The sequence below is a fragment of the Lipophrys pholis genome (assembly GCF_963383615.2).
Source record: "Lipophrys pholis genome assembly, chromosome: 4".
NCBI classification, from domain to species: domain Eukaryota; kingdom Metazoa; phylum Chordata; class Actinopteri; order Blenniiformes; family Blenniidae; genus Lipophrys; species Lipophrys pholis.
Window position 1 is genome coordinate 20570971 of NC_137637.1, and position 238069 is coordinate 20809039.

Consider the following 238069-nt stretch of genomic DNA (forward strand, 5'->3'; position numbering starts at 1 on the left):
GTGTGTGTGAGAGGCTATCCTCACATTCCCACATTTTTGTCAACTAGTAAACACAGACAAAACATCACTCAAAACACATGTTAAAGAAGCATAGCCATGACATATATAAATATAGTGTGCATACCTGACAGGCTGTCTGGTGCTTCAGGTTAAAATCACCTATCAGAACGGCTTAATGCTCTCGCTCATATCTCTCCATCTCGGTCCATATATCAATGAACGTCCCAGAGGCGACATCCGAGATGCAATCACACACTGAGTGCTACTAGCCGGCTAAACTCCCGCTCGTAGAGCGACAGAGAAGGGGGACTCCAGAAAATGACTGAGGATGAACAGATAACAGCGGCTCGGTGAACACACCATCTGTGCGCACACGCAGACACACAAATACACTGACTGACAGGAGTGTTTCAGCAGGTATTTCTAAACCTGATGTTAGTTTGACAAGGCACCGCAGACTTCACGAAAGTGTCTCAGTATAAACTGCTGGAATCAGACCCAGTGGAAACAAGCCGGCTGTGGACGTGACTTCAACATACATCTCGAGGTGTGGCACATGCTGGGGTGGCATTAGTATAAATCCACTGATGGAAAGTTGCTGAAAGTGTTGACAGTAACATTTTACATGGAGTTAAGAGAGGAATAAAGACACACGTTTTTACTGACGCTGAATGTCTTCTCTCTTACTTTGAAGTATTAAAAGCAAACAAGCCGGAGACAAACAAAAGAGATATAACTCAACTTAAACTTAAAACGGTCTTATATTCAATGACTATAGAGTATGATGACACTAAATTAGTGTGTGGGTGATTGTCTGTCTTGTTCTGTGTGGCATTATCCTAAATGTTGGCATGAAGCACTCCAATGGCTTGCAACCCTAAATAGAGTATTGATTGAGTTTAGCAGAGTATGACCACTTTTAACGCATTGAGTTTCATACGTTTTATTTACATTTTTTTTCACTTTGTATGACTTCCCTCGCAGCACAAGAGCAAATTAAATTTATATTACAACGTCCTCAAATTATGCCAGATTGGTTACTTCCAAATGATTGTGTCTGTGATCCTATAATGAGTGAAGGACACCATGCATCTCAGAAGTGAGGAAGAAATGTATTATTAGATAAAAAAAAATATACTTTAAAAAATGAATTATCTATTATAACAGAGCAGAGATTATTATGAGCCTCCCAATCAGCATCAGTTTCAACATTTCATTGTGCTCTGTAGATCCTGAAGGTGAATCCCACCGCTGCTCACTATGAAGAGCAACAGCGCCCCCTGTGATTTAAAAAGGTAACATTACCTCTCTTGAACGCCAAAAAGTCATCCATGTGCCAATCTTCTTTTTCTTTTTAAAGGAAATTTCAGTTTCTATCTCTTGAGATCCACCTCCTGAAGAGCATCAAATTATAGTTTTTTTTCCAGCCTGCCCTCTCTGCCATCTGGATACTGGTTTACCACAAGGGGGAAAAAATAAATCTCTGCTCCTTTTTCTCATGATTTAAAGCCTAATTATAACCTCAAATTGGGCCAGGAAACTTTTCCAAGACTCGACTGTTTTAGCCTAAAGGAGGTGGTCAGGGGACAGACATTCGATACACTATCTTGTCATGGGTGAGGGTGTAAGATTGGGATTTTCTTGCCTGCTGACTCAATCACACTCGTAAGAGTTTTATAACTTAACTGAAGTGATCGGTACGAACAGCCACATTGGATACGTGAAATGTATATGGATGAACTTGACATTTTCTGCTGAGTTCAACCCAGTTATGTAGAGCAAGAGGAGCAATTTGTGACGGATTGCATGAACTCATGATGAAGGTCTTTTTTACAATACTGTGCAATGTGAAGGCTTTTACTCACACAATGCAGCCATCTCTTTGGGAAGATCGGCTCCGAACTGTCCAAAAAGGTGGCTGCTGGCCAGCAGGTCAAAGGGGGAGTGGCTCCGCATGGAGTTAAAGGTGAATGGATACATGGTGCGGGGGAAACCAGTCAGATGACGCACGTGATGCTCCCTGTTGGTCGCCATCATGAAAAGCGCAGCTGATGATTCAGGTGACTTTCCTCAGGCCTTCAAGCTCTTTCCTCCTGTTTCTTCGTCAGAGGCGTACGGTGAGGTTGGAAAAGGCTGGTGCCATCCGGCCCTCTGTCCTTCCGGGTTCTGTGGCGTCGATTCGCAGAAAAGGAACTGGGATGCTGAGGAAGGAGGATGCCCAGAACTGACGTGACCAAGACTCAGTCAGATATGGAATCTGCAGGAAAAAAAAAAGAGGTAAACTAGTTTGGTTGGTGCATTTAGATGAAAAAGACAAACTTATTTTGGTCTTTTTATCACAACAAATAAAATAAAGACATAACATGATGAAGTCCAAAGGCCGAAAAAAGAAACAGTTGACTGAGAAGAAGCGCGGGGGGGGGGGGGGGGGGGGGAAGGGGGGGTCCACAACTTTTCCTCTGCTTTTTGTCCTTTTTCCAAGTAGAGCAATAATTTTAGGCAATGCCATATGATTTCAATCAGCAGAGAAGTATTATAAAGGGTGTCTCTGTTCCCTCTGCCAGCCTGACTCTAGCCAGCTTGCCCGAGAACAGCCAGCCCCGACTCGGGTACAAATTAACCCTTTATAGCCACAGACCGACATGACCACCAGTTCTCACTGTACCTTACACAAAACCAACAACCTTTTCTTCCACTTCGATGAAGGTTTCGATGAACACAAAGTTTCTCACCTTGCCTGTCATTCAGGGGTCACAATGTGGCTCCCATCACAAAGTTAAATGGGGGCAGCTGTCCCTTCATCTTTCTCTAAAACTGCCATGACTCTCAGTGATTTCATGAGTAGGTGGAGCTTGACTCTCCGTGGTGGAGCTGTGGTAAACACAGCTCGGCCAAAGAATGTCTTGTTGTTTTGAGCCTGCTTCAGCATGGGAATCAAACATCCCGGGTGGGTGAAAGAAAAGTGATGGATTTAGGAATTCATAAATGTCAAACATGGAACCACATGGGAGTCTTATGCCAAAAGAACGAATTGGATGAGTTCAGAGATAAATTAAACTATCAAACCATCATTGCGATTATATTCAGTATGTGCATCCATCCATCCATTTATCTTTTATACCACTTTATCCAGTTCAGGGTCATGGGGCACTGTAGCTGATGCTAACCCCATTAGGGAGAAGGCAGGCTACACTTCGGAAACGTTCTCACTCCATATTTAATTTTGCTCAACCTTGTGCAAACTATAAAACAGTGATTGAACACATATCCGTGTATATATACAGTATATACATCATCAATACACAATTGTGTACACAAACTACTTCGTTTGAGCTACGCTTTTGTCGAGCTCGTCTCCAAAACTACAGAATAATCAAGACACATAATAAATGTCCTGTGGATCTATGAAATAGCTTTGTACAGCAGTATCCACCAGAGCAAGAGTAAAATCTGAGTGTTCCCTGAAGCAAGTGGCCTCCATTAGTGATTAAATGAGAACTGCTTAGAACCAGAACTCTTTCTGGAGTTAGCTGAAACTGAAGAACTGTGGTGCTGAAACTCACTTTAAAAAAGTTTCTGAAGTGCACTGCAGACATGGGAATAACTTACTCAGTCACCTCTTTAGGGTGCAGCAGCCAGGGAGAATCCAGTTTTGAGTGACAGGCACATGAAACACTAGACACCATAAGTAAAAAAATACTACTCTGGTTGAACAACTTTTAATGATTTGTACAGAAATTAAAATACTACATGTGTTCAAAACTTGATGACATTTGACTGATCCTGCAATGAAGCATGGTGGCGGAAGCACCATGAATTTGTTGCTTATTATTGTGGCAGAGGAAAGGCAACTGGTCATCTTAAAAGTTAAAGGTAAACCTGCTTCAGATTGACCCAAGACAGTTGACCGGTCAGTATTTCACCTTTTAGCCTTACAGTGGCCTCAAGCAGCCCACCAAAGCAACGATTGAGTCATTGAAGGAATCTGAGTTATGCTGAAAGGGCCCAGACTGCGGCAGACATCAGGCCTTTCCTCAACATTCGATGGCTCCTTGAGATGAGGCAGATTAGAACTCATTGAACAAGCCCGAGTGAGCAAACGACTGATCTGACCAATAGGTGTGTGTACATTCTGGAGGTCTGAAAAGCTCCGTTTCATTTATTTGCTGAGGTTGTTCTCACTGGAGGTTGTGACTCCTGTGTGAACAGTACATCATTGGATATATGACGTAAAAGTGGAGTCACGTCGTCTTGCGTTGAATCAGTTTTATAATTGTTGTGCAATAGTAGACATCAAAATACCAAATGAAAACATTTAGAAAAAGATACAGAAAAATAGCTTTTCAGACTATTATTTAAAACCTTAGATATGGAAAAAAGTAATCAGTGTAAGCGCTACTTAAGGAGTCTTCACAAAGTCCCACATTAAGAAGTTTTGAATACTTTTGTAAACGATGATCTTGATTTTCTTCTAACCACAACGGCAAAGCGTTTATATGTTACTTCAATTATGGGGTGCAGTGATTATTCTTATGCTAACAATGCTAAGCTGAGAGGTCGTAGTTTGTAGTAATAGATACTTTGATTTATTTCAAATAATTAAAAGCAACTAGAAAATTGTGGTTGCTTAGGCCTGCTATGCAAATACTACTGTCTGCTGATGCTATAAAATAAATCAAGCGCAAAACATTCTTCTACTGTGGGCCTGCTTAAGTGTATTGCATTTTAATGAGCAGTAATTCTAACCGTCATTGAAATAAATGGGGTGAACAAAATATTCACTAATCTACGGGCATCTGTGCTACTAGAGTAAAATTCTTCCACATCCTTTCTTCAATCACATGCATGCACATATTACACACAAAAACCACAAAGTCCATGAGCCGAGTGTTGTTTCTGAAGTTATATTTCCTATATTGACATTTTTTCGGTAACTGCCTGGCTCTGCTGTGGTTTCTCTTCACTGCGAGGGACAGCCGGGGAGATTCACTGGAAACCATTTTCACAAAGAACTTTTGTGTTTGACGATTAAAGAATGTCAAACTGAGGTTGGACAAAGTACGCTGTGATTAAAAAAAATAAAATAAATAAAGTGTCTTCATGCATGTAGTGGTACTATCCCGTTTTGTAAAACGTATGCGTGCGCATGCCTCTCCGGAAGCAGAACACACAAACATACAAGAACGGACATGCAGGCTGCAGCGGTGAATGTACACAGATGTTCTGTGACTTTAATCATGTTCCTGGGCAGGTAATCAGTGGAAAACACGCAGTGTTCACACATCCTCAAGCACCACTGAAAGCGGCAATTGACCTTGAAGAATGAAGTAGTAAATACAGGATGGAGGATCCTGCCACAGATGGAGTGACTTGGAGTTGACTCCTCAACCAATCAAAGTCAAAGACCGAAATCACTGGTATGAAAGCCAGATGTATATAAGGACTGGAGGGGGAAAAAGTGTCGAAAGCTTAACAAAAAGAATGGAAAAAGACAGTGAAACAAAGGGGGGGAGAAAGAGAGAGAGGGGAAGAACACGAGAGGGAGTTTGGAGCATCTGGCAGGCCATGTGTAAGAAATGAACAGAGTCCTATTAATTAGAGCCATACTGGAAACGGGATTAATAAGAGAAAGAGCAGACTGTGGTAAAGCAGCATGGGAGGAGGGAGAGACAGCGAAAGAGAGAGGGGGGGGCAGTGTGGAAAAAATAAAAAACATGAAAATAAAGAAACACTTTTATATCCACTAATAAACTATGAAATAATGTGTGCCCGGGCCAAGGAATGGTTTCTTTCCCTCTAATGAGAAACACCCCCACCCCCTCATTCTCCCTCCGGGGGGAATACACCTTGGGTAGGGCAACAAAAGCAGTCCTGTGTCTCTGGGCCTCCAGGCCTCAATGCTGCTTTTATGAGACCTGGCTGGGTCGGGTCAAACTGGGTCACCTGGTCCTGGTCCTGCTGACACTCAGACACATGCACAAAAACACACAAACACACGCCCATACACGTAAAACTGGTCCACACTCTTTCCCAGACGACGAGGATTAAAAACAGATTTAGCTGAAAAATGATGGGGCTTTCCATTTCTGTCTTTTCCAGCAAGTCACTGCATACAGTATTATTGACTTGTTTTCACATGACTCCCATCATACTGCGCTTTTCTGGAACCACTTCAATGTCTTCAAGGGACTGTTGCAACAGCTTTAGCAGTGAAGAGTGAAAATTGAAAAAGAACCTTTTGGGTATCATGTTGTGGGGTTTTATAACGAGCACTTTCTGGACCTGGTTATTCTGGGTGTAAATGTGACTTATCTCTATGGTTGGTCCAACTCAAATCCCCCTCGCGCTGTGGCTATGAAAGATCACACACACACAAAGAAAGACTAAGGGTTTTGTGTGGATGTGGACGTGAGCTGATACTGAGAATCTATCAACACTAAACTAGCTAATTCTGAAAAAGTCAGTTTGGTCTCACTTCCTGTGCCTAGAATAACTGATCGGGTCCAACATCATGCTTACACAACAGATGCATGAACATGTGAGAGGACGATGGGATTTGTCAGTTCACCTGTGATTTATGAGCACTAGTCATTGGTGAAAGAGGGACTTGGCAGCACATTTTTTTGGTAAAGAGAACTTGTAAATTAGATTTTTCTTTTTTCTTTTTTAAAGGGCCCCAGGTTGTTTCATAAAGACCGTCATTCAAATTCCTGAGCAAAAGTACAGCTGCCAATTTTTTTTCTTTTAGTCCCATTTTGGTTGGCAAATAACTCAACTATGTGTCACAGCAGCGAGCATCTGGTCAAGAGACGAGCCGACAGAGCCAGTTGATTCTGCACCTTCACTCTGACCTGGAACAACGGAACTTCTAAATTCAGTCTTACTGATTGTTTTGTACCATCACAGTCTAATTGTGGTTCATAATTAGAACCAGATAATTATGCGCATTCAGCCTCAATTTAATTGTTTCTAAGTCATCTGACAAAATCTGAACGATAAACAGCTTTTAATGACAACACGTACATGTTGAGTTACTTCACCGGCAGACCCAGAAAAAAACATTTAAATAAATACATTTTAAAAGGGGAGTAGAGCAGCGCTGCCAACTCTCAGCTAAAGAGTGTTAAGGTGGCTCAAGCTAAGTAGTCAAGTTCAGTGGATGCAAGACTTTTGGCTGGTTAACCTCTAGTTAAAGGTTTGTCAGGTAGAAATGTTTACGCTCCTGTTACACTTATGGTTTCTCAATAAATCTTATTTTGCAGTATTGATGTGTTTTTCTCACATTTAAAATACATTGATACATTTAATAGATTTATACTCATTTATTTTGCAAATAGTTTAAATTAAGGAAGCACAATATCAGGAAATTTTTGCGTATGGCAATACGATATGCTTTACAATAAGCACTTAAACAGGCGGTGTTCATGTCTTTGAGCTTTGAGATCCCGGCTTTAAAACAGCATCGCTTCCCCCCATAATTTACACCAACCGGGCCCCGTATTGCTGTTGCTAATCTACAGTTTCTGTCACCAGGTAAGAAATAATATCGCTGTCAATCAAATAAAAAGTTTAAGTTGTGCAATAGTCACAATTAAACACAGTTTTATAAGAAAAAGACCACTTAGCATTTGCATGACCGCATAGTGGAGTTTAGTCAGTCTTTTGTGAGCTGTATAGTGCGCATGGTGATATCGCAGTAAACTTGCACTACTGCAGTACTGATGCCAGGTCACTAATTATAATCAGTATTCAAACATTTATCATCTGCACTGACTGTAACTGACAAATGAATAGAGACGAATAAATACAACATTTAAACATAAAAATGTGTAGCTCCATTTTTCTGTTTAATTGAGCATCCTTGTGTAAACACTTGCAAACGCTGAGCCGACTTTCCACCATTTATTCAGACAGATGGATCCACACAATGTTTCTGTGACTTTGATAAGTTGACCGTGCAATTCACTCCTTCACTCTGTGCCGTGCACATTTATAACTCTCTTCTATGTATTTGTCTATTGTATGTGATGAAAAGCCTGCATGACGTTACAGCAGCTGCCACAGTAAAAGACTTTGTTTGGGGCTTAAGACCTGTTGGCGAGAGATGATGAGGTCTAGCATTTTCAGGGAATGAGATGATTCGACAATTACAGTAAATCTTTAGATTTACAACATAATGAGCCCATTTTAAGGGCTGAAAAATGAGTTGGTGATTCTTCAGAGTTAGTCAGGAAGAGGACAAACAACCTCACTTCTTTAAAATGTGAGGAAAATTGAGTTTGACCATGGTGCAAACATTCAAGAGTATCAATGTTGTTTTGAACTGACATGCTTGATGTGGTCTTAAGAATGGTCATAAAGCATGCCACGTTGTTCGATTACAAAACTCAGGGGCTTCACAGCTGTACACGGTTTGGTGCAAAGTTATGAAGCGGCTATCTGTATCACTTGCCATGGCTCTTAATGCATTATTTTATTGCGTTAGTCATATAGAAAAGTATCACATTACAGCTTTGTTTCGATGTATTTCCTTGTAAAGCAGTGAATTACCTTGTGCCTAAATGATGCTATATTAATAAATTTGCCTTGCTTTCAAGAAAAAAAAAAGTTATTAGTGTATTCAATTACCCTAAGCTACTTCAATACGAAGTAAATATCCACACATCAACAGATTGCAGTTTAATGCAAGATTTACCGATACCGTAACAGTGCTGATGTTACGACAGTTACATCAAAATAAAAAACAGATACATGGGAAATCATGCGTTTAGCTTGTTGTTTACCACACTCGGTTGTGTTCATCTGCATGGATATTGCACTCCAAAGGGTTGTCATCATAGCTGCATTAACACACAATGCTTTCCTATAAATTTCACCAGTTCATTTACCGGCTTCAGCCTTTTATTTTTGTCTTGATCAAAAACACCACCAACCTCAAGGTCTGGTGCTTGTTTGGTGCTGGGGTAATTTCTGGTTGAATCCTGGACTGTAATGCTTGTCACCATAAAAAACATTATTGTTTGGAGCCATAGCCAATAAAAAGGCAGAATTTTGTTGGTGTGAGTTCGATCCTATTATTTGAAACATCTAGTAAGTCTGCAACTGTTGTGACTGTTACACCTATAGTTATATAAAGGTATATAAAGGGGTGATATCATACAGCTTTTCAAAACTTTCACATGGGTCTTGTTGGTCCAAAAACATTGTATTCAAAGTTTATTGCCCCAAATGCAACTTTTTCTTGATTTTCCCCCCATTTGAATATTGGCTCAAATGAGCTACATTCAGAATCTGCTGTGTCTGTGTGCGCTGGACTGGCTCCGCCCACACATGCCCATCTTGGGAGGAGGAGGAAGCACCTTTTGTGGTGCCATGTGCCAGAGCAGCGCTGCCTAATTGTGGGTGGGTCAACGGGAGGGCCTACCTTGATTGGATTAGCTAAACCCCCGATGACACCATATAGGGTTTGATTTCTGATTCGCCCGTTGGAGAAACACACTTTTTAAAAATTAAACAAGACAGGGAGAGAGAGGACAGACTTCCTTCACTTGTGGGGCGTCATTTCCAGGTATGGGGATGAATATTACTGTTGGAAAACCACTAGAAAGAGAATTTTGTATGATATGACCCATTTAACACATCTTGAATTGAAAATTATGATGCCTCAGACTTTTCCTGCTGCTTCCTCCCCTGGAAGCTTACTGGCACCACACAGGGAATGCCCACACCAATCGTTGAAAACCACATTCAGTTGTGCCCTGCGTTTAGCCTTGTGAGGATGTTTTGCCAGACTTTTGTTGTTTTGCACTGCATTGTTATGGACTCCCTGTCTGGAGAGCAAACCACCAAAAACTGCAACAGTCCTTCATTTGATCAGAGGAAAGATGGTTCCACTTTCTTCCAAATTACTCTTTGTACATCGACGGAAACCAACATGCTTTTCGCCGTGCAACACTGGCAAAGCTTCATAGATCTGTTGCAAAATAGGGAAAATTAAGATTTGTTTGAGGTTTTTGGGAAGATTGTTGGAGACACTGTTTTAAACAGAAGTATGGCGAATCATGGAAGAAACGAACAGTCGTGGAGGGTTAACGTTCACATTTTCCATCAACAGTGGAGGGGGTGTGAGTTTGGGGTGGGACACAGAGGTGACATTCAGCTCATGATTGGACAAACTCCAGCTATTACAAACTCGAACCAGACATTATGAATGATCTGGTTCACATCTATGATGTGCTCATTTTGTTTGATCATGTGGTCCAGGAATCTTCAGTTTTGCCATATCCGATACGTTACACAGCATTGTTGTTTATTTTGGATTTTGTAAAGAGTGTTCACTCGGCGTGTGAACACTTGATGGTAAACAGCCTTTGATCGTTTGGACCAAGAACAAGGCGCACAAACTGAAGTGTCTGCTTCTTCTCACTGCATTTTAATTTGCCGCAGTTTGTCCTTCTGCTGTTACAAAGAGAATTCGCCTCGGTCATTTTACTGCTTCCAAACTGTCTTGTATAGAGGTTCAAGCCAGGGTGATGTGCTGGAAAATAGGCAGGTCTTCAATGGCGGAGTACTTCAGGGTTCTTCTTTTTTTTTTTGAAATTGTTGATTTGATAATCTCATGTGGACCCTCTGTGGTTGTGAGCTTCGCTTTATCTGTCAGTCTTCCTCTCGCTAAAATCTGTTCGCAATTGTCAGGCTAAGATCAAACAAACAGTATTTTTTTTTCGCACTCAGCTTTATTCGACTTGCATAATAAAGATGCATTTAAAGGCAATGTCTGGGTTAGCGTGTTGGAAACAAACAAAAAAAAGAAGTGTTAATTTAGTGAAATGTGTAGCAGTTCCACTGAGGCTAAGGAGAGGACAGACTGCATCTGGATGGACACGAAGGCTAAAAACTCCCCCCCCCCAGAAACAGCCAAATACAAGGAAAAACATGACTTCAGCAGAGACAATTAAATGCAAACCATAAACCACAATCAAATCTGGCTTTTTATACGAGAATGCAGCCAGAGATGAGCTATGCTGAAAGCGCTCGGCTGAAAACGCACAGCCGGACACACAAACATTATTACAGAGGACAAAGAAAACAAGGTCACCTTCAACCACAAACAGGATAATTCGATCTTCCAACAAATGACCAAACTATATTTCACGTCAATGTGACATGTGAAAATGATTCTCTTTTTGAGGAGGATGAATACCACTCAGACGTACACGTACTACAAAGTTTCTGGCCGAGGCAAACACTTTCAATTTATGCACGCAATTATGTTGTTAGCTTAGTCAAGAATGTACACACAGAGAAATATATGTATAGCAAGCCTCAAAACAATATTTGATATCCATTTCCAAGCATTGTTACTCAGAAATATGTTTCAGACTGACTGCCAGCCATTCATCTTGTTGTAATGATTTCCAGTGAACAGGATCGGCTCCCCCTTTGCTGAGCTTTTCAAGGTTTTACAGAAATTCAAGGAGGACAAAGCTGATAATCCGTCTGGTCACTGTGGTGTCTCAAAGAGAAATGCATTTATTCCTCATTATGCTCAGCAGCTGAACACGAGCCGCCAGTTCTCACTATGAAACTAAAAACGACTTTGATTTTCAGAAAGTGTGACGATATTAACTCCAAATGTATTCATCAAACAACACTTATGCAATCTGAATGATTATTAGTTACAGTTGTCAATTCCACATGCTTGAAAAAGCAACGAGTAAACTCTGTGCTTTAAAGTGCAAATGGGGATTATTGTGATCAGTGTGTTTCACACCACACACAATGCAGCATTATGGCGGCGACCCTGTGGGCAACTGAAGGTCTCCAGTTTGGAGCCGGGGTCAGTCGCTGTTGCTCCAGGCTCAGCGGCCTTCGCCACGGGGTCAGGCCTCTTTGAAGCATTTGGTGGCCAGCTTTTCATGCGGTATTAAAGTCAAAAGTGAAACGCACACAAACACACACACACACACACACATGCACGTTCAGTCTGTCTTTTTCACAGAGAGGATTACAAGTGTGTTTAAAAGACTTGCAGCCTGTGCCAAGGAGAAGCCCCGGGCCACAATTAAAAACACTAAAGCACTCTTTGGACACACTGAGACACACGAGGCCTTGAGTTTTTTTGTAAAAGTGCAGCAAGAGCAACAATGAATGCTACAAGTGATTTCCAAATCTCTGAAGCCAATTGGGCACGTCAGAGCGAACCACAGCCAGAACACGGCTCTCCCCCAAAATCTCTCTAAATAACTCAATATGTAATTCAGTGGAACAAAGAAACAAAAACATTTATGTCCTCCGTTCACAAAAACAAGTAGCACAGTATTCATGTCTTTGTTTTGGAAGTTTCCACTGATATGAAGTAATCAAGAGAACACCCCCACATGAAATTAAACTCAGCTGACGCGGACCAGAAAAGAAGATGTAGATTATCTCCTCTGTTCTCTTCGATAGGAAATGAAAGAGAAAGACGTCAGCGAGACAGAGGGAGAGAAAAGGAGAGAGACAGAGGAGCCAGACATCCTTCTCTGCCTGAGGGGCTGTCATTCTTGAAACGTGTAGTGAACAAAGATGAGATTGCAATGAAGCTAAAGACGTTTCATGCAACACACCCAAACACATGCACATGCAGGCACACACAAACTTTTCCATTCGTTTCTTTCCTGCATGATGAAACCAAAAGAGGAAGGAGAAAAAAAAAAGTGTCTGAGAGAGAAAAGAGAGAGGAAGATTTAACTCGCAGCAGATGCATCCTAAAAAAGTTACGTTTTGAAATGCTGAGGGGATCAAACCTGGGATCACAGTGAGAGTCCACTCAGTCACCACCACTCTGCAGACGGCCATTGACAGGGAAAATGAGTACGTGATGAAAAGCATGATGAGAAAACAGTCTCTTACTGTTCTCCGAAAAGTCATCTCTAATACACTACGGATTGTTTACACCCTACTTTTAGACTTGTCCGTGACTCTGCCAATGAGCTTTCCCTCAGACATCAAGGAAAATTAATTTAAAATAGATTTGTCAAGAGTTTGTGAGAATCACTCAGAGCAGGGCTTTCAATAGCAGTGCCCAGCATGAGTGGCATGGTGTGAGCGCTCGTCAGTGTGGTGTTAGTAGACAGATGCAGAAAGCCGGGAAGAAGCCTTCAGGATGATAATAACGTCTTTATCACAATCATCCATCAAGCGATGCGTTTCTATTTATATCTCACGTCACACAAAGGATGATATTCGATATGATTCACACTCTAATAAGAGCTGGACTTTTTAAAGTAGGGGAGTCACAAAGTTTCTAAGCACACACACACACACACACACACACACACACACACACACACACACACACACACACACACACACACACACACACACACACACACACACACACACACTACAAAGTAGCAGTAACGATGAGATTGTCTTGTGATATCTCGGAGTAAACCATTTCAGTGTTTCCATCCAACTTACATAATCGGGCAGGATGGGAAGCTGTTTATCAAACCTTTTGGGGATGAGTGAATGAGTGTGTACATACTCAGGTGGACGAGACCTACTCAGCCATTTGTGCTGCTGATGCAGTGATCCATCACCTCAGACAGACAGTCCATTGGCTGAGAGCCTGCGGGCTCCAGCTGCCACTTGGTCTGCCGCTGGAAAACGGTCTGGGATGGATATAAACCTCATGTGTACTGCTCAGACTGACCAACAATGATGTATGTAACTGCAGAAAGTTTGTTTATGTCATATGCAGTGAGCTCATATAGTCATTCTTGAAAGTCGGTGAAATTGCAGCAACTACGTGAACTGATTGAATTTTGTTTTTCTCAGTAGTTCACCACGATAAACATTCGCCGTTCATCTACTTTGAGTTCGAGTTTGTGAAGCCGGGAACAAACAGAAAGACATCTGAATGTGGTCAAACATCCTCACAAACATTCTTATCACATTGGGTGACTCAAGAGCACATGCAAGCGCTTTCATTCCCGTTCCACATCTCTTTCTGCTGTTCTTCCTCTTCTCAAACTCTCTGTTCTCAATTAAAGCTGTCCTCAGGAAACTCAATCTCTCCACTCCGGTTGTCCCAGAAAGACACGCACGCACACACACACACACACACACACACACACACACACACACACACACACACACACAGAAAGGGAGAGAGAGAGAGAGAGAGAGAGAGAGAGAGAGAGAGAGAGAGAGAGAGAGAGAGAGAGAGAGAGAGAAAGACAAGAGAAACAACACATCTCACTCATGCTCTGACATGTCCTCTCTGTTCATTTCTCACAAACGGCCAACACAAAGAAGTTATGGAAGACGGGAAAAAAAAAAGAAAAAAAGAAGAAGACTCACACACAAACTTACCAGATTCAGGATTTCAACTCCACACAGGCTGGCAGTTAGTGAGTTAAAGTGAAGCGGGGACGGAGAGTAGTAGTTGTGTTTGTCAGTCAGAAGTCCCTCTCGCAGCAACGACAGAACTCAGCCTGTTGCATTCCGCCTCCCTCTCCTTTTCCCGTCTCTCTCTCTCTCTGTCTCTCTCTCTCTCTAACATACACCCTCTCTCTCTCTCCTCCTGAAATGATTGTGTACTTTGATTCACAAACCCTGCCTTTGTCACGTGATCTAACACTTCAAATATACAGCACATTTTTTACCAGCCACAGAATGCCCAAAGGCAGGGAAAACAGGGTCCAGAAAGCTTAGGTTTCAACTTGCTGCCCACCCCTCCTCTCCTCCACTCACCCGCCCCTCTCTCCTTTGTCTCACAGTCTCTCTCTTTACCTTCACTCTATCTACAGCGTACCGTCAGTCAACACTCCTTTGTTAGATTTCAACCGTGTGACTGTTTGTTTTGAATTTCTAAATTTGTCTCCCTGTTGCTCACCATCCAAAGATAGGCCCACACACACAGACACACATGGGCTCATGCAGGGTCTGGAACACAGATTGTCTATTAGACAGTGTATTAAGAGAACCCAGGGGTTTCGCCATTGAGACGGTTTGTGTGCCATTAGAGCCGGATTTTATGTTGCCTGGTGCCCGGTGATGCTGAGCGAGGGCCCGCACACACGAACGGGTTCACACAGATGCAAACATTCACCAATCAATGAACTCTGCGATAGGGGAGAATTATTCCAGCAGGAGACATATTTGTGGAAAGCACTGATTCTGAGTGTCATTTTTTTGTTCCACAAGAGTTCGGAGATCTGTCTCTCTGGACTGGAGCTTTCTGCGACTGCAAGCTGGTTGAAAAGAGCTCCGTGACCCGGGGAAACCTTCATCTTACCATGATTGATTTCTATTTTGGTCATATTCATCTGCATCCTCACATCTCAGTGTGTCCACGTGTGACTTATTTGTCCCAGCAGAGTTAGACTTGCTTATCTGATGAGCTCAGTAAATAATGTTTTCCCCTGGAAGTTAAGATCTTCACTCTCGGCTCTGCAGAGCATGTGTGAGTTCAGTGGCGCAGTCATTTAGAAAACCATGGCGGGTCCATGCACAGTCGTGTTACATGCTTTCATTCTGTTTACCAGCATGTTTGAATACAACTGTTTTATCTCTGTTTATACTTTAATAACCAATCAAGACCTAAAAAACGAGCTATAAGATTTTCCCACAGGATTACTGATTGTGTCTTATGCAGAAGTAACACAAGCAATGCCACTATTTCGACCAGCACACCTTAAACAACTGACTACAGTTATGAAATTAGTGGAGCTGCTGTGATTACTTAAGTTTCCTTCATTTCTTTTCATGTTCTTTTCTATTACATGAAACGCACTGCTGGCCCTGATCACAACAGTTAGCATGAGTAAAGCCTAAGAGTTACAATTTCACTAAACTCCGTTCTTTTTAATTGTGAAAAGCCATTATTGTATCATGTTCTTCAATTGTTTAATATTTGTTTTTCCTTACAATTTCAAATTTCCCACATATCTTGTCTTGTCTTACTGAAGCATTTTGATAGTTTGTCTCAGGTGTGTTGTTGCCGCTTCTTCTTGCTCGTATATACATCCATTTCTGATAATATCTACATTCTAATCATTTTCCTACAAATTACTGATGACATAGAGTATCCGAGTAGTTTTGAGCTCTGACCGAAAAATGAACACACCCCTGGTTTCATGCATAGAGGCTGATGCGTTTCTGGATGTATGTAGCATTAACCTCACTGAGTCGTTGCATCAGTAGCCAATGATCAATATGCAAAACTTAGATTTTTATATTTAGAAAAGATGAAAAGACCACAGAAATCTATTTCAACAGATCACAAACTGAAGTGATCTGCTTTATCTTCTGGACCATACAGTGCTGAGTCAGCACCTGTGGACTTTCAGGCCTGCACAGTTTAAGATGGAGTCAAGTCATTCACCACAAACGAAATTGCAGAACTTGTATGTATTGTATGTATTAATTACGTAACATGTTTTTAACGAGTTAAACATTTCAAATCAATTAACTAAATGAACGCGTTATTTTTGACAGCACTAATTTCCCCATATTTCCACACCATAACTCAGATATGGAAGAATGAGGCAGTTATATAATAAGTTGAGTTGAGTATTTGATTAATGGTGAATGCGTTAAGTTAATATCCCGCACAGGTATTCAACCTGTTGTTCGTGTAATAATAAGCACCTCATTTACGATGAAGGACACCCATTCAACCTGGATGTGGTATTGTGTAGCTTGATTAACGGATTGAATTATGAATTACATCCACTCTGGCTCTCCAGGGTTTGGGGTTTGGGGGGGGTGGTGGGGGCGTGGGGGTGATCGGAGTGGGGAGCTGCCCCCTTGCCTCGCTCCTTTGCGGGTGGCGGCCGCTGTACCTCTGGGTCTCCGGGCTTGCCGCCATTCCCTGCGGTCCTTCGGGTGTCTGGGTATCCTGTGGCCCGTGGCCTGAGGTGGTGACGGCCTGGGGAGCTCCACCACGCCTGGACCAGACCTCAGGACTCTTTTGGTAGCCCCACCTGCATGGATGAAAATCACTCCAACTCTTGACAAGACCCACGGACGTGCAGAATCCCCTCAGGACTCACTGGGCATAGTTGAAAAACACTGGTTATCTGTAATCTTGGTGGATATCTAGACCACTGGTGCCATTGTAGACCTAACACTTAGTAACCCCCCCCCCCCATCACCACCACCACACACACACACACACACACACACACACACACACACACACACACACACACACACACACACACACACACACACACACACACACACCATGCATACAGCCACACTAATGAAACAGTGATTAACCCCGAGACATACACAAACACACATGACACACATGGTGCACAGGCCTGCACACCTTTGGGGATATCAGTATCGGTCCTTGGCTTTCACTCCATGTGTTTACAATGCTCGGACTATGGGCCCCTTGCCAGCTAATGTGGGAGTCCGGGGGCCTCAGGCCAATCAAGGACCATGCAGTGCATTATTGTGACCAAATATTCCTGACGGGAAAGAAATACCCCCTCACGGCATCAGAGTCCTCGTGTCTTCACACGATGGAAACAGTAACTTCAGTCTCTACTGCCCCACTTCGCATTAAAATGCAATTAAATGTACAATGCACACAGTAAGTCAATCCGTTGAAGCTGATCCCAAGTGTGGAAATTAAACTTCAGTCAAATTGTGTCGATGTTAATTACTTTTGAATGCATTATACACATGAAAAGCTACTGCTATAAGCATTGTTCAAAAGGTTAGATACAGTCACGCAAAGCCTGGTATAAGTATCAGTTCACTTCATTAAACCCCCAAAATGCAAATGACGGTGAGCTCTTTTCCATAGCTGGAGAGGTACAAAGGACCATTCTCCAGGCAGCTTCCGCACCTTTAAATCAGTTCAAGCAGACTCTCTTCCTCCTACAGGACTTACCAAAGCACATCAACACAGTGCTTCTCTGGTAAGGAAGTATTTAATGGAGATACATTTGATCCGTGATGAGATCAAACCTGGCCAGTCGGCCCTTGAGGGGCTGAGCTAACTGCCTCTTCATGTCAGAGATAAATCTGTCTGCTACTGTCTGACCGGGCTCATGGCAAGTCAGTCCACTGCAGGTCAATCCACGACAGCAGCAGTCTGTAGCAGTGCAGGCTGCCTTTTAAGATGACACCCACAACATAACTCCTCAGACAAGAGCAAATTTTTATTTCAGTCTTCATTTGTTAAAAAAAACAAACAAAGAAAAAAAAACTTGTACTGCTCAATTTACTGTTATTTTGTGCTTTCAAACAATTACAATTTTTAATCAGATTAATCACAGGGTGGCTGTGGATTAATTCTGATCAGTCACGATTCATTATCTTTCATTTTTAATCTATATTAATTGCGTTTGATCTAGCATGAGCCAACAGATCCTGGAAAGAAGGGAATAAATATGCACTTAACATGTTTATTAAACGCCTTTCACAGTTGTTGTGAACAAAAAACTTCTCTTTTTCAAAACAAACATTTATCTACATTAAAGCTTCCCGTTACTCCTTTTTGAGCAGGTACTAAGACAAGCTAACTTTTTCACCAATGTACGTGACGAGAGCTGGCCGCTTCCTATTTACAATGTTGCCTCAAACTGAGAACAGTCAGCAGAATCTCTGAACAACTTATGCTTCACATTAATGTGGTATTTTAAACTGGAAATACTTCAGGAAGAAAACTGCTTCCTGCAGAGTGCGCATAGTACTTTTTGTTGGTTGACTGTTCCGTCTTGGATTTTTTTTCTACTCAAATTTACCATCGAGAGAGTCCAGGTGCTTGTTTAGTGTCTTCCATATCCATATATCCATATAGTCTTGGTTCTGGCTGTCACTACTGGATTAACATCATAATGACGGGTTGATTTGCATTAACACGTTCATTCTGACAGCCCTAGTTATTATATATGCTGAGGTTTGAACAAGACAATTTGAAACAAATATTTTTTTTATTAAATTATGACTGAACATACCAAAGTATGAATGAAGTAAAAAAAACAAACAAACAACATATTAGAAATCCCTTAAGTTCAAAACCCTGTGTTCTTATTTACATCATATTGGAACAACACATCTAAGGTACATTGTGAGGAGTTGGGCAGTGATTTTCATCATAATGAGATTGTTAGTTTACCTTGGGCAAAAAAAAGTTGTATTACAATAATAAAACTAACAAAGAATGACTATTGAATTTTAGATATAAACAAATTCAGTATTTAATACCTCGCTATCAATTTCAGCACATTCCACTGTGGGGTCTATTCGTGACATTTTTTTTTCTCCCTCTCAGTCATAATATGCCGCAGACACCATCCAATCCCAGGATTACTGCTACAACCATCTGGGTTACTGCCACACTTTTCAGTAATAGTGTCGGCGAGTGAAAGGTGAAAGGTTACTGCTGTTTGTGTTTCTGTGTCAGTGAAATGCTCAAAGAGGAGGGGAGTGTATAACATCCAGCTGAGTGTGAAAGACACATTTGTATATTTATCGATTTAAATGTATAAGGCCGGAGGAGTCCTTCTCTTGCACCCACACATCTGAATCCATTTTCATTCTTTCACACTTTTGTTGTTATTTTGTGCCAGTGGCATTGAAAAGCAGATTGACTCAGTCGATGGTCTGAGAATATGAGAGGGGTCTTTAAATGTGGCCTCCAGGTAGACATTTGGAAGTTAAACCTCCGATAAAGACAGCTTTAAGACACACAGCGAAAAAGACCAAACAAAGGAATGGAGACAAACTGAAGAAAAAAACACTGAGGGAGCTTATAACTTTTTGCAGAGCTTGAAATGGGGCCCTTTTTGGCAGCAACGAGCGGAGAAACCGCAGAATGGTGCGATTCTGGAGTCGAGGGGTGGAGGAAGCGGGAGGGGGGCGAGGCAAAGGACAAGGAAGCAGAGGAGAGCGGCGAGGGGGAGAGAAGAAAAGAAAGGGGTAAGGAGGAGGGTGCAGACGGCAGGTTTTAATCAGCAACAGGCTGTTGGTAATGAGATCACTATCCCTCTGCTCTCAGATTGATGTCATGTGAGGCTCTGTGGTGCACGGAGAAGCATGCGGAGGATGACAGCCATGCTTGGCAGCCTTGCTGGCTCGGCTCCGGGCGCACAAACATACGAGCGTCTCCGCAGAATGGTAACGACAGAGCCGCGCTCGTACACACCACGGCTGGCAAATGCCCACAAACCAATAAACACTGGCACCGCAGCTCGCACAGAAAACATGCCTCCTCTACACACAAAGAACCTTTAATACGCCACAACACCCCGCTGTTAATTTTCTTCAAGCGAGATAAAAAGCTGACACAAATATAATCACACCCACACATGTACTATAAACACACTTTGGGTCCCACAGCTCCTTTATGTCTTTTCTGTCTCTCAAACTGCTTAAACATGCCTACACACAAAGAACATACTGTACCAGTGGTGAGGGTTGGCTAGACTTGCAGGCAAAAAGCATGGGAGCAAAGGAGGAGAGAAAACAAGGACTGAAGGGGGGGAAAGGAGGGAGAAAAGGGGAAAGAGGTGACACTCTGGGTAGTTGTCAATTTGGGGTTTCATAGATCAACAAGCGTCTGTAACAAATAAAGGCAAGACCGCAAGAGGTACACAATAAAACACGGTCACCATCCCACAACCTAAGAATTATGTCAAAATAAAAGGAAACCTCAAGTAAACAGGCCTATTTATCGTGTTATTTGCAAAATGTTGTGATCGTGGTGACGTTGAAAAAGAAAGAAAAAAGAAGGGGACAAAAGAGGGGGGGGGGGGGGGGGGGGGAACAGGTCTAGGGTGTACATATGCATCCAATGAGCAGCAAATACTTTTTTCCTATATAAATGTTCCCCAAAATTCAACCATGATGTCACCATGAACCGGTCGTGAACCCAACTCAGTGTCAACCACCATTACTGTCTCATTCCCTTGCTGTTCCTACTTTACGGCACCACCTCTCCATCGCTTTCCACTCGGTCCCCATCTTGTTCTTGGACTCCCACTCTTTATCTTTCGCCATACTCTGTTGTCTGGCTATATTTTTCTTTTCAACACAAACTGCAACCCCCGCCCCCCCATTTTTTGAACCCAACTCCCAGACACACACACACACACACACACACACACACACACACACACACACACACACACACACACACACACACACACACACACACACACACACACACACACACACACACACTGCTCACAGCCATTTGGAAAGTCTCGAGTATAACAAGGACAGTTTTAATCAGAACAAGCTGGCATATTTTGGCCAAGTCCTGCACTCATGGTAATTCAATCAGAACGAAAGGGGAAAGAGGGGGAGAGAAAAAGTGAAAAGGGGCACACGGAGGGTAGCAGAGTGTGAGACGGGGAAATAAGAAAAACAGAGGGAGGAAAAAGGAGACAGTGGGCGGATGGGAGGGTGAGGTAGGGGTTGAGTGGTTTGAAAGAGTTTGATCCACATGTGGAAGTGATTGTCTAATTACAGCACATATGTATAAGTGTTACTGCCTGCAGGACAGATGGTGATTGGAGGGTGCAGCACCATGAAAATGAGACGATTGGACGAGGGAGAAATTAGGATGGGTAAGATGAGGTGGAGAACAGTTTATCAAGGAGACGCCTGCATCATCCCGCTCAACCTCGTCAGCAGCCTCAGACTCAAGCTTATGGTGTATCGAGTTCAGCCACAAGAGTCCATCATCCTCGAATCTCTCCTCAAATCATGTGATAATACAGAATAAACATGGAGCCAGAAGGCTCCTACTGGCTAGCGGAAGCTTTATGGACGCCCCGCTGATGGCCTGATCACAATCTACTGGTATAATAATGACACCTTCCTGAATTAATGACCTCATTGAATGAATTCTTGCCTGAGCCAGTAACTGACACCCTTAAGCAAACAGGACATCTTGTTTTACCTCCGCAGCAATGACCTATTTCAACAGTGATACTTAGATGGTTTCATTTCACCTGAATCACAAGACAATGTTATTTTAAAATTGTACATATTCTGTATTTGTTCTTTTTATGGGAAACTTAAAAGAAGGGGCACGTGATCAATGAAAGAGAGTGACGATACGCTTTGACTTGTCCCACCTGGTGGTTCATATAGTTGAGCATTGATCTTGAATGTAAGAAATCCAGGTTCAATTCACAGTTGTAGCAGTAAGCGATTAATAAATAGTGATGTTTTATACAAGCAGAGCGCAGCCAAGTAAACTAATCATAATAAAGTTGAACTTGTCAATGACCAGCTCTGGTTAACTTCACATTTTCTTTACTCTAATGGAAGAAAAGACATTTAGAAAAATAGAAAATGTAGAAATACCAAAGAAATCTAGTTTTATCATTGAATTTCTTGTGATTGTTTGTCTTTGTTTATGTTAGGTTTTCCGACTAATTAAGTTTTTTTTATCTCGTCCACTTACAGCCACGTTGCTACTGGCTCCCCGTCATTGACATCACATTCAGCGGGCGCCTTTCCTCAATAAGGAATGAGTCTTCCTCACAGACTCCTCCGTCTCCACCCCACACTGGTGAACTCATCACAAATCTTTTTTTATTCACTCCACTAAAACAAAAGCAAAAACATTAAACTTCCTGGATACAGCGGGGATGGAGCTGTCCCCCTCGGGATGATCTGGCATCTCTTCACAAGAAGGAAAGGTGCATGACAACAGATCTCGGCAGATCTTGGCTGCCTACTGCAGGCCTGTCTGCCTGTCAGAAAATGTAAATGCCCTTTGGAGGGTAAACAGGGACACGTATCAGACAAGAGCTGTTACTGCAGTTGGAGTACTAAACTTTGTTTTCCCCCGTGCTGGATATCGGACCGATGCTGTTTCTGGATGTTTCTGACTGCGTCCTAATGACCTGCAGGCCTGAAAGAAGCCGGCAGAGCTGTTTCATAAGTTGGGTTTTGTTTTTTTGGGAGATATATTTGTTCCCCTTATTTTATTGTAAGCAGCTGTTCCCAACAATCCCCTCGAAAATTCCCTTCAGGCAGTATTCTGTATATTTTTACTGAACTTGAGCCATTTGCTGCACATATAACTGCAGAGCACCACCTCAGACAGAACAGGCTGAACTTATGGGTGTTTTAAGGCTGACGTGAGACGGCCACCACATGCTGCTTTCTGATTTTCAGAATATTAGAGCGGTTATATTACCAGCTGTGTCTCCACACCGAGACTTCCACTGACGTCCTTAAAGCACCATCATGTATAACATCATAGCAGTTGCTCATTGGACGCATGCTGAATATTTCCATTACATTCAACACATGCAGACAATCAGCCGACAATTTATTAGGGACACCTGTTCTACTACTCCTTCACACGAATGTCTAATCAACCAATCACATGGCAGCATGAGACAAGACGAGCTGCACTGCACTGGAAACAGCTGTCCCATTTTAAACTGTTTACTTTGGGTTATGTGAAGTATTTAGTATTTCATCTGTTCATTTACTTGTAAATATGTGTTGTTGTTTATGGAAAAAAACAAAAAAAAACATTGTTGTTGATATGTAACCAGAAGCTGGGGTTGGGAGGGAGCATAACGTTTTGTTTTTTTTCCAGCCTATTTTATAGTTGTTAGTGTTAAGGAGGTAGGTGTGTGTGTGTGTGTGTGTGTGTGTGTGTGTGTGTGTGTGTGTGTGTGTGTGTGTGTGTGTGTGTGTGTGTGTGTGTGTGTGTGTGTGTGTGTGTGTGTGTGTGTGTGTGTGTGTTGGAAATAAATTTTATACAGTTTGGAGATTTGAGCTTGTTATCCTAATAATGTGCTAAGGTTATTGAATAAACGGGTCTTTTCCATGAGCTGGCTGTTTTCAAGTGGTTGATTTAAATGAATTTGCTTCCTTTTCCAGATTGAAACGTAAACTGGATTGTTGTGTACTTAGGACTTCTGGGTTGTGCCAAACAGTTTATGTTCATGGTGTTAACGATGATTGTGTTTGGTTTCCACCAGGTTCACATTGCTGAGTGGTTGGGTTCATTATCCAGTGAATACACAGTAATTTGAAATATAACAGATGCTATTAATCTCTTCTTCCTCCTGACTGATGTTTCTTGTAAAGGTAACTGTTGGTACAATGACTGCTTTTTCTTTTTCATGCTGTATTTGGTCTGCCAGATGTTTAGTTGATTTGTTATTTTATTGAAAGTTTCCATGTTCCAGTAGTTGGATAAGGAATTTGGGGGTTTTTTGTGTATATGATGACTTGTACATGAGGTTTGCATTGTTTTGCTAGTTTACTTCTTAATACTATTTTATATGTTTCCCGTACATTTCAACTTTCAATCAGTGAATTGATGCCTACGTCTTCTGATAGTAAATATGTTAAAATCACCACCTTCAGTTAATTTCATACAGTGATAGACTACTTTCCCGCAGCGAGGCAGGAATACTCAGTATAGTCGACACTTCACAATGTTTCTTGTATTCATCCCCTCCTCCATATAGAAACAGATGCAATACCTCTTCACGTCCAATATGGTCAAAAGCAGCAAATTTTCTTTATTTCAACTGGGAAGAGAAAGAAACAAAAGCTTTAGCATCACTAAAGAAGCATGTTTGGTAATACTAATGATTTATACTTTACTTGTCATTACTTTCATTATAGATTTGCTTTTGGATTCACAATGTTTTTGTTATTTATTTTCTAATAAATAAATTTAAAAATGAAATCCTTCAAATGAATTCATATGAAAGGGGGCAAATCGGCGGGTTGGTTTTCTTCATTGATTCCCAGGCCGAGCCCGACCGTCAAGAAGTAGTGCAGCTTAATTCATCAGGAAATTTCAATGAAATGAAGATTTCATAACCAAGAGACTGCTGACATCTAATTTCATTATACACCAAATCATAATAATGAACATCATCCGGTTCAAACCACCCACATTCACATGATCACATCAATTACAAGTTTGATTTAGTACAGCTTTTATGTTTACAGCTTTTATATTATCGATTATCTGCAAATTTTGGGTGCAGCTTTTTGCAAGAGAAGGATTCATGGCACCGTACAAACAAGAACCTAAAGCTATCAAGGGAAACTGCAAATAAAAAGTACAACAATAGTGACGTGGGCTCATTTTGGGGGGAAAGTCAACAAACCTGAACATTTTTAATTTTACCAGATTCTTCATTTAGGTTCATTGAAAAAAATTAAATAAAATACAAGTTCTGATTAGCCGTGTGACTGCATAACAGTTTGATTTGACAGTAGTTTGTTTTGCGTTGTTTCAACACTGTTGCATATGTCTGTCGTCTGTATCAGTAACAGACTAGTGTGTGATGAAGGACAAAATAAAGCTTCAGACTGGTTAGTTAAAGGGCCAGTATGTACAATATCAGTGACTGTAAGTATCCAAGCATGAATCTGCACAAAGCATGAAAGACGTGTTTAAAAAGGGCTGAAGGTGCAAAATATTCTGTCTTTAACTGAAAACTACGCCCAACGGTTCTCACGTTGCGTTTCTGACTTGTGATTGAGACCTTTTAATGTGACGGTGGAAAAGTGCAGTCAGTTCATAAAGAACCGAATGCTACATTTTTAATGAAATTTGACACTTATGGCAATCTGTCTGTGTCGAGCGAGAGTCGGAGTTAACTGTGTCACACAGGAATACGTGAGTGATAGATGGCGGCCTCTGGCACAGCTGCACTCATTCTCCCAGGTGTCACCTGCAGCAGTAAAAACAGCCATTCACTTCAGAAATCTTGTAAATGCAGTCAGTCATCGTGTGTTTTGACAACCCTCCGACACAGGGCCTCAGTGCAATGCGTGTGTGCGTTACAAAGAGAGCTGGGAAGGGTTTGAGGGCTCTTTTTCTTTTTTTTTTATGGCCCTCTCTATAACTCCAATTAGAGCACTAATGCTAATGTGCTGTGTGCCAATTTTAGTGCAGCCTGCAGCTCTGCTGTATTTAGTGTGGGGATGGCAGAGCTCTGCAAGGCCCAGCAGCCTTGAATGAATAACTCCTGAGCCCTTAGAAGACTTGGTACAACGATCGAGCTTAAGTAACTCGCAGAGCTGTGGTCATACTGCCACCTGGAGGAAAACACGTGTCAGCAAGAATCTGTTCTATCCGATGAAAAGCAGATATATGCAAAAATAAATAAATAAAATAGATGTAAAAAAAGTGAAGGAATAAACTTGTGTATGTAGTGTTATATAATAGTGCTGTGGGTCATGTAAGGAAACTGGAGGGGGAAAAAAACTAATTAGAAAAGATGTTACTTTTGTCATTTCAGGTAGACATTTTAGTTGTTTTTGACAATTTACCCATTTGAGCAATTTCAAGTTTATTTTTCTATTTTACCCATTTGGCAGTTTCAGACAGGTGTTTAGTTCTTTTCACTTGTTTTAACGAGTTGTAACTCGACAAAACATTACCTGCATACCCATTTAACTCCACATATCAAACACACTGGTAAACCAGCGTCTTTGGAAGTGAAAGGGAACAACTTTGTCCACCTTTAATGAAACAATGACACTTACTTTCAGTTAGTTTCGTCCATAGTTGTCCTACCGAGAGATGCAGTAACCTGAACTTTACCACGAGCAGTTAAAGGCAGCGGGCGCGTGGCCTCTTGGGATGTGACGTATAGAATTCTTAAAAAGAAAAAAAAGAAAAAAGGTATGGGTGTGTATATGTAACGATGGTCATTTCTGGTTTATATTTGCACCCTGCATGAATAACTGTCTAACTAAGTACTTACTAATTTAGTTTTACTTACTTACTTTTACATAGATAAATAACTAAATAAATAACTAAATAAATAACTAAATAAATAACGGACTAACTAAACAAACAAATAAATAAATAAATAAATAAATAAAAAAAACGTGACGTATATTTTAGTTGCATAACTAATGAACCTAAACTTTATGAGTGTCCAGGCGACTTGCTAGTAAGGAAGTTGGTGTGTGTGTGTGTGTGTGTGTGTGTGTGTGTGTGTGTGTGTGTGTGTGTGTGTGTGTGTGTGTGAATGTACAACTCGCTAACCTATTTTCTTACTATTTCTTAAATAATTCCATGTGACACGGAACATAATGTATGAGACCCGTGTGGTGACCTACTTTTATTCCAAAACATTAATGTCAACATATTTAACTCAACACTCCCTGTTTGTCCCCGAATGGCTGTTCAGGTGGAGATGACCTGATTCTGCTGAAGACCGCGTCCAGGGGATGATTTATCTATACAGTATACAGTCTTGTCTGCAGTACACAGTTTGACCTCAGGGAGGCGGTGTTTAACCACTCTTCACTGTCCCCCGGTGCAGGCGCACGCGTCAGACGAGATGATCACCTGCTTCTGTGCAACAACACGGTAATACGAGTTGATTCTAAAAGAAACCAGGCCAGATACGCTGCCACCACTTCCTCCCACGCACTTCCTGGCACACTGTGCGTGTTTTCGTTAATTTCTTGAAAAACTTTGTTTCTGTGTCATTGTTTGGTTGGGTGCAGTGGAACCTGTTTGCTGACCTATAATCAGCAATCGACTTCCAAATCTAAAGCAGAAATGGGTCAAATGTTTTGCAATACTTTTTTTTTTTTTTTACGTGGTTGTTTGATCAGGTTCCCTATTATTACACATTTAAAAACAAATTAGAGGAAGAAAAACATAAACCCTTGACGGTAAGTGTCCCTTGTGCCAGTCTGTAATGAGCACTGGGTGGCTGGGAGTGGTAAAAGACTATCAATGTGTTTTCAGAGCTGTATTTCCAGAGAAATAACATGTTGCCTGTGTGAAGAATGAATTTAATCCAGATATCCGAGAAAATCTGTTGAAAAGGTAATTGCCTTGTCATATATATATATATATATATATATATATATATATATATATATATATATATATATATATATATATATATATATATATATATATATATATATATATATATATACATATACTATTTTAAAAACAATAGATAGATGGATTTTACTCTTTATACATAAGTGACAATCCTTTCTTCCTCTCAGAATCCCAGAGTATTATCTTAGCCCCATTTAGACATTTTAAACAACCCAGTGCCGTCAAAGTTACCCATTCATTATTTTAATGGCAATGAAGGGTTCAGTGACATTGCTGGTGACCATGGGTAACCTGGGCAAACATTGAGAGCGAGTTAAAAACAACAGTATTGACGTGAAGTTCCTTTTTGATCATCAGTGAGTTCTCTGTAAATGAAAGTGATACAAGCAGATGCCTGCGATATCCAGCAGGTGACGGCTTATTTTTACACCCGGCACTGTTGTGACCCCATAGCCTAATTCCCCACAAGTTAAACTCAGCCGCGGTGATTCAGCTCACCTATCTGCAATAAGAAAACGGTTTGAACCAACATCCCACCCGCGCCCCCCGGGGTTGAGCTTCGTGACCTAAATTTAATTCAAAGTGTGCCTGCCGGCAACAGGCGGTCCTTCGAGAGCTTTCTGCAAGGACGCGGCGCTTTTAGGCACATTTGAGCCTTTTTATGATGCTCGTGTTTGCACAAGCAGCTCCTGACCTACATTCGCTGAGTCCCAGCCAATCTCCTTCGATACTCGGGCTTTTGGCAAACACAATCTGCGGAGAGAAAGAAAACGTGACGGGGAGGAGGAGGGGCGGGGGAGAGTCACGGTGAGCACCGCCCCGTCCGCATGTGCCAGCTCCTCCAGCCAGAGATCGTCTGTCTCTGCAGGGAGGACCACTCTGCTGCTTCTGCGGCGTGAGCGACACTCGTGCGCACTGCGCGTTTTAGGCATGCGCAAGACTGCAGTTTTGTATCGAGCGGAGAGGAGAGACGTGCAGACTGGCAAATATATATCCATATATCAATCTTCGAAGTCGTTCTGTCCGGATCAGGATCGTGGAGATGGTCTCTGTTCACTGTTCACTATTCACTATTGGTATTACCTACAAACAGGCACATGTGGCCAAGTCAGGGTCATTGTTTAACCTCTGAAGTATAGATTTTGCACTGTGCGCTGCAGGAAACACTGGAGTACCCAAAGCAAAGCCAAACATAAAGAGAACATGCAAACTTCACACATACAGTTGACTTTACCCATTCATACACCAATGGTGGACGAGCAGAAGGGCAAACGCTCCATTGAACTTCATTTTCAGCGTGGATACAGAGCGAGAAAGCGGGGCTTCACAACCCTTTTGAATTTTGCAGTTTTCAGCAGGTGTCAGAAAGGTTACCACAGGGATAACTGGCTTGTGGACGCCGTTCTTAACAACGTTGCCTTTTGGTCCAATCATTGTGAAGCAGAATTCACCAAGCGTTGGATTGTTCCACCCACTAATAGGGAACGTGAGCTGGGTTTAGAGCGTCGTGAGACAGGTTAGTTTTCCCCTTGCTGATGACGTGTTGTTGCAATAGAAATCCTCACTCCGTCGGGAAATGTTTGGAGTTCGGTGTCTCCCTCATGGATACTTCAACGTGTGACCAGGGGTTGATGGGAATCGGACCTGCAAACTTGTGATTGAGAGACTCGATCAACCAAGCCACAGAAAAGCTCTAAGCCTGCGCTCAAACCAGGTCTATCCTTTCTGAGAGGTGAGAGCGCTCACCACAACACCACCGTGCAGCCACAACAAAGAAATCACTAGAGCATCAATAAAACTTTTAAACAGAATGTTGTTTTTTAGATTAAATTTAAAAGAGTCAAAGATAATGGGCAGCATTAAAAGAGTGATTGTTTTCAAAACAGAAATGAGACTTTATACCCACAACATTCTTTCTGTGAGGCAGGAGTGCCAACCACTAAGCCACCATGTGGGAGGGATTTCACTAAGTGGAAACTTGTCAAACAATATACAGAAAAAGATAAACAGAAGCATACCAAAATAAACACGATAAAGATGCACCTCACTTTCCTGGTGGCAGGATTGGTTCTATCAGACTGGTAGATATTGTAGATAATCTAGATAAAGATATTTAATAATATACAAAAATATTAAAAAGTCTTCAAATGAATAAAATTATATTTTCATTTAACTCGATTCAATCATTTTTTGACCATTATTCATGTAAATGTTGAACGTTCAAAGCAATAGCCACATTTTCACACTTATTACAAGATTTTGTGGTTAAAACAAATTATAAGTGTTCTTCCAACAAAAAGAGCACTGGAAACTGTTAAAAAAAAAGATATAAACAGATAAAACAATTTGCTATTGTAACATGCTGAGGGAAGCCAAATGTGTGGTCGCGAGCCTTAAATCAATGAGTGGCGTCTGCAAATATTTTTACACTTATAGTTGTGCAGATAAGCTTATTTGAATTGTTTATTTATTGGTCCAATATCATTAAACAGAACCCACATGCCAACTAACAAGACAGACCCACCATAACCTGTTTGTTGGAGGTTTGGGGAGAAATTGTCGTTTCCTCTATTTGACAGACGGCTTCGTCTCATCAAGTGAAAAGCCAAATGTTCTCACAATGTCACGTAATATAGCAAACTACTTTAATATCAATACTTTCTGTCAACTTTTATTTCTTACGTTTACACAACATGGCAATCTATTTGTTATTTGCAAAGCATGTTTCACAAAAACTCCTTCAGGGAGGTAATATACTGTAAGTCACTTAAAATAAACCACAACAGTGTATGAGAAGAACATGAGTCTGCAACAAAGCCTTCTGGAGGAGGAAATAAACCTACCCAGTCATTAAGTCTGAAAACTATTATTATACTATTATACAGTTTGAATCTCCATGCAATGGCTGGCATAAATCTGACTTTTACACTTCATATTCAGCCTTCTTGCCTGGTCGAATCACAAACATTTTAGTTCACTAATATCACATTTGGAATCATAAATGAATGTATGTCAAGGAAATTGTGTCTTGAAGTCGGGTGTTGGAAGGAACGGGCGATCTGCTCGGGCACACCGTGACGTACTGACACGGTGTCATCTGAGGTAACTGCTGTAACCCAAACCTGGTGTGGAAGAGAAGAAGGGTGGATGCTTGGATAAATCGACACTCCCTCAGCATTGCAGCAGTGTCCTCACTTGCCCTCCAGTGTGTGTGTTGCTCCGGCACATATTGTACCATCACTTAGAAAATGGCTATGATAAGGTTTGATGATTATCAGCCTTTATAATTAGGCATTTCCTACCCCGATGTTCTCTAAAAACAGGCTTTCATGTTTTCATGATGTACTAATGTGGAAAATATCAGAATCGTTTATCATCGGTTCTTGTTTGAAGAGAGGTTGTGAGACAGAATCCTTGTTTGAGCATCACTACTTTACATATGTATTTAAAAAAATAAATTTTTGCTTCAATTCATTATGATCTTATATGAGTTCAGAATAGATGTTTGTATTCCAGAATAACACAAAACTGTAAAATAGAGCATTGTATGAGAGCTAAACACTTACACTTGTGCTTCTTAGAATAACAATGGATGTAAGATTAATGCAGTATTGTGGGTTAAATGTATCAGTGGTTTGCGTCAGTTCCTTTTCTCTAGAAAATATCCTGATTTTCTGAGACACAAAATGTCCTTACCATTTCATTTCTACTCGTTCGTCTTGATTTAACGACGCCGCGGTGCTTGACACAATAGAATCAGCTTAACGCCACCATCCAAGATGGTTTCTGTTGCAGCGTTTCGCGGCTGGTTGTCTGTCAGTCCGTCCTTCCGGTGCAGGAGTGAGAGCTCTCGCGCTCTACCGCAGCTCTTCGCCTCGTTTCTGCCGCTTATCGCCGAGCGCGAGGAGCTCATTAGCATAAAATGTGTGTCAGTAGGGCAGCTGGAGCTCACATGCCATGCGCACATGCTGCAGAGCTTTAACCAGCATTCCGATGTGGAACTAGCCCAATGTGCCGTCTCCACGCGGGGCTCTCAGCCAATGGGAGCCCGGGGAAGAGTAAAAAGAGTGGGGGCGTGAAGGGGGGGGGGGGGGAGGGGGCGAAATGTTTTCAGAGTGCGTGACACAGAGAGAGAGAGAGAGAGAGAGAGAGAGAGAGAGAGAGAGAGAGAGAGAGAGCCCTGATACACATCAACAAACAGGCGCTTGGAGGGACACACAAAGAGAGAGAGAGAGAGAGCGAGAGAAAAAAAGTGGTCACATTTCTCAGGCACCTGAAAACGTGCCGGTTATTTTAGGGCGCGTGTTGCTTATTGATGAGCGGGGTGTGTTTAAACTACTTCCTCTCTGGTCATGTTTTGATGGTGACTGTACATGGCAAGCAGCTGAACGCGGAAGGAGCTCTTGTATTCTAGAGAAGCCCCGCATTTAACAGTGACATCCGATCACAGTCTGGCATTACAGGCGCAGACCTCAGCTGTCTCACATCGGGAGAATATCTGGATCATTAAGACATCCGACTACCTCTTCTTACCTTTTTAAACAAACTCTTCGTTTTTCAATTTTCTTCGCTAACTGGGGTTTTTTATTTTTTCTAAGACGACCCCCCCCCCCCCTCTCCTCAGTGCCACACTCCTATTGGTCTGAGCTTTGGGATACACTCTATATGCCTTGGCAGTTCATGACTCTTTCACCTGTGTCAACCGAACTCTTCAGTGGCAAGCAGCAGCAGTGAGCTCAGCTTCAGACTTCTACAACTAAAGAACAGAACAACGCCGATCAACTCGGAAACATGGAAAACAGCCCTGGTGGTAAGTACGATTTATCCACTTGTACTGGATTTCTGCTTGAAACACATGTAAAAATGACTTTAGTGATATTGGTAGTTGGCAAAAGTAGGTTGCATTACATTTTAACCAGCATTAAAGCCCAGTGTATGTATTTTATTTTTAAAATGTTTTTTCTTTTTTTTTTTTATCGTGAATGATTGTTTGAGATGATGTTTTGAGTATACGTTAGGTTTAAAATTTCTTTAAATGTTCCTGTTGAACGGCGGTCTTTACTGCACGTGACGAAAGGTCTCATTGGAGGCAGGAGACAGTGTGTCAATTTCCTAGAACAATATGAATTAAAGTAGACTGGGCTCGTTTGTGATTTTCATGCGTTCAGTTCTATTTCACCTGTGCGGTGTGTGGCGTGTTGCCAAGTATGTATGTGTGTGTGTTGCAGACAGTTGAAGGTTTGACTGAGCGTGATTGAGCCGCGCGCACAGAGGGAAGTCCTCTCGGACTTCCGATTCCTCACATGTAAACAAACTCACGTGAAGAGCGACCCAAAACGCCCCCTTAACGGGCACGTTTCGTCGTCCACTGACCTACCCAACTTATCTTTTCACTCGCGAGCTTATCTTTACAGTTAATTTATCGGTCATGGAAGAGAAGCGCGCGCTCATGCTGCCGTTGACACTTTCACTTCGACTTCCTGTTAGAACCGCTCGACGCGTTCACGGGAAGTTGGAAATATGCCACTTCACTTTGTGATTCATTATTTATTTTTTTTAATCTCTGCTCTGGTATGTTTGACTGTGGCGTGGCTCTCCTCCCTCAGACACACGTGAGGAAAGCTGTGTCAAGGCGCAGTCACGCCCACTAGGTCAAAACATGTAGAGCAAACGTTCCCTCCGTGTTGGGTTGGGCTTGATGACGGTTGTCTGGAATGAACACCAAGTTCAGCCAGAACCGGAACCACGGTATGAACGCAGTGGGAACTGATGATTATTATGAATGAGCGGATCCTATTACTCGATGTTGGTTTCACACCGATTCCTGTTTATTCTGAAACTCGATAATAGCTTTGTGTAATACAATAAGGCGATATTAACATGATGTATGGAAACTGTGAGAGCCACCATCAAATTATCGGCACCAGTGGATTAAAAAAAAAAAAATAGGGGGGGGGGGGGGGTGATTAAAATAATCTTAGAGAAAACTGTCCTTCCAGCAGATCGACATTATAAAGTCCTTGAACTGCGGACAGCCATTTTGGCTCTTCTTTCTTCCGCTCCCCGCCCGGTGCACCCTGGGTAGACACTATCGTGATGCGGTGAATCACGCGCCTGATTTTTTTAATACGCAGCCACCCCGCCTCGAGCTGCCAGCACGTGTCCTCAGCCTCAGCATCCACGTGCTGCGCATGAGTTCCAGCCCTCCTCCTCCTTTTCCTCCTCCTCCTCCTCACCTCGCGCTCAGCTCGCACGGGGATTCCTCCATTATTCTGACAGATTGGTCAGTGGGTCAGAGGGCTTCAGTGGCCAATCTTTCTCTCTCTTTGCTAATAGAACTGATTTAATAGTTTCATGGATAAAAGAACCGTTTTTTGCAAACTTTCTAACTAAAATAAAAACCACTAAGTGCCACAAACTATATTTAACCTTTAGACATTAATAGTACTACATTCTATATGTTCACATATGAGACTAATCCAGAATTGCTGTATTTCCTTGGTGAATGAAACACGATTTACTTTTGAGGCGTTTCTTTTTTGGTTTATTTTGGGTGTAGTGTTAGAACAAATAGAAATAAAACAAGATAACAATGTTTATATCCTTCTAATGTCTGCCGAAGCTGTAAAGAGCCACTAACAGAGGGGCTCTAAAGCTGTGGGTTGGTGGTGAGTTCAGTGAATGGTATTTTACACAAGGTGGGATGACGGCGTGGGTGGTGTCTGAAAGGACATATTAACCTACATTTGGTTGTTTTCAGTCTGGTTTTTGGGTGACATAGCCAACCACTTCCATTTGAACAGAATTATAAAAGCTAGAATTAAACCCCCTTCACACAGGCCATTAACCATGGTGGGAGATATGGAATTAAAAAAAAAAGACACTTTTTATTAGTGGGGCAGTGTTTGGTTTTGATAAGACTAAACTGGGCCAAATCCTTTAAAGGCACAAGCTGCTGTGGATTATGTTGTCTGTTTTTAATATGTATTCCAAGATATTATTTAGCTATATACCAAGTAGTATTTGCAAGATTTAATCAACTTTTCATTTAGATTTTGTATTATTTCAAAACATTGGGGTTTGGTAGCCTGACTCTACATTCCTATATTAGCAACACAAATGATAACTTCTGAGTTGATGAGAAGGTAACTGGTAGATCTACAAAGAGCACCCTCCTGAAGTTTCTTTTAATTCATTTTATTGGTTTTCTGTCATTGATACAGTTTTTTACATTTGAATACTGGGTGTCACCAGAAATGTTTGTACTTATAATCAAATCATGCTTTTAATCATGTGAAATACTTAAAGTGTGTGTCACTTTTGTCCCATACTGACTGCATGTTCAGTTTCTCAGCAGGCAGCTATATGATGAATCATCAGGGAATTATCAGTAAATGCAGTCATCACCGTGAACAGACTACAAAGTTGACATCTATTAGGTTTTCTTTTCAACGGCTAAAGATTAACGTGAATAATTGCTTTGAGGAGTGCGTGAATAGCGCCTGAATAGACAAGACCAACAAAATATACTTCAGCATGAGCAAAACGTGACTCGCCAAACTGTAATCCCCTGAGGACACGGCAAATACCGCCAAATATCATCTGTGCTCAGAACTTTTAACATGCTCAAGTAGGTAAATGTGTCACGTGTCAGTAGGGCTCGCCGGAACAATAGGGTTAATGCTCAACTGTGAAGCAGTTGTGAAACTGGATTCTTTGTCATGGTCAGTTTGACATAGCTTGCTAATTGGAAAATAAAAGCCCTGCGAGAGTATTTGATAGTATTTGTCTCCTTGGCTGGAGTGTTGTATCGTGTCTCTTTATACATTAGCCCATCTACGTAAACTTTTGAAAAAGAGAAGCCTTCAAGTTAAAATGAAAACCAGACTGATATCTCCCATAAGATGGCATTAAACGTGCACTGAAGTTAATCTAACACAGAGAATATATATATATATATATCCCCACTGTTGCTGTGGAAAACCTAACCTGCTTTGAAAACACATTAGTCATAAACACATGGCATGAGGCCAGCTGTTTCACGTGGAGTGAGGTTTAGGGTCCATGCACAGTTGTAAATGTTCACATGAGAGCAGTCAAACAAGTTCAAGTTAGGAGGGGGGGCGTCTATCCTCGTCTCATACATGTCACGAGCGTGATGTCTATAGTTTGCATGCCATGCGTGCATGCTGAGGGGGTGGGAACACATGAGCGGGGGAAGTCGGGGGAGGATCGGCAGAAGGAGGGGCCAGGGCGAGTATTGTTTAGTTTGTTGCTGGATGTGTGTGTGCGTGTGTGTCCACAGGTCACATGTAGTAACCTGTGCCTCAGAGCTGCTGGGATGATTTTCCCAGACCTCATTCAGATACCCAGGCGGGTCAAATTCCAGGAAATGGTTATGGGCTGCCTGAATATGGAATGTTTTTACACTAGAGGGGCGGGGATCCATGGCGGTGACTGAAGATAGTGGGAGTGAAAGCTCGCGTGGACACTGGGTGTGACTGCTCACTGCAGGTGTTGCACATGTCTGCAAAGTGTTATCTTTTTCACACAACACGCAGGAAAGACCACACACACACACACAAAGTGTCATTGGTAAAGCGCCCGCCTTACACTGGAGCCACACACAAGCCGTCAAGTACCTCTCATTCAGTGTTGACACGTGTGAGCTGTGGAATTAAGGAGGCACGTAGGGCTAAACAGAAATGCCGCACGTGTTTCCTCAAGGAGAGAAAGCACGGGAGACTAGAGAGATTCAGATGACTCAAGGTCCCTGAGAGGAAATGTGCCCAGAATTACAGTGGAGATAATTCAAGGATAGTACTACTCCAGATATCCCTGACCACATCGTGTTAAACTAGCCTACATTTTTGCATTACTGACCTGTTTAACAGATTAGATAGTGCCAGTTTTTGAGAGTCACCCATACGGCGTAGACATCGTGACGTGAGCTCAGTGAAGCAGATTTCAACTGAAGATAATGGGAGTGTGCATTTCCAGCATATGGGCGATGATCCAGCTGGCAGGCCTGCGGTAATGCAGACACTGGTAGCAAAAAAAAATTATAGTCTAAAACCAAAAACAAGCAGAACCCACAAAATGCAAACAATTCCTAAAATGAATGTTTTGACAGTTTTGTTTCTCTCATGACTTGTACTTCCAACAAAACCATCATTTAAAAATAATCATGGAAGTTGAGAAAATGGTTAATTTTGGGTGTGGTGGCTTTGCTCTTGTGCTTTCCTCATAATGGCACAAAAATACATTCATCGTTCGCAGAGGAAATCATTTCAAAATCGACTGTGGCAGGCTACAACGTGACTGTTACCCTTTGCACAGTGTCTAGTGACGCTGAGGAATGCATCAGCTTATGGTTGCTGTGCCCCGCTCGCTTCCCCCGCTCTGTAGTCACAGCATTAAAGCCTCCTCTATTCCAAACGTGATCTGCCCTAGCGCTTGTTATGGTACTGCTGCTGTTGTCTACACGGGACTGCGCAAAGAGCCTTGTGAGCCGGGCGGGAACTGTGTCAAGAGTCCATGTGAGCTCCTGGTCAGGTGGCTGGCGGATAGATGGGTCTGCAGGCCTGGAGCCAATGTGAGGAGGGAGGGAGGGAGCAGGAGGTAGAAGGGGAGGAGGATAAAGGAGGAGGGAGGGGGAAGAAGAGGCGAGAGTAGAAAGGACTCGACTGAAAGCGAGCAAGCAGGGAGCTGGCTGGCACAGCCTGCACGTGAGGGGCAGTCTTTCATCTTGCGGGGGAAGAACACTGTCTGGAAAACAAGGGGAGGGGTGGGGGGGGGTTGTGTTTAGGGGTAATAGGGCATTTCCGATGTGATGTGACATCCCTATACAAAGACCTGTTCTTGGCCTGTCAATGGTACTCATTGTAATCATATAGTGATACAGCCACAGCATAATAGATATAACCATCGTACGCAAAGAGGTGTGATACATTTTAAGCCTTAAGAAATGCCTTTTTTTTTTCATTTGTTCGTTTTTTTTTATAAATCCAACCTAACAATTATGAGACGATCCCATTTAAGTGAGTAACGTGATGTGACTACATGTAGTCAGTGTGCCTCGGTTCAGCCAAAAGATAAGGCTGTTTGCTGTGTTCCGCTTCGTTTGTCCACATGACACTCGGCGATAGGCTTCCTCGGTGCCAACATACCAGTCGGCAAAAACAACACACAGCAGCTTGTTCCCTTGAGTTAATGCGACACAGCATTTATTTTTCCATTATTCTTGATTATCTGATAAGGGACTGAATAGACTCTCCACACAGACATCCAGGTCAGACTTGTTGTTGCTCTTACGCTGGGTGTGACTGTCTATATATTTTTTTTCTTTTTTTATTTAATCATTCGTCACATCAAATATCTATTGTATTAACACAGTCAAGGTTTCAAATGTGCTCGTGAGTGCCTGCCAAGTGGGCTCACAGCTTCAAAGTGGAGCACGTAGTGCTCACCATGTACTTTCTCGCCTACACGGCGCGTGTGAACACAGACTCGGCTGAAGATCAGGGGACTGACTTTTCACCTCATCCTGTTCTTCCAGGTGGCGTTATCTTGTACGCTGGCTCGTCCGGCAGTTCCAGTCCAAGTCCTGGCAGCCCTTCAAGTGGATACCAGACCCAGTCGCCTTCCTCCCACTCTCAGCCCTCGTCCCCAGAGGGTGTCTCCTTTCAGGAGATCGGAGTCCTAAAGCAGAGGGGGGAACAAAGAGGAGGCTCTGCTTCCCCCAAAATGGTCTTTCAGTTTCCGGAAGTGAACAACGCTCCAGTCGCCCAGTTTACGACGGCAACCTACGGGCATCCCACGGCGGCCAAAAGGCCTTGTGGTTTCACCGGAACGTTCACAAGTGAGTGTCCGCGGATCTTCCTCCTTCCTGGTCGCCTATTTGTCTGCGTGCTAATTTGCTAATGTGTCAGCGTCTTCTAATGGCCCGGTTTTGTCTTTCATAGAGACCGGAGGTATGGTCCTTCTGTGTAAGGTGTGTGGGGACATTGCTTCTGGATTCCATTATGGCGTCCACGCCTGCGAAGGCTGCAAGGTGAGACACAACAGTCCTCTTTTTTTTTTTTTTGAATGCATTCCATGTGACGCTACATCACCGTAAAGAACCCTCTCCACAGCCTTCATTTTTATTTATTGCTCCTTCTCCAGGGCTTCTTCAGACGAAGCATCCAGCAGAATATTCACTACAAGATGTGCGTGAAGAATGAAAACTGCCTCATCATGCGCATGAACCGAAACCGGTGTCAGCACTGCCGTTTCAAGAAGTGTCTTTCTGTGGGCATGTCCAGAGATGGTGAGCACCCGGTTTGATTTTGTTCTTAAATTGAATTTCCTCTTCATATGTCTTTCCATTCTCCCTTTCGTGTCTTTCCTTCCTCCCACCCTCCCCTCCCTCCGTCTTTGCACCGCCATCTGATTTATGGCAAAAGGAGCTCGAGTCCCACTAGTCATCAGTCATGTAGAAAGTGTGAAAAATCCAGTTTATTTTTGGAAACCAGGGCACAGTGTGTTTGATTACCCCTGGTGGTGTTCATGATGTTCCAGCTACGAGACTTTCAAACAATCGTTTCGAGATATAATGTTATTCGGTATCATTAATCATGAAAACCTAAATTGCCTTTACCGGAAGGAAACACTCCAGTTAATTTGCTCCCCCTGCATGATCACATCCACAGGAGTGCAGTCTCTTAGGGTACAGCTAAACCAGGTGATTCTTTTTTTTTTTTTCTAAAAATCTGGAGCAAACATTTTTAGGTGACCCAAAAAAGCCAGAGTGAAAAATCGTCTGCTTAATTTGTAGGATTGCGGTCAGGAAATCGTGTCTTCATTCTCCGAATATGCAGGCAAATACATTTATCCCACGACATACTTAAATGTATTCTTAAGTCAGATTTAAATTTTAAGAAGTTTCCTATCGAGGACAATTGACCGCAGTTTGATCAACTTTGTATTCCTTCACCCACTTCGTCCCTCTACTTTCTACCGCTTTGTGTCCTCGCCTCCCGCACCTGCCCCTCCTGTCGGCCCTGACCTTTCCACCACTCAGTCCCCCTGTCACTTCACTAATGACATCATGTTCAGCGCAGGCGACCCAGTGACCTACTTCCACAGAAGAAGAGCGAGCGAGAGCTCAATTGAAAGGCAGAAAGAGGGAGAAAGAGCAGGGGGATGTGGTGCAGCATACAGCATACTTACTATAAATAGGACTGTCGGCAGAGGTGCAGAATAAAAGCTGGAGAGGAAGATGAGGCAGGCGGATGGCATGAAGGCTTTAGTGTCCGTCGCGTGGAGTACCAGCTGGGACAGAGACGGAGTAGTCGGAGAAGGGAGGTTTAAGGATTAGTAACATGGACAGAAATGACACTTTTAAAGCTGCAGGGTACCCATCAGACTGCTTCAGTTTAATGTATCAGTAACATGTTACCAGTAAAGAACTGCTACTGACGTACTTTGTTTGATGTCAATCAATGTTAACAAAGGACGCTCTTCTCCTCAGCTGTGCGCTTTGGACGTATTCCCAAGCGGGAGAAGCAAAGACTACTGGACGAGATGCAGAGCTACATGAACAGTCTGAATGAATCAGCCTCCATGGAGGTTGAGGTGTCGCCTCCCCTCAATGCCCCGTACAGTCCGCAGAACCAGACCAACGACGGAGCTGGCTCCATGTTACAGTCTTACTGCAGCGACGAGAAACCTCTCAAGATGGCCGCCGGCAACAACAACAACAACCACCACCACAGCACTTCCTTGTCCCAGACCGTTGCGGTCCAGGAACCCGTCATGGCGGTCGCAGCAACCCAGACGCAACACGCCAGTCAGGTGGAGCAGGTGAACCTGACGACAAGCTACCAGGGCCCCACAAACTTCCACATCACAAACGCCAACAATGAAGGCGCCACCATGGACAATGCCAAGTACAATTACTCCTCCAATCACAATCAGTGTCCCGTCACTGGGAACCACTCATCTCAGTCCTACACATCCAATCAGAATAGTTTCCCAGCGAGCGGCTCGTCAAACCAGAACTCCTGCCCGTGGAAGCTGAACGGAGGAGCCAAAGTGCTGGTGAGTCTTTTCCCCTGCCTGCCCGGTCTGTTAAAATCTATTAGATTAATGCCAATAAGAGGTCCTTAATGCTTTTCTTCCGCTCTGTCCTCCTCCTCCTCCTCCTCCTCTTCCTCTTCCTCCTCCCGCAGGCCTGCCCTCTTAATTCATGTCCTGTGGCTCCGGCCAGTCGCTCCAGCCAGGAGATCTGGGAGTCTTTCTCCCAGTGTTTCACCCCTGCTGTTAAAGAAGTGGTGGAGTTTGCAAAAAGCATCCCGGGCTTCCAGACTCTCAGCCAGCACGATCAAGTTATGCTGCTCAAATCTGGAACCTTCCAGGTACGTTCCGTCCAATCTCAGATCTGTAGTAAGATTCTTAAGGTTTTACTCCTGTTTTTCGCCTCGGTATTTTCCGGTGCTAATTTTGTTTTTTGTTCTGACAACAGGTTCTCATGGTGAGGTTCTGCTCACTGTTTGACCCCAAGGAGAGGACGGTGACCTTCCTCAACGGACAGACGTACTCTCTGGCATCGCTGAGAGCTCTGGGAATGGGCTCTTTACTGGACTCCATGTTTGACTTCAGTGAAAAGCTCGGATCTTTGGGTCTGGAGCCCGATGAGATGGCACTCTTCATGGCTGTTGTGCTGGTTTCAGCAGGTAAGACTCGGAGACAGACATGTGCTGAGCTCATACGTTTTTACACGCAAGTGTTATTTGTTCACATATTTAACCCCACTATCTCTCTTCTTTCCCCCCCCCTTAGACCGCTCGGGCATTGTAGAAGTGGGAGCAGTGGAGCAACTGCAGGAGAACCTAATAAAAGCACTACGTTCGCTCATCACCAGCCGCCGCCCTGACGACAGCACACTCTTCCCAAAGCTGCTGCTCCGTCTGCCGGACCTGCGCACCTTGAACAACCAACACTCTGACAAGCTACTAGCGTTCCGCATAGACCCTTGAATTCAGACGGCTTGAATTCCGACGAGTGGGTCATTGACTTTTGGGGACTTTCTTGCTCCCTGCATGCAAGCCTACCTTGCTGCGATCAGTACACTGGCCTCTGCATGACGGACAGGTGGGGAGTTGTGCCAAGTCAGAGAAGACTCGCGGGGGGGGGGGGAAAGTGAAGAACATGGGCACAACAGGAGGCAGGAGCTCCTGAACTCCAGCCCGTCTCTCTTTCATCCGCTTCCAGTCAAACTGCTTAAAAAAGAAACTACTAGACTGTGTTCTTCCTCACATTTTCAAGTCAACATCAACCCACCGTCACCTTCCCCTTGCCAGAGGCAAAGAGCTCTAAAGACCAAAAAGAAGAGAGACCTTATTGTTTCTCTACAGACTTTGTTTTTTTCCCCCAAACCACAAAGCTAACAAGAGAGAAGCGTATCCTCTCACCCACGGAAAAAAAAAAATGGACAAACTATCAGTAGTAACTCTTACTGGATATTCTGGTACAAGTGTAAAGGCACTTTTCATGCATTCAGAAACCTAAAAAAAAAAGAATAAAAAATAAATCAATATATTATATAGCAATAGCAAAGTCTAATACACAGCTCGGAGAACGGTTTGCCCTGTTGAGATGACATAAGCTATTTTCACAACATGCTACCATGTGGAAAAATCTTTTTTGGAAATCACCCATTTGTGATTGAGAAAATGTATAACATTTTTTTTTTTAAGAAATGAGACTACATTGCATTGTATTTGTATATGGTAATCAGGGAGAAATTATTGGTCATTTTAGACCACATCTGATGACTTGTATGTTATGGTGTTCTGTTGTAAATTTTGTACATGACCATTCTTCTTAGTTCCTTGTTAGTTTGCAGAATCTTGGATGTGTAAATGAATTTAGTATTGAAATATTGTATGACGTCATATATTATAGATTGCTCTACTGACTGCAAAGAGAAGGCACCATTTGAACTATGTGCTCTGAGTATAAACTTTATATTTGAAGATATATAATGAAAATAAATGTATTGTCACCTGACAGCATTGGCTTGTGAATATTTTGTAAATGTTTATGGTTACACCATAGAGTACCATGATTAAATAATGTTATATAGCATCTAACCTTGCGTTCATCTTTTCTTTTTAATTTTCTTCCTTGATGCGATGCAGTAGCATACCATGGAGCCGTTGCCTAGCAACAGAAGCAATCAGCCAATAGTGCTTCAGGTCTGAAAGCCATTAGGGGCTTTATTGCCAGGAAGAAAGAAAAAAAAAAAAAATAGAAACCATCACTTGATTTTTGAGTGTGGGATAATGAATAAATGTAATTTCAAAGATTGTTTTTCATTAGATATGAAGTGTTTTTTGCTAAGAACACTCAGTGACTTTGTGGAAGTAAAGGAACGGGTCAGCCGCAGATGGATGCGGTCGAGCAGTCTATGCAAATACAACACTGATAAGACATCCTCACGGCAGGTTGAATGGGGACATCTGCAAAACAACGCTCTGAAAGTGTATAATCAAGGTGCCAGACAGCACAAGGTCGTACACACATCAGTGTTATCTGTACAGTCTACTAGATAGCTTAGAAATGTCCCGATTATTGTAAATATTTAGGAACAGTTTCTGCAGTTTTGCCCTTAATACTTCTTCATAATGAATTTATTGCGGTTTATCTTAATTTTTTTTAAAAAGGCCTCGCACAGACAGTACAATATGTGAAATGAATAAATATAAGGCTGCACTTTAAAGAATAGCACACCTTTATATGTCCAGTACGTCCGTGACAATTAATCATTCATATCTTCTGCTTAAAGCTTCATGTGTGTAGACCGAGTCATTGATCTGTCAGTGCTTCAGCAGCCTAGGAGCACCAATAAAGTCAATCAATGAGTCTCCACATCAGGTGAGTTGTAAAAGTAAAGTGACATCTGAAGCACGTGTCTGTCTGGGCGCGAGGCAATGGAAAAACTAACATCGATCAAAAGCAGCTTTAAAAAAAAAAGAAAAGGCCAAACCTTCATTCTCACTGCTTCTTCCGTAGATAAATATGATAAATATAATAAAAGTCTCCAACTGAGAGTGAAGTCCCAGAAAGTGCTCTGACACCATCCCTTTTCCAGGGCTTATTGCGCCATCTAGTGGAAATTAAAACATCAAACCAGAACCTGGCAATGCTGGTTCATACTCAGGAAAACCACCCTGCTCTGATGGGAAGCTTTTTTTTTTTTTTTTTTTTTTTTGCTGTTGCATGTTTTTCTGGCACATTCTTCAGCTTCATTTTGTCTGTGAATCCAAACTGAGGCCCCATTAAGTTTCAGCTTCATTAAATAAACACCACCAATTCTTACAAATTCACTTCTCCTATTTATTTCCGGTGCTGTCTTTCCTTTCAGTTGTGCAATTGTCAAAGATGGGGTTCTCTGGAAAGAAAAACTGCTCGTAAATTTAAATCTTAATTAATAAAGAACACATGTTTATAACAATGCTAAACCCGCTCAGTTGACGTTCATGCTGTATTATTATTTATATTCCCTCCACAATCGAGCAGATGTTGCACCATTATCTTAAGTCTCTCACTTTGAAGTTAATCATGAAACAAAAAGCTAGTGGAGACATTTATTTGAGGTTATTTGACGCAGCTCTTGACTGCAGCATAAATAAGGTTTTTATGTGTTTTGACGCCATCTAGTGGTTGTTAGAAAGACTAGATTCGAAACATGAACGGGCTGAGAGTTAAGGATTTCTTTTCTGTTCACATATCTTGATAAGAACAGTTCCTTCCATCCTTCCATCCTTCCATCCTTCCATCCATCCATCCATCCATCCATCCATCCATCCATCCATCCATCCATCCATCCATCCATCCATCCATCCTATTGACTATGGTGAAAAGCAGAGCACACTCACTAGACCTCCAGGCATTGCCGACACCAATCAAACATAAACAAGTGTTTTCATGTGAAATATTGACAATTGCTTTAGAGGAAACCAGACTAGAAAACGTCCTCGCCCAGAGAAAACCGGCAATATTGACACTGAAAAGACCCAAAGACCAACTGCTTCCATATCTATCAGACTCTATAGTTAGTTTTGTATACACAGACTTTTCCAATAACTGAAGGAAAAAGAAAAGTTTGAAAGGCCTCGGTTCAAATATCAAGCCACTGTGACCCAAACACATTACTTCTCCAAATCGAAGGACAATTTCAACATTTATCATGAGTCTTGTGTTGAGGTTAGTATAATAATCACTCATCATGACCAAATGAGTGATTTCTGCCATAATCCCAACCAAACAGAATTCTTCTGGAACTGCAAAACACGTTTAACCTTGAACATTAACATAACACATCTTCTAAACATTTAAAGTGATGTTTGATGTTCAGAAGTGGTCATTTATGTTGCTTTGATGAAAAAACTAAAATAACTTGCAATGACAATCATTTACTACCTAACTTTATCAACAGTACTTAGTTTGCAGCCCGTCTCTGATTTATCCCTCCTCACACCTTTTCTACCTCATTATCTGATCCAAGGTTCGCGATGCTGGAGCATATCCTGCACAGATGACTGGTCCATTCCCTTGCATCCCTCCTTGAAAATATTGTCTGATGTGGTCCAAGAATATCTGCTCCAAAGAGAAACACAAGTGTTGATTTGGCCTATATTCCATCCACACTTTCTCGCAGCTTTACAGGATCATAAATACAAGGCTTGGACCAAACCAGGAATCACATCAGTTTGTAACATAACACAAAATGCAGACCTAATAAGGTTTGAGGGTTTGTGTCAGACATAGGACTTTGGTAAAGAAGACATTTATCAATGTTTACAGATGTGTATCTTTATCATAAAAGAAATTAAGTGTTGTGAAGTTAATGAAAATCTGGTATAATTCAAATATTTGAGGATGCCTGTGAATCTAAAGGCATCATTGGGGAATTATACAAAAGTTTTATGTCCAAGAATAAGAATTCAACAGATGATAGAAGACGGCACAGGAAGAGGTATGACAACAACTTTAGAAAAATAAAACCTTCACTACAATCTTTTTTGAATTTTTTCACTATGGTGAGATTTATGCTGAAATATTCAGATTCTATTTGTTCATTTCCACAGCTGACAAATGAAGATGTGGCGGTTCACAGGCGTCTTGCTGGAGGAAACATGGAAAGGTTTCTGCAGACTTCTTTCATATACGTTGGTCTTACCCAAATTCAAACAACAAAACAGAATTAATGTCAGAAACCTTGAGTATAGTGCTGGAACTTCCTTTTGTCTCAATGTAGCGTGGAACATTTTCTGAAGGTCTGTTTAAAAGAGACACAAACCTTTGAGGATAATTCTGGTTTACAAAAACCAAAACCAAAACAAACAAACAAAAAAACATCCCATTAGCCCGTTCACCCTTAAACACATTATTCACTTCATTCACATGATGGAGATTCTGACTTTTATACTGCAACTCAAAAGGACAAAGGAGAGGAATACTGGAGAAGGTGGCAGTCAGGACAACCAGGGGAGCAGAGGAGCAGAGCCACATCGTGGTTTGATTCTCTCTCTAGCGCTTGCTTTAATGATAAGGTAAACCATCTTTTTTAAAAACCCTTTCTTGGTATTAAAAAGAAATCTTGATTTACAGACATGTGAACAGAAAAACTATAAGAAATTCCATCCATCCATCCATTTTCTTCCGCTTATCCGGGGCCGGGTCGCGGGGGCAGCAGTCTAAGCAAATTATAGGCATTGTCTCTTGTATTACGTAGCGCAATAATCCATAAAATATCACTGGATGACCACACAGTTGACCACTAAAAGCTTTAACAACTGATACCAGTACAGTTTTATTAGATAATTGGAATTGTCCTGGCCCTCAAATGATCTGCTATAGTATGGTCAGTGTTAACTTTGCTGCTGTGCAGAAACCAAGTAAGGCGAAGGCTTTACTGTTACTTAGATAAAAAAAAAACCATTAAATGTCTAAATACATAATAGAAATGAGTAGAAATAAAGAATATGTTCTAAACCAGTCATCCTATTGGTTTGATTTGTGGTTCAAAGTTCACGGCATCAAATCTCATCTGAGTAAAGGTGAACATAGATGAGCCCTTGCTGGTAAATCCTCTTCTATGCTCTCCGTAAGGGTCTTAACTCATTAGTTCATTGTGACTGTTACTAAACTGGTGTCTTACATAAACCAAAACATGATGTCATATATTTACTCAACCTGTTTGCTAGAAATAAAGACAATACCGTCTACAGGTCTACAGGTTCAACTAAAAGCTTAAGAGCCCTTTTTTGTTCTCCTGTGGTCCAACCTATAGATAGATAGATAGATAGATAGATAGATAGATAGATAGATAGATAGATAGATAGATAGATAGATAGATAGATAGATAGATAGATAGATAGATAGATAGATAGATAGATAGATAGATAGATAGATAGATGCCGCTCATCAGTCGTCCTCTCTTTGTCTGCCGCTCTTATTGGCCTAAAAGGGAAACGAAAATCGTTATGTAACTTCTATGTAATGCAGATATGTAACTTGAGTGTTTCTGGCGAGTTCTAGGATGATTAACTGTCCTGAAACACCGTTAAGAAGCTCTGTGCCGACAAAGACCGACATAAATGACACCCCTCTTTCATTACAACAGTGGTACGGTCCGAAGCGAGCTCAGTGTTTTTAGGACCTGCCGTCTCGTCCTGGACGGACCCATTCGGCCAATCATAGGGGAGTCCCGGGATCAGGGTTAGAGAGAGATTATCAGGACGGAGGCCTATAAAGCTTTGGTGTAATCCGCACAACGCAGCCAAATTCAGAGCAACAACTATTTCACGATCTCACTGGAGCCGCACAAAACAAGAATTGTTTTTAAAATCTTGCTTCAAAACAGCTTCATGAGATAAAAGAGATTTGAGGACACTTCATCAGAAAACGTAAAGGAGCAAAAGGGGAAGAATCATGAAAAAGGGAAAGGTATGTTTTATCCTACAGCAGTGCAATACAAATATGTCTTTATATCCGCCTGTAATGTGATTACTTGAATTTGTTATTTGAATTGTGACTCCAAAAAGGACTCAATAACAGAGATGGGGAAAAAAAAGTGCTACAAATGTACACAGTTAAAACTACTGTCACACTGTTTACTTTGTATTTAATTACAAGTAAAATGACTGTCGTTAAAAGTAAAAGTTCAATGTATTGTTTTTATTGCATTTAATAGTATTTGAAAAAGCAGGCATGTGGTCACGTGTCTTCTGTATAGAATATCTACATTTAAGGATGTTTAAAGGATAATGGCACGGTTTCAGTTTGTTATGAAGAAAATGCAGATGTAAAGGAGTGTGTGCATCTTTTCAAGTCTTCCCTCGTAAAGCGTATCACAGCGTCTGGCTGAAGCAAAATGAGCAGGTTTGCTGGACTTTACTAACTATAAATGTATCCCAGCAGGTCGACGCTGACCATGAGCCTCCCACTTATCAGGAGGCAACAGCAGGTAAGAAAAGAAAAGAAAAGAAGAAGGAGAAAAGACAAACGCTCTCTGGTTTGTTATCATGTTAAAAAAAAAAAGAAAAAAAAAAAGTGGTTTTCACAGCCTTAAATAGATATCAGCGCATAGTGGAAAAATCTTTTATGTTTCAGTTTGACCCCTCACTTTGTGTTGATATATCTGAACTATATGGTCGAGGTCAGTTGTATTCCAGAGATCCTCCATAGTACAAACTATATTTAAGAATACACACAGAGCATATCTAATATGAATAAATAAATGCTTAATACAAATTTTAGAGAGCAGTAAAACTATTATTTTTACGTATTACAACACTTTCTTCTGAAGTAAACGCCTGTTACCTCACAATAACATGTCCTGGTTTATATAAGTCGTTAACAAATAAACAAACAGTTTCGTTATCAGAATTACTTTACTTCTATTTGATTTCACTGCTGGATTTAATATCCATTGCAACAGATACATATGAAATCTGACTTGGCACAGCCCCATTGTAGAAACATTTGCAGGTTTACAAATATAGAAAAAAAATGTCAATATTTATTAAAAAGTGATTACTAGAAAAACTCAAAGCTATAAATTCAATTTGGGGTTTAGTTGTACTGCTGTCAAATGTCAACACGAGTGACTTTTGACCCCAAAGGGGGGTTAGGTATGGTCATAGTTTACTGTGTCTCTGATTATTGTTTACACATGTTTGCCAAACAGCCTTCTCCCTGCCTCCCTTACTCAGGCTATGGTGAGATGGAGGCCCAGTTTGCGTGGGACGACAAGGTCATCAGGCGGACGTTCATCAGAAAGGTGTTGAAAACCGTAGAAAGCAGGAAACATGGGAGAACCTCCCCCCACTTTACTCCCGTTGCGCTGACACGCTGTTTGTACCCCCCCCCCCTGCAGGTCTATGCCATCCTCTCCGTTCAGCTGCTGGTGACTGTGGGAATCATTTGTCTCTTCACCTTCTGGTAAGTCGTTGTTTTTTTGTCCTCCAGAAGACGTTTCAGTTTTTCTCACATCCATCAGGATGGCTCACTCGCTGAACGGGCGTTATTTTCTGGCTATTGCAGCGCCCCAGTGAGGTTTTATATCCAGACTCACCCTGGCCTCTACATGGCGTCTTAGTAAGCGACGACACGCCTCATCTCATCATCTCCCACGTTCAGGCCCCAGTTTACCTTTGACATGGAGTCGCATGTTTTTCTCTTTCAGCCTCATGTTCTTCGCCACGTACATTGCACTGTCATGCTGTGGAGAACTCAGGTAAACTCAAACAAAAGAAAAGAATGACATATATGTAAAAAGCACGCTCTGCAGACAGATATGTGTCAGTAACAAGTGTTTCCCTTTTCCCACCTGAGCAGACGTCAGTTTCCCTGGAACATCATTCTTCTCGTGCTCTTTGTGAGTCCAAAACATTGAACTTTATACTTTAAACCAGTGTTTCTCTGAAGAGAACATTAGAGACTAGGATGGCTCCTCCTGGATGTTTTTTCTCTTAACGTTTTTTTGTGGTGCCGATCAGGAGGATGGGATGATTACTTGTATAAAAAAAAAACCCCAAAATGTTAGAGCCTATATATTAATGCACACTTTGTCATTCCTCTCATCAGACTCTGAGCATGGCCTTCATGATGGGATTTGTGTCGAGGTGAGTCAACATGTTGATGTGTCCGTGTGCAGTTTGAGGAGATGTCTTTCTAACTTCCTGAGCCCCTCTGAGTTACGTATTTATCACATTGTAATTGAGCAGAGTCGCTGTTTGTTAGCCGGGGGGGGGTGCAGAGAAAGGACTGTGGGAATAAGGGACGGACAACGAGACAAAAAGGAGAAAGGAACGGAAGAACTATCCTCCATTTTATCCTCTTCAGGGTCACGCTGACAGTTTATTCATTCAAAAGGAGGACCAGGGAGTTTAAAATGATCTAAGTCCTACTGGTTTTAACAAGTATAAACTGTGAAATGCTTCTGTTGTCACATAATGAGCAAAGTCAACAAGCACTTTCTGAAAGAGTGAAATCAGTGGTGTCAACGTGTGCCCTTGTGTGTCTGCGCGTCCTGCAGCTTCTACAACACCAGGTCGGTGATGCTGTGTTTGGGAATCGCCGCTGTGGTCTGTCTCTCCGTCACCATCTTCAGCTTCCAAAGCAAAGTGAGCGACTCCGCCGGCGGCTTTCAAACAGGCGAACAGTCAAATCTGAGGACCTGACGTGAACCCGCCTTGTATTTCTCTCTCGCTCTCTCTCTCTTTTTCTCCCTCGGGGTCAAAGGTTGACGTGACGTCCTGTCAGGGTGTCCTGTTCTCTCTGTGTGTAGCCATGCTCCTCTGTGCCATCACCCTGTCCATCGTCGTCCCTTTCGGATACGTAAGTCCGCTTCTTTCTCCAAGACATCGAAATTAGCAAGCGACTCGCGATGAGTGAAAGGAGTGCGTTAGTGCTTTGCGGTGCCCGGTGGGCGTGTTTGGGTGTGCGTTAATGGAAAAGGGATTAACCTCACAGATAATCTTGCAGCGTGGCGTCTCGCTTAAATTAGCGCCGCGCTGTCCTTCCGAACAGTGTTTTGTAACGCTGTTTTATTTTGCGCCGCAGGTCCCCTGGTTACACGCCATCTACGCCGTGCTGGGAGCCATCGTCTTCACACTGGTGAGAAGCAGATACTTCAAACCACAATATTGGTTTTTTTTAAAAAAAAACAAACCTAAACAAAACACTGATTTGAACTTTCCCCTCCTGCCACAGTTCTTGGCGTTTGACACTCAGTTGCTCCTGGGGAACAAGCGCTACACCATCAGTCCAGAGGAGTATGTTTTCGCCACTCTCAGCCTGTACCTGGACATCATCTACCTGTTCAGCTTCCTGCTCCAGATTATGGGAGGAGGTCGAGAGTGAGGCGTGTGCCGCGACCCTCTCCCTTAAGTGCTGAGTGTGCGTTTTCCTCAGCAGCACTACAAGAACACATCCGCCTGAACTTTAATCCGTCCAAAGCAACAAAAAAAAAAAAATGATAACAGGGTCTGAATTGGAAGCAAACTCATTTCTTTTTTTTTTTTGTTTGTTTGAGTTACATAATCCCATCTGTCCAATCCTGCTGCTGACTCTGTTTTCTGCGATCTGATGTACCTGACTAGACTGTCGCGGTTTTGACGTGTTGAGAGACTGATTTGGAGGTCGACTGTCACCGAGTCAACACCGGAGGATTCTGGGAATCTGCACTTTTGAGCTCAGCAAGCTCGAGTTTAATTTAACAACCCGTTTGGCAGGCAAACTGTGGATCCAGTTTTCTACTGATTCCTATGCCTGTCAAAATAGATGAGAAGTTCAGTGTTTTGCATATTTGAACTGTACTAGATTCTTGACGTTGAGGGATTCATACCAAAAATGTTAGACTTGATCACAAAGGGGCATCTAAAGCGAGTAAGAATCGACCATGAAGGGAAAGTGTGCGTAGCGTCAGTCCTTTTAGTCGTCCTGTGGATTTAATGTGGCCTTTCAGGTGTGTTAGTGAAACGGTCGAGATTAAAAAGCTGATGACGTGCTGAAGAAACGTCTTGTGCAGTGGATCGGTTGCTGGTCTCTTTTCTACAATGTGCATTTAATTCTGACTTTACAATTAAACTGACCTATGAAATGTATCATGTCACGTTGAAGTGGCGTTAAATAAATACATTTCTAATAATAATAATTACACACAAACCAAAATACATATTAGCTTGTAAGTCATGAAAATCTAAGATACAGTAGCTTAAAATACTAGAATACTACATAAGACCATATTAAACACAAATGAAGCAAAGAAAATAATTGAAATGTTGTTGTTTTTTGTTTATGGAGTGCAGTAAAAATGATATTCAACATTTCTACGTGTGTAAATAAGGAGATAAATCTCTTACAGCTCCGGTCAATAAAGACAGTTCACACAAAGATTGAAACAAAGTTTTTTTTATTTAAAAAAACTGACATGTTTAAATTCAAAGAGAAAAATAACCAAAGAAGAAGTCAAATCTTATCTCAATCAATAAAAAAAAAAAACAAAAAAAAAAAAAACACAAATTACAGACAATTTAGCAACTCTGGCACAGGAAGACAAAAGTAGCCAAGTGGCATTTGCAAAAACAAAAAAAACAAAACCAAATATCAAAACCTCTTTCCTCTTAACAAAACTGTACAAAAACGAGTTCTTGTATAAATAAGAAAACCATTCGCAAGCAGGCAGTGAGATGTGCTCTGGGAATTTTCAAAATGCTTGTTATTCACACTGACTTGGTTCATACAGTGTTCGGCAAGGAGAACAAGTTTGAGTTCTTTTTTCCCCCCTCCTCAGAGTTAAGATCAATTCAACATTGAACTACTTTGACCCACAAAAACCAAACTAATTCAGCACTATACCAACCAAAATCAAGAGAATTGTTTTGAAAACCCTAAATGGACAACATCTTACCTCCTGTTTGGAAATCCTGTTTTAGCAGCAAAATATTCTGAAACTATGAAACAAGCCGTCAGATCTGACATTAAGGGGGACGAGAAAGAGCTTTTGCGAATTGGTGAGAACCAAAAAAATAAGTGCAAGGATTTTTTTTTATTTATTGATTTTTTTTTTTTTTTTTTTAAATAATGTGTACCGCTGACAAGAGTACACCACCATTCCTATAACTGTGATGTGGTTAAAACAGCGGATCAATCTGTTAATCTCTTTCCGCTGCAATGAAAACAAAATAAAACGAATAAATAAATAGCCTCTGACGAGGGGTCGTTTCATAGTTCCAAAACTGTGTTTTTGTATTAAAATGATGGCTAATACATGGAACATTTTTCCTTCATGGTGCACTGAATCTGAAAACTCGCTCGTTACGGTGTTATCTGGACAGGTTATGAAGCATTAACAAAAAAAAGTATCAAGAAAACACACGATGGAAAAAAAAAAAAAAAAAAAACTGTGAAAGGAACAAATAAAAGGTGGGAGAGAGAGAGAGAGAGAGAAAAAAAGAGAGAGGCTATTTACAAAGAATGAGCTCTCATGTCAGACAACGCTCTCCATCCGGACGTCTGCTGAGGTCAGTGGAGATCAAGTGTTTGTTCACAACCAACCGAACCGAACCGAACCGACAGGAACCTTGTGAGACTTTGCTGAGAAATGAGCACTGAGAAATAAACTGCACTCCTGAGTGTTGGGAAGCCGCTTCTGCCCGCGAGCATCAGAATTAAAAAAAAATATATATATAAGGCCAGCTCAACCAAAGACGTTTATCTCGGTACGTGAAAGCAGCTGTGGAGCTTCGGTGCAGGTCGCCGCGAGCCCGCCTCCACTAGTGTGACGACATATCAGACACGCTAGAAATATAAAGATTTTCTTATAGAGCCGTCAGCATGTTGACTGCTTGCTTATCTTCGTCTTCCTCATTCGTCAGTCCTTTCACTGGGGGACGTGTGTTCTGCACCAGACTTTAATAACAACGGCTGATTTACTCAAATAGACCAAAACTACACGAGTGAATCAGATTCCTACTGACGGAGGTGTTTGGACAAATAAGAGATTAAAAATAGAACGCTGGAGCTCCTTCCTCAAAGGGGACAAATTATTCTTTATTTACATAATTACTACTTTCTAAAGAAGTAACTAGTACTATTTTTGAGTAGTGATTTCTAGTGGTGATTCAGCACCGTTACTGCCGCCTCGTTCTCTCTGTGTTGGTCAGAAGAAGGTGGACGCAGTGTTGTGAAGGGGAGCAGTTGATCTGAGACAGAGAGCTCACCGGGGGGGGGGGGGGGGGGGGGGGGGGGGGGGGGGGGGGGGTCATGGCAACAACATCTTTGGTTGCAGAAACAGAAAAATACAAATGTCAACATCATTAAGACACACGCACCCACACACACACACATACACATACACAAACACACACACACACCCCCTCCACACACACACACGCGCACAGAGAATCGTTAAACAGTGAGCCTGGAGAAAGACGATGTTAGTCACCAGATTGAGGAGTGACCGGTGGAGGAGCAGGAAGAGAGGAGCTCCCCACACGCCTGCAGCCAGTGACTCCGCCGACAAGACCAGTCGCCCGCCGCCGTTCCTTTAGTATGTACAGCTTAAACGTGGATCGGTCCTCTGAGAGGTGAGGTCAGTTCATCCCGAGGAAAAAACATTAAGGCTTCGCTAAAAAGTTGTTTTTGCTCAAATTCCGGATCGACTTACAAATTCATTCAGACCTGCTGTCTCACTAAAGGCTGTAAGAATTGTCATTAATGGCACTTCCATGGTCTCGCGAGCAGTCCTTTGTAAAACCATTATTTCTATTATCTACATATCTACAGTTTCGGATGTCTGCATAAATTAAAAGTCCACATATCTGGATGTAGGTGGTGACACGTGCGGAGTGACAGACTGAGACAGACGCAGGGTTGTCGGTACGAAGCTTCCGTCTGGATGCGGCGTCAGTCTTTTTGGACCAGCGTCTAATAAAGGTATTGTTTGGTGCAGCGCTCTGGTCAGAAAGGCTTTCCACTAACAGGCCAGAACACAATTATCAGGAGAACAGATCACACGAGGATTGGAACGGAAATTCATGTGAAAAACAAGAGAAGAAATAAAAATAATAAAAAATATCAATGTGCACAAAAACAATGTCAAAAACCAACAGCATCAAACTTAAACGCAAGAAAAACAACAACAACCTAACAACTACTCTTGAAAAAGCTAAAATCTACAGCTAAAGTCTACTTCTAAGGTTAATTCATTAAAAATAAGGCAAATTAGTTTAAAAAAAAAAAAAAAAAAGTTTCAAGTGACAGACAAAAAGAAAAGAAAAAGACATGTAAGTTTCTCGAGACTTAAAAAAAAAAAAAAAATCACTGACAGGAAACTCAGGGGACAGCAGCATTGAATAAAGACTTCCAGCTCCCTCTCTGTCAAACAACAACTCCTTCTCAGGGATTCGCTTCAGTCTTCCATTTGATTTCCCTTATTGCTTTTTTTTTTTTTTTGCTAAACTATATCTTAATTTAGTGACTGCGTCCTTGTTTGTACACACAAACTCCCGGTAAAGCGCGTCGGCTTCAACTCTGCGACGGGATGAACTCGAAGACGCCCGGCGGTTCGCCACAACGAAAACTTCGGATGGACGGCGACCTCACATGGAGGGGGGGGGGGGGGGGGGGGGGCAGGAAACAAAAAGCGGGGCAAAATTTCACCAAGCGGGTCGTTGACTTATGTTTCTTTCAATGGAGATGAAAATGGGACTCGAAGTGGATTCTTTTTTAGTCATCCAACCATCAGGGGGGACAAAAAACAACAAAATAATAAAAAAAATTTATGAGCTTAATCTTGAGGCTTCGTAACATGAGGGGGTAAAGATCTTAAAGTCCATTTCATGTAGCCTTTGCAGACTGCAGTATTAAATAACCTCTTTTCTAGAAACTCTAAAAAATAGAACTATAATTCAAATATAAATATAAATAATTGATTGTCTTTTGTTCACGTGTGGAAAAAAAAAGAAAAAAAAAAGAGAGATTTAAAGTAAAAACAGAACTGATTTGACTAAACTAGAAACAGTCAATGTTAATATCATCTGTGCGTGAATAGAAATCTCTGCAGCAGTAACAGGAAGTAGCTTTTAAACGGTTTTGCCTCCCACAGATAGCGCGACTCCACACGTCAGACCAGCAAAGTGTTTGTAAGGTTTGGAATCTGTACAGATTGTTCGTCCTCCGCTGCTGCGAGTAGAATGTCAAACAACAGACATCAGGAAATAAAAATAAAAGGTTTGCATATTTTACCCCAAAAAATAAAAATCAAAAAAAAAAAAAAAAAAAAGACACATTGTGTTTCAACTCTTCCTTGAATCACCCTGAAACGTCCAGAATGCTTTGTTAAAAATAAGAATTTGTTATATTACGTGCACAAAAATAATGCTCTGTCCTTTCACCCTCTCCTTTTTTCCTTTCTTTTTTTTTTTTTATTTTTTTTTTGCCTCTTTTGTTATCTTCTGTTATCAAAATAGATCAAAACTTCTCTGAAGGAGATTCATTCCCACCTTTGGTTGATCAACTCTTGAGGATGTGAGCAGTAAAGTCCAATGACGTCAAATGTCCTTTTTTTCTTTTAAAAAAAATAAAAAAATGAAGAAGACATAAACGCGCACACACGCACGCACGCAAACGCGCACACACGCACGCAAACGCACGCACACACACGCACACACACACGTTCCTTTTTGTTATCCATGTTCAAGTCCGGGCTCCTGGTGATGGATCAGAGCTCAGGTCTTGTTCAGTTGAATCCTCTCTGGTGGGATTCGATTCGTTCCCTCGGCTCCACGCTGCTCAGAAAGCACACAACTCTGAATTAAAACATTAAATCGCTTTAAAATACTGTTGAAACAAACAAACAAACAAAAAAAAGGATCATTTACTCCTGAACTCTGAACAGAGAAAGCTATAAAATGACATCTTTCACATTTTCCTTTTGCCAGCAGGATTAATTCATTAATGAAAAAATGGCTTATTTACTTGTCATCTTATGTTTGAGTTTTTACATCAGGATTATCGAGTATCGCTCAATCCACACACCTGAATATTTTGAAACAATGCTTGGATGTGGAACAAGCGGGTAAGATTTCTGCAAGCAGAAGAACAAATTCCTCTTTTTAACAAAACTAGAAACCATTTATCAAAAGAATTTTAATTTCACTTTTAATAGCAGCTAATCAATACCTATGTACAAAAAGTACATATCTAAAAATGAACAAGATTAAACGGTCTAACTCCACATAAATATGAGCAAAATGATCTATTTGATTAAAAGCGCAAATGTACGAGTGAAAATATAAACCTGGATATTTTTTAAATATATAATTCTTTCTCTGATTTGACCCATTTTACTTAAAGTTAAGAGAATTTGCACATGCTGGAGGCCGAGTCAAATACTAAGCTCCTGGTTCCGTCACTGCTGATTCGGATAAATAACTAAAGTTGACATCAGACATTTTTCCCTCCATCTTCAAAACCCATTTATCAAAACGCTTTTTCAAAGGCGGCCTCTCAGAGCAGGTCGCCCGCCCATCACAGGGAAAAATTAACAGCCTCAGGTTCACCTCACATGCATGCTCTTGGAGTGTTGCAGGAATCCAGAGGGAGAACATGCAAACTCCCCACTCAAATGACTGATTATCATTATTGACAATTACTATCCTGTCGTCGAGACGCTTCAAACCTCGGCTGTCCTACCTTAGTCTCACTTGGTGTGTTGGTACGAGTAGTTTGTGTGTTCTGCAGGAGTCTCCATGGCAACTTGTTGCTGCTGACCGCCGTTCTCCTGAAAACATAAAAAAAAAAACGCATAAAAAAAACAAAACAAAGACGATTGTCGGGCGGCACAACTCAATGACGCATCGCAATGTTGGTTAAACACACTTCAGACGTAGGGAGGAAGTCATGCTGCCCTCCCACTCAAACAAACACATCAGAAGCTTTTGTGACGACCAACAAGTAAAGGTGAGGTTTGATTGGTGGAAACTGTCGATTCAGGTGGATCTGCAGGACATCTATTTCTACTTGTAACTTTTACTTTACCAGGTAATCCCATTAGGAGGGAGAGAGAGCAGACCAAGGTGGGAAAAGCAGCGTCCTTCCTCTGTAAATAGGTCACCAATGATGTGCGGTCAAAAGTGCATTAAAAAGCGATAACGTGGAGGAGCTTAGCTGCCGGCTAACATAATGGAAATGGAGTGAGTGAGAGCAGTTTTACCTAATTAAATCGTACGGTGAAGATTATTATTTGGATAATCCAAACGGACTCTGCTCATCACTTCCCTCTCTCCTCACTCCGACTCACTCTGAATCTTTGGCTCAAAACTGTACGTCTTCACATTCATAAGCATACGTCTCTCTGGCTCCCTGTGTTGCTCACTGAGCGCCACCTCTCAACAAAAGGACTGAGGACCCCCACAGGCACACAAGTACTTCAAGCAGAGTCTCTGGAGTCTGTACCCAAGGTCCCGAAGACAAACAATTGGAACGGCTCCTCCAGCTGAATAATGGAGCTCGAATATAAATACATGTCATGTTTGAGCAACACATGGTGACGGAGCAATTCCACAAAACCAATAGTATTCACATCGATTCCTTCTATTATTTAATCCTGAATTATATGAGGTCAAAAAAAATGAGTGGCTCACAGATCTCAGATGTCAAAAATGTTAAAGGTCGAGAGTTAAAGCTCTGTTTCCTGGTCTGTTAGTTATAAAACATCTAACTCAGCTCTGACTTCATGCAGCAACTTCTCAGGGTATTTTACAATCATTTATCAAGATTCAATAGACAAAACAAACCTTATAAATCAGAACAATAATTGGCAGACAAATTAATAAAGAAAATAACTGTTTTTTTTGCTATGTTTATAAACATCTGCCTGCATCTGTCTTTTATCAAAAAAAACCACTTGACTGGTCTCTCTCAGTAAATCAGTCCATTTACATATTAATTGATTCATTTCAATCTTACTGAAACCTGAGAATGTTTTTATCAACTCAACCTTTATTTATTTGTGAGCTCTTTTTCCGTATGAGGTTCTTATTCCCAGACATTCAGTCTTAGTGGGAGTATAAAACGGAAGCAGCTGACATGGAGGTAAATGCCGTACCTCTACTGGGACACTGGAGGGAGGCACTGGGGTGTACTGGGGGATGTAGGTCCCCTGCATAGACGTGTTGGCCGGAATATACTGTAGGAAGGAAAACACAATTGGTGTGTAGCATCTGATAAGAATAACCAAGCTTGTTCATTTTAAGGACAATTAGCATTAGGGGGCGATTTGCTCTTTGCTGTGGATTTTGTGTGTTTGGTACTGACTGTGCCGGTGCTGCCCATGGACAGGTGGCTTAGTTGCTGGGTGAGATGTCCCATCATGGACGTGGGCTGGATGGACATGGCGTGATCCATTGTTGGGGTAAGAACTGTACCCTGGAAATACACACAAAGGTGAGTCCAACATTGACTAGTACTCAAAGGTATTCACGCCACCAAGCTGAGAAAGGGCCACTGCAACACAAAAGTAAGATGCAAGACACGGATGGGAAAGTCACTGGCAAACTCTCCATAATGTTCCAAATGTTAAAGAGCAGGTTTTACCAGTACAGTACGTTTATGTGTTGTGCTTTAGATATGGGTACGAAAGTAGCAAATTAACCAGCTCACGCCACCCGTTCCAGTAACAAGTACAACTACAAAAGTAACTTCCTGTTACTCTTGCTGGGATTTTTCTGTGGCGTCTTGGCTTGGATGTCGATTTGAACAAACTCTTATTGGTTGAAACAGTGAAGAAGTGAGGGGAACATCAACTGATGAAAGAGGGACACTCACAGCTGGCTGCATGAGGTATGACTGATGGTGCATCCAGGACGGGCTGTGCACCTGCAGATCAGAGAACACAGACACACTCCTTCATATCTGTTCTGCTCTCACTAATCTCCACAGAGCCTCTAATATGTACGTTTATCTGTCCGGTGTGCTTGCGAAGTCACATAATGTGGGAAAATTGAGCCGTTCAACACAGGAAACACATCTACGTAGATTAAGCAAAGCTAAAAACTTTGATTTATTTGGATTTCGATACAGTGAAAAGCCCCACCTGGTAGGAAGAGACAGGAGAATGCATGTAGGGCGAGAGGGGAGTCTGAGCGATCATTCGGTTTGGAGCCAGACTGTAAGGTGAGGAGTAGAAGCTGCCAAACACACAGAGCCAAGTGAGAAGACAACATGAAGACAGACGCACGCCTTCGACAATCTTCAGTGTGTCTAAGGATAAAGATTTGCTCTGTTTGTGTTCCTGCAGCAGCCAGCAGAGGGCAGGCTTGCACCGCAGTGGATGCGGTGTGTTTATTTTCCTGGAGGGTTGGGACTGTTTTCAGTCAGACCTTGCATACCACTCACCCATTTTGTAAGGCTGTGGGGTCATACGCAAGCGTCATTCCTCCCTGGGAAATCAATACACAGGATTCAGAACCAGTGAGGTCATGCAAACACTGGAGCAGTATGAGCATTCAGCACGCAAGCAGCGTCACTTCTAAACTTCAACATGCTCCTGCTTTGATAGAAAAAAAAAATGTTTATCCAAGAATTAAGCACTGCTGCAAAATCCTCAAGTATAAATAGTCAGAATTGGCCAGGTTACCGTGTCGCCGTCTCTCGTCCAGGGCCTCCCATTCTGGAGATACTTTCCCTGGTTCTGCCTCTTCTTCTGACCCCCGTCTGCAAACTTGCATAATAAGGGCTCTGTGGGCACTGAGAAAGCAACAGATCAAACAAGAGAGTGAATTCAAGGATCACAGGGGAGAACAAAAACACTCCGGTCTGGCACAAACAACAACCGTATCAGGTTTCCACAACACAAAACAAACAGTCCACGCACCAGGCACTCCCGGTGGAGTCTTGATGAATTTGCCATTGAAATGTTGAATTATGGCCTCGCACTTCTCTGTGGACTCCATCCTGAAAGACAGTCAGAGTTACACCTAATCCCCTCTGATGAGTGCTGTTTACAACCGATTTGAATGTAACAGCGGCGCAGGAGCTGCTTTTTATTTGCAGCAGAAAAGCGTCACCCAGTGTGGACGCCGTGTGGACGCAGTGTGAGGGCGCCACAATCTGACCTGGCGAATCCGACTCCACGGCTGGTCCCGTTGGCATCTCTGAGGATGCGTGTGGAAATGACCTGCCCAAAGGACTTGAGCATGCTTTCCAGCTCTTGCTCATCCATGGACACTGGCAGGTTGGAGATGTAGAGGTTGGTGGGGTCCTGCTCTTGTTGCTGTAAAGAACATTTCTATACGTTATCTCGTTTTGATCAGCAGCTCATACGCAGCTCCGTAGGTTTCCGCCCTCACAGAGACTCCGTGTCAATGTGGCATTAATTTTCAGACTTTAGCATGCACACATCTTTAATGCATTTATGTGAGAAAACATTCTTGTCACTTTCAATATCTTTTTCACACAGCAGACATTTCTGTGTCGGCAGCAGTGTGACCCGTCTTTCTATCAACTCCTGCCACAGCTCCGAGCACGTTAATAACTCATCGTATCCGTGCGACATGTCAACCATTATTCTGTGAGACCCAATGAAGGATAATATGTTTTAAGCAAGTGGTGCTGGAGCAATAAAAAACACCCGAAACTTTACTTCTCTGTTCTATAACCGGCAATAAGTATGCTCCAGATACATTTGCGCCTTTATATTTCTGTACAAGGACAAAGTCTCTTCTAATTGAGAAAAGAAATCTACTATGGCTCGAGCTTGAAAGTGAAACCTTGTATGACTGCAGAAGCAGACAGGAAGCTCTGCATGAAGTTAAAGAGTTCACAGAGCAACGGGAGCCTGGCAACCAGGAAAAAGAGGCTGGGCTAAAAGCAGGGGAAGGGAAAACAGAGCATGAAGGAAGAGGATCGAGCCGAGAGAGAGAGTCTGAGAAATAAAAAGGCCGACTGAGACAGGCAGCTCACAGAGCAGGCAGGAGCTGAAGTTTGGTGTAATAACAGCAGAAAATAAAAGATGAGATTCACAGGCTCTTCTCTCTCATCATTTCTCTGTGAAGTTACAGAGCAGCCAGACTTTTTTGCATTCCGCCGGTCAGACCACCTTGAGTCACTCTGGCCTCCTGACATTTCGAACACTGAGTCCCACCTGAACTCCCACCTGCTCCAACTCACCGCTCCTGTTCTGCTGCATTCATCATTTTTAAATACTAGTTTTATTTGCCTGTACTTTTTCTTGATCGAGTCCTTGGTGTTCCTGAAAAATGCTTTCAAAATTCTATTCACTTATTTATTTATTGATTTTTTAAAATTTTATTGTGCAAGCAAGGCACCGAGGCAAAGATGTCATATATTCCGTCAGGATCGACATGAAGTCTAATTTTATCTTTAGTGATCCAGCAAAGGCTATAACAAACAAACTCTATTAAATCATTAATTTTAGTACAAAGAAAAAGTTAACTTCTAATTAAATGAAAATGTTACATTAAAAAAAAAAAAGAAAAAAAAGAATTTCAACATCACGAAACATGTACTTGAGTTGTGATTCATGCTTTCAATTTGAATTGTTTTACATTTAGAAATACGTCAAATGACTTTGTGCTTTGTCCTTTATCTTTCTGCTGAAATAGTCTAAATCGTATTTGCCCCAGTGTTTCTCCTCAAGACTAATGGAGGCAAAAAGCCTGTTGCTTGTCCGACACCATGGCTTTGATACCAATGTTACTCTGCTGGCAGTGCTTGCTTTCACTGCTACGTCACTGCTCTCTTGTGTGAACACGGTGCGATCCCTAGGGAATAAATTAAAAACAGTATTTATGTGTGTGTGTTTTTTGTGCAAAATCTGTACGCGTAGCAAAATCATTCTAGAATGGGTTCATTTTGATCCGGCGGCCATTTGTCTGGCAGCCGGAGGTATAAAGGAAAAAAGAAAAGAAAAGAAACAAGTTCCAGCCATTTAAATTGGACAGACCTAAAGAACAAAAAGCCCGTTCTCACATACTGTCACAAGTTAACTTAGTGTTTCAGATGCATTTGACAGGGGGTTGATCAGCCATTGAAGAATTCAAGGGAGGATTTATGACATTTGAGAGTGTCAACAGCGATCGTAAATGGAGATTTACTGCTGACAGCCAGAGCCAGTGTTCTCGGTCATGAACCACCTGGAAAAAAGATAACTCGTATTCTGAGCAACAGGCCCATTATGCAACGTAATACTGAGGCCTTTACTCTTCTCTTTATGCAAGTACACATAGCAAAATATTTCATATTCAAACAAGAAGTCATTCTGTTCCAGCTACGAAAATTTCCCCGGTCCAAGTGCATGAATGGGACTTGCTGAAGTGTCAAGTGTGTGTTTCGGTTCCAGGCCCTAGAGGTGAGCCATGCTTGTTAAGGTGTGTCTGTGTTGGCAAATTTGCGTGCCTGTGTGTCTGACTGTGTGTGTGTGTGTGTCTGTGTGTCACAGTGTATGCGAGCTGACGTCGGCATTTGGACAGGGAGGTGCTGAAGAAGTAAGACAGGATCTATTTTTAACTCGCCATTGTTCCCCTGCCCCTACACATGCAGCTCCTCTGGGCTCGCAGCCTGGAGGCTGGGGTGGCCCATTCAGGGACAGAGCATACTCAAAGGACAGCAAGTGCAAGGTGTGGCTCACTGTGTTTGTGAACAATTCTGCAGATGCCATGGTGAAAATAACAAGAGCTATTGCACCTGTTATTGATACGAAACTGAGTGAAGACAATCTGACCTTAATCAACCCGATGTCTCTCAAGCAGCTGTGTATATATAGTTTATATGGTGGTTATGGACACCTCTCATCGAGCACATGTTGTCTGTGTGGGTCAACTTTTGGTATCTGGTTGCACTTGTTAAGTATTGAGACATGCAGGATTGAGTGGCACTCTTACAGAGGAGGTGCAGTGAACTTAGACTCAGGGTTGAGTTGCACCGGACTGGTTTGGGTCAGCTGGCAGTGTGGATCTGTTACACTTCTCCAAGGCCGGGCTGAGGGAGACCCTGGTGTTACATTGCAGTGACTCTGTTTGGGTGCAGGGCAGTGGGGAGGGAGCAGGGACACTGGGGTGGAGTGTATTAAGTGCTGGTGTCAGCCCCAGGCCTGGGCCCAGACGATGGACAATGCCAATTCATTGTGCCTATCCCATTGACAGTGGGTGTAGTGGCACCCTCCCCTGGGTTCCCTCAATGGGGAGCCCGAGAGCCAGAGGGATCAGCTTAATGGGCCGACAAGAGTTGCTTTGACTGAAGACACTTGGACAATGAGCTCAGAACAAGCTCTACAACAGCAGCGGGTTAGCAACATACACAGCAAAGAGACGAGGGCGTGAGGGGAAAGAAGAGCGAAGGTGGCCAAGAGGATATTGGTGAAAGAGAAAATGAAACATGGGCGAAAGAAACAGCAGATTGGACTGACAGGGCAGACGATCTGAAACGACCCTCTCTGCTATTCTTAATTAATAGTACAGGTTGAAACACCAAACAAGAACATGTTCCGCACCATTCTCAATGCACAGTGTTGCAGTTGACCATGTACATGATAGTGAGTGTGTCTGTGTGCAGAACGGCCTACAGAGCTTAGCTGATGGCTCCGGGGAGCTCAGAAAGGACAGAACCAGACGTGATAAGGTAGGGTAAAACCGCATCAGGGCTGAAAAAAACTGACGAGTGAAAACAGGGGTAGTTGTATAATTGTGCTGATGAAGAGTCAGACAAGTCTTACTTTGGCCATCTGAGCCTGGACCCCACTGGATTTTAGAGCTGTAACAGCTTTCTGTGCTGCGGCAGGACTGTCAAAGTCAACGAAGCCATACCCTGTAAAACAAATTTGGTGTTTTATTACACAATAAAGAGCTTTTCTCTTGTGAGAATGATAGAGAAAGACAAATACTACTCTCATATGTGCATATCAAAACGTGAAACAAGATGTTGAACGTACAGAGGTTTTGTAAATGTCAGATGAGCTAGGCGATGTAACCGCATGTGTAACATCATGAAATGGAATAAAATATCTTCTTTGTGGCTTTATTATGACACGAGTTAGTGTTGCATGGGGTCTTGTCAGCCGTCTGCTGAGCTTGATTGATTTTGATCAATGATGCCGTAGTCAGGGACATCTAAACAACGCAGAACACTCTGTACCCAGAACGAAGCAAGATAACACACGCTTGTGAACTATGAACTTCAGAGAGTGTTGTCGCTGTTGTATTGTTCATCCATCCATCAATGTCGTCATGATACCCACATGATCAACCTCTGCAAATTTGTTTATCATTTGTTTTATTCTATTAGTTGTTTTCTGAGGGCAGCACTGTTTGTGCTTACACAACAGCCCAGCCATATTTACTATGACACGAGGATAATGTGGGTCTTGTGATTGTGATCACTCTGAGCGAAAACTCAGGCAGCAATGAGGCTGTAGATTGCAGCCAAATAATGTCTTCCACGTGTTTTCTGGCTTCAATAGTCTGGCTGCATTGACTGTTTCGTTATCAGATTATATACAGTCCTTAGTGTTGATACATTCACTAGATTAAGGTGTGTTGAAGCACTGAAAACATATATATGCTGCATGGTCGCACATTAGGACCAGGTGATGTTAAAGGAAATATGATGACGACAAAATTTAGAAAACAAACAAAAAAAAAAGGCAGAGCCTCTTTTTAAAAGTAGACTTTGGCGTGTATGTTCAGGGCTCATGCAAAACATGACCACTCTCGGTTTCGCGGGGCTTTCTACTTTTGTAAAGCACATCTTTACGTGTTGTAGTCAATCTTATGTGCAGCCAACGAGCAGTCCCACAAGCACAGGTGTTAAAAAAAGAAAAAGAAAATACGTTTAAAAGAAAAAAAAAAAGAAAAAAGAATTCACCTTTACATTTGTTGGTGGTTTTATCCAAGATGGCCTTGGTGGACACGATTTTGCCATACCTGCAGTGAACGACAAGAACGCAAAGAAGAAAGTGAGTGAAAAAGTGTGGCGCAGCAACAGGGATCTGCTCCTGCCACAAGCATACCAACACTTCCACAATTCCTCGGGCTGCACCACCACAGGTGTAAACACAAACACGCTTTGTTAACAGCAGATATGTCTCCTATAATTTGATCTCTAGTGTCACAGAAAACTTTGTTTGCTTCCCCTCCTCTGTCTTTGACTGCTCGTGGGGGCTGCTGTACAGTAACTTTGTACCCTCATGTTGTTTTCCGACAGACAGGAGACGGGCCCCGAGGGCCAAAGACAAGTTGTTCCCAGTCGGTCTTTCGCAGACACACACAGACTGACACACAACCACACCTCTCCTAAATACAGCCCTGTTCTGAGTTTTTCTTTTTTTTTTATTAGCTTAAATAAAGCTTAAATGTCTTGTGGAGTAATTCACTTTTATGAAAGCCTGATCTGCAAAGCAAAGAAAAATATGAAGTATCACAAATTTGGTATAACTCACAGTGGTTCATTTCACGAGAAACTGAAGCCAAGGCTAATCAGTACAAGAGAACAATCGATAAATGTACTCTCATAAATATTAATAGTATTTAAAAACAGGCTTAAAAGCAGTAAATGAGAAGTGTTATGCAAGATCTACAGACTAATGGAATGCAGTGTTATAAGACCCTGCATCAGCACTACAGTATAATAGACCTGCCCTTGTCTGGGTGAATTAAGCCAGTGAGGGAGGCTGCTGTTCCTCTGTTTGGGCGACATGGCGTCTGGGTGGAATGTACACTGTAACCTGATGCTTCACCCCTCCACCTCGCCTTCCTTCCCACCACGTCCTGCGCTCTCTCTCTCTCTCTCTCTCTCTCTCTCTCCCTCTCTCTCTCTCTGTTTTTCCATCCTCACAGCGCAGTACACCGCTGGGTCCTACACTCCCACCGCTTTTCAGTGGACATTTCACCAGATGACTCAGACCTGACTAGACGGTCGCAGCAGAGACCAGAGTCACATCTGAGTTTGAGGTGGATGCTGCAATATTGTACATTTATTTGTACATTTTACAATCATGCATGCAGAGTTAAAGTTTCTAGAAAAGGGGTAGAGGTCAATGACCCCAGGTCAGCCACTATCACAGTAAGACACACTGTATATGGATATAATAGCATTATCTTACAATGTCACAATCTTTGTGTCAACTACCTCATTTCAACTATGACTAATTGTAATGATTGGAAAGATTCTATTGATTGGTTGCTTTCACAGAAAGGTGCTTATCAAAAATGAAGGTTCCACATTGCATCCATCAATAATGCATCCTGCAGTACCAAATAGCCAGATGAACTTTGCACAGGCAATGTTTACAGTTCCCCACCGGTACCCACCAACTGCATAGCCGCCATTAAACATGACACAAGCTTAATATAACCATACTTGCTTGTCCAGATGAAATTTAATATCATAATATACATCATGGGCTTCCTTCAGCACGACTGTGGTCTTATTTTAAAAAAAAAAAAAATCACATTAAAAGTTAAAAACACAGAGTGGGAAACAAAGCAAAATGATCCAAAGAATTGTGGGCAAACCACAGGAAATCCTCTACAATAATATCCACTATTTAATATAAACATGCCATTAATGGTTTAATTGTATGCTTTGTAAGAAATGTTTGCTTCTTTTTTTCATCACACTGTGCTTTACGACTAAATTTACTTTGATAAGAATAAGTTTGACTTTTACAATAATTACATGAAGATCTCCAAGCTCAAAAAGACGATCAAAGACAGGAAGTCTTTGAGTGTACCATGGTTAAAGACAGTTGTTTTTGTCTTTTTTTGCCTTTATGCCGTGTGTTATATGGAGCCTGAACACACCAAACACGACACTCTTCTTTTCTGTTGATGTGGATAGATGAAGAGATGATCTCAGTGTGGCTGCAACCACTTTCAGAAGCCGATTTCAGACTAACACAGTAACCCCGCAACATTTTAACCCTTTAACATCCACGACAAGAAAGAAATGCTGTAAATAAAAAACCTCTTCCAAAATGTTACTTCATTTTCATAAACAACCTTTTCCCTTCATGCAGCTTTACGTTTGCATGTGTTTCATCTAAAAAGACTTCTTTTCATGTATAGTTTTCCTCGCAAGAAAAAAACTAGTGACACAAGAAACTAGATTTGTTCCGTTTCAAATCAATATTTACCCTAACTTAAAAAAAAAAAAAAATCACTTCTCTGTAATTCTTGTTTTTGTCCCCCAGGAAGACTAAAATATAAAATGCCTGATTCAAACACCTTACTGAAAATTTTAAAACAAACTGCTGTTCTGGAAAACAGAGATTTGAATAAAAAAAAAAAGTTGGTATATCACTCCCCAACTTGTTGGTCGAGATGGTTTTGTGAAATATTTTGCTCCAGCAGTTCACGTACCAAACGGCTGAGCACAAAGAAAAAATCTTTTGTGGGTTTGGGTAAATATGAATATGGTTTATGGCCGTTTATAATATGCATGAACCCAGTCTCAATTAAAGCACAGCCTCTACCAAGAAGTGAGTACATTGTGTAATTTTAATGTGGACCTCTTGTCAGGGAAAGAAAATTCTTCAATATTTGGACATGCCTTTTGTTGTATTGCTTGAAACTAAACTGGATATTTGTTTGGTTTCACGTTACCTTTATGACTCAATACAAAATCGAAGTCGTATAGTCGATCCTTTAAAAATGCTTTGTCTTTTCCCTTTTTTCTCCCCTTGTTTTTATTTCCCTACAAAGATGTCCGGGGAGTTTAAAGGTCAACATGCAGTGACTGTGTGACCCCTCGCTTACCTCTGCAGCAGAACGCCAGCCCATCGAGCTACAGAAGCTTAAAAGACAGCCCAAACCCATATATGGCCAGCTGACATTCTTTCCCAGCAGGTCGTTCTACTTTTTTCCCCACTCATTTGAGTCCTCACCCCCACACCATTGAGCCCTCCCACCCACCTCCACAGCCGCAGTCCTCTGCCACTCCACAATGAGTTCTCTGTAAACCGTTAGCTTTTTACACTTCTTACACATCCTGTTTTTCACACTCCAACTGCACATTTGAAAATTTCTTTGTTCATTCCTGCTTTTCATAACACATTTTTTTTTCCCCCCCACAATGCAAAGTGTTCTGTGGGTTTGAAGTGGAGTGGACTTTTGTGGAACAGTAAATGGAGAGTAAAACAGAACTGTTGGAAACAGTGAGGAAGAGAGGCGGCGCTCAGGTCACGATCAGGCTGCATTTGAAAGGGAATGGCCTCTGCTTTTTTCAAAGCAGTGCATAGTAGCTGTGAGCGAAGCGTCAAAATGACGTACGTTTGAGCAAAGATCACAAATCCTTTCAGCGACGTACAGTGCAGCCCTGACCCGCAGCAGCCAAAACCAGTTTGGGTGCTTTATTGCCGGCTTTTTATCAGCGTGTGCTTTTAAGGCCAACAGCAGAGGCTCGGCTATTTGTCGAGAGACGAGCAAATCCCAGCTCACCGTGTTTCAGTTCATTCGGTCTCGGAAGAAGGTCAACTCGGGACATAAGGAGGCAACATGTTGCACCTTCTCTGGCCCCTTCTCTTCTTCTTTACCTCTGAGTTGTTTTCTTGACTTTCTGAATATGACTTTTCTTGCCTTGATTTCCCTCCAAGTCTCCACCATGTTTCTAAAGATTCTTGTTTGCTTGTGACTGAGGCATAAACTGAAGTTAATTTAGTCGTGGTAATTCTGCACAATTATTTACAAACCCTTCCTTTTGTTCTGACCAAACACTCATGACCTCAATCAATTTTAGTTCACATGTCCGACAGATGAGGAGTCTAGGGCCGGATAATATCTGCACATGAGAATTTCATCTCTGCGTCACTCTTTGTCAAATTTAGCATCAGTGATTACTATCAAAGGAACTCTTGTTCCAGTAAACTTAGGCTGGAATGTAAAATAATCTGTGGTCTGATTCATCAGAAAGAGTTAAACAACAGAGTTCAGCGTTTTTCAAGAACAATATGAAACCTGATCTGAACACATCTTCAACCTAAATCTCACAAGCACTCTTATCATCCATGGCCTCCATTTGGAGCATAGCTGGTTTGTGACGAATCAGCAAGCACATGTTGACCTAAATTAAGTATTGCTGTCAAGGAAGAGATTGATAATGAATGTGGATAAAATAATGGTCGTTGGATGTCATTATAATCATTACTTCACAGTGAAACAAATACCAAAAAACAGAACCCGTGTAAAAGTTAAAGAACGAAAGGAAATCTGGCAAGGTAATCTAAGAACTTTATGTGCATTATTGTTTTATGAAATAGATTTTTACTTACATCAATACCTATGAGTTTTGTAGTTTGTTTATGAACTCATCAACGATCTTGAAGCTGAATAAAGTGCAAACACGTTGCATTCCAGGACTTCAAAACCAACTGTCCAACCAACCACTTGAGTGTCTGCTTGTAAATACACCTGACTGGAAGTGAAGACAGTCAGTTCCCCACATTTCCCTCTACTGTCTGGTGGCTTGATGTGATTTAGGTTATAAATCACCTCTTTTCGGCTGGTGGGAGGCGAGATAAGCCAATCTATTGTTTCCAGAGATGTTTATTTTCCCCCAGACTCATAGTGACTCAAGTACTTTTTGTTTTTTTAAACTTTGTTTTGTATTTTCATGTAGTGTCCTGACTGACAGCTGCTCTGGGTCAAATTGGGTCCAGTGTTTGAAGATGCTCAACTAAGGTTGATCACCAATGTGCAGCACTGGAATCCTGGATATTTAGGCTTAATTTCTACATAGCAGGAGGAGGAGGAGACAAATCTTTCATCTTCAATACCACTTTATCCTGTACAGGGCTGGAGGGCGCCGGAGCCAGTCCCAGTCAACGATGGGGGAAGACAGCCTGGACAGGTCCATCATAGGACAGAGACAGACAACCACACACACTCACATTCACACCTAGGGGCAATTCATGGTCATCGATTAACCTCACATGCATGTTTGTCGACTGTGGGAAGAAACCGAAGGGAACCATGCACACACAGGGGAAAGTATTTGAATGAATGAGAGCACTGAGACATCACTGCGCCACTGTGTGGCCCGATACACTGATAAGAACACAAATTTAAAGGAAGTTACACTTTCTGATGCTGATCCCAGCAGAGAAGTCCCAACACCAAGTTTATTTACAGTCTCTTTACTTGTTTGTGGTACTTGTACAAATGCGATAAACAACACACTATTAAGTAAGGATTAGAGTTGTGGGTTGCAATTCTCTTAAACTGAGCTCATAACTCGTGTTTATTGGCTTTAGCTTTATATTTTACATACAAATGAGAAGACAGCACCAATGTATAATTTAATGCTTGGCAACACTTTGCTAAGCTGTTTCATTGAAGGTTTCATAAAAGCACACACATGAATATTGTTTATTATCACAACAGGGGGAAAAAAATTGGTTTGAAAGTCACTCACGGTTGGCAGAGCTTGACCAGGTCTTGATCTGTGGTTCCTGGATGGAGGCCACGAATATACAGGTTGGTTTTACTCAGTTGTTCCCCTCCCCCTCCGCTGCTGTTGCTACTACTGTTGGTGTTGGGACTGGGGGGCGCCATCAGGTGGCCGGAGGACACATAGGCCTGCTGTGTGCAGAGAAAAACATAAAAATGACTCAAACTGGCATGAACACCAAACAGAAATAGCAAAAATTGCAAAAACACTCAATATTCTTGAAGATGGGCAAACACTGAACAAGTGCAGTTGTGTTTTCATTCAGAGTGTGAAAAACTCAAAGGGGTGTTTAGAACTGTGGAGAGATGGAAAGTAATCCTTGGTGAAGCAGATGATTATGTGGGAGCTGTGAAAAATGATATCATACGGCCCTCATGTCAACACTCACCAATACTGCTTGCTGAGGGGAATGTGGGGCCTCCTGGCTGCCTTCTCTACATTGGAAAAAGGGCCTCTCATGCTTCACAATAGTGGGTGACTTCTTTTACTTCAGACACCACAAAAAAAAATCTGCGGTTCGAAAGATTTAAAGATCACAGACCAACATCTAGTCAGCCCCGTAATGCAAAATTTAATAATGAACTGGATACTAACAATGTGGGCCTTGTTGTTAGACTTTGTTCCTCAGTTTATTACTGCTGAAACTGACTCATTCATACCAACTTAAACATGTAGAAAGATCACCTTTCACACCACAATCTGCCATTTCTCTGTTGGTGTCAAAGGTTAGCAGCTAAAAAACATCTCAAATCCCAGGATGCAAAAAAGCGTTCTTCTTAATCCACATTAGATGCTGAGTCTATTTATAAAAACAAAACCAGGGGAATTTAAAGAAAACAACAGAGCTGTGACTTTAATACTTTACGATAGTGTGGGCTGCTGTTAACCCTATTAATAGTATTAGGATGTCTTGTAATAAACTAAAGTGATGACAAGTCCACCAAAAGTTACCATGTGACGTGAGACTCAGCATGGGGGTGGTGAAAGTTCTGGGAGGTGGGAGTGAGTCAATATGTCAACAGCTTAAACAGCTTTTGAACCTTTTGATGTTGTAATATCGACCTCAACCGTCACTACTCTTCTCCTCGGGTCTCACGTTACGTAGTTGCTTCAGACTGTGAGGATGAAATTCCAGCAAATACTAGTTGTAAACTACAGCGGTCATCTCGATGACTCACCATCAGGAGCATGAAGGCACTTTGTGCAAAGAGTGCATCGTTTACTCTCACCTCAGTCTGGGACCGTGCTTCTTAGATGAGAATATCAAGCAATGGATTGTGTAACCATACAAATACATTTATTAAAAAAAATAAAAAATTTGCTTTGCTTGACAAGGACTGCAAAAAAAGCAAAAAGACAGCTCTTTCCAGGAATAGATCCCATGGCTGCTTTCCAAACAAGACTGAGGCAATAAATAGCAGCATGTCAGGACAGATTGGGCGCATCAGGACGGGCAAATGTTGCATCTGTTAGCTGTGAGAAAATAACTTCAATGGCTTTAAATTAACGTCGTCATTTATTCAATTCAGTCGTATTTTGAAGAGATCGGAACAAACATTCTTTGAGAGTGAGAGCAGTCGAGTGCTGCCGTGAGGCTGGAGGGTCTCATTGAAGAGGCCGACGGGACAGAAGCGACAGGAGGACAATAGGTTCACTTCATCAGAGACGAATGGGTCACTGGTCAGCCTGGTGGTGTTTAGGAAAAGCCCAGCAGGAAGACACACAGTCGTACAAGGACCACCAACTAAATCAACCAATCTTGCTAATTAGAGCGCTTCCATGAGGCATGGAGCCCCCCTACAGCGCCCCTTCTGACCTCCAGTTTGGCTTCAGCTTCAACAAAGACAAGACTCATTCCTTTGAGGATGATCCTCTACTTCACGGCTTCAGACAGCTTGTATGTGTGTGTATTTTATGGTAGATGGATGAGATCAAAAAAAGAAATGAGGTGTGTTTGTTTTTATAAGTTTCAACCCATCGCCATATGAGCGTGTGGTACAACGCAAATAGTGGGATATACACACATTCGCAAAACTACTGAACACTGATATAAACATCAACAGGTGCATTTTGTCATGATGTCAATGTATATTGAAATGCAAAAAAACAAACAAACTTAAGAACAATCTGTTAGAGCTACTGCTATTTTGTTTGTCTTCGTTCCACCGTCCAACTGTTCTAATGTCAATAAATACAAAGAGTATAATGTTGCGTAGAAAAAACAAACTTCCTGCTTGTTTGCCAAATATTAATTGTTTTTTCATCAATGTCACTTGTGCCGGTGTTGAGTAACCTGTGAGATGCTGTATCCCAAAAGTAAGGCTACAAAAGTGTCATAAAACTCGCAAATAATAAAATCACACCCTGAACACAAACGTCCCCGTCCAAAGAGACAAGAATCTAAGACGTATGTCTTTATTTTGTCCAGTCGTCAAGATTTTGCAACACAATTGCATAGCGAGTAATTCATCAGTAAAACTTTTTAGGAGGCAGGTGATTTTTGAGTGACTGAAGAGGACAGCCGAGACGTTTAATCTCATTCATACAATCTGAACAGGAGAGTCAAGCTGGAGTCAGTCTGAGGAGCATATCAGTGCAACAACACCCCTATAGTGAAAATCTTCAAAAACCTTGACAAGCTCTTATGTAAATGTGTTTTGTTCATCGTGAAAGAAACCTTTACCATTTGTCGTTTGATGAAACTTGGAAGCAAATGAGTGGTCTGGATTATTTACAGATTAAAAGGCAGTGGGAGTTGATCAGTCAGTGACTGCAGAAGTCTGACAGACTCACTCATCCAGAAGTACCCTCATCACAGCACCTGTACAAGTTTCAACTTTACATTCAGAGCTATTTATGGCTCACTTCATCAACTGTCAATGACCCTCAAACAAATATGTGAACTGCTTACTAAAATTACAAACCTCAATCTAATAAAATTAGATGTACCAGGAGAAAAAAAAGTATAAAATGTGAACCATCACTCGATGCCCTGCAGGTTGTTGATTATCTTTCATGCTATTTTTACATTTTTAGTTTGATGCGACATTTCTCCTTGTCAGCTGGACTGGAAATATCTCTGGAATATTTTTGGCACCAAACTAAAGATAAAAATCAAGAACAGATGACACTTCTATAAATAAAATAATTTCTATCATCTTCTCATAACGTTACATCACACACAGACTCTCAGGCTGCCAGGAAGTTTCCTGTCGGGACTTAAAGGTGTGTGTTGCCCACATTTCATACGTGTCACCGATAAACTCTGGGAAGTGATGATTCATGCATTATTAGAAACTGGAGTTAATACTGCTGTGGTTAAAGCATGGAACAAGCTGAGCCGAATATCTGATGGATGGCGTCAGAAACACCCTCCACCTACACCTTTACATTGGCGGACAGATTGTTTCACAAACAAATGCGTCTGCTTCCAGTTTCCAACCACGTCTACCTGCACAACTCCAATACCAAACAGGGAGGAATAGAAACAAAACGTGATGATTTGAAATCTCGTAATTCCACGTATGATTCCCAAGAGCATAAACAACATGTCAGATCTAGAAACCAAGCATTTCACCTTTTCAAGGGAAACAGTAGCTGATTTCAGTTTGTTGTTCAACAGAACATCTGAAAAAAAGAGGGATTGAAACGACAGGCTGGAAGAGTAGTTAGCGCAAATAAAGAAAAACGACAGGAGGAGTCTTTCATAACTAATTGACAGGTGTAAGAGAAGCATTTCAGAGAAGCACAGCTTTTCATAAAAATGTGGAATAATACCACAGAACTGTTCCTCAGGGCTACATTATGATAATATTGAAGATCTCACTATTTACAATGTCTATTATTATCAAAATAATCAGAAAACCAGGAGCAGTCTGTATGTGTGTTTTATAAGTAAAAGCTTGCAGCAACCCTGCATTAAAAACAAGCAGGACTTTCTAGAGGACATCTCACTGCATGGCTCATGGACACTTACAGAAACCATGGTGTGAACACAATCCAGTAATGCTGCCATGTTTTCTTAGCTAAAGCTCATTTAAAATGGTTTGGAGCAAAATGGAAACATAACAAAAAAAAGTCAATGAATTCTGAGAGCTGCCATCAAATTCTAAATGAGTTATTATTTTCCATGACATTGTAAAATGACTAAGAGTCAACAACCGATATTGTATGAAAGATTTATTGGGAATGAAATATGGGTATGTTAAATTTACTTGTATCATTTATTAGAGCATCCACACTTCTAGTTATATATTACTCTTTCCTGGTAGGACTTTTCCTACTGGCCCTAGTTTGACCTGCAGAATTCCAGGGATTTCCTGACTACGGGGTAGGGGGGTGGGGGGGGGGGGGGGGGGGGGGGTAGTTCTGTCCGCCTCTGCATCTCTCTCATACCTGCTCCTAAATAAAGCACCTGTCCCTCCCTCAGGAAGGAAAAAGCCTGTCTGCCCAGCTGACCGACTGACATGCTAATGCACAGATTTATAGTCGGGCTGAATGAGGACACAGCGTCCGGCTTGTATAGAATTACACCGCTGAGCTGCTGCTTTGCATCCACTTTGTGACCAACAAGGAAAATGAGTCACGGTAATTCAATTCCTGAAATCTTGAATTATGAGACTTTACTGTGCACACTGAAGAAAATATTGAGTAACCACCTCATGGGATTAGCAAAATAGAATCACATGGGTAAAACTGTAACTACTAAATGGTATGTTATACCAAAACTAAGACGAGCAGTAATAGAGGAAACTAACATGCTAATAATAGTAAAAGCATGTTGGAAGGCATTTGTATATGTGTAAAGGAGTATTTTGGTGTTGGCTGAATGGTAAGTCGGGCCTGTATGAGTGGAGCAGTGAGCAGTATGGCGGCAGGCAGGAAATCCTCTGTGTCTGCTCATGATCTTATCACACAGCCATTTCAATGTGCGGCTCTGCATTCCAACCAGGTGACAGGGACACCAGACTCACGTCCAGACTCGCTCCAGAATCCTCCATCCTGTCTGTCTCCAGCCCTCCTCTTTGTTTTCTTGTTTCTTCGAAGTCACAGATCAATCTGCACGTTGCACAGTATGCCTCTTTTTGTTGCTCATCACACCCTGACACACGCACACGCGCACATGCGCACTGCAAAATGCCCATGCATGCACGGCTTTCAAGTCAGTTCAGGTAGCAAGTCCCGGACAGCTTGAAAACCGATATGTACAAACACTGGCCCGGAGCTCAGCGAGAGACCTAACATCACTGCAGTGCTTGGCATCGGGTTTCTGACAGCTGTGCTTTCTCCAAGGACTCGATTTCCCTCTCTACCTGTTCACCTTGGCCGGTTCATGCAGTTGGCCCTCAAACCGGGGACAAATTCAAAATATCACTACAAAGTACACATGGACAAATAAACACAAACCCCGCCAAAGGACTGGAGGGACAAAGGTGGTTGCACAGAAGGGTTCAATTCACCCGGCTCAGAGACACTGCGACAGAAAAACTGTTTTTTTCTACACAAACGTAAAAGTAGCACAGCAGACGGCGTATGGAATTGATTTTCCATCGTGGCGCTCTTACGCACGGGCGTTTATAGGCATTTTAGATATGGCATTGAAGTGCAATATGAATGTCATCAATTATCTCCGGCATGGAGAATGATAATATATTTAATGCAGGTTTGAGAACAACACAATTGAACAAGTGACGAAAACAATATTGATTTTGGTGTTTAGAGTGCTTTCAAAACAATATTCTGCTGTCTAATTTATTAATTAGGACCACTTTCACCCAGAGACGAAAACTCTGTCCACACTAAACCACCCAATATGCTGTATTATTTATACCTCGCCCTGATTGGCACTGTAACACCACCACTGAATTCCAGAAATACACTAAAAACAGAGAAGAGACCATGAAGCTCAAAATAATCAATTTCCTCTTGTTGCACACGATGATGGAGGAGGAGCAGAAGATTTTACTGTTAAAGCCATAACAAGCTCAGTAGCTTCTGGAGCATGAACACAACCCTGTAATCTGCCATAGTTGTGTTGTTGGTTGGCAGGGTTGGCACATGCGGGTGAAGCGAGAGGCGGGGCTATGACATAAGCATTTTGCCGTTTTTGGTCAGAGATGAAGACAGAGATGCTGAACATGCATTTTCAGATTGATCCACTCGGGGAGTCCGTTTCAAAAATAAGCATTTTCATTCTTTTCCTGTCTGAATTGTAAGCAGACACTAGTAAACCTATCTGCATGTGGCCGGGGCCTTAGACACATGCTGATTTGGACATTTTGCACCAACTTGTCATGTGTTGTTGGACTAACAACTTCTCCAGATGCACAGTTATTTCAGCAGTGATAAGAGAGTGAAACCCAAAACTTATGGGAAACATCTTCCAGGCAAAATCCGTCAAGAGGTGAATATTTCAGGCTGAACGCGTGACTTATCAAAATGAGCCGTGTCATCCAGAACAAGACCAATCGATGATAAACAATTCTAAATAGTCAATGTCCCTTTACAGTTGTGTTTTCACTGTGAGTTACAGTTAGTTTATCAACCTGGTCTCTTGTTGATTTCAGAGTGATGAAATCTGAGTGGTTATTTATATACTTTTGCCAAGTTGCGAAATCAGTATCGAGGGGGAAAAAAATGAAAGTAGACCTGAATTCATGTGACTCTCTTTCCAATGTCAGATCACTTTGTACAGAGTTGAAAATTTCCATTTTTTTTCCATGGAACCGCAGGTAAGGAAGACGACACTAGCACTCAAGGTGGACAGTGACGTGGCTTAGAAATGCAGATTCAGGGGCAGTAATACCTCCAGTGTGGGGGAATAATAGGATTTGTGTCTCCAGTGACATTTTGTGTTTGACTCAGATAATCTGGAAATAGTCAACCTGAAGCCAGTTTGGAAATCACAGAGCAATGAAAATGAAAATGGAAATGAAACACATCATTCTGACTTGAGACACTCAAAGACACACATCTGGATTTGGACACAGAGGGCGCTTGGATCCAAGTAAATAGGTTTCAATTGTTCAATTCTATACAGAGAATGAGTCATCACAATTGTATCTTGCAATTTCATTGCTGATACTTTAAAACTGCATTATCTCTACACACCTCAATCACAACAACTCATGTTTGTTTAACCTATATTTGACAAGTAATTTGGGTTTTTGTCTTGACAGTTCTTCCAAATTAACAATAAGTTATTGGCAAACATACACATTTATAGATATTTAAAGATTTGTAATATTTTGAGTTTCATTCGGTGCCTGATTGAAGGATTACGGCAGACCAGCAACACATGAGCAGCTACATGTCAAATTGTAGAAAATACGCAAAAATACATTTATTGGAATGAATATTGTTGTCGTTATGAGATTTATTGTCAGAAATTGTGGGCTTTAAAAGGTAGTAATAGGTATCGTGACTTCGCTAATTCCTTCTAATATGTACTTTAATCTTTGTCTTTCTGAGCTGTTTGGGGCTGGGCAGGTTGTGTATTGTAGGTTTATGACAGATTGTTTGCTTAAAACAGCTGCCTGCTGGAAATAGGATTAATAAGAGGAGCGAGACTCAACCACCAAGTACACGTGTGGCGGGTACCATCCTGCCAAACTCTTCCTCTCTCCAAGAAATATACTTTAAACACAACAGATTATTATTCAAATATATTTTAACTGATGCTGTGATGTGATCTAAAAATACATGTATTGATGATGATGATGATGATGATCAAAACCTCATTCATTCCATTAACATCCTCCAACCTTTGCATTTACAGAGAAAGTTATGATGATGAAAGTCATGTCTAATATTTAAGATTTTATTTCAACCACTATGTGTTGGTGTACTGCTCCTTTAGTTGTAAGACAACAACATGTCTTAGTTCCAGAGGCATGCTTTCTGGTTTATGGTTCGCAAAAAAAAAAAAGAACTTGTGGTTTTTCCAGTTTTGCGCATTTACAACAAATAGTAATTTACATTACGACTGACAGTTTAACACGGCATAAAAACGTTTTACAATCATAACTTTGATTGTCTGCTTCCTTCTTATCGGCTGGTTTCAGTTCCTGTCAGCAGGAGGGAAAAATGTGCTTGCACAGACTTGAATCATGTTTTGAAGTATACTGTAGGTACTGTAGTAATGAATCACAGTGAACATTCAGTTTCTTGCCAAAATGACGCAGCTGTAGCAGGGCCAAACAAAGTCACATTTAGACATAGAGTTTGCAAAATTGAGGCTAATATTAAAGGTTTTCTACAACAGAGTTTGTTTCCTCTGAATATAAATAATCCATACTGTATGTATCAACAGAGCTGTATTCTTATTGACTTTTCTCTACAGTTCTGAAATTCAAAAAGAACTTGCTCTCAATCTCTGATCCCAGCACCAAAGTCAATTCAATGAAATATGGTTTTAATTGAAAATGCAGTGTGAAGCATTCTATGTGGGAGGCAGAAATTAATTATCTACACCAAATAAACACTCTGGTGTTTAAAGCGTTTTTCTGCAAAACACAAATTCTCAATGTTGTACCTGATTTGGTTTCACTAAGTAGTTGTTTTAATTATGCTATCATTATTTGAAAGGCGAAAGGCGACTGCATACTCCCAAAACCCATAAGAACAAGAAGAAAAGTTCGGTTGTGACGTCAGCCAGCTGCCGAAAACAAAAAGCTTTCATACTCCGAGAAGAAGCTGTGGAACTTGTAGGCCACGCCCCCTCACAGCAGATACAGCTTATTTATCGCTTCCAATGTTTTATAAAATACATTTCGCTGTTTCATTAAAAAAATAGAGAGTTTGTGTCTGAGCCGCCATGTTGGTCCGGCTTTAACTGCAGGACCTGACTTCTTTTAGTGAGGCGTTCAGGTGCATCACGTAAATCTGCCCTCCGACGTGTTAATGAGCTTGGGGAGCTCATACAATAGTGATGCTACATGATAAACAGGATTACAATATGACCGATACGGTCACCAGCGAGCTGGAATGTGCAGGCGCAGCATATGGTAGTACCAAAGTTTCGACAGTGTGGCACCAACATACTTCTGGATGGATGGATGGATGGATGGATGGATGGATGGATGGATGGATGGATGGATGGATGGATGGATGGATGGATGGATGGATGGATGGATGGATGGATTGATGGATTGATGTATTTTAGTTAAACCTACTGTGTGCTTTGGGGTGACGCCAGCACACAGATGACCCTGATCATGCTGGGCTGTAGGTTAACACTCAAACACATGTCAAACTTTTGCTAAATTCAACATTGGTAATTTCAAAAATGTCCAAGGAAACATGGTATGCATTAGGAGACTCCATTTACAATTATTTCAGCTATTAAATGCTGCTGAAGCTTGAGGCACTTTTTTCCATGCAGCACTGTGGAAGATATAAGTGAGATAAGAGTTTAGCTGGTTGAAGAATGGAAAACTGGCCGGAGTGTGGTCAGCAAGCACAAGCAGCAGCTGTTGGTCAAATTTTCTGACAACCCTACATGCTACCTTGTCTTCAAGGTAATAAAATAGAAAAAAAAATCTGAAAAAATTTATTACAATTTTTGTCCTCATAATTATGAGATAATGAGCTCATTAATTCATTTTGAGTTGACTCATTAGGTCAATTATTTATCTATTTATTTTTTTTAATTATAGCTGTAATTCAGAAAAACAGCCGAGTTTATATTTTTTCAGACAACCACTATCTCATTAATTTAGAAAAACAGAGTAGAATTATTTTTGGGGGGGGGTCATTTATTTTTTCTCATAATTATGATATAAATATCTAATTAGATTTGGGAGGGAAAAGAGTTGATTTTTATTGTTTCATGTGAATTCAATATGCTTTCATAAACCTAAGTGTGTAGTGGTGAGCACTATCACGTCACAGCTCTAAGAAACAGTTTTAAATCTATGTAAAGTTTGCATATTCTCCTCTCGCCACAAGGTAAAGCGAGGTTGATTGGTCGGCTCGGTTAAGGTTAACTGTCATCAGACAAAGCACAAGATGAATAAGTGGGTGGAACGTCGTGAACATTTTCTCAATGTTTAACAAATCCAATGTAATCCTGAATGGTTTTATGATCCTTTATTGAATGCAACATTTTTTCGGACCTTTACTTTTCTCCCCACACATGACAATTTTTTAACGAACAAGTGACAAAATAACAGTCAGTTAAGAATAGGACAACCATGGAGGGCTTTACGTTGACTGAAAGCCATACTTCAAATTCTAAAAAAGTACAACTTTTACTGTGTACAGCAGACAAACTCTGACGGGTGTCAAAATACGCTCGAAAGTGAGCATGGGTTCATTTAAGAATTCAGAAATGGTGACATCTGAGAGCTTGAGCCGTTGAAAGCGAAAGGGTGAAATCACAGATTTTAAAAGCACTGGGAGGCTTCATTTTGTATTTCTCCCATGAATGGCCTTTTAAGTGCAACCCTTTACTTCGGCGTGACAAGTTAATGCTCCAGTCAATGTGCGTCTTTATTTCTTTTCATATATAGTTTTGCTTTGACTCTGCAGAGTCTGTGTTGAGGCACCCACAGCTTGAAATCACAGCAGAAAGTTGACATTTCTTCAAAAGGACTCCCGCCAAGGAGAGAACAAAAAACCCAATGACAAGTACAAAACAAGCCATTCGATGAAGCCCCGACTGAGCCCTGCGATACCTTAAGGAGCCACGAGCCGCCTCCTGTTATTTTTCCACCCAGGAAGCTTTACACCGAAGCCGACCAAATTTGATTTGAGAACATTAATTCTGTTTATTTGAGACAGGAAATGAGGTGCTGAGTCTAGGGAGGAGCAGCCAGCTTTAAGCACAACAGAAACCAAATGCCATTTATTCGTCAGTCCGGGTAATCACTTCACACACAAAGAGAGTTTTTTTTTTCCCCCTCGCCCCTTGATGGCTTCATTTTTGCACTCAGACTTTGAGTATATTTGAAGCTCAGGTATGGCAGAATGTGAGCAGGAAAAGACAGAAAGGATCAGAGGGATGTGGAGGTGGGAGGAAGAGATATGAAGAATCACAGCACAGGAACTTGACCTCAGTGTGAACTTAAGCTTCACAAAAGACAAAACTGGCACCGTAAAGGAACTTCTTCTGACGTCTTAAAAGTCTTTTTTTTCCCCCTTCAGCATCTGAATACTTGCATGGTTTTTTTCCATTATCGATCTGAGAACGGGCTTAGCCTCATCAGCCTAATACTGCTGTATTTAAGGCATATATCATCACTTTATATGAGCTAATTAGTAGGTGCAATATCAATTTGAAAAACACCATCATAATAAACAACACTGCTAAAGATGAAGGTGCTGCAGTCCCGCAGGCCAGAACTCCAGACTGATCCTCGAGAAATAAAAGAAACGGAAAGCAGAGTCTGTACAGGCACATCCATAAAGAATTACAATACAATGGTGAATTTCCACCATGATTGATTCAAGCAGTGAAACGTCCACAAATTTCAGAAAAAAAACACAGAAAAGGAAATAATTTTTCAAGCATTTTTGCTCCATTCTAAATCATTCAAACTTATAGAATTGTCTATCCAGCTGTAATGTTACAGTGGTCGCCACAACATGTCAATGCAACTTGTTATTTTTCTGCACAGAATGATTTTCCAGGACCAACCCAGATTCAAACCCAGATCTCAAACAATCAAGCTCAAGACTGATGCCCCAGCAAGGGTTTTATCCTTTCAGCTTACCAGTCAAAAATACTGACTCAAAGTATTAGAATATTTCACGATATTAGACGTTTTTCTGTTTTATTGACCAAAATAATGCAACATTAAACATATTGTTTTTCAAATAGCATGATACTTTACATTTTAATGTTATGGGTGTGAAAATAACTGATAAAACAACAGTATTGTAAATTTCCCCTTATAGGCAAATAATCTTTTAGGCACGGAAAAAGTCCAATAAATACTGATCACTATTCTGCAAACATCTCTCAGCTGCTTCTTTTGATTAAAGTGCCACCAAAGTTTGTTTGTTGTGATATTCAATTGAAAAGACGATAATATCTCCTTATGTCCTCATGATATATGCGCAAAACACTGTAAGAACAAATTAGAAATAGAATATTGTCAGGTTTTATAGATTTCTTTATAAGATTTAGCACAATACTTGATAGAATATTCTTATTCCAGATATTTAGGGACTTTTTTAGTTTTTGATCCTACCCCGCCCTCGGAAAAAAAATTATAAGCCTCTTGGTTTTATTTTTATGTGTCCGTTTATTTATCCACTATGGTATTTTACTGGAATCCATAATAAAATGGAACAAAGATGGGAGGAAATAGATGCTTATTGGGACTACGAACACAGCTTTGTGCCTGTTTAGGTTGCTTCTCGTGTTAAAAGTCTCCTTATAGGTATATTGTTCTAATTATAAATGTGTGTTGTGTGTTTGAGATCTCATGCAGTGTTTGTAATTCATGAGTATTGGATGTACGGCTTTTCTAGAGCCCAGGAAGAATAGTTATTACCATTGTAGAAATCAACACGATTCCTAAAATGACAATAAATAATAAACCAACACATTCTTTACTTTAAACAGTGACTTTGAACCTTGATTGTTTGGGAGGAAACCGTGAGAATGTGGACCAAAACAGTCAAAAATTACATCAAGGTAAATATATCTGTTAAAGATGTGATTTGACTTTGTTGTAAAAAACAAAAAACAAACTGCAAATTGGAGCTAAGTAAGCATAAAGCATCCCGTTCAAAGACAGTGCGGAGCAGGATAATATACCTGGTGCAGGACGAGCAGCCAGCCGGTGCCCAAGTTCACAAAGAGAAACAATATGTCTATACACATTTTCAAAATGCCATTCAGAGTTCAAGAGCTCTCGGTAACACAAGTCAGACAACAGCAGACAGGGAAGGAGGAAACCAGCCACTTCTGTGAATCCATTCAAAGGCCAGTCACAACATTAAAAGTGCCATTAAAAGAGCTTTTAACCAACAGTTGGTCCACACAGGTGGAAAGAGCACGACTGCTGTTACAAGCCTTGAATTGTGATCGATCACAAGTAAAATGGCTGATGTTTGAAAGCATTTATTTATTTGAAAATGCTTTTCAACCATATTTAATGGCATTAACATAGGCATTTGATCGAATAATGAAATTATTGGCTACAAAAAAACGATCAATGCTGTGGATGTATTCAATAGCATATTGTGAGTTAAAGACTTAAAGACTAAAGACTTAATTTGCTATTTTGAAAAAAACAGTCTAATGGAAATTACAAATCTCGAAAAACGTGATTTTAGAAAATGCGCCCAAAGTGTCCATTTCGCCCAAATAGGTGAAGACATCATGGCAAAGGAAACAAACAGGGAATTTGGTTTGAGGAAACCAAACGTCTCAAACGAGCATCTATTACTCAGCTGTTTGGTTTATTTTAACTCCTCTTCATTGAAACAATTGTATCTTTGTCCTGTGGAAAAGCAAAGGCGCTTATTTGTGTCAGAGAAGTGACCGTGTCAGAGAAAGCAGCCAGGAGAGCGCGATTCATAATTCTGGGAATGTAGTCATCATGGTCTGGTGGGATTTTTCGAGGGGTGGGGCATATTCCGCTTTCAGATGGGAAATGAGGAAGAAAAAAAAAAAAAAAGAAAAGAAAAAAACTTTGCGAACTTAGGCGGCAGCAGAGACAATGAAGGGCTGATTTAACCTCGGATACGAGTGTCCGCAGCTCCAAGGAGCGAGAGGAGAGGTTCAGGACCGTGTCCCGCGTCCCCCCCTCCCTTCCCAGTCCTCCCCCCGCTCCCACACATCCAGACGGGAACGCGCTATCCCGGCGCGGCACGGTCACCCACAAAAGTTCTCTCCACCATTGACTTTTTTTTTTTTTTTTCAAATGAGTGAACACAGCCGTATCGACATCCCCACTGTAGTACCCCCACACGTACCAGTACTACTGAATAAAACGTCCAGCGTGACAGGACCGAGAGGTCGCGGCTCCCCCCTCCTCCACCTCCACCTCCACCACCACCCAGCCGGACGGGGCGCGGAGCCCCGGCCGACCCGCTCGCTGCACGTTCACCCCCCGAAGTGTGAAGTTAAATTCAGTCCGTTCAGCTTTTCAAGGACACTGCAGCTCACTGTCACAAGCCCCCCTCTTTTTAATGTCGCGGCAGACGCGGGCGCGTTGCCCTGCAGGGCGAACAAGGCGAGAATAGGGGGGGGACCCCGAAAGCCTTTACCTTTTTGCTGTTTCTGCTGGTATAGCCGTTGTATGGGTTGATTCCTGCCCTTGGCGGTACGGAGAGCAGCATTTTCCTCGGCGCTATGTCCGGAGCGGCGAGCACAGCCCAGGCTGCCAGCTGACGTCAGCAGCTGGGGAAGTGAGAGCCTGGAGTCCCGCCGCTTGACTGCGAGTGGTGCTGCTGCTGCTGTACAGGCTGAAACTGAAGCTGCCGCTGTATAAACTGAGGCTGCTGAAACTGAAGCTGCTGTAGAGACTGAGGCTATTGAAACTGAAGCTGCTGTAGAGACTGAAGCTGCTGCTGAAACTGAAGCTGCTGTAGAGACTGAAGCTGCTGAAACTGAAGCTGCTCTAAAAACTGAAGCTACTGTAGAAACTGAAGCTGCTGTAGAGACTGAAGTTGCTGAAACTGAAGCTGCTACTGTAGCTACAGCTGCTGAAACTGCTGTAGAGACTGAAGCTGTTGAAACTGAAGCTGCTGAAACTGAAACTGCTGTAGAGACTGAAGCTGTTGAAACTGAAGCTGCTGCTGTAGCTGAAGTTGCTGAAACTAAAACTGCTGTAGAGACTGAAGCTGTTGAAACTGAAGCTGCTGCTGCTGTAGAGACTGAAGCTGCTGAAACTGAAGCTGCTGTAGAAACAAGCTGCTGTAGAGACTGAAGTTGCTGAAACTGAAGCTGTTCTAGAAACAAGCTGCTGTAGAGACTGAAGCTGCTGAAACTGAAGCTGCTGTAGAAACTGAAGCTACTGAAACTGAAGCTGCCGTAGAGACTGAAGCTGCTGCTGCGAAAGCTGCTGCTGAAGCTGTTGCTGCAATAACTGCTGTAGAAGCTTAAGTTGCTGCTGCTGAAACTGAAGCTGCTGCTGCTGTAAAAACTGAAACTGTCGTAGAAGCTGCTGAAACTGAAGTTGCTGCTGAAGTTGCCATAGAAGCTGCTGCTGCTGAAACTGAAGCTGCTGCCACTTCTGAAGCTGCATACACCTACAATTTGCTCCCAAGAGAATAAATACAAATACAGAGAAACAGACAATTACAGACACTGCCCAATTAGAAACAGTTGATCCACACACGTGTTTGGACTGAGACGAAGCCGGTCTGTCCTGAGAAAACTCTCAAACCTATGGAGAAAACATGCAAACTCAAAACACAAAGAAGCTCCCAAGCCTGGAATCCAGCGTATAATACTTTGAAACTAACCCAGTTAAAGAAAAATACCAGCTTATTTTAATTAAATGAAAGCTGCACATTTTAAAACAGCGGGAACAGGGTCATGTTCACCATTTCTTCTTGTAACAGGATTGTGTAAACATCTGGGGAGTGAGAAAACCAATTACTGGAGATTTGGTACAGAGAAATGTCCTTTTCTTGTCTGAGGTAGAGTTGTAGCTGCTTACAGTTTTTTTTTTATTTCTTTAATGCAGGGTTTTACACTGTGATTTATCAAATGTTTGTAGCCAGAGAAAGGTCTGGCTCGCAGTTCAGGACCTGGACTCTTCTATTGTGAAACCATGCGAAGGATGAAGGACGTCATCCAGCAGTTCGTTACTGAAATATACCAGGAACAGGACATTGTCTGGTTTGGACATTCCTCCATCTTCTATACCAGCTTTATTACCGTTGAGGTCACAGGACACACACACACACACACACACACACACACACACACACACACACACACACACACACACACACACACACACACACACACACACACACACACACACTCATGGATGGCAGCATATCTTGTCTGTAAACCTGAATTTATAATGATTTTTAATGGATTTGATCTTGTCATTGAATCTACTGGGGATTAGACGAATTTAAGTATCAACTTGTTTGTATGTATACTTTTTTTTTTTTTGCCATAACTTACAGTGTATAGTAGTATATTTCAAACAATTCTCAAAACATAACTACAGAAAATGAGTAGTTATGTTTTGGGTAGTGCATGAAGTAGTGCATGAAGTAGTACATGGATCAAAGAAATACCACTGAGCTTTGAGACGTGTACGTCAGGCTAATACCAGTTTCTTTTTTTAAAGGCGTTGAATTGCATGGCCATAACGCTAAAAGTGTTAGATGTAATAACTGATGGCAGCATTTAAGCTTGTAAAGTCTGTAACTCCCCACTTATTAAGTTAGCCGGCGTGGGTGTACCCTCTTTGTTCTTGCCGCCGTCCACGTCCATGCTTGCGCAACCGCCTCTGTTTGTTTCTATTGATTGCAAAGAACTTTAAACTTTGTTTAATATGTGTGGAATACACGCACGTCGTCCAACTTAGAAGATCTTCCAGCTGAGAGATTGAATTTCCTCAATCAATGTATGATGGAGTATATAGTAGTATATATAGGCCATTTTCTTTCTCCTTTGCAGATTTACACAGCATATTTTCTCCTGTTTTACAGCCGCAGCCCTCGATTGGCATATTCAACTCAACTTTATCAGTTTTATCTGTGCCATTTGTCTCGTGAATGCCTCAAGTTCCCCTTAATTGAATATCATTTTTCCCAGGAGGGACGTCGTTTTTTTTTTCCGGCTAAATTCACAAGCCTGACGTATGTATCACAGATTCTCTGCTGCACAATTCACTGTGTCCTAGTTTGCATACATCTTCTTTAATGGCCGTAAATGTGTGAACGCGAGAAATATCCTTCTTGGTTTGTGCTACCGCTGGCAAAGGCTCACCACAAAAGAAGGTTTTTTTTCTCAATGTTGAGGCGCCTGATGGAAAAAAGGGTAAGAGACATTTTTGTCCATATTTTCAGAACCTTAAAATGCCCTCAGACAGGGTCAGAAACTTGAAAACACAATTCGAGCCGAGTGTCTCGCAAATTAAGGAGCAGCGAAAATGATACGGCCCACATTTTATTCAAGTCCTCTGGCTAAATGAGCCGAGACGGACGTGATATGTTTAGATCCGTCACATCTGTAATAACAGTCTATATTTTCGGTTTTCATGTGTCGAAAAAGGAAAACAAATGAAGCGCTGATCTCCTCGGTGTCATGTCCAACACTGCACGGTATTGACAGTTATTCGCTCACGGTGAATGCTCCTCGAAGTGGAAAATTACCGTGTGCCGAACTTTGTGTCCAAACACTTCTTCCCTGAGAGTTTGCCTTTTCGGACCGTCACAATCACTCACAAGGCTGACTCAGGGCAATTTCACACGGGACACGTAGAATCTGACGAACCGAAACAAACAGGCTGCCGTCAAGATCACAGTCCCACGGCAAAGTATTCCTCTGGAAATGCCCCGAAATAAACATCTGCATGATCCAGAGATGCGGTCTGGTTTGGTGTAATGAATCAAGTGCATCTGGTGCCCACATTACCGTGTCTTGTAGTATCCTCTTAAGGTCACAGACGAAGGCAGTTAAACAGCAGATGCACATATGGGATTCTAAGCTTCAACATTTGTCATCAGAGTGCGAATGGGGAGCTGTCCTGATGTTACCTTTCATTTCTTATCCGTGACTGCCAAGTCACAGACTCTGGCTTCTTATCTACTACTGCTATAATTAAATACCTTTTCACTTTATCCGGTTGCCAGCGATTGGCTGGGAGATGTAGCTCGACACAGATGGCAACTGAAACCTGATTCCTAAAATGCAGTGGCATTCAAAGTGATCAGTGGTACCGCAAAGCGACAGGGATTAAAGATACTGCAAAAACACTCTGTTCAATTTACTCCCATTCAGTAGCTGGCAATTACAAACCTTGTAAGTCATGCGACAGGTCGTTATGCAGCTTATTTGATATTTAGCTCATATTTTTTGGGGGTATAAAGCTGAAGGATTTTATACATAGAAGGGAAAAGCATAAATGACTGTTTTTCACATTAACCAAGGTAACACGAAACATGTCATATAAATAACAAGGAAAACAAAAAAAAAAACCCTCTGTTAGATAAATAAACTCAGTCTCAGAGTGTGCTTTGATATTTCTACTGTGAGTGGGCAGACCTGATTTCCCCTCCAAATTGTGTGTCTGTTATTCAAATGAGTGCGCTGTACTTGTATGACCTTGCAGGTACTCAGAGCTGAAAAGTCCAAGTTCGCTGTGCAGTTTGGTTGAATGCAAATGCAGTTATACGCTTCAGTTTCCATTCAAGTAATCAGGCCTGTAAACACACCTTTTGTGTCTTTTTAAACAATTGCAACCTCTATTTGATAGTTTGAAACGATAAAAAGCTCGGTCCATGTTTATTCACACACACTGTAGCTGGTGTATGTCATAAAGAAGTTGCCAAATTAGCTGAATTGACGCGTCTATATTCATTGTGGACGACAGAAGACCCTTCAGTGTCCACATTCTGCCCATTGAGCAAGCTTTGTATACTGTATATCTTCTGTGTCGGACAATAGATGTGACCGCCTATGAATCAGAATCAGTCGAGTGTCTGAAGACCACACCAGTGACATTGTTGCACTCAGCAGAACCTCAGTCTGGCACAACCCACCACACTGACAACACTGACAACATGAACATTGTTTGGACATCAACAGACTAGTTGCTAAGTAACCCCCCCCCCCTCCATCCCCGAGTGTCCGAGCCTGTGAATTCATACTTATCACATCTCGGGTATATCCTGTGTTTGTGTGTTTATATGCTGTTGTGTATCCGTTTGAAATGTGTGTGTAGGGGAGGGTGTTATTAAATCGCCTATGAGGGAAGACATGAAGTGACATTGCATTAATCAATTTATTTATTTTTTTTAATTTATCGAGTCTTCAATGTGGGAGAGCACCCTCACATTCAAAGGCTTTGAAACACAGGTCAAAGGTCTTTCCATAAAACCACATCTGGTCCCGCTCGGTGTGAAGCGGTGCACTTTTTGTGACTTGTATTTCACTGCTTATATTGAATTCAAGCTTTTGTATTTGCAGCGTCAGCCTAAAGCGCGACAAAATAGCAACAGCTACCACCCCTACACAAGCTCTTCAAGGACAACAGCACATGTTGAGGAAATTCCACCCTTTGCCTGCATTCACGAGCAACACACACACACACACACACACACACACACACACACACACACACACACACACACACACACACACACACACACACACACACACACACACACACACACACACACACACACACACACACACACACTAACGGCATCAATGGAGTGGGGGGTTAACCTCTGTCATCAAAGAGTCGGCTGTTGTTTAGGAGGAAGGGGAGAGAAGAGAGTGGATATGAATGGTGTGGAAAGGTTCAGGGAGTTCATGTGCGAGTGGTGAGGTTCTCGGCCATTGTGACTCCCGGTTAGGTGTTGGGGTTCAAGGTCAAAATGGCTAACAGGGGGAGAAAGACAGCAAATCATGTTGGAGCATCTCGACCCGGGCGAAAAGAGGAAAGGCTGCAGTCAAAAAAACTGTGTGGAAAAAGTTGAACATGGTCATTAAAGGTGGGGAAAAAAAGAGCTCACACACCCTTTAAGCGAAATTGCACTTACTTTTTTTAATCTATACTTTTTTTTTTTTTTTTTTAATGAACCTGCTTGGAACATGACACATGTTTTCCATCAAATAAAGTGAACTGTGCACGGTCTGTAAAAGTAATCTCTCCCAATGCCTAGTTCGAATGAAACAAACTTAAATTTATGTTTATCCACGTTAGTTTTCATTCCCCAACCATCCAGCAAACAATGGTCATTAGTTTGCATTTTCCTTGCTGGCTATTGTCAGAAATAATGAATTCTCAAAAACGATATTTTTGACATAATCAACACATAGTGCTCAATAAAATGTCGTATAGTGAAGTCGTAAAAAAGTAGCCCGGCATTTACTGTTAGCTCCAGGTTTAATTGGACTCTTAGCGTAATGAATTACATATGTCCACTTAAACTCTGGTTTCTTCTCGACAGGGAAAAACACATTTGTGTCGCACTAAACAAGACGCAATAAAGTGAGCTATTCTCCGAGGCACAGACAAGCAAATGAATGTACGCGCTTGCTTCACGTGACAATAGTTACTTAACGCGCCTGCTGTGTAGACCACACACACACACACACACACACACACACACACACACACACACACACACACACACACACACACACACACACACACACACACACACACACACACACACACACACAGACACACACACACACACACACACACACACACACACACACACACACACACACACACGCACACACACACCCTTGCACTCATCAGACAATCAGTCAGGCATTCCCTGTGGTTGGAATGTGTTTTGGAAGGAGAGTGTGAAAGAGGAAGTTTTGTCGAGAGAGGCTCGAGGCGACTGGCTGACAAAAAACAAATAAATGTCAGGAACCGGTGTGCGCATAGAGCGTGTCTCCATTATTTTCACTGGAACATGAAAATACACAAAACACACATGCATGCTTTTGTGAGCGTACACACAGGTGCGTGCATGCAAGACATGGGTGTAATCCTTAGATTAAAATTTTTTTTTTTAAAAACATCCCTAATGTGATTATCACCGTATACTCATTCACAACTATTTTGCACTTTTGCACTGTGTAGCAGGATTCACAGTGCGTAGCATGGTGGCTAAACCCGTGTCAGCAATGCGTCCATTCAACTCTCCTGTTTTCTTTTTACTGGTTTTAACTTTGAACTTATTTTGTGAACAAATATTTCATTATGAAACTGTTTCGCTTTCAGATGAATGAATATGGAAGCCAACATTTTTAAAAAGCATCATATTTAAGTATGCAAAATGTTTTTATTGCTTTGGATTAAGCTTTGTTTCTTCCGAGATGCACATGAACAATATAAATGTTCTATATTATAAACAAATGCTATAATCATTAAAGTACCTGAGCAGTGAATGGGTCCAGAAAACTTTTTATCAAGTCTGATTAGTATGAATAAGGATATACTTTTCAGAATAAACCATGCTCATAGGCAATTAACAAGTTGCATTACATCTTTTGGCACAGCAGAGCAACGGTTACTCTCAAGTTCACCTGAACCTTGTGGGAAAACATTTATTTCTCCCACTGTTTGGAAAATGGGGGGTGGGGGGAGGGGTATACAACCTATGTATTGGCTAAAAGTAGTCTCATCAGTAGATTTTTAAAATAAAGCGGGAGAAAGGAAACCTGGTGATGGAGTGGGAGGAAAGTACAGAAGGGGGTGAGGATGGGGGTGGGTGGGGGTAGTGAGCGCGCCAAGCGGATGGGGGAAGGGCTGTTTGTGCATGCCGCAAATTCCTGAGGTGTTATCAGCATGGCCCGCTCCATAATTGTTCCTTTTGAGGAGGGGAGCAAAATACAGAGACCGTACAGCATTGTAAGGTTTCCTCTCCGCCGTCAGAAAACACAAACGGAATCTAATGCGTGACATTTGTGACTTTACTATTCTTAGAGAAGGTTTGTAAGGTTTGGAGAAAAATAAATATTGAGACTTTATCGGCTCAAGCCACAAGTCTTTTAAATGTCTTGTGACTTTGCTAAGTGACGTGAGAGTATTTTTGTCTTTTGGTTTGGGAATCTATTTGTTTGTAGATCTGAAAGCTGTTTGTATACATTCATGTTTCACTGCCTTTCAAACAAGACCACCCACACCCACACAATTTTTGACATTTAGATTAACGTTTTATATTTAAAAAAAAAAATAAAAAAATGTTTCGCAAAGTGAGATGGCAGATGAATTGAGATGACTGATAGAGTAATTACCTGAAATATCTTTTTTTTTTTTTTACCCCCACAAAATGGTACAAGCAAGTAGACTACCATCTACAACTTTCATGCTGGAGGGATACACTGCTTTGGTCTCTCTCTCTCGCTCTCTCTCTCTCGCTCTCTCTTTCTCTTTCTCTCACGCACACACACATACACACACACAGAGAGAACTTGATTCTAGGAAACTTTGATTGATGAGGTAATTCATCTGGCTCTGAAGCAAGGGAGGGAACTGGGAGAGCACCAGCAAGGGGAGGAAGAAGGGGCGAGTAGAAGATGAGTGATGATGTAGGTCCTAACCGTGATGTCTTTCAGAGATTGATGCGTGTGTGCAGACACCTCCGTTTGTATGAAGGAAAGTTTTCAAGATGTGGTTTTTGTGGAAACACCAGATAACGCCACTGAGTCTTTAATCACTTCGGAGTTGATATATTAAAATAAAGTCATGTATGTCAATGTTACCACAGTGTGAGAACTAGCATTGACCTCTTTCTCCGCTCTGGGCTTCAACCTGGCTTCCATCACAGCTGCAGTAAACTGGGCGGAGGTGCATCGTGGGCCGTAGCTTGTGGATGAAAGAATGACGCATGAAATACTTGCTCCAGTCGTGACACAGTCCAGATGAATGGTGTTTTCACTTACTTCAACAATAAAAATTGCTTTGGAAAGAAACTCACCAGCGGAGTAGAGAGCGATCTTTTAGCAAGAGAGCAGTAACCAGCAGGTCTGTGAGAGTTAAGACCAATGGTTTTCAACCCAATGACGGAAAAAAAAAAAAAATCAATCAATCTCTTCAGGAGAGGAAGAACTCAGTCAGTTCTCCCATCACACAGATTTGGAGTGGAGGTGAAGAAATACTCCACCGTTGCATATGGCTGTTAATCTTTCAGGTTAAAGAGATGAAATGTGTTCAAACTCACCGGTTACTTACTGTTACTTTGTTGAGTGTTGGTATTTGAATACGTCCTTGTTTAATAATTACTAAATGAAATTGAAACATAAATCATATCAGGAAAGGTACAGGTGGTGTAGTGATTAGCACACTGACATTATTATTAATGGTTTGACTCTGGAGTTTGGGGGAACATGTTGACGTATGTGGAGCTTCCATGTTTTCCCCATGCGTACATTGGTTTTCTTTGAGAGGACTGGTTTCCTCCCACAATCAAAAAACATGTGTCTTATCCTATTTAATGTTGCTAAACTTGTCCTGAGTGTGTTTGTGGGTCTCTCTGTGTTTGCCCTGTGTGGACTGGTGACCTGTCCAGGGCGTACACTGCCTTTCTCCCTCCATATAAATTGAGATTCGAGATGTTTGGACGATGAATGGGAGGAAAATCTAATGTGGCTATACTGATAAACAAAAAAGAAATGTGCATCAGTAAATGGAAAATGAAAACAACAAACAGTTGTAAGGACAACAATGACATGATGCATTCATGTTGCGATAAATGCCAGTAAAGAGAAAGTTTTGACTCTCTGTTTTACTCCTACAACTTCTGACCTGAAGAGAATTACAAAGCAAGCATATAAGAGAAGAATGACACATGAAATACTTCAACTGGTCGATGTCAACAATGTTTTGTTTTCTTTAGCTTTCATTCAGAGTGACTCCATCATTCCATTCATACTCCAAAAAAAACTCATTTTTTAAAAAAAAAAAAACTCAGTCATGGAGCGTGACAGCAGGATACTCTGGACAGGTCACCAGTATAACCCCAAAACACAGAGACACAATTCCATTCAATCATTTTTCAAACGTATCAGTGCAAGCACAGGTTGAAAAAGCAGACTCCGCAAAGATAAAATGACCAGGTGAGCACGTTGTTGTGAAAAAGCAGAAGTAAAGCATGAAACGAAAGTGTTGTGACTCCTACGTGCACTGACGAGAGCCTAAAGCATGTCTGCTTTTTGGTGTTGTGCTTCCATCTGCTGGAAGGTCTTGTTAAACTGTCTTATTCCTGGTAACTGGGGAGGGGTGGTGGTGCAGTGGGGCAGTGGTTTGCACTGCGCCATCACAGCAAGAAGAACTCTGATCAGAAACTACTCACGGATAAGACCAAGGTGGGGGATTTTGCACATTCATAGTCATATTCCCGACATTACAGCTGCCTGCGATTAAAACCGAAGAAAGCTGGAAAGTTGTTTATAGTTTCCACAATCAAATAATGTATTTGTTGAAATAAAAACAAAACAAAACAACAACAAACAAAACATTATGCAATTCAGCTCTTTACCCAAACACGCTTCATTTAGAATACTTTCTGGAAATCGAAATGGGCAAAAAAAATGATTTACGTAAACAGGAAAGAAAAATGAAGCCAACAACGTTGGAAGCAGCAAAATTCCACGGGTCAAACGACAACCCTCCGTAATCATCTAGAAATCCTCTGTGGGGGTATGAGCTGCAACAGAAACACACGCAGCCATTACACAACATGAAAAGCTTCAAAAGAAGGCGTGAGTAAGACATTACAGTTTTAAAAACGGAGGATTTCACAGCTCCGGCATGGACATTATATGTTCTCATAATGGTAGAAGTACACAATGAGATCAAAACTACCCATAAACTAAACTTTTGTTGTTCAGTCTTTTTCTCCACTGCCATTGATGTCTCTCCTATTCAATTTAATCCTGGCAAATGTTCAAATATGCAAACATCGTAAAACACAACAGCTTTGAGATCATATCTCCTCAACCACCGATGTAGCTTCAGCATACAAATATGAAGAGAAATGTGAGGTTTATGTGTTCAGAGCTACGTCCTCTCAGAAGTTGGGCAAACAGTGCCATCTTGAGGAGAACTAGTAGGAAAATGATGTAAAATGGCTGTGCAAAAGTGTGCGTATGACACATGTGCATGCCTGTGGTTTTGGTCTGTGTGCTGGATGACGTCTAAGAACTTTATGAAGTCTACATGTTGCTTTAGTACATTTATTATAAAAGGCGTTGTACGCCGGAGTCTTTCCATGCTTTTCACTCTGTGTCTGGTCTTAGTTAAATCTGGATTGCGCAAAAAGCTTTTGGTATGAGGACATTTTTTGGATGGAATCTCAGCAGTTTATAGGTTACGAATGAGTATTGTGAGACTGTTGCTATGTACACCAAGCTGCCAGCTCTAAAATAAGCGCCGAAAACACCTCAGTGCACATAAAAACATCCAAGGATGAAGATCAGGGGGAAATAAATGACATTCCTCATTAGATTAACACCAAACAGGTCTGTTTAATGTGGCGCATTACTTTTCTGCCTCTTAAAGTGTTAAAGCCCCATTTCAGAAAAATGAGTGTGCTCCATCAAAAGAAAACATTCTTGCCCATCACTTTGCAAAGAGCTAAATAAATGGCGGTAGAATAAAGTGATTATAATGACAAGTGGCAATAACACTGTTGTTCTAAAAAAACAAAAAACTAAAATGTTCTTGCTGGTTTCTATTTGAGCTCAGACTCTTTACATGATAAAGGCTGATGAAACTGACATTAATACATGATTCTATGAGGTACTTGCATTTTATTTTTTCATTAAAATAAAATGTGTCTCATTTATATATATATTTTTTTTATTTTACTTTCTTTTCTGACACAAAGGGTCCATTGTTCTCCAGTTTTGGAAAATACAGTCAGTGTAGACCCACTAGGTGTCAGTGCTGTACAGCATGTTACAGACAAGTTCACGTGGCCACCGTGGCCACGCCACCTGGATTCCTATGATCGATAAACAACTGGCAAGACAAGGTGAGGCGACTGTGTTTGAATCGCACATTTCAGCTACAAGGCGAATGGAACGTTTCACATCAACAATTAAGGACAGTAAGACCAATAAAGACAAAGAAAGCACATCCGGTCATCTTCTACGATTTCCAACTTATCCCTGGAGCAGATTCCAGGTGACTATAGAAAATGAAGAGTCTCCAATCACTTTCAAATGGTTTAGGATTGTGGGAGTATCCAGAGAACATCCACGCAAAGGGAGAACATGCAAACTGTACACGGAGAGAGCCCAAGCTGGGACTGACACTCGGGATATTATTGGTGTGAGGCGAGAGAGTAAGCCACTAGAACGCTGCGCAGCCACAACAAATAAATCATAAAAGCATCAATAACATTTTTAAACAGGCTAAAACGACTAAGAAGAACTGGAAATGAAATCAAATACAACGGTAATGATAATGTGAAGCATATACACAAGTGATTGCTTTTACAAAAGGCAGCAGAAATGAGAAAATATTCTAGAAAAAGAGTAGAAAAACTCTTGGGATACTCGTCCTGCTCAAATCAAAGTGATATAGATGCATCTGTCTGTGCAGGCGTTTGTCATTAGAGGATTATAGGGCACATCATTTATTATACTAAACAAAAAAACTTTTCATGGACCATTTTTGTGACTGACTCCAAGTTGGTTCAAACCTGAGACATTATTTTTTGTTTGTGAAACAGTTTTTAGTTGTAAAATTATATAAAAAAAAAAACAACAACAACCCCCAATTAAATCACAAATATATCCAAATAAAGTATTTGCTATACTATTTGTTTATTGGATGAACATGGGTATATGGGATGAACACTTTTTTTTTAGACTCCGGAATAATCCCTGAAATGTGTTAAGCAAAACTCTTTAAAAAAAAAACAAGTTTCACAAAAAGAATAAAAGTCTAAAGCAAAGTAGAACAACGTGCCTCTTAAAAATATGCTTCCTCAATCTGGATGATGATTCATACCCTTCTACTTTCATATGCCAAGCGTATGATTATCATACACTTTTGTTACATAACGTGTCGAAATACCACAGCGAGCACAACGATAAGTGTCTGTTGTTAATGTTAAGGGCTCTTAGACTGAATGCTTTGTCCTTGGTCTTGGCCTTTTCAGTCAAGTCGTTCGCCAAGGTTTTCATTATGAAGTTAGACGGGCCTTTGCTTTGAACGTCTCAGTATACATATTTCCACAACAACCGAGACATCTGTTAGACAGACATCCCACAAACCCTTTATCGTAAACAAACGGTTCATCCAGGCCCGTTTCAGTCTGACAGTCACTCTCTGAAGTTACGTACATGATGAAGTTGCAGTCATTAAGTTAAACTGCATACAAGACTTGTACATCAATGATTCTATACTTTATTATATGAAACACTTCATAGAGCTGTATAATGTCTGATCTCATGAAGTGACTGTATTTTTGAACATTCGGTTCCTAACCCCATGGTCCTACGTTGCCCCTCAGAGAGGTGGCAGATTCCTTCCCTAATCTCTGGTTTACCAGCAAACATTACAGTGAAACCAACACTGGTGGGCACACCCACTCACATCAACATACTAAAAGGAAAGCAAGTGGGAATTTCCCAGGTCAAGGTTTCTAAAATGTGATATTTTATGGTTTTCTTTAATTTATTGAGCATGCCATTCACTCTGGGTCAACTGTGAAGGGGTTCATTATCAACCTTTAACTTTTTTTGTGACCTGCAGGAACAAGCAGTTTGCACAAGATGGATGTAAAGTGACCGTGAAGCTAAAATAGCTTTAGGCTCCTGGAGAGTCGGCAGACAACCGACTATCACCTGCTGCACCAGCAAACTTTGAAAGATAGACTGGACAAACAACTCTATTTGAGACTTACATCAACAAAACATCTGACAAATGATCTGATCACTGCTGTGTCTTCCCCGTGCATCCTGTCAACAAGTGTTTTCTGTTATTGGGGAAAGAAAACCAGAAAAGGCTTTTTATAAATGTTTGTTTGCACTATTACCTTCTGCAGGCTGGTGAAGGTTTTAGCACCACTTAAATTGTCTCCTGTCATATTGACAACCATCAATAAGTGAATGACATTCTCTCCTGGAGGCAATGCCCTCAGTGTCACATTATCCGCGGAAAAAGAAGGAAAAAAATAAGCACTTTTGTATTTTTAAAATAAATGAATTGTATGCAATGTCCAATCTGGCAACTTGTGGTAATTTGTCAAAGTGTTATTATTATGGTTTGTTTTTGTTTGTTTGACCAATAATTGGGATATTTTTATCCTTGTCGGAAACAGTTTCATTTCTAATGAAAGCAAATAAAAAAAATCTAAAATGAAAATGCAATCCTTTTCCCATCAAAGTCACAGAGAGTAAATGAAAGCAATCAGTGCAGCATGGGATGCAATAGGATTACAGTCACCCGTTAAAATAAGATGTCTCATTTCAGGGATCACCTCCTACACAGTGTCCTCATCCTTGAATTATATGCATCATAATGGTTTTACAAGGTGATATAGATGCTTCTCCAAATGTCATTAAAGGCAAGCTCTCCAGTCCAGTGGAGGCCAAATTCACCAGGGGATTGACTTGGGGACCCAATGAATCCAATTTACAGCCACTCATAATGTCCCATTAAGAACTCATTCGTCATTTAGATTCCATCAATCAACCACAATCACCTTGTCACTGTGCAGCGTAAAAAAATAAGTAGGGATCGAGGCGGGTATGAAGGTAGAAAGAAGATGCAATTTTAGCAACACTTTAAATGGTATTTTAATGGTACATGTTTATTTATGTCTTGGAGGAATTTATTTGTTTTGTTGGCTTTGTGAATTTCTAATAAGGGTACAAAGGTCTGGAGTTATCGTTCATCCATCCATCCATCCATCCATCCATCCATCCATCCATCCATCCATCCATCCATCCATCCATTCATCCTCTATAATCCCTAATCCTGCAGTGTCTTGGGGCACTGGAGCCAATCCCATTTTACCATTGGCAAGGGCAGGATACACCCTTGACAGGTACCAGTCCATCACAGGGGAAACACAGTGAGACAGACACACACTCACACCGAGTGGTAATTTAGGGCCATCAATTAGCCTCACATGCATGTTTTTGAACTGTGGAAGGAAACTGGAGTACCCAGAGGAAACACACACACACACACACACACACACACACACACACACACACACACACACACACACACACACACACACACACACACACACACACACACACACACACACACGGAGTTGTCATAATTGACCAATATAGTTGTTGTTTTTTTATCAATTAATATCAATTTAGTTTTTCTTTTTTTTAGATATCAGTAATGAAGTTTTGAATATTTAAGTAACTTGCTTTATTGTCGTTATAAAAATGTTTTAAACTGTTCTGGCTGATTTCGTTCTTGTTTGATGGAGCAATTTCTTCATTTGGAGAATAGTTTCATTTCCCCTCACTTATTATGGTTTATATGGACCGAAAATAAGGAGAGAGCTTCCAGAACCACCAGGGCAGAACACGGCTACTTTAGGCCATGTGCTGATTTGAAAAACAAGTCAAGTTGATGCACTTATTTTGTCTTAAACTCTGCTCTGTAAAGAAACATAAGCCCCATTAGAGCAACTCAGTAAATGAGGAAGAAAAGTACTTGAAAGTGATGACAAACTAAAAGAGTAAATGGTGGATGAACTCAAAGAAAGTGACGTGGGTGTGTAAGTTTGAAGGAGACGCGTGGGGAGAGACGGATAGATGAGAAGGGGGAGACAGGGGAAGGGAATGGGGGGGGGGGGGTGAGGATGTATGTGGGGTGGGGGCAGACAGAGGAGACATAATTGCAAATGGCAAAAGACTGAGGAGACAAGGTGGAGACGGGTGTGTGTGGGGGGGGGGGGGGGGTAGATTGGGAGATGGGGGGCAAAGGGAGATATGAGAGAAACAGAGGGGAGAGGGGGAGGCAGTTGAAAGCAGGAGATAGAGGGGAGAGGCAGGGGGGATACAAGGGAGACAGGGGAGATGGGGGAGCAGGGGAACAGGGGGAGACAGTGACAAGGGGAGAAAGGAAGATGGAGAAAAAGAGGGGAGAGGTTAGGAAACAGTGGGAGATAGAGGGAGACGGGGGGAGAAAGGGGAAACTGGGAAGATGGGGAGACAGCAGGAGATAGAAGGGCGACAGGGGGAGACAGAGGGGGGAGACAGGGGGAGATCGAGGGTAGATCGAGGGTAGCCCGGGGAAGGGGGAGAGAGACAGGGGAAGATAGATGGGAGATAGAGGGGAGACGGGGGGAGAGTCGGGGGAGACAGGGGAAGACAGAGGTGAGACAGGGAAAGGGAGGGACAGACAGGGGAAGATAGAGGGGAGAGACGGGGAGATAGAGGGGAGAGACAGGGGGAGATAGAAGGGAGAGACAGGGGGAGATTGAGGGGAGCCCGGGGAATGGGGGGAGTGACAGGGGAAGATAGAGGGGAGAGACGGGGAGATAGAGGGCCTACAGTGGGAAATAGAGGGGAGAGACAGGGGGAGATAGAGGGGAGAGACAGGGGGAGATAGAAGGGAGAGACAGGGGGAGATTGAGGGGAGCCCGGGGAATGGGGGGAGTGACAGGGGAAGATAGAGGGGAGAGACGGGGAGATAGAGGGCCTATAGGGGGAAATAGAAGGAATATACAGGGGGAGATAGAGGGGAGACGGGGGGGGGGGGGGGGGGGGGGGGGGGGGGGCTGGGGGCAGATAGAAGGGAGCTGAGGGAGACAGGGGGAGAGTCGGGGGAGACAGGGGAAGACAGAGGGGAGACAGGGGGAGAGTCGGTGGAGACAGGGGAAGACTGAGGGGAGACAGGGGGAGAGTCGGGGGGAGACTGGGGGAAATAAAAGGGAAACGGAGGGAGAGAGAGAGAGGGGGGGGGGGGGTACAGGGGGAGGGCCAGCTGAGCCGCTGATGTTGCGACGTCACTCAGCCCGCTGACTGACTGACTGGGCTCCGGCTTCAGGCTCAATCTGTGTCCGGCAGCAGCAGCAGAGGAGGCGGGGAGGAGAGCAGCGTTTGATCCACGTCTTCATTTCCCCCCGTGGCTTCTTCACCGGGGCAGCGAGAACAAAAGACGGGGCGACTGCATGGTTCCAGACGGCAGCTCTCCCCTCATCTCGCCTGGGAGCAGGGCTAGCTTGATGCTCAGTCCAGCCTGCTAGCAGCCTTTGTGGAGGGCTGTCCCTGCATCCGAGGAGCCGCTGAGCAACCCCGGGCTGCGAGGAGCTCGGCTCTTCTTTCTGTCTTTCTTTTTGCCTTTGACAGTCTGCGAATTTGACTTTGCGAGTGGGCAGACAGCGGCAGCCGTGTCAGCTTCACTGCGCACCAAGAAAGCGGATTTCCAGCGAGGAGAGCAGCATCATCATCATCATCATCATCTCCACCACCACCATCATCATCCTCATCGCCGGGCACGGTTACACGTCGTCGCCTGTCTGCAACCTCCAGCCTGACAGGACCAAGAAGCGATTGATGACTAATATCCTGAAGAGATAGACCATGTTGCACATCGCGGCCAACACGTTGGCAGTAGGATTGCTTTTCTTAGGATTCTTGCACAGTTTGGAAGTAATCGCTCCGGCCAGGGCTATTGATGGTAAGCTGAATCAAAGATAATCTGAGTCTTGTTGAGAATGACAACGACTGCAACCTTTTGAGTGCGTGCATGCTGGTTAACACGGGATTTCTGCTGTTCTGTGCCCGCATGCATTGAGAGTAGACAGTGAGTCCCCCCCCCCCCCCCCCCCCCACCACCACCTCCCCCTCACTTCCCCCCAGAGGAACGACTGCTCGATTGAGTGAAGCAACGTGGAGGGGATGAAACCGTGGCGAGACAATTAAATGGCTCTTTTGTTTCTGTCTCTCCCCTGTAACATGTGAATAATGCAGTGTCACAGCAGTGAATTTTTCTCTGCCACCCTCTATGGATCCCAGCCTTTACACTGACATACAGTGATGAAGCTGCAGCATAGGCCCCTATTACCTGCTCACTGCACATGTTTACAGGTCATTCATATGTGTGGCACACAGTGGCTGATCCATGATCTGGTGATGTCTGAAATATGACACTGTGGAGCTTTATGCTGAGCTTGGCTTTAGTCACTTCAACGTTGTTTTTCTTGAGAAATGATGGAAAGGTGCCGAGCTCTCTTCAGCCATGTCATACTTTTATTCCAATACATATGTATTGGATGTGTGTGTTTTCTGTGGTACAATTTTAACACGCACTTATTCGGTCTGAACGATGCTTTACCGATGCGTGTGTTGACTTCTACATTTAGTTTCTCCCGGAATCTAAACAGCAGAGAGTTTTGCTGCATTCAACAGGCAACTGTAATACTGCGGAGTTGTTGTGCAGCACTGTGATTATTGCGCTGAGCTGTACCAAGTTAGAACAGTCGTACTGCGATCTGTGGGCTGATAGAGAGCACTTCAAAACAGCTCCCCCTGCGACCTTGTGAGCACACACCTTCACAGACTGGAACAACTTCTGGAAACTATTAAGCTTCACAGTACCACTCTTGTGTTTCTGATTCTGAGAGCAGAAATGGTGTTACGAAAGAGGCGATCATGCAAACAACATCTGCTGCATTCTTCGTAAATGTGAGGATCACATTTTAAAGATCTTTGCGAATGGAGCGCATTGATAATGTTTTACAGGAGCATTAAGTAGGAGCATTAATTGGCGTAAAGTTAATCAAGGTTTTAAATGTGACATTTCATTAAATTTACTAGGACTTCACCAGCGTGTCTGATGAAAACCAAAGGCTGCATTAAGTTAGATCCAGCACCAAGCCATAAATGCCTCTTAATGCCTTTGAAGTCATCTTGTTTCTCTTGGCAATCCAAGACTGTGAGGTTCTTAAGAAGCACGATCCTCATAAATTACCACCTTGAATATAGAGTTGGATGGCCTGCAATCACCTGCGCTCCTGATTCCATGGCCACAGCTGAGGAAGCCTGCCATTTAACAGTTTCCACTTTGACCTGCAGTCAGTGTTTTAGTGAAATCCGCCACCCTCTGAGTAGCTTTACCTGGCTCTGATGAGTCAGCATTGTGTGAGATTACCCAAACTTAGCTTTACTTAACAATCCGCTGGGATGCAGAGGCTTCTGTGTATGACTGTTTCTCCAAGAAAGGCACTGAGATTTGTTTACATGACTTATATTAATCCCTTAGAGGGAACAAGAGTTTGAACAAATGACTGTTAATTGTAACTCACACATTCAGGACATTTTGAAGCATATTTCCAACTGGATTTTAGTTATATGTAAAGAAAGATCAATGTATGCAAGTTCCGTAATCATCAGTGAATTAATCATTCATGTCAGTTCACCACGGCCAACGTTTTGCTTGTTTAGTGGGGAATGACGCTGCATTATTCCCTTTCAAGATAGCTAAATTGCTTTCTAACCACTTTGCTTGCTTCTTTTTTTATTTTTAGGACCCTTTGAACCACATATGCTACTAGTAAACTTTCTTTCAGACTTGCCTGCAATCTTTTTCCATTTTTCCGACCTCCAAAGGTTTGTCTCCTATTTCTGTGGCCATTGTGAAGGCCCCGGGTTACTGACAAACCCCAAGTTTAATTGGGTCTTTACTGCTCTTTGTTTCCCAGAAGAGACCTGCGTGAACAGTCTTAACTTGTTCAGAGAGCTCTGCTAATTGGGAACCCAGTAGAAAAGGCCCTAATGAAAGAATTCACATCGTTTCACTCGATGAAAGTAATGTCCTTGTAAAAAGAGATCACTGGCCCCTTACAAATGGACACTGTTGTCCGCCAAGAGCTTCAGGCGTAAATATCTTCCATGGAAAATAGAAACGCAGAAGTGTGTTTGTGATCCGGTCGGTTGTTCCTCCTCAAATTGTTTCCTTTTATGTCATCCCCCTGCTTTAAATGTGAAACCTCTTCATTTTAACCACATCCTTAATGATAAAAGTGGCACAGGCTCCTTCCGTCTTAATTAACTACCCATACAGTGACTCTACTTCTGGCGTCCCCCCCCCCCCCCCGTGGATGTCCCCGCTGTAACATTTGGTGAATGCGTTTAAAAGAGGCCTAGCATTTGGCTATTAGTGGGGGAGTGCTGCCATCACAATGACATCCGCAGGACCAAAAGGTTACTGCTTTACTATTTACTGACAACTGAGGACAATATAAGCATTTGGTAGGGCCTTGTTGACTTAGACCTTTTGTTATCTATGAAATATTTACAATTTTCAACAGTTGTAAACAACTGCGCAACTTGCAAATAAGTACAAAGTAGACACAATTGTCATAGAAACATGGAGCTGAGATTAGTTGATAGGGTAAAAACCTAAATACCTTGTATGACACACCGTAAACTCGCAGTGACTGCATAACTGAACCGATTATCCTGGGGGAAAAACAACTCCGAGGTTCAATAAAACTCAGTCACATTACTGTGCCAATTTTTTTTTATGTGGCTGAACAGTAGTAATTAAATTCTGTACTTTTGTGGGATTAAATTCCCAACGGACACAAGTCTTGAGATTAAATCCTTTTTTTTTTTTTTTTCCCACAATGCAAGGGTTTATATGCATAATCTAAAATCTAAGTGCCTTAAGGTATGATTTGTAATGGCCATGGTAAGGTACGTCTCCGAAAATATTAACTCCTTGAGATGTAAATTAAAAAAAAGTGGTGCTTTGGAAATCATGTTTCTTCTCATTCTTGCTGAGAGCCAGATCCAAGGTTCCACACCACTCTCGTCTGTGTAATTCCAATATGGTTATGCTTTGCATAAAGATTAGACACAGCAGACCCAGCAGGTGTCAAAATTGGCCCATCAGTATTTCTGAGGCAACCTGCAGAGAAACCGTGAGGTCATGGCTTCTGATTTAACACAGATCCTCTACGTATATCACAGTATTTCTGCGTGGGTTAGCTTTTATACTTTGGTTTTTGTTCAGTCAATAAGGATTTTCATCCAAATTAATCAACCAAAGAGATGCTGGAAGACTGGTTTCATTAGCCTTGAACAAAGCTGCTCTCGCTGTCTCCTCAGCTTGCAGCGTGTGTGCTACGCTAAAGCTAACTGCCCCCTGGGGCTCATTCATATTGAATGGGCGAATATGAGGGTGTATTTCAGCATGTGAGACAGAAGCATGTTTCTTTGTCTGTGAAGTGTGTTCATCTCGTATCCGCGAGATAAAAATGAATTTTGTATCGCTAAATTCAAACGGGTTTTCCAAAAGCTCAGCTCTGCTCCGGATGCGCTGATCTGGGTACAAGTTGGGCAAACTTGTCAGGACAGCTCAGTGACCCACTTTAGACCCAGTGATTGAGATACAATATCTTGATGGAGCTATTTAGGGATAGAAGAGAGTGCACGGCCCTTTTGGAGTCTCTTTGGAAAAAAATATATGAAGAGGAAACCAGTTCTGAGAATAAAATGAGACCAGAACTTATGTTTATTCAGAATACATCAGCCAGCAACCTTTCACCCCACTGCCATCAATATATGAAACTAATACTCACTGACCAATGCAGGCTTGGTAAAAACAAACAAACACCAAAACAGGCCACCTCATTCATCTGTAGTACAGGTAAAATGTGTTCTCTTGGAGTCCCTTGTCTTGTTCGCCACTTATAGTTTCTTGAGCACATGTTGACAAAAGTCCGGCCTACATGAGAACTAAACAGTTGGCGTTGTTCATTTATCACCACAAACTTCAGTTAAATCCGAAAGTTTCTATTTGTGCGTCATAGAAACGATGGGAATTGTAACCTCCAGCTGAACCCTTCTTCGAGTCTCTGCTTTCCTTGTCTTTAATCACATTAAGACTACCCCTCACACCATGTTTTTCTTATTTATGGGTCAATCTGATGTCTGAGCAAAAAAGCTAATTCCGGTTTAAATTCTCTTATAATCACTGTGTTCATTTGTTTTGCAACCCATGTGATTTTCCGTCACATAGCCTAAGCTCACTTCCTCTATTTATATGAATGGGAGGACTTCAGGTTTTTTCCAGCACAGCCTTTGTTGGTGGGGCTACAGTCATAGTCTACAAGTGTATGACTATGACTGTAGCCCCACCAACAAAGGCTGTGCTGGTGGGGCTACAGTCATAGTCTACAAGTGTATGACCTAAAGGTAGAATACAAATTAACTGCAATATGTACTACTTGAAACCTGCAATCACCTGTGGTTGTGTTTTATGGGGAGATGTACGGTGGCCTGGAAGTGCAAAACACTACAAAGTTCAGAAAACACTATCAAATTCTAAAAACACTACCAAATGGAGATAACACTACGTAATCCAAAAAAACCCAATACAAAATTAAGAAAACACCATAAAATGGAGAAAACACTTCAAAATTCAGAAAACACAACAGAAACTTTAGGTACCTGCTGAGGGAAGGGTCGTCACTGATTGTAGGTTCTCATCAGAGACTTTAACGTGAAACTACGTGTGAAGCAGGACAGCAAACAGCCCTTCAGCCCACATTTGACCTTTCATAACAACCCATTTCTCAACATCAAAAACCTGGCGCCCCCCCCCCCCCCCTCTTTCGCACAAGGCTGCAAAAACTCAAACCTTATGTAACCATGTTAGTTCAAAGAGACGTGCTACTAATATTATGTTGTTTTCTGTTGCCATTCAGTGAGTGGTGGTATTTTTTTAGATGCCATTGATTGTGTTTTGTTGTTGATTGCGAAAATCCTCTGTAAACCCCTAAGATACTGGGAGTAAGCACCTAGTCATATAAGCCCGAGACAGTTTTGGGGTCGGTTCGGATGATTTGTGTTGATCCTTTTGCGCCAACAGAAAAAAATAAATGTCACTCAGTTATCTGTGTCATTCTGAAAGGACTATTTGTGTTGATGACTCTTGTATCAAGCTGAGGCCCCGATATGCTCGCCTGCTTTTCAGGTTATGAAATGCTTTATGAAGGCCAGGAGCTGTATTTTTACCAAAGGATCTATTATCGCAATCGTATATATTTATGTTACTGTCCTCGGTTACCTATTTTTTTTTGTGGTTCCGTTCCAGCTCAACTAGAAATGTTTTTTTTTTTTAACATATCCAGTTTTGGTTTTTCCACGGATCGGAAGTAAAGTAAACTTCAGTCTATTTTCTGCATCATGCTACAAACAAATACATCCAGTCACATTCACTGAAGCAGTTCCTGGATGAGTTTTCTTTTCTGACATCCAATTTTGTTCTGTGGACAAATGCGTGACCGAGCAGCTTCACAATGTTTGTGATTCCAGTCCTTTCACTAGACAAACAGACCTGTTTCTTCGCTTCAGCCTCCACCAGTTATCATCAATAATAAAAGTACCTGCAGCTCCATTTCAGTGAACTTTTCCTAACCGTTATTTACACAAGTAATACATCCACAGAGACACATGCTCAGACGCCATCAGCACCGGGGTCACTATTCATGGAAACCTGATTTAGATTTATTTCCAAACATTTAATCCAAAACACAAAGTCCCCAGCAAAACCTTAACATAAGTGTAATTGTAGCTCTAATCCCTAAAGCAGGCACTCACTGTTCACCCTGGCAAAAAAAAAATCTCTCCACATGACCTTTTATTGGACCCATGAATAGCGTTTCTACCTTCAGCCTGAACAAACATGAACGCCAAATATTTATAGGTCAATACTTTTTGGAGATTTAAAAGTGATATCAGCATTAGTACTTTTGTTTAATGAATATTCTGAATGTGGCACACAATTTTCTGTCATTCATCCATCCATCCATCCATCCATCCATCCATCCATCCATCCATCCATCCATCTTGAACAGGGTCCACTCAGACGCCATGTCCCCAATCTGGCAGCAACAGTTCTCTATGGAACAGGAATACCATAAACAGACTGCCCTTCCTGGATGGAGTGTCAAAAGCCAGGCACATGGGTGATGTTTACTGGTTGGCACTTGTTTGCTGGGTGATCCATGTGAAATGATGAGGACACCCTGAGCAAGCTTTGTTGGCCCACCACCAACAAAGTCCAATATGGAGGAGTGGTGCAATGTTCGTGGGAAAAATATAAAAAGCTTGATTCAACCCTCACATAGTAAACTAGTTAACATTGGCTTGTCCTGACAAGTCCACCAACATGCTGCATAAGACCCCAGGGAGGGTGGTGAGTTGTTATTTTTTTTTTCTTTACTTATGCTTTGCTTAGCTCAAGTACATTAGCAATCTGCTTTTATATAACTGTGACATCAAAATAGTCAATCTGTGACTAATTATGTAATGTATTTTATCGATTACCAATGACTTCTTGAAGAAGTAGCTCAATACCACTCTCACAGTCTGTTGGCCATTCTTGGTTTATCCTAAGAAAATCCATTAACTGGCTTCCTGCATAGGTCTTTATAGAGTCAGGTGAGTCTTTCTCTTTTTCCAATCTTCACGCTCTACTGGCAGAGCACATGGTGGGGATTTGTCTTTCCGTTTTTTTTTTTTATGAATATAAGTACAATACTTATAATAATCATTCAATCTAAGTAGTTACCTAATGGTTCTATTTGCTGACTTGTCAATGATGATTTCTCCAAGACGAGTGAAATATCATTCCCCATTTTATAACTTTTGTAGAATCTTGTAGAACTCATTGTATAACCTCATGTGTATTACCACCTATTTTATTGGTTCAATTGTCAGTGACAACCAACTAAATTTATGTGAAGGAAAAGTAAAAGAAAATAATAAATCGGAAAAGTTTTTAAGAAGCTGATACGATACCCCTTCAACACAGCTAATTTCTTTTTTTTTGTCTGTTTACCAAAGTCTACATACTCTGTAATTTTTCTATGCTGAGGCAACAACTGCTGGTGGTTTGCTTGCATATTTCAAATAAATATATTATAGTGGGAATAATCTTCTCGCCTATCTACTGGCAATAAAATTATTACTTCCCAAAAGGTTTAATGCTACAAATTTAGCATTCAAAATACTTACAATTGCAAACACTGTTGAAATGTAAGCCTGCATAACATTATATGTAAAAATCAGAGAACAGGGTTTGGCTTATAGCATATCAAATGTCTTGCTCAAGATTTCATCACCTTGAAATCACAGTGACTTGCCGGCCCGATCAGCAGTTAAAGGTGTCCTGGTTGCTTCAGCACATAACAAATGTGCCTGAATATTCTAGAGAATCAAGTCCTGTTACATTGAGCTAATGCGTCATACTGAGACTTGAAATTTGTACTGGTCTTATGAAAATGCACTAAAGAATTCATATAATCTTCTTTAATATGTTTCCCTCGGCAGCATACTAAGCAGGCTTAATTGTCATTTTCTCCCCCTCTGCTGCTGACATACAGCGCGCGCTCTGGTGGCGGTACAGCAAAGGGATTTGTCCAAACTGACTAAGTTGATAATGCTGGATCACACCTTGTGGTTTTCTCTTTCGTTCTCACTCCACCACCGAATTCGATTTAATCCTTAAGTGGAAGTGAAAGAGGTCACAGCCTTCTCCCTGTGCGCTTCAACACCGAGGCTACAACAAATAGCAGTCATGGTTGATTACCACTCCGAGGTTGAGACATGGCGAAATCTCAGCCAGAAATCCAAATAGCTCTTAATTAAGTTCACATTTGATTACTCTCCTTCACCTAGGAGGTTCTGCCTCGCAGTACCTCAAAGGCTTTTTGCGTTTTTCGCTCTGATTTGACCTGTAAAAAAAATCCCCAAACGTTAGTTGGCCGGACTGTGTTGTCCTGCATGACGAAGCACCATTTAACTTGGCAACCATCATCAGACATGAGCACATTCCTGATGTTACTTCTCCTCAACCCTAAGTGCCTGCATAACACACAATTACATAGACCGACACACAAAAGCAGACTGTAATGAGGGCGCACAAAGCAGTTTGTAATCCAGTAGCTGGACAGCTGAGTGAACGTGTTTTCAGATATTGACTTCTTTTAGCACGGAAACAATTTGTTTTAAGGTCTGTGATGGCTCTTTAAAGGTTGTTTGTGTTTATTTTTTATTCAGTTTACACTTTTAATTCTTCTCTGTCACTTTTCGGTCTCCAGCAAGGAGCTCCTCTGTGCTCGGCCGGAAAGTTTTATTTAAGAGGCACAGCTGGGGCTCTCTTTCTCTGTGTTTTGTAACATGACAAGTTGGAAAACTTTTTTCCCCCTCCCTCCCTCCCTCCCTCCCTCCCTCCCTCCCTCTTCCCTTCTCTTGCTCTCTTCCATCGCAAAATCTTGAAGTGTTCCTAGCTCGACTGTGGAGGTGGATAAAGAGGTTGCAAGCCTCAGTCAGACCAATACTCTTACATCATGTTTGGTGCGTGGCAGAACCTCCTCAGGCCAAACCAATAGGGAACAAAACAAACCCTTATTCTTCTTTCTTTCTTTCTTTCTTTCTTTCTTTCTTTCTTTCTTTCTTTCTTTCTTTCTTTTTTGCTTCACATCAGTCAACCTCATTACTTTTCGTTTGTATTTCTGGCTTTTTCCTGTTTCATTAGTCACAAAACGTGGCTTTGTGGCGTCTACACACAAGAGTAAAACAAATGAAATTTCAGGTTCCATTTTGAGATTTTCTGTCAAGGTAGAGATGTGCCGCGTTGTTTAGAATTAAACCCCCCTGCAGCATTTGTGGTGTTTTATTTTGTCGCCGTCTGCCAAGATATTTAGTTATGATCCGGCTCTCATACAAACCTCCTTCTCCTAAATATTTTAAAAGTAGATGATGCTTCATCAAGTTGAGAAGCAAAAAAAAAAAAAAAAGTATATATACATATATATATTTATACAGTATATATATTTATTCAGGCCTTCAGCACCATTGTCCCCCCCCCCTCTTTGAAAAACTGTCAGAGTGTTTTATGTGTGCGAGTACACACTATCTTCAGTAGACTAAACTAGAGCCTTTTTTTTTTTTTTTTTTTTTTTTCCTGTGGCGCTTTTCAACACTCCCTGTAAGTGTTTTAAATAACTTCACTATGCATTTGCTTCAGCCAAGACACCCACCTGGTGCTTCTCGTGCTGCCTGCCAGCTTTATTATTCAGAAGTTTGGGATGAATCAGTACCAGAAGCGAAGACTCCGCAACGAGAAAGGATCACCCCCTCAGATCAGAGGAGCTGCAGCCTGAGGGAGTTTAGACGTTTTGTGTAATCGTAAAGGAAAGCGGCTGCTGTCACGTAAACGCAACAACTCAATGCAAGCAGAGTACACTCTTGGTGAAGTATTCCCCCGTCGTATATGTTATTGTGACGTAAGAAAAGGTACACACAAAAAAGTCCAGCCCGTCACCTCATTGAGCCACACGGGTCGGAAGGTTTCCACATGACCCAAAAAAATTGCACATGGTATCACAATAATAGTTAGTGTTTGTTTTTAAGCTGCGCTAATGTGGCAGCTCCAGGTGTGGCAGCGCTATTTGATTAGTCGTTTTGGTACTTTGACGCAGACTGAAATGTCTCAACAACTGTTGGGTGGATTGCCATAAAACTTTATTGCCCGCGTTGACGATTCTCCGATTCTACCCCGTGTGCTGCCATCAAAGCGATATTTGGTAAAAGATAAATTTGACGACTCTATTATTGTACATTTTCACTTTAGTGCTCTCATAGCACTTTTGAATTCAGTCACATTTGTTTAAACGGGGCAGGCAGCCACACCGTTCTGTGCTCGCGTGTCACAAAAGTTCAAAGTTTGAAATTTGATTTGTTACATTACTTTAGAGAATATAAGAATGTATCTGGCTTTTCGCTTTTACAGGGGGTTTCAACACCAACTCGCCACGACTTGCGCCACTGATCGAACTCCCTTTTTTTTTTTTGCCAGAAGCTCTTTCTACTGCATCTTTAATAACAGCCGGGCTGCCCCACACTCAAGGCCAAGACCTGACTCCAGGGGGATGGTATAATACATCAGCAATGGTGTTTGGAATAAGTAAATGCACTTGTCAGCATAAGAAGTGACACTTTTCTTCAAACGCCCTTGACTTGAAGATGCAGAGTCTAAACTTGAGTCTAAATTTTACTTTTAACATCTTTTTTTTCTGAGGTGATTGTGTCTTATATTTAGCTTTCCCAGATACTTCTAACACAAACTAGATAATTATTCTTGGTAACATCCCAGATCTATTTTGACTCCCAGGATTGGCCCAACACAAGTACGCATCACTGTTAAGTGCTTTTTCTAGGCAGACGGTACTGAAGACAAAAAAGTGAGGTCTCGACACACACTTTGGACACCCCCTCCCCCCAAAAAAAGCAACCAAACAAACAAAATTTAGATTTATTTCCTGTTTATTATTCTCTCCAACTTTCTCACCTTGGTGTCTCGGTGTTAATCAGCAAATATTAGCTTGCAGGGGACACCAAACTAAGACGGTGAACTTGGTCAACATTACACCTACCCCACATCAGTGTGCGGGATTATTCAAGCCAGCAGATGCTCAGTAACCCCGAGGCAAAGTTCGGCCTCACAGATCTTCTGCTGTGCTTGTTAACTCTTGGTTACATTGGTGGGCGAACTGGGAAATCTTGGTTCTCCTCCTTACAGTGAAAAGTGTAACACCTAAGTTATTTAAACAACAGCAGCACTGCAGCTTCAAGTTGTGCTGTTCTGCTCATTGTTGCCCTGTTGAAAAGGAAGTCTCTCTGTGTGATACTTTATACAGCCAGCTTCATATTGCTCAAGTTCCATTTCAGCGCCACAGTCCTTTAAATTCCCTTTCCCATCAACTGCTGCTGAGTGGCCTGTGATGAAGCAGTAGTCCCAGTGTCTGCTGGAGCTTTGTAGTGCCCTGGTTGATCTCAGAGGGCAGGCCTCCAGCCTATTTATAGCTCTGCTGTGGGTGTCAGAGGAAATGGTGCTGCGGCTGGGGGGGGCGAGACTTGTGTTTTCCTTCAGGAGAGAACTCTTCCTCACCAGACTGAACTCATCTGGGAGAGCTCGTCGACAGAGGGCAATGGATTTGTAATCCATCCCAAATGGCGATGACCCGAAGCATTTTCATACAGCCCCTGCTTTGGTAAACACACAGACAGCTAGTTGATAGCATGTGTGACATTCCTCCATCCTATCCCAATATCCAAGCCCAGCCCTGTCTCCTCTCAGATCTTCCAGTCCCTACCGAGCTGAGAGAGCGAGAGAGCGAGAGAGAGAGAGAGAACTCTGACCTCTATGAGCTCTACTTCATTATCACTCCCCATTTGCTCTCAGTGCTGCAGTCAAAGTTGTTTTTGCATGTCATTGTGTGTCCACAAACCTCTTGATATGCTTTGTTTGCTTTGCCTAAGACATGAATCCCATGCGTCTCCAGAAACCGTGTCGTTTCGCCTATCTTGACATGCAAATATGATAAAACAACCTAATTATATATCAGGCAGGTTTTATTTGTAGTTCACCATATATGTAACTTGTTCAATAAAACAAATTTTGTACCTCACAAGTGAAAATGGGTTCACTTTATTAAGGCATTTTTTTAATTGGCTTGAATTTATTATGCAAAACAATTTCAAAAAGAGTTTAATAAAACAATTATAATAATTACAGTTTGTCTATGTATACCTTCTGATGGCCGAAAATGCAAATGATCACTTATCCTTTCGGGATTAATCCATCAGCCTTGAAAATAACATGTGAGATGGTGTAGTTTGGGTTCAGTAGACTCCAGTCTGATTTTAATGGTGTATCTGAACATGGCCTCCTTTTGCCTGCCTCCACTTATTCCAGCGTGGCTTCACCTTTAGCTCGCCGACCTCTTGACCTACTTCCTCCGCTCCCTGATATCTTCCTGTCAGCAGCAGCTTGTGAGGCTGGTGTCTGGGCAGGGTGCAAACTCCTCCCACAGCCGTTTTTGGAAGTGGAGTTAACGGCACGTCGAGTTCGAGCATGTCGGCATCTAAATAAACAATAAACAATAGAGACACCACAGCCCGCTATGGCTGGTGTTGATACCTCAAAACAAACAAACATGCTCGCACGCACCAAAGAAGAAGGATGAGAAGCAAAGAGGAAACGCGTTAACACAAGCCTGGTTGCATTTCATGAATAATTCAAAACCCTGAGACTTCTGAGAGAGAGAGAATAGACGCCCATCTACACACATACACACATCTGCAAACCCGCTCATGCGCACACACACATTGATTGCAGCGGCGGAGAGAGCAGGATAAGTGGGGAGTGTGTGAATGTGTGCAGCAATATGTCAGGTTGAATTCACGCTATTTAGGTTGAGCCCCATTTCAAGACTCCTTTCACCGCTGGAGTTTGAGGCGAGCTTTACATGTAAATACAGTCATCCTGTTTATCCTGCTTCATCCCATCATCCACCCCTTTTTAATCCCATGCATCCCGTTTATCAAGTTAAAAACCGAAAGAATCGTGAAGGACTGCTGACATTCTCATTTTCCGTCACGACTACATATTTTGACCCTTACAAGCTTAATTAAAACTATGGTGAAATTCATTTCTACTTTACATTTTGCAAAATACCATCAAATATGTAAATCAGAGTTGGGCTGGGGGGGTTGAAGTGATTGTGTTGATTCAGGTGGAACCATCTCATCATCGATCAAAACCCAGACTTTGACTTTTATCACAAACCGCGCTCTTTTCCCATCAATTCAAGTTCATCTTTTACATTATTAGAACCAAATCTGAGCATTGTGAATATATTTGGGAGAGTTGGTTGTTTGTTTCCTCCTGACAAAGGATATTGAGTCACAGTCAGCTTTGCCTTCGTGTCCAGGACAGTCTGTCCTGGGATGTGACAGCTTAGCTGAGGCGCTGGAGTTGAGAAACTGCTGGAGCGACCTTCAACTGAAAGAGAAGACCTTTTCTGGGTATCCAGAAGACCTTTTCTGGATGTAAAGTTGTCTCGCAATGTAGCCGTTGCCACCTACACTCACCAAGAAACTGTACATTTGGGATGAGTCATTTGAAGTGATGTTTACTTGTTGGTCTGTATTTATTGTAATGTTAACATTTCTTTTTGATTAGACAGCACAAAGAGGATATTTCTTTGCTCTTAGCGCCCATGTTCAGTGAAATAAATATGATCTTATTTGTGTAAAAGATCTGTTAAGATTAGTCAAGCTTTAATCTGTAAACTAATATAAACAAAGGTATCAGTAAATGGCTCACATTGCAGGTGTATGCATAATGATGAAATGTATAATGAAATAACAAATAATGAAAATAAAGGTCCTTGTTTTTAACACCAGGACAATTTGAATACTACAGTCACTGTCTAAGTATTAATTAATCCTTGCTTTTCTTTACATTTCAGTGACAGCTGAATTCCTGCTGAATGAAACACGATTACATGGCTTAGGTCAGTGCTTACGTTCTCCAATGCTGGCAAAAACATGGACATTTTCTCTCCATTTCATTTTCTGGCCTATTTTTCCAGGCCTGTTGCTTCTTTTAAGATACAAGCTTGAAAATAAAGTTTGGCTCCTTGCAGCTCTTTTTTTTTTTTTTTTTTTTCCCCTTGAGAGTGTGAAGTAAGACACTCTGCTTCAGCTTTCTAAAGCCCTGAGTGACTCAGCTTTGTTGCTTCTGTGCATGCAAGTGTTGATGTGTTCTTCAGAAAGGAATTGAATCAAGCGTTGGTTTGCAAACACTCTGCCATTTAGATGTGGCTGGAGTGGGCAGTTTTTCCTCTGCCTGGAAGGTTGGGTTGGAGGGGAAATGGATGATAGTGGGCAAATTACTCAACAGGATGTTCTTTGATATCCTCCAGACCTGCTGCTTTGCTGCCTCTGGCCTGGGAACACTGACCTGGATTTTTAGGTGCAGCAAGTTTATGCAAAGCTTTTCCAGGCCTGCATGTCTGCCGTTTTGGATTTTCTGTGCGTCTATTCTTGATCTCCTTCATTGAGCGGCAACTTTCGGGAACTATTGACCGCTTGCTAATGAGACCTCACTGTAACAACGGGGGCTCCTTTTTAAAGAAATCTTTTTCATCATAACGTTTTTTGTTTGTTTCTTTTCAGCCCCGAGGAGCTGCAGTCCAAAACAGTTTGTGTGTAAAGATGGGGTGACGTGCATCTCTAAAGGCTGGCGCTGTGATCGGGAAAAGGACTGCCCCGACGGCTCGGACGAGGAGCCTGATGTTTGTAAGTTCATCTTATTGATAAATCATGTAAACAATCGTTGTTATGATCATGCTGCATCTGATATAAACATCAGCTGGTTGTCAGCCAATAGCCATAGTCAAAGTAGTTTCATCTGGAAATTAGCATCCCAGTTGACAAAAAAACATTTATTAAAGCTAAAAAAAAAATATAAAAAGTAAAGTATAGAGATATTCGAGTTTTATTGAAATGACAAAAAAGTCAGATATGAATGACGAAACAGGAACAGCAGATACTGATTACTTAAATAATCAAGTTGCAATTTTAGGAATGTTTTTTTTATCTTTTTACTTTAGCAGAGTTGAACATTATTCTTCAAATATTAGCAGCTTTTAGGTTGAACTGATTTGAAAATAAAAAATGTTGAAATCTAAACCCGTCTAAATTCGGTTAAATTAAATGTGTTGCTGCTGATCTGCTTTAATTCGTAGAAAAAACTGATGCATTCGTTGCAAATTCAGGCTCTGAGTCTTTATGGTAATCCTTTACAAAAAGAAGTGCTTGGCAAGCCTTTGGTGTTTTTTTAGAAGAGAATTAGTACTTACTTTTGGTTTATGTAAACTCTTAAGTGCCTCTGTTCTACCGAGGGCGCATCAGGTTTAATCTTCGCCTTGAGTGTTGGGGACGTCGTGGAATCCCAGCTGAAAGAACACCTAGATTAAAAACTAGTCAAGACTACTGTGCACCATAAATGTGGTGCTGTGGTGATGCCTGTAAAAAAAGAAAAAGAAAAAAAAAAGAGCACCAATTAGACACTTTGTAACATCTTTTGCTAATTTAAGTGGGACTAAAATAAATGTGCATCTGCTCATTTTGTTCATATTCAGGCTCTCGAAGTATTTCGTTTTGTGCTGATCTGTGCAAAATATGTTTTAACGTCATTTTTAAAGTCTGTACCACAACAACAGGTGCGCTCTCTAAGTGCAAAATCACCTTAAACTAAGCTAAAAACCTGCAGTGGTTGATTATAAAAATCAGTTTCCCCACCATTGACATGCTACTATGCTTCTGTATAGTTTGACCCTGTCCAACACATTGTGAAAGCGGTCGTCAGCTAATGGACTGAGATTTATGAGCTATTAGATTTATTCGGCGAGCCACAGCCAGACCAGGAAAAACAATGTGATGTTCTATCAGCAGCTGAGAGAGGTCGTTCTTCCATTAAACAGCTCTGTCATGCCCAATTAGGAGATTCACAAACTTTGTCTTTCCTTTGGTAATTGTGATTTCCTCCCGCATTCAAAACCACAGAGGAGGCTGTCATGACATAAAACCAAACGACAGCCGTCACCTCAAAGTCTTCATTAGAGTTGAGATGCTTTGAGGCTGAGACCCTGGGGAGTGCATGAAAGCAGCAGTGTCTATTTGGTCAGGCTCTGTGACTAAAATGCTTGTAGTTTTCGAGGGAACACAGGCGTGTGGGTGGGTTGTGATAGGGAGCGAGTGAGGGACTTGTGGGCTCGGATGTAGAGCTGGAGCACCAGTCTGGATGCATGACACTGTATGAGAGTCGGCCTGGAAGTCATTAGAGAGTGGCCCAGAGCAATAGAGAACCCTGCTGTTTTTCCACAACCTGCCCCCTGCTTCTCATCTGTGGGCCAGCCTACTTCTGAGACTCAATCTAGGACAAAAACAGCAGTGTCTCTGTTTATTACCCCAACATGTTAGAAGAAATGACCTACAGGATTTCCACGGACGTTAATGAAATTGATGGAAACACTGAAAAGTGATTTGATCTTAAAGACAAATCATTATTTAATATTTATTGAAACACCGCATTCCAGATGGTTACCTGAGGACATTTCACAAGTCCTAAGTTAGAGAAAAACACCCTTATGTGACATTTACCCGTGATCAATCACGTTTAAAAGTTTCTAAATTGGATAATCTTCTTGCAGAATGCCTCTAAAAGATTGGCTACATGTTTTTGAACACCTCTATTATCAGCAATGAGGTACTCTCAATATGGCCCACTAAAAGCCACTTCAGATAATACCTATTGTGTTATTCCAAGTTAAACTGGGCTTGTAAACATGTTAGGCTGACAATAACAATAATAGCAAGACAAAGACAATAGACTTTGTTCAGCTGCTTAGTTGAGCTAAATTAAACGTGGTGTTATTGCACTTTGGATGCATAGCTTTTTGCCCCCTCAACCCCCCGGATTTATAATGACAGGAGTCGGAACAGAAGACCAAAGGTGAGGTAGAAGATTGTCAGCTCAGCCCTTTTCAGCTGAGTGAGTTATTGAAAAATCTTTGTCCTTGAAGTAACGTTTGTAAATCTTCCCACTGCAAGGAGAGCATTCCATAGAGAGATGTACTTCTCTTACAATCGTAGCTCTTCTCAGAAATGATGGACTTATTCAGCTCATAATTTACAGGACATTTAAATTAATAAGGACACTCTGTTGAATTCTTATGCTGCAGTAGGAGTGGTAAAATTGATAAATAACCATACATCATAGATAGTATATTCTTATGCCTGGTAGTTTATATCAAATGAAACCATTGATTGGCAACTCAGTTGAGTTATGTTTCGACATTGCTCATTTCCAACTAGAAGATTTGATTTTACAAGAGTTAAATAAATAAAACGAATTAAATAGCTTAGTCTTTTCACATGATAGGCATTTGACAACTTGTTTTTGAATTGACTCCACATTCAGTGTCGGAGTGGTTTTTTATTGGGAATTGTTTACTTTTTGTGCTCCATTGAGAAACATGAAATGTTTGTAGAATTTGTTCACTTCATTTTTGTCCCAAGTCACCAAAAGCAACCCGAACCAGCCATAACATAAATAAATAGCTTGCTTCAGTAGTATTCTTCTGAGAAATGTAACATTGCTGGTATAGTTTATTCTGGTGATGAACAATGGTACTAGAATTTTTTTTAACAACTACTACTACTCCCAGAGGTACTTACCAAATCATTGATTGAAAACAAACCCCAACAAATGGAGAGTTTTCTTATCGTGAAGGTATCTTTGCTCATGTTTGTTTGCTATAAATGAAAATTATGAACCCTTCCTGCAAAATGAAAGTGTGTATAGCTGCTATAATTCCAAGGGGAGAGCCACTCGCCTTGAGGCTTAGAGCCAAAGATGAAGTTGTAAGTGAGAGCACTCTGAAGCATGTGCTAAGGTGTTTTTTTTTGTTACGGGACATTTATTGACAAGGCAAACATAATGTCACTACTCTTGTTATGTTTTCTTGGCCACTGCTGCTTATTTTACTCTTTGCCGACCGCAGGCTTTCAATTCAGGCCTCCTTCACATTTCTAAAGGCCTGTTTATTTTTTGCATTGGCAGGTTATCATGATAAAACACTATGTAATTTCGAAAAATGTTTATAAATATGCTGCTTAATGCAAAGCACTTCTTGGCTTCTAAAGTGGTTGCGCAGAATAAATTCAGCCATCAGTCCATTTTTCCCAGCTGAGGAGACGATGAAAAAGATTCAACTTGAAACATTTTGTGTCCATTTATCAGACTGTACATCAGCCATTAACGTGGCACCACATAGTTTTATTGTTGTGATAAATGTGCTCTTTGTAAAAGGGGCTTATGCAGATGCTTCTGGTTAAAAGATGCACGAGGAAGGTTTATTTATTCACTCATGTGGATGGAGCTTCACAGTGGCCTTTGTCGGGGTGTTGGCTATTGCCAGTGAAGTCAGCCACTGTCCAGTGCAGCTGCTTTGCCCTGCTGTGTAACCCCCACAATGCTGTTCTTTGTACCCCGGGATGCCGGGTCAGACTGGCATAGAGAGATACTGAAAGACTAAAACAAAAACAAAATGGTTGTCTGGGCATATGACCTTTATATCGAGCTTTGATCTGCATCTCTAATCAAAGCTGCGTAATGTGACGGCGGTTGGTCTGGAGCTTTCAGGTACGGTAGAGGCTCACACAGGAAGCATGTAATACTGAACTGATGCTTCCTGCCCTCGACATGTAATAAAGACAGTTTCAGAGATATATTGATTTGTACAGAGCCACTGTCAGTGTGGAGAATACAATCTTTCTCTATGCAATGTGCGTCTGCCTGATTCTTATCAAAAGAAATGAAACCTTGAAAAATAATTCAATCAAATCTGCTTTATTCTTGATCTCATTTCCCAAAAGTGAGATCTAAAGCTGTTATATTACTCTATTATGCACAACATAATGGGGCCCTTTGTTTGGTGTGTGTTTGATGAGAGGTGTCATTTGCCAGATAGTTGACCCAAAACCAGTGGTTATGCTGTGCAGATAAAGAGCAGCCAGGAAGAGATGTGTTTGATCCTGCCAGTGTAAAGGAGCCATCACCCGGTCCACATTTCCGTTAACAAAAATAAGCCTCATTCAACATGAAAGCGTTTCCCACCTTGCAGCGCCTTGTTCTCTCAGGAGCCTGCAGCAGGTGTGACTGAGTCATTCAGACACATTTTACAATTCAAACAACATATCCTGCATTTTAACCTTTGTTTATACGAAGGCACAGACACTTAGATTTGAAGGGCTTTTGCCCTCAATTATCAACCAAATACTGTACTGTCAGTGGAAGTAATGTCAGTGTCCTACAGCGTTTAAAGGAAATACTTCCTGAAACGGAATGTTTTTGTGCTTGGCAGATAGAGTTGGCACATCCGTATGAAGTTTTCTTTTTCCAAACCCGATGGAAGACTTGATTTATCATTTTGAATTTAGAAGTGCAGTAAACAAACACACTATATCACTCTTTGACTTTGAAACAACTCCAGTGGCTCCAGATACCCTTGCACAGGGTTTCTCTTAGAGAACCTGTCATCGTACTTCAGTGGATTCAGTCGCTCTCTGAGTGCTGTGTCACTTCATGCCATCGGGCCCTATGGGGCTCTCGCCATCTGCTGCAGGACTTTTTGTTCTTCTTGTTGCTGGAGACAGTTCTTCATGACTCTGGCTCCGTGTTTGGGCCCATTGTCATGTTGCGAAAGGAATCTGGCGCCGATCCGTTGAAGATGAATGAGATCCTGTGTGCACTTTTCACTGTTGAGAAAACCACTAATTATGACCCTCATCTCTCTGTATAGAAACACTAACCTAAACATGCAATGCAGCTTCACCCTCCTTCATTATTGCCTCTTTAGATTAATCTGTGGGACCTTTGATGGATAAACTACCTTCTGTTTGAGCAAATTATTAAACATTTTGACTTGGCAGTCCAGAGCTTTATGCTATTCTGAGCTCTCTGCACAGTAGTTCTAGTGTTTTGTGTGTGTGTGTGTGTGTGTGTGTGTGTGTGTGTGTGTGTGTGTGTGTGTGTGTGTGTATATATATATATATATATATAGTATACACGACCAATGTATACTATACTACTATTTCAGAGTGTGGTGTGTCGGATGTGCTCCACTAACTACCAGCCGGCCATTTTTAGATGAGCAGTTGAGACTGGGGCAGTTGAGAGGGCAAATCTGGCCCCTGCAGCAGGACAAGAGAGTCCAGCCTGTGTCCAGCCAAGAAAAGCGTGTCAGGGGTTTAAATTTTAAAAAGACCATTATGTAATCTCAGCAGGGCACTGCACAGTGGGGGCAGTTCAGACCAGAGGCACTTTTCGGGGACGACAGCTGTACAGAACCTGAGACACACAGAGAAAAAGAGACGCCGAGGGGGTTTTGATTCATTAATGACGATGATGAACACAAACAATAATGATATGATAATCTGAGTAATTGAAGCTCTCACCCTGCGTCTCAAAAGTATAGATGCACAGATGCTTTACACCTGCCTCTGCCTGTGGCTCCTCTCTCTCTCTCTCTCTCTCTCTCTCTCTCTCTCTCTCTCTCTCTCTCTCTCTCTCTCTCTCTCTCTCTCTCTCTCTCTCTCTCTCTCTCTCTCTCTCTCTCTTCCTCTTTACAGCAAAGCACCTGCGTCTGATTAGTTGAAGTAATAAATGACTACATCCTGTATATTGTGCATTATTGAACACATGGCTTGTTGTCGGCAGTGGTTGTTTAACTTCAGTCTGTTCTGCTGCTTTGGCTCTCATATTAATGATTACTCTCATCCTCATCTCCAAAGCCCCTTGGGCCTTTTGTTTCATTTGTGTAGATGTTTCAGTACACAATAATTAGTCTTCTGTCCTTTGAATGTATTTTCTAATGTGCTACATAACAAGTGAAAATGAGTGTCTGGAGAACGCTTCGTGCTTAATTTTCGATGGAAGTTTTTGTCTTTTGTATATTTTGTCCTTCTTATATTTAGTAATTTTTTGGAAGTGGCATCTTCACCATCATACCCCCCCCAAAAAAATCTGCTGAAAACCAACACTGTAAGTGTAAAGCCTCAGTCTTTTGTAAGGAAATAGGACATGAATGAATCAAAAACTAAATCTCTGAACAGGAGTTGCTATGTAAGAGCTTTATTCAGAAGGCAGTGGGTCTATTCAACTTAGGAAGAGAACCGGGGAGGTAGTGTGTCTTATTTGCTTTGTGTCAATCTGTGTATGAGAGGTGTTTTGTTATCTGCCCTTTAAGGCTTGTGTGTGTGTGTGTGTGTGTGTGTGTGTGTGTGTGTGTGTGTGTGTGTGTGTGTGTGTGTGTGTGTGTGTGTGTGTGTGTGTGTGTGTGTGTGTGTGTGTGTGTGTGTGTGTGTGTGTGTGTGTGTGTGTGTGTGTGTGTGTGTGGACTGAACGACCTAACTTCTTGCAATTTCACTCTTTTTTTCTCCTTTGTGTGTATCGGTTTACATTTCTTCTTTCATAACCAGCACCAGTTGTGGGGTTTGCGCTGATTGTTTGGTCAGGGTATCTGATAGCATTGCCTTGTATGAATTCTGTAACTTACTTTGCTGATAGAGCTGTTTGCTGACTAGTTGCTGTGCCCTGAGAAGCAGTGGAGCTGGCGTGTTTGGAGAAGGCTCAGTTTGTTGTGCTTTCGAGAGCTCGATTTAGCCTTCCTGCTTTGCTTGTCAACCTGCCAGCAAACCCAAAAGCCCCCCAAGAAGGAATAAAAATGCAGCATGGATATCTTGGAAGGGAAAAGATTGTAAAGACAGCCAAAACGACTTCAGAGGGCACTGTCATCTGCCACTGATGCTTTAACTTGATCTAAAATCGTTATTACGTTAGTTTGTGGTTACTCGGACAAAGGAAATTCAGGTAACTGCAAACAGTCCCTCCGTAATGTTTGTGAGATGCCCGCAGGGGCAGCTCGAGAGGCAAGTTAATATGTTGTTTTTCACCTGCAGAGTGAAGTGTTTATAGAATAGCTGGCAGAAATAAACAGGGCTGAAGTGAAGGCATTGTTCCCCTCAGCACTGCCGCTTGCCACCACCCCGCGTGCTGTTTTTCGCTGCCCATGATCCTTTTGACAAGGCTGTGTTGAGTCACAACATCTAAACCCCAACTCAAATGTTAGCTGTCTGTCCTCTCGCGGCCTGAGTGAAGCCGTGGTGTTTGTTATGTCTCATTTCTTGTCCCGTGTCCTAGTTGTTTTGCTTCTTTGACGGCACAAGTGAGAGAGGGAGGTCAAGAGGTGCTTTGGGGCCGCTGGCTGTCGCATTCAACAATTTGCCAATCTGGGTCAAGGCAGACAGTCTGCGACTACATAGTCATAAGTGGTTAGAAAAACTTGCTCTCAAAGCATCCTTAGGAGCTGGTGCCGCCTCCTCATTTATGAGACAAGATTCATTTGTGGTCTAGGAGCAGCAGGTCTAGATTGAATATCTACATTCCTTTTATATATATGGATAAGGATAAGATAGAGATGTGAAGTTGTGTTTGTGTAACATTTTTTTATATGCTGATGACCCTATACTATTCAAAAGCCCTGGTTAGCCTTGTTGCCCTCATCAGTAGGCCTCATTCTGGCTCACATAAAGTCCCTTCAATGCTTTGCTGCAGCTCTGGCAGCATGTTGTTATTAGTTTGTGTTTGCTGCCGGTTGAATAAGCATTGTGTTGACTAACATAAGGAGGGAAAGCATGAACTAGTGAATGGAAAATCCCCACAGCCTAACAAGCTTTGGGCTCTGGGCAAGCCTGATCCAGATCCAGGTTCTGACTCCTTCTCAGTCAGCTGGGTCTCTTTCTACTACTGGAGAGGAAACACAGACGCAGAGACAGTTTCCAAGATGAATAATTCAGCAAAAATGTTGTTGTGAAAGAAGAAGCACAGTTAGAAAATTGTGCAAATCTCAAAAAATACAAGGAGAGCTCGCCTTAAAATATGAATCCTAAAAATGCACATAATTATGGAGGGTCAGTGCCCTTTTTTTCATGACTTTGCCTGGGTGCCCTGTGCACCTCACTGTTATCCTGGATCACTCCATGTGGCCGTGCCTCAGTTCAGATCAGGCTTTGCACGTGACGCTGCTTACAGCGCCCAGGCTCAGCCTGCTTTGTAGGGGGCCACAGCCGATTTGTGTGATCCAAACAATGGCCTTAGTTCTCTTGTCCCCGTGCCACATCCACCACCCCCTTTGTCCCCACTGCTGGAAAAGTGCATGTGATTTACCTCTGTGTGTAGCAGCTTAAAGACTCCATTCGTACAAGGTGACTGAAATCCTTGTTTTGATAGATGCTTCAAGAAGAGGGACTCTGTTTGGCTCTTACTGTGTCCTAAAGTCTACAATGATCGGTATTTCTCAGGCGTTTATAATGTTCTCCTCAACTCCTTCAATACGATGAAGCTTTAGATTGGAAGTGAGGTTGCAGTTTGTAATTCCTCGAGATTATCTGTTGAGTGAGACAGACCCAAATCTGTTTTGGTATCTGCAGACGCCTTTGTGACGTCCATGGCCTGTGTTTCACCAAAGGAAAAGAATAGTCAAATCTTGAACCCAAGTTTTTAACTCCTATCACCTTCACAACGATAGCTTGCATGAGTCAGTGGTGCAGGGATAAAGATGATTTCCCCTTTTCTCCGGTGCCATAATTGGATGACAGAATAGTTGAAACTGTGCCAGTCAGCTGGTTTTGAGCTTTTAGTGAATTAGTCAACATGCTGTGTAGACACGTAAAGCAAATACAAACTTTTTGTAGGGAAAAAACTGTTTTTGGGTCCATTGACCGGCCTCACTCACAGTAGAGGAATGTTGAATAAAAGACCCTGCTAAATTCAAATTAGCAATGCCTTTTCCACTGCAGTACCTTAGTTAGCTGCCAGCTCGCACAAGAATGAAGCCTTGTGGGGTTTGATCCACATCCTCGAGATGAGGCGTTCCACATGGTCTTTGCTATCCCCCCTCTGCCAACGCTCTCTTAATGTTGTTCCTATTGTGTGCCGACTGTAAATGGGTCAACAGATGTTGGATGAAATTCACGGGTGGAGATAAAGCGGGAGAGAGAATAAATGATGAAGAAGACAGCCAACAGTTTGACTTTCCGCATGCACGCCGGAAGACGAAATGTGGATAAGTATTGGTTGTCAAGGTTTGTGGATGAGAAGAGGGGAAGTTAGTGCATCTGATGTGCTAAACCTACAAGGAATGAATTGATGAATTGAATCAGGAACATTCGGTGTAAAGCTTGTGCCAAATCAAACATGCGAACCACATGATCCGCTGTGGCGACCCCAGATGGAGGGAGTCAAGACGCAACACAAAGAACCATTTTGGAAAATATGTGTCTTTCTTGGCCTGGATTAGAGTTCGCAGTCTCTGCGAGACTGCCAAGGAACTAGTTGCTAAGGAGTATTTGAAATTGAAGCGAGTCGGTTCTCCACTATACTAAGGTTATTCTCTCCTGGCGTCATGGGTAGCTCACAGAAGTGAGGAATGTATTGAGTTGTCCTTCTCAGCTTTTGGAAAAAAAAAAAAAGAAAAGAAGAAGAAATGTCTTAATAGTGAAACTTCCCTCGAAGAAACACCTCAATGTCTGCCCCAATTTAAACCTGATCTGATCATACAGGGTAATTTAGGCATTTGCTGTAACAAAACATGCAACAATCAAGCTTCTCCAGGCATTTGTGAGCTATAATCCCACAACTATGTTCACATTCGTGACCATTACCATGAAGATAATTTGCTGTGGGTAAGTGTTTTGAATTATCGCTTCACAATTTGGTGCCGGCTGTTTGTAGATGCCACACATTGTTGTGGCAACACATAGACTTAGATGGACAGAGGTTCTGGCGACTCATTAGTCCGAAGGATAAAAGTCTGTTCAAAGTCACAAGGCAGGAAACATTATCCAGGCGAAAGCGTGTCGTAAGCAGATCATTAAGTAGAAAAGCCGTCTGTGCCTGGCTGAGGAGTTCAGTTGTATATTCACATTCAGTGTATATCCAGTTTAAGCTGTACACGTTTACTGTCTTCGAGGAGGAATACTTTGGGCCACAGTCATATCCACTGGTGTGCTTTTTGTTGCTGTTTTGCCTCTGCGATGTTTGTGTGTCCGCAGATGCAGTGAAGGTAGACATTTGGCTAGTTTGAGCCAGGATAATGGGGTGTTTTCTAGTTTCTGCTAGTTTTCTCCCGCGGCCACCGTTCTGCTGGGACAGTGGTTTGACTAGTGGGAGAGACACATTAAAACAGAACATATATAGTATTAGGATGTGATTGACAGGGACAGACGCTGAAAATTAGGCTTAGTTTCCTTAGAGAAAATACTGCTGATCGATTATCACTTGATCGACAAAAAGAGGGACAGGATGAAATTTGTGTTCCTCATTGTACAGTATACATGCCTTATTAATTATTAAAGTATAAATGCACAATGTGATCCTTCATTTTACTATTTCAGAGACTTAATATGCTTGAATTTATTAGTAATGTTATGAGAAGTTGAGCATTAAGTAATGTACAGTCAGTAATAGGTGACCATAACTCTCTTCACTATGGATTATGGATATGGAATACAATAAAATCTTGTAATATTAGTTGATTTAAAGGTAAACAGAAGGAGATTATGTGTTCATCAATATTGCCCGGGTTTCTGTGTGCTGTGTATTTTCCTGATGAATGGTTCACTGGAAGCAGTTATCATACAGGAATGATTTTAAGATCTTTTTTCATTCCCGATTGCCATTTGGAAGACTGTCCCTTGCTGGTCCTCTGATTTTAATTCTCTAATAACATTTAACGGATCTGCCAGTTGGATAATTAATTAGGCAAAAGGAAGAAATCATTCCGTATTTCTCATGTTTTTAGTGTATTCGTAGCCAGATTGTTTGCTTCACACCCACTGCAGGTTTGCTCTGTGTTGTATCTGGGCATATGACAGTTTGTGATTAAACCCACACCAGTGATGCTGTGCACAGATATTAGAGAATAGAAGGCTTGTAGATGTGGAGGATGTGTGACTCCACTTGGACACATATGTTGTCAACCACACGTAGTGTTCAGGTATGTCAGTCCGTCATCTTGGCAGAACGAAAGTGTTTCTTCAGGACTGATTATATAATATTTCTACTTCACTGACTTCACTAATGAGTCAAAGATCTGGATTACTTATTAGATCATTTATGTGGATATTTGGATGGTCGTGCAGCACTGAGTGCACCTTAATGACATCAGACAATAGCACATGGAACAGTGTGTGTGGAGCGGCTCGGTTGGAGGTGTGTTCACAGACACGGTGCACGTTTGGCGCAACGTTTCAGTTTGGTTTGTACCTGCTATAATCTGATCTCATGAGAAGCTGAGGCAGAAGAAAAAAAACTATTTATAGTCACTGTTGTTGGCATAGCCATGCAAAGATCTGATAGATAGTTTAGTGATGCCAGTTCTAATTAGAGCCAAGAAATAAAGCAAAATAAGTCAAAGATAACTTGGAGTTATCTTTCCTACCAATCATCTGTTATCATTTCATTTCAATCAATGAAAAATAGTGCTCGTGGTCCTAACAGTTGCATTCACCTCATTTGTGTTGCTGTTGTTTTTTTTCCAGGTCCACACAGCACTGTATCACGCTGCCCTCCCAATGAGTACCAGTGTGGAGGAACGGAGCTGTGCATCCACATGAGCAAACTGTGCAACGGTGCCTCCGACTGCACTGACGGATGGGACGAGGGCCCACACTGCAGAGGTACGGTTTCATACACAGAGATCACAGTTGGAAGACCCATCTGTGAGACGTGCAATATGAATATGAAATATGGAGCTGGTGTAAAGTACAAAACTTGTGCTGCTGTGTCTTGTCTGTGAGGGGAAAAAAAATGAAAGCTTGGTGATTGGAAGGTTCTTTCTGATGATTCTCTCTCTGTCAGTCATCATCACTGAAATCACCAGACTAAAATATCACTATGGTCATATCAACCTACCGATACACCACTTCAGATGTCTCTAGATTTTGACTGCATTACTAATCCATCCTGGATGTGTCTGTGTGTGTTGTGTCACAATAAACGCAGCCATCATGTCGTTCATGGAGAAGTAGTCACCTTGAAAGTGGGAAGTATATTATTATGAGTCTAATAATGTTACATTAATGTGCTGAACAAGCAGAACAAATTGTAGATGTTGTGCAAAAAGACGTGGAAAAAAGATGAATAACAGGCAGAACTCAATCGTGGAACTTTAGTTTCTTTGAGTCATGTCGGTCAGAAGTTAGTGAAGGAACAGAAGTCATGAAGAGTCAGCTCCTAAAACAGTTTATTACAGTGCGAAAAACACTTGAATGCATTTTATTACTGCATGACCTGGTCATATATGGTGTGTGCAACTCAAAAATATGATATATTGTTCGGCATGTTTTTTTTGGTGTTATATTTCCTTTTTGACAGCTGGTTTACAATCGCTGTCCTCCTGAACCTATACCGGAATATTTACTCACTAATTCCAAAGTGATTTTTGTTTCTTTTGAAATAAATCCTTCTCATAATGTTCAAGCTCTAATAGTTCATCTTATTAGCTTGACCACAACTTTGTACGCTGCTCTTATGAGGTGTTTTGTCATTGTCCCCCTTTACTGACTGGACTTTTCTTTCCAGGCTTCTTTTTCATATTTCCACGCCACAGTTTTGAAAATGAGCTGAAATAAAATATTTATTGAGGAAACACGGAGAGAGGAATGGGAAAGGACATCAATTTTTCATGTGTTTTCAGGCTGGTGAGACTTCTATGCCTGAAAGCAGACGTCATTTCACATAAGGGGATGCACAATCTCTCAGAAGGAAAGCATGTGGTACCTGCAGGGCTCACCAATTATTTTAGAGCTAAGACTTTGTTTAAAGTACAATTTGGAATAACATTTGGTTAAACTATGTGGGTATATGGGGGGTTTTCTTTCTCAACTGAAACAGATTGTTTGATGTCGTTTTATTTACGCCAAATGAAATATCTTTCTGTATGTGTCACAGTGTGTTGTTCAAGTTCTTGGCCACGTTGTGTTTTTGAGCGATCTCTGTTGTTGGTACTCAGACATGTTTTGGAAAGTCTGGGCCTGTCTGTAATCTGGACTGTGGTTGTCCTTGGAGGCTTGTGGAGTGGAGAAGGAGCACTTCAGTACTGACTTGTGTAGGTTTGCGCTGAAGGGCCATAGTTTAAAAGAAGAAATGATCTCATTCTCACAAAGGGTAGTTTGAGACTTCAGCTAAAAATGCTAAAAGTAAAGAACTCTGCTGATATGCTGATTTTTTTTTTGGTGGGACAGTCTGGTTCAAGTTCAGCTTTATTATTCATTTGAGGAATTTATATGGTCAGCTTTGCAAAAAATATGTAAAGCGGCGCGGTAAAAGAGTGGCTTTTTATCTTGAAAGTGTGGCACTTTGAAGAAGAGATTCTTTCTTCTTCTCCGCTCTCCCCAGAGGTGTTTTGTTAGTGCAAACAGTCTGCCAGTGTTTCTGGGCAAAGTGAATCACTTGTGACTGATAGATCTCAGCCTGGTTTGACACGACTGTGTGTGTTTGACTATGACTCACCGTGTCTTGATTTATAACTCACAGGATGTGCAATGCACTGTCGAAAACTCTGCTGAGATTCCGCCATGCAGCCGGTCAGCTGACTGGAAGGTGCGATTGTAGCGTGTTGTTTGTGCTCTTCTATATTTGATGTGCGTGTCGCCTTGGAGATGGTCGGAGTTAGCAGGGTGGTATTGATTTTGAGTGCAGGGCAGAAGTATTTATTGATTTCTGCCCTGCCGCTGGCACTCCATTCACAGGCTCTGTATCTGTTATGCATTTTACTTAAAGGATGAATCTTCCTTATTAACGTCTGATTAAAAGTAGGACGACAGCTGAGATGAGCTGACTTTACAGAAGCACTTGAATTTTGTTGTAATTTGAATCCATTTGGAACCACTTCTTCTATCGTCAGTTTCCCTTCTTCAAATGCAAATCAAAGTTTTTAGCTTTCCTTAAAGTGCAAAAGTTATTGCTTAATGCGCACGGCTCAAGAACAGTATCAGTAAGAACACAGGAACCTTTCAATTATGGTAAATCATCCCGTGCTGTGAAAGCTTCCTCAAAAATAACATGCGTGCACATCTCCATGTCCTGAGCGTGGATCTCATTTGCGCTCACTGATTTTGGCAGTTACAGTATTTGCCACTACTTTGGTGACTTTGAATTAGCTTCAGTTATAAATGCTTGGTGTGTGTGTGTGTGTGCGTGCACGTGCACATGTGAGGAACTGCTGACCTGACCTGTCTGTTTCTCTGTGATAGTTTAACTTAATACAAAATACAAATAACTTTTTGTGGTATACAGTCATACTTAATGATGCATAATAATACAACAAAGTACACACCACAACTGAAATCCCTGTGCTAAAAAAACCCCCAATATTTCGATTGTGGTTGTTTTTCATTTCTTACCTTTCTCACAAGCGCACTGATCTGTTGCTCACACACTGCCTGCTTGTTATTGAAATACTTTATCTGTGGCACAGTTTTGTTCAGCAATTTATTAGCAATTTATTCAAAGTCACTGCAGATCTCCTCCGCCTGATGAGTAACTGTGTGGACTCATACTACTACCCCTTTGTTATGTTCCTCACTGTAAGCACAAGACCACAGGCAAAGAAGTTTAACAGTTTAGCAGCTCACAATTATGCAGTTGAGCACCCTGCTGAGCTCTGAAGTGAAAGTGTAAAATGGCAGCTTCAGCAACACCTGTGCCCGATACCTACAGGCAAGCTGTAAGCGCCGTGTCTTCTGCCAGAAAGCGCTCAAGATGAATGAAAGCTGAACGATCACAGTGTTTCCCGTGGGTTTATTATCATGTTGGATGAAATATTGCATGATTAATACAAATAGATCCCCTGTTAGAAGCACAAATGTGGTGCCCTAAAAATTAAATGTCTACAACCACAAAGAACACGGAAGAAATACGGTTAATTTTCACATTTATTCACTCATTATGCTTCTCTCTCTGTTTTCTCACCCTTTGTCTCTCTTCAGAGTATATATCCAATTGCTCGCTCATGGGTTGTCAGGAAACCTGTGCAGTCACCCCGGTCGGACCTGCTTGTTACTGTAAGACCGGATATGAGATCAGCCAAGACGGAAAGATGTGCAAAGGTGAGTTCCTGTAGGCACAGGTCATCATGGTGAAAGTCCTCAAGAAAAACAGGCAACGATTCGTCTTTATGCTGAACAACCTCTCTTTTATTCTTACGTGACAAACTGTGCTGACAGGATATGAATAACAGTGTTTGTTTCTCTTTCTGTTTGGTAGCACTGATAAACTCGCTGGTCACCAGCTGCGCTAGTAGACAGAATCAGGAGGGGTTTTTTTTAGTCGAGTAAACCAAATGCAGAGCGCACAGTGGAGAACTGAGAGTGGACCATTTCCTACATAAGCCTGTTTTGAAAACATTCAATCTTACGAGCAACTGAGGCTATAGAGGAGTGACTGCCAATGATCAGCAACACTTACAAAATCCCACCGACATGTCCTAGTAAAATTTCAAGCCTAAATAAATCACAAGGTCAATGCAAAAAAAACAAAGAAAGAACCAAAATTACTCTCAAGCATTGTTTGTGTTGATTTAAGCGAAGTGAAAGTAAACAGTTTGCAGTTTCCATACCATCTGCTGAAGCTTTTTTTCCCCCACTTTATCCACCATGTGCTAGTCCCCCGTTCCTGAGCTGAAATGAGCTATTTAGTGTTTTTAAAGGAGTAATAAGACCGTCTGTGGTTCCTGTGGTTCAGACTTTGACGAATGCAGTGTGTACGGGACCTGCAGTCAGTCCTGTACCAACACCGAGGGCTCCTACACCTGCTCCTGTGTGGAGGGCTACTTGTCCCAGCCAGACAACCGCTCCTGCAAGGCCAAGAATGGTAAGTGCCCTCACACAGCAACAGGACTGGACGTGCACCAAATTGTCTGAAACAAGGTTACTTATGTCCATATTATATTTTCAGTGCCAGTGGACCGTCTTCCTGTTCTGCTGATTGCCAATTCCCAGAACATCCAGGCCACCTCACTGAGTGGCACCACGGTCCACAGTCTGTTGTCCACCAGCACTAAACAAACCACAGCCATGGACTTTATTTACGCCCAAGAAACCGTGTGCTGGATCCATGTTGGAGACACGCCCTCATCCACACACCTCAAATGTGCCACCATTCCCAATCTGAAGAGCTTTACAGAGGAGAGAGTGATCAACATCTCGCTCAGCCTGCACCGTAAGTACACCGCAGCAGCTTTGAAAGTCACATGGTCATGGTTTTAATGGCTTCAAGAGAAGAGCATGAGTTCACTTGCATACCACAACACATTATGATCTGAATAGACCAAAGATTTCATCAACATGACGCAATCTGTATACACACCCCTCAACGGCAGACTCGAACTGGTGATATTGTTGCTGTTATGTTGAATGAATTGTCTTTCATTCTTTATACAATATGCCTTTATTTGACCTGACAGGTCCTGTTAAGATCAAATATTTGTTTGGGAGGCTTGGCCGAGATAGCGGAAACAGCACGGCACACCGATTGTCACAGTAATTAACAATTGAAAGCATAAAATAATTGTCTGTATAAAATATTCCGTGAAGAAAAACACTTCCTGTACCCATTCAGGTATTTGTGATTGAGATGGAATTTCTGATGCGAGAAGGAAAGCATGCTTTATTGATCCCCTTAGGGAAATGATTTATTTGCATGTACACCATCGTAATAGTTAATCTTAACTGGGCATTCTCAGGACAGTGGGTTTCCATAATGCAGCACCCAGGGAGTTGGGGTTCAAGGGCCTTGCTCAGTGATAACCTGTCAGCTATGGGATCCGAACTTGTGCCCCTCCAATCCCAAGGCCACTTCTCCAGCCTCTCGGCCACCAATGCCGCATTACCTGTATGATATGGTGGGCCTCACAATCTGGAAATACGTGCACTTGGATTCAGATGTCTTCCTGTCTGACATTAAGTAACATTTTTAAGCCTCTCTTGTTTGTCTTTGCTTACTGTCATGATTTTCTCTGCCGATCAGACAGAGGAAGTCGATTTATTCCATAAGCCAACATCTGCAGCTGACCCTGGATCTTCTGTCTTATTATTCAGTTTGGCCATGATTACTGGTCTGTAAATTGTAATGTGGGACACTGCTTAACTTACATTTATAACAAAAATAATCTTTTTTTAGCAACTTTACAGCAACCTAAAGGAAAAGGGAAAAAAAGGAATAATGTTATGGTTGTATAAGTGCCTCTTTGAAAGTTAAACGTAAGCAGGTGAACAAAGAATGTCCAGAAATGGGGCCAAAACTAAACTGCCCATCAGTTCCTGTTGAATACACATGTCCTGAGTTTCTCTGTGCTTCCCTGCTTGGAGCACAGTGTTGTGAGTCGCAGCTATTATGGCAACATATTAAAACCAGCTGTGCTTTATTGTGTTTCAGATAATGCAGAATAGCCTTGTATTACGGAACACCGAGATGGAAAAACACATCTCGACCGAATGCAGATATATGTGCTTGCATGTTCTTAAATGTAAAGAACCTGCGGGTCAAAATCACCCACACCCACGTGCCGCTTGCACTGCAGCACTGCCTTCGCTTCAAACACTGCTTTCTTTAGTCATGCAGTGGTCTGCTTTCAGGCAGTTTGTGCTTCGTGAGTCAGAAGCAACAAAAAACAACAACCCCATCTTTGCAAAGCCAGCAGAGATGCCTTGCCGATCCTTGAGGGAGTTCACTAACAGCTAATGTGCTATCATACTTATCTGCGAAGATTAATGAAGACTTGGCTTTGAACCAAAGAAGCCCCTAATGTCTCCTCAGTCATTATGTTCATACTCCACTTTGTCCTGCTTTTTAACTCCAACCAGGAAAGACTGACTTGATAGGGAGATGTAATGATAAACAGTATGCACAACAGGGGAAGTTCAACAGATAAGGGAAGAGTCTTTGCTGATTACATATAGAGATTCCGTGGGTATCTTTGATATAATTTTAATTAGTGAATGAAAGAATAAATTAGAATGGCAGGAAGGTAAATAAGGCAAGCAAATTTATTTATAGGGCACTATTCGGACACTGAGGCAATTTACAGTGCTTTACAAAGAAAAGAAAGAAATATATTAAAGCTTTACAAAGAAATAGAAAAAACACATTAAAGCAAGCAATTAAGAATCTTAATATCAAACCAATAAGGGTATGAAATACTTTAAAACTTCTTATTCTCTCTCACACACTTTCATCCTTTTCATTGGATCAACTTTACTTTGCGCTTTTCCCATGCTGGCATTTGGCGTCTCAAACCAAGGACCTCTGATGGGCTCAGTGGAAAGAAGCATAGATGTTCTTTCTGATGACGAGTGGAGGCTCTTGGGATCTGAAGCTACAGCTGACAGCAGCGTGATAATGCACAGTTTTAACGGGAGGTGGAATATTTTCTCACAGAGGTCACACTGGTTTAACAGATAAAGGGAAATCCCTCCGTCAGCTGATGGAGGTTTGAGTAAAGGGTGAGAGGGGCATGTGAAGAACTCACTCTCAATGCAATGGGCAATGCAGTGATTTCAGAATTATACATCACAGTTGCATTCCTATTTTACCCTCTTCTTTTATCGTCTTTGCAAAGAAGCATTGTGTTCAAGCACATCTGTGCAAAGCACAACAAAACGTTTCCAGTCACATCTCAAAAAAATGATTTAGCGCTGCAGAAATACCTTACTCGGTACCTACAATCATTGACAGTGCAATGGCCGCATGATGACAGGAAGGCAGGTTTGTTTTCCACATGCATGCACAATGCGGCATAGCTGTCATTTGGAAATATACTTGCTGTAAACCAGATAATATCAGACAAAATCAGACCAGTGGAGATAATGCATGATGGTATATGTCACAGTAAAAAAAAAATCTCAAACCAGGACGAAAAACCTTTTTTTTTCTTATATCAGCGAAATCAAATATTTGTGGTTAACAGTCATAATGACAGTGATTAAAAATAAGAATGATTATTCCTGCTACAATAGTGCAGCTGTAACCAAAACCTCAATGGCTCAAAATTGACTCGCCAATTTGAGAAGCAGAAGAATTTGCAGGAAATTCCAGCTGCCTCAGCTGGGCTCTCCATGATGGTTCTTCACACACATGCACACCCACACACACTGCAGCACTTGTATTCAGCCGTACTGATTGACACATGTGTGCACTCCCACACAGCGACAAAATGGAGAACGTGCTGCATGGAGAAGCAAGGGCAGGATAAGAATAATGGATAATAAAGATGAATACCGTCGCAGTACTTGAAGGAGCTGCTGAAGGGCAGAGCACTTCCTCGCCTCAGTGATACTTAAGAAGGCAAAAGAGACAAATCAAAGTGAAATATATGTTGACACAAATTAAGTTTTAGTAAACTTTGTGAAATAAAGGCAACCATAAATCAGACACGAGTGCACCTTTCTCCTAAAAAAAATCAGTATGAGAAAGTATTGTTCTTCTAGATATGTAAAATGGCTTGGAAAGATATTGTAGAAGACCCGACCAAAGCGTACAACAAAAATTTTGAAAAAGGCTTTTTTTTGGGGGGGGGGGGGGGGTTGTTTTTTTTGTCTGTTTGATGGAACCATTTGCAACCATTATCCAGACAGCAGAGCTGAACTTTTGGACAGCCCACTCGCGTGTGAGTGTGACAGAATAGGAGGAGCAGGTCTATGCTCACAGTCAATATGGACGGAGCCAGCAACGACCAATGGCAGGGGTGAACACACAGGAAATGATGCACGTGTGGTTGGAGTGACTCATGACCTCAGTATGCCACGATGAGTTGTCCAGATGTGCCTCCACCTCTGTTGCACTCTCACTCTCTCTCTTTCATCACATTCCCCCTTTGAGGGTTTTCTTTTCTCTCCCTCGGTCCCACTTTCTACTTCCAAACTTTAGGAAGCACAAACACTCATTCTGTATTTGTTGCTGTTGTTAAACATGGCAGTCACTTAGAATGGCTAACAAACACACCACATCAAGCATCTGTCTCATTTCTTTCATGGTTCACAGCTTTTATAAAATGGGCTCATAAATTGCAGCAACACAGTTAAATACAAAAATGTAGATATTAACATAAAGGCCAAAGTACATGTGCTGGTATTCAGTTAGAAACCAAAGCTGAACTGATGATGGCAGCCAGTATAAAGTATAGGGGCGTGAATGTAGGTATAAAAAATGCTATTATAATCTGTGCAAACCCAAAGTGTCATTCTCATGGTTATCTAGTGGAAAAAACAGGATTGGTAAAGCGCCATTCTGTAGCATTTATCCTTGGAGTGTTGTAAATGTCTGCACAGACTTTGATGGCGAAGCATTCCCGAGCACTTCGTACATTTCAGTCTGGACCAAAGCGACCGACCTTCAGAACGATGGTTGTTTTGCTCGCATGAATAATACTGTGAATATTCAGATAAATTAAATATCTACTCATCAAATAAAAGTTCTGTTTAATGGAACAGTTAATTTAGTGGATTCAAAATACACAAATCCCTGTTGAAAAATGGATTTAAAGAGACGATTGGTCAGACAAGTGTAATATATTTCCAAGAATTTATGTTTTTAATGACTTCTCTCTGCAGTTTCTGCTATGGTAACATTTTAGAATTGAGACACACTTGTCATCCACTATTTATAATTAATCATTCGATGGCTACTTGCCCCGGAAAACATGATGTACTGAGATCTTTTCCTCTCGGAAACCTAGAAATGAAACCGAGGGAGATTTACATTAACTGAAGAGTAGGCATTGATGCTCAGCGCTCTGCACAGGAGCAGTCTGCATTGATCCCCGAGCTGTCACTTAAGCCTCCCTTCTCTCCTCGTACCTCGAGAGCCACAGTACCTGCTCCCCTTGCACAACGAGCTACAGTTTGCTGCTTAGGACAGACACTGGCCTGAAATCTCCTTAAGAGGTCATGTGCCATTAAAAGGCAAGCCAGTCAGCACATTTTCAAATCTTCTTTCCATTCAACACTTTGGTCAGCTTTAAGCCTCTCTCTCTCTCTCTCTCTCTCTCTCTCTCTCTCTCTCTCTCTCTCTCTCTCTCTCTCTGTATTATTTTACCCTCTTCCTTGCATTTTAGTTTTTGCCAGTGTAAAGTAATAAAATGTGGCCGTACAAATGTATGTAATTCACATCTACATATAGCCTGTTGCGCATATAATGTAGCACTAATGTGATAACTACACCTCCACTCTCCCGTAGCATTATTTAATTGACTTTGAAACATGCTCGCGCCTCTCTAGTGGCCCTGCCCATAGTCACTGGTGTGAACCTTTGTGTTGCATATCTTCGTGAGGAAATGTGGCGTAAATACGTGTTCTCGCAGCCCTACAGGGAGCAGAGAGACGAACAAGGAAACGTGTAGAAAATAAGTTGTTTAGGTTGAGGAAGAGTAAATGAATAAGGCAGCTGGTTCTGTTCCTTCAATTATGCTGTGGTGTTTTTTTTATAGCACAGTTTCAGACAGACAGAGCTGCAGTTAATGAATCCAGACTGTTTTCCCACCTCTGGGGAACAGACAAAGGGGAGGGATGAGGGGGATGATGCATGGTGGAGAAGTGAGAGAAGGAGAATGGGAGGAGATAGAGGAGTCTTTGGCCGTGCTGAAGCCGTTTCTGCTTCGCAGAAGGGCAGGAAAATGGAGATCATAAGAGTCAGACAGAAAGGGACGAGCATTTTGGTTTTCCTGCAGGTTTTCTGCATACTTTTCGAATATTGCACAATTCTTTGTTTTCTCCCCCCTCCGTTAACTCTGTTTATCCATTGCTTAATCGGAGAATCAGTGCGTTGTGTGGCAGCTGGAAGTATTTAAACAGAGAACTTTGTGTTAAAAAATTAAGAGCACCTTTGGGACTACGGCCCCTGATTCCCATAAACCTCAGAAATGCTGCTGCACAATGGCCAAGTTTCCTTAGTGGAAATCAGATCTCTCTCTCTCTCGCTCTCTTCCTTCTCCTCTGTCTTCTTTATTTTCTCACTTTGTCTTTCTTTTATTTGTCTTCTGATACATTTTCACTTTTATCTGTTTTCCACTTTGACTTGAATATTTGAAGCTTTTCTTTTTTTTTTCTTCTCCCGTCTCTTCGCTGGTCAGAAAAAATGTGTCCTTTTTTTCTTTACTCATATAGCTCCTCTGGAATCACAGGCAGATTTATTGGTCTGAAGCTTTCAGTGCGTGCACTTTTATTGTGCCCATACGCTGAGGAATCTGCTTCATCATTTCCCGAACTGAAGCTTTTCTTTCGTGGTTGGAGAAATCGATACTCTGCTCTGCCCTAAATCAGCACAGCGGTGCGTTCGCCCTGGTAAACACTCCACGTTGGACCACCACCCTTAGCACTGAGCGCCGAGGACCCCTACAGTACCACTCCCGCCCAACATGTGAAGTGTGTGTGTGTGTGTGTGTGTGTGTGTGTGTGTGTGTGTGTGTGTGTGTGTGTGTGTGTGTGTGTGTGTGTGTACGTGTGTGTACGTGTGTGTACGTGTGTGTGAGTGGGCCAGTGCCGAGCTTGTAGCAGCTGTGAAAATACGAGTCTTGTGGCCTGTGAATCCCTGCGCCCCACTCTCCCTCACTGACTTTTCCTCTTCAGCTCACAGGCACATGCATAGTTTTTATCCTTCATGCCAAGAGGAATATTTAAAGTTATTACTGCCAATGCTGGAAGACTTGCTTTCAAAATGTTACTTAAATTGGCTCCAGGAATTTTTTTAATATTTTTTTTTATAACACCATAACATAACCGTGTGAATGAGGTTCCTATGATGCACACATCATAATGGACCTCTGCTGTTCAGCCTTCTTTGAAACTTTGTGGATTTAAGCCCAGTTTGACTGTTTTTATTTGTGCTCACTCGTCTCATAGCAATGGTGTCAGTTGCAGCAAGCGTGCTGTTTTACTTGTATTTGGCATGAAAACATATTCGATAGTTATTGGAGAGAAATAGACACATTTTCATAGAGAGAGAGAGAGAGAGTAAGGAAAAACATTCAACATAAAACCAGTATTTATGCAGTCAATGTTGTAATGTTGTCTGTTTCCTAATCAATCTGCCTCCAGCGATATCCAAAGAAAACGCTTTAAACGCTCCAGTGAGAGTTACCCGTCGAACACTAAACATTAGCCTTTAGCTTTAACAAAGTTTGCCTTGGAAGAGTGAAAAGCAAAAGTGTCTATCAAGAAGAGTTAAACCGAACGACTGATGGATTTTCTTCGTCTGTTCACTGCTTGCGTCTGTAGCTCGGTGGGTCTAGAAGGGAAAAAAAGAAAGAAATGTTCCTCGTTTAATCATAAAGTGTGTCTCTACTTCTTTCCGCGGTCCAGTCAGTCAGACTTTGAAAAGTGAGCAGAAATACAGATTACATATACTGTATATCGTTTACATTGTACTCTGTTATAGGTGAAAGTACTGCTGTTAAAAAAAATATTTAAGTAGAAATTCAAAGATTTTGGGGCAAAAATGATAAAATAGTCACCGTTTGATTAAAATATATGTGTTATCAACTCAGAGACAATACCTAAAATGTGTGATGGCATGTAAGTCTGCAGATATAACTGGATTTCTATTTGTTCAAAAAAATGTAATAATAAGTTACAAAGCTGCAAATGAAAGGGCTTGGCTATTGACTCAGATGGCGGCTGTCGTGTGTTATGATTTTAAAAGTCGTTATGTTGTCATATCAATAGATTAATACAACTATAATGCTGTGATTGGGAAGCGAGCTGCTAACAGACCAACGTTGGCCACTTTGTTTGTAACAAAATGTTGTGACTAATTAAAAATGTAATTGTCGGCTGTGATTATTACTGATGTGTTGTGTCACATAAGCTTAATATCACACTTTGTATAGTATATTTTTCCCCTAAAAATGTATATAATATAAAGCCACTTTTCATCTCTATTTACTGGAGGTAAAGTGTAAATTTGCGAAGAAGAAAGACGAGGGAGAGAGGGAACCTGGGAGGAGGGTATATTAACTGAAGAGATGGGCATAATAACGTTTCATGTTACTGTTTTCACACTCGGTCAGATGCTCCCTCCTTTATGTCACTGACCTTAGATGTTCCATGAAATGAGTGTGGATGTGTGTGTGTGTTGTCCACTGCACAGAGTAGGTGTTTGATTTTCACTCCAGGGTGGGGCACTGGTCTTTCCTCGTGAGCGCAGGCTCAGGAAAATAAACCCAGTGGAAACCACAGGCCTCCCTTCACTTAGTTACCACGTTGGCAACATCACACTCCTCGCAGCAACAAACAGTCCGTCTCATATGTTGTCTCTCTGAGTAACTTTGAATGACGGGGACATTACGGAGACACTTGTTAATTTGGTGTAGCCCGTCATCTTGTTTCGTCAGTCAAGAAAAAGGACATGCATCCAGACCTGAAGATCTGTACTGTGTAAGAGGGTGTATGAAAAGAGCCGTGCAGGAGAAGCTACAGTGCAGTGCCGATTAATTAACCTGATCACATGCCTGTGAGTCAAAGCTGGAGCCCATCTGCTACAAGTACAGTATGTACAACAACATCACAGGTTTCAAGTCTAGCGCCGTTCCAAATGAATCAGCACGGGCGCCGAAATACTTCACTTTGTGCTTCATGTGTCCTGCCTCATCTTCCCTCCCCTCTCCTCTCCTCTGTACAGATGTGGAGCAGATGGCCATTGACTGGCTGACCGGAAACTTCTACTTCGTGGATGACGTGGATGATCGGATATTTGTGTGTGACAAAGACGGCCAGACGTGTGTTACTCTGCTGGACCAGGAGCTGTACAACCCCAAAGGCATTGCCCTGGATCCCACCATGGGGTCAGTTGGCTCTCCTATTCACTGTGTGATGTACAACAAAACACACACATGAACACACATGCAACTGATACCCCAGATATGCTCTCCGCAAGGAAATACTTTCAATGAACTCAGTCCCGTGACAGTGACTGAATGTCTGTCACCCATCATAGTTGATTAACTCCCGAAGAAAAATGGAAGTTTTGAAGTTGGTGTAAATTATCACAGATGTTGTGGTCTTGTTGAAACTCTTGCGTTAATGACAAGAGGTTCCAGGTGAATTCCCCAGGGTGTGTGTGTGTGTGTGTGTGTGGGTCTGTGTGTGTGTGTGTGTGTGTGTGAGTGTGAGTGAAAGGGAAAACATTTTTTATATAAATGTGAGACTGTGTACATGTGCACTCTGTTGTTCGAAGTTTCATCATTTTCAACATCCGCCGCCTTTATTGCTTCATCCAGTAAGAATATCCGGTGGATTGACTGAAGCTTTTTTATGGGTTTTATTGTCATCAGAGAAGATACAATGACAAAACTCATTTGTTGAGGAGCAGTTCATTAGTGACCTTAAACTCTATTTCACAACAAAAGACTTTTAATAACTATTATATTTAGTGTTAAATCTCTCTGTCATTGCAGGATTTATTTTTTTGTGGTTGAACTTTATAAGTGAACCACTCACTACAGATTCAGAGACCCTATGGCATTGTAATGTAATTACCTACAGGAAAGCTGGACTCGCTCAGGGTAAAAACATCACTCACGCCTGAACTCTTGTGCCTTCAGGAAGGTGTTCTTCACAGATTATGGTCAAATCCCTAAAGTGGAGCGCTGCGACATGGATGGCCAGAACCGGACCAAACTTGTTGACAGCAAGATTGTGTTCCCCCACGGCATCACGCTCGACCTGGTCAGCAGGCTGGTGTACTGGGCTGATGCCTATCTGGACTACATCGAGGTGGTGGACTACGAAGGGAAGAACCGACACACCATCATCCAGGGCCTGCTGGTGAGGAGAGCTGCGCTACACTCGACATCGCTCATTATTCCTGCTAAGCGGGGAGATAAGCTCCTTTGAATTTACTGTCTTCTCCCATGCTGTTCTCGGTGTTTTAAAAACTCTGGCGTGGTTTAGCGTTCCCTCTATGTATACAGTAACTATGATGCACCTTATGTGCCCCCTGTGAACTCCCGTAATGCATTCTTCACTGGTGAGTTATGATCAGGGAGGGGATGGTTGACATTTACCTTTTCATTAAATAGGCTGATTAATAGTGTCCAATACTGAGGCTGTTGATGTTGCAGCGCTGGCCCGGCGCAGTGGCTCTTAAACTTGTTACCATGACTTTTAATGTGATCTGCAGGGAAGTAATGGCTTTCATTTACTTACTGAGCCTGGAGGCACTGTCACACACACATACACACTGCTAACTACTAACCGTGTGTATGTGTGTGTGTGTGTGTGTGTGTGTGTGTGTGTGTGTGTGTGTGTGTGTGTGTGTGTGTGTGTGTGTGTGTGTGTGTGTGTGTGTGTGTGTGTGTGTGTGTGTGAGACTGTGCGTCCCTTTGACAGGCCATTATTACACATACATCCCTCACTGTAGACGTTAAAAACAAGTCTGGGTGTTGGACAGGGTGTTTCATCAAGAGGACATATATTTTCCAGCCCATTATGTGATAACATTTGAGTTCACATCAATATGAAATGTATGAAATTTTTCTTACGAGTCTGTGAGTAAAAGTGACCTGGTGCACCATCGTGCTTGAGTGACCCTGATGCTAATTAGTTTGTACTCTATTTATTACCTCAACATCGGTATTTCTCCCTCGTTTTGACAGGCGGAAACTATCTTGTTCGCAAGTTCTCTCTTTTGAAATTTGTGGGCTCTCTTCCCTCGGTCGCTGCTGGTAAACGCTCACAGGTTTGGCCACTTTGAAAAATGCTAGTTTCCAAGTGAGTGGCCGTTGTAAATTGTATATTGAGACACCTCGGGAAGTTTCAGTAAACAGTTTAACCACTGTTCTCCATCTCAGCACAGGGTTTATTAAAGTACAAGAAACAATAGCAGCAGTACTTCTTTTTTTTTTTGTGGTACTTTTACCAGTAAACACACCGTTACAAAAGCAACCATAAAAAAAAAAAAAAAAAAAAAAACAACAAGTGGAAAAGGCATGGGAGATAATTCATATCCTGTCCTGCTTTTGTAGTATGTTTGTCTTATATACGCACAATAAAAGTGTCTTCATATTGAAAAAAAAACGTACTTGCTAAAACAAAACACCACATAAGACAAAACGCTCTAACGGTTTGGATCTATTTGTCCCCAGTTCTTTATACAGCGGAGTTATTAGTTTAAATGATTGTGTATGTGCATTTTTACTCAATAAAACCTAACCACTATATGATAGTGATACAAGGACGTGGACAGCTTAAAAAAATAACAATGTCCGGAGCCACAGATTCACAGATTTTCACAGTTTGTGGCAATAATGCACTATTCTCGTATGTTTTTATCAAATAGAATAACACGGATCTGTCTCAGGGACAGACGTGAGACTGCAATCATTGGGCTGTTCGGAGTGGATTAGTTTATTGAATGCTCTCAGCTACAAAAAATATGTATATGTTAAAAGCGCTCATTGAAATACAAGAAAAGGCACTCTCGGCCCATAACATCAAATTGCACTTGAACAAAACTGTCATTTGTGATTCTTTCATCTTTTCTTTTCTGTTTTTCTTTTTTTTTCCCCATCAGATCGAGCATCTTTACGGGCTGACCGTGTTTGAAAACTATTTGTATGCGACCAATTCAGACAACGCTAATATGCAGCCAAAGACCAGCGTGATCAGAGTCAACCGCTTCAACAGCACAGACTACCAAGTAGTAACCAGAGTGGACAAAGGAGGAGCGCTGCACGTGTACCACCAGAGACGTCAACCTCCAGGTAGACACGCGCGCGCGCGCACACGAGCAAACTGACTTTAAATGGAGGTTCAAGAATTAAGACGTTAATATTGCCGGTATGTCCAGTGCGTAGCCATGCATGCGAAGTGGACCAGTTCGGGAAGGCTGGAGGCTGCTCCGACATCTGTCTGCTTGGGAACGGCCACAAGACCCGCACCTGCCGCTGTCGCTCTGGATTCAGCTTGGGCAGTGATGGCAAGTCCTGCAAAAGTGAGTAGGACTGCAGTGTGCAATAAACCGTGATTAACTTTCAGTGACTGCATGTAAACACATCTCTGCTGGAAAGTGGTCAAGCGATCACAAGACGTCCTCTGCGACAGCTGCCAGAATCGTGTCCACGTGTAGTTTCCAGCAGATAAAACAAAAAAGTGTTGTAATGTAAAGTTTAACACAATGGAGAGGGGGGGAAAAAAAAAAAGTTAATTAATTGATAACGACTCCACGATGGCTAGTGCACAGAAGTCAACGAGAAAACATAATCAGCGAAAAGTAATAAAGTGCGGGTCAATGAATATTTTCATTCTAAGTCTGTAAATGGTCTCGCCTTTATAACGGACACACAGAGATACAGTACATGACTTTATATAGCTGAGTCTGCTGCTGTGTTGCAGCCTAACTCGTTTATATTTTTAGGGCTGGGTTATATTCTAAAGTCATCCAGAGTTGATGTGTACATCCTCCCAAAATAACTAAGTGTAAACCGGAGAGTCACAGTGAATCAGCTCCACTGACCTCCAGCCGAGGCCGGTGAGTGCTGGATCAGGATGCAGCTCTCCCCTGGGCTCTACACCGGGGAAGAGATGTGAACAAAGTAGCTGAGCAACAGCATAAGTTCTGGCTCTCTTGACTCTGCTGACCCTCTCATAAAGCTATCAGCCTGATTCAGCTTATTCAGAAAACTGTTTAACTCTTCCACCTACCAATAATAGCATTATATCGATCTGCTTACAAAGAATGGAGTGTCCTTGAGAATGTCGCAGTTGATTTAAGTAAAGTCAACCTATCCTCCTCTGTCTTTGTCTCTCAATTAATTCTCACTTATTTCAAGTTTAGGCTTTTGTTGATCTTGCATTTCTTGTTTAATCAATATACCTAATTTACAGGGAGAAAGAAAGGCATCAGCATGATGAAGCGGCATCAATTTTTTTAGCCGAGAAAAACCGCATATGGGCAGCTGTAATGTGTGACTGTATATGGGTGCAGATCTGTTTTTAATTTGTTTTCATGTTTTGTTGCAGAACCCGAACACGAGCTCTTCCTGGTGTACGGTAAAGGTCGTCCAGGGGTAATCAGAGGCATGGATATGAACGCGAAGGTGCCAGATGAATACATGATCCCGATTGAGAACCTGATGAACCCCCGCGCTCTGGACTTTCATGCCGAGAGCGAGTTTATTTACTTCGCTGATGCCACCAGCTACATCATTGGACGCCAGAAGATTGATGGAACGGAGCGAGATACGATCCTGAAGGAAGGTAGGACGCCAGCAGCTGTTTTAAGAAACACAAGCAGAGTTTCCAGCAAGTTGTTTAATGAAAGGTTTGTAGGCTGATATTTACTTTTAGTAGTTTTTTTCTGAAATTATCTTTCAACAAAAGGCACAAAATCCATGAATCCATGAGAGTAAATGTGCTTAAGCACACACAGACGCACACATTTAGCAGTCAATTAAAAAGCATGTGTGTGCTTTTTCACAAACCTGGTGTAATCTGAGCAAGCACAGGGAGAACATTCAAACTCCAGAAAGTCTCAAACCTGGAACACATTAACCTCTACGACACTGTGACATCTACTTCAAAACTGGGTAAATGATAAGTTCAAATCATAGTAATAAAAAAACTATTTTGCTTCCACACCTGTCACTGTCCATATCCTTTCTCTATATTTCTTCATATTCTTTCTTTCTTCTCACCAACTGTTTGTGTTTGTTCCAGGAATCCACACAGTCGAAGGAATCGCTGTGGACTGGATGGCTGACAACTTGTACTGGACAGATGATGGGCCTAAGAAAACCATCAGCGTGGCTCGGCTTGAAAAGGCTTCACAGACTCGCAAAACCCTGATCGAGGGGAAAATGACTCACCCCCGTGCCATTGTAGTGGATCCTCTTCATGGGTAATATGGACACAGAAATAGACGGAGGGAGGAGGTTTTGTACTTTTGTGTCAGTGAATCACTAGAAACCCCTTCCGAATTGCAGAGAAGACAGAATTGTAGAGAGATACAAGTGGAAGGTAGCAGACGATATAACGCTGACGATGAGTCGGCTGGTTAATGAAGTACGGTGTTTGTGTGCATGTGTGCATACGTGCATGTAGTTGTTTGTGGTAATGCAAGGATGCAAGCATAAGAGATAATGATGGGTGGTAATTTCTGGAGATGTGGGTGATGACTCAAGTGAAACAGATTATGCTTTGTCAGTCGCTTCTCAGGAAAATCACGTTCCTGTTAACACTTTTTCTCTTTAAGATACCCAACAAAGCCTTTTATCCTTCTTCCCAGTGTGCTTGGTCGACCATTGTGATGGTTCCCTTTTTGATTACACTCTGTGAGTGTTTTCACTTGCAGGGATGTGTCACTCTTTCAAATCTCCCTGTGCATAGACGTTTCTTATTGATGAGACCTCCTGGACCCTTTACCAAGAGCACGCATCATCATAAACACACACACACATACACAATCTGTGGATTGCCCGTGGCAGGGTGATGTGCGTCCGCACACTTCCCAAGGGAAAGGCTCTCACTTTCACTAATGCCTGCAATCAATCAGGCTCAGAGGAAAACGCAAAGACTGGGAGAAGATTGCAGAAAGGGAAAAAGACAGATGGAGAAAGAAAAATAGAATGGTAATACTTGTGTCAATCATAATCCAGTGAGGGGTGAATATTCTGGTTTTTGCACAATGTTGGAGACAGCCGATGCTCGGCGGTTCTGCAAAGATCAGTGGTTCAGACAAACATTAGTGTTCCGATGAGCAGATCAACGGAGAGACACTACGGATCCTTCTCATGTAATACTCAGAAAATTGTGGGTGCTTCAGGGCAGCAATCAGGGGAATGCCTTCCCTAATACAAAAAAATCCTAAGGATGCCCCCAAACAAATGTTTTCCAGTCTTGGTATCACTATTGATTAATTCGGTTTCCCTCTTACCTTCTCAGCTGGATGTATTGGACAGACTGGGAGGAGGACCCTAAGGAGAGCAAGCGTGGCAAAATAGAGCGAGCTTGGATGGACGGTTCCAACCGAAATGTGTTCCTCACCAGCAAAACAGTGCTGTGGCCCAACGGCCTGAGTCTGGACATCCCACAAGGCATCCTCTACTGGGTGGATGCCTACTACGACCGCATTGAGATGGTCTACCTCAACAGCTCTGGACGCAAGGTCAGAATTATGGAATTGAGGTCCTGGTGCAGGGCAGTTCAGCTGGGTCACAGGAAGGTGTTACCCCAACGAGGCTGGAAAAGCTGCGAGTGCTCACAAGGATTGAGCCTTAAAGCAGTGGTATTGTGTGGGTGGTCCATCAGTGTAGTGCAATAAACTCTGCGGCCTTGAGCTTCTCAGTGTAGCAGCTAAGTCAGATTTCATTTTGTGTGTTCAGTGATTTATGTGTTGTTCATATTTGACTGTGGTTTTTGTGTTTTCATAATCAAGATGAATTAATGCTCCAGTTTATATTAGATTAAACTCTGTTTAAATATTGCCACACTTCCTCTACAAAAAAAACTAAAACAGAAAAGGACATTCTAATCCCAGTCAATTTATGACCTGCATTTTGTACGGTTATTGCTTCAGCATTCAGGGAGTTCAAATGGCTGTGACTAACTGGGGCTCGCAGCAAAATCTAATTTAAATGTTAACTGATAGAAAACAAATGAGGTCATCTCATTACACTGTCTCCAAATGAATGAATACAAGCATACTTTGAGCTCTAATTCTGGAAAAGGTTGACAATGGTGAGTGTGTAGGCTTTTGTAAAAAAAAACACTCTTTACCGTCTTGTTCTTTCCTCACGCCATCAGACGGTGTATGAAGGTCAGGAGCTGAACCACGCCTTCGGCCTGTGCCACTACAAACACTTCTTATTCTGGAACGAGTACCGGAGTGGCAGCATTTACAAGCTGGACACCACAACAGGCACAGCCAGTCTGCTGCGCAACGAGCGACCGCCCATCTTTGAAATCCGAATGTACGATGCTCAGCAGCAGCAAGGTATCGGGGTCCAATGTTCCATTTCACAGCCATCCGTGCATGTTTACTCAGGAATATATTCAGTGTTTCTATGCACATGAAGCACACAGCTGTGTTCATAAAGTCTCACTGGTATCTGAATTCGCTTTCATTCCCTTTTGATCATCTACAGGCTCAAATGCGTGTCGTGTGTACAACGGCGGCTGCAGCAGTCTGTGTCTGTCCATACCAGGAGGCAGGCAATGTGCCTGCGCAGAAGACCAAATACTGGACCCAGCCGACAATGCCAGCTGCAAAGGTAGGTACAAACACTGAACGTGTTGGTGTAAGTGGCAGACGGGAATTTCTCACGACACTGATTTTGCTCCATTACACATACAAGGTCTTATTTCCTGTATGTCTGGCAAGATGAGTCAAGCACCGTGACTGTGTCTGTGTGTTTTGTTAAAACTGTTTGTCTTGAGACACTTGAAACACTTCAAAAAACGTATGAACACAAGAGGAGGGTCTAGCAGCAATTCAGTGTCAACAGTTTAATTAAAAAAAGAAAATCAAGTAAAACTACAATTTTGTGTCTGTCTTACAAGTCTGTTCTTTTTTGTTTTTATTTTTCCCTCATAGTTACACAAAGTCAAAGATTCAATGTGTGTCAAGGTCTTTATTATAGAACCCATTTTTATGCAATAACTAGTTTGCTTTGTCTCGGCTTAGTTTAAGTCAGATGGATTTGACCTGATTATTGTGTTTTTCCTGAAACTCTCCTAATTTCCATTGAGTTACAGAACTTGAAATTCCAAAAACGGATATTTCATGAACTCTTTGCCACATTGACTTTATTCTTTGTTTCTCCTTCACAGCCAACCCATCATATATACCCCCTCCTCAGTGCCAGCCAGGGGAGTTTGCCTGTAAGAACAACCGCTGCATCCAGGAGCGTTGGAAGTGTGACGGAGACAACGACTGCCTGGACAACAGCGACGAGGCTCCTGAGCTTTGTTGTACGTTACTGCACGCACGCACGCACAAACACAAACTATCTTCATTGACATGGTGCATTCCCTTACTCTAATCTCTGCAACTAAGTGCTTTAGCTTTATCGTAACCCTAGAAAAGCATTTTAGCACACCTTACATTTTAGGCTCTAAAGGTTAGTCACATGATCCCAAAACTATAGTTTACTCCTTCCTTCTGGGCCACAAAAAGACAAAAAGACAAAAAGTCAAAAAGACCAAAAAAATGCCAAAACACTAATATTGTTCTTTCACATGTTTGGAGGATATCACGTAGAAAGTTTGCTGCAGACTTTAAATTCAGCCATTACTCAGTCCCACTCAAACTCTCACTATAGCAGTAACCTCACCTTAACCACAACCTCATATGAAAACACGTTTTCACTTTGTGAAGGACAACAAGGCTCCACATTGTGAGGTGGGTATGGATGCCGATTTAGGTCCCCGCAGCAGTAATACATATGTACACACTGAAGGTCAATGACCTCTGCTGGTCTTATTTTGGCTTTTCTGGTGTGAGAATGGTATGAGAGACCCGATCTGGAATCTACCGAGGGTATATTTGTATGCGTGTCTATGTGGGTACTCAGTGTGTGAGTGTCTGTGTGTTTGTGCAAGCAGGAATGTAGCAATTTCTGTGGATCTGGAAAAGCTCTCTCTCTCTCGCCCTCTCTCTCTCTCTCTCTCTCTCTCTCGCCCTCTCTCTCTCTCTCTCTCTCTCTCTCTCTCTCTCTCTCTCTCTCTCTCTCTCTCTCTCTCTCTCTCTCTCTCATTGTCTTTCTTTCTGTCTGTCTTTTTGTGGTCAGAGTGCAGACATATTTCTGTTCCAGACAAAACAAACCCCAGTCCAGGGCGGCTAGAATATCTGCCCTCTCTTTTATTCATTTGCACCTCACATGTCTCTTCTCTTTCACCTTTCCATTCCCCCAGCTCCACACATGGCTTCTCATTTTCCTCCCGTTTCCGTTTCGCCTCTCAATGCACCCTTTCTTCTCCTCTCCAGACCAGCACACTTGTCCCACTGACAGATTTAAGTGCAAGAACAATCGCTGCATCCCTCTGCGCTGGCTGTGCGATGGGGACAACGACTGTGGGAACGACGAGGACGAATCCAACACCACCTGCTCAGGTACATAAACATACTCCCACACAGATATCTGACAGGCCTGTTTTTGTCATTTCTACAAAATGTCAGCTCTCCCTTGTTGCCTTTCAGCCCGTACCTGCCCACCCAATCAGTACTCGTGTGCGAGCGGCCGCTGTATTCCCATTTCCTGGACGTGTGACCTGGATGATGACTGTGGCGATCGCTCAGATGAACCTGCCTCCTGCGGTTGGTCGAAATTTGCTTTGTCTCTTATATTCTATCTATTTTGTGCAGATTGTTTTGGTATAAGAATGTACCGTTTTGAGAGTGCCTAATGGAACTTCTCTATATCCACAGCTTACCCCACCTGTTTCCCGCTCACTCAGTTCACCTGTAACAATGGGCGCTGCATCAACATCAACTGGCGCTGTGATAATGGTCAGTGTCGAGTTGTTATTTTCTCCTCCTGTTGTCCAGCGTGTTGTTGTGCCCCAGCAACTCCTCTTTTTCGTTTGTCAACATTTAGCTGTGCACGTTTGGCCACCAGCCTTACATTGGCATATGCTCGCCTTTATTTTTTGTCTTGTTGTGCATTGACGTGTATGTGTGTGTATGTGCGTGCATTTTTGTTTTTTTTTGTTGTCCCGTGTTGTGCTGTTCGCCCACTCTGCTGTCTTCCATTGGTTCTGTCTTTCAGAAAAGGATTGTGGGGACGGCTCTGATGAGTTGAATTGTCCAAACCTGACCGGTTAGTGCATAGATCAACATGCACCACAACAGCCATGTTGCTAGAGTAGCTGTAGGACCGGCTGGGCAGGCTGAGGGTCAGGGCTGCTTTTTCTGCTGATTGAACGTGGTCACAAGCTGAGGCTGAAAACTGCTGCCAGTCATCGAGGGTGCTGCACAGAAATTTAAAGCTAAATACGGTTCAATCATATATTATTCAGCGAGCTCAACATATTGAAATCCCAAAGTGCAGGTTTTTGTATTTGTGAATTAATAAAGCCTAATTTAATTTTGTGTCGATTTACCACCCTGCCAGGTTGAATTTAAAAGAAATTGCTTAACTGCCAAGTCAATATTCTCCCCTGATGACTATGCAGTGTACAGTGTACTTAAAGATTTACATTAGGTTGCATTCAGGTACTCAAAACGCTTTGCTGCCAAGCTTAATGTATCAGCGCTGGGTACATTCCCTCATGGTGCATGGTCTGATCTATGCAGTTTCTGTCATTACTTCTCATCTCTCATATTCTCTTTCTTTTGCATTGATTGTTTTCACTGTCTCTGTGTTAAATGTAGAAAAATACAAGCTGTCTTAACTATATGTTTACACACACACACACACACACACACACACACACACACACACACACACACACACACACACACACACACACACACACACACACACACACACACACACACACACACACACACACACACACACACATTTTTATATATAGTTTGATATATTCCCTGGGAGACTGCTGTCACCTCATGATATGAAGGTGAGTGTTGCCTGATTGCGTTTATTTTTCAGATAACGACTGTGGGGACAACAGTGATGAGGCGGGCTGTAGTCACTCCTGCTCCAGTGCTCAGTTCAAGTGTAACAGCGGCCGCTGCATCCCAGATTACTGGACCTGTGACGGAGATAATGACTGTGGTGACTACAGTGATGAGACCCATGCAAACTGCACCAATCAGGGTCAGTACCTCAGCCTGCTAATCTGTACCGGCTTATTATATTTAGTAACAGATAACAATTTTGTACAAACGATAGAAATACATAGAAATTTGGGATTTTAAAAATCCCTACATGTAGACCGTTATGCCACTTTCTATTCCAAGTTTTACTTTTTATGCATCTCTCTTAAGCAAAGATGGCATACCTGTCAACCCTCGTCTGACTGGATTGAACACATTTGTTTAGATTTCCAATGTCAAAAAAGTGTTTTTGTCCCTTTTTCCAGGATCATTTCATTATTACTGAGAGTTTATGATATTACCTAGAAAGTCATCTGGAAAGACTCATATCTGTTCAAAGCTATTTTTATAGGCATTTTTGTCATTTATGAATTTTCTCGATATCATAAATGGTTAATGCTTCACTTATTGTTATGATGCACTGAGCCAAGATGATACCCTGTTCTAATTGCCATTGTCTTTAATGACATAATCACAGTCCTTTGCATAAGAAGTCTAACCTGGCATGAAATCAAACAAAAGCATCAGTCTGCAGAATATCAATGCTGTACAAAAATATGAGTTGTTGCAGTTGACGGGACTGTTTGTTACCAACCTCGAACACACCCTCCAATTATGTGTGGTTATGGATTTCGTCTGATTGTAGCCTGTTTTCAAGTGAGCCTTCAATGGAAAGGAAAATGCCAAATTAGGCTTCACAGGTTATGCAAAACACTTTGGTTTTGATTTAAAGATGTAAATTACATCACTAAAAAGGACGTTTGTTTTGTGCTCGTCACCGCTAAAGGGTAAAGTCTAAACATTGAAAGGTCAATAGTCAAAAACAAAGGACCACTGTATTGTTTTTTTTTTAGAGAGTATTTATAGAAAACAACAATGATGGGTTGTGGTTATTGTCATGGGTGTGTCTCTGCACTCTTCTGTCATCTATTCACTGAAATCAACTCTCCTCTGAGCTCATAGCAAGTATTTACATTTTATCCAGTAGATGTAGTAGGTCATTTGCTTTATAAGTCACACTGACATCAGTCTCATGGGTGTAACCACTGACAAGCTTCAACTCTTGCTTTTGGTTAAAAGTAACTGATGGAATGATCTTTTATTAAAAATGGGAAGCCATGAAGCAGACATACTGACTCATAATGAGAGACTGAGATTTGGAAGCCTCTATATTTATCTCTGTAATCCTAAAATTAATGAAAAGTACATTAAAGTGGTGCTGGACTCCGAAATAGGTATAGCTTGTGTAGGATTTCTAGAATTGGTAATGATTACTGTGTGACAATGGGCAACGCTGTTTCACAATTCTTGTGATGATATCACCAGGGATCAAACAGAGACCATGAAACATATTACCTTTTCACATATCTTCAGGAAGATCTTTTGGATTCCCATTTAGAGACATTTTCAGATATAAGACAAGAAGTATGTGTAATTTTGGCTACTAAAGTAATAAAAAGTATTTGAATGAGTACCCTATTAAACAGTGACCTTGTCTTCTTCCTTTTTGCCAAGACTTGGCTCTCAGGGTTTTATCTTTTCGTCACTTCAGAGTCTCATGATGCCTTTTTGTTTGACAGCCACGCGTCCACCTGGAGGTTGCCACACAGATGAGTTTCAGTGTCGTATGGACGGCCTGTGCATCCCGTTGCGTTGGCGCTGCGACGGCGACACTGACTGCATGGACATGAGTGATGAAAAGAACTGCGAAGGCGTCACGCACATGTGTGATCCAGCTGTCAAGTTCGGCTGCAGGGACTCCGGTAAGGAGGCTCTCCCTCAAATTAAGAAGAACGTAACGCATACACAGTTGGCTTAAACGCTTTTAATGTCACCTGCCTTTTATTTGTAGCACGCTGCATCAGCAAAGCCTGGGTTTGTGATGGTGACAGTGACTGCGAGGACAACTCGGATGAGGACAACTGTGAGGCGCTGGTGTGTAAGCTCTCCCACCATGTGTGTGCCAACGACTCCACCATCTGCCTGCCTGCAGAGAAACTTTGTGACGGGACTGATGACTGTCCAGATGGCTCTGATGAGAAACTCTGTGGTAAGAAACCTCCGTACCCCAGCCCTGTTTCAGCACAGGAAGCACAGAACAGCAAGTAAAAGTCTGCATCTTCAATCATGGCTCTCCTGGTCTGATGCCACTTCTGTGGAGCCATTTCTTGTGTCAGTGATATCGATATTCTTCTGTTTTACAGACCTGTGTTCACTGGACAATGGCGACTGTAGCCACAACTGCACCGTGGCCCCCGGTGAGGGTGTGATCTGTTCCTGTCCGCTGGGCATGGAGTTGGGATCTGACAACAAGACGTGTCAGATTCAGAGCTTCTGTGCCAAACACCTTAAGTGCAGTCAGCGCTGCGAACAAGACAAATTCAGTGTGAAATGTTCGTGTCATGAGGGATGGGAACTTGAGCCAGACATGGAAAACTGCAAGAGCACAGGTAAGCGACCGAGGAAACGAGTGTGAGACGGCAAATGTGGAGGGAGAGAGAAAAGAATTTCAACTGCACACTTGTGGACAAAGTTGAAAAAATGAAATACACATCCTTCCTCAGAGTGAGGAAGGGTGTGTAGATTTGGCATGAAGCAAGGTGAAATTGTCCAAGTAGGAAACTGTGGTTGGAGAAGACACTTAATATCAAAATGTGATTCTCTTTTGGACAACAGACTGAACAGTGGAGACAGGAAAAGAAGAGAGCGTTTATGTGCTGGTCATTGACGTACATGACTGGGAAAAGACTCAGTAACTAAACCCAGTAAGACTGCAGCTGTGGTTTTTGTGTCATTTTTATTTCATGAAAAGAAAGAATTTAAAGTATCAAACAATATACCGAGACGCTGTTTATTAACGTCACTGAAAGGGCAAGTTGTGAAAAACAGAAAACAATCAGTCTCTTTTAATCAGCTTTGAAATTTACCGGCCACACGTATATATTAAAAAATAAATAAAAAATAGTGATCCCCTGCAGCAGCTAGCCAATGACGAGGCATACATTTATGATGCTTTTTTAACACTGCCAGTTCTCACAAACTAGCCACTGGCGCCCTGTCATTCATGCTGCTGCTGCATGTCTGGCTGCCTGTGAGGTGCAGATAAGTGCCGTCTTATTTACACCGTGTTTTAATTACTCAGGATTAGAGCTACTTTAAACATAGCCCCTCTTTTATTGGACAAGTCACAGTCTGCAGTGTGAAACATGGCGGCGATGTCTTCTATGCTGGGCTGTAGAGCCATTCAGCAGTGGTTTCAGTAATAATCCAAGCAAAACTATTAACCCCTTATTGTCTGGTTGCTCATTATTAATATATATATAATTTTATTCTTTACTATTTCTACAGATCCTTTCAAACCCTTTATTATTTTCTCAAACCGCCACGAGATTCGCCGCATTGATCTGAATAAAGGGGAGTTCAGTGTTTTGGTCCCGGGCCTGAGAAACACCATCGCCCTCGACTTCCATCTCAGCCAGAGTGCGCTGTACTGGACCGACGTGGTGGAGGACAAGATCTATCGAGGGAAGCTCTCTGAGAATGGAGGTGAGTAAAATTTATTTTTAAAAGTGAAAAAAAAAGGGGCATTATCGCCTATGTTGCAGTAGCCAATAGAATATTCTCGTCTTGTGTAGCAGTTCTATGTGCATTGAATGGTAGTGTGCCATGTTTAAAAAGCGAAGCTCTCAGGCGACATACATAAGTGTGTGTTTCCATTGTTCCAGACAGGGTAATGACTCATCTCCAATAATGAGACTCGTCCCTCTGATTAGGAACCCAGTGGAAAATAAAGGGTTCGAAAGGAGTGGAGAATGCATCTATTTAGCTTTTCAAGATACCACATGGTTTGTTTTTAAAGACCGGTTCTGTAATTGTGATGTCACCCCCCCTCACTGATTCACTTTTATATTTAGGTTTTAATCTACTGCACTGACATGTGTTTTGTTTTCGACATAACATCTGACCAATTGATTAAAGAGCATTACAGTTTGTGATCCAATGTTACCTCTGAATCCAAATAGCCTGATTACATTTACATAATTAGCAAATACTAAAGCCAAGCCGATCAGTGCTTGGGGTTACAGTACAGTCTGAAATGTTGTCTTCAGCAAATCCCTGCCTCTGAAACCATTCACCATACACACTGAACTTCTGTGTGAATATATTAGGAAACTTAAATCCCTGTAAGGAATGAATTGTTTGTTACGGTTTCATTCAAAGATAGAGGATACAAAAGCATTTAATCCCTTTTCGTGTTCTTTATCTAATTTTTACTACAGTGATTAAGTAGATAGTAAAACAGACACATGTTTCATCATCCCTTGTTTGTTTTTGTTTGTTTGTTTGTTTGTTTCTTCTTTTAGCTTTAACCAGCTTTGATGTGGTAATCCAGTACGGGCTGGCTACACCTGAGGGTCTGGCTGTAGACTGGATAGCAGGAAACATTTACTGGGTGGAAAGCAACCTGGATCAGATTGAAGTTGCCAGGTTGGATGGCACCATGAGGACTACTCTACTGGCTGGAGAAGTGGAGCACCCCCGAGCTATCGCTCTCGACCCACGGGACGGGTAATCACTTCAGTGCTCATATCAACATCAAACACATTCACAAAGGAATTACTCTTCTTTCTTTTTTTTTTTTTGTTAAAGCTGAAGGTTTTGGCAGTAAAGTTGCATTGCTGTTGTGACATGATACTGCAGGATTCTCTTCTGGACGGACTGGGATGCCAGTTTGCCTCGGATTGAAGCCGCATCCATGAGTGGAGAAGGCAGAAAGACCATCCATAAAGAAACTGGAAATGGAGGCTGGCCAAATGGACTGACTGTGGATTATCTCGAGCGCCGCATCCTCTGGATCGATGCCAGGTCAGATAGAGGGCACAGACATAAACAACCAAACATAATCATACTCCTATCAGGAGTTGTAACCAAAAATTGTCCTGTACACAGGTCTGATGCCATCTATTCAGCCAAGTATGATGGATCTGGACTAATTGAGGTTCTGCGGGGTCACGAGTATCTGTCGCATCCGTTTGCTGTCACCATGTATGGTGGTGAGGTGTATTGGACAGACTGGAGGACCAACACACTGGCGAAGGCAAACAAGTGGACTGGCAGCAACGTCACTGTGGTCCAGAGAACCAATACACAACCTTTCGACCTCCAGGTGTACCATCCATCCAGACAGCCTGAGGGTAAGAAAAACACACACGTGCACAAATACATACGGACAAAATAAAGAGTTTTATAGATATGTTAGAACTTTATCCAAAAGTCAAGGAATGCAAAACAAGGGTATCAAAATGTACAAAGATTTTACAGCTAGATTGTCAGGACTGTTCACGTTTTATACACCTTATACTATTTTATATTGAGAATTGTAAAGTGATATTTATCAATGTTTTCCCTAGCTCCTAACCCATGTGCCGCTAAAGATGGAAAGGACCCCTGCTCTCATCTCTGCCTAATCAACTACAACCAAACGTTCTCCTGTGCTTGTCCTCACCTCATGAAGCTGGGCCCCGACAAACGTACTTGCTACGGTAAGCTTCAATAGCATTCTTGGGACACTCTCGAAGCCTGCAGATCTTTTCTCTTCTTGTTGTCTCAACAAAACTGTTGCAAAATTATTTATTTACGATGTTGTCTTGCGCATGAGGGTGAAAAAGAGGAAGTGGAATTGGGTTGATTGAAAAAAAAAAATCAAACTTTTTTCACTTTGAGGGGCTTTTGCTGTGACAGCTTTAGAGAGCATTGAAGTGTCTGTCTGTGAATTGTGAGCCTGGGCTTGTTTATCCAGTGTGTGATTTTAGTATTCAGGACGGCACTTTCTATTATCTTCAGGGGTAATGGGATGGAGAGCCCCATTCTGTCTGACGCAGACAGCAGCCCACAACCCCCCCCCCCACATCCACCACCTAGTCTGGCCTGGCTGATACAGACACTGTCATTACGCTCTCCTCTCCCTGTCCGTCTAACTTCTTCCATGTCTATCATTTAAGCTGCACAAAGTTAAGTGATAGGAGACTGTTGAGACCACCGCAATTGTAATGTATCTGCACTGATTGTATTCACTCCTGCTGTCCTGTCATTACAGTCAAAGAAGCAATTACATTAACTGTTTGTTTAAGCGGCTGATATAATGTTCAGATCCTGTCTTCCATCCTGCAACCATCTATCCTCTTCTATTAGCCAACCCCGGCATTAGTGTGTACTCATGTGTTTGGCTTTTACCGAGGAGCTGCGTTGAAGCTCTCAATCACTGACTGCATACGGATTGATGCATGTGAACATCTGGTCTCCCTCTCCAGAGTCCCGGCAGTTTTTGCTGTACGCTCGTCAGATTGAGATCAGAGGAGTGGACATCGACAATCCGTACTACAACTACATCATCTCCTTCACCGTGCCGGACATCGACAATGTGACTGTGGTGGACTACGACGCCCTGGAGCATCGTATCTACTGGTCAGATGTCCGCACTCAGACGATTAAGAGGGCTTTCATCAATGGTACTGGAGTTGAGACTGTGGTGTCTGCTGGTAAGAAGCATGTAACATCATGAGAGTCTTATGGTTTATAAAGTTTTTCCGTATTTCTTTATTCATACATTCTTATAGTTACAAAAAAGAAATGTGACCTGTGGAATGCATTGTGATCTACAATATGGGTATAATGTATACATAAATCTGATCCGTACAATTTACCATCAACAATGACCTCATGAGACAAAAACATTATCATGTATGGAATTATTTAACAAAAAAATGTATGAAACATTTGAAATATAATAATCACTATATAGTAATCACTTCACTCCTTATCCCTTGTATGCGAAAAGACCTTTCTTCTTAATCTAACCTCGTCGTCTCCTTGCAACAGGGAGCAGCATAAATTAATATATTAGTATGGCCAGCTGAGCTCAGTCTTTTATCTCAGATTGTACAAGTTGTGCAAAAATCTATATTCCAGAACATATCCCTGAAATATCCATGGCTTAACTGTGCTGTGCCTCAGTATCTCTCAGGGTCTTGATAAGAGCTCACCGGGCCAAACCCTTGTTGGAAAAAATAACAAATCAAGCACTGACAGCATTTTGTTGAAGTACAAACTTCACATTGAGTTTGCCAGAAGCACACACTGTAATTGACTGTGTTGACTCTGCTTTTGTCTAGTCGGTGATCTGCTAGTTGCGGATCATGTTACAGTCCTATCCTCTTTCTCTGATGTCTGAATCTCTCGATTATGCCAAAAGGAACACTTAAATGTTCATTCATTGCAAAGTGAGAGACTAAATCTGTGATGTTTCTGTGTTTTTGTCATTAGATCTTCCCAGTACTCACGGCCTGGCTGTGGACTGGGTGTCCAGGAACCTGTTCTGGACCAGCTACGATGCCAATAAGAAACAGATTAATGTTGCCAGACTGGATGGCTCCTTTAAAAATGCTGTCATCCAGGGTTTGGACAAACCACACTGTCTCGTGCTGCATCCAATTCTGGGGTTAGTTTCTCTCATGCAGGCACGCACGCAAACACGCATGCACCCTTTTTAAAGCTGCGCACTTTTAAGAGTGCAGCTTGTATTCAAAGGTTAAACCTAATCTCTAAATGTAATGGGCATTACGTGTGCGTCACACACATTGACATAATGCATTCCCTATCCTCTCACACTGCTATAGGTGACAATCCAAAAGCTGACACTTATTTTCACTTGAATGTAATTATAACCCGAGCTAAATTCTAAGCCTGAGAAATAACAAGGGTGGTCAGACGCCACAAATGTTGTACGTCTCAAGTTTTTGGCCCCCACAGAGAGAAGTTAACAAGAGAGCACACGCATGCACACAAACCCACAAACACAAACATATCATAAAGCTGTCATACAGAGACAAACTGAAGCTTTTCAGAAATTACTTTCAGACGCTCTGCAGACGTTCAGAATCTACAACAATGCACGCACACACACACACACGCTCACACACGCACACACACACAGGGCTGTCAAGGTCCTTCTGTATACACTCACAGTAATTTGGTATCTATATGACCTCTGTATGTTTTGTCATTTGGGCTGGGGTTCGAATTTTTCTCATCTCTTGTCATCTTTCTCCTCTATTTCTCATTTTCTTCTCTGATGCTCTATTTCTGTTTGTTGAGTTTCTGCGCTCAGATAGGCTAGCCATGAATTATTTACAGTTCTGCTCTCTCTCTCTCTCTCTCTCTCTCTCTCTCTCTCTCTCTCTCTCTCTCTCTCTCTCTTTCTGTTTCTCTTCAGTTTCTTCTCTATGTTTATCTTATATCCTCTCCCTTCCTGCCATTCTTCACAAATGTTCATTTTTTTCCCCCTTGCCGTCTTCCCTCCTGGAAATTCAACCTTCTTTACTCTAAACAGAACATGACCTAAGTTTCTCTTTAATGCATCAGAGCGAGATTATAATGCCGGTGTTAAGCTTCTGCAGGAACGTGTGCTTTTCAGTATTTATGATCAGTGAAGGAAGGACATCTTTTAAGAAATGCCTCTGCTTCTTCATGCTTTTTTGATGTACTCCTTTCTTTCTTTGAGAGACTGAGCCTACTTAAGCAGAGGAATGTTTCCGATCTGAGCATTGTTGGCGTGGGGGAAAATGAGAAGCAGATGCTGGATCCATATGCTGGGGCTGTCTCCCTTTTCTGGCACACAAACATACTGACCCCACCAAGAGTGGGTGGGGTCAAAGAGAGCTCGGGGGGGGGGAGACAGACCGCGTGTGTCTGTGTCAGAAATGGGACAATGTGGGAGTTTTGAATGTTTCAGAGGCATCATTTAAAGTCATTCTAACAAACAAGTGAAGGGCGTGGTGGATGTGGTTGGATTTAACAGGAAGTGAATGATGGGGCAGTGGATACAAATCCTTTAAACATAGACTACATGCAGTCTAAACACTGTGATGCACAATCACACTGTCCCGCATACTTTGCATGTGAGTGCATGCATCTGTTTACAGCAGTTGCTTTCTTTAAACAGTTCGTGGAGTTTGTAGATTAAAAGCAAAAGAAAGCTTTTCATGCAAGTGCATGTGGTGTGGTAGTATGAACGTGGTATGTGAAGATCAGACCATTAATTAGCTGCTAAACCGAAACCTCTGCATCATGCTTTCCAGTTTACTTGCCTTTGTCTCTTCTTCATCTTCATCATCAGCTTCTGTTGAGAGTGTTGAATTTGAACAACACTAGATGTTGTATTATATTAAATTGTTTTCAGCCCACTTAAGCTGACAGAATTTGCCTACTTGGTTTTTATCGTTGATTTTATCAGCTGCAAAAGCAATTACCATGGTTTAAAGCCTATCCCAACAATAACCTACACAATAGTTGCATTTCATTCATAGGTAAGCATCTGAATTTCAAGTGAATTTGATGTGCTCATCTATTTTTTAAAGCATATTTTTTTAGCATAACCTTGAAGTAATAAATATATATGCTGGGTTATTTAAGATAGTTATTTTATAGAGCACAATATAACCACGTTTGTCATGATAATGTCCTTTATGGTTAGCCCTGTCTCTTTTATCTACTTGTTAGTAACTACATTTTTAAAGGCGTATTGAAGCCTGTCAAACAATGACCGAGGTATTCAGTGACATATTTCACCGGATACATGAACGTGCATTATTTTTGCAGCTAAATTGTCTTCAGAAAGAAGGAACAACCTTGTTTTCTTTGACTTTTATTTAACCAATTTGATCAAACTATTGTTTGTAGAGAGGATATTAGTGAACTAAAGAAACTGGCACTCAGAAGGCTGATATACATCAAACGAACAATAAATAATAGGAGCTGATAGTGGAGTCAGTAGTGGCGCTTTAAAAGTTTCTATTTTTCCTGAAATGGGTCCAGGCTGTGAGCTGTCTGCCATTGTTTCTGTTTAAAAAGTGGAATTCTTTGTACACAGTATGAATTATCTAAGTTTGTGGAATTATTGGAAGTAAGATTCACTTTAGATTTATATGAGAGAAGAAATGCAAAGGGATGTTTTCCATGTTTTTACTGTAAGAGTGTACAAAGAATCGGAAGGTTGAAAGTATAAGGAAACCAACCACAAAGGGAAGAGACTTGTAGTGCATATGGCACATTTCCTAAGTTTCAACAAACACTTTTTGTGGCATGCTGAATCTTCACTGTCTCTTGCTCATGTGTACTGATTCTCTCTGTGGGCCGCCTTCAGAAAGCTGTACTGGACAGATGGGGATAACATCAGCATGGCCAACACAGATGGTAACAACCGCAGTGTCCTCTTCACCAACCAGAAAGGCCCTATTGGTGAGTGGGACCCTTTGCCTCCCTTTTCGTCTTTCTTAATGCATGCGAGACAGCACCCTCTAGTGGCAGGGTAGCCCATTACACATCATCACTTGTTTTTGTTTTTCCAGGCCTCTCCATTGACTTTGATACTGAGCAGCTGTACTGGATCAGCTCAGGAAACAGCACCATCAACCGATGTAAACTGGATGGCTCTGAGCTGGAGGTGCTTGAAGGGGTCAAGGGCAAGCTGACCAAAGCTACTGCTTTGGCCATCATGGGTGAGTCTTTACAAAACACTACATTTATCCAGTGAAGAGCGCTTAAAAATGTGATTTGATTGAACAGAACTGACTGAGGTAATGAAAAGTGTTCACTGAACTGGACCTGACAACACTATAAAATGTGTGTGCTTGCCTTCAATTTGCTTTCAACTTGATTCAAATGCTTGTGAGAGCGGGTATAATGGGGAATATGAATCGTCTTGTTTTGTGTTGTGTCCCTCAGGAGAGAAGCTATGGTGGGCTGACCAAGGAACTGACCAGATAGGAACTTGTGACAAAAAAGATGGTGGTAACTGGAAAATCCTGAGGAACAGCACTTCTCCCATGATGCATATGAAAATCTACAATGAAACTGTGCAGAAAGGTACACGGCTGGCTCCCACATGCTCTTTTATCATCCTATGCAACATTTGTTTCTGTTGAATTGCTTGGCAAAAATAATGGAAAGAAAATTTGTCCTTGTCTCATTGAAAGTCTGTTTCACAGGCTGCATGGCTGTTCCTCTAAAAACACATCTGTTTTTGTCTTTGATTTGTTTTGCGCATTTGTGTTCCCAGGCACCAATCTCTGTAGTAATAACAATGGAGACTGTTCCCAGCTGTGTCTCCCCACCTCTCCAACGTCCAGAGCCTGCATGTGCACTGCAGGATACAGCCTGCGCAGAGGGCAGCAGTCCTGTGAAGGTACAACACGTTCGTAAAAAAAAAAAACGAAAAAAAACAAAAGAATTTTAGCCAACTTTGCATTGAAAAATGATGAAACATGAACTGCTCAAAGGCTAAAATGAATTTTTGATTTGTAGGTGTGGGCTCCTTCCTGCTGTACTCAGTGCATGAGGGCATACGTGGTATTCCTTTAGACCCCTCAGATAAGTCTGATGCCCTCGTCCCAGTGTCGGGCACCTCTCTCGCTGTCGGCATAGATTTCCACGCTGGCAAGTTTTCATTCCTTCTTTCAAATTTAAAGATTTTCAAAACATATTTGAGGTTAATCATCAGGTATTTTCAGATGAAGTTGTGGAAATGTTTTGACGTGTCCAACTCTACTATGTTTTCACTTGTTTCTGCAGACAATGACACAATCTACTGGGTGGACATGGGTCTAAGCACCATCAGCAGGGCCAAGAGAGACCAAACCTGGAGAGAGGATGTGGTCACTAATGGCATCGGCAGGGTGGAGGGCATCGCCGTCGACTGGATAGCTGGTAAAAAAAAAAAAAAACACTGTTGATGTGTAAACTGATCAGGACGTGCTCAATACAGTGAACATGTTGCCTGTTGAATTTAGATTTTATTTTTTTTGACAAATGATCCATTTCAGTGCAGTGGAGTCATTATTAATAATTTGATTGTAGTAGTATTATTATTCTTTTACCTCTCAGCGTTGCCCGCTCCTCATACGCACTGACTATAAAAAGCTAAATCTTCAGCAGGCTGAGCAGTAAACTGATCAGTACGTGATGACAAGAAGCCACTGTTTTTGTGTTGAACACATTAAAATATTCATGAATAAGCACAGTGAAACCAGGATCAACACATGGTTGTAGCTTCATCTCTGTGGTCACATGAAATCATGTGCAGAGAACAATGTTTTTATTGCTGGTTAGACTTTGTCCCGGGTAGTGCTGCATGTAATATCATGCACTGGATGCCTACGGCTCCTCTTTCTGTGACGTTTGCATGATCTCTCTCTCTCTACACGTTGATTTGTCTGTAGGTATACTCCTGTTTCTTTCCACAATTCAGAAACACGCACGTGAGGCTAGTTGTTGACACTAAAATGTCAGTTGTTCTGGATTTGCACAGTCACGTACATCTATCTAGCCCTCCTTTTCCAATTGTTATCTGGGATTGGGATCCAGCAACCCAGGACTCTTAAATAGAGATAGCAGGGTCGACAACAGATTGTTTTGCAAAAACACATTGTGAAAACTAGATGAGAAAACTTGACAAGCATGGAGAATTTATTGGGGAAAAGAGAAAATATGTACTTCTTGCTAAATTAATGGAAAAGAAAAATTGTCTGGGTAAACAGGGTAAATTGCTCCAGATTATACATCAATATGTGCACAGGATCTTTCAACAGTTATTTGTATTTCATCTGTCCTGCTCAGGAAACATCTATTGGACAGACCAGGGCTTCGATGTGATTGAAGTGGCCAGACTGAACGGCTCTTTCCGCTATGTGGTGATCTCCCAGGGCCTGGACAAGCCTCGTGCCATCACTGTCCATCCAGAGAAAGGGTAAGAGGGACTTCACAGTGGAAAGCTCCTGCTGTAGTGTCTACTTCTCTAATTAATTTCAGCACTGATTGATGAGGAAAGTATCTCTGAGCTTTGTGTGTTTGTGCCTGTAGATACCTGTTCTGGACAGAGTGGGGCCAGTACCCCCGCATCGAACGATCTCGCCTGGATGGCTCTCAGAGGGCCATCTTGGTCAACGTCAGCATCAGCTGGCCCAATGGTATTTCCATCGACTATGAGGTAACCCAGCAGACTGTGCCTTGGTATAGATCACGGACTTGTAATGCTGACTGTGGAAATATTATTACAGCCATTAAATTACTGTGTGCACGTAGGAGGGCCTGCTGTACTGGTGCGACGCCAGGACTGACAAGATCGAACGAATTAACCTGGAAACTGGAGAAAACAGGGAGGTTGTGCTGGCCAACAACAACATGGACATGTTCTCCGTGTCTGTGTTTGAGAGCTACATCTATTGGAGTGACAGGTCAGCCATATCCCTCCTACTCTCTCATGCTCATTCCTATGAGCTGAGACAGAGACGTAGTCACATCTTTTTACCTCCGCGGGCTTCAGCCGCGCTTTACCGACGCTTATCATTCTGTCATCCAGAACGCATGCTAACGGCTCCATTAAAAGAGGCAGCAAAGACAATGCCACCGACTCTGTGTCTCTGAGGACTGGTATTGGGGTGCAGCTCAAAGACATCAAGGTCTTCAACAGGGCCAGACAGCAAGGTATGTTAAGTCATTTTCTACAATGCTTTTACAAGGAGTATTTTGTTTAGTTTCTTTGAAATGTCATGACAATAAACTGAATATATATTGACTATATATATATATATATATATTTTCTTTTTTTTTTATATGTTTGCAGGAACAAATGTGTGCAAAGACAACAATGGTGGGTGTCAGCAGCTTTGTCTTTACCGTGGCAACGGACAGCGTACGTGTGCCTGTGCCCATGGCATGCTGGCTGAAGACGGTCGCAGCTGTTGTGACTACGATGGCTACCTTCTCTACTCGGAGCGTACCATACTGAAGAGCGTACACCTCTCGGATGAAAACAACCTGAACGCACCTATAAAGCCATTTGAGGACCCCGAGCACATGAAGAATGTCATCGCGCTCACTTTTGACTACCGAGGCGGTGGAGGGAAAGGAGCTAACCGCGTCTTCTTCAGTGACATCCATTTTGGCAATATCCAGCAGATCAGCGACGACGGATCCGACCGCAAGACTGTAGTAGAGAGTGAGTTGTTACATTCGTGTTCTGCGTTATCAGCATCCGCCCGGCTTATTCCAGTGTTTATCTACTGTGTATTCACTCTCCTGTAGTTGATATGGGGTGAAATCCAAACAGAACCAGGCAGTTTCTGTAGCCAAACTTGAAACAGAGGGAATTGCCTTTTTTATCTGCACTTTCCAAGTAGAACATAAACCGACATAAACAGGCCCACAGACAGATAGAACTTAATTTAACTTATCTCAGTACAACAAAACACAGGTGCACGGTTAATGTTTTACAGTCGTACTTTGACTTTAATCTGTTTCACAAGGAATGCATGATTCAGGTTCATCTCTCCCACTGTTCTCAACATAAATTTCTCGGACAAACTTGTAAATTATGATTTATTTTTTTGTACAATCACCAATCAGTCAGACCAGTATGCAGATATGTTTAATGTTTCTGTGAGCAATGTTTCCTCATGAGCATAACTGTGAACATTTTATTGAGAAGTCTTTAAGCAACACTGCTTGTAATTCTTTTATTGCAATTCCCAGTTGCCAGAATTTTCACGATGTCTTTGGAGTTTGTGGTCAGTTATGTAAAGTCAGTTGCTCATGATAAGAATGTCAGCCATCAGCCATAGCGATATCTCCGCTGGCACTTTGCCTTTCCCTCTTGAACAGTTTCAGTAAATCCTGTCTGAATTTTTCAGACATCAGCACATAGAGGATGGGGTTCATCACTGTGGAGGAAGTCGCCATGAGGCGTGCAAACACGCTGAAGGGGCCGTAGCGTGGTGACGTTCCAGTGGCTCCTAAGCTTTTATCTGCTAGTAAGGCCAGTGTCAGGCCGTAGGAGGGCAGCCAGCATACAGTAAAAGCCAGCACCAGCATGGCTGATGTCTGGGTTACTTTGGTCTGGTAGCGCTCCACTTGAGGGGCCCTCCCGGCGTGTTGACTTCTCCATAGAAACGCGTAGATGCTGCTGTAGGCCACTGCAATTGTAATGAGTGGAAGTAAGAAGCCCACGAGGAACAGAAACAATCCATAAATCAGCTGTTCTTGGTGTTCAAAGAAAAGAAAGCAAGCGGCACCATCGGAGACTTGACGTGGAATTTGCACAGAGCGGAAAACCAGCTGGGGGGCGGCGAGGCTGCAGGCTGGGACCCAAATGAGTGCAGCAACTATTGAAACTCTGCGAGGGGAGAGGAGGTAGTATGCCCTGGTAGGCTTCACTACAGTCAAATAGCGAGACACAGCCAGTACACCAAGAGTGAAGACGCTTGCCGACGAACAAGCCGATCCCAAGAAGCTCACCAGACGACACATAACGTCCCCAAATGGCCAGTGCTGCAACGCTACTGCAACTGAATGAAAGGGAAGAACAAAGAGCAAAAGCAGGTCTGCAGCACTCAGAGCCAGCAGCAGTATGTCTGTCCCAGTACCTGTGACAGAGCTTTGAAGAGACTGTCCCATCCCACCGCACCCTTTCCTCCGCCGTCCACACAAGATGACCATCACCATGGTCTGTCCACCAACTCCCAGCACCAGAATTACTGCATCTAGAACAGGAACTAGGACCTGCTCCACTTTGCCCAGCTCAGTACTGTTGCTGAGAAGATCCTCTGAGCCGGTAGCATTCTCCAGCAGCATCCTGTCTTCAGTTCTCATCATTCTGCTGCTGTTAAAACACAGTAGCCTCTTGTAGGGTCAATATACTCAAGCCAGTCATAAAACTACTGATAATGTTGCGTGTTGAAATAATTACACATACTGTGGGTCAACATCATCACACTCAGAAATACCATCACACAGACATTCAGCTTTACAACGTCAGATTACTTCACATTAACGTGACTCAACGAGGGCTAAAGGTAATAGTTAGTTTACATACATATTCCAAAAATACGAAATAAAAGTATTGTTCAATTCTTGTTCCCACACTTATGTTTTATCAATTACATTAGGACGATATAACTCTGTCCGGTCAAATTCCTCATTAAAGCTCACAAGCAGCTCCAGCTCGTATTGAATGGGGATCTGTGAGAGAGAAGAGATTATCATGAAAAAACCTCCCGTGAAGTAAAGACACCCATGATTTCTTAGCTTCTGTAGTTTCCATTCTTCTTTTCAATTTAAGTCCTAAGGGCGAGTGAACACTGGTAGGTAAAAGACTTCCTGTTACCTCAGAGCAGGTGGCTGCTCCCCGTGACATCTCAATCAGAGAAGGCGCTCGTCAGTCTACAATCAGTAATCCCCCCGGCTCCGAGAGAGGGATCTCCTGAGACTCACAAGGGTAGCGGAGTTGGAAGGGAGAGCTGTGAGAGAATAAAACCAAGTAAACGGTGGGTGAACTCTGGAGTGATTGCGATAGAGCAGGACAGAGATGGGCTGGCCAGCAGCTTACTGTGGGAGGGCCTAATGAGGCCAAACATACTTTTTTCCCATGCTCCATTGTTTCTTCTGTTTTTGTGAAAGGATCAGTACATTATCTAGAAGTGCTGTCCCTAAACACACACACACAAACACACACACTCAAATAAAGCATACAGGGATACAGTTTTTCACAGAAAGAGACACAGAGTGAAGTAGTATTTGCCTTTTGAATCAGGGTAATTATTGACTGCCTGGCTGATAGGAAGCACTGAGCTGCTATCACATCTACTGCAATAAAATCAGTGCCAGGAGAACCACCTGAGCTGAAGAGCTATAATTTATGCTTATCTGTATTGTTGCAAACAACGAGCACAAGCGTACGGAAATCCAGATCGGCTTAGGTCAACAACAATTTGAAGGTAAAGTGAAGTAAAACGCAAGACTTTGAGGAGAGGGTGCTGCAAGCTTGAGATTTACAATTCATGAACAGCTCCAAAGAAAGAGGAAATGGGGTGAATGGATTTCATGTTATTCTGCATCGATTCCTAGGGCATTGATTTATGAGTGCAGAAGCAGAGGGGAGATGTTTTGTGTGCCGCATAGCTCCACGCAGTTTTTTAGTCCCAGAGCTTCATTCTGAGTCGCATAGCAGGCAGTGAACAAATGATGATTCATGTCCAGGATGTGGACGTATTGAGGTGTGGTGCAAAGTGTCCCACCTGGTGGTGAACTTTTCTGATCTTTTATCCAGAGCTAAGAGAGCTGTGATGTCAATTATCTCTTTAGCTGCATAACATTAAGTATGAGGTGATTGATACTTTCTTTCTTGGAATTGAGGTGACCAGACTTCTGAATGAATAACTCAGAAAGTATTTTTGTGTGCATGTGCTGTTTGTCACTCGCAGAGTAGATGTTCTTGATCTTCTGCTCCAGAAGTTTGTGTTCCTCCATTTGGGCTGACTCTCCATTCTCTGGCCACCTTCACAACTTCTTACTCATTTCAAGGCCATTGAGCAGAGAAAAGACCTCTTGCCTCTAATCTGTTGATGATGCTGTGTGAAGGAAAGTAATATGCTAGCTGGTAACTGTTATTGTGACCTTTTTACTGAGCTATTTGCTGGATGAAAGCATTGAACCACACCGTGTTCTTGGTCATTAATAGCAAGCTGTCATGTCCAGGGCCCCGACTCTGCTGAAATACAGCAGACTGCCAACACTGAGCTGACCCCCCCCATCATTTCTTTTTTTGTATTCTTCAATGATCTTTACCCTATCCTGTCTTTTTCAGATGTGGGCTCCGTGGAGGGGTTGGCATACCACCGGGGCTGGGATATGTTATACTGGACAAGCTACACTACATCAACTATCACCCGCCACACTGTGGATCAGAGCCGCTGGGGAGCTGTTGACCGCCACACCGTGGTCACCATGTCAGGAGATGACCACCCGAGGGCTTTTGTCCTTGATGAGTGTCAGAGGTTAGTCTCTTGAACCATTTGCATGCGGCACAGTCGATGATTCCTCCTACTATCTCACACCCAGTCAATTCACTTTTCCCCCATTCACCCTGCAGCCTAATGTTTTGGACCAACTGGAATGAGCAGTCTCCCAGCATCATGCGAGCCACACTGTCTGGCTCCAACGTCATTGTGATCATCGGCACAGATATCCGAACGCCTAATGGCCTCGCCATAGACCACCGTGCTGAGAAACTTTACTTCTCTGATGCCACGCTGGACAAGATTGAGCGCTGCGAGTATGACGGCACTCGGCGCTATGTGAGTGACATAAATATAACTTGTAGGATTGTGTCTGATTACAGCCATGTGTTCTCTATAACCTTGAATCTTGTCAAACATTTGGGATTTCTTTCCTGTGCAGGTGGTGCTGAAAAATGAGCCTGTCCATCCTTTTGGCCTGGCTGTGTATGGAGACTACATCTTTTGGACTGACTGGGTGAGGAGGGCCGTGCTTCGGGCCGACAAATACACAGGCGGAGACATGAAGGTGCTGCGTGCCGACATCCCTCAGCAGCCAATGGGTATCATCGCAGTGGCCAACGACACGAATAGCTGTGAGTTGTTTTTTTTTTTACACAGAATGAAAGACTGAAGTGGTTGTTTGAGCTGTGGTATGGTTGGTGTTCATATTGTCTACATGGGCACTGTTGCCAGGATCGGACAAAAATATATAGTTTTTAATGTTTCCTCTTAATGCAGTTATTGATGTTTCAACAGATCAATCCAAAAGTAAAGCTTCTCTTTTAAACCTTAGAAAGAAATATGGTTGGAGAAATTGAACAAACAGATTGAGTTTTTAAAAAAAGATCAGCTGAAGAAATGATCCTCTCATATTGCACTGACGTTAAACAACGCGGAGTAAAGTCAAGTTTATTCATATTGTGCTTTTGAAAACAACTGGAGTTGAGGACAGTGCTTAAAAAAAATACAAACATCATTGTTATTCTCCTCGGCAGCGTGATACCTCCTCCTGTTGACCCAGTCTGTGTCCACATGATGTTGTTGCTCTCCCAGCTGCTTTGGTGGTACTGCAGATGGCTCTTTTGATACCCAAAATAGTGAACGCTCCTCCTCCTAAAACATGCTGCAGATCGCCTGCAGTCAACTTCCCGAAGGGAAATACGCTGCTTTCCATCCAGCTTGCTGAAAGTCAGTGACCAGCCCCACACACTTGTTGCGTTTTCTTCCAAAGGCTTTTATCTGAACAATCTCTCAACGGGACTCAAGTTCAGCGGCACAGCTTGTTTGGTGGATTCAGATAAAAAGAAAATGTCAGGTCACAAGGTTGTGGATGCAATGTGGCTTCGGAACTTTAGGCTGCTGCCCAAAGTCTCTCAACTCTTGACTTAAGATGGATGCACCTCTGATGTTAAACCTCTTCCTCCACTTTGCCGTTTCTCAGGATCTTGAATCTTGAGTCGGCTGGTTTGGATCACATTTTCTCCTACTCTACCAGCTTTTAAAGCCCCGGGCATAATCCATCTGCAGCCCCTGCACCGAGGAGGAATTTTGTGATAACTCTAAAATTGTCCATGAATGCCTTGTAAAGTAGTAAAATTAGTTGTTTTTATGTGAACCTTTTTTCCTTTTTGAAATTTGGCTTTACATCTCTATTTGTCCGCATCTTTTTAAATCAATGCATTTTTCTCTCCACCTTATTTTCTCCCTCATGTTTGCTCCTTCAGTGAACTCTCTCACACTTCACTGCCCACAGCGACCATGCAAGGCGAGAGCCTGCTCTAACAGCTGCAAATCCTATTTAGTTTGAGTCACATTGAATTATGCATTCAACTGAGGCAGAGCCATCGCTACGTTTAGGCGGGCATGGCTCTCTGCTGAATGCACACGTGGGGTGAATACTGTATGTTTATGTGTCTGAAGGTTGGGCGCGAGGTCAGAATTTCTGTGCTGGTTTTGTGTGTCTGACTTTCCTCTTGTCTGCACAGGTGAGTTCTCCTTGTGTCGCGTTAACAATGGAGGATGTCAGGACCTGTGTCTGCTGACCTCAGAGGGAAGAGTCAACTGCAGCTGTCGGGGTGACAGGAAACTTTTGGAAGACAACACCTGCATAGGTAATACAAAAACCGCACTGACAAAACAAGAGAAGACTGAATTCAGAACTTTGTCTAGCTCGTAGGGAGATAATTATGTAAAGATAAAAACTGATTTGTTATTAACAGTATTTAATAACAAGTCACAAACTGCTCTAAACGTCAGGAGCTGTGTATCAGTTTGATCCAGCGAACAATGGTAACCAAACAAGCCTAAATGTATTGTGAATGTAACATTAGTGGAGCCGAGTGAATCATCTCAAGCACCCAAAAGATTTTGGCCATTATTTTATTTTCCCGCCCACATTACGGGACTCACCTGTCCTCTGAAGATTGAGAAACTTTGAAGGTTGCTGCCACTGAATTGCGACAGTTGGTATTTTTAGTGGCCTGTGCCAGGCTTTTAAACAGCACAAGTGGTTTTCCTCGGTACTCAAACTCCTGAAGGATTCTGTCGGGGATCTAGGCTGAACTCAAAAGCAGACTCATCCTCAGGTGTAGAAGTTCCAAGAGGTTTGACTAAGACAGAAGGAGACCTGACAGACTCCCTTAACTTAGTCACTTTTATTCACCCTTTGACTTGATAAAAAATAAGATTGGGGCAATGTTGAGGCCATTCATCGGCAGTTGTGTTCATGACGTGATAAATAGGAATAGAAGTTTATTTTACCATGAATCATTTGCTCTGGTTGACTTTTTGAACATTGTAATGAGTCTGAAACAACACTGGAAAACTTGTCATGCTTCATCAGCTTGGGGTCTAAGTGCCTTTTTCTGTCTTTTTCAGCGATCAACACTACATGCAACAACATTGACGAGTTTGAGTGTGGGAATGGAGACTGTGTCAACTACACGTTGACTTGTGACGGCATGGCTCACTGCAAGGACAAGTCTGATGAAAAGCAGTCCTACTGTGGTGAGTGGACTCTTTTTCTCTGTCAATACCCTCTCTGCCAAGTTTCTCTTGTTGATATTTGTAATTGGAATCCATGTTGTCTGGTTCTCAGCCAACCGAGTGTGTAAGAAAGGTTACAGACGATGTGTGAATGGCCGCTGTGTGAGGCACAACACTTGGTGCAACGGGCTGGATGACTGCGGGGACAATTCTGATGAACTCTTCTGTAACAGTGAGTCCAGTCAGATACCTTCCTCGTCATTTGTTACTCAAAATGCCTGCTCTTTTGAAAACACCATTTCCTCCTTCTTGTCTCAGCCACACTGTGCTCAGCTGATCAGTTCCAGTGCAGAGACGGCAGCTGCATTACCAACTCAAGCAAGTGTAACCAGAAAGTGGACTGCGAGGACGCCAGTGATGAGATGAACTGCAGTGAGTTTGAATATATCGTCTCCATCAGAATAATTGAACTCGATGTAACAGTCAACACTTTGCCCCGAGGCTGTGGTTTGAAGTTGTGCTGTTCTCTTTGTTAAGCTGCCACTGACTGTTCCAGTTACTTCCATCTGGGAGTGAAGGGAGTGACATTTCAGAAGTGCGAGTTCACCACACTCTGCTATGCACCTTCATGGCTCTGTGACGGAGCAAATGACTGCGGAGACTTCTCAGATGAAAGAAACTGCCCAGGTACCTCAGAGCCAAAAGTACATGAAATCTTGGAGGAAAAGATGAAATTACTTTTTCTGCACAAATTAGACCAAAAATACACAGTTGAATTTTGCCAAAAGGAGCAAAAACAAAAAACAATGAATGTTTTCATCTGTTAGAGTATAGTTCTGTATTTAATTCTTCTTGAAGAGGATTACACTGTAAATTAAATTTGTTGTTCTCTACTTTCTGGATCAACCCTTTGATTTTTTTTTCTCTTAAACCCACCACATTTCTTGCATTCTGCCAGGGAGTGGAAAAACAAAGTGTCCCACGCCCTTCTTTGCCTGTCCCAGTGGACGCTGCATCCCTATGAGCTGGACTTGTGATAAGGAGAACGACTGTGAGAACGGCGCAGACGAGGCTCACTGTGGTAAGTTCAGACACCAGAGGCCAACGCAGCGGACCATTACCTTTTGTTGGCGCCTGCGTCATGCACTTTGTTTCCTCTCTGGTCGTCTAGACAAGTTCTGCTCAGCCTCCCAGTTTGAGTGTGGAAACCACCGCTGCATTCCCACCCGATGGGTGTGCGACGGAGCGGACGACTGTGGTGATGGCAGTGACGAGGACACCAAGTGCAGTGAGTGTTCTGCACAAACTGTTAGTCGACTCTACTGAAGGGAAACATGTTATTGATACATTCATGAGTATTGGGAGTGAAGTTAATTCTGCCGGGAGATAAACCCAGCATGGAACTGTTGAACATGTAGGAGTGTCTGGGGTTATATTTTGATACACTCTGTTATAGTTGAAGTTCTCAAAGAATGGGAAGACGAGCCTTTCCTCTCACACAGCTTGAACCATGTTGCATAATCTTGTAATTCAATGCTGGACTTCTTAATGTATTTTATCTTGGATATTATTATTTACAAAATTTGGTAACCATAGGGAGTAAAAATGTTAAACATCCTGCTGGGAAAGGGCGGCAGTCACCCTGAAGCTCCTCCAGAAGAAGCCTTTAAGAACTGCTGGATCAGAGGCTTGACCTTTCTCTTACATTGATCACTACAGTGTCATTCTTCAGTGCGACAGGAACCAAAACAATGCTATTCATACAAAAACTTGGCATTTGATTACTCTGAAAGATGCATTAAACAACAGGTCACTAACAGGCATGATTACTTCTGTTTGAATACGTATTTCCACCACAGAGGCTAAAACCTGCAGTCCAGAGGCTTTCCAGTGCCCCGGGTCACACATGTGCATCCCTCAGCGGTGGAAGTGTGACGGTGACAAAGATTGTCCGGATGGAGCTGACGAGAGTGTCAAAGCTGGCTGTGGTGAGTGGAAAATAAACAAACACTTAGAAACAAATAAGATTTGAGAACTTCAATGGTCCTATTTTAACAATGTGAAGCACTTTCTAATTTACTGCTTGATAATTTGCACAGAAAAACCTTTGTTTGATACAAAGATGTTTGATACAAAGATGTTTGAATACATTTTCACGTTTTGCTGTAGAATTGTCAGAAAATGTGCAATAAGTGGTTGATTTGGCTCCTTTTTCTAAGATGACTGCTGCTTTGCCTGTTGTTTAGTATTACTGTGAGTTTTCTGTCGTACAAAGAAGCACATGTTACAAATGTTTGGCATACTGGTGATTGGACGGTTTACTCCAGAAGTCTTAAAGTCCACATTATTGATTAATACATGGGTGTCTTATGGTAGTTTTTTTTTTTTTTTTTTACTTTTCTAAATAACACCATTTATGGGCTTATAAAATGTGCTCATGCCAAATCCAGTCAGTGGCTACAGGACATAAGTTTTAATCGATTAACAAACCAGTGCGCCAAAAATCCCCTTACTTGTAAAAGTCAGATGTATTTAAAACCTGAAACCAGTACATTGCTGTTATAAGGGTGGAATGACACAGCATCGGTAGAAGAAAACAGATCATGAAAGGAAAATGACTAGAAATTCCAAAATAAATTGTAACTGTGACTACTCACCTGTGTAGCGTGAAGGAAAATACACTTCTGGTGACGTCCTGCCAACTGATAAATGAATGATTAGTTAAATTATTTATGTACTTAAAGTCTGATTTGAAATTTATGTAAATATAAACAATTGTACTTTTTTGAAGAGAGATTCTATCACATACAGTAAAACCTCATACAGAGAAGTGAACACAAAAACAAATCCACCCTTACATGTGGCCACACCGTGCATCTACTGTTCAGCCATAAAATAACAAGAAAACACTATTTCATGACTTGAAACACGTCACCACGCCTCATTTTAAGACCAATATGCTGTACTTTTACTGTTTTAAAAGCATCGAGAATATGACACCCTGTCATTCTGAATCCAGTAAAGACGTGCGGTGTAATTAGTACCACTTGTCTTGTAAGATAAAGACATGAAGAAGAATTATGCTTCACCGCGTGATCATCTAAGAAGCTTTTCTGATTCACTCACCAAATACTTTTATGGCCTCAGTTTTCAACAACACATGCAGCAACAACGAGTTCATGTGCCAGAACCGGCAGTGTATCCCCAAGCACTTTGTGTGTGACCATGACAACGACTGCAGCGACGGCTCCGATGAGTCCCAGGAGTGTGGTAAGTGGACCCGTGACCTCCCGGTCCCGACGGGGCAGTTTGAAAAGCTCTGTTTGTCAGTTGTTTATAACAATTAGAGCCTTTTCTCACTGCAGAGTATCCGACGTGTGGACTCAACGAGTTCCGCTGCGCTAACGGTCGCTGTCTCATTCAAAGTTCATGGGAGTGCGATGGAGACTTTGACTGCCATGATCACTCAGATGAAGCACCAAAAAATCTACACTGCCTTGGTCCAGGTTCGATGCCCACAGACACACTTTTGGATTTAACTTTTCAGACAGTTCTTTTTTTTTTTTCATAATGTCTTCATCTGTTGAACTTATGCTTTAATTGATATATTTAGCCATAGATCTCATTTTCATAAGGTAGCCTGAGTGCATGATGAGGTAAACAATTAGAAATGGATCTCACTAAGAAGTAATATACCGTTATAGCATAAATACAGCTGTGAACTAAACTCTCAGCAGTTGAAAAACAGTTGTGAAATTGTGTCTGATGCTGTAGTTGACATTATCTCGTTTTTGTTTCACATTTCATTACTTTATTTCATGGAACAGAGAAGAAATGCAATGACACTGCGTACGCCTGCAATAATGGAAACTGCGTCAATGAGACATTGCTCTGTGACCATAAAGACGACTGTGGCGATGGCTCCGATGAGTTGAATTGCTTTATTAATGAATGCCTGAACAGCAAACTGAGTGGCTGCTCGCAGCTCTGTGAAGACCTGAAAATAGGATTCAAGGTAAGGAAACAACGTGAAGTCGTGTCCTGATTTCACTAGTAATCGATAAGTAAAAGAAGCAGCGAGGACTGTGGCTTTACCTGCTCTGTGCTTCGCTCTCCCGCAGTGTAGATGCCACCCTGGCTTCCGTCTAAAGGATGATGGGAAGACGTGTGTCGACATAGATGAATGCACAAGCACTTATCCCTGCACGCAGCGCTGCATCAACACACACGGCAGTTTCCACTGTCTGTGTGTGGAGGGTTTCCAGCTTAGCCCTGAGAACCCCACAATATGCAAATCCACTTCGGGTAAGAAACATGACAGATTAATAACATTCAGGAAAGTGTTTAAAATAAATCCACTCATATATGATGTCTGCCTCCCTGCAGATGAGGAACCTTTCCTCATCTTTGCCAACCGGTATTACCTGAGGAAGCTCAATTTAGATGGCTCTAACTACACTTTACTCAAACAGGTGAGGCCTTGCCGTTCTTTTGATGTGCTTGGAAAAATCCTGCAACCCATCATGCAGGGTTTTTGTTGTCATCTCAACACTAATGCCGCTGCTGTGGTTTGACAGGGCCTGAATAATGCTGTGGCTCTGGATTTCGACTATCGCGAGCAGATGATTTATTGGACAGATGTTACCACTCAGGGCAGCATGATCCGGCGCATGCACATCAATGGCAGCGATGTTCAGGTCAGTGTGGCAGTGTGTCTTGTCTGAAGAAGATAAGGGTACTGTAAAATATTCTCGTAAAACGTGATAAAAGCCACATTTGAAACAAATAGTTCATCTTCATGGTTACGTTTGTGCATGTGCAAAAAGCCTGGGGAGACCAACTTAGATCCTTCATCATGAGACAGAAAATCAGAAAGCTCACACTCCTTGTTTCTTTATCAGGTCCTGCACCGCACATCCCTCAGCAACCCAGATGGTCTCGCAGTCGACTGGGTGGGAGGAAACCTGTACTGGTGTGATAAGGGACGGGACACTATCGAGGTGTCTAAACTCAACGGAGCGTATCGGACAGTTCTGGTCAACAGTGGCCTGAGGGAACCTCGGGCTGTGGCTGTGGACGTACGCTATGGGTAAGGTGTTAGGTGTTTCAGTCGCTGTGAATTTCTAATTGTAGTTTGATCAGATTGGTTCATGTAACTCACCAAGGATGTCGTAAACAGATACTTGTACTGGTCTGACTGGGGGGACACTCCCCACATTGGGAGGGTTGGAATGGATGGCACCAACAGGAGTGTCATAATCGAGGATAAGATCACCTGGCCCAACGGTCTGACGCTAGACTTTGTCAATGACCGCATCTACTGGGCTGATGCACGGGAAGACTACATTGCATTTGCAAGCCTGGATGGAACCAACAGACACATAGGTATAACACTCAAACACATTAACGTGTCTTCATGCACTTTTACCGTCGTTGCTTCTGGAATGAATGTGTTTATTCCTGCACCCTCGTAGTTCTGACTCAGGACATCCCCCACATTTTTGCCATGACGCTGTTCGAGGAGTACGTGTACTGGACTGACTGGGAAACAAAGTCCATCAACAGAGCTCACAAGACGCAGGGGACCAACAAGACCCTGCTGATCAGCACCTTACACAGACCAATGGACCTCCACATCTACCACCCATACCGTCAGCCTGAAGGTACAACTTAAATCACGTGTCATATCTCACTCCGCAAAGATCTCTCTCTGATTTTGTCACCATTTTCGTTGCTCACATTGCCTTTTACTTCAGTGGCAGACCACCCGTGTCAGATAAACAATGGAGACTGCAGCAACCTGTGCCTGCTCTCGCCTGGAGGGGGCTACAAGTGCGCTTGTCCCACAAACTTCTACCTAGCTGCCGATGGCAGACAGTGTTTGTCCAACTGCACTGCAAGTCAGGTGAATAGCTTGAATCTTCGATTACTTTATGTGTCCACAGAATATCAACAAAATAACTGTTTGTTTTGTTTTTGTCTTTCTGTATGTTCAGTTTGTTTGCAAAAATGACAAGTGCATTCCTTTCTGGTGGAAGTGTGACACTGAAGATGACTGTGGAGACCGCTCAGACGAGCCTGCAGACTGTCGTAAGGGAGATTAACAGGCACACTGTATTAACTCTTGATTCATCACTGTTTAATAAGGCACTGTGTATACTCGTTGCAGCCGAGTTTAAGTGCAGACCGGGACAGTTTCAGTGTGGTACTGGAATCTGCACCAACCCGGCCTACATCTGTGACGGAGACAATGACTGTCAGGACAGCTCTGATGAAGCAAACTGCGGTACATTCAGTGACATAGACTGAGCGATTACATTTATGTGGGAAAGTAATATGTCATTGACTCATTGTATTGTTTTTTCCAGATATTCATGTGTGTTTGCCAAGTCAGTTTAAATGTACTAACCCCAGCCGCTGCATCCCTGGTATCTTCCGTTGTAATGGACAGGACAACTGTGGAGAGGGAGAGGATGAGAAAGACTGTCGTAAGTCATCCAGCAATTTCCCCCAGCTAAGTGCAGTGACAAAGCTGTTGATGTGACAAGGCACTTCCAAATATTCCAAGTAGGATCTGTAATTTTGTTCTCAGAGAATCCATCAGTCCTGGCCAGCTGAGGGTGGTGGGGTGCTCGAGCTGATAGATAGATAGACACATATTCAGACACAGTCACATCTAGTCAATTTAGAGACACTGATTTACCTGATACACATCTTTTTTTGTGTGCAAACTTTGTAAATTGAGTACCCAGAGAAAATCCACACATGCACAGAGAGAACATGCAAACTTCACATATGAAAGCCCCAAGCCAGGAATCGAACTGGAGATAGTCTTGCTCAGTGGGTTGAGTGATAACCACTACTCCACTGATTATATCGACCATGCAATTTCTTCACTATAGCCTCATTCAGGCTAAGATTTCATATGGATATTGTATCTCAAATGTAATGAGCAGATAGAAGATTGCAAAACATTTTGACCTTTCCTTTATCACACCGCGTCATGTAATTGCCATGACATTTGCTGAGGACATTCTTTCTCCACCAAGAGAGATTGTATGAACTTTAACCTTTAACTGCAAGGCTATGAAAATTGCAATGTAATCATGTAATTAATTTTGGCCACTTTTGGGAGCCGATAGTGTTGCCAGGTGGTAGTTTTTCTTAATGTAGAGTTATTTGATGAGAGTCTTTCTGTGCAGCGGAGGTAACGTGTGCGCCCAACCAGTTCCAGTGTGCCATCACGAAGCGCTGCATCCCACGGGTGTGGGTGTGTGACAGAGACAATGACTGTGTGGATGGATCAGATGAGCCTGCAAACTGCAGTAAGACAAGGCTTTTCATTACTGTGCCAAACAGCACCGCTGCTCACCAGGAGCATCTCTGCTCTGGCTATTATCCAGAACCAATTTAATTGCAGTGGAAATTATGTTGATGTTGAGTTGTGAATGTCAGCATCAAATGAAAACTGAAGCTCGACTTCAAATGGAAATATTAGAACTTCTTGGTCTGTGAGAGTTGACTGCTTTCACTTAGTTTGCTATTATTTACCATGTCATTGTTCAGGTGATAATTTTTAAATCAGAACTGACTCCAGTAACATCGATAAAATATGACATACAATTGATTGTTTTATGGAGAGTGAATAAACCTGTATTGTCCTTTCTCCTGTCTTGATATTTAATCCACTAAAACCTCTTTGTTGCAGCTCAAATGACTTGCGGTGTGGATGAGTTCCGCTGCAAAGACTCGGGGCGCTGCATCCCGGCACGCTGGAAGTGTGATGGCGAGGATGACTGTGGAGATGCTTCAGATGAACCCAAGGAGGAGTGCGGTATGGAGGGGGCTGCAGGAGTGTAAAAGGAAGCCTGTTAGAGGAGGGTGCATAACCCTAATGCCATCTGCTTGTGCACAGACGAGCGAACATGCGAGCCGTACCAGTTCCGCTGTAAAAACAACCGCTGTGTGCCGGGCCGCTGGCAGTGTGACTACGACAATGACTGTGGGGACAATTCGGATGAAGACAAGTGTGGTCGGTTCCTTGTCTGTTTTTCTTTCTTTGCAAAGGAATGCTGCATGCTCACATAACCACAACTCTGACATTACAATGTTGATGAAGACAGTATTGTTTTATTAACGTGTGAGCTCTGTGCGAAGCAGACTGTTGAAATGCGGCCCGTTGTAGTGGTAAGGTCTTTATCACCTGTCACTGTGTTTGTCTGTTATATTTACTCAACTACACACATGGTTGAGGCTTGATTTCCTTTAAGTTAATTGGTTCTGTGGCCATTTGCACATCTCACATCATCTCATGTCTATTTTGCATTTCACACTGGCCAGTGGCAGTAAGCCAAAGGTAGGTGTTGCCACAGATTTAAGATCATCCACAACCTCAGCTCCCCAACCTGTTATGTCCCCCAACTCTTCTTTTCTTTTCAAACTCCACCTGCTCCTCTGCCTCCTCCACCACACCAAGTGTACCATTCCCACCTGTGTGTCCACCAAGCCGAACCTGTCTTATGATTTATCAGTCTTTGTCTGTGTACGTCTGGCTCAGAGCACCTTCCCTTTTATCAGTGTACTCTTATTACCCGCTTTTCTCTTCTATTTCCATTCCTTTATTCTTCTCCTTGCTCCTTGCTTCTTTTCCCAGCTCTTCCTTAGTCTTCTGTCACCTTTCTAAACACTCTCCCCTCTGTCCTCAGTTCCTCGTCAGTGTTCAGAGAGCGAGTTTTCCTGCACAAATGGTCGTTGCATTGCTGGGCGCTGGAAGTGTGACGGAGACCACGATTGTGCTGATGGTTCAGACGAGGTATCACTCAACATTTTTCTCAAATTATTCTTGATATGTGACGTTTGGGCAATAGTGTAAGAGCTCTTGTGTTTTGTGTCAGAATGGCTGTGATGTGAAGTGCGACAGCGATCAGTTCCAGTGCAAAAATGGCCATTGCATTCCCATTCGTTGGCGCTGTGATGAAGATCCCGACTGCTTGGATGGCAGTGATGAGGAGAAGTGCGACAGTGGCGGTAGGATGCATGCAATGGATCTTCTCCTGCATGTTTTGCAAAATGAAATATAGGAATATTTCTTGAAAAGTGCCTGTCTCAGCTCATGTCATGTCTCTGTTCATCTTGCTTCAGTGGGTAGACATTGCCCCCTGGATGAATTTCAGTGCAACAACACTCTGTGTAAACCACTGGGCTGGAAGTGTGATGGTGAGGACGACTGCGGTGACAATTCTGATGAGAACCCAGAAGAGTGTGGTGAGATTGCTTTCCTTTCACCTGTGAACAGCATGTCAGAGGGCATGATACACCCTGATCTTCAATATATCTCTCGTATGATTTTGACTTTTAGTGAAATTCCAGTGTCCACCCATGAGGCAGTTCCGTTGTCATAACGATCGCGTGTGTCTGCATCTGTCAAAACGCTGTGATAGTGTGGACAACTGTGGCGATGGAAGCGATGAACAAAACTGCCGTGAGTTGGTTTATATAAACATGAAAATTCACCAAAGACGAAGCAAATTTCCCAAATTTTCATCTGATGACATGAAAAATAACTGCTCTGTGGCTCCTTTTCTTATTCTGAAGTGCCTCCCTCGACACCAGTATGTCAAAAGGATAAATTCCAGTGCTCCAATGGACGTTGCATCAGCTTCAATCTGCGCTGCAACTATTTCAATGACTGTGAGGACTACGGCTCTGACGAAATCAACTGCAACAAGAAAGGTATGTTGTGCCACTGGGCTTTGACTACATGACACCGTTCACTCCCCTGGTGTGACTGCATGATTGCTGTTTTGTCTCCCGCAGACACGGTACTGAACGACTGCCGCAGCAACAGGACAGTGTGTGGCGATGGAGATGAGGCGCACTGTGTGGTGAACGGCACCGACTCCTTCTGCTCCTGCAAACCCGGCTTTCAGTCCACTGGGCTCAACAGATGTGAAGGTACAGTTTAATCTCGCTTTTTATGTCACGCTGCGGCTGGAAAGCTGCAGCAACCCTTGAAAGTGTGTGATGTCTGCTGCACTGTGGTTTTTTTTTTTTTTTTTTTTTGCAGATAAAAACGAGTGCGCAGAGTTTGGATTGTGTTCTCACGTCTGCAACAACACTAAGGGGTCCTACAAGTGCAGCTGCCACAAGTATTTCACCAGAATCAATGACACCTGCAAGGCTGACAGTGAGTATCTGTGATGTCACAAGCATTTATTGACTAATCAAGGTTGTTTTGCTGTGTGTGTGTGTGTGTGTGTGTGTGTGTGTGTGTGTGTGTGTGTGTGTGTGTGTGTGTGTGTGTGTACTCTGCTGTCGTTCCTCTTATGGGACTGTGTAGTTTTCCTCTTTTCCCTCGCTGACATCATTTCTCGTGCGCCCCCAGCTCAGAGACAAGTGCTCTACATCGCGGACGACAATGAAATCCGCAGCCTGGATCCTTCCATGCCTAACTGGCGCTATGAGCAGGTCTTCCAGGGCGATGCCAATGTTCGCATTGATGCCATGGATCTGCATGTGAAGACCAATCGCATGTACTGGACAAACTGGCACACGGGCCGCATTTCTTCCTATGATCTGCCTTCTTCCACCTCCTCCCCAAATAGTGAACGTGAACGCCCCCAGAGTGACTCCAGGGTCCTTCACCTTGAGGTCAGTGTGTATGTCTTTTGCTTTAATTGTTTGCTCTTTGTGTTTATGCGATCTCAAATGTCCAACAAGCCAATGTCCCTCTGTCTTTTGGTTTAGATTCCTGATCTGAAGATGCCGCGGGGCATCGCTGTGGACTGGGTGGCCGGGAACCTGTACTGGACTGATTCTGGCCGAGACGTCATCGAGGTGGCCCAGTTGAGCGGAGGACGCCACCGCAAAACCCTGATCTCTGGCATGATTGACGAGCCTTATGCAATCGTAGTGGATCCCCAGAGAGGGTGAGTCGGTCTCAGGAGAATGTGTGCAATGAAACGGGACTAATGGAAATTCTGGTGTAATTGTGGTAGCAGCTGTGCTAAATGAAGCTTTTGATCTTCATTAATTAGGAGAATGTACTGGGCAGACTGGGGCAACCACCCTAAGATTGAGACAGCTGCTATGGATGGTACCATGAGGGAGATGCTGGTGGAAGAAAACCTCCAATGGCCAACTGGTAAAGCCTTTGTTTTGTGCTGTTTAGTAAAGCGTGAGTTGTCTTTTTCAACACCGCTCTCTGTTTGTGCAGGTCTGGCTGTGGATTATTTCAACGAGCGTCTGTACTGGGCGGACGCAAAATTGTCCTTGATCTGCAGCGTGAGGCTGAATGGCAGCGATCCGGTTGTGGCCGTGAACAGCATCAAAAACAGTTGAGTCGTCCATGACTGCAATAGGGCCATTATCCACAATAATAATCACGTTTCTTAAGGCACAACTTGAGTCTGGTTGTTTGTGTGTTATTGCTTCTACACAGAGCTCAGTCACCCCTTCAGCATAGAGATCTTTGAGGACTACGTCTATGGCGTCACCTACATGAACAACCACGTCTTCCGGGTGAATAAGTTTGGCAAAGGGCCCATCGAGAACCTGACAACTGGAATGAACCATGCCACAGATGTTGTCTTGCACCACCGATACAAACAACCTGAGAGTGAGTCACGAAATATAAGCTATAACGCTCAAAATACAGTAAAACCAAAAACATTGAGAACTGAGGGTGAAGATTGACCCTTCCTCATTTTAATACTCGTTTTCTCTGACTCTCCGTTAGTGACTAATCCCTGTGACAGAAAGAAATGTGAATGGCTGTGCCTGCTAAGCCCCAGTGGACCGGTCTGCACGTGTCCCAATGGACGAACACTGGACAATGGAACATGTGTGGAGCTGCCTACTCCTACACTCTCTCCCATCTGTGAGCGAGCCAACACTGAAACTGCTCCTGTCTGCACGCAATGACATTCATGGCTTTCTTTATGACTGAGGGATTTTATCGTCCGCAGCTCCTCCCAGCGGTCCCTGCTTGGTCCAGTGTATGAACGGTGGCAGCTGTTTCCTAAATGCCCACAAGCAGCCCAAGTGTCGCTGCCAGCCTAATTATGGAGGAGACCGATGTGAGATTGATCAGTGCAGGGAATACTGCAAAAATGGAGGCACATGCACGCCTTCTCCAACAGGTGAGATATGGACCCTGCAAGTTTCATTGATTTACATAGAATGTTTCAGACAAGAACATTTATATTTTCAGCGTTTTAGTGTACACAAACTTACATATTTCCTGTGTATTTTATTCCCTATTGTACTGTACATAAGTAATATTCTGTTTTCATTTTCCTCCATCTTTCTTTCAAATTTTCATTATTGTCAACACAAACACTGGAGAGCTGTCAGAATGACAACGCTGAAAGTGAATCTTGTCACACGTACATACATACAGATATACAGATATACTTAAATTATAAGGAAAGATCAACACACGCAGCAGTTGACTGAGGTCAGTATTGTCTGTGTGATGTGATTATGACATATAGTTAAAGGTGAGATCATAGTGACATTAACTGTCTGTACCACTTGGATCTGATCCCCCCACCTTGCAGCGGGTGAAGGAAGGGCTGCCAGTCTATCACAGGGCAAACACAGAGAGACAGACATTCACATCCTCTACTTAATCATATCGCAATATAACAATACTAAGCAACAGGATCACATGTTTAAGTTATTTCCTACGAACTATGCTGCTAAACAAATCATATTTCATGTCTTTCCTCCCGCAGGCTCGCCTACTTGTCGCTGCCTGGCAGGTTTTACTGGGCCAAATTGTAACCTGCACACGTGTAAGGATTACTGCAAGAACGAAGGCAATTGTACCGTCAGTGCTGGAAACCAGCCAACCTGCCGCTGTCACTCTGACTTCCTTGGCGACCGGTGTCAATACAGTGAGTGCTCCCACTATTGATCTGACAAGTTGAAAAATGTTGGGAGGCTCAATGGGACCAATTAGGGAGCCGGTGTTGAAATCAGATGCGCCTTCTGTATCAGATATAAGACGTGGGTTTTTTTCAATAAAACTTTCACTTGTGTTTGTGTGAGCAGGAAGCTGCGAAAACTACTGCTTGAACAAAGGTACATGCCTCCAGAGTGAAAACGGCTCCAAACTGTGTCGCTGTCAGCACCAGTACACTGGAAGCACGTGTGAAATTGACAAGTGTCACTACTGTCGTGACGGCGAATGTATCCCCAGGGACAACTTCATGTCTACTGGGAGCTTCACCTGTCGGTAAGACTTACAGACATATATAACTGACTGTTCATCAAGGTGTCATGCGAGCAGACTCATTGCTGCACATTTTCTTTTTTCCATAGCTGCACAAATGGCAGAATCCAGCCCAGCTGTTACACCTGTGACACAAATGAGTATTGTGCAAGTGGCCAGTGCTCCATAAACCCCGTCACTCGCCTCCCGGAGTGCAGGTAAAGACCAGAGTGTTCATTTCCATATGGGTCAATATTAATACAAAATAAATCCATCCATCATTTCACTATGTACGGTGTGCAAATATCTCTTTTTTTTTTCCTCTTGTGTGTCTAGATGTTCCCCTGGCTGGGCAGGACATCGATGTGAGTCTGTGGCCAGCGGTAATGATAACCAGGGTTCAGGCGGACGTAAGTGGACACATCAATACATTACCTACAAACGCTTTTTTGTTGTTGTTGGCTGTTGCAATCTTTGATGCAGCGGCCTGATGTGGATACGTTTGTATGTTTCCAGGCACGGCTTCCATCGTGATCCCGGTGCTGCTGCTGCTGCTCCTGGTCCTCCTGGCTGCGGGTGCATTATTCTGGTATAAGAGAAGGATGAGAGGGTGAGTAGCAGCTCCATAGTGCACCATTCACAACACGAGACAGTGAAGACCACTTTGTCTTTTTGTACGCTTTCCCCCCCTTTCTTTGTGTGGCGTTTTTAAGTCTTTCGTTTATTTCCTGGGGCTCTACTTTGACCCTCTGCTCTGCTCCTCAGGTCTAGCCGGCACAGCAAAACCGGCTCCAGACGCTTGCGGTAACAGCTGCCAGGATTACACTTTTTCTCCATATACCCTCTTTGCATTCTGACGATTCTTCTTTATCTGTCGTTCCCTTAACCATAAGTCTTGATTGCCGTGCAGTGTTTGGTCCTGTGCTGAATGTTGCTCCATTTCTCTGATGTTCATGGGAGCTGGAGTCCACCGTATCCGTCCTCTTCAGTTTCCCTCCCCAGAGCAACTCCAGGGCAGATCTATTGAAAGGATGCACTGAATAGATCTGTCTGCATTAGCTATTAGCTGTAGATCTCCCATGCTGTCGTCCATCATATTGTGCCATATTGTACTGTGTTGTGATTTGTGCTGTGGAAGCGTCTCTCATACCGGGAGGTGGAGAGTCTGACAGCATTCTTCCAAGGTCAGATTGGAAAATGCTGCTTGAAAAATCCAGCATTTACTCAGATGTAAATAGGCGATGCAGATCTCTGTGACGTCCTCTAAAGGATGTAATCTGGGAAAAAAAAAAAACGGTTCGTGGGCAAACAGTCACGATTCCACGTCCACTGTGTCTGGATCTGGCCTGGGCTACATGAATGCTGGGTCTGTGTTGGTGCCTGTGCTCCAGCTTAGTGTTGATGGTGGTGAGACTCATGCAAGGCCTCCTCCCTTCCTTTGTAATGTGGTTGTGTTCCTGCTCACGCTGCTCGGACTCCACGGCTCTTGAGAGAGAAACAGAACATAATTGTGGCTTTTCCCATTTTGTGTAGGGCCAAAGGCTTCCAGCACCAGAGGATGACCAACGGGGCAATGAATGTTGAGATTGGTAACCCCGCTTACAAGATCTACGAGGGCGAGCCTGACGACGATGCCGGGGAGCTGCTCGATGCAGACTTCACACTCGACCCAGACAAGGTAAAGAACGGACAAGACCAGGCATAATCGCACAAAAAAACAAACAAACTGAAGCTTATGCTTTATGTAACGTTTTTTTTATTTGACCTCCTTCCAGCCAACCAACTTCACAAACCCCGTCTATGCCACCCTGTACATGGGCGCTCACAATAGTCGCAATTCTTTGGCGAGCACAGACGAGAAGAAGGAATTGCTTTCACGCGGAGATGAGGAGCCTCTCGTGGACCCGCTGGCATAGACTGTCCATCCGTTGGCCTGGATCATCCAAACACACACGTCTTCTGCCTTTTGAAGTAAAATTAAACTTTAAAAAAAAAAAAAAAAAAAAAATCGATAAAAAGTGTGAGAGAAAATTGATAAAAAGGGTGAACACTGTATAAAATGTACAAAAATGAAGGACTACTTTTGTATGTGATTGCAGTATTATATTTTGTTCTTTTGAGATTTCTCTGGTCAAAAACAAATAACATTTTCTATGAGAGATTTTTAATTTACACTTTGTCCCTTACCCTTTACCCAAATAGCCACTACCTCTGTGCAAAATGAAATGGAAACAAGAAAATCAGAAGAAAAGATGCTATCATTGGAGCAATTTTAATTTTTTATTTTTGTATGAATTGTATAGAAAAGAAAAAGACATTGTTCCATTTCACCAGTGCCAACTGTCTGTTGTTTGTGTTGACTTTGAGCGGGAAAGGCAAAACTCAAAGTTTTCTGAATTGGTGTCTTCTGTTTGTCTTGCTGCGTTTCACAGCAAGGTGATGTGAGACCGGTTCGTGATAAGCACCCTTTGTGTATAGCACATGTAAAATGTCAATACCAGGTGGCAACTACAGTATTTCCACTTTTTTTTTTTTTTTTGATGCTCAGAGAACAATGTTCATGAAATGATTGTTTTGTCTTCCTTGCACAGAATATCACATTTCTCGGTATGCTGTCAGCTTTACACTGTAAAGCAGATTTTGGTTTTCATCGCGTAACAAGTCGGAGTTCATGTGTTGCTGACGTGAGAGGGTGAAAGGCTCGTTGGTGTGTGAGTGTGACGTCGGGATGAGCGAAAATTGGTTATGGGTTAAACATTCCAGACAAAGTGAGGAATGGAGGCTACGGATGTAAAGTGATGGACGGGGTGACGGCCATCGCTGCGTGTGTGCGGACACGAGGCTGTCCGCACTGCGGTGGCCCGTCGTAAGGGTCTTCCTCCAGAGGGACAAAAAAGTCGGCTGCAATTAATAGTAAAAATGTGAGGAAGGAAAAGATTTAGCTGGCTCTTTTTTTTTTTCTTTCTTTCTTTCACTTCTCCCATCCTTTTCTTTGTTCAATCTGCAGAAACCAGATCATGCCTGGCTTTGTGAGTGAATATGTCTTTTCTGCCTTTAGAGGATCAAAGTCTGTACGTGGACAGTTTTGTATTGGCTCAGTCTTAAGTGCATTATGTTCATCTGGTCCTTAGCGTTTCTCTTGTTCTTTTCTGGAGCTCTCTTTGGTCTCTTATTTTCGTCTGTGCCCTGCTGCTGCTAATGCTACCGATTCTGGTCGCTCTGACACGTCCTTACGCTCAGCCTCTGTCCCAAAATGCTGCTTCTGTCAGAAATGTGTCAGCCATATCTTAATGCATGTGAAAAGTAACACAAGTCTTCAATGTAACGACAATAACAAGTTTTTATTTTGCTTACCTGTCAGCGAGTGTTATTTTAAGCTGTTGTATATGTTTTGTCTTTAATTGAGAGAGAAGTACAATCATTTTACGTAAAGGACATTTTTGCAAAATCATATGTGCATTTCTGTTTTGATTAGTTTTTTTGTTTTGTTTTTTTTTTTAATGAAAAATGACACATAGCTTTTATAGTACACAATGCATGGAGGCTCAGACTTTCTTCTGGAAAGAGAATAATGTTTAATTTTTGCTGGAGTACTTTACAAACTAAATAACAGATATTGTTATAAATAAAATTTTGAAAATTGTACAGAAAACAAACCGCTGTCTTTTGTTTACAATAAATCGTGACGAGTCTTGAGTGAATTGATACTCCGTCCAGTGGACATTACGGTGTGGTAGCGGAGTAGAGCTGTTGCCACACATTCAGAAGGCTCATGGTCCAAGTCTGCATGTTCTCCTGAACAGAATACTGTGGTACTTTCCAAGTGGCTCAGTTGGATAAAGCAATAGAAATGATAGATGGGCTCTGCAGTTATATAAAAGTCAAAAGGTCTGTGACCAGAAGCCGCTCCTCAGTATGCTGCCTTTGAAGTAAACATGGTTGTAAATATATTGGAATGAAGAACTACTGATGAACAAATTAATTCAGATTGTCAACTTGATGAAAATGTCCCTGTTGGCTGCAGTAGGTTACCATGCTAATGACACCGTCTGTGTGTGAACGTGTGACGACCGACGATCAAATGTCAACGCAATCTTGCACTTCGACACAAATCATTTTTCAAAATTGTGCAAAAAATAATAATAAAAAATAGCAATCTGCAAAATTAAAATGAGAAAATACTGCGATGAGCCTGCGTGGGCTAATAACATATTTTATTAGAACAGCAGGATACACATCAAAATCAGACAAATGTCAATCTAATACGGTTGTGTACCGAAAGAAAAAAAAAAAAAAAGAAAGCTGAAGATATTCTTTAAGGAAGGAGTTTATTTTTAATTTATGATTATAACCTGTGTCGCAAAACAAACTTTCAAACAACTCCAACTGATCATATCAGATAATTAACGCAAAAGGTTTCAAAGCCATTCATTCAGGGGCCACAGGCAGGCCAAGTTAATCTGGGGTTCAACAGTCACACAACAGTACAATAGTTTCTCAATCAACCACTGCAAATGTAGGACAATCTATCGAAAATAGCTTTTCTAAAACCCCAAAAGATCAAAAGTTGCTAAGAAAAATCACAAATTAGTTATGCCATTTAAACAGTTAAATAAACAAATTATTCCCCCGTCGTGTTTTGTTGTAATGTTTACACTTTATGTTTACCACAAGCGGTTTTAGAATTAACACAACAATGACTTAAAGCGTCACAAACCGACACATATACTGTTTGTGTTTGGATTTAAAACCTGAATGGACATTCTCTCAAAGTCTTTACTTGATGCCTTTGGCCTTCAGCTCATTTTTGACTCTGCTCAGGTAGTCAGGGTCGGGATACCCATAGCTGTGGAAAAAAACCCCACATGTATTAGGTAATAAAAAAAAATCAATGAAAAAAGACTCAATCAGACTCCAAACAGAACTAAAACAGCAGAGGGATTTTGTTTCTGTACCATTGCGGTCCTCCTGACGTTGACGTCTTGTGGTGAATGTCATTCCAGGTCACCTGGTTTTCTGCCCCAGTCGTTCTGGACATTCCAACAGTGAAAATGAGCTTCTGGTGAAACGCTCTGTCCAGCAGACGTAGCACTTCCCGTCCCTCTTTGTTGTCTGGGAGATATGCTTGTCTCATAATGCCGGAGTATTGCTGTCCAGGGTTGGGGTGTTTGTCCTGTAAAAGAAGAAAAAAAAAGAGGCAAGATAAATACAATCTAAATAAACAGACGTGCAATCCAGCAAATGAAGGGTTGTTTTACCGTCTGTATTCCACTAGGAATATGATAGGAGATCTCTATGGTTTTACAGTCTGGGAAACCAGGGAGGGGTGAATTAAACGTTCTTGACGTCATAGTTCCTTCTGGCTGGTGTCCTTCAATCGTACCAAAGACCTCTCTGCACACGGGACAAACAGGCCCCATGCTTTCCTCTGCCAGTTGCAGACAAACCTTGCAAAATTCATGTTTGCACATCAGCTGTTTCTTATCATTAAAGGCGTCTCTACATATTGGACAGTTATCTTCTTTGTCATCTGCTGCTGCTGCTGCTGCTGCTGGTGGTGCTGCTGCTGCCCCAAATCCTGAACCTGCTTCAAATCCCCCAATTATCTCAAAATCCACTGAGCTCCCTTCAAACTCGTGACCACCATTCATGTTCTTCGTCAAGCGCTGGTTTAGGCTCATGGGTGACGTGGCAGTCTTCTGGTACAGACGAAGAAGAGCTCTGATGGCGTGGCTCTCCATGGAGACGTTTCCGTCAGCTTCGTTGTAGAAAGCCTTAACAGTGACTCGGCCTGGAGCAGCCACTGCTTCTTTCAAATCCACATTAAACTTTGCTTTGATGTCGTCTATCTTCTCCAGGAAAGAAGTCGTCATCAGCTTCCAGCTGCTCTCCTCTACACTTAGACCTTCCTCAACAAGAGGGTCGTTGATGGTCATCTTAATCGTCAGTGACGCGTCTTGAGGTGCTCCCTCATACTCGCCGTCAGAAATGGGCGCGAGTGTTTGAGGCTCTCCATTTAACAGGTCACTGACAGTATCACAACTAGCGGAGGGCCCGCATACAACCAGTTGGTCAGAGACTGAATAAAGCAAAAGCTTTTGATCCTTTATCTTGATGGCATCCAGCACCTTATTCCACTGATCTGAATCGAAATACTTGAGAGGAAGAACTGAGCTGGTGATATCCAGTGACAGGGCCAGGGTTGTGAACTCATTGAAAGCGTTTTGTGGGTCTCCATCTTTCTCCTTCGCTTCAAATGACACCGTCAGGGTTTCTGCCATCTCCACTCTGTTCTTTCTCTTTATTTGCTCAAGTTCCTTCTTGTAAATTTGGGTCAGATACCAGTACTGACTCACAGGAATGATACCACCAACCATATTTTCTTCTGCAGTAGAAACAGAACTAATCAGTGCTTCTGGTTGCTCTTGAGCTCCTGGTTGCCACTGGAGAGCTAGTTGCCTCTGAGCTCCTGGTTGCTCTTGAGCTCCTGGTTGCCTCTGAGCTACTGGTTGCTCTGTACATACTTGAGCTTCATACACTGGGAGAGAAGAATTGGTTGAAGCATCTTCCGGCAGTTCACCATGCGCTGAGGGCGTCAGGTAAATAGATGAGATGGTTGCAGCAAATTCAGTTTTCTTGACCTTCCGTGTTTGTCCACACAGCTTCTGAAGCTGAGCCACGCCTTAAAGAGGAAACGAGGACAAAAGAAAAAGGTGTCACAAAGTGAGCCGATGGCAAGGCGTGAAGTCAAAAAGCAGTGGTACGGCACCTGGATCTGGTTTAAGCTTTATCTGGAACGTTTCATCGCTGAAGGCCTTCACCAATTTGCAGTCTGACTTTTTATCCCATGTGTTGAACCAAGATTGGAGAAGCTGCTCAACATCTTTCTCGAGTTTGGGAGGTCTTATGGAGTTCAACCACTTTAAAGAGAGAGTGAGCAGCACCTCGTCGTCATCCTGCAGCGAAACTAAAACCTAGAGGTGAAAACACGGGAGTGAAACTCTTCATCACACAATCCGGCTCTCAAAATAAAATGTTTATATGATGAGATAAATAAAATACGTCTTTGTCTTTTGACACAATGCTAGAATAGCATATTAACCAGACGCTGAAGACAACATGTCCAGGGTAATATTCGACGTTGACGGTGAAACATAAATGAGTCATCTGAGAAAGAAGAAAGTCCAGGACTCCCTTTACAGAATTTATTGAGACTGTACCTTTAATTACCAACACTAATAATACAATAACATCATATGGAAGACATGCTGGATTTGGTTGGCTGATTATGAGGGTTACATCTTCCCGCTTTGTATGAAACCGTCCTTTTTTCTTTGCCTTGTACATTGTGGTGTGCGACGCCTCGCCGAGCCGGTATTTCAGTACATCCAAACTGTCTAACCTTGAACATACAAACTTGATTGGCGCGTGAGCTACCTTTTCTTCTTTCTTTTTTTTTTTTTTACCCCTCTCTTTCTTTTATTTTTTATGTTTTTGTCCCCTCTGGCCTTAGGGTGGCAGTGGGTGGGCTTCTATTTGTTAACTTGTTCATGTCTGTGTGCAAATAAAACAAAAAATAAATAAATAAAGTTCTTTAAAAAAAAAAAGAAAGAGAGAGAGCACGAGAGAAAGAAGAAAGTTAACACATTTCCAGCCCCTCCTGATGCCCACACATTCATTCTAATGAAATCCTCCAGAATAAAAATCAGTAAAAGGCCTCGAAGGAGTTTGAATAATGTTAAATTGCAGAGACATAACCTAAATGTCCAGACATCCTCCTACAGGTTCATACTTTCTCTTTCTCTTCCCATAAACCCGGAGAGGCCTGCCATTAAATAATCTGCTGGATTAACCGTGTCACACTTACCGCGACAGGAGGGTCCTGGTCTTCATACTGGACAAGACATGAAATATGACAACTTTAGCCCATAGAGACGACATTTGCGGTAACATGTTGACATGGACAGATTAAACCCCACGCAGATTAACACCGTGAGGGTTGGATTACTGGACGTTACTCACGTCCATGGGCTCCACGTCGTTGTCGCCTGACATGTTGACTCTTCTTCCTTCACCAAGAGGAGAAAGAGAGTTTCAGGTCTTAAAAAAACGAGCCGCGAGTTGAACCTTCGGTGTTCGGATGCGAAGTCACACCGAGTTCAGTCGCTTGAAGCAAGTTTGAAACTTCACATCGCAACACTGGGACACAGATTCGGTTCCTATTTAAACACAAATTCACGTCCAAAGACTTGGTGACGCATTTAAACTCACCGACTGCAGCAGGTCGCTCGGTGAGAAGTGAAAGTGAAAGCAGTGGGGTCGTTTCTCTCTCCCCAGCAGCTCCTCCTTCCCTCACAGACCTTTGGAGTGTCACAGTTTTAAACTCCAGCGTGTCAAACATGCGGTCCGCGGGCCAAAACCGGTCCCACAGAGGCGATTCCACCGTGTGCTGAGGCACATATATACCATATATATATATATATATGGTATTATCACTAAAAAGAAGTGATTTTAATGGTTCACATTAGTAGAATTTAAAAAAGAATAGAAATATTTAAAATAATGTATGGAGCCCCTAAAAGGTTCATGTCGGAAAAAAAGATGTTGAAAAAGTTTCTTGTGTGAACAGGATCAGATTGTCATGTGCAAAAGATACAAGGCTTCGGTAAAGTTCGGAAAGATATTCAGAGATTTGGACTTCATCACACAAACGACGTGTCTTTCCGGTTGGCGTGAGGTTCTCGCGACGCTAAAGGCTCATTTTTTATTAAAAAGTCGCTCTCTTTGGAGCAGGAGGAATAACACTGGTCTCTGTGATCAAGCCAGCCGTGTGATCGGTGTGCAGGGGCCGTCTGCAAATTACAAACCGCTGCAAAGACGAAGGCAGACACTTCAAAAATATCTGTACACATTGTAAAGAATATATATCTAAATATACATGTGTATTTGTGTGCACCTGCAATGATGTCCTCACATCAACGGACAATATTGGTATATTAGAGTGTATATATCAGTAGAATATTACAATTTACAAACACAGGACAAAACATTTTAACAATGAAACTCTGCATGCATGGAGCATCCCACTCCAACCATACTGAGTATCCATCAATGCTTGCTTTGTTCATACATTGCTACAAGCCTGAAAAGACAAGTATAGAAGCTCACAAATGTAGACACTTGTTGCAGTGACATTCATTCACAGATATATCCATCTTCTTCGCCGCTTAAAGTCGTTCAAGAACGCGGGGCGCTGGAGCTGATCCCGGCTAAATACGGTGAGCGACTATGAGCTTCAAATCAATCATTATTTTTTGAATAAATTTCCACTTTGTTGGCTGGGTCTTTTGAATAATCTACATTTGCTGACTGAAACCAGTAAAGAAAACGATGTGAATGTAAGAAAATGCGCCGTAAACATGGAAATAAAAAGTGTACTAAACAATCATAAATGAAGTGAACGGGATTGCAAAGACACAAATACTGACATGTGCAAAATCAGTTTATTTTTGTTACCATCTTTTAGCAAACACTATCCAATCTGCTCTCCAATCTTTCCAAATATACACAAAAATCAGAAATACCAGAGATGAGGTGAAACAAATGTCTTAAAAAACAAACAAACAAAAAAAGTCTTATGTCTTCCAAAAGGCACTGTTCAAAGCAACGTGATAACCTGCTGTGAAATACATGAGCGTTCCGCTAAAAGCCTTTTGTCAAACACAATCCTAAATACTGATATGGCCATAAATTCTTGGAAGAAACAAAAAAAACAAAAAACATTACAAAAGAACAGAATGTAAAACATGATACGATTTATCTTCATATTAAAAACGTTCTTGCAACACTTAGGTGAAACCAGAGAAAAGAAAAACACAAGATTTAGACAAACGTCGTACTTTCCTGGCTTGTTTACCTTTAACTTGTTGTAAAACGTCTTCATACGCAAACCTAAAGTCACAAGTTGCCGTTGCCCTCGTCGAGTCAGATACTTCAGCCTGCTGATCTTTGGTGGGTGCCAAGATATATAGAATAGTGCAACGTGCTTGTACAGAGGGAGCTGCGTGGATTTAGGCAAGGTTGAACAGTGGCACCACGATACAAACAAGTGGAAAGGAGAAGGCATCGGTGTGAGCAGCAGCAGTCGCAAGTTGGGATGATTTTTCAGGTTTTCATCACAGGCACATCTGCAAGCTGAACGACTATTCAGCTTCGTCTCTCAGAGTGAACCTGAAACAAGCGGAGGAATGAAAATGGAACAATAACAAACATCAATGACACAGTGGAGAAAACAAAAGTAAAGGAAAAGCTAAAATAACCATGATGTGAAAGGTGTTGGATCTGATCTGAATAGGCCTAAGTGTACCATTTATTGTAATACTTAGAATTCTTTGCCGATAGTAACACGTGAGACCTCACCATTCTGTGACTCCAGAGGTCAGGTTCATCTCCGCCAACTCAATCTGCACCTGAACAACAGCAACATCAAGTCAGCGTCTCAATAAGCAGCAATCCTCTGAGTCTTTGGTTAAATTTAAGGTGGAAACACCCTCCTGCGATCAATACCGGTTAATAGAAAGTCGCATTTGGAAGAAGAATAAGAACAAACCTGTCCAATGACGTCACGGCTTCTAAAAGAGGCCGAGTTATTTTTCACCGACACACTCAGACGCCTGAATCGAGCCTCTTCCGCAGGCAGACCATACTCAAACCTAGAAAGACAGTGATGACAAATAAGACGAGCAAATGAGCACCAGAGACACTCGGGGACACTGGATCCTGCACAGAACTGAAGAAGCAATACCTCTCATTGTATTCGGGGTTGAGATCTCTTTTCTTCACGGCAGTCTTTCTCTTGGTGGCCTTGCTTTTGTCTGGCAGCAGCATGATGGAGACGTAGCTGTCCACCCCATCTTTACCCTGAGACAACAGACCTCTGTGTGAAAACACAAGAGCAAATCTTCAAAATTTAAAAAAAAAAAAAAAAAAAGTGTGACTTTAAGGTAATAGTGGATATATTATTCCAGTATTCTCTACTTTATGGATTCTTATGAATAATATTTTATATAAATAAACACTGCTAGTAAGTCATTACTGCTATGAAACAGTTATAAGCTTGTTAATTGTGTTATACTGAAAAAGCTGCTGTCTCTCTTTGTGCTGTACACTGAGCAGACTGTTAGCATTAGAACTGGCCAAAGCTGTGGTCCTGAGTGATGAGCGGCTCTGTTACTATTTCACTAAACTCCTGCCTACTGACGGGGGAACAAGTCATCATTACTGACCTAATCTAGCAGTGTCTCTGAGTGTTTTGTTTCATCTTCTGCCTCAGATGACAATACATATCATCAGACGCGTTTCAGCACCAACACACACCTGCAGGCATGAACGACGACGGTGAGCTTCCTCTCCTGTGCGGCGTACGAAAGAGACAACTTCACCTGCCCGTTCCCTGATCCAGAAGCGGCACAGGGCAGAGCCCCTGAATCAATCAGCTCTACCATCTTGGAATCCAGAATCTGTTGAAAACCCATTCAGAATAGCGGCAGGAGTGAGAACCACTTAGCTGGAGGCGAAACGCTGAAGCACCTGACCGTGTGTTTGCCCGTCGCATGTGATCACCTTCAGCTCAGCCCTCAGCAGGAGCTGACTTTCAGGTGAGGCTCCATCCAGATGGAACCACTGGTCCAGGAGAAGCTGCGGCTCTGAGAGAAGCTCCCAGACAGGAACCACCAGGGATCCCATCGGCTGGTCCCAGCCGCTGGACAGCTGTGGTGGAAAAGAGCGTGAGCATGTCAGTCTAACAATGGAAATGGGAATATTTTAACGACTTGGAAAAAAATAAAATAAAAAATGTATATAAATGTCTTGCCTTCACCACAAGCATCTGATGCTTAGGATCATGGACGAGGAAGTAGAAAGGCTCATTCCATTCAGGACTGGTGCTGCGGTCACACAGCTGAGGAGGCATGATTAAAAACAAATACACAATATGGCTCTTGCAATAAAAAAAAAGTCCTTGTGTCACTGAGAATAGAGTGCATCATGAGACTCACTTTGGTTTTGTAAGCTGTTTCACCCAGAGTAAGTTCAGCTCCTGCTTTGGGTTCTTTTCCACTCTTCTTCAGCTGCCCAGTCAAAAAGACAAGCATTTCAGCTGCATGGTTCAATACTTTGTAGGTACTGCTGTGTGTAAAGTAAATGTGAGTATAAAGTACAGATAACTTACAGGTAATGCATGTGCTGCCTGTATATAGACAAAGAGCAAAGCTGCAGAGGGGAGTGCTTTGTTCTGAAAAGACTGCAGAGACTGCAGCTGCAGCACCTGTGGAATGAAGCACAGCCAGTCAGAGGGTTATGTTGCATGCTGGAATGTAACTGGACGGCGTTGGGAAGGAGGCCGAGTATGGATGAGCTCACCTGACCAAGCCTGTCTGAGCGAGACACTTTAGGAACCCACTCCAGGATCAAGTGAACACGTCCAGATTTCACGTCGTTCAAAGTGTACCACTGCAATTGAGGGCAATAACAGTTAGAGAAGTGTGGCAGCGCGCCTCATAAAAAGAAGTGGCACCGAGCAGAGTTCAGAGATCATAAGGTGGGACTTTAGACTTCCCAGTTACTGACTAACCTGATCCGTGTACTGTGATCTGACGACCTCTTTCAGCTTGATGTTGAATCTGCGACAGGAGCAGAAACAGTTACCAGAATCTGGATTCTGACCTCCATGTGCAGGAATCCTCGTGTGACACACTTTCATCTCAACGAAATAGAATACCCTGGGCAGGTTCATTCTTCCTATGATGTAATTCAAACAGCGAAACGTCTATAGTTGAATTTATTACATTATATTCCAAGTTTTTACAATTCTATACTTTGAAATTATAAGTCTAAGAATATCGGGAAAAGGTTGAATATTTTTTGTCAGTCATTTCAGAAAGTGAAACTCCATCCATCCATCTTCTCCCACCGGGTCGCAGGGTGGTGAGCCCACGGGAAGAAAGTGAAACTCATATATCATATAGAATCATTACACATAGAGTGAAATATTTCAATGCCTTTGTTTCTTAATGTTGATGATTCTGGCTTACAGATAATGAAAACCCTAAATTCAGTGTCTCAGAAAATTAGAATATCACATCAGACCGATCAAAAAATGGTGTTTTAAGCACAAGTGTCAGGTTTCTGAAAAGTTCACTTCCCCGGACTCAATACCTAGTTGGGCCTCCTTTTGCAAATTTTGCATTTCACTTGGAAATGAAGGTCCCAGAGTCTGGAGGAGGAACATAGAGGCACAGAGTCTACGTTGTCCAGTGTGAAGTTTCCACAGCTGCCATGTCATCTGCTAGTGTCGCTCCACTGTGTTTTCTGAAGTCCACAGTCAACGCAGCCATCTACCAGGAAACTTTAGAGCACGTCAGGCTTCCTTCTGCTGACAAGCTTTATGGAGATGCTGGTTTCATTTTCCAGCAGGACTTGACACCTGTCCACACTGCCAAAGGTACCAAACGCTGGTTCAATGACCATCATGTTACTGTGCTTGATTGGCCAGCAAACTGGCCTGACCTGAACCCCATAGAGAAGCTCTGGGCTATTGTCAAGAGGAAGGTGAGAGACACCAGAGACAACAATGCGGGTGACCTGAAGGCTGCTATCATAGCAAGCTGGGCTTCCATTATGCCTCCATGCCACGCCGCATTGACACAGTAATTCATGCAAAAGGAGGCTTAACCAAGTACTGAGTGCATAGAAATGAACATAGTTTTCAGAAGCCTGACATTTCTGTTTAAAAGATCCTTTTTTGATTGGTCTTATATAATATTCTAATTTTATGAGACACTGAATTCTAGGTTTTCATTATCTGGAAGGCATATTCATCAAAATTTCGAGAAAGAAAAGCTTGAAATAGTTCACTCTCTGTGTACTGAATCTATGTAAAATAGCAGTTTCACCTTCTAATATGACTGACAGAAAATCGTAAACGTTTTTACGATATTCAAATTCTTTGAGATGTACCTGTGAAGTATGTTAAAATATTAGATATTTGAAATCAGATTTTTTTTTTAAAAGACGTTTTAATGGCCATCTTAATCACGGTAATTTCAGCAGTCATAGAAAGCTTTTAAAAGGTATTGTCATTTTTGGAGATGTCTCTGTATATCTCAGCTTGGATTCAGGTGTTGATGCTCATTTCTATAATAGAATGGAAATGAAAAAAAAAAACAACCCCAGGAATGAACAGATCATAATTGTGAATAATCTAAGAAACATTGAAAGCATTGTTTTTATATTGATTCTTTTCAATACTAAGTTGTGTTGTCATAAGAGGATCATTGTTATTACCAGAAACATCTTGCAGGACATTCCCAGGACATATACAGTACATGATACACACCTTCCTAAGAAGTCATCAGAATCTAAATCCTTGTCAAATGCTTCAAACTTGATCTCCTGGACGCTGCTCTCACTCAAAACAACCTGTTCAAAACACACCAAAAATATTTCAAAATTTGTTTTTTACAGTAAACGGGTAGAAGTGTTGAATATGAGGTAATACACGGCCCTTTATCCTGAAAATGCCTACCTCATACATTTCGTTCCACGTTGGGTTTAGGTTCTCTTTGATAACGTGACTCTTGAATGAGGCCCCTCCCACATTGACCTTGACATAGGGGTCGCTCTTGCCCTTCACCATGCCTCCCATCAGGTTGTCCTTTGCTACCAGATTCTGGGCCTCCAGGAGGTGAATCCTCAGCAGCCCCTACAGGAGGACCACAGCAATTGTTAGTATACGTGAGCAATTAAAAGAACATCGTGGGAAAAGGGGGAAAAGAGGGAAAATGTCAGTTTTATATCAATTTTTTTTCATTATAACCTAAATTATTGATGGTCACTCAAATGTGGAGCAGGATCCAGTATTTTCATCAAATGCCTAAATTTCTTATGTGTCGCCAAAGCCAGCTCAAACACATCGTCTTTTATCCATCAGTTGGAGTGGAAGTAAGCAGATGGGACATGTGCGTTTCTATAAAAGTGAAGTTCAGCTTCTGGATGCCTCTGACAGGTTACACTGGAGTACCTCGTCTGTTAACAGCTAATTTCAGATTTCAGATACCTACGTATTAAATTATATAAAACAGCTAGAGCCAGCATGATGTGAAATCTGTTAAACAATTATTTCTTTCTTGAAGGTACACATGTCTCACAATCAGTTGTCTTTAGAGATATATTACAACTTGGTAGTAGGTTAAAATCAGCTTTAATAAGACAGATTTCTGAGCGCATGAAGACTTTGCTACGCTCGTTTTAACGTCAACTGAGTTGAATTGTTAAACCAGACACAGGCACATGCCCTGCTTTATTATGAACTTAATCAGTCTAATAAAATGCCAATTAACTGTTGTGTCTGACTCTGCATATATCTAAATAATGAAGTGAAATAAATTATAAAATTTCCTATATTCTGTATTAATTATGTATTTAGTCCCACTTCGACAGTTGTGGAGTCCATTTTAATGCTGGTTAATAAACCAGCAACATATAAAAGCAAAACCAGACCCACCTCTTCACCAAAGTCCTGAGTGGGGGTTGTTTGTGGAGGTTTGGGGGTCATTGTGACCTCTGCACTGGGAAGTCCTGTCACTGTGATGTGAGCAAGAGAGTCTACACCAGCACTACAAACACACACACGATTATTATGTTACTTGATGGCAATAAGAAAGAAATACAGCAACAGCCTTGTTTATGTGGCGCTCACCTTTCTGTGTGCATTTTCTGTGGTTCAACGTCTCCCTTTCCAGCTTTCTGCTGCTGTGTTTGATACCAATCTAGATTTTTGGGCTCTTCCTCCTGCTGCAGAAATAACCTCATATTAGAAAGATGGAAACAGACCAATAAGCCATAATATCAGCTGACCTGCGTGTGATGTGACTCACTGCAGCAGCAGGGAAAGTATGGAGTGCAGTACGAGCAGCAGCTGGTTCAGCAGGGGCATCACTTTCTGTGAGAGCAGCCGGATCGTCTGATGCTGCTAACCTGGGAACACACCAGAATCTTACAAGAAATGACAGCCTAATGCAACTACAACAGAGATATATTGCTTTACATTCACTGAACTGAGTAAACAAGCACAAGTGTATAGTTTGTGTATGTGTGTGTGCGTGTGTGTGTGTGTGTGTGTGTGTGTGTGTGTGTGTGTGTGTGTGTGTGTGTCCACCCCACTCTTTTTCTTCAGTATTTGTTTGTATGTATTTGTATTTTAAAAGTATATGTACTGCCAATGTTTTCTCAAACACAATTGGTTAATATGGTTTCTGAATTAAAAATACCCTCTCAGGTGAAACATCATGTGTATCGTGTCACATCAGGGCAAAGTGACTCACTCATGTGTCGGCAGCTCTGAGCTGTTTTCCTCCTCATCAGCTGCTCTGAACGTTTTCTCAGTGGGAACGATCATCTCTTCACTCTTTGAAACGGACGGCTGAGGGACGTCAGTCATCCTTGAGTTGAGAACCTGTTATGAACGAAAATGTACAGTCATTTCTCTATGTTTTATGTCTGTCATACTGGCCGTGACCACCTGTGTGGATACGCTCACATACCTTGAGTTCAGCCCTCAGGAGGATCTCGCTTTCAGGCAAAGCTCCATCCAGATGCATCCACTGATCCACGACAAGCTGCGGTTCAGAGAGGAGCTCCCTGACAGGAAGCACCAGCGAGCCCATTGGCTGGTCCCACGCACTGGACAGCTGCAGATACCAGGAGACATTTAGTGGGTAGCGCCACCTGGAAAGTCACTGCAGATGCAACATAATGACAATATTGTTTACGAGCTGTTTGATGCAATTTATTCACCTTCAGTATGATCATTTCCTCTCTGGGGTCACGAACCAGAAAGTAGAACGACTCGCTCCACTGCGGCGATCTGGAGCGATCACAGACCTTGAAAAATGAAAGAGGAGTCACACTGAATGGAGGGCATTAATGGCAAAATATCTGGTATTTTCTTCAGTATAATAATGCTGCAGTCTTGCTGTTATTCGTTTTACATTCTACCACTAGGGGGAGTCAAAGTTCATATTTCCACATTTTGTAAACAGCTTTTATTTCCTCTTTGCCAAAGGTTTTCAATAAAATGATGTGATTCAATTACTGTAACAGCTTCTTAGATATTCTGAAGCAGACATACATCATCATCTTATTTTATTCCCAAATTTGTTCAAGAAGGAAAGAACAGTTTTAGAATAGTAAGAAGAGTAAGAATAACATAACACAACGTTGTGGGTCGCCATGAGAGTTTCACACTTTACAGCAGAAAAAGCACAATTAACATGAAAGTCACTGTATAAGCATGATTTTGTGAAAAAAATACACACTGTAGGCAGAGGAAATTGTGCTGCCAAGGGTACTCAGTACTTTTGTGTGCTGACACTATGGGAAAAATCTGGATTTGACTTATATGCACCTTATACTGTTAATCATATTCACCCGTTCACACACACATTCACACACCAATGGAGCCATGAAATATGTTCATTCCATCCATTGGGAGCGATTTGGGGTTCAGTATCTTGCTCAAGGACACATCGACATGTGGATAGGGGGAGATGGGGAATCGAACTTGCAACCTGCTCCAATAGTTAAAAGATTACGTCTGGTTTAGCTCAACTTAGATTGCTCTGGGCTGTGAGATGCCCCTGAATTATGTGTTTGATACCCCTAGTTTAGGTGTTCTTCCTGTGCGTTATCTCCGAGGACTCTTGTTTGTTCTTATATTCCAAAGACAAGCTTCTAAATGAGTTCGGTGATTCTAAACTGACCTTCGGGATCAATGTGCACATATGTGAGTGTAAGTCTTTGTCATTCATTTATTCCTGTGATGGACAGGCGAGACGCATTCAAGAAGTACCCTACATTTTAGTGGCGTAGGCTGAGAATGAACGAGGTCCTCGAGTATTTCATAAAGAGTTCATAGAAGATGAGTGTTTTCTACTTGCTTCTTACCCACACCATACCTTGGTTTTATAGGTTGTGTTGCCAAAAACAATCTCAGCTGCGGCCTTGGGCTCCTTTCCACTTTTCTTAAACTAGACAAAGAAACACATAACGTCACATTAACAGTTTGCTTTCACTTTTTACAATTATGGTTCGCAAGTCATAACCGGTCAACAAATACACTCAATTCAGATCATTGTATTATTAGGTTTAACAAGAGTGACAGTGACTTCCTTCATAAGTTTGAGTTAACTATCAGTCTGGGACTGCAAACTAATCATGGTGTTTCACAGCAAACATAATTAAAGGGAACTCACAGGCAGTGAGTGTGCGCTGTCCAGATACAAAAACAGCAGAGCAGCAGAGGGAACAGCCTTGTTCTTGTAAGACTGGAGAGCACTTAGCTGCATTACCTGCAGCAGAGACACAAATGGACAACAGATCACAGTGACTCATCACTGATTAGAACAATGATCCAGGCAGATAACATTTGATGGGCAAGACTTATGCAATATAAATTATTATTAGAATCGATATAATGAGAAAAGAATCATTAACAGATGATATAAGTGACACTAACTTGTTCCAGAGGGTCATTATGTGACACTGCAGGGACCCACTCCAGAATGAGACGGACACGACCGGACTTCACGTCATTCAGGGAATACCACTGAAACAGAGGGATTAACTCAGTGAGTCACAGCTTTTGACGCCACATGAACACACATTCAGACACAATGTGCACAGAAACACCCACCTGGTCTGTGTACTGGGAGCGGATAATATCTGCCACACTGATTTTGAACCTGTAAAGTACAGTAAAGTAAGAAATTCACACGATGACACCCAAAAACTGTAAAAAACGAAAAGAGCATCAAATGACTTATAATGTGGTAAGACTCAATGATACACAATAAATGCTTCTTCGTATTAAGGCATCATGACTACATCAACCAAACTGTATTCCCGCAATTTATTCGACATCAAGTGGCCAATGTCTGAAGCTTGTTCATTCATTCATTCATCGGTTCATTCCTTTCCTCTCTCAATCAGTAACCCCTTATGTCTATAAAATACTATTCTATGGAAATTATGGTAAAGACGTGAGGGGTGTGGCAGTTATTGATGAACAAGTGCAAACGCGCCCATTTGTCCTCACCTGCCCAGAAAGTCATCTTGATCCATGTCTTTATCGAACACCTCCACTTGCACCTCCTGTCCTGACTCAGGCCGAAGCACCACCTGGGGGGACATGAAAGATTGCTCAGTAACATCACTACAGCTTTGAATGTTTCACCTCCACAAACTGCACCGATTACCTCATACATCTCATTCCAGATTGGGTTCAGATTCTCCTTGATCACATTACTCTTAAACATGACCTCTCCAACGTTGAGCTTGACATAAGGGTCACTCTTGCCCTTCAGCATACCGCCCATCTTATTATCTTTGGCGACCAGATTCTGGGCTTCCAAGAGGATGATTCTCAGCAGCCCCTATAGAGATCGATATGTAACTGTGAAACATTTCAATTACATGCCATCATGTTTACTATGACAGGCGCCCTTCTGTGATGTTACCTCACTAGCAAAGCTGAGGTGAGGAGAAGTATGAGGGGGAAGTGACACAGCGGGGCTCGGTGGTTCCTCCTCTTCCTCCTCAGCCACATCAGCTGCTGCTTCCTTTACATTCACATCTTCATGCAACGCCACTGAAGGGACAATAGTCTCCACAGGAGGAGTGTCCACTGAACTGGACCTGGAAACACAGTCAATACGATACAATGAGTCCAATTCAAGAGATATAAAAAAAAAACTGCAAAATATGAACCTCACCTCAGCCCTGTGTCTGCCTCCTGTTTCCACTGAGCGGAGGAAGGATCAGGTATTGAAGAGACCTTAGACTTATCAGAGGCACCAGGGCATTTGTTTGGAATCAGCATCTGTAATTAGGTTTATATGATTACTATTGTACCATGTACATCATCATTACTGTCCTTAAGGCAAAAACGAATATTAATGGAAGCGTACTATTTTCCAGGACAGAATTACACTGAGATGAAACTGATGGGAGCTTATAAACAGACCTGAGGTTAAAGTAAGTTGAATATACATCTGTTCACTCACTTATAAACAACCATGTATGCTTAATATCTGTTCAGTATAAGAGAGTCTAAAACCTTGAGTTCAGCCCTCAGCAGAATCTGACTCTCAGGTGAGGCTCCATCCAGATGAAACCACTGGTCCAGGACCAGCTCGGGTTCGGACAGCAGCTCTTTGATGGGAACTACCAGGGAACCAATGGGCAGAGTCCAGGTGTGGGAGAGCTGACCAAACATTAATTTGACTGTTAGTAGAGGAATATTTGCTGTAAAACAAGATAGTCTGGTCATTTTTAGACTTTTATTATTAACACTTCACATTGTACTAGTTATTCTGGCCGTTGCTATATCTAAGTTCTGAGCGAGATGAACATAAAATCCTGTCCCATATAGACATCGGCAGCTAAATGTCATCACAAACAGCAAATGAAAGTCTTCGGGAATCTCTTGAGGTATTTTTCCACCTATATGACAGATACGTCTGGTGAATTCTGTATTTCAGTTTTACCTTGATGATAAGAATATCTTCTCTGGGATCAGAAACCAGGAAGCAGAATGCCTCATTCCACTTGGGTGATGTTGTGCGATCACATACCTGAAGAAGAGATGAAGCAAGCATTGATGAAACAATAGTGTGTCATATTTATTATTACATCTTAATGAATGAGATCTGTAGCCTTACTGTGGTTTTACGAGACGTTTCTCCAAGAGTAATCTCAGCTCCAACTTTTGGATCTTTCCCACTCTTCTTCACCTGTGGACGTGAACAGGCAGCAACTCTGATTGTACATCCAAAAGTTAAGTGCTAATCTTTTTTTCTGGTAATCTTGTAATCACATTATGGTAACAGCAGAGTTGAAAGACTCACTGGGAGGCCATCTGCCTGCTCCACATACACAAACAACAGGCCTGCAGAGGGAACTGTCTTGTTTTGAAAAGACTGCTTGGAGTAGAACTGAAGAACCTGAAGACGCATGAAAAACATGATTAATAAGAAATAAGCTCATTAGTATTCAGCGCAATGTAGGAATACAGACCTGGTCGAGCCGGTCTGACTCTGGGACTGTTGGGACCCACTCCAGGACCAGGTGAAGTCGGCCTGATTTCACATCATTGAGAGTGTACCACTGAAAAGAAAGAGAGAAAAACACTTTCATGTCGCTGCGTTCCCAACGAGGAACACAGACACACATAAATACTTCAATTAGGAATCTTTAAAACAATATAGCAAAGCTACTGTCTTTTCTAGAATACAAATAAATCTGGATGAGAATAAACTGAAGATTATCCGACAATGAGACACGTGTGTCGACTTGATCTTAAATTGCAATCACAGAAATACCTGATAGTCTGAGCATCTTCTCACCTGATCAGTGTATTGAGAATCAATGATGTCCTTCAGACTGATCGTCATCCTGTGTGATTTTAAATTTGCCGTCAGGATGAATAATCTTTTCAGAAACTCTTTGAATTCACTTACAAATAATTACCTCCCCATGAAATCATCCTTCATGTCCATGTCTTTATCAAACACTTCCACATGGAGCTCCTGGCCTGGAAGTTCAGTTAAAATCACCTAAAGGGAAAAGCCACACATTTCAAAGGGATCTTCAGTCATTTAGTCGACAATCCTGAACACATCCATCCATCCATCCATCCATCCACTTTATTCAACTTAGGGCTGCAGGGACTGGAGCTGAAACCAGCTAACTGGGGACAGAGACAGCCAATCACACAATCATATTCACACCTACAGGCAATTTAAAGTCACCAAATAACCTAAAACACATGTTTCTGGACTGTGAGAGGAAACTGAAGTGTACAGAGGATACCCACACATGCATTAGAGGGAATATGCAAACTCCACACATGATCAGCCTCATCACTACATTACAGTCCCCCCAGAAACACCTGCAAGCTCAAGTTGTAGTTTCAAATCTCTTTTTTATTTACCTCATACATCTCATTCCAAGCGGGATTAAGATTGGACTTGATCACATGGCTTGTGAATGTTTCACCCCCAATATTAATCTTCACATAGGGGTCACTCTTCCCTTTCACCATGCCTCCCATCAGGTTATCTTTGGGAACAAGGTTCTGACCTGCCAACAAGTGGATTCTAAGGAGACCCTGGAAAATAATCAAGATTCAAATGCAAAATTAGAGAAATGCTTAAGAAAATGTATGCAAATAGTAAAACCTGTCCAAATTAAAAACAGTGTAGTGTATTGTCCACCAATACCTCTGTGGCAAAGCTGGGATGAGGAGAGCTCTGCTGTGGCAGCTGTTTGGACGACCCAGCTGCCAGATTAGACGACACATCTGATGCGATATGTTCCTCATCCAACCACAGGACCTTTGTTGGAGTTTGAAAAATTAGAAAGACACTCAAAGGAATTGAAGACGTTAAAAAAGAACAATCTATTTTATGATAGAATTGATAACTGCCTACAGTGTGGTTATTTTTTCATAACATTTCCAAACAGACAAATGAATGTATTGTTCTGCCATTCACCCTGAGAACCGCATTGATGTAGATGCGACTGGCTGATCCAGAGTTATCCAGTTGGAACCACTGATCCAAAGTGAGATTAGAGTTGGACAGCAGACGGGACAAAGGGATGGTCAGACTGCCCAACGACTGCACGCGGTCCGCGTCTTTCACCTGGTGAAGAATGACGGCGTTTTGAAATAAGACAACGGGCCACTGAGGGTTTCTTTGTGCTGCAGTGTTTGGAATAAAAACTGTTACCTGAACATCTATGTCCTGTTTGCTTGGGTCTTGGATGAAAAAGGTAAAAGCTTCCTCCCACTCTGGATTGATGGTTGTGTAACAAGTCTTGGAAAACAAACAAACAAACAAACAAACAAACAAACAAACAAACAAACAAACAAACAAACAAACAAACAAACAAACAAACAAACAAACAAACAAACAAAGCGTGCCCATATGAAAAAGAAATCAATGAAAGACAAACTAAAGGAAGATTTCGCTCTCTTCCAGCAGATATACCTTGCTCTCTCTTGTGATGTCCTGCACGGAGAACTGCACCATGGGATTGGGCTCTTTGTTCCCCTTCTTCATCTAAAAGATACAGTGGCAGACCAGCGTGCGTACACGGTGAGGCATGTGAACAGGGACATTTTGTAACCAGGAGCAGAGAAATAAAGAGACCTATCTGCTTTTCTAGCAACACGTGGTTGATGTGAATAATAGTGTGTATAAGGCTACCATAGCAACGCACAAACAACTGGCAAGAAGTACCACAATGACCGCGAGGCAAACAAGGAAGCATTTATCTGCAAAGACTGTTTGACTCCACGGATTCAGTCACTGCTGTTCTCCTTTCACTGCAACGTGACGGCAGAAATTGGCAGAGCAGCATGCGTGTTTGAAAGCCCCCAGATAAAGTTAGCCGCATGCATCCACAGGGATTGAGGGAGGAGACTAAAGTAACAAATATGTGGTATGTGAGACAGACAGCAGTTGCAGTTCTGCCCCAGTTTAACCACACGCCGGAAGGAGCTCTGAGTGGAGCACGACTGTGGGTAGAGAGGGTAGAGGTATCTGACTCACAGGAAGCGCCTCAGCCTTATCCAGATATACCACCAAGATGGCTGAAGACGGCGGGTCGGCTGTCTTGCTCGTGACACTCTCATTCCTCTGCAGGATCTAGGCAAGGATCAAACAGTCAATAAATAATAATGTTTTTACATTATGAGTGGTATATATATATATATATTTATCTGGATTTTGAAAATCCAGAGAAGTGTGTTGACAGTAGAAATGAGAAGATCAAACCTGTTCTAGTCGATCAGTATTAGGCAACAAGGCCAACCACTCCAGTCTGAAGTGAACCCGTCCAGTGGGGGTGTCTTTCAAAGTGAACCACTGGAAAAATAGAACAGCAGAAACATGAGCAATATAACATGTGAGGGAGTGATGAGACATATGCCCAGGACAAGTGACTCAACATCATAAAATGTTCCTATATTTTCTTTTTGTTCAATTTTATTTATTTGCTTTCTATGCTGTGGTTTGCCCACAAATTTACACCAGAAGTGCAATCAGGTGGTCGGCAAATGTTTCATTTTCAAAATTGTAGAAAACATTGACTTTTTGTCGTTTTTGAGATAATTATGCATAGTTTTTTTTTTCTTTTGCAGACTTCAGTCAAAAGCTGGAGCACATTTTTTTTTAGCATCAAGTCCATTTTTTAAACACACATAATACTAATTATGAACCAGACTTGGAGTTCCTCCAAAGCGAGGGTGACCTACATTCCCTGAATACCTCTTTAGGAGACACATAGATAAGTATTCATTGATGCTGCCGCCCTGAAAAACATTATCCTCTGTCGGCCGTGTACCACAGGAATGAAGTTGAATAGCAGAAATTATGCTGCATAGCTGTGAGTAGATGCTCCTCGGTCAGTTTTGGAAAAGTACGGTCAGATTTCGTCCAGTTTTAGACTAAATTCCACAAAGTTTTAAGGAGCTGATTTCAGTCACGTAGCACAAGTCATGCCACCATACTGTGCAATCATATGATATCATTACATTAACACAGTGGAATAATTAGATAATCAGCACATGATCTTTTTTTTTCATTATTGAAGCAATAAAACACATGACTTTGACTTAAATGGTGATGCACACGGTACCAAAGACAACAAGAATGGTTCACGTACATCGTCAACAACTATTGATTTCTTCACGATGCCCAAATCCAATTTGGTCCTAAGAGAGGAAGCAAACAAGACAAATTTACTAAGAGATATAACAGAGTAAATACAGTACTGAAAACAAAAAGAGAGAAATCAGAGAAAATACTAACAATACTGTGACTCTTCCCTTTGCTCATGAAAAGTGACAAATGAAAGGTGAAAAGTGAAATTCTGACATTCAACAGAGACAGACAAGAGACATGAATTATGCGTCTGTACCTGCCCAGGAAATCATCCTGGTCTGTGTCTTTGTCATATACCTCCACCTCCAACTCCTGACCAGGCACTTCATGGACTATAACCTGATGTACAGGACACACATAAGGACATGAGGACGGACACAGAGTTATGTATGGAAGCTGGCTGCAGCCTGATGAAGGGAAATGAATCTCATTGATTCCTACAGTATCAAAGAAGGTGAAATGACGGACTTGAATGCCTCAATGGGAAACAGACTCAAGCACAAATACGCCATGTGGAGGTGTGGCACAAAAACGTCCCCCTTTGCCTCACCTCATACACCTCAGCCCACTTGGGAGAGTCTGTGTTATCCACATGGCGCGAGGTAAAGGTCTGAGGGCCCACCCGTATTATGGCATAGGGGTCAGACAGGCCAGCAATGACCCCCTTAACGTAGTTGTCCTTCGCTGCCAGGTTCTGTGCTTCCAGGAGATGAATACGCACCACGCCCTGGCCAAGAAAGAGAGGGTAAGATACTGCTGTTTCCTCAGATACGGTGCGATATTAATCTGGATCTGCAGGTGCATATAAAAGGCTTTACCCTGGGCAAGGGAGAGTGAAGGTGGGCGATGTGCAAGCCAGGAACCAAGGGAACCACCAGGCGGTTGGGAAGAACCAAGAAGGAGGCAATGGCATCCATAATCATGCTGTCTGACATGACACTGTAATAAAGGGCAAAACATACAGGACACATGATGTACAATAGAAATAAAACGTCACTAACAATGCAATTGGATTCATGTTTCTCATGTTTCTCACTGCTCACTTTAATCCAGGAATGTCCAGCAAATTAGTCATTCCTGTCCAATTGATGTCCAGTTTCTGAGAGCAGAGAAGGCAGGAAATATGCTCAGTGAAATCAATCAGGATTGATGAGAAATCAATGGCACACAGCCGTACACTGCGACACATGATAGTCACAAACATGGGGGTTGACGGTGCACCAAGAAAAGGACCAATCGAGAGCGAGTGCAAGGACGTACAGGCCGACGGATGAAAAACATAGTGACTGCACCCACGATGGGCACATCTCCAATCAGAGGCTCCAGGATCACCCGCATCATCCCGTGCAGCTAATGACAGAGAGACACAGAGGATGACTGTGAAATCATTGCTTAAGACAGAGAGGTAGCTAATCCCAAATTGAACACTCCTTTTAGTTCCAAGTCTTTTGCAAGAAATGCTGTTGCGTACTTTGAAAGGTAGATGAGAGGACACACCTGTATTCCTTTGACTCCAGCTTTGCAGAAGTAGCGCTTTACTTCTACATTGATCTCTACATTGCCAACATAGCTGAGGACACACAAACAGAAATATTGCTTATAATAAAAAGATTTGTCAATCGTATAACCGACTGCCAAAGGCACAATATCACCATCCACCTAATATACAGATCCAGCAGGACTTGTCCTTTGTCATTCTCTGTGTGAGCCTTGATCCCGACAACCTTCATGGCCTGAAACAAACCGAAGCACATTTATTAGAACAATATGAATTACTGCTGTTAGTTGTGTGGATGATTACAACAAGGTCACAGTGCAGCGTTACTCTGCAATCACCTTGTCTCCCATGTCCACTTTGGTGAAGCCGAGGGTCTGGAGGTGGGTGCTTGAGGCTCGGATGGATGGAGCGATGGTTTCTACCAGGAGCTTCTCCAGGTACTGGCCGACAAAGGGCCACACCTGCTGTAGTACCTGGTGAGTTCGACAAGCAAATGTTTTTGGATGCTTTCATGTCTGACAAAAGTAAGAGTCAATGTTTCCTTCTCAAGGATGCAATGAAAAGCCACCACTTTCAGTTAATGTTTCAGCAACACAGTAACAAAGCTTTCTGTCAGACGCCTCGGTTTCCTTGAGCGAGAACAAAGGAATGACAGAGACAGCTGGAGCCAGTTGAGCCTCCGCAGCTGTTGGTCTTATTTGGGTCTTTGCATACTGAAGGACACATGGAATCTATGCTGCCCATGTAGCAATGTCCCACTTTTCACACTGCATAATGGCTGCTACATAAATTTGTTCGGCCATCGATCGAATCGCACTGGGAAAGAATCTAAAAGTGGAGGCCTTGTTTGTTTGTGCCCTTCTGAGACTGTAAAAAAAAAAAAGAAAAAAGAAAAGAGCCCTGAGCATTGGTGCATTGGTGGGGAGTGAGTCATCAGTTGTCCGCTTCTGTGGCTGCTGAAGCCTGAACAAGGAAATCTGCTGATCACCCCTTGAGTATTCAACCTAAAACTCTCCTTTGTCTGTTGTGACGCTCAGATCTTGTGGCCCTGCAAGCATGACCACTTATATTCCTGTGTATCCATATTAGTGGCTCAGTTTCTCTGAGCTACAGGAGCAAAGGAAGAAGGGGCGGAACTACAGCTGCAGTTTTATTTAGTTTTGTGAGACCAAGCAGCTCCTCCTCCTTCCTGTCAGCCTGCAATGAAATGGAAATGTTGAGAGGATTGCTTGGCGCTGGGCCTGCTCTCTGCAGCAGTGGCAGCCCTTCTGGAGGTGGAGGGCCTTTGTGGAACACAGCGGCAGCCGCCACAACCATCTATCTGCTAACAGGGGTTATTAACTTAGCACACACCAACTTGTGTCCATCACCACAACAGCTGAGCTACTGAATAGACAAACGTTTGTTTGCAGAGTTCAGAATGGAATGGATAGTCGATGACGAAGGGAAGCAAAGATCATTTATAGTTTACCTTATTCAGCCATTCAACCTTCTCTACCTCTGGGAAGTTGACCTGAAGGAAACAAACAGACACATTCTCTTAAAATGCATAAAGCCTTGTAAACACACAACACTCAGGGAAACGATTTAGCCTTAGATTCATTAATAAAACGGCAGATTTTGTACCTGTACTTTTCCACTAAGTCTTATAGTGGGGGGGAATTTCCAAAATTAAAGTCAATGTCTCTAAAGCCAATTTCTATTCAAATATCACACTTTGCATTGACTTCATGTGAAAAGATAGGTTTGTAACTTCAGTGCGTAAAACATATTACAAATTCCAAACACATGCAACGTGGTGAACAATATGGTGGTGACCCTGTTTTGCCAGCCGCCGTCTAGTTATGCATGCGATCGCTGAAATCATTCAGTGAAAGAGGAACCCACAGGAACCTGGTTTGGGTGTGGCCAGATGTTCTGAGTCAAAACTCTCCAGTGTGGGTTCATTTTACCTGCATTTACTGTCAGGATGTTTGTACGCATGCTGACTACTCGTCTTACTCATTGACAAGCCATCTTTGGCTACAGTTGTACCACAAATTTAAAGGCTTAAGTGTTGCTTCATTGCATTTTAGTTTGAAAACTCATGCGTATAAACAACAAGTTTCATAATTGTGCAAGTGGAAATGTAGGAGGGACAGAGTAAAGGAAAAAAAAATACTTCATCTCATAGATCATAAAGCTATAAAAGAGTTTATTATTGACAAGTGTAAGCTGGAATATTTGTCTTAAAGTACACAATGGCTGAGCTGGAGTGGGAGTAATCCCCATAACATCCTTTACAATATTTTGGTCCACTCCAGGACGCTGGGTGTGCTTGGTGGATGTAGCTCAGGGTTATTCAAGGTCAGAGAGGCCTGAGGAAAGATGACAGTAACAATGGGACATCCGTCTGTGAAGTCGCCTCTTTTCTTACCCATGCAGGGAGATCTCGTTGGATTCTGGACACCCTCGTGGATGTGTAATCCTCCTCGTCGGTCAGCAGCTGTATGGCTGATTTGAGGCGCGCCTCCTTGGCCTCTCGGGCATGTTTCCACCCGGTGTAGACCATCATCCCGAACACCAGCAGGCTGGTGCTGACGCGGTAGTAACCAGCCAGGTAGACGGGGAGCAAGGCACCGAGACATTTCCCAAACGTCCACAGGACGGCCACGGCGCTGATGCCCCGGGGTTTGGGGTGTTCTGCCTCCACGGCGCTCAGAGCTTTCTTCTCTGCGTCGCCTGCGCTCGGACTCTGTGCGCACTTTGGCTCACTCGGATCTGGCTTTTCGCCCTCCATAGCGCTATCTTCCGTTGACAACAAACGAACAATCTGCCACCCCCGGATGGAAAAACTCCTGTTCTAAACTATGGATGGATTTATCTTCACGGTTAACTTTAACAATCCATGTCCAAGCCCGTGAAATGTACCTCAGCTCTGTTCGTACCGCCGCTAGTGCGCCGCCCGTCCGTGTCTCATCCCACTGGTCACTAAACGTACCGATTATCGACGCACCGAGGAATAAAAACACGGTTGTTGTAGAAGTGGCCGCCAGCAAGTTGTGCTGCTCACGCCCAGTCCCGTTATCTGGATGAAAACACGCCCACTGGAACCGAAGAAAAAAACGAAAAGAAGCATCCTCCACTCGTTCGCTGCTGCGTCAAACCATCGAATTAGTGGAAGTAGTTTTAAAGTCGCAGGGGTTACACAAATTTACTGAGAATTTCCCTGGCGCCGTGCTCACAATGCAGGTCTGTTTGAGCCCAGTTAAACCCCGAGCACTGCTACAATGGAGGACAACACTTTGTTCTGCTGCAGTTTGTTTTAAAAACAGCAGACTGAGCGTTTTCCTCCATCCCGGAATCCCGAATGACTGTGAGCGCGCAGGCCACGGCCAAAAGTCCCTCCCAGCACTGTGGTTCAACTGGCAACAATCTACCCAGTTGTTTAAAGAGCAACACGGATATAAGGCTACAGAAGAAACAGAGATTATTCGAAAGTTTGCACAGTGCGACTCCTCCCATCCACCCCAGCAAGATGTGCTTGTGAGGCGTGTTTACCAACCCAAACCTGGTTTTTACATCATACCTGCGATACCAGCATGGTCTTATTTCCTCCGAATGATCCTGCAGCTCGGAAAAACAATCCCGAAGAAGAAACTCCCTTCAGAGTAGAAGAACTGGTGCTGAAGGTGACAATGTGGCCGCCACAGAGCTCAGAACTGAACACATATCAGTCTGTGTGACCTGAATAACAGTTCTAAGATGTTCACGTTCTGAAAATTCTACTTTATGCCTTTTACTTTTTGCTGAAAGTTGTGACTTCCAGCTACGATTGTGTTGCATATGGAAGCATGTGCATAATGATAATAAAAGGATTCAGATTGTCATTAAAAATCAACCTCTGTGCAAGTTCCTTCAAAAACTGTTCAGACAATGGATACCAATTTCTCTCCAGCTAATTCACCGGGTCATTTTGTGTTTTAGCTGCATTGATAGAACAATGAGCAAAAAGTAGACAAAAACAAAGAGACAGGCTTCATTTCAGGGTTTTTTTTTTCCTGTAAATGTGCAAAGAACCAAAGTAACTTACAGTACATGGGAACAAACAACACAATTTTAAAGACAAACTGCTTCCCAGTCTTCATTTGTCCACATTACGAACAGAACAACAGAAATGGTTTCAACAACACGTGTGACTTCATGTGTGACTGAAATTGAAAAAATATAAATCCTTTTTCAGCTCTTTGCCAGAGTTCACGAGCCAGTCATCTGAAGAACTTGCTCTGTTGCCAAAGTACATAACTGCAAGAGGAGACAAATATTCACTCTGCCATCTGGTGGAAGTACAAGAGTCTGTGTTTCAGTACTGTGACTGGTGTGCTCACTGAATCACACACCATCTATGTATAAAAAAAATCTACACCAAGGATTCAGGAGTCCTATGCCTGAAACGAACTTGGGTCCGGACCAAACAGGTGTGAAAGCACCTTTATAATTCCTGTACTACAGTTCTGAACTCATTCAGTGTGGCAAAGTTGTGATCCTCATACTCTGACTGGCAATGGGGTATGACACCATGGGGGTGGTGGCATGACTCATGGTGATACCAGGCAGAGGCTGCGTCATGGACACTGCTACCGGAGCCACCGACACCGCCACAGGCGCCATGGACACAGGGGGCGCCATTCCCTGAGCGATGGTCTGCGCCAGGGCCGCTGAGAGGGGCGTGATTTCGGGGTTGAGGTGTGGCGGAGGAGCTGTGGGCGGGGCTGCATTAGATGGAGGAGCCGCGGGGGCCCCGGTGGGAGCTACCAGGTCCTGCTGGGTGACGGGCCGGGGCTGAAGTCCGGCACTGCTTAGGGTGGTGTGGGTCTGGGCAATGCTGTGGTTGTAGGAACTCACTGCGCCTACAGGGGGCACCAGAGTTTGCTCAGTGGGCGCAGGAGTGGAGGAAAGCGTCATCACCTTCGCCTGGTTTCGAAACTGTGCGTTCTGCTCCAGGAGGACCTCATTTGTGGCAATGAGATTGGAAACCTGAGAAAGACACAGTGAGACCGTCATTATATACATGAAGTAACTGATTCTCACAACACTATTGTTTACATTTCTTTACAGCCACATTCGGTGAGGGTTAACAATCGGATGCATTCAAATCCAATCATCCCTTCAATATGTAGCTGATTCAGAACATTTAAAGATAAATGTTGCTTTGCTTAAATATACCTTTTTCATAATCTGCAGCATCAATTCTCACTGTTTTATTGGAGTTCAAGACTTAAACTGAATAAGTAAACATGATGAGGTGATTGAAGGGGCTTTGGGTACAATAAAATCATCTGGCTTGTTTACCTATTTCATATGAAGTTACAATTAAGGTGTGATTTACTAACTAATGATTAAAGTCTTCTTATATGATTTAAAAAAAAAGAAAAAGACAGTGGTTATAATTACACACAACTTAAAGCAGTAACTGGAAAAAATACTCCATTTCTAATGCAGAGCCTCTGGTATTCAAAATATGACACCTTGAGGGTGTAATACCAATTCATTTTCTTCATCTTTTTTGCAAGTTCTTACAAGTGTAATCAGATATAAACAAAATTTCCCTACAGATGTATGGACTCGTGAGCAATCATCCATCATCTCCACTATTCAGAGGTGGAAAAAAGTTTTCAGACAACCCATGCATTTATGAAATATCGCATTAAGAATCACTATTAGGTCTTCAAGTGCATTTTCTTTTAGTACAGTCACGACCAAAATGCTAAACAAATCCTCTAGAAAAGCCATTAAAAACTGAAATTGATTGGTTTTGGAACCAGTGATCCACGAATGAAGGTTGTGTTTTTAGAAAAAAAACTAAATAAAAAAAATACACAAAAATGGCTAAAACAAAGAACCTAACACAGGAAACAAGCCTGAAAATAGATTCTCAGCCAGGAAGTGCAGATGCAGTCCTTCAGCAGTTGGATACACTCTGCAGAAGCAGCTTGGAAGACAAACCAAAATCTGGCCCTTCAACAGTTTCTTGGCAAGAAATGGCCTCATCCTGATCTGCATGTGCAGGGATGAAAACCGCTGAATGACATCACAGGTGCTCCAGCAGCTGAGTTTGTTTGTCTGCCTAATGCAGTCACAAAATTTACACAACACAAAATAAGATTTTCCCTCCAACATTTTATGATATTTCATATTATGAAAAAAAGAAAAAGAAAAAAAAAGTTTTTGTTTACGACATCCTATGTGGCCTGAGGTGCTCAGACGAAATTTCGTTGTATCTATATGACAATGACAATAAAACAATTGACTGATTGATGAAGGGTGTCCCAAACCCTTTTTCTACCACTGTAAGTAACAAAATACAAAGTGAATACTGTATGTGGTTGGCCAATTCAGTTATGGAATACTTTTTATTCTAACCTGCTTCTTTAACTCTTCCACTCTCTTCCTCAACAGGGAATTTTCTTCCTCGAGGAATCTGTACTCCAGAGGACGAGGTGCCAAGGTGGCTTGAACTCCCAGCTCATAGTGTCCGCCTGTGTTTCCGTCAGTCAGACGAAGCCCTTCCAACCGCCGCCGCTTCATCTGTAGAGCTGTGTGGTCCATAGACGCCTCCAGGGAGCCCGAGTCAAACAGTCCACTCTCCAGAAATGGGTCATACACTGAGCATGTGCTCCTGTCGTAACGTCGCTGTCCTGAGGAACTTATTGACAGACAACCACCAATACCACCTACACCTACACCCCCGACTCCTGACATTGCTGGATCTCTGCATCCACCCAAGCTGGGGCAGCCTGTCCCCATCACAGTGCTTCCACCGCCACCTCCCACAAGTCCCTGCATTCCTACATAAGTACCTGATCCTACACCACCAATCACTCCCGCAGGATTCACTAACCCACTGGCACCAGGTCCCATTCCAACACCTATTCCAACCCTAGAAGAGTCATATTCATAGTCCTTTTTTACATGCCGGAATTTGCATTTATTGCCCCTCTGACACTCTCCTTTCAGGAAGTCTCTGCAGATCGGAACCTCACCACGGCTATGGGGGAGATCAGTGGGGGACAAGCCCAGTCGTGCTGCAACTTTCCCTCTTAGCCTAAGAGGCAACTCTCCAGTTTTCTTGTAATGGTCCTCATCCTCCTTGGACCCATGGACAAAGCGGCAGTTGGAGCGCATACACTCCTTATTTTGATGGTCGTGGCAAAAGATGAACTCATTCTTTTGCACCCCCAAATCTGGCACCTCATTGACATCTGGGTGCCTAAAGCGGCAGCGCTTCCCCCTCTTGCAGACATTACGTATGAAGTCTCTGCAGACACCATCCAATGGGAGTCCTGCACCTTGTCCCCCTCCTCCACCATTGCCACAACCATTGCCATTCCCAAGTGCCCCTAAACCACCCATGGCCCCTGAGACAGAGAGGTTTCCTCCAACACTTCCACCAGAGCCTCCTCTGCCCTCTGCAGAACCGCCTGTCAAACCAGACCCAGGTCCTCCTTCCTCACCCAGACCACCACCGCTCCCACCACCACCGGACAGGTAGGAACTGTCCCGATCAGGCATGGCGCTTGGCCCAGCTCAGGGAGAAAATAGCACTCATGTGTATGAGAGGACGGCCGACGTGATCCGGCAAACATCCACATACACAGGTCAGAAGAGTATGAATTGTTTTAGTCCTTGCACAAATGCAACCTGATGCCCAACCATCTGCAAAACAAAAACAAGACACAGGATGAGACGTCTACTGCAGAGGTAACAGAGAAAATGTACATTCATATAATAATAAAAGGTTAGGCAGAGGAGAAATGTTGACGTGAGTGGAACTCGAGATGTAAACACGTGACAAGAGCGGTATAAATAAAAGGCATCACTGATGTTACTGTTCATACTATAAAACGTACCAGCAGCTGTCGATTTGATAAAAAAGAAACACATAAACGCACCGCGAATAAATGCAAAGCCTGTCTGCCAGTGGACAAATTGCACCAAACGTAATAAAAATGACTGATAAGATGCGACGAGCTGGTCGTGGCGCAAGAATAGCTAACAGCTAGCACGAACTACATGCTAATGTTCTTTCTTACCAAGACAAAACACCTCAGAGCTGCATCCAAACGAGTGACTCTCCGAGCAAATACGAGTTTCCTACGACTTGCGAGGACGCCTCCTGTCCATCAGCCCGGCTTGTTTTGTTTTTGTTGATGCCTTCGAGGCCGCTCCACTGTTGTTTACCACATTTCTTGACGTTTTAAATCAGAACCAACGAAGAAGAACGACACAGACGCCGATCTTCTTCCCTTGATCAAATGGTGCTTCACACGCAACGATTGGGCGCATGAACGCCATCAACTGGTCAAAATTGGAACACATTGAGTGGAAGTTTTACGTCAATTCAATTCAATTCAATTCAATTCAATTCAATTCAATTCAATTCAATTCAATTCAATTCAATTCAATTCAATTCAATTCAATTCAATTCGATTCGATTCGATTCAATTCAATTCAATTCAATCCAATCCAATCCAATCCAACTCTATTTATATAGCACCAAATACAACACAATCATTTCTAGGTGCTTTTAACAGAGAAAAGAGAAAAACCCAACGAGTGACCACAAGTTAGAGTGACCCAACGTCACTCTAACTGTTTAATTAATTACTTTAATTGATTACCGCTTTAAAATTGTTTCCCTACTATTACTAGTCTGACCTTATGGCGATCATATTGGATTCTTTGGCCCCTGATTAAAATGAGTTTGACACCACTGGTTAATAGGGACATTTATTGAAAGACCCCAAAGTGAGTGTGAAACACCCCTGCATACCACTGACACATTTAAGATATGTTCATTATATAGTAACTACCCACACATATTTCACAGTCACTCCGCGAAACAGTCTCCCCGAAATGGTTAAATATCTCCTAACGTTTCTTGTGAAAGAAGGTCTTGCTATTAAATACCACTGTACTATAATGTATTGTTTGGCAAAAAAGGGTTCTCAATAGGACTTATTCTTCATAGTTTTAGAAATATATTTTTCAAGGTAAAAGTGTTGGTTTTACTCACTGATAGGAAGTCAGGATGTTTACATTAGTATAACCATAAATGTTTATCCGCATTCTACAATTATTAGTTTGAAAAAAGTAGAAGAAATTGCCCGATAAAGACAAAAAGGAAAGGTAAATATAATCATAAATAATAATAATTTTTATATATACTTTTTTTTTTTTTTTTATACACATACAAACTCCACAAAATACTAAAGTGAATTGAATAAAGTGTGTAAAATAGTGTGATTAGTGTTTTATAAATGGTCTCCCATCTTTTATGTTATATTAATACATGAATAACATATGGAATGTTATTTAAACTCTGGGAAGGCTGAATTGTGAATTATGAAGCCATACATTATGAAACCATAACAGCATACGCTACACATGATGATGTTTATAGAGCTGAAGGAGTTGCTACTGTTATGTCAATGCATTAAATCTGTTGAATTTCATGCCTTTGAGTATGTACATTTAAAAAAATCAAGCAAAAAAAAAAAAAAGGTTATTAACAGTAAAAATGGACAAGTGTGCATGTGTATGAATTTTACCAGAAAGCTTAAAGAAGGTCCAGCTGCAGAAAGTGGATCGAGGAGGTGCACCTTCCCAGCATGATCCCGTCTGAAGAATTTCTTTAGAAAAAGTGATCATAAAAAGATATATGAGGAGTTTTAAACCTTTAATCAATCACATATATACACAGAACTGAATTTATTCTAAGTATCCATCCATCATACTGATTCAACCTGTTCAGGGAAGCTGGAGCAGCTGACTACAAGACCGGACAGGTCACTGCACAATCTGCACCTTAATTACTCCTGATCATATGTCTGCATGTGTCCATGGAAAAAAACAACTTGTCAATCTCTTAATTTGAAAGCAGAGAAATATCTGCTGTTGCTTTCATAAAAAGCCTGCTGCTCCTTCCTTTTCAGTTCTTTTAATGATTTTTCACAGTTGTCATCCGTTTGAGTCATGAAGTGGTTTAACAACAATTAATGTAATGATCACCTTGGCATGTTAGGTGTGTTTAAGATATTTTAAGAAAAAAAAAAAAAAAAAACAACCTACTTCTGTTTTTCATCTGACGTGGAAACCAGTTATTTCATTTGTGAATGATGTGTCAACCGGGCAGGGCGGCAGCACTTCTGGTAAAAACAGCCTGGCATCAGATATTTGCCAGGTGATGAGAGGCAGCATGGGAGCGTTCCACCTGCTGCGCGGCTGCGTCCTGCTGCTGAGCCTGGCCCACAGCCTGCCGCCTGCCGCCCCGGAGACCACCGCAGATTACTACCACACTCTGCATGTCGAGCCAACCGCCACAGAACAGCAGATTAAAAACTCTTTCCGGAAACTGGCCGTGAAGTTCCACCCAGATAAGAACAAGAGCGAAGACGCAGAGAGGACTTTCAGGGAGATTGCGGAAGGTAAAAAGAAAACAACAACATGCAAACCTGTTTCATAGTCTAGTCCGACTGGTCTCAAACCTTTTCACGGTTAATGCTTCCTGATAAATATGTTGAGCTCTCAAATAACAAGAACTAATGTTTAGATCATTTTTTGGTTAGGAACTGAACCACACTGCTGGCATTATATCACTCTATTACACTCTCTCTTTATCTCTCACAAATGCAGCAAGTCGAAACAACGCCCAGTAAGTTCACAGAACCCCGTGAACATATTCTCATCAAGGTCACTGATAATTCAAATTCCTCTTTCTTTTTTAACTTAGTGGGGACAAAATAAAGTAACAAAAGTCCATGTTTCAAATGTAGATTTTAGTTTTGGGCTATTTTAATACCTTAAGATGTTTTCAAATTAACACAATTTTCAAGAAATATTAATTCATCCATGTAATTCTAGACAGAAGCACAGGAAGCACAGTTAGAGAGTCCTGGTCACTACTGAGCCTTAGAGATGCTTGTTGTTGAACCATGAGGGTCAGTCTGAACCTGAACCCAGGACATTGCTGCTGTGAGGTGAGAGTGCTCTCCGTTGCACTCTTATTAAAGCCGTCCACTATCATCAGATTCTTTTTAGGACAAGTTCTTCATCACCCTGAACCCCAGATTTATCTTTAAGCTTTAGTTTTCAGACCACTGCAGTGCCATGTGTCCTTTACCCCAGTGGAACGTGTCCAGATGTCAGAGCGTCTCAGTAATCGCTCCCTCTTTGCTCCTCCCAGCCTACAAAGTGCTCTCCCACCGTGAGACGAGGAGGCAGTACGACCTCGTGGGCCACGAAGCTTTCCTGAACGACGGGGCTTCCGCTGACCCAGATGATGACCACGAGCCACACTTCCACTTCTATCCTGCAGACTTCTTCGATGATTTTGAATATGATTCTGACGAGGACGAGACACACTTCCACTGGAGCTTTCAGGAGGATGTGGACCATCAGCACACACATTTCAGTTTTGACGAGGTGGAGTTCACCTTTTATTTTGGTGATAATGAAGAAGAGCACTTTTGATAAATATGCCCCCCCCCCCCCCCCCCCCCCCCCCCCCATGTCACTGTTATGATTTCATGCCAAGTAATGCTAATAAAGTCTCTGTGTTAATCAAGATGTCTGACTATGTGTTTTTTCTCTCTTTGTTTGGAGCCGGCTGTGAAAGCGGCTGTGGAGTCGACAGGCTGACGAGCAGATAACTGAACAAACCGTTAGGTCTTTTCCTTTCCTGTGTGGGTGTGCCAGAGATCCCCAGTTACTGACTAACAGGCCATTCACTCATGTATTTCTCTGCGCCAGCACTTTAGATTGGGCTGCGTTTCACTCCATTCCTCTCAGGACCATAGTGCACTTTGACCCAGAGGATATCCTGTGCCGTTCTCAGCATTTGGAGTGTGAGTGCACTGGAGGCAACGGACAAAGGATCTTCGCAGTTTTGTGTCCCTTTTCAGCCTAAAAGGACATTTGAACAGACTTAAAATCACACAGGCGAGACTTTAAACGTTTCTCTGCGAGCTTGACAATGATGGTAAGTTTGCTTGGGGAGAAAAATGTAGTTTTGAGAACTTCTGAGTGTCACGTGACCGCTTTGGACTTCAGGGAAACGTTCATGCTTGCAGTGCAGATTTTTCTTTTTTCATTTTTTACATTTAGTTTGCATTTTTGTTTATTGAAAGAACAATTGCCACATTTTTCTGTGCAGGAAGAAGAGAAGGAAGTGGGATCTATCCTGAGCGTCCATTCTCATAACATCAACATATCAGAGGTTCTGAGAGATGGAGACACACTTACGTTTCTGATTATATCTCAGAAGGTGAGATCGCAGCTTTTACGTCTTAGATAATGCCGGAAATCCTGTGGCGACCTGAAGTAAAGAGCTAGAAATACGTTGCGCTGAGCTGAGCTGATGTTCCTGTGTGTTCCAGCTGTCTGGGACCGGGGAGTACCATGTGCACCGGACCTTTGATGACTTTGACTGGCTGCAGCAGCACCTGTTCTCCCAGCAGGATGAACCTGGGATCCAGGGAGTCATAGTCAGTACTTCATTTTAAACTGTATGTGCTAGATTAAAATAAACAAACAACAACAGGCAACTATTAATATTACACTCTCGACAAGTTGTATGGAATCATTGGAAACTCTCCTTTGGAAATCTGCTGTTTTTTTTTGTTTTTTTTAGCTTCAGCAGTGTTGAGTATTTCCTTTTTTATACTTTATGAGACATAAAATGAAGCCAAACAAAGCTTTTGTTACTGAAGACATCCCAAGTCAGTATATTCAGTTCACATGGTTCAGAACTAGTTCTGTCCACGTTTGGAGAAGGATTGTGGGGTTTTATAATATCCTTCCTGGTTTCCCTTTTCTTACATCCTCCTTTTCTTTTCAGTCAGGAAGTAGATTTCAGTGCTGCTAGTTTGCCGGCTGCATTAGTATTGTCAGTATCAGGTAGAAACAATATGTGATCAGGACACATTTGCAGGATTTTTTTTTGAAATTGTAAACGGGGGTTGTGTATGGTGTGGCACTCATCGTGTAATATCTGAAAAGGTATAAAATATATGTACATGACCCAGAATAGGCGCTCCACTGTGGCCTGTGCTCTGAGTAATATTGTTGCTTTTTTCCTCTGTGATATATTTGATTGTTAAATGATTATGTTGTCTTACATATGATATGAATAAAACAAAATTGATATAAATTCAATTGGGTCACATTCAAATATCTAATGAAATATATGATTTAGGTGGTAATTAAGTTTAATTTTGGAAAAACTATTGTTAAAAAATAAAACAAAATTCTCTTTTTTAAGTTCCCTCCACTTCCTGCAAGATTTCCCGTAAACACATCTGCCAAAGTGATGAAACAGCTTGGTAGGTAGATCTTTAAATAAATAAAATAACAGCTATTGTCTCCTTCTGTGTGCAGTGCTGAATGTGACGTGACTAACATGGTGGCGGTTTGCCTGCAGGTTTCCTTGGCTTAGAAGAATTCAAGCCATATTGTAAAGCACTGGAGACTTTCCTGCGGCAGGTCGCCGCACACAGCATACTCAGCAAAAACAAAGCTGTGGAGATCTTCCTGACCAACTCCGAGGTGAGGCAACACGTGGCTTTATTATAGCAGCTCCACTCTGAGGTCCAGAAACCTTTTATGTTACAACAGACCGTAATGTCATGCATTTTTTACGAGACAGTAAACGGTTAAACTTTCACCACCATATTTCCAGCTGAGAGGTCATGTGACTGGTGGTTAAGCACTCTGATCTCATAGAAAGGTCACGGGTTGAAGTCCAGGTGGGACGCCTCTGTGTGGAGTTTGCATGTTCCCCCTGTGCGTACATAAGTTGTGCTTCTCGCACACACACACACACACACACACACACACACACACACACACACACACACACACACACACACACACACAGACACACACACACACACACACACGGCGATGGCTACCGGCAAGTCACTCAACCTCCAATTGGGATCAATTATTGGTTCAATGTCTTGCTCAAGGACACTTTGACATAAGAAGAGAACTGCAGGATTGAACCCACAGCCTTCTGATTAGAAGATGAACAGCTGCGTCACAGGGAACATATTCTATTACTGCAATTAGTTATAGAACTTGATTTTTCAGGTGGAAAATTACTCCCATTACTAAATTGAAAGAAACACAGTATTAGTATGACATGTTGAACATCATGTACATTAGGGAGGTCAAACTCATTTTACCACAAATGCCACAAACAGCTCAATTTATTTGGTAGTGCGTCGGATCAGTAAAATAAGAGTATGATAAGCTTTAAATTCTTTTTTTCCCCTCGAAAAATCAAAATTTTCCCTTTTGATTTGGTGCAAAAATATGGAATTTTTAGCGATTCATACTGGCGCAAAATACAGTCAAAAATAATAATTCCTTCCATTCGCAGTGTTTTGCAGCCTTCAACATGCATGCTTTTAAAAAAACTCACTGTCACAGTATGGCTGTCATGCTTATGTTCCTTCAGGGAGTGACAGTACTGTTGGGATTAGTAGTGTTAGTAATGTTCACTGGAGCATCACTCAGCTCTCAGCTTGGTCTATATACATAAACAAGTGCAAATAGTGGTGATGATTGTGTAATTCCACATGTCAAAATATTTTCAAAATATGTTCCATGAAATTAAAGAATAAGAGTTTTTGCTTTGTCGTTGCGAAAAGCCTCCCGGCGGGCACAAAAAGGGAAAAAACATTTTCAACCGACTGAGTCAAGCTGTGGAGGAGATGAGGAAAGAAAGCCACAAGGTACGCGATATGGTCTCACACACAAAACGGTTCTGTTTGGAAATGCACAGAAGTAATGTTATATATTTGTTTCTGCAGGACGTGGACGAGTTCTTTCAAACTGCACGAGAACAGAACCTCGCCCTGACAAGCTGTACAAAGACTGCAGCTGAGGTGAGGCTTATGTGTTGGTTCATTCATCTTCCTCCTTTATCGTTTTCTTTCACATTCACAAGCTCATATATTGTCGTTTCTTACTCTCTTTTTCTTTTCTTTTTTTTTTTTGCAGAAATTTCTAGATGTGGTGCTTACTGAGCAAAGTAAGGCAACTGATCCACATTATTTATACAGTTGTATTTATGTATGGAATCACAGGCACCAGGCAAAATTATCATTATTATCATGATCATTTTTTGTAGAAATAGCTGTGGCCTGTGGACATTTCTCAGCTGCTCTGCAGCTCTGTGTGGAATCAGGAGAGGATCCTGACAAACAGGCTTTCACCAAGTGAGGAAGAAAAATACAATGAATTAATGGGTTAACATGTAGAGGAGCTGACTACATGATTTTTTTTTCGCCTCCACAGGGTTTGTGTGAAATTATCAGAGGTCTTTGAGTCTATGAAGGTAAGTTGCTTCTTTATAGAAACAAACTCAGCAGTGCAGCACTGCCTTGCCAAGTGACGTGTTTGTGTTGTGGGCAGAAAAATATGGCGAGTGTTGCAGAGAACAACGTGATCACCCTCGGACTGGGCCTGGACTTGGAGTCTCGTTACCAGGAGGCGGAAAAGGTGTTTTTCTATTTTTAACCACTGTCATCAATTTATGCTGCACAGAATAAAAACATAAACACAGTTTGAATAATTCAACCAACACTACTCTACCCACTAGAAATATGTGATATATCTACAAATATTTATATAAACAAAAAAAAAAAATAATTTTGTAACTGAAGAAAATTAAGTTTCTGTCAACAGGCATTAGGGGAAAAAATATTGTGGCTTTCACAGTGCATGCTCACCACTGCTCACCATCATGTAAAGTTAAATTGATAAATATGGCTGTATTGACATTTGACTGGCTCTTCCTTAAGGGTACGTTGAGTCATGCACATTCAGGTGTCTTGAAGACGTGCTGCATCCAGCTTATCACGGTTTTCCCCTGAACCACTGGTGTCATCTTCAACTAGTTTGAGGGCCACGTGCAGCCTGATGTGACCTCCTGTGGTTCGGACCAATAACATGGTAACGGAGTGACATGTAGAAAGAAATTCTGAGACAACTCCATAGTTGACCTTTTTCTGAATGAAAATGAGAGCAACAAAATAAGTCAGCATTTTACTAAACCTGATTTGGTTTTCACTGCTGCTCGTCACAGATCTTTTAGCTTGGGTGTCAGTGTTGTTATCTCTGATTCTCTTACTAAAACTGTGTAATCTCCATGGAATAAATCTGAATCTGCCATTATTTGAAATGAATTCCTTTGTTTTGTTACCCCGCAGGGCAATTTTGCCCCACATATGTTTGACACAACCGCTTTAAACTTTGTATTTATCTATGAAATTTTGTCCATTTCAAGATGGCCTTTTGTTGCTTCCTGCCAATTATTCATCAATCATGGTCAAAATGAATCTTTTGCTGTCATACAGGCCAGGCGGGTGATTTAGCATCTGTTAAATCTACTTTTTAAACTCACATTACGGTGACTTTACAATGACTCCATGAAATACGCAACTTTGTCTTTGTCATGAATACTTATAAAATACATTTGGCATTTCTGATGATGTTGAAATCTGCCAGTGTATCTGAACGTTCAGACCAGTTTTGTATATTTGACGCTTATGTTGGTTGCAGGAAATGCTCTTCAGGAGAACCTGCAAGCTGGTGGAGCTAGAGAACGCAAGAAGAAACGCAGAGAAGGCCAAACCCGTGAAGAAGACTGCTGTGAGTGTCTGCACCCACGTTTTTACGTGATCAAGATGAAGATGTGTCTTCCTTTATGACCAGCAGGTGTCAGTAACACACTACTGCTGTTTTGTTTCTCATACTAGAGCAAACTCCATGCAGAAGAGTGAGAACTCATTAGATTCAAGTATAATCTGTTCATTCAGTCTTGATGAAGATTAAGTGCCTATTGATTATGTCATGCTTTCTGTTTTCATAAGATGGAGGAAGTGAAGCAAGCAACGGAGACAGAGTTTGGACACATTTCTGGAGTGGCTAAACAAGAGGTAATATCTAAACAATTACCACAGTGTGTATAACTGTTTGTGGGCTTACATTCACTGCATGTTTTCATAGTGACATGATTGTGTCTCTGCTAGATTCAACGTTTCCAGAAGGCTCGTGTGCAAATGCTGCAGCAGGTTCTGGTTCAGTGGTGTGAAAAGCAACTTCTGACTGCCAAAGAAAGTGCTGACCGGTTCAACAAGCACCTGCAAGTCTTAAGGGGGATGGCCTAGAGACCCTCTTAATGAAGCAGTCTGGATGTTTGGGATCCAAAACCTGTCCTCCATCGTGTTGCAGCTGGAGCCTGATTAGATTCAACTCCATTCACAGTAAATATGAGGAAATTATAATCTCTCTCTCACACACACACACACACACACACACACACACACACACACACACACACACACACACACACACACACACACACACACACACACACACACACACACACACACACACACACACACACACACACACACACACACACACACACACACACACACACGCACACACGCCAGGCCTCCCTCAGCTGTACACAAGTTGCAATAAAAATTCTGGCTGAAATGATTGTTTTGAGATCTTTGCAGTGTACTTCATCGTCTGTTTGTGTGTGTGTGTGTGTGTGTGTGTGTGTGTGTGTGTGTGTGTGTGTGTGTGTGTGTGTGTGTGTGTGTGTGTGTGTGTGTGTGTGTGTGTGTGTGTGCTCTTTACTACACCTCTGTGTTTGTGCTGAGGGTGTATTGTGCTGCTCTCTAGCCACTACATCAGCTGGGGTCACACAAAATAAAGTGTGATGAATTGATTCCCAAAGTACCTGCTTGCCTTTGTGTGTGTTTCTTACTCCTGTATCATTAATCAGTTGGTTCGACTGCTCCTGCAAGGGCATGGCAGCAAGGACAACCAGCAATGGGCTATTTGCTCAGCTTTTGAAATTATTGTTTCCGTGAAGATCTGTTAAGGATCTCACTTACAACTATTTTAGTTTGTGTGATATCATAAGAACTCAGAGTTAACTATAGCACAGAAGTGAAGTGCACTTAGCTGGAACATTTCTACACATCAGCTCAATGTCATCTTGTTTCTCTGTGCCGGCTGAGGACTGAAGCTTCATATCTCAACGCTGCAGTAAGCTCCATCTTGTCTGTTTCGGCCAGTGATCTTTCTGTTGGGTGAATAAAGAGGAATGGTTTCCATTTCAGGGGAATGAGTCAGGGAAAGATAGAAGACATGTCTTAAGAAGAGAGGGTGGAGATGAGGGTTAGAAAAAAAAAAAAGAAGAACAATCATGCTATTAAGTGTCAGGAATGTGCATTCATTCTGCACCGGCGGACTGAATTAATGAGGGGAATCATTTATTAGTTGGAATGAAAACTACTTGGCATTAACTTGGCATAATGAGTCATCATGTCCTCCTTTTGAATACATACTGTATTTTCCACATGGGGTTGCAACCAAACATCATCCCTGTAACCTTCATCCTCATAACCAGAAACTAAAAATTATACTCATATACTACTACTGTTACATTGCTTGTATTACAAGTAAACTTGTTGGTACAGTTGTTGATGATGCTTCAGTAAAAATACAAAGCCAGTTAAATAAAGCTGCCAGTTATTAAATTTTTTTTTAACCTTTGATGATTCATCCACAATAACAGACATTCAATTCACTGTACCTATGTTCCAAGCACTTTCGTCAGACCAAATAATATGTAGAAAATGATGCTGATTTGAGTAGGAATGCAGAAGGCTGACCAAGACATCAGTGCATCAAAGACAAAGAAACAATCACATAGACAAAAAAACTAACCTAAATGTCAGCCCGTCCAGTAAAAGTTAGGTAATCATTAAGCTGATAACAACTCATTGTGTATGTGCCGTGAGTGTCTGGAATAAATGTGTCACTGACTGTCCGTGTGGTGGGTAATACCTTTCAGATGAAGCCAAAGGTGTGCATGTTGCTGTTTTAGCTGCTGGATTCAATATCCAAGGAGCTGCCTGAAGAGAATTGCAGTCAAGTTTTTATACTCTTTCTTTTTTATGTTGTCGGGGTAGTCATAAATATGGCACTCATTCTCCATATAGTACACACATTTATTGATCATTAAATCCAGCAGTTTCATCATTAAGGTTTTGTTCTTCATTTTCCAGGTTTATTGGTTTTAATGGAACATGGTAAATGTTAAATGTGAAAAGTTTATGAAGCACTTTTATGCTTTCCTGGTTTTACTTCCATCCACCTGAGAAGCACACTCAGTGGATTTGTACCTGAGTGAGGTCGGGGATGTAATGAACAAAATGTATTATGCGGCAGGAAACAATAAAAATGGAAAAGTATGTATATATATATATTTCTAGGGGATTATTTTTATTGCAACATCATTCATTGTGTTGCTATTTATTATTCCTGATGTTTCCATCCCTGCTGCTTGTCACTGCATTATTCCAGATGAATTTCTCAACAGGGGAGCCACATTACTGGTGCCTTCATTCTCATGCGTCATGCACACATGGTGAAAGCACACACACACACTCTCACACACACACACACACACACTAGTATTAAGAGCTCTTCTCAATGGCTGGGAGCATGTCCCAGATCAAGGACAGGGGAGACATTGGCTGTACGTTGTGTGTGTGTGAGTGTACATCCCATTGAAAACATGAACTTAGAGCTGATTTGCTCAAGTAGCTCATTACTGGTGGAAAGGCGGCACTCGGCGTATCGCCCCATTGCCTAACAAGGACTGGTCTGTCAAGTGCAAAGTGTTGAGTCTGAAAACACAGTGTGATAAGGTCTTTTGACTCAGCCACTCTCTTCAAAGCATTTTGGTGATAGTGACAATCTGTTAAGAAGGAAAAAAAAAAAAGCAGCCAGGCCACAAATGATCAGAGGGTTTGAATCTGTGTTTGGGCTGCATGGTGTCGCACTCCCGCCTCATAACAAGAACGCTCCTGGTTTGAGTGCTGGTTGTTGTGTTGTTTTTGTTTGTTTTTTGTGTAGAGATTGCATGCCCTTAAAAAAGGTGGTTTTCTCTGTTTTCCTGTCTATAGGCGTGAATGTGTGTGTGGTTGTGCCTCTCTCTGCGTTAGATTTGTCAAGGTTGTACCCTGCCTTTGCCCCTACATCAGCTTCAGCCTCCGCCACCCTGAGCTGGATAAATATACACAGTGGAGTGTTTGACACATTTTTGAAAATCAGACACTATGAGTAAATAGCCTTTACTTATAAAGCACATTTTCACCACCTTTCTAGCAGTTTACACTGTTGGCCACATTCACCTATTCAAACACACAATCCCATATGCCACTGTACAAGGTCTCTGCACAGTGAGAGGAACATTGTGTTCGGTACCTTGCCTAATTTCCAAGTGAAGCTCGAAGTTGAAGAAATACACTGATCTCATCGTTCATTCACTTACATGGTGCCTCTGTCTCGAGGTCCATGGCCTGGCTGTGGTGTATCACAAATTAGTGAGGGTGTTGCATCGGAGCCGAGTCAATCCAAGGTTGCTGGCACCTCATTAAATCTAATCACTGTCGTACACTGGCTCATTAAAAGTTTGTAGAATGGAGAATGAGACAGGAGGATAAGGAGAGTAAGAGACAAGTGCCATCATGCCGATGCCCTCACCATCTGTGGTTTACACAGCTTCATAAGGCACGTCCCATTCTGAATGTGTAGCGCAGCACAAAGTAAATACTTCAAATCAGAGATCTGAATCAGGCCTAGAATCAACCCTGATGGCAGCACTCTGCTGATGATTTGGATAGTGCACACCGTATCAATTTCCTTTTCTTGCAGTGCGAGGCATTAGAATTGCTAATTCAGTCCATTTTTTTCCCTCTTCACTACTGAATAAACCCATAAATATTAATACATTTACACTCCCCTCCTCGCGGCTTGTCATGTGTTCAAGCTTTGCTGGTGATGAGATGATACTGTTAATTAGGTTTGCAGGAATAATGTTAGCAGTGAACCTACAGACAGGCTGACATGAAGAGGTGAAGACTTTTCTGCCTTTCACAGTGCTTGACAGAGTTCACTGAAAACAAGGTATCATAGAAAACACTAATAGGATACATGGAAGGTGGGGGCGAGGCTGTTCAGCTTGTGAATTTACCGCATTGTGATAGTCCCAGAAATGCAAAAGATGTTATTTAGAAAATAGTGAGAATGTTATGCAATGTTATGCAATGCATATGTACCGAATAGTGACTACGAGTACACAATGGCTACAAACTACACAGCATGTTGTTCACAATACAAATGCACCCATTAGAGTAAAATCAATTATTCATCAATTTTTTCCACCACAGCTTTGACCAGAGCAGCGAGGCACCGGCACACAGTCGGGTTCTTCACTTCAGAGGTCGTTTTGTCACATGTCTTCAGCATGTGGCCTTATTTTTTTCAATATCCATCACCAACAACGTGCTGCACAGCACACTGCATGATGTGTGCCTTGTGGTCGCCGCACAATCAACGTATAAGGGCTCAACCTCAACTTTATTTTGTATGGTTTTAACGACAATAAAATCCGCCATGTGTCTTGTTTTACTATAGCTGTAAAGCGAGTTATGAATTTTGGAAAATCATTGAAACATAATAAGATGGAGATTTTTCTGTTGTTTTTAATGACTTAAATGAAAATCTTGTACTCCCAGTGCAAAAAGAATGGATTATTATTTCAAAAAATGTTTTGTCTGTTATTTCTACACCCTGTAAAGGTACTTAAACTTTCTATTAGGATAATTAAAGCAATTAGCTCAAATAAATACAAAGAACAAACAAAAAACCCAGGATCCTGTGAAATATTTCTATATTTTTTGATAGAGTATTTTAATTTTGTTCAACAAAAATATAATGATGAGATCAGGCAACTGGAAACAATTCCATATCTCTAGAGGATGGGATGGCCATTCAGCAGTTCCAACCTCAACCTCTTTGAATACTTGTGGGATCAGTTGGGCGTGCTTCTGAAGCTAGAGTAATCTACACAACCACATTGGCTGGTTAAAGAGTGGCACGCTGTCATCCAGCAGTGTGACCAAGCTGAGGAGGAGGAGGAGGAGGTAATAGGCTGTTGTGGCTGTATATGGTTCTTCCACATGCTACTAAAAAATATTGGGATGTGCTTCTACATTTATATAAAACATGCTCAACAGGAAAAACTTTAGGTGCCTGTACCTTACTGCGCCGCCAGAGCTGCACCGGACTCACAGTTTAGTTCAAGGGCATCTCAGTGAGGGCAAACATGCTGCCAAAGGGGCTTAAACCAGAGCCCATTACAGTAGTTAAAGGACAGAAACCCTGCTCACTATCCCACATTCATGTACCAAACAAACATTCAAGGGCAAAGCAACCAGATGGAAAGTCATCCCAGGCCAAACAACAAACAGAGGTCCAACATCTGTTACAGAGATGTTTCCAAGCCCACTCTTGTGCTCAAAACAAGTCTCACCTCACCTTTCCCGTTTTTTTTTGTTTTTTTTTCTGAGTCCGACCTGGCAAAGAGATACAGATGGGATCACAAATGCCCCCTGGATGCTGCTATTAAATTTCACTTTGAGCTAATGCTTGCTAAAGTCTCATTAAATCCCAGTCAGATAATAGATAATACACGGTAAACTCCCGCCATGGTTTGATTAGAAGGCACAGGGCCTTCCATCCTGCTGATTATGTTTTTAATCAGATGTTTCCTGTCGCAGAGCAAACAGGGGCTATGAAGAGGGAAAAAAGAGGGAACAAAGCAAAACAAGCTGAGCAAGCAGTAACAGTTTTGTGTGTGTGTGTGTGTGAGTGTGGGTGGATTGTTGTTGGCTTGATGAGAACATTTGAGAGTGGATTTTATTGAGATTCACATTTCCAGTGTTATTTCTGAATTACTGCAGAAAAGTTCTGATAGAAAAGGAAAGGGCTGTACAAGCAGGCTGAATAGAGCACATAATTAATATCATGTGTTTTGTAGTTTGACATTTGTAAATATTAGCTGTTTATGCCTGTTTCTACTCAGCAGGCACCTTTGCTTAAATGAATAATCAAAACTATAATTCACTGCTACTGTTGACAAAAACACATCTAGACTGTTTTGTGTTTCGGATAGCGTTTGATGCAAAGTGGAAGAAATAGAGCGATAAAATCAACTGACCAAGATGTAAAGATGCAGAGGAACAATTTTTCCTTGTATGGACTTATAAATGTACAGAGACATTTAGTTTATCTGTTGAAGTCTTCACAGTGAATACAAGTGCAATTTGTGCGTGGTTTTGCTTGATCGCTGAATATAAATAGCTTGTGTTTCACCACGCAGATGGTACAGAACCTTTTTAAAGTATTATGGTGAGGACCAGTGATGAGTCAGCAGCTGTCTCTGTGCTTCCTGCTTGTTCAGACGTTAAGATTTATCTTTGCCTCCACATATCACTACAGGACACCTTGCACTGCAAAGTCACAGCAACTTTATTCAGGATTACTATTTAACCCAAACTATGTTTCACTGACTCCTCATACAGTTTTTTGGAGATAGATGTATGATTCAGTTAATCCATGGAAAGCATTTTTAACTTTCACACACACACGTATGCACACACACACACACACACACACACACACACACACACACACACACACACACACACACACACACACACACACACACACACACACACACACACACACACACACACACACAGATTGCATGGGTGTGTGGCTGTCCCTCTGTGTTTGTCCAGCGTGTCACCCATAGTCAGCTGAGATCAGCACCTTGTGATCCAGAATTGAATAAAGCAGCACATAAGATGGATGTATTGACTTAGAGTTGAAATACATTCAAATTTAGGTTGTGAATTGCCTCTTAGCTAATAAGTCTCTCCATATTGGCACCGAGGGGAGTCGTTACACTTTGTTGCTGCGTTGGGATGGAATTACCTCCTGCAGAGGTGCTTATTAGAGTGGAGCTGAAGCGGTCTCAGACTGAAAACTCACTGCTGTCTGACCAATACTGTTGAGCAAGTCACAGCAAAGTGAATAACTCAATACATGGGCCAACATGGTGACACAAATTAATAATAATAATAATAATAATAATAATAATAATAATAATAATAATAATAATAATAATAATAATAATAATAATAATAATAATAATAATAATAATAATAATAATAATAATAATTTTGCAGATTATTATAATTTATAGAATTTTAATCATTAAATGAGAGACGGAAATTATACACAACAAAACACCACAGGCCTGGTTGGCTAAAAAGAGAGAACATATATAAGATGAATGGGGCATAATTTTGAGTGAAAATAGGTCAATGGAATAAAAAAAACAAGTAAAACAAAAGGTATGCCTCAATTGAAAGCGAGTCTATAGTAGCTATAAAGTAGCTAGTATTTACCACTTTGAAACGTAGAGGAATTAATAATTGGTTACTAGGAAAAGTTAGTTTTAATTGTCCCTCTTTATTAGGAGGATGTAATGTATTGT

The 238069-nt window shown here is 42.1% G+C and overlaps 11 protein-coding genes across 19 annotated transcripts in view; 5 read left to right on the forward strand and 6 right to left on the reverse strand.

The window, feature by feature from the left end:
* LOC308108546 (retinoic acid receptor gamma-A-like) overlaps positions 1-14567 on the reverse strand; it is a 35900-nt gene extending 21333 nt beyond the window's left edge. Inside the window, exons 1-2 of the mRNA XM_080461591.1 lie at positions 14362-14567; positions 1866-2257 (exon numbers count right to left, since the gene is read on the reverse strand). Coding sequence (XP_080317717.1) covers positions 1866-2037 — 172 coding nt within the window. The 5' untranslated portion in view covers positions 2038-2257; positions 14362-14567. The remainder of the gene's footprint in view (positions 1-1865; positions 2258-14361) is intronic.
* A 17228-nt stretch (positions 14568-31795) lies between these two features.
* LOC308108597 (nuclear receptor subfamily 1 group D member 1-like) lies at positions 31796-42969 on the forward strand. The gene is made up of 8 exons (XM_080461684.1): positions 31796-32642; positions 38391-38693; positions 38797-38885; positions 38999-39143; positions 40347-40915; positions 41047-41232; positions 41340-41550; positions 41657-42969. Exons 1-8 carry the CDS (start codon positions 32624-32626, stop codon positions 41851-41853), a joined length of 1719 nt encoding a protein of 572 aa, XP_080317810.1. The 5' UTR covers positions 31796-32623; the 3' UTR covers positions 41854-42969.
* Positions 42970-47627: 4658 nt separating this feature from the next.
* Positions 47628-52469, forward strand: faim2b (Fas apoptotic inhibitory molecule 2b). 2 transcript variants are annotated; one of them, XM_080460628.1, is made up of 12 exons: positions 47628-47830; positions 48305-48350; positions 49099-49166; positions 49263-49327; positions 49430-49483; positions 49572-49622; positions 49724-49763; positions 49973-50010; positions 50424-50511; positions 50630-50725; positions 50951-51004; positions 51101-52375. In XM_080460628.1, exons 1-12 carry the CDS (start codon positions 47816-47818, stop codon positions 51248-51250), a joined length of 765 nt encoding a protein of 254 aa, XP_080316754.1. In that variant the 5' UTR covers positions 47628-47815; the 3' UTR covers positions 51251-52375. The 2 variants fall into 2 exon arrangements, with proteins under 2 accessions (XP_080316754.1, XP_080316753.1); XM_080460627.1 differs by having other exon boundaries at positions 47632-47830; positions 48302-48350; positions 51101-52469.
* Positions 52470-56261: 3792 nt separating this feature from the next.
* On the reverse strand, positions 56262-86404 carry LOC308108576 (RNA-binding motif, single-stranded-interacting protein 2-like). 6 transcript variants are annotated; one of them, XR_013935285.1, is made up of 15 exons: positions 85577-85782; positions 71318-71484; positions 65774-65832; positions 64626-64717; positions 61009-61166; positions 60768-60847; positions 60531-60640; positions 60290-60333; positions 59988-60081; positions 59720-59770; positions 59210-59320; positions 59001-59081; positions 57587-57674; positions 56930-56978; positions 56262-56679 (listed from the first exon to the last, which is right to left on the reverse strand). XR_013935285.1 is itself a non-coding variant. In XM_080461651.1 (14 exons), the coding sequence occupies exons 1-13, from the start codon at positions 85646-85648 to the stop codon at positions 57594-57596; spliced, it is 1200 nt and encodes a 399-aa protein (XP_080317777.1). In that variant the 5' UTR covers positions 85649-86404; the 3' UTR covers positions 56262-56679; positions 57587-57593. The 6 variants fall into 6 exon arrangements, 4 of the variants coding, with proteins under 4 accessions (XP_080317777.1, XP_080317778.1, XP_080317779.1 ...); XR_013935286.1 differs by having other exon boundaries at positions 65780-65832; positions 85577-85698; XM_080461651.1 differs by lacking the exon at positions 56930-56978 and having other exon boundaries at positions 85577-86404.
* Positions 86405-102360: 15956 nt separating this feature from the next.
* Positions 102361-189346, forward strand: LOC308108061 (low-density lipoprotein receptor-related protein 1-like). The gene is made up of 90 exons (XM_080460733.1): positions 102361-102636; positions 116288-116332; positions 116997-117119; positions 128988-129125; positions 132438-132557; positions 133192-133320; positions 133405-133668; positions 142120-142282; positions 143042-143264; positions 145012-145201; positions 145288-145431; positions 146460-146696; positions 147156-147336; positions 148380-148602; positions 149241-149430; positions 149582-149707; positions 150267-150407; positions 151423-151548; positions 151636-151752; positions 151864-151944; positions 153050-153217; positions 154797-154979; positions 155069-155266; positions 155421-155666; positions 156565-156762; positions 157581-157785; positions 157918-158082; positions 158167-158411; positions 158628-158759; positions 159528-159755; positions 160540-160714; positions 163418-163512; positions 163623-163772; positions 163999-164139; positions 164333-164458; positions 164578-164709; positions 164845-164979; positions 165889-166018; positions 166132-166258; positions 166354-166505; positions 166631-166755; positions 166895-167269; positions 170912-171101; positions 171197-171401; positions 171505-171697; positions 173090-173215; positions 173982-174110; positions 174202-174321; positions 174408-174521; positions 174627-174776; positions 175048-175170; positions 175261-175377; positions 175949-176077; positions 177237-177359; positions 177455-177595; positions 177917-178104; positions 178211-178394; positions 178476-178561; positions 178667-178786; positions 178991-179178; positions 179269-179474; positions 179564-179752; positions 179846-179994; positions 180086-180179; positions 180259-180375; positions 180458-180577; positions 181292-181414; positions 181798-181923; positions 182005-182121; positions 182795-182901; positions 182984-183116; positions 183231-183353; positions 183448-183570; positions 183684-183821; positions 183906-184043; positions 184156-184275; positions 184474-184739; positions 184836-185017; positions 185126-185232; positions 185305-185424; positions 185530-185706; positions 185827-185967; positions 186056-186229; positions 186827-186988; positions 187146-187329; positions 187416-187523; positions 187642-187715; positions 187822-187915; positions 188839-188983; positions 189081-189346. The coding sequence occupies exons 1-90, from the start codon at positions 102540-102542 to the stop codon at positions 189219-189221; spliced, it is 13713 nt and encodes a 4570-aa protein (XP_080316859.1). The 5' UTR covers positions 102361-102539; the 3' UTR covers positions 189222-189346.
* On the reverse strand, positions 167540-169566 carry LOC308108063 (somatostatin receptor type 4-like). The gene is made up of 2 exons (XM_080460735.1): positions 169433-169566; positions 167540-168928 (listed from the first exon to the last, which is right to left on the reverse strand). The coding sequence occupies exon 2, from the start codon at positions 168919-168921 to the stop codon at positions 167875-167877; it is 1047 nt and encodes a 348-aa protein (XP_080316861.1). The 5' UTR covers positions 168922-168928; positions 169433-169566; the 3' UTR covers positions 167540-167874.
* Positions 189347-191485: 2139 nt separating the features above from the next.
* Positions 191486-195671, reverse strand: LOC308108062 (uncharacterized protein). The gene is made up of 7 exons (XM_080460734.1): positions 195577-195671; positions 195328-195374; positions 195173-195199; positions 194075-194279; positions 192564-193987; positions 192261-192478; positions 191486-192151 (listed from the first exon to the last, which is right to left on the reverse strand). Exons 2-7 carry the CDS (start codon positions 195358-195360, stop codon positions 192082-192084), a joined length of 1977 nt encoding a protein of 658 aa, XP_080316860.1. The 5' UTR covers positions 195361-195374; positions 195577-195671; the 3' UTR covers positions 191486-192081.
* Positions 195672-196789: 1118 nt separating this feature from the next.
* LOC308108459 (uncharacterized protein) lies at positions 196790-217453 on the reverse strand. 2 transcript variants are annotated; one of them, XM_080461409.1, is made up of 52 exons: positions 216005-217453; positions 215060-215101; positions 213927-214061; positions 213750-213823; positions 213588-213660; positions 213351-213440; positions 213134-213189; positions 212909-213029; positions 212641-212817; positions 212347-212429; positions 212092-212140; positions 211203-211292; positions 210978-211073; positions 210414-210485; positions 210153-210239; positions 209916-210065; positions 209643-209756; positions 209354-209530; positions 208891-208976; positions 208767-208815; positions 208438-208527; positions 208269-208364; positions 208083-208154; positions 207909-207995; positions 207479-207625; positions 207135-207241; positions 206880-207057; positions 206619-206795; positions 206459-206541; positions 206057-206105; positions 205880-205969; positions 205617-205712; positions 205320-205391; positions 204160-204246; positions 203907-204053; positions 203688-203818; positions 203241-203340; positions 203063-203157; positions 202868-202979; positions 201890-202066; positions 201701-201783; positions 199937-199985; positions 199726-199815; positions 199535-199630; positions 199362-199433; positions 199178-199264; positions 198928-199074; positions 198682-198824; positions 198110-198241; positions 197915-198017; positions 197725-197774; positions 196790-197535 (listed from the first exon to the last, which is right to left on the reverse strand). In XM_080461409.1, exons 1-52 carry the CDS (start codon positions 216365-216367, stop codon positions 197508-197510), a joined length of 5457 nt encoding a protein of 1818 aa, XP_080317535.1. In that variant the 5' UTR covers positions 216368-217453; the 3' UTR covers positions 196790-197507. The 2 variants fall into 2 exon arrangements, with proteins under 2 accessions (XP_080317535.1, XP_080317534.1); XM_080461408.1 differs by having other exon boundaries at positions 199937-200099.
* Positions 217454-217600: 147 nt separating this feature from the next.
* Positions 217601-223259, reverse strand: zc3h10 (zinc finger CCCH-type containing 10). 2 transcript variants are annotated; one of them, XM_080462055.1, is made up of 3 exons: positions 223179-223259; positions 219991-221283; positions 217601-218604 (listed from the first exon to the last, which is right to left on the reverse strand). In XM_080462055.1, exons 2-3 carry the CDS (start codon positions 221137-221139, stop codon positions 218092-218094), a joined length of 1662 nt encoding a protein of 553 aa, XP_080318181.1. In that variant the 5' UTR covers positions 221140-221283; positions 223179-223259; the 3' UTR covers positions 217601-218091. The 2 variants fall into 2 exon arrangements, with proteins under 2 accessions (XP_080318181.1, XP_080318180.1); XM_080462054.1 differs by lacking the exon at positions 223179-223259 and adding an exon at positions 221661-221850.
* Positions 221138-225191, forward strand: LOC308108291 (uncharacterized protein; the record flags this gene model as incomplete). Its single annotated transcript, XM_080461120.1, has 4 exons — positions 221138-221225; positions 223182-223246; positions 223763-224054; positions 224813-225191. 4 exons carry the CDS (start codon positions 221138-221140, stop codon positions 225097-225099), a joined length of 732 nt encoding a protein of 243 aa, XP_080317246.1. The 3' UTR covers positions 225100-225191.
* Positions 225192-225457: 266 nt separating this feature from the next.
* Positions 225458-231142, forward strand: LOC308108129 (sorting nexin-6). The gene is made up of 14 exons (XM_080460868.1): positions 225458-225607; positions 225782-225892; positions 226005-226112; positions 226889-226949; positions 227048-227172; positions 228282-228365; positions 228444-228518; positions 228634-228664; positions 228764-228851; positions 228931-228970; positions 229048-229134; positions 230197-230286; positions 230508-230573; positions 230667-231142. Exons 1-14 carry the CDS (start codon positions 225602-225604, stop codon positions 230802-230804), a joined length of 1110 nt encoding a protein of 369 aa, XP_080316994.1. The 5' UTR covers positions 225458-225601; the 3' UTR covers positions 230805-231142.
* Positions 231143-238069: the final 6927 nt, after the last annotated feature.

Excerpts from the sequence above, each read along its gene's own strand:
- LOC308108597 (XM_080461684.1), top strand. Across the intron at positions 38,694-38,796 it reads TTTCACCGGAACGTTCACAA|AGACCGGAGGTATGGTCCTT; the intron begins GTGAGTGTCCGC and ends TGTCTTTCATAG. Across the intron at positions 40,916-41,046 it reads ACGGAGGAGCCAAAGTGCTG|GCCTGCCCTCTTAATTCATG; the intron begins GTGAGTCTTTTC and ends CTCCTCCCGCAG.
- faim2b (XM_080460627.1), top strand. Across the intron at positions 49,328-49,429 it reads ATTTGTCTCTTCACCTTCTG|CGCCCCAGTGAGGTTTTATA; the intron begins GTAAGTCGTTGT and ends TGGCTATTGCAG. Across the intron at positions 49,484-49,571 it reads GGCCTCTACATGGCGTCTTA|CCTCATGTTCTTCGCCACGT; the intron begins GTAAGCGACGAC and ends TTTCTCTTTCAG.
- LOC308108576 (XM_080461651.1), bottom strand. The coding sequence starts at position 85,648 with ATGCTGCTCTCCGTACCGCCAAGGGCAGGAATCAACCCATACAACGGC. Across the intron at positions 61,167-64,625 it reads TCCAGGCTCAGATGGCCAAA|CAACAAGAGCAGGACCCCAC; the intron begins GTAAGACTTGTC and ends TGTTCTTTACAG. Across the intron at positions 59,321-59,719 it reads CATACCTCATGCAGCCAGCT|GGTACAGTTCTTACCCCAAC; the intron begins GTGAGTGTCCCT and ends GTGTATTTCCAG.
- LOC308108061 (XM_080460733.1), top strand. The coding sequence starts at position 102,540 with ATGTTGCACATCGCGGCCAACACGTTGGCAGTAGGATTGCTTTTCTTA. Across the intron at positions 179,995-180,085 it reads CCAACTGCACTGCAAGTCAG|TTTGTTTGCAAAAATGACAA; the intron begins GTGAATAGCTTG and ends CTGTATGTTCAG. Across the intron at positions 186,230-186,826 it reads ATGCACGCCTTCTCCAACAG|GCTCGCCTACTTGTCGCTGC; the intron begins GTGAGATATGGA and ends TTCCTCCCGCAG.
- LOC308108063 (XM_080460735.1), bottom strand. The coding sequence starts at position 168,921 with ATGATGAGAACTGAAGACAGGATGCTGCTGGAGAATGCTACCGGCTCA.
- LOC308108062 (XM_080460734.1), bottom strand. The coding sequence starts at position 195,360 with ATGTCAGGCGACAACGACGTGGAGCCCATGGAC. Across the intron at positions 194,280-195,172 it reads ACCAGGACCCTCCTGTCGCG|GTTTTAGTTTCGCTGCAGGA; the intron begins GTAAGTGTGACA and ends TTTCACCTCTAG. Across the intron at positions 192,479-192,563 it reads TTCCTAGTGGAATACAGACG|GACAAACACCCCAACCCTGG; the intron begins GTAAAACAACCC and ends CTTCTTTTACAG.
- LOC308108459 (XM_080461408.1), bottom strand. The coding sequence starts at position 216,367 with ATGGAGGGCGAAAAGCCAGATCCGAGTGAGCCAAAGTGCGCACAGAGT. Across the intron at positions 208,365-208,437 it reads AGTCAGACCGGCTCGACCAG|GTTCTTCAGTTCTACTCCAA; the intron begins GTCTGTATTCCT and ends ATGCGTCTTCAG. Across the intron at positions 205,970-206,056 it reads GCTCCCAGTACACAGACCAG|TGGTATTCCCTGAATGACGT; the intron begins GTGGGTGTTTCT and ends CCTCTGTTTCAG.
- zc3h10 (XM_080462055.1), bottom strand. The coding sequence starts at position 221,139 with ATGCCTGATCGGGACAGTTCCTACCTGTCCGGTGGTGGTGGGAGCGGT. Across the intron at positions 218,605-219,990 it reads TGGAAGAGTTAAAGAAGCAG|GTTTCCAATCTCATTGCCAC; the intron begins GTTAGAATAAAA and ends TGTCTTTCTCAG.
- LOC308108129 (XM_080460868.1), top strand. Across the intron at positions 228,366-228,443 it reads TGAGGAAAGAAAGCCACAAG|GACGTGGACGAGTTCTTTCA; the intron begins GTACGCGATATG and ends TTGTTTCTGCAG. Across the intron at positions 228,665-228,763 it reads TGTGGTGCTTACTGAGCAAA|AAATAGCTGTGGCCTGTGGA; the intron begins GTAAGGCAACTG and ends CATTTTTTGTAG.